Source organism: Myotis daubentonii, chromosome 14 (genome assembly GCF_963259705.1).
Source record: "Myotis daubentonii chromosome 14, mMyoDau2.1, whole genome shotgun sequence".
Lineage (NCBI taxonomy): Eukaryota > Metazoa > Chordata > Mammalia > Chiroptera > Vespertilionidae > Myotis > Myotis daubentonii.
Window position 1 is genome coordinate 32623809 of NC_081853.1, and position 285235 is coordinate 32909043.

The following is a 285235-nucleotide window of genomic DNA, read 5'->3' on the forward strand; positions in this document are numbered from 1 at the left end:
GTGCTTCCTTGCTCCTCAAAGAAGCCATGTCCGGGCTCTGGGCCATGAAGGAAGACAAGGGCCCAGCGGTCTGGAGGCAGATACTTGTCCTCCCATGGCCAGCTCTGTTCAGCAGGAATATAGTGATGGCGGCGCCTATCATGTATTGAGGGCTCACTGTTCTAAACACTTGGCCTGGGTTATATCATCTAATTCTCACAACAGCAGTGAGGTAGGGGATGTTCCTGTTGCCATCTCACAGCTGAGGAATCTAGGCTTGGTGCAGTTAGACACTGTACCTGCGGTCACACAGTCGGGGAGCGGTGGGGCCAGGGCGGAAGCCCATGCAGCCCAACGGGAAAGCCTTCATGGTGATGGCTGCCCTGGGTCAGGGCAGGGTGGGGCCAGCACACGGCGAATGGGGCATCGACCATCCTGGCACCACAGCACAGAGGCCTCGCAAACACACGCAAGCCGGCTCTGCGGTTGAAGGATGAATGGGACAATCCCTGCACCCAGGGAGCTCATGGCCTAGATTTGTCCACAAAATACCACGTGTGGGCACACACGTACAGTGCGATTGAAACTTCGTGGCCCATGCGCAGAAGTCAGTATTTTGTGGGAGAGCCACACTCAAGGGGCCAAAGAGCCGCATGTGGCTCGCGAGCTGCAGTTTGCCAACCACTGGCCTAGAAGAGCAAAGACCATGTACTAATCCCACCCCCCTGACCGGTGCCCCTGGCACAGTCATTGTTCCATAATGTTCCCTCCAGGGGCAAGAGTGAAGAAATTGTGGGGCGCGGGTACGGTGTTTTGGCCAGGTTTAAGCCTCGGACTAATGAAAGAACAGGGTCCTCTCATTGACACGTGCAAGTCCCAGCTGGAGGGCAGGGCCCTCCCAGCACAATTATAGGCAACGGCTGTGGTTGTAAGCTTGAACCTATGGTCCAAACACGTGGCCCCGCGTGCCTTGTGCTAGAGTTCAGGTGCATGTAGTTGAGTAGGGTTGGAGCTCACGAGAATGCTGTAAACAACGTGATCACGCCCTTACTTTGCCTCGTGGCATCTGCTATAAAATAAAGACACGGCTTGTGGGCACTGTCTCCTCATCAGGGAGCAGCATCCCACCGAGACCCAGCTTTCATCCTCTTGTCTGTCTTTTCTCAATCCTTTCACCGCCCCCCCCCCCGCCCACACACACACACACACTCAGGTCACTGAACCAGGCTGAGCTGGCATGGCACATAAGGCGCCCTGGGGCTGAGTATGCCATGGCCATGCCAGTTCCCCACAGAAATGACTTCTGCTGGGATGCTAACATTACTGGCTGAGCTACCTATCTGTGCCTTCCCATATGTCAGGGTTTCTTAACCCCGGCACTATTTTGTTTTAAATATCTTTTTTTGTTGATTTCTGAGATAGAAGCATTAATGATGAGAGAGAATCATTGACCGGCTGCTCCCCTGCTCGCTCCCTACTGGGGATCAAGCCCAAAACCCGGGCATGTGCCCTGACGGGGAATCAAACCATGACCTCCTGGTTCATGGGTTGATGCTCAACCACTGAACCACACCAGCCAGGCTAACTTTGGCACTATTAACATTTGGGGCCAGGTACTCCTTTGTCATGGATCCCTGTCCTGGTCATTGTAGGATGTTTAGCAGTAGCCCTGGTCTCTACCTACTAGATACAAGTAGTAACATTCCCCTCAGTAGTGAAAACCAAAAATGGCCCCAGACATTGCCAGGTATCCCTTGTTGGGGGCAAAATCACCCCAGGTGAGAATCACTGCCATCTACTTTGATGGCACAAGTACTTGCAATTGGCAAGAGTGGTTGTTAGTTTGACTGTTTTTTAAACCAGCTCTCAAGACACTCCTAGGACCACCTTTCATTAAGTAGAAGTTTCACTCTAAGATCTGCACACAAAAGCAAGTTAATACCAAGGCCCAAGTTAACGTGTTGGTAGTTGTCCATGTACCGGACTTGTATGTCATACAAATGTGCTACATTTGTGTGGGTGGGTTGTTTTTATTACAATTCTGAACAACAGGAAAGTCCTCATATTACAAACATTCACACCAAATGCTGGCAGACCCCTCAGCCCTTGGGAGGCAGGTTTGGAGATGCTGGTTTCGCATTGGGAAGCGGCTGCAGAGAGGCGGGCAGTCAATGGCAGTGTGGAGAGAGGGTCACAGCGCCTTCCTCTGCCCCTGAGACTGGGCGGTTCCATCAGACAAAGCCCAGAGGAGGCAGGGGGTGGGGGCTCACAGAGGACTGGGGGCCTCTCAAGACAGGATCCACAACTGGGGAGAAGGAAAATAAGATTTAGGGGGTGAGCAGGAGGGAGAAAGGGCCTCTCGCCCCGGGCAGTTTTAAGAAAGAGCCCCATAATCTCGGTGATGGAGGGCCAGGAGGTTAAACCAGAATAACCATAATGAAAACAGTCTGTTTGCATTATGTGATTCTTCCAGACATTCCCGGGAGCAGGTCCAAGGTGGAGAATCCCAGCGGAAGTGCTGCTGGTTGGAGCGTAGAGGGTGGTGGATGCAGGGCGGGAGGGAGGGGGGCATCTCTCCCAGCTCCCCAGGGTGGGGGGCGCCGGCCACCCGGGGGGCGGTGGGGTGGGGGGCCCGCAGGCTGCAGAAACAACAGCTGGCTTTAATGTTCCAGAAAAGAATAGCTCTTCACTGGAATCAATTTGTTCTCCCTCCTCCGAAATCCAGAGCCAATTCCAGGGTTTGCTCCTGGGAAGTCGGCTCAAATGTGGTGGGACAGCTGAGCACAGGCCAGCACTCATCACTCCATGAGGATTGGAAATAGACAGAAAACGTGGTGAGGCCTGACCAGGGGACGGATAGCTATCTGTGGCCGTGGTCTCAGCCTCTGGCAGTGCCCCCCCCCCCACCAGAGTGCAGGGACAGGGGTCACAGGGCGCCTTTCTCTCCTCTGAACTCCCAGGATATGCATCCGTCACCACAGTCCCTTTGAGGAATTTCATTCATTCTTGTGGCACAATTGACCACTTTCCACAGGTCAGATTTTGGTGCCAAGAGAGACCCAGAGCAATAACGTGGTCCAACTCCTCATTTAACAGATGGAGGCTCTGAGGCTCAGCCGGGTAACTCCCAAGGTCACTGCCCAGGTGTCCTGCCCACCAGCCGGTGCTCTCTCTTCTCAAACCAGCACCTGCTTTCTGATGGGGACTTGTCCAGGGTCTCTCAGCTTTGCCATCTGCCCTGGACACAACGAGCATGTGAGTGAGCGTGTCCATGGATGCACACAGCTGAGTGTGTGTGCCCTGGCATGAGAGAGTGAATCTGGTGCTTACCCATCTTTGTAAACTGTTGACAGTAAATCTCTGTACAGACACTCCGTGAAGTGTTAGGATCAAGGGATGGGCTGAAGAAAGGGTTGGGGAGAGGGTGTGTGGGTCAGGCAGTCTTGTCTGGGACCTTAGGGGAGTCCTTGGTGGTCTGTGATGGGGGTGGTGTGGGCTGGGTTCAGGCCGCTCAGAGAAAATGTCCCAGGAAAGGAGGTTCATGGAGGATGCTCGGAATGTCAGCTGGTGATGAGGGGCCTGGGAGGACTCTCCCACAGAAAGAATGAGGGTTGGGAGGCTGGAAAAGGGGCACATTTGGCAAAGGCCAAATAGTCCACATTGACTGCTGGCCAGGGTTTACTTAGGGACTATTTAGTCAGCTGCCAGATATATTTTTAATTTATTATTTTATTTTATTATTTTTAAAATATATACATTTTTATTGTTGATAGTATTACAGATGTCCCCCATATCCCTGCTCCATCCAGCCCTACACCCCCCAGGCCTTCACCACCCTATTGTCTGTGTTCATGGACTATATATATATATATATATATATATATATATATATATATATATATATATATATACTGGAGGCCCAGTGCACGAAATTCATGCATTGGGGGGCGGGGGGGGGGGGATGTCCCTCAGGCCAGCCTGCACCCTCTCCAATCTGAGACTCCTTGAGGGATGTCCGGTGGGATCAGGCCTAAACGGGCAATCGGACATCCCTCTCACAATCTAGGACTGCTAGCTCCCAACAGCTCGCCTGCCTGCCTGCCTGTTTGCCCCTAACTGCCCTCCCCTGCCAGCCTGGTCACCCCTAACTGTCCTCCTCTGCAAGTCTGGTTGCCCTCAACTGCCCTACCCTGCTGGCCCAGTCACCCCTAACTTCCCTCCCTTGCCAGCCTGGTTGTCCCTAACTGTCCTCCCCTGCTGGCCTGGTCACCCCAAACTACCCTCCCCTGCTGGCCATCTTGTGTCCACATGGGAGCAGCCATCTTGTGTTTTGGAGTGATGGTCAATTTGCATATTTCCTCTTTATTATATAGGATAAGTTCTTTGGTTTATTTCTTCTTGTCCCTCCACTCCCACACCAAGGTATGTCAGTCTGCTCCATGTCTCTATGCTTTGGGTCTTATTTGGTTGGTCAATTCATTTTGTTCATTAGATTCCGCAAATAAGTGAGGTCATGTGATATTTCTTTAGCTGCCAGACATTTGTGGAGCCCCAACTGTGTGCAGAGGGCTGTGGGAGGGGCCCCTGTCTGCTTCCAAATCCCAGCCTAATCCTAACTCCCGCAGGCCCACCAGGGTCCTGGAGCCAGATTCTGGTGCACCCCCTCCTGCCTCCCCCTCCCTCCCCATCCCCCCCCCCCAGGGATGCATGCACATTCCCTGTTCCCATGGAAGTTTCTCAGAGGACTCCTGAAGGACCACCAGCCCCCGTGCAACCCAAGTCTCAGTGGGACAGGGGAGTTCTGCTCAATCTGTCTGACCTGTGGCCCTGCTCCCCGCACTGCCTGTATTTCACAATCAAGGATGCACAGAAGGTCTGCAGACCTTGCTTCAAGTGTTCTCTGGGGCCCTGAGCCTTAGGGCAGAGGACCGCATGCTTAGCAACATCTCTGCTTCACATTCAAGGCTGTCACCAACTTGCCTCGGCCTCTCTCCCCAGGTCCCCACAGGCTGACATTCAGAAACACCTTCCAGTGTCCCACCTCGGACCTGTCCTTGGGCCTTGGCAGAGCAGCTAGGGTTTCCTTTGTACAGACGAGGCCGCAGAGGCTTGGCGACGGCAAGCGGGTGCTCGAGGGTGGGCTCCCTCTGAGGGTGGTGACCTCCCTGAGCCTGCTTTGCAGCGTTCCTCAGCCCCCGCCCCTTCCAGGGGGACTTCCCTCCGAAGGCGGCCACTGTGCTCTGCTCCTTTGTGAAGGGAGTGGTTTCCAAAACCAACTGTCAAATTTCCTGAAAGGCGCTCCAGGCCCCCCAACTTCAAGGACTGGGCAGGGCCCTGCCCAGGAAGCCTGAGCCAGCCCTTCCCCGGCAACAGCCTGTGTGCTGACCCTGGCCTCAGGGGTCTTCCTCTCCTCATTAGGGGGGATGCTGGGGAGGAGGAAGGAGGCTCTGGGGAGCCCCGGCCCTTATGGGGATCATCCTGGAAGTGCACACTCCTGCGTGGCCTGCCCAGCGCTGGGCTGCATCTGCCTTTGCCTCTGGCAGGGCTTCGGTGATGGAAAGAACACGTCTTAGCTCCTGGGCCCTGCAGGAGGCAAAGGCCCCCACTCCAGGGCTCAGCCTTCCCCCTTCCCAGCAGACAGAGGCCTGGGTCCCCTGAGTTGTGCCGGGAGCTGGCGGTGGGAGGGTGTGGGGACCGACCGACCAGCAGCCTCCTCTCTGCCAGGCAAGGCTCCGGGAGCTGCGTGGCCTCTGCTGACAGGAACTGACATGGGCGCCTCCCTGCCCAGGGGTGCGACGGGGCCCCCTACCACTGCCCGCCCCAGAGCCTGACCCAGCAATTGGAACCTGGCTGCCAGAAGGTTAGGACAGTGCTGCTGGGTGTGGGCCAGGCCAGACCCAGTAGGAGGCGCCCAGCTGTGTTCCTGGGAAGTGGAATGTTCTAGCAGGATTGTGGTTTCCAGAAGGTACTATAGTGAGGCCCTGCTCACACTCGGGGTGGGAGGAGGCATGCATGACCCAGAGAAAGTCATGTGGGACAGACAGGTCAGGGCAGGGGATAACGCAGGGCTCACACTGAGAGGGCTGGCAGGACGGGATGTCAAGGATGGTGCCGGGCAAGGAGACCAGAGGGTGGCTAGTCCAAATGGCATGACATCGATGATGGGGGAGGGCACTTAATGAGCACAGAGCCACATTGTCTAATAATCATTCACCTTAGTGACTACAGATACGTTTTCGTACAGACCTTGGGAAAACGGAGGATGGAACAAGGCTGTAAAAAGATGAGATGCCTCGATGGGTCCATGACTCAGAAAAGAAATACATCTTGAGAACAGACCAAGGACAGGACACACTTTCATTTGGTTGCTGTGCCCAGACGCTGCCCCCCTCCGGGAGTTTTTCTCGGGAACGCTGACCATCCTCCGGTGCCAGGCACAGGCTAAGCGGTAACACCAGACCATTAGCCCCCTTGTTATCGGGCTTTGAGCTCCTGAAGGCCAGACTGCGGACCCGACCCTCCCCTTTCCGTTACACTTGCTGCTCGCAGCTGCACGTAGCTATCTTCTCCCTCATATGTATGTAATCAGCCAAGTGGCGAGGGGGTCAGAGAGCAGAATTTCCAGGATGACTGATGCTCTCGCATACTTCTGGCATTACTGGAATAAACACTCATATACGATTTAACCCTGTCTCTGCTTAATTTGGCTCAAGTAGTGACAGGCGGCCTCGGACCCATTGTGTCCTATTTCAAAATGTCTTAGAATAGGTTTTCGGGAGAAGAGAGACCTTTGCCCAGTTGCAGGGAGGGAAAGAGGAGGGGGAGCCAAAGGTGGATTCCAAGCCTTTGTGCAGTGCACCCAGGGTCTCCACCTGACAGTAGAACTTCCTCCTGCAAGGAGATGGCAGTGGGTTCAGCGGCCATGGGTTCAAACCTGCTCCCACCTCCCTGGAGACCCACTTTCCTCATCTGTAAAGTGGGGACCACAAGGCCTGACTGATGGGGTTATGGTAGGTCAGCTGAGGAAATGCTCTCCAAAGGTGAATCAGATGTCAGTTTGCTTTTTCCTTCTCTGCAGAATCACAGGCCAGCGGTGAGGGCCAGGGAAGGGAGCCCTCCTGGCCCGTGGAAAGCGGTCATCACCGTCTGGGCAATTGCCCTCCAACGGATGGTAAGATCGCAAGCCCTGCTTTTAGGACTCCTGGCTCTGGGAAGAGAGCAGAAGCAGGTTCCTGCAAACTTGGCAGAGGTGGGGACAGTTTCCTTGTCTCTCCCAGCCCCGTTGTTCACAAGCAGGAATGCACGCAGCTCTCTCCAGGGCCTGGGCCTGGGGCAAACGCATGCAGGCTCACTTTCCAGGGCCCGGGGAGGCCTGGCCCAGAAGGAAAGCAGACTTGGGAGGAGGATGCATGTCGTAGACAGCTGGCCCTATGGCCTCTTCGTGTGGGAGAGCGAGGCCCGTCGTCACCTCCCCTGCTCCTTGGAGATCTAGCCGGTCCCTGGCTTTCAGTCCTTCGCTGCATGTCTCCAGCCCAGACTCTGGAAATTCAGGCTCCTATAGCCAACTGCCACCGTCCTTTCCCACACGGCCACTGTGGCCCGGTCACTGCTCTGGTCAACAACACAGGCGAAGGGTCAGGGCAATGCTGTGACGATTGACCCTTGTGGGAGAATTTCCAAGTCAGGTGCCGGGGTAGAGGTCCCGTGCAGCCCTGGCAGAAAATCCTCTTTCCTTCTTCTTCAGAGGAAGGGGGAGAAAATGAGCAAAACAAGGTTTTTCTCGGCAAAACAAGGCCACCCACATACTCCCCTTTAAACGCCAGGCCTGTTTGGCGTAACTGGGACCACGTGTCGCCCCGCAGTAGTATCTGGAGGCAATCTCCTCATTTGACTCGCCCTCGACTTAGGAAAGGGGAGCTCGGGTCCAGGCCAACATCCCCCCAGTCCCAGCACACACCCCCTGGCCAGTGTATCCAGGGGCCATGCGGAGAGGGGTCTCAACTCCAGCCCCACCGCCTTGCTCCCAATTGCCTCCTGGTTGAAGGAGACGAACGGTCAGCTACTCCTGGGCAGCTCAGGGGACAAACCCCAAAGGAGCCGACTGTCTGGTCAGAGCTCTGGCTCTGCGGCAGCTGCGGGCCTGCGGGGTTTCAGATCCGCAGGGAACCTGTTTGTCTTTGGACCCGTGTCCAGAGTTCAGGCTGTGGCTTTGGGTGTGAATATTTGGTCCCGAGCAAGCACTCCCAGTGAAGGGTTTTGGACTTCTGCTATTCGCGCTTCTCCGTAAACATGGTTGTTTTCTAACAGAAGCTGGACAACACGCAGATGTCAAGGTCTGTGACCTCTAATCTATTTGTGCAAAGGATCAGATTAAAATGGGCTTTTCCTGACAGTTCCAAGAGTGGATTAGCAGCCTGTGCTTGTGGGTGTTACAGGCTGAGTGACCCTGAGACCCCATCGTCTGTTCTTTGGCAGCAGGAACGGCTCCCGGGAAGGGAGGTGACCAAGGAGCGGGTCCAGGCCCCGCATGTCTGAGGAGTCCCCGGAGGGCCCCCCCTGCAGACAGCCCTCGGCAGCCCGAGCCTGGAGGTCCCAGGAGAAGGAAGCCGCAGGCCCCCCAGGTCTGCCAGCATTTGCAGCTAGTCCCACAAGGACATCCGTGTTCCCTGGAACTGGCTGCCAGGGAATTTCCTCCTCCTTCACTTCAAGTCAAGGCAAATAAGCAAGCAGGAATGCAGTCTAAATCGCTGGTCAGGGAGTTTCCTCACGGACACCACACATCAGCTCTCCACACCTCTTGCTGTTGCCGCCTGGTCCAGCTGGAATTCAGAATGATACCCCAGGAATCAAAACATCCTGACTAATCTTTTTAAAAACTCAATTATGCTGACTAGATGAATCCTACAGAGTCAGGAAAATGAAAGATATGTTCAGCGGAGGTTTCCAGTGACAGCATTTGAAACTGCACCGGACTATCTGGGGTCGGCAGGGTCTGCCCACCCACAGGGGCTCCTCTGTCCCCATCGCAGCTGTCTGCTCCACCCAAGGCAGCTGCTCGCTGGTGGGAAGGACAGGAGCTGGTGCGCCGGCCCAGCCTGGCCAGGCCTGCGCTTTCAGCGTGGACCCACCCTGGCGGAAGGGAGAGGCCCGGCAGAGGTGTGGGGAAGTCACCTGGAGAGACGGCAGATCCAGTGTGTGAGCCCCGCACCAGCTCCGAGGAGCCACAGGACGGGGTTCGCCTTGGCAGAGCCGTTCTCCTGGGCTGCATTTACACCGATGCCCTGATGGGCTTCTGACAGCGTGGGAGGCATCCCAGACCTGTACCGCGAGCTGTCAGACTTTGGGCACGTCACAAACCTCTCCAAGCTCAACATCCTCCTCCTCAAGTGGACAGTGATGAGAACCTGTTCCATAGGCTGTTGGGTATCCCACGGTCATGGGCACAGAGCATCCGTCACCAGGCTTGGGACCCAGGCGGGGCAAGCGCTCAATACATGTTCCCTATCCTCACGGTTCAGGCTGCCTCAGCATTAAACCCAAGCCCGAGTCCTGGCTGCAGGGCACTGCTGGGGTCCTGCCCTTGTCTCTCTGTCCGTCTGTTCTTCCTCTCTTCCTTTCCAATAAACAGCCATCCCCCCACTAGCTTGACTGTGTCAGTGCTTCTGGCATCTTGAAAGAGCCTCTTTAACGTGGACAAGAACTGGATCGATCTGCCAGAGCCCAGGTGGCCAGGATGCTGGGTGCCTCCAGCACTGGGTCAGACATGTGGGAAAGCAGCTGGCAGGGCCTGGCTTAGCCTTTGAAGGGTTGGGCCTCAGTGCCTGTGGGTCAGTGCGAACAATGAAAGGCAGTTGTGGGCACTGCCCAGGTGGTGGAGGGAGAGGTGGTGGAGGCCATTTCAGGACTGGCGTGGAGGGAGGGAGCTGATGTCCCAGCCCACCCAGAGGAGGAATGACAGCACCCCAGGGGCCTGGTGTCCATCAGCAGTGAGGCCATGCGTGTGCGTGTGTGTGTGGACTGGGCGTGAGTGTAGACAGGGATGGACATCTGTGCTTGTGCCAAGATGCATGTGTGTGAAGGCAGAGCTGAGCGGATGGGGTGTGCGCGCTGTCTTATACCTGGGAGAGCTGTGGGGGTGTCCCGGGTGTGGTAACCTGGGTATGGGCAATGTGCACGGGTGTGAGTGTGGTCCTGTGTGCACAGAGCCACGTGTGCCCAAGCCATGTGTGTGACTGTGCATGGCTGGTGTGTAAGGAAACAAGCCTTTCCTTCAGGGGCTGTGTGGGGCCGGCCTGCTGGTCACTGGCTGACAGGGCTGGTCACTGGCTGGCAGGGCTGGCCACCTGGCTGACAGGGCTGGCCACCTGGCTGGCAGGGCTGGCCACCTGGCTGGCAGGGCTGTAGTGACAGCCTTTATGGGGCCTGCTGTGTCCCAGGAACTGCTGACAGGAAACCAGGAATGAGGAAATCCCAAAGGTTTCTGCGTGTGTTCATTTCAAAGGGCAGTAAGTGACCTTTGCCTCTGTCACTTCGGCTTGCTGCTGCTTCTTTGTCCCTTATCTCTGGGGTTAGTTTCACTTTTGTTCCGGTTGTTTTTAGTTTCAAATTCCCTTGAGAAAGGTGAGGCAGGCGTGACGTGATGTGTTTCCGCTCAGGTGCCTTCGTGAGGGCCTTGGCCCGAGGGCCGGCCTGTGTGGAGACGGCTCAGGAGCCGGTCGGGTGTGTAGCAATGGCTGTGACGAGCTGGCCCGGCCGACCCCAGGAGCGAGGCTGTGCTTCCCAGGGCACACTGAGGCCTTTGTCCAAAGTAACCCCCAGGCCGGTGTCGGAGCCGGGACCAGACCAGCTGCCAGGCCTGGTGTTGGGGGAGCACATCTGGCTGATTGGCCAACGGCAGGGGAAGGTGGGAGCTAATGGTCTGCGCCAGACAGCGTGGCTCCCAACACCTTGTCTAGCCGGGTGGCATTTGGGACATACTTATTACTAAAACATATCTGTTGTTTGTTGGAAATTCACACTGAGCGAGCTGGGCATCAGTATTTTATCTGGCAGCCCTACCCTGGAGCCTACATCCTCCTGTGTGTGCTGTCCAGGGTCAGAGGCAAAGAAACTGTCCATAGTAGCAAAGAGCTGAGGTTTGACAATGATTTAACGTGAGGACAGACTCAGGCCTCTCCTGGAATATTGCCTCTCTCTTGGGTTCTAGAATGTGCATTCGGTCGCTGGCCAAGCTTATGGATGCCCAGATGCTCAGTGTCCTGGAGGTCACTCTGGGCATTAGCTCATGTGGCATTGCCAGCTGCATAGGGCTCCAGGCTTTATACTTCTACCATTTCTCCTGCTTCTCTTCCTCTTCCTTGCTTATTGCTATAGACTGAATGATCATGTGTTGAAACCTACCACACAAGGGGATGGTATTTGGAAGTGGTAATGAGGGTGGAGCCCTCATGAATGGGATTAGTGCCCTTTTAAGGGGCCCCAGACAGCTCTCTCCCCCTCCCACCAATGAGGACACAGCAAGAAGGCAGCTGTCCGTGAACTAGGAAGTGGGTTTTCATTAGACACCAAATCTGCTGGCACCTTGATCTTGGGTTTTCAGCCTCCAAAACTGTGAGAAATAAATTTTTGCTGTTTGTAAGCCATTCAGGCTACAGTATTTTGTTATCGCATCCCAAGTGGACTCAGACACTCATGAACACATTTTTAGATAGTTAGAGGTGAGTCTGATGAAGGCAGTTTGGCAAGAGCACCACCCACCTAGACATTGAACTTGGGCAAGGAGGATGCCGTGAACATCTTTTGTGAGTGATTTCCACATAAGAGCAGAGCTGGATGTTGGTGTGACAATATCTAGGTTAATGACGCCATCAGACATATTTATAAATTAAATATTAAATAAAGTTTCTTTATTCTTAGTCTTCAATAGCACTTTGAAACCCTACTAATAACTGTGGATTGGAGATATGCAAACAAAAACAATGTTTATTGCAAAAATTCAATATTTAGATTGATCTTGTTTTGTTTATCCTGTAAAGTGTCACATCTAGCCCTAGCCAGTATGGCTCAGGGAATAAAGCGTTGGCCTGCAGACTGAGGGGTCCTGGGTTTGATTCCAGACAAGGGCACATGCCCAGGTTGCAGGCTTGATCCCCAGTAGGGGGTGGGCAGGAGGCAGCCAATCAATGATTCTCTCTCATCATTGATGTTTCAATCTCTCTCTCCTCTCCCTTCCTCTCTGAAATCAATTTAAAAATAAAATGTCACATCTTAGGCTGATTTGCTTACTCATCTGCCTGTGAAATGCTTTGGGATGATTGCCCCAAATATGATGTCTGTGGCACGCTCTGCTCTGCTTCCCGCCCCACGCCCCACCCCCGTGTTTTGGGGATGTCAACACTTCAGTGTGCCCTGGGACGGGGGTCATAGATTGGATTTCTGCCTGCTCCCCAGCTTGGAACAGATCGACAGCCACACTTCCCTCGACATCAGCTTTGGCTGAAATCACTGGCAGGTTGGCTCACAAACCTGCTAGAACTTCATCTTCCTTCTCGTCATGGTTTCCCTAAAGATGCCAGGTCACGAGCTGGATCAGACGTTGCCAACACTAGTGAGAAATGAGGAGCCGCCCTGCCTTTTATTCACATAGGCCAAGGGCCACGCTGGGAGGGCAGCAGGCAGACCCCGGCCTCGGGGGACTGGACAATAGACTTCCTGCCAGCTCTGCTCTCAGGACTTCTGCCCCAAGAAGTCACGTTGGCATCTGAGCCCAGAGAGGGAAACCTGGGGCTGTGCCCGGGGGCCACACCCTCTCTAGCAGGAGCTGTGCCCTGCCTGGCTGGGGACAACAGTCATCTGCTGGGTTAATAGGTGGGGATCCTTCCATGGCCAGGGACCTGGGACAATATTGCCCAAAGAAAGGAAGGAAGGGCGGTTGCCATGATTTTAGGCACACAAACTTTAGCATTTTTGTCAATGGTTATACACTTTTTCAAATGTATTCAGAACTAGAGAAATGTGACACCGAACTCAACAATAACCATTTATTATGCCACCGTACGCTGTAGAGTGATTTCTTTAATCTCTGCCACACCATCACACTACTTATCCAGTTTCAGCACGATGGCTGTACCTGCGCAGTGAGCCTGTGACCTCCTTCAGGGTAGGACTTCTGCTACACTGGTGTGCATCGGCCCTGAGAGCCTGGTCGGCAAGGTGAACCGGGCGTGACAAGAAGCAGAGCTGTGAGCGCATCTTCCCAACTCTTGGCTCCACTGCGGGTTTGTTTCACACATTGCTGACAAACCCAGTGTGTGTGTTTTTATTTTATATTTTATCTGCCATTTATTGACCCTGACCCCCACCCATTGTCCCTTTTTGTTCTTTAGTCCTCCTTTGAGGCCCCGCATCTCCTGAGGGGACATCTATAGGGGGGAGAACCCTCTCACCGTAATCAGAGGACACCCACCCTTGGGTTCCTGGAGCTTTAAGCCTCTGGAGAAGGGGAGGCAGCCCTTACATCCAGGTGAAGGGCCATCGGAAGGTGGGGTGGGGCCAATGGAGGGGAGGCTGGGTTGGCTGAGTGGACAGGCAGCCCATGGCCTTCCCGGGAAGTTCATTTGTGCATTGCTGAGAGACAGCTCCATTGTTCCCCCGCCGCCAGCTGCAGGCTGGAAGACGATTTGTTGTTTTTGCCCCATCTGAGAACTTTAAAAGGGGAAGGATTACAAGAAACAGGAAAAACTCAGTTTAGATAAGAGTAGCCAGGAACACATTAGATCTTCTGGAACGCATAGATTACCCCAGAATAATTGCATTCATTTATTCAACAAATATTTATTGAGCACCATTTTTTTAATCCTTACCCAAGGATTTTTTTTTTTTTACAAGTATATTTTTATTGATTTCAGAGAGGAAAGAAGAAAGAGAGCCAGAAACATCAATGATGAGAATCATTGATCGGCTGACTTCTGTACGCCCCTTCCTGGGGATTGAGCCTGCAACCCTGGGCGTGTCCAGGGAATCCAACTGTGACACCCTGGTTCATAGGTCGATGCTCAACCACTGAGCAACCCTGGCCAGGGTTGTTTTTATTGATTTGAGAGAGAGAGAAACCTCAACGTGAGAAACATCATTCATTGCCTCCCATATGTGCCCTGACTGGAAATCGAGCCCACAACCTTTTGGTGTACAGGATGATGCTCCAACTCACTGAGCCACCTGGCCAGGGCATTAAGCATCTCTTGAGTGCCAAGCAATGATCCAGAACTGTGCCATGGGTTTGTGAAAGTGTGGCTGTTTTGAATGGTTGAATCAGATGGGAGACTCGGTAAAAAAAAAAAAAAAAAAAAAAAAATGAGTACCATTTTATTACAGTATTTACTAAAGAAAATATCAAGTATTTTTAGGCTCCGTCCAAAGAAATTCAACCCCTGCCCCAGCAGCTTCATACGCTCAGGAACACACATGCGTCAGGCCTCTGAGAATGAGCCCCTTTCTTCCTGTGCAGATATGATCAGCCCCTGAAGGCTGTGGGAAGCAGGGCAGACATTTGGCAGGGGGCTCGAGGTTAAGGCCGTTTATTTAGTCCCTCAAACGGACAGAAGGTAGAGAGGAAGGGGTCAGGGTGGCTCTGAGGCTCTGAGGCTCTGCCCCTGGGAGCCGGGCTGGCCTCACTGTTCGGCCGTCCTCACGCTCCTACATCAGCAAATGTTCACTCTGTTTCTCTCCAGGGCTGGCCTCTGCCCGGTGTGGATAGTCCTTTTGACTCTCGGCCCCGAATGTGGGTGCTGGGGAGGAGGCTCAGGGGTGCTAGAGGAAACTGAGAAAGTATTCCAAGTGCAATTGATAACGTTTTTAGGCCTTTGCAGAAGCATGGCTCTGTGTCCTTTTAAAACACACATGGGCCCTGGCCAGTTTGGCTCGATCCCCAGTAGGAGCCGTGTAGGAGGCAGGCAACCAATGATTCTCTCTCATCATTGATGTTTCTATCTCTCTCTCTCTCTCCCTTTCCCTTTCTCTCTGAAATCAATAAAAACATTTTTTTAAATTTAATTCAATAAAAAAACAAAACATGAATGGGGCATAGAGAAAAAGCAATGGTCAGAAAGGAAGGTCTGCATCTAACCCCGCTGGTGGCATCTCTGCCAGCTACCTGCGCCTCGCACACTGTAATGATCATTAATGCCTATCTTCTGCTCCCTGGCCATAGAAACAACGACCAAGAGTGAGTTGGAAAAGGAGCCAAGAGTGAGTCCAGGCACACGAATAAGCCAATGTCAAGGGACTCTCCATCGTCCCGGAGCCACCGCCTGGCAATGGCCCGTGTCTGGGTGAGCCGGCCGAGCACTGGCCTCTAAAGCCGTGTTCTCAGGTGCGGTGCCCAGACCAGCAGCGGCGGCGCCTGGGAACTTGTTGGAAACACCAATTCTCAGCCCCACCCCAGGCTCCAGGGCAGGGCCCGGGGGTCTGTTTCCGTTGACACCCACAGGCGAGAACCCCTGCTCTACAAGGACCCCTCCTGTGATCTCCCCGCACCAGGCCAGCATTGTCACACGTTCTCTACATGTGAGAACAGCATGAGGCGGTTTGGGGAGAAAGGAGGTGCACTCAGCTCCATTCCAGGCAGCTGTGGGCTGTCCAGGCGCGCGGTCCGGAGGCCCCTGGGCGTGAGTCCTGGCAGCAGCAGGTGCTGCTAAGGCTGGTGAGTGGGACGCTGAGCGGGATGAGGAGGGTCAGCACTGAGCACAGGTGGAGGGGCGAGTGCCGCCACGCCGGGCAGTGCTGGTCCTCACCCTGGTGAGCGGAGAAGCAGGCAGAGCGGGGGGCAGGAGAAGCAGGAGGGCGGTGAGTAGACTGAGAGGCAGGGGGCTCCCCCGGGAGAAGGAGCGAGCTGTGGCGGAGCACCCACCAGCAGCAGAACCCCGGTGTCCAGGGGGTAGATTACAAGGGCCCTGGGTGAGTTTGTCCAGGGCAGCTCCGCTGTGATGTGAAGTCTCCACGCCGGCGTGCAGTGGTGCGAGCCGCAAATGGTAAGTGAGCAAAACAGAGACAATCTCAGGAAGTTTGACCATAAAAGAGGACAAAAAACAGAACCGTGGCGAGAGGAAGCCAAGGGTGAAGAGTGGCTGTTATTACTGTGGAGAAACCTGGAAACATAAGCAAGTTTGCCAAAGGCAGAGGTTCGAAATAGAAAACGAGTTGAAGATGCCAGGGGAGGGAGGAAATGTGAAGGAGCAAATGACTTCCCCCCCAAAGTGAAAGGGGATGGGCCCGGGGCACAGCCCAAGGGGGTGGTCGCTCTCAGACAAGAAGAGGGGCGCGGCCCCTCCACGGAATTCTCTGGGTTCCAGGCTGAAAGGAAGTGGAAGTAGGTGGGGACAGACAGGGAGAACTGGAGGCTTTAAAGCACCGTGTGTCTGTGAAGTGCAAGGTTGGCATGAGGCCAGAGCAGCAGGTGGGCGGGCCAGAGGTGGAGCGGTCCTGGAGGAGGCGGCCCGGGGTGGGCACAGGTGACCAATGTGTCCATCCGGGAGGTAAAGGCCTCCAAAGTGGAGGAGGTCAAGGACTGAGGGTGTGGGGGCGGGAGGGTGATCATGTGGTGTGGGTGGAGGCCGACAGGAAAAGCTCAGGGTCAGAGCAGCAGCCTGGAAGAATGAGAGGTGGGACCGGAGAGGGACGGATGACAGAAATGAGGAAGGGGCTGAGGGGGGCTGGGCTGGATGTCTGAGCCTCGGAGAGGCAGGGCTCAAGGAGCAGAGGCAGGGAAGTGTCCTCAGGAACCAGGGAGACGGCCTCCAGCCAGGCACCCCGCCCCCGCCCCCGCCCCAGCCTGGTCCTGGGTGTGGAAGGAGCAGCTTGGCTCAGAAGGGCACAGGGAGTGGGCCCTCCAGTGCTGCCATTTCCAGCCGAGATGCAGGTGGAGGGAGCAGAGGGGACAGAGGCTGAGGAGGTGGGGGCTGGGAGGGGCTAGAAGGCACAGGGCAGTGGGAACAGTGGGTCTGGGGGGAAGCACAGAGTGGCCTGGGGGAGGAGGCAGAGGATCTGGATCCAGGCCTTGAGCTTGAGCCATGTCCCAGGCCAGGCCAGGGTAGGGGCCTGGCTGCTGAACTGGGTGGGCACAGGTTGGAACCACAAGGGCCTGATGGCTTGGCAGGGCTCGCTGATATTCTGCAGGCTCCGAGGCTGGGAAGGAGGCAGTGGCGGAGGGGCTCCGTCCCATGCTCTGAGTTATAGTTATGCTGGCCATGTTCTCTTCTTGTCCTCAATGCCCTCTTCCCTCTTTCTGCCTGGATAAGGCCTCCCCACCCCCAACACCAATCTTAAGGCAGATCCCATCCTCTCTACACGCGTTCCTGATCATCCTGATATATAGTCTCATATATATAGACTCAAATAACATCTGTGGGTCTTTCCTGATTACATACCAATCAATGATGTATCACATGGTTTATGTGGATGTTACTATATCATGCATATTATAAATACATAAAAATAGAAACGGAAAATTATGAGACATCCCTGGATGGGTGGCTCAGTTGGTTCGAGTGTTGTCCCTTACACCAAAAAGTGGTGGGTTTGATTCCCAGTCAGGGCACATACCTAGGTTGTGAGTTCAATCCCCAGTTGGATTGTGAACAAGAGGCAACGGATCGATGTTTCTCTCTCTCTCTCTAAAATCAACAAGCATGTCCTCAGATGAGGATTTTTTAAAAATTGTGATACAGAAAATAGCTATAAATTGAATGGAGATGAATTCTGCCTACAACCTCGGGACGGTCCTGTGCGCCTACCCCTGTGAGATGCTGAGCTGTGTTCTGAGCTGGGGGCATGCAGCATAGCTCCTCCCTGTCTCCTCTGGGAGCAAGAATCAAGTCATGTGCGCAGCAGGTGCTCAGTAAATATTTGTGAAAGGGACAAATAAATGAGTCACCCAGGAATGTTTGGAATAGAGGCAGTGTCCCAGCAGGCCAATGGCTAGGTCTTCGGAATCAGGTTTGTAGCTCAACTTCCAGCTCTGCCCTGCGATGGAGGACAGTTCTCAGGCTCCGTGAACCTCAGTCTCTCCCCCCTCTCCCCCCCCCACCCCCCCGCACTTCCTGCCCTCGAGAGGGGCAGAATGACTGGCGCTCCCTGCAGGCTGTGGTGAGGATGGAGCTCGCAGCACAAGGGCTGTGTTCTCAGTGAGGGGACCCCTGGGAGCAGCAGTGGGCCAGGCTGTCTGATGGGAGTGCTCCAAGCAGCCGAGCTCTGGGGTAAGGGTACCGCGTGAGTGTGAATTCGGCAGAGTTTAAGGCAGGCTGGACCAGGAGCAGCGTCCCTGACTCCCATCCGGACTAGGGGCTGATTTGGTTTCCATTCTGAAAGTGGTCCTTAGGGAAAACAGCTCCATGACCAAGTGGTTTCCTCCTCCTCCTCCTCCTCCTCCTCCTCCTCCTCCTCCTCCTCCTCCTCCTCCTCCTCCTCCTCCTCCTCCTTCTTTACCAAGTTTATAACATTTGTTTCATTATAAAGCAATATTTATCATAAAAATTAGAAAGATGTTGAAAAATGAGATTTTCAAAAAACCCTCATAGTCCCATCATTGTTATTAATATTTCATTTTTAAAAAATATTCTATGCATCAACATTTTGAAAAACATAATTACAAGTATTTTATGTATGTGTGTGTAATCCATAAATCTGTCCGATTTTTTATTTGACTTCATGACATAAGTGTTTTTCTCATTATTACAGATTTTTCATGAGCATGATTTCCAGGGGCCGTGTACACCCACGGAGCTGTTTCTCCACATGTTCTCAGAGCCCTTTGCGGCCCGGCCGTCTCCCTGTGGTGCTGGGCACCATGTCCCCAGGGCCTGACCCCAGCACAGGGACAAGGTCTGTGTTCCGAAGACCTGGGTGCCAGGCCACATGAACCACGCACAGGACGGGCAAGCCCCTGACCTCCCAGCCTTAGTGTCTCTTCTTCGAAACGGGGGTAATAACCACCAGACCAGCTTGGATGGCAGCTGCGAGGTGCAGGGAGGTCCCACCTCTGAGGCCGCCCTGGGAATTGCCTGGTGCCATCCCAACCTTGGTCTATTGCAGTGGTCGGCAAACTCATTAGTCAACAGAGCCAGATATCAACAGTACAACGATTGAAATTTCTTTTGAGAGCCAAATTTTTTAAACTTAAACTATATAGGTAGGTACATTGTTACTAACTTAATTAGGGTACTCCTAAGGCTTAGGAAGAGCCACACTCAAGGGGCCAAAGAGCCGCATGTGGTTCGCGAGCTGCAGTTTGCCGACCACGGGTCTATTGGATTCCTCAGAGCTCTTCCAATGCCAGCAACAGCAGGAAGTCCAGCTCAACAAACTCAAACCTTAAAGAGAACCATTGGTTCATAGGATGGCCAACTCCAGAGGCAGAGCCCCGATGGGACCCAGAGCCAGAAGGACATGGTCACAGGTCTCCTGGGGCAGGTTCTCCCCTGAATGCTCCAGACCCCGACACTGAAGGAGGTGCCCGCACTGCTGGCAGCACTGGGAGAGAGCACCCCGTCCGACTGCTGTGGCAAAGGGCCAAGTGGCCTGGCTCTGTGCCCTCCCACCCCAGTGACGTCAACCCACCTAACCTCAACACCTGAGAGCAGGGATGTGGTACCCAAAGGAAGGTCAGGCGCTCTCACCAGCAATGGGACAGAGACTCAGGGAGGGGCCAGCAGATGTCTTCTCCATGGACCATGTATACCTAACACCAGGGCCGGAGGGAGGGTCTCAGAGCTGGGGAGCCCAGCGGCCCTGGGCGGTGCACACAGGTGTGAGAGAGCTTTGGTCTCCCCAGTCACCCTCCTCAGCCTCCTCTCCTGCTGGCTGTGCGGGGAAGCCGTGAGCGCTCTCCACCTGAATCCACAGCAGTGGGGCCGCACCCCCAGGTGCTCCTCCCTGTGACCCATGAACTGGGAGGAGGCCTGACTCCCAGTAACCTCATCAGGTGACTCAGCACCCAGCGACACAGCCCAGGGTGTGTTAGGGACCCCAGGCCCAGGGCCCCACAGAGCGTTGTAGTCCCCAAAGTGTACAGCTGAGAAAGCAGAGCTGATGGGGCTGCAGAGTGAGACAGCTGGGGGCGGACACAGGGAGAGGACAGGGATGCCGAATAGGTCATTATTAGAGTAACCACTGGCTGCTGGTCTGGTCAGGGAGCTGGGAAGGTCCCAGCATCCTCCTCCCAACCTTTGTTCAATTGGGAAATAAAGTATAGGTGTCACAAGTGCATCCCCATGGGCCCCTCACACCCAAGGTGGGGAGAGGCAGGCCCTGTCTCCTGCAGGTGGCATCCTTCTAGCTGCACCTGTGTTTGTACTTGGTCCCTGCCCTGAAGGCTCACAATCCACCTGATACGGGGTCAGTCCAAACAGCACAGGGAGGGTGTGTGCACAGCTGGGCAGGCCACCCATTCCCTTCCCCCGAGGGAGAGAGAAACAGGCCTCACAACACCACTGGGAGCCGAGGAGTGGGAGCTGAGGGTGAACGGGAGAAAACAGAGCAATAAAGTGGTGAGGAGAAAAGGGGTGAGACGCAAGACTGAGGAAAGAGGAGATTCCTTCCAGAAGCCGGGGGGGGGGGGGGGGGGGGGGTGTCAGGTGGGAGCAGGAGCCCAGACCTAGATTCAGGACCAGGGAGAGGGCACAGGGCAGGAGGCAGGTGCCCCAGAGTGATTAGCAAAGGAATACAGGCCAGGGGGGAGCCTTTGAAAATGAAAGAGATGCTCAAGCACCTCTATGAGCAAGGTGAGGGAGAGGTGAGGGTGGGAGGGGCACGTCTGAGCAGGAAATGCTAAGAAGGCTTTCAGGAAGCCTGTTAGTTGTGTGTGTGTGTGGGTGTGTGTGTGTCCATGCTGCAGCCATGGACCTGGGCTCCCAGGGAAGAGGGTAGAATTCCAGGGCTGCGCACATAGAGGGTGGGGCCTGCGAGGAGGCGAATCCTAACGTTGCCCTCCTGGATCTCCAGCTCCATCCCCGACACCAGGGGAGGATGGGGCTCCAGCTAAGCGTCCTTAGGGCTGGGTTCTAACTTGGCCCCTGCCTTCTGCCACTCCATGGCACCCTTTATGCCTTCCCCACCTCTGGCCTGGGATGACAGGGGACAGCCCCACTGCCCCCAGGTTCAGCTTCCGTAGAGGGGGCTTGGATGAAGAGTTCCCCAGGGCCCACCAAGCAGAAGCCTTTGGGGAGGCGTTCTCATGGAGAAAGCGGGGCCTCCTAAGAAGAAAAGCAGGGAACAGCTGAGGAGGGAACAAGGGACCATGAGGAAGTACTGCTGAATTAGCAGAAACAACAGCAATAATGGTGACCATTATGAGGACTTGTGAGTCCAATGCACTCCTCACACAGTTCTAAGAGGCAACTGATGCACAGAGAGATTAAGTGACTTGCCCTAGGTCACACAGCTAGTGACTTAGCGCAGGGAGGGAACAAGGATAACCCCGCTTGGACCATGGAGTCCAATGCCTTGTACACAGGTGAGGAACCCAGCTCTCTCCCGGAAGGTGCCCACACAAGGCCTCTAACCTACGGTCCTGGGTGCTGAGTTCCTTCTCCAGAACTGGGGGTGGAGGACTGGAATTTTGATCAAGGCAGCCATATCCCATGGCATCCTTGGGTCATCCCCTCATTGGCTGGCTGAGTGCCAGGGCTTTGTCTGGGCTCCTGGGGACAAGGGAGACCTCAGTGCCTGGGTGGGCTCTATGGCTGGAATAGCCACACCATTCCCCCTGGGGTGCTGGGCTCCCTCTACAGGCACCAGGCCGGTGTCACTGGTGAGGAAGAAGAGACCTAAGTGGTGAAAATCCAGCGTAAGGAATCAGCCTATTTTGAATATCACAGAGGAGAACTTTTAGAGGCATTCAGATCGCACTGCTGGCCATCAGTTAGTTGTAAGGCAAAGAACCTTTTGCAAAGAGTTAACTATTAGGTCACTGTTTGTTAAATACAGAAGAGATATCTCCAACATTCAATAGGAGCGGAGGCTTAAATAACTCCTGGTGGTCCACGTCGACACTCAAAGAGCCCCTCTCAACATGGAAGAATGCTTATTGTAAAAAAGGAGGAGAAAAGTGGTATACTGTGATTTTTCTAGTAAAGACATGCTTAGGGGAAAGAATTCAAAAAAAAAAAAAAAAGAAACTTCAGCGGCATTTAAATAGTGGTATGGCGTAATGAGGACATATTTTCTCTCTCCCAGGAGAGTTAAAACAGGCGTGTGTTTTTTAATTTTTATTTTTATTGATTCAGAGAGGAAGGGAGAGGGAGAGAGAGATAGAAACATCAATGATGAGAGAGAATCATTGATGGGCTGCCGCCTGCATACCCCCTACTGGGGATGGAGCCTAAAACATGGGCCTGTGCCCTTGACCGGAATCGAACCCAGAATCAAACCCAGGACCTTTTAGTCCACAGACTGACTCTCCATCCACTGAGCCAAACCAGCTAGGGTCAGAGTTACTTTTGAAAGAGTATAATATAAAGATTAACGACGTTTGGAAACAAACACCGTGGCAAAGAGACAAAGCACGGATTTTCTGTTTACTTGGCAGCATCCAGATGACAGGATCCAGCGGGCTCCAGGCCTGCACGTGGCCAAGGACAACAACATAGGTGCTCGCTGAATGCGTGCCTCAGGGCCCAGCAGGATCTGCGCGGAGGCGGATTCTGAGCTCTCTAGGAGTGGCCGATTATGATTAGGATTAGGGAGCAGGGCTGGTGATGAGCCAGCACAAGAGGACAGGCTGTGATAGCACCTCGGGATGACCTAAACTGGGCGGGCGGGTGGAGTGCAGAGGACAGGGCCAGGCTGGGCTCCTCACCCACAGGGAGGAGGCCGCTGAGAGAGCAGCCGTGGGAGAGGTGCAAGGCCAGGCCTGTTGGGATTTCTCCTTTTCCTGCCCCCGGTCACCTCCTGCCAAAGCCGTGAGTGACCTGCTCTGGGTGAGACCTGGAGCTGGGACAGGACGCACAGCCAGGCCTTGAGTAGTCTTTCCCGGAGGAAAATGGAAATCTCATCTCTGGGTGCCGTGCCCTGTGCCAAGGTTTCAGAGACCCCAGGTGAAATGCAGAGGGGCTGGGGTCCCAGGAGGCAGCCACCCTGGTGCTGTACCACCCCTCCTCCCCTCACTGCATTTTCTCAGGGTGGGGCTCAAAGTGAGCCTCAGGTCCTGAGAGGGAGGTGTGGGGATGGTAGGGGTACAGGTGGGGCCCTGGGTCACCGTGGAAGAGAGACAGGCAGGGACTGTGTGCTGGGGACTAACCCTGAGCCTGTTTATTCATCTGCAAAATGGGGATAATGTGTGCAACAGGTCTATGCCACTGTCAGACATGTTTCTACTCTTGTTAAGGGGCCCAGACACAGGTACTAGCAGTAACAGGAGCTGCTCTTGAAGGGTAGAAGCCAAGCACCTGAGGCAGGCAGCACAGGCCGGGGCACAGCATGAGCAGGAGCCCAGAGGTCCAGCATGAGGCCTGGGATAACTGGACACAATTTGGCAGAGAGGAGAGCCCCAAGCTGCTCAGCGTCTCCCTCTCTCTTTCCCTCTGCAAACGCCCTCTACCCCGACCCCCACCACCAAAAGTTGCTGATGGCTTCTGCATGCACTTTCCCTTCAACCACCCTAAGCTGGCCTTAGCACACATCTCCCACTGGAAACACCCTTGCCAAGGTTCTCAATGCCAGCTGTTGCCAGCCCGATGGTCGTCCTTGGATCTCATCTTCCCTCAGCAACCTAGGTGGGCTCCTTCTCTTTGAAACGCCACCCTCGGCTGCTGTACTTCCCTCCACAGTGGTCGCTTCTCTCTGTCTCCTTTGCTGGCCCCATCCCCTGGATGTTGCTGTGGCTTTGCATCTACACATTCTCACTTAGAGACTCATCTGTTCTCAAGGCTTACCCACCGCCTCTGGGTGGGATGTCCAAGTTCCTATGTCTAGCCCAGTATACACCGGAGCCCTGGACCCACATGCTCACCTGCCTGCTGAGCATCTTGACCTGCATGTACCCCAGGCGGCCTGAACTCAAACCGAGCCCAGGGGAACTCCGTTCATTCCCCCAACAGCTGCTGCTCCTTCTGAGCTCCTTCTGCCCGGGGTTGGCATCACCAGTGCAGTTGCCCAAGTCAGGTCCTGAGAACCATCCCTCATGTCTCCCTCGCTAACACCTGGATGTCCTCTCCTTTCAACATCTCAGTGCCTTCCTTGCTCTCTCCTTCGCTGCTGCAGAACAGGCCTTCATCTTAGCTTCTGGGTTTCCTTCCACAGACTGCCCCTTTGCACCCTTACCCAAATGCCAGAGAGGGCTCTGCGAAATGCAAATCAGGCCAGGCCACCCCAGGTCAGAAGTCTTCAATGGCTCCCCGGGGAGCAGATTTACTTTCCTTCACCCTATTCCTCCTGATCCTTCTAGTCCTTAGGACTCAGCTTCAGAGTCACCTCCTCCAGGAAGCCTACCTGCCGCCCCCAGGATGCATTAGGCCTCTTCCTCTGTGATACCACGGCAGTTGTGCACAGCATCTCTCTTCCTACATCTTGACCTTTCCTTCTCTCCCCACCGAGACCACCACCGAGCCTTTGAAGTCCGCAATTGCCCTTGTGGTTGCTTTCTAAGGTGCTCAGGAAGCTTTGCTGAAATCAAAGCATCTGGGGAGGGTTTTGGAAGCAGACCCCGAGGTGCCTTTAGGGAAATGGGCGAGTCTATGTGCAGACGCCGACCTTCTTTCACCATAGACTTTCTTCTCTTTTCCCTAAGAGAGCCCCCGTCCTGTTCAGGAGGCAGCAACAGTGTTAACTATGCTCCTCAGCCTCCTTCGCAGAGGGCAGCCAGGGGACCACTGGCCCTGGGTCTCATGCTCCAGCCAGACTGAAACCACGAGCAGATTTACCTTCCTTCACCCTATTCCTCCCGATCCTTCTAGTCCTTAGGCTCAGCTTGAGAGTCACCTCCTCCAGGGAGGCTTCCTGCTGCCCCAGTTTGGGCCAAGAAGACGTACTGAACAGCAGATTAGCATGCCTGGGAGAAAGTGGCTTCCCTGATGTGAGCACAGCCCGCTCCTAGTTCTGTCTTTCACTTCCTCCGTGGAGTTAGGCGAGGAGGCAGGAGGTGGGGCAGCCATCTTGTGACGATGAGCCAGCCGTGAGGATGAGCCGCACATTAAGGAATCCTGAAGGGGCCCCAGTCATGACCCCTAGACTAGCTAGTGGAGGCTTCTTGTTATGAGAGACAAAGAAATCTCATTGAAGCCACGTTGGTTAGGTTCCCATTACATTGAGCTGAACTCCACCTGGTAAAATAAAGGCTAATGAAGGCAGAATAACCATCTGTGAGCACTTCTGGCCTTTCCTTTGAAGATGATGCTGGTCCTGGCCGCGGGAGAAGGGCAAGGTTAATGGAGCAGGACGAGCTGAGGGCTGGAGACGCTGCCCCTGCCTGGGATTTGATCACAGGGCCCTGGCAAGGCTTCGGGGCATGAGGAAGAGGCTCCAGCCATGGCAACCTGTGACCTTGGCCTTCTCTGTTCTCCGCTTGGTTTCACTTGTGAAATGAGGCTGCTGGAATAGATAACTTTTCAAAGGGCACAGTGCTCACGCCTGGGCTTTGGAGTCAGACAAAGCTGGGGTCAGGTTCCAGCTCCATCACTTGGTCGCTGTGTGTCTTTCAGTCACTTTTTTTTTTTTTAAGTTGACCTCCCTAGCATTGCCGCCTGCAAAATCCAGACTGTAATAGTACCTATAACACTTGGGCTAATGCTAGGGTTCTGTGGAACCACACACGGGGGTGCCCAGCAGAATGCCTGGCACAATCCACCATCGGCGCCACAGCCCAGTGCCCAGCATGCTTTGAGTGCTCCGTGGTGGCCGTCGTCCTGGTGTTCCAAGTTCCCTAAGGGGGCAGCCTGGTGACCTGGGGTTTCATGCCTGCTCTGGCTCTGGGGCTGGGGCAGGGCCCTGGAAAGGCGCTCCGGGGGCCCTGTACTCTGTGGGAGGCTGGAGGGGCCAGTCTGCCCGCGGTCCAGTGGTTTTTCCTTTAGCACTGCACGCTGTTGTGTCCAGGATCCTTGGACCACAGGACACAACAGCACGGTGGACAGGAAATAGAAGCCCCAGGACACGGGCCAGCCCAGACCAGTGTGGACGAAGCTCAGGGAAGGCCTGTGTGGCAGCCTAGCAGACTCAGAGACCTAAAATAACCACAAAGGATGGTCTGAAATTAAACTTTAACTAAATGCAGTTATAGTGGGCAGTTATGTCCTAAGCCGGTATCTTCACTAACAAGATCAACTTTGATCCTTACTGAGCCCATTTGTCTTTTTGCCTCTAAGATAACATTCCCTTGAAATGTCTGGGTAACTTGTAACTTCCCTTATTCTGGAGCCCCTGGGGCACAACCAAATGTTCTGGGCACCAGGACAGATACTACAAATTCCTTCATTATCATGTTAATTGTTCCTGCACCCACCTAAGTATGTGTCCATCATTTTACTTTTTATCCTGTCACAGAGGTTTCCCCCACTTCGCTTAATCCCACCTCCTTAAATGTGTCACCAATGAATTTCATGTATAAATACGGATGTAACCCTGCCATTCTCCGGAGCACTATCTCAAGTCCTTGGGGTTCTGCTTCCGGGCATATATCGACAGTTTGGCTCAAATAAACTCACAAAAATTCTTTACAGGTTTCAATGGTTTTGTTTACGTTAACACCAGGCCCAGAACGGCATCAGGCCTTGGGTAGGAACAAGAAATCTATGAGGTCCATGCAGCCTGTGTTGTAGCCAGAGCTTCCTGGGTGTTGAGGGTGGGCTCCTGCCTTTCCTGAGAGTAGGGCGGGCTTGCAGGATTGCTCTGCAGGGGACTCCTGGAATGGGGGAGTTGGAAAAACACCTCCAGAACTGGATTCCTTACTGCAGCTGCTTTCAATAGAACTTTCTTATTTTTCTCTGGAAAGGCCTCACCTTTCTCTTCGCTGCACTGGGAATCCTGGCAGAAAAATAACGTGGGGGGCGGGAAATAAAGCCCCAAGAAGGGGCTTTATTCCAGCCCGGAGAAGGAGGTCCATGGGGGCGTCTGTTTGCCAACCCACCCCTCCCCATCTCCCCCGCAGTACTCCAGGCCAGCCCTGGCTGAGCTGACACTTGACAGCGTCTGCAGTTTACCTTGGCGCAGGTCCACAGAGTTCGGCCCAGACTGGGGCGGCCCCCACCTCCCGACCTTGTTACCAGCCCCCCCTCTCCAGCGCAAAGAACAGTTTAAATATAAATCAGCCCTTGACACAAACAGAACCTCAGCGAGTCTCAGAGCCATCACCGGAACTGAGCGTCCAGGTTTTCTTTGGGCGGCGAGTGCAAACAAGCAGAGGCCGGCTCCGTAAATCTCCCCAGTGCGTCGGGAGGGGCGCGGGGCTCCCCTCGCCTCCAGACTCCCCCGCTCTCCTCCCACACCCCTGGCTCCCGGGGGGGGGGGCCCTCCAGAACCCCTGGGTCCTCCTGCCTCCTCCTGCCCCCATAGCCCTGCAGACCCCTTGTCCGGTCCCCTTCAGTACCCCTCCCCGCCCCCCACAGCGGGTTTCCATTGCACCCACCCCCGCCCGGCAGCCCCTAAACCCCGGAGACTCCACCCTCCTGCAGCCTCCCGCCCCCTCCAGCCCCCACCTCTCTGCCCGCGGGCCCGCCACACCTCCGGCCCCCTCCCCAGCAGGCGGTACCTTCCCCCGCGGCATTCCAGCCTCACGGGTTCAAGCCCAACTCCAGGAGCAGAGACGCATCCCGGGCCGGGAACCAGGTCAAGTGCGGCGGCCGCCGCGTCACACCTGTCCGTGGGGACGGCGGGGGCGGGGGCTCGCAGCGCCAGGGACACGCGAGTTGGAGAGGGAGGAGGGAGGGCGCGTTTCATCATCGGCGGCGCCGGCGGCGGCCACTTATAAACTTCTGGGCGCGCACTCCCCGCTCAGTCCCCGCGCCGCGCGCCTCCTCCGGCCACCGCCGCCGCACCGGCCCGACGCCCAGCCCGACGCCTCGCCTGCTCCGCCGGCCTCCCGCCCCGGGCCCTGCCGCGGCCGCCCCGACCCGGCCAGAGGGGACGCCGCCCAGCGCCGCGGCTGTCGTCCGGCACCGCGCCCGCCCCGTCGTCGCCCGCCACCATGGGGCTCCTGCCCAAGCCAGGCGCGCGACAGGGCAGCCGCGCCTCCTCGGACTCAGCCGGCCGCTGCTCCCGCTCCTTCTTCTGCAACATTAAGGTGAGTGGCGAACCAGGGACCGTCCGGACCCGAGCCGCGCCGCCGGGTGCACCTTTCGCGGAGCCCAGGAGGCTCTGGATGCGCTGGGGCTCCCTGCTCCACCCTCCGTGGCCGGTGCCGTGCTCCCGGACGCCTGCCCCTGTCCTGGCTCGGCGGGCGAGGGAACCCCTGGACAAGCCGACACGAGCTGGGTGTGTAGTGGCGGTGGTGGTGGTGGGTGTGCGTGCTCACGCGCCGTCGTCAGTGTAAGAAACTGGACATTGAAAGTACCTGCTTATCGGGACAACTCTATTCAGATAGTCCAGGCACCAGCCCAGGGAGTGTTCTGTTCTTTGATTGAAAAAGAACATCTCCTGGCTCTTTTTCGATCTCCTGGAGGGGGCTAAGCTGGTGAGACTGTGGGAGGTGGCAGAGCCCACAGCAGGGCTCCTTGGGGTCAGGGTGGGGATTGTGGTGCAGAGCAGTTGTTTTGGACAGCCAGACAGTCAGACGTGGCTAGGTGAAGCCTCCAGGGGTGCAGCTAGGGCAGGGGTGGGCAAACTTTTTGACTCGAGGGCCACAATGGGTTCTTAAACTGGACCGGAGGGCTGGAACAAAAGCATGGATGGAGTGTTTGTGTGAACTAATATAAATTCAAAGTAAACATCATTACATAAAAGGGTACGGTCTTTTTTTTTTTTAGTTTTATTCATTTCAAACTGGCCCGATGCGGCCCGCGGGCCATAGTTTGCCCACCATAGTTTCCCCACGGCTGAGCTAGGGGGAATCCAGACGAGAGTGTCCCACAGAAAGGAATCTGGAGCCCTAGCCAGTTTGGCTCAGTGGATAGAGTGTTGGTCTGCAGACTGAAGAGTCCAGGTTTGATTCTGGTCAAGAGCACATGCCCGGGTTGTGGGTTCGATGCCCAGTAGGGGTCTTGCAGGAGACAGCCAATCAGTGATTCTCTCTCATCATTGATGTTTCTATCTCTCTCTCTTCCTTCCTCTCTGAAATCAATAAAAATATATTTCGAAAGAAAGGCATCTGGAGGTCACAGTGGATCTCACCTATTTACTTACTTGCATTGTTGGCAGTGGATCTGGATTCTCCTGCTTCTGCTTTTTCCCTACACCACAATATATAAAGGCTGAACTGACGCCTTGGCTAGATATAAATAAGACACAGAAATTTTTATATAATTTAAGATAATCCTCACTTTTAGCCAGACCTGGAGGAGAAAGAACACTTGTGCGGTTTTGGTCTCACCATTTAAAAGAGTCTTGGAGAAGTTTCAACAGAGAATGGTGGAAATGTTGATGTTTATAACTTAGGAGTTGGGAGGAAATGGTGGGGGAAATAGTTGGGTGGTCTGAAAAGAGAGGGGCTCAGGAGGGAGCCAGGGTGGGGGCGACTTCTGCTATTTTTACTAGAAGGGCAGGAAGGACGACTTGTTCCAGAACAGATTCCTGACAGCAAGGGTAACCCCAAATGAGATAGATTCATTGAGACCCTCCCGAGTCCCTAAAATAAATACACAGATGGCAGCAGCGTCTTTGAAGATCTGTACAAATAAGACAATTTATCACATGCTGATGATTGAGCCACACGTGCCTGAGGCCTGAGCTCAAGCCAATTGGCCTTGTAAAGTCTCATACCAGTTGAAAGTTTTTCTTAACTCTAAAAACCAGGTTTTCTTAATTATTGCCTCTGCTGATCCATAGTAAGTCTTAGAACAGAGTTTGGTGAGACTCCCACTTGGCTTCACGTATCAGCCTGAGACCAGGTACAGGGTGGGATATCTCGAGGCAAATAGGGGGCCTGGGATTTCATTAGTTAAACTTCATTAACCCTTTTCTTCCAGGGGATGATACTGGCCATCTGGGGGCTTTGCTATGAGAGGTTGGGTGGCTGCCCTACATCCTCCTAGTGGGGTACCGACCGGACACATCTTGTGATATGTGTGGCGTGGAGAGGGGACAGGTGACACCCAACCTGAGAACCCATCCTTTTTCTAGGTTCCTTGTTGCTGGGACAGATGAACCATTTAACTTTATGACCTTCCTGCAAAACCCCACATACCATATGGCTTAGGGGAAGAGGTGAAGTCAGGGAACTCAGATCCAAGTCCCAGTCTAGGCTTTTACGGACCAGGTAACACAGGAAAGCATTTCTCACCTGTCCTGGGCCTCAGAGTCCTTCCATGAAAACACTGGGTAATAGGAACAATCCCTACCTCATGGGGCTCCCCAAGGATGACGTGGGGTGAGGCACTGGAGAAGGGCTTCGTGAACCACGCTGGGCTCTCTGGGATTGGCATCAACGTGAGTGTTAGGTTAGGTGGCTCAGGAGGCAGCGCAAGAAATAGAGAGTCCAGTGAATCAGAAAAGAAAGGAAAGGAAAAGGTTTATTTCTGCGTCCCCGGGAGACCCACGTACCCCAAAGAGAGGGCACATGGATTCACACCAACAGGGAGGGGGGCGCTTTTTTTATACTGCGGTTGGGTGAGGGGGGGGACATGAGCTGAGGTATTCTCTGCTGCAGGGGATGAGCGGGGGTATTCAGAAAGAAGTCAGTATCTGTGTGGGGGTATATGGATTCAGGGAGAAGCCTGTATCTGTGTCTGGCACGCTGATCTGTTAGAAATGCCAGGGGGAGTCTATTATCTCGTCACATGTCTGCATGTATCCGATCCTGGGCTCTCTCTGACCTAACAGTGAGGCTAGCTCTTGCTTCAACGAATAGGACTGCACATTCAAACGCCATTTAGGATCTAGTGTTCCACTAATTATAGTTAACAGTTAAGGAAAACTATAGATAATAATAGTAACGTCCAAATGAATAGCAATAGCTAACAGTGATGGAACTGTCTGAGTGGACCAGGAACTATGCAAGTATTTTACCAATATGTAATCCTCATGACAACACTCTCAAGTGGGCACAATGACTGTCCCCGGGAATGATGAGGAAAACAAGGCTTAGTGAGATGGGCCCCTTGTGCATGGAGGCATAGCCAGAGAGGGGCAGTATAGAGGAACCAGGTCTGAGACTCCCGAATCAGTGCCCCTAATGACTGTCCATCCTGGCCCTCACCATCACATGGTGCTGCGCCATCCTGCACCCACACATCCCAGCCATGACCAAGGGGTGCCGAGGTGGCTGCAGCCCGTCTGCTCCTAGTCCCTAGTAGGCTCATACCCTTTCATTCTCCATAATCTCATCTAAAGAGCCAGGCACCTCTCACTCTGGGGGTGAGTTTGTTCTACCTTCTTCTGCAGGAATTACCACAATGGCCTTTAACCTAGAGACAGTCTCTGTGTCTCTGACTTACAAGATTCTGAAGGAGCAGAGGATCCATGCACCAGTCCTTGTCAGAGGCAGCAGTTCGGCATCCAGAACTCTTAAAGCTCTAAATTAGAAACAGGTTCACTCAATGATTATGGGGGCGGGTGGCGAGATAGGAAGGAGCCTTTGTGAGCTAACTGATCCTGGCGGCCTCACAGAGATCTGTTTCTCCTTAAAATGAAATGTCTGGGGGCAAAGGGAGGTTATCTTATAAAAGGAGTGGCCGATTGGTGATTACTGCCCAATTTCAGGCGAGTACACACCCAGGGTCCCAGGGTAGTGAAGCAATGTCAATCCAGCGAGTGGGGGTGGAGGGCTGGGGAAGAGCAGTGGGAAGAAAGGGATAGACAAATCTGACCTGACTGGCCCCCGGTGACTTCTGACCTTGGGAGGAGGCCCCAAAATGAGGGAGAGGTACTAGTTCTGGCCTCTGGCCATAGCCTCCTGAGGTCCCTGAGGCCCACCCCTAGGCTTAACCTCAGTTTCCAGAGGAATGTGCTCTATCCCAACAACCTGTAATTTTTACTCAGAAAAAAAAGTCTCAATAGAACGCCTGGAGCCAAAAATTCCTTAACTAACCCCCTGGGTTAAAATGTGCCCTCTCCCCCTCAGGGATGGTGTTTCTCTGACCCAGGTTAGCATTTACTCTATTTTCCTGGAATGGATCCCAGCCTTGCCCCACCCCAGGGGGTGGGCAGGGAGAACAATGGGAGTGGGTGGGGTGGGGGTTGCAGGTCACTCAGACCTTTCCTCCTGTCACGATGCTCCAGGCGTTATTCGCTTCCATTGTCTCTCCTGGTGATGAATTTGTGACCCACAGCTGCCACAGAACAAATGGAAAAGCCATGTGGGTCTCATCACATAGGTAGCTCATGTCCACACCCTGATCATTCTCTTTTGTCTGTGACAGTAACTACTTTTCTTACCATCTTGGGAGACCCAGATGTTGGGAGGTTGGGATGGGAGCGTGGCTTCCCCTCACCTTCTTCTGCTCTGCTTGTGCAATAGGTCGTGTCCACGCAGAGGAGGGTGCGTGGCCCCCCAATCCGGGCGGCCCCCTTCACACCCCTGCTTGGTTTTATCCTGTCCCATGGTTTTAACCCTTATTTCATCCCCCTTCCCGCCTGTGGAGACTCTGGCCTGCAGAGAGCCCCAAAGCCCAAGAGATGGTACTGGGCTAGGTTGGCCCTCAGTCTGCTCTGCAAGTTCACTGGCATGCTCTTGGGCATTGCACGGTCGGTTTCTGTTGAGGAAGGATGTGAATTTACATTTGTCCCTACCTCACAGGACCGGCACCGGTGGGTGTCACTACAATACATGGAAGAAAGCTGGGTTCTTAGGATCAGACAAAGCTTGAATTATTTTTGAGTTTTTTTAAAAAACTTATTTGGAAACAATTGTAGATTCACAGGGAAAATAGTATGGAGAGGTCTTGTGTACTTTCACCCAGTTTCTCCCAATGGTTCCATCTTACATAAACTACAGTGTCATGCCGAAAGCAGGGAATAGGCATTGCTGGGGTGTCTATGTAGAGGTCCGTGCCATTTTATCAAATATATAGATTCTTGGAACCACCACCCCACCATTTCAGTACACAGAGCTGTTCGGGCACCACATAGTCACACCCGACCCCTCTCGACTGCCATCCCTAACCTGTTCTCCGCGTCTATAATCTTGTCATTTGGAGAATGTCACGTAAATGGAATCATAGTGTGTGACCTTTTGTGGTTGGCTTTGTTCATTCCGCACAGGCCCTTGAGAGCCATCCAGTTGTTCCTTTCCATTGCTGAGTAGTAGCCCACGGAGGGACGCACCATGATTTGTCTAACCAGCCACCTGCTGAAGGACATTTGGGTTGTTTCCAGTTTGGGGCAAATGCAAATCAAGCTGCTTTGAACAGTCGTGTACAGGTTTTTGTGTGGACATACATTTTCATTTCCTTGGTGTAAATGTCCAGAAGTGTGTTTGTAGTTACATGTTGATTTTTTTAAAAAGAAGCTGCCAAACTATTTCCAGAATGGCCATACCATTTTACATTTTCACCCGCAATGTATGAGAGATCCCGTTTCTCTATATTCTTGCCAACATGTGGTGTTTGCACAACGTTTTATTTCAGCTATTCTAATGGGTGTGTAGTAACCTCTCAGCATGGTCTTAATTTGCGTTTCCCTAATGGCTAGTGTGATGTTAAACACCTTTTCATGTATTTATCTGCCATGTGTATATCCTCTTCATGGAAATGTCTGCGCATATTATTTTGTTAATTTTCTAGTTGGATTTTTTTTTTTTACTATTGTTTTGAGAGTTCTTTATACTTACAAGTCCTTTGTTAGGCACGTGGTTTACAAACACTTTCTCCCAGTCGGTAGCTTTTCTCCCCCTTAGCAAGGACTTTCACAGAGAAAAAGTTTTTGATGCTGATGAAGTCAAATTTATAATTTTTTAATATTCTGGATCCTGCTTTTGGTGTGATGGATACGATTTCTTCACTGAGACCTAGTCCCTGAAAGTTTTCATCTAAAAGTTTTCTAATTTTGCATTTAAATCTATGATTCATTTTGTGTTACTTTTTGTATAAGTGTAAGGTTTAGTCAATATTAGTAGTAGTAGTAGTAGTAGTAGTAGTAGTAGTAGTAGTAGTTTTTGCCTACGGTTATCTAATTACTCCTGCACCATTTGTTGCAAAGAATAACCATTCTCTATTGAGTTGCCTTTTTTAAAAGCATGCTTTTATTGATTTCAGAGAGGAAGGGTACGGGAGAGAGAAATAGAAACATCAATGATGAGAGAGAATCATTGGTTGGCTGCCTCCTGCAAGATCCCTACTGGGCATTGAACCCACAACCTGGGCATGTGCCCAGACCAGGAATTGAACCGTGGCTTTCTGGTTCATGGGTCGATGCCCAATCACAGCCACTCCGGCCTGGCTGAGTTGCCTTTTTAACTTTGTTGAAAATCAGCTGGCCTCACTTGGTGGGTCTGTTCTGGGTTTTCTATTTTGTTTCACTAATGGATGTGCATCTCTGCCAGTACCACCCTGTCTTGATTACTGTAGCTATACAGACAGTCTTGAAATCAGGTGAAAGCTTGATTTTTATTGTGCAATGGTATATGTTCACCTATAGACGCCAAATTTTATAACCCATTCAGTCCCTTCTACTTTGCCTTTTAGGAAGTTTTAAGGGCAGATCAAAGCTCATTTTTAGTAACTGGATGGGATTCTATGCATATATGTGCTCCAGCTTTCCTTCTGGCCTTTGCTGAGTGCTTGGTTTTTAAGTCTGTGTTCCTAACTTCTTCCATGCGACTGCCCTGCCCTGAGGGAGGTTTCAGCATCTCCATTTCACATTTGAGGAAACTGAGGCTCTTCCAAGACCACATCCCCAGCAAATGGCAAAGCAGGAGTTGCCACCCAGGGTCTTATCACTCCCCAGTCTCTCCTTCCGGAACCACAGAATGCCTCTCAGTTCTGTAATCTCTAGTCGGTGAACATCTGGGCCTGAGCAGTGATCTCTGATGGCCTTTCAGGTTCTCAGATTCTCATATCATTGCTGTTCCGATGCTGATTGAGATGAGACCAGGAGCAAGGCCAGCCGGGTCTGGGCTTAGCTGGGAGACCTGCCTGCGATGAAATCTTGGCTGAAATCTTTGATCAGTTCCCAGCTCTCGCTCTTGGCTTAATGACCTTAATTCCCTGGTTGTGTTTTACTGGTCAGGATGGATTAAATTTGATCGGGGTGGGGAATGAAAGCAAAGCAGGGCCTCTCAGCCTCCACTGCAGGGTGGAGGAATGGGACGATACTATCAGTGGGCAGCTCTCTTTCCCAGCTGAGCTGTCTCTCTGGCCTCTTCACCTGGTTGAATGGAAATGGTAAGGAGGCCCAGGGCGAAACGCTGAGGCTCATAGACAGCCGGGGGGCACCCGCCCAAGACTTGTGACCTTTGGGACATTCAGGCTGGTCAGCATTGGCACCGAGCCCCGCAGGGCTGTCCCCTGCCTCGGGAAATGTGGGCAGACTGACTCTTTCTTAGTTATTTAGTGTGCACGAGTCCTGTAGGAGCCCAAGAGTCCTGATGACAAGTCTCAAGTTGTTTACCCAAACAATACCCTTGGGAGGTGTGGCCCAGAACAGACAGCCCAGGTGAAAATACAGACGTTGTGGGGAGGGCCACCGTCAGCCAGTGTTGTCAGACTGCCCCACACCATGCCCTGAATCCTAGAAGGGAGTGAGCCAGTTTCCACAGAGGGATGAAGGGAGGTGTCTGGAGATGCCTCTTGACTAACCTTGAGTATTTCTGTGATATTTTATGTTTTGTCTTAAAAATTAAGTGAATGTTATATTTTTTCCACAATATCTGTGTGCTTCTAAGTAGCATAGCGTCTTTTCCCTCAAATCTTGGAGTGTCACTGATGCTCTAAAAGGCTGTGCATGTGTGGCTCGTGGCTCCCAGATGTGGCTCCATGTGGAGCCAACCAAGCTCAGGAAACACAACGCAGGCAGACCTCAAGTCAGAACTAGTTTATCCGGTTAGTTCTCCCAGCCAGCTCGCTGGGTGCAGAGGGAACGGGTACCCAGAAAGTTTAAGTGGGACAGATGCGGGGTGTGGATGTTAGACAATTCCTGGGCTGAGCCCTGTGGGACACCCCAGAGAGGAGCACCCTAAAGAGCGCAGAGAGGCCCCTGTGCCCCCGGAGAAAGGGGATGGTGGCAGAAGGGAAGGGTAGGGAGGACAGCAGGCTTCTAGAGTCACATTTGTCCTGCCGATAGCCTGCCAAAGAGATCGCAAGACAGGACTACACTGACCACTTTCTCAATCTGTTTTCCAAGTCATTCCTGCCCGGTGCCTCAGGCCCTTTTGAAATCTTTCTGCTTTGCCTCTGAGTCACAGTGCGTTTGAGAGAAGTGCTGGGAGCTGAGCACAGTGCGTTTGAGAGAAGTGCTGGGAGCCTGGGCCACACTCATGCACAAGCCTTTATTGAGAGTCCCTCGTGTAAGGCTCTTTACCAAGTGTCACTGTGGCCTCTTGGCTCCATAAGAGGCTCCCAAGCTTCCAGGAAACCATTGCCTCTAAGTCCCCTGCTTCCCAGTGTGACCAGCTGCCTCACTTTGCCCAGGACTGAGGGGTTCCTGAACACAGGACTTTCAGTTTTAAGTTCTGGTCAGATTGGGTTGAATTGGTCACCCGCTGCCTCCTTTGCTGTGACATTTAAAAGGGAGGACTTCCACCTTCTGACTGTGGGGCAGGGGAGGTCCGATGGAGGGGCAGGGCGGTGCCCAGGCACGGGAATAAGCCTCAAGGATCCACGGCCAGAAGACACTGGAGGCTTCCTGAGAGAAGAGAACGAGCCGAGCAGAGGCCCACTTCTCCCTTGTTTGTGGGGGACCGTCCTCCGGCCCAGTCCTGCCTTTATGGCTCGCTGTGATTTTTATGGCATTTTAAACTCGTCATGATATAGAATCTATGCAAATGATGATAAAATGGGCTATAGAACGATGGCGCTTCCTCGCTTATAGAATTACTAGAGGCCTGATGCACGAAACTCGTGCAAGGGGCTCAGCCCTCGCAGCCCCAGCTTCATCCAGGAGGTCGTCCGGAAGGACGTCCAGAAGGTCATTTGGCTGTCCGGTCTAATTAGCATATTATGCTTTTATTATTATAGATTGGATTTCAGAATTGAAATGGACTAGGAAGCTCATCTACTCAAAGAGGCAGGAATCCTCTTTCCGACGACAAATGTCCTTGCCTCTGCTTGCATAGCCCCTGTGATGGGAAACTCACCACATCCCAAGGCAGGCTCAGCAGCGGGTAGCACCACAGGCTTTTAGCCAGTCTTTCCCACGCTGAGCTGAAACCTGCCCCTGCTCTTCCATGGAAACCCCCAGAGTGAGAAGGGCAGACTCCCCTCTCCTGTCACTCTCCTGGCTGTTTCTAGTAGAAAGCAGTCTCCCCTCCCCCACAGCCCCTCTAACTGAGGAGCTGCTGGGCAGGGTTGAAATGAAAAGCTACCCTCCTCTGAAAGCGAACCCAGCTCTGAAAGTGGGCCTTGCTGCGGGGCATATGTGGCCCCGGGCTCCTGTGTCCCAGAGCGCAGAGCTTTCCTTGCTGGTTCCGGTCCCTGTGAGGAGCTTGGCTGTCACTCAGGAGACCTCAGGCTTTGTGAGGTCGGTGGGCTCAGGGCTTCCTAGAACCAGCAGAGACCTTCCCATGAGGGGGACCCCACCCATCAAGCATTGAAAACCTGCTCCCACCCCATCTCCCCACTCTCCCGCCTCACCCGTCTTTCTCTGTCTTCACCCCCCAGCCCTTGCTTTTCCCTCACTTTGGGAGCTTTCCTGGCGTGTCCATGCCAAGCCTGGAAGACCCCGGACAGGTCATTGGGTCCACCCGCCAGTGAGATGACGGGGCTCTGGAGGAAGGAAAGGGGCTCCCTGGGGACCACAGGCCCTGACTGATCGCCACAGGGCCCAACAGAGACACTGACAGTGGGCATTGGCCACAGACCCGAGCTAGCCAAGCCCAGCTTTGCTGCTTCAGTCCTTCATACTGACGGGCATGCACAGGGCTGCTTCTGTATGTGCATTGTTTTATTTTCCCCAGCCAACTTGACCATGGTGGCCCCGAAAGTCTTTGTTGCTCACTTCCCGTCTCTTGCTGCACGTTCCCACACCCCTGGTCATAAGACCAGACCAATACTCCAGATGTCCTGCCCACAGCATTTAGACCAGGGGACCCACAGCATTTAGACCAGGGGTCCGGCGTCGGGGAGGGCCACGATCAAGTGTCTTGGAAACACTTCCTGAAAGAGTAAGTGCCACTCCTTCACTCAGGAACTTAGAATGAGGACACGACTTGTATATGTAGCCATTGGAGAGTCAATCAACAGATCCTGGGACATCCATCAATGGAATATTTACAAATCGTGCTTTGACGTTTTATTGAGAATAGTTTAAACTTGAGGGAAGGCTTCATTCTATAATATTAAGTAGAGGCAGCAGAATGGACAACGCATGTAGAGCTGATCCAAATGCTTAAGGAGACTTGAAGAAGGGTTACCTGAACAGAGAGAGTTCTCTGTTTTGGATGCCTATAAAAGCTTTTCTTGCTCTTCTTTGTGACTTTCTATGTTTTCCGTTCTTCTACCAGGAGCATGTTCTGTATTTCTAATCAGAAAAAACTACCAATTTAAAAGCCCCAATGTCTGTGGCTACTAGCCCGGCACCCTCCTTTGCTGGGTGCAGTGTGATACCTCATTGTAGTATATGCAATGCTATGTAAAGCGAGGGGTGACTGGTGTCCAGGTTCCCGGGGATGGACCAGCGATGTGGCCAGGATGGCAGCCAGGGGGATAGGGTTATCTGGAAGGACCATTCCTGCAGTGCCCATCACGGTTCCCACAGCATTGATATCTTTTATCACATTTGAGTCTTATGGCTCCCCAGGGATGGAGGGAAAGTCAGATAACAATGCTTTAACTCCTAAAGAGACGTAACACTGTGGAACATTTTCTTTTTTTGGACGAGCGAGAGGAGTTTGTGTCCAGGAAGGCCTCTCTGCTCTTCTGGTGCCCACTCCCAGGGGCTGGCTCAGGACTTGGGAATCCAGCCCACAGGGTTGGCCAAACATCTCAGGGAAGTGAGTGTATCTGATTGGCTTTGTGCCGTGTAAGAAGAGTGGGCCTGGTTGGGGAGGCGGTGAGGACAGAGGCTGGGACAGGATCTGCTGAGTGTTGCCTGAGGTCTGGTCCTGAGCCTGGAGTTTTGCACCTGGGAGGACGTGGGGGCATCCCCGGGTGGGCTTTCACCCAGTCATTTGGTGAACTTTGATTGCCCACCCATTGTTGGCAAGGCAGTACTTTGCTAGTGTTATAGAGAACTCTAAGGCAGGAATGGTGTCAGCATGTCTGCCTGCGATGCATTCGTTTGTTCACTCATTTATGTGGCCGGTAATTATTGACCACGTACCATCAACCATTGGAGGTACAGTAATGAACAAAACAGAGTGGGCTATGCCCTCATGAGAGTTACAAATGGTGGGCAGATATGCTAATAAATGCAAAGTTACAAAAGTGTCAAGAAAGAGGGAAAAGAACTGGATTTTATGAAGGGGAACGGGGTCAAGACAAAATTGGATTCTGCTTAATACATATGGGGCCATCACCTCTGAATCCAAGCAAGTCACCTTCATGCTTCTGATATATAACCTCTGTGAGGGGAACACAACTGTGAATCAGGATAGGTCAGCCGTGAGCAAACTACGGCCCGCGGGCCGGATCCGGCCCGTTTGAAATGAATAAAACTAAAAAATAAAAAAGACCATACCCTTTTATGTAATGATGTTTACTTTGAATTTATATTAGTTCACACAAACACTCCATCCATGCTTTTGTTCCGGCCCTCCGGTCCAGTTTAAGAACCCATTGTGGCCCTCGAGTCAAAAAGTTTGCCCACCCCAGGCTAGGTCCTTATCTTCCAAAGGCTCTTGTTAAGTTGGGATAAGATGGATCCTAAAGAACTATAGTGAATTATGGTTTCCTTCAATATGACGCGTTCACATGGGGGCCCTCCTACCACAAATACCTAGGGATGCTGCATAAAATAGAGAACCAACAAATACTTAAATGCATAGCTGAGCTTGAAAAAAAGAAAGTGAAATCTTTAGGTTGAAGAATTGAGGAATGAATGGAACACCGAAACAATGAATGTACCAGCTGACCCTGCAGCAGGGGTTTGGGGGGCGGGGGGGGGGGGGTAGGGATGTGTGTGATTGGACCAGTAAAGAAACTCCTCATGGAGATTGGTGTGAGTAATGACACAGGTACCAAAGATGACATGGGGAGCTGGCTCTCACACTCATGGGTAACTCTGGGCCCCTGGGTGAGAAGGGAACTAATAAGACTGCCACCACCCTAGGGGCAGCAAAGAGGCTTATGTCTAACAGGACCCCTGGGTGAAATAATTCCTTTGAGAAATCAAAACCCCAAGTCTGTGTGCTATGGCACTGGGAACAGAACTTGTACATGCACATGGCCAGGAATCTCTAAGCAAATCAATCAGCTTAAAACATTTCCAGTGGTCGGCAAACTGCGGCTCGCGAGCCACATGCAACTCTTTGGCCCCTTGAGTGTGGCTCTTCCACAAAATACTGACTTCTGCGCATGGGCCACAAAGTTTCAATCGCACTGTATGTGTGCGCCCGCACGTGGTATTTTGTGGAAGAGCCACACTCAAGGGGCCAAAGAGCCGCATGTGGCTCGCGAGCCGCAGTTTGCCGACCACTGTGCTAGGCTGCTGATAATTCTTTGCCATCTGGTAAATACAAAAGTGAAACCACTCTGGAGGGATACTTCCATAATCCAGACTAACTAGAATTCCCAAGAGAAAACAATGCCAGGAAGAGATGCTTATAACAAAACTGGCCGGGTAGCTCAGTTGGTTAGAGCAGCGGTTCTCAACCTGTGGGTCGCGACCCCTTTGTGGGTCAAACAACCCTTTCACAGGGGTTGCCTAAGACCATCGGAAAACACATATATAATTACATATTGTTTTTGTGATTAATCACTATGCTTTAATTATGTTCAATTTGTAACAATGAAAATACATCCTGCATATCGGATATTTACATTAGGATTCATAACAGTAGCAAAATTACAGTTATGAAGTAGCAACGAAAATAATTTTATGGTTGGGGGTCACCACAACATGAGGAACTGTATTAAAGGGTCGCGGCATTAGGAAGGTTAAGAACCACTGGGTTAGAGCATCGTCCTGATATGCCAAGGTTGTGGGTTTGATCCCCAGTCAGGGCACATATAAGAGACAACCAATGAATGTATAAATAAGTGGAACAGCAAATCAATGTTTCTCTCTCTTTGTCTCTTCTTCTTTCCCCCCCTTCCTCTCTCTCTCATCAATTTTTTTAAAAAAGCTATACAAGGAAATGATCCACCATAAGCAACAGGCAGTATCAATGAGGAAAATTAGCACTGCAAGATTTTGAGTAATGGAATGTTCCGAAAGAGACTATAAAAATACATTAAAATGTTTAAAGAGGTACCAGAAGAAATGGAAAACACCAGGAAAGAACAAACATTATGAAAAGGGAACAGGCAGGTTTGAAAAACATGTGGGAATTCTAGAAATGAAAAATATTGACATAGAAAATAAAAACTCAGTGAATGGTTAAATAGCAGATTAGATGCAACAAATGGCAAAATAATAGATAAGAGAACTTCCCAACTTGAAATCCTTAACTTAATCACCTGTACATTCAATGATTATTATTAGTAAGTGGAAGATGGGGTTGAAGAAGTCACCCCAAATGCAGCACAGAGGAATAAATGAAAACTGTGAAGGGCAAGTTAAGAGATATGGGGACAATAAGGACCAAGTCCAAAGTGAGTCTGAAATGAGTGAGAGTAGAATGAATATGTGATAGGTAATGTTGAAAAAATTATAGAGAATTTCCAGAATTCATAAAACATATACTACTTCGATATAAAGACAGCACAGTAAGTTCTGACAGGAATTTACCAAAAAAAAAAAAAGATACGCCCACACATATCACACTGAATCTGCAGAACAGTAGACAGGGAACTTTTAAGACTACTAAAGTGAAATAACAGGTTACTTATAAAAATTAATAATTAGATCAAGAGGCTTCTCAATATAAATAATAGATAATAATTCAAGAGGAAAAAATAGAGATTTTAAATCCAAGGCAGAGAATTTAGTAATCGTGAGTCCTCACTAAAATAAACTACTACAGGATGAAATTCATAATGCATGAAATCAGACACAGAAGGGAAGGATAGGGTACTAAAAGTGGTAGTGATTATCAATTGTAGATAGACAAAAAGAATAATGGCTGGTGGAGGGTCAGAAAAAAAATGGAAGGTGAATAATACACACCAATAAATGGAAAATTGGAGTTAAAATCTTAAGTCCTTGGTTTGTTTGGGTGGAGGGTAGAAGAATTCATTACCTTTTGTCTTTGCTAAGTCAGTTAGGCATGTGAAGATGTATGGGTAATCATTAAGAAAAAAGGCATTGGTGGCCTATCTTCCAAAGCAGAAGAGGGTGAAAAGTAGAGACCTAATTAAACCAACAGAAGGCTAGAAAAGAGTGACTAAAAGGCAAAAACAAACAAACAAAAGATGTCACGATAAATAGGAGCACCGTGAAATGAAGTAGATATAAATCTGTATTTATCAGAAATTACAACACATGAACATGGACTGCTGTCACCATTTCAAAGCTAGAGAATCCAGACTGGACAATGAGAGAGAGAGAGAGAGAGAGGAGAGTGGGGGGATTTAGTTACACTTTCTTTAAAAGAAAAGGTTGAAAATCAAAGGACAAAAGAAGATATTATCAGGAGAATGCCAACTAAAGAAAGATTTATCTACCTTAATAACAGAGAAGAATGTTTAAGGCAAAAAGAATGACAAATTGTGAGGTGTTTGCAATGTCTAAAACTGACCAGGGACTAATGTCTAGAATACCTAAGGATCTCCTGATAATCGATAAGAAAAAGATAAGAAACACATAAAAAACATGTGAGGGATTTGGGCAGGTGGAAAAAAATCATGGAGCGGACTCTGATTGGTTCCCTGGGTCATGGGCCTCTCCCGGAGGCAGGGCAGGGTACTCTGACTGGGACTTCTCCTGCAACCTTGTGGTTGACTAGGACCCCTTCTTTCAAACCAGAGGGAGCACTATTCTCAGGACTGAGAAGTCAGGATAATTGAAACTTCCAATGGAGAAGGAAAGAACAGACTCAAGGAGACACCAGAAAGGAGGAGGTATGGTCTTGTTGAGGGGAAGAAAGGCAGCCTGAGTGAGAGCATTGGTCATGGGGAAGAAGGGAAGTGTTGGTATGAATCAGGGTTTGTATACATTTTGTATTGCTGCTATAACAAATCGCCATCAGTTTAGTGGCTTAAAACAACATGATCTTACTATTTTACAGTTCTGCAAGACAGAAGACCTAAAATTGAGGTGTTGGTAGGTCTGTGCTCTTTCTGGAAGCTTTAGTGGAGAATCTGTGTCCTTGCCTTTCCTAACTTCTAGAGGCCACCTACATTCCTCGGTTCATGGCTCCTTCCTCCATCCTCAAAGTCAGCAGCTTAGCGTCTTGACATCTTTCTCCCTCTCACCTTTTTTTCTGAATGACACTCCTGCCTCCCTCTTGTCAGGAAGGACCATTGTGATCACATTGGGCACACCCAGATAATCCAGAATAAACTTCTTATTCTAGAACCTTAATGTAATCATATCTGCAAAGTCTTTTTGGTCACGTAAGGCAATGTAGTCACAGGTCCTGAGTATTCAGACAAGGACATTGGGGAGACCATTATTTTGTCAACGTCAGGGTTCAATCAAACCAGAGCCAATAGAAAATACACACACAGACACACACACCATATGTATATGTATAGATATTAGGAGATTTATTAAAAGGAATTTGCTTACATAATTGTGGGGGCTGGATAAGCAAAACCAGATTTCATAGGTCAGGCAGCCAGGAAAGGATGATCACAGGCATGGGCTGAAGCTGCTGTCCACAGCCTCCCTCCTCTCTCACTCTGTCCTGCTTTTAAGGCCTTCTGATTGATTGAATCTGGCCCATGCAGATTTTCTAGGACAATCTTCCTTATTTAAAGTCAATTTATTATATACTAGAGGCCTGGTGCACGAAATTCATGCATAGGTAGGGTCCCTAGGCCTGGCTGGCGATCAGGGCCAATCTGTGGGGCAACTGGCAGGGCAATTGGAGGGCTCCCACTGGCATCCGTCTTGGCCAGCCTGGTGCCGCCCACTCACCGGCCCTGCCCCCTCTCCCCCCACCGCTGGTCACCTCCCTTTGCGGGGCGACCGGCAGGACGATTGCCGCACACTCCCCCCCCCCCCCCCCCGCCTGGCACCACCTTGGCTGGCCTAGAGCCTGTGGGCTGGGGCAGCTCCTGCATTGAGCCTCTTCCCCCTGGTGGTCAGTGTGCATCATAGTGACTGGTCATTCCACCAGTAGTTTCGTCATTTGGTCGATTTGCATATTAGGCTTTTATTATATACATTTTTAAAATAACATCTGCACACCACTTCCATAGCAACCCTAAATGAGTCTTTGGCTGAATAACTGGTAACTGTAGTCTAACCAAATTAAGATACACTATCCGCTGAGCTAAACCAGCTAGGGCAAGAATCTGCAATGCCTCAGGGTCAAAGGGCAGTGACCTTCAGGATAGGTATGGGACAAAATGTGGCAGCAGCTCATGGAGAGCTCTAAGAGAGGTGTTCACCCCGAAAGGAGGGGTGCAGGGCCCAAAGGGGCTTTGCTGAAGTCACTGATGGGAGGAAGGTGTGCTTAGAGGGGATCTTCTGCTAGGATCCTGGAACGGGGCATCCCATCTAATCCTTCCCGGAGTTTGACAGTCCTGTGATCAGGGTCTGCTTCCCTCCTCCACACGGCTCAGGCTCCCAGCCTCTCACCAGTGTCTAGGTGCCCCTTGCTTAGGTTACTTTTCAGTTTTTGTTCTGTGATCTGCTACTGAGGCCACAGGCCCCTGGGCTGCAGACATGAGCTGACAGTGGTGGTGGAAAGGTGAGTGAGCTCATGTCTGCAGCTCATTCAAGTCTGCCACTCACTCATGTCTGCCGCTGTCTCATAGGGCTGCAGCTGGTAGGTGATGTTTTTGTTGAGCTAATCTTTCCCCATCTAAATCATCTTATTTATGATTTCATTCAGGAGTCTCAAACCCTGCAGGTAGAAACCCCAGCCAAAACCAACCAGGTGTGAATGATGAAAACACATTCCCTTGCACCTGCCTTCAAGAGCTCTAGGTGAAGCAGAGTATTCAAAGGAGTTGGGAGGTGGATGGAGGTGCACAGCCAGGGCTAGTTGTGGGGGCTCTCAGCAGTCAGACCCTCACTGAGTGGGGAGACCCTGTGCTCAGAATGGGCAGATGGTCAAGGGAGGGTAGAGATGGTCTCAGTTTTACCCCATTCCTTTGGGGTAAAGGTTGGGCCTTGTCTCCGAGAAAGATGTCTGGAAGGAAGGGTTAGGTTAGCATTTAGGAGAACCTACTTGAGCCTAAGGTGTGGTTCCCAAAGTGTGGTCCCCTGCCAGCAGCATCAGCATGGCAAGAGTTTGTTAGAAATGCAGGTTCTTGCCCTAGCTGGTTTGGCTCAGTGGATAGAGCGTTGGCCTGCGGTCCAAAGAGTCCAGGTTCGATACCTCAGTTGCAGGCTCCTCCCGAGCCTGGGCCCTGGGCAGGGCACGTACAGGAAACAGCCAATCAATGTGTTTCTTCCACATGATATTTCTCTCTGTCTTTCCCTCTCTCCTCCACTCTCTCTAAAAATCAATGGAAAAATATCCTTGGGGGAGAGAGAGAGAGAGAGAGAGAGAGAGAGAGGAGAAATGCAGATCCATGGGCCCTATCCCAATCCAACACTGGAGGTAGGACCAGCAGGTTGTTTCAACATGCCCTCTAGGTAATTCTGATGCACCTCTGCTGTGAGGCGAGGCATATATCCGGGTACTGATTCACATGCAGAGGTCACTGAGGAGGCTGTAATATCCTGGTCCCTGAGACATTCATTAAGGTTGGGAATCATATTAAACTGGAATGGTTCCCAGGGAACAGAAATCACTCATGTGGAGCTGTGATTGATGGGAGAACTTTGGGGAGCATCCTCGATTGGCCAGTGAAGGCCTGTGAGAGCTTCCTGCTGTGGGTGGCGGTGGGCCAAGCCAAAGGCTATGAACCTCGGGCCCTGGGACCTGCCTCTGGGCCAGGCGAAAGGAGGAGGCGGAGGGCAGTACCTTTTGGCCAGGAGGAGCTCCGAGGGCCACATGTTGGATCCAGGGATCTCCTGGGATCCTCCGGGCATGCAGCCCTGCTGTGCCAGGCTGAGTTCCATGTCAGTCACTTTTTCCCCAGGTAGTTTGGTGATGGCAAATGTGCTCAGAGGTTGAGGAGGGTGTTCTTACTATTGGTATTTGTAGCTTAAAGTTAAATGCTGTAGGTAAGCAGAGGATTTGAGAAGTTGGCTTGCCCCCCCCACCCCACCCCCCTTGCTCCCACTCGCTCTCTCATTTCTGGTATCTAGACTGGACATTTCATGGTGCAGAGAAGGCCTTGACATCCTGAATGACCTCTCCCAGCAACGATGGAAATCACTGTGGCTCGCTCCCCCCGTGTCGCTCCCTGGAGTCCTCGGCTGTAGGGAGGGCCAGAGGGTGTGGGTACCAGGGAAGGATGTCACAGTTGCTTTTATCTAAACATGGCGTTCTGATGGGAAAGAGGTTAGCATGTCCTACTTGACCTCCTGCCTTGACCTTGCAGTTTCCGTTCCTTTGTCATGCCAGCCTGGGACTTGAGGCACTATTTCCAAGACAGGCTTTGGGCCGGAAGGGTTGCTGGTTCTATTCCCATTCAGGGCACATACCTGGGTTATGGGTTTGATCCCCTGTCAGGGAGTGTGTGGGAGGCAGCTGATCCCTCCCTCCCTCCTCCCTTCCCTCCCTCCCTCCCTCCCTCCCTCCCAGGATGTCCTCAGGTGAGTATTAGAAAGAAAGAAAGGCTTTAGGCATTTTCTGTGGGCATTTCCGACTGAAGCCTTCTTCTCTCAGCCAAAAGGCTGCATCCCACTCGGATTTTTTACCTTTCCCCATCCAGCTCCTACAAATGTTCCTCCCTCCCCCTCCTCCTTGCCCATCTGAGGAGTGGAGGGGGAGGAAGGCAGAAGAGGGGAGCGGAGAGGGACCACTTTGGGAGACACATAGAAAGTCAGAGACGTGAGGCTACAGAAGGCAGAGCCCTTTCGCTGGAAAAGTCCAGAAATAAGTTGAAATGATGGAGAAAGTGGAGCTGGACTAGAGGCTGGCCAGGGATGACCACAGAGGACCAAGCAGATGCAACCTTCACTGATCAGACTGCCCATCCTGGGGTAAGGATAGGCAGGGTCTGTGGGCAGCCCTCTACCCATCTAAAGGCTAGATCGGATACTCCACATGGACCAAATCATGTACGCTGTTAGAAACCACACAGCCTCCAGATCCTTCATCTTTCAAGTCAGCATCAGACCTCCCAGAGAGCCATGTCAAAGGCCCCTTGGTCCCGGTTCTCTGCAGATTTAGCAAGTGGAGTTCTCCTGGGGTATCCCTGCGGCTCCATTTCGGGCACAGCCTCCAAGCTGGTGACTGGCAGCTGCATGGAGTCTAAGAAGGCAGGAGGCGCTGGCCTCGGGGAGCAGGCGCAGAGAGAACTGCGGTAAAGTGACAAGACACCTTCCCACAGCTGCGGCCTTGTTCAAGGAGAGCCAACATCGCATGAAGCCCAATGGGGATCTAGTTCCAGACCCCAAAGGCAGCTGCTGAGTCACTATTTTAATTTGAGGATTGGTCCTCAGACTCCATGTGGTCCTTTCTTCCTAGGCAGGGGCTGAATAGCTTTCAGAAATGGGGCTCTTCTCCTAGAGCAGCGGTTCTCAACCAGTGGGTTCGTGACCCCTTGGGCGGTCGAACGACCCTTTCACAGGGGTCGCCTAAGACCATCCTGCATATCAGATATTTACATAACAGTAGAAGGGAAACAATGACCCATTTCTACAAGGACTTTGTGATCCATTTTGATCAATTTACATCTGCTAACTTGTGGCTGCAGAGGTCACTGGTGGTGTCATTCACTGAAGTTTATTCGTTCCCACTGATTTATTCATCATCAAATATTTGCCCAGCGGATCGCCTCTTCCTCGTAGAGCAGCAGCTGCGCTTCTGTTGTCAGGTCCCTCCCCCACCCTGCTGGCCGACTAGACGGGTACACGCTGGGTGCCAAGACTGCGGAATCGAGGTGCATGTCATTGTAATCTAGGCTCAATGCCCTGAAGGAACAATAGAGAATGTGCAACAGGAGGGACTTTCTTTGCCACCAGAAAGATAGGTGAGCAGGAGCTAACCAAGGGAGGGGGTGGGAGTGGAGAACCCCAGGTGGAGAGACGGCCTCACCCCCAAAGGCTCTGGGGCCACACATCATCTCTCCGGGCCCTCGATGCTCCACTCAGCTACAAGCTCCAGCTGCTTCCCACGATGAGTGTAGGTAGCTCCGAGCTGAGGAGAGGCCGCTGTGGCGGGCAGCTCAGGGAGAGCCAAGTGGATTGGGCTGGGGCAGGAGGGCTCTAGAAGGTGGGATCCTCTGCTTGATCTTCATCTGAGGGGGTGGGGTCCACGGAGGGTGTTTCACAGGGTCCTGACAGGCTCTGGTTTCCGTTTCCGGTGGATCACACTGACATACTATACGACTGTATTTCCGTGAAGTTCGAAACAGGCAAACTGACCTGTGTGGCTAGGATTCATGAGAGTTATTATCCTGCAAGTGGGTGGTGACTGAGAAGGGCACTAGGGGGCTTCTGGGAAGCTGGGAATGTGCTATTTCTTTTCTTTTCTTTTGATTAATCTTCACCCCAGGATATTTTTTCATTGATTTTTTTCAGAGAGAGTGGAAGGGAGGGGGAGAGACAGAGAGAGAGAAGCATCGATGTGAGAGAGACACATCGATTGGTTGCTTCCCACACACGCCCTGACCAGGACCAGGGATTGAGCCCACAACCGAAGTATGTGCTCTTGACTGGAGTCAAACCCTGGACCCTTCAGTCCACAGGCCGACCCTCTATCCACTGAGCCAGACCAGCCTGGGCCTATTTCTTGATCTGAGTACTGGTCCCTCAGGTGTTCCCAGCTTGTAAAATTTTATCAAACTCTGTCTGTATGACTTGTAACTTTTTGTGTGAACGTTATACTTAACGTTTCTTAAAAGATTACTGTGGCTATTGGTTAAAGAATAGGTTGGAAGGAGGACTAGACAGGTACACGCGGGGTGCCAAGATTGTGGAATTAGGGAGAAGGTAGGAATTGGGATGGTGGCCAGATGGGACCTGGTGGTGACACAGACTGGAGGGCCGCAGTGGAGATGGAGAGCATGGTTTGGATTCGAGGATTGGTTTGGAGGTTGAAGCACCCACTAGAGCAAGAACCGGAATTGAAAGGGGGGCTCGGTGTGGGGTAATGGTAATGCTTTGGGGCAGGAATTTCAGAAACGGGTTGGAAGTCAGAGTCGAAACGTGTGGGATGCAGTTTAGTGCAAGGCCTGGAGTTGAGGAGGGCTCCAGCCCTCCCTGACGTGGCCGTCACAGGCCTCAGACAGTGGCCTTTGGGGTCGTTTTAGGAGAACCCTGACAGGCAGGCAGGCCACTGTGTAGGCAGGGGAGGCTGGCAACGGCGATGCTGGAGAGAATAGTTGCACAGGACAATGGGAACTGTCGGGTCTGGCTCAACTGGCCTCCCCTCCCAGGTCCAACTCTTCAACTTCCCTCTTAAGGAACAATGAAGCTGTGATGGAAATCTGTGTTTTGTTTTCCTTTTTTGATTGCTCAGATTCTTATACCCCCCCGCCCCCCCCAAGCCTTCCAGGGCCCTGTCTTATTAAAGGCTTCTTCTAGTTTGTAATGATACTAATAACGCTGCTGTGAATACCGCCGACTTTGACCCGAGGCTGGCTGTTTGGAATCTCGGAGCTTTATCTGGTTCAGGCATTCTTCCTGTGTGGGAACATATTCGATTTCCTGAATCACTTCTTAAAAGAGGCATTCTCCTCTGGGGCCACCAGGCCATGATTGCGATCCAAAGTCATACCCTGCGTAAGGTACAGAAGGGTAATAAGCAGGCGACTGGTTAAAGACGGCCTTCCTTCCAGGACACAGCACTCGTCCTTGCTTTGTTTCCTCCTTCTTCCTTTGGAAGGACAGGGAGAAATGACCTCCTGCTCCCCGCCAGCTCTGAGGGGCTCCCAGGTGGGCCTCAGAGGAGCCCTCCCCTTTCAGACGCCTGCACCTCTGAGGTCGATGGGAAGCTGCCGGATGTCACCCTTTCTGAGTTCCCTTCTTTGCCTCCATTGCCTTAGGGCCTCTTGAGCCCCAAACCTCACCTCCCAGGTCTTACCCATTTGGGGAACTGCCCACAAGGTCTGAGAATGGGCTATGAGGGTAGAGAAACTGAAAAATAGAAATATAAGCAGAGACGGGCCAGAGCCAGCACCACTCTGGCCATGTGCCTTTTCCTGGAGACACACCAACCACTTTGGAAGATTCCAGTCACATAAATATTTATCAGGATGCTTGGGTGTAGTGGGGCGGGGCGGGAAGGAGGGTGGAGGAGAAGGACTTGGATACACTTTGGGGTTTGACTCCTTAGTCCACCAAGTGTACACCACTTTCCCCCCCATTGAAAATGTGGGGACGGAATTACTGATTTGTTTGCTAGACTTAGCAGCAGGAAATAGATTGGGTTTATAATTTAAGAAGACAGACTGGCACATGATTGAGTTCCCTCATCTCCAACACCCTCATTATAATGGAAGCATTGAGTAAAAAACAATGGTGAAAACCAATAAAACAAAAAAAGACAGGGAGCAAGACTGTGAGTGGATAGAGAGTCAGCTAGGGAGGGGGTGTGCACAGGAGGGAAGCCCCGCTCCTCCCGGCTCCCAGCTTGTGTTCACTCGCCAAGTGAGTGACCCAATCATGATGCAAATACTGATAGAACCATTAAAAGTTAGGAGGAGGAGGGAGAGGGGTGGGAGGTGCAAGAACAAGTGACCTAAATCCTCTTCTATTATGGTTTCCATCTAAACAGATGAATCAAGAAATTGCAGAACAAGCATATTGTTTTGAGATGTGTGCGTGTAATCCACAGGAAAACTCAAACCAGAGGTGGTGGTCCCTGAACTGCAGTCCGGTTGGTTGGCCTGAGCTGAGCATAGGGCTGAGTCTCATCATTCGAACCCCTTGCATGTTACTTGGTTTTTCACGCATGTGCGTATAATATACTGTCAGGGGAAAGAATGAAGCAGTGCGAAGAAATGTAAATGGATTTATGATCATACCGGGGCTGACTGGGAAAAGGGCCTTCTGAATGCCAAGCGTTGCTCTAATTGAGTTGTCAGCGTGGCTATGCTGTTCTGGGGTTTCCCAGGAGATATGCGAGCCTTGGAGACGTTCCTGCCGGTCTGGGGTACAGTCAGCCCCAGCCTAGGGAGAGAAGGAGCAGAACGGACTCTGGGGCCGGATTTTGACTCCGAGGTGGAGAAACTCAAGCGAGAGGCACCTCCGAGACTCCTCCCTCCCTCAGACAACATCGGTGGCCCTTGGCACACACTACACGCTGAACTCTCCTTGCATTGCTGGCTTGGGGGCGGGGAAGCGGGGGGGGGGGGGGGGGGCGGGACACAAGGAGGTTGCCTTGTGCTCCTTTTTTCTCTTTCTTCTCTCTCCCGCTCTCTTTCCTTTTCTTTCCTCCCCCCCCCCCCGCCCTCTTTCTCCCTCCTTTCCTTCCTACCTCTCTTCCTCCCTTTTTAAAAAAAGATATTTTTATTGATTTCAGGGAGGAAGGGAGAGGGAGAGATAGAAACATTCATGATGAGAGATAATCATTGATTGGCTGCCTCCTACATGCCCCCGACTGGGGACCAAGCCAGCAACCCGGGCATATGCCCTAACCGGAATCCTGGTTCATAGGTCAATGCTCAACCCCTGAGCCATGCTGGCTGGGCTCTTCCTTCCTTCTTTCTGAAGAGTAGTTTCATTTCGATTGCTGGCAGACGTCACTTACGGATAGAAGCAGTTGTTTCCAACTAAGAGGTCACAGCCTGTGTCACAGTCCAGCCCCATCTCCTGCTTATGAGTGGTTTTCTCTCCACATTCTAGGGGGCATAAGGCATCAGAATGTTCTAGAGTGTTGCATGTGGACAAAATCAGAGTTGGTTGACCGCTGAACCAGTGGTTAAACAGGTATACCCCACGGGGATCACATTTCAGAACTTCTGGGAGCCGCGTGTCCTAGAGCCATAATTAGATGCCTCAGGTCATAGCTCCAATGTTTAGTTTGGAAAAGAGGCTCCTGAATGTGTGAGCAAAGGAAACCGGGTCTAGGCTGCACGTTGACCCTTCTCGTTCCTCCTGCGCTGCGAGGGTTTCCCTCCTGGTCCTTATGGTTTCCCCTTTGGGATAATACTTAGGTCTCTGAAGCTTGGCAGGGGCTTGGGGTCGCACGCTGAGCCTTCACTTGGCATCTCAATATCTTTTCAGCCTTTCTTAGCTCTTTGGCACAGGCGGAAAAAAGATTCCTCTAAATTAGAGGAAGAATCTTTACAACCACTCTGATTTCCCTGCTTCCTTCCTCTCCAACTTCCTCTTCATGCTCCCTAGGACTGGAGAAAGAGGGGAGCTGTGAGCCCGAGCATTTGAGGTCTTAGAGCTGCCCGCCCACCATGCCATGCAAGAATGCTCTTCCCCCAGCTTTAGCTTTCTCTTCGAGATCCCTTCTGCAACATGGGCCTAAAGACCTATAATTTTAACACATAGATGTTTACGTTAACACACACACAAACGTAGATATTTACATGGGTATTGACCCTTTCAAGAAACAAATTGAAATTTTGAATAAACTCTCCTTGCATTGCTGGGGAGGGGAGAGAGAAGGAGGGCTCTTTGAATAAACAAATTTATTCCAATGACATTGCAATGCTCATGATATTTTTTTGTTAAATCTGTGGAATTCCCTCTAAGCCTAAGAACATTATTTTGAATACTTTCACAGTTGCAAATCTTTTTAAAATTAATTTTTTCTTAGGTCGACTTTATTGAGATATAGTTTACATATAATCAAGTGCACAGATTTTAAATGATTGAGAAGCTTTGACAAATGTGTTCACCTGTGTAAATACCACCATGATCAAAATATAAACTATTTCTACCACCCCAGATAGTCCCTTCGTACATAAATACAAATTTTTAACTTTTTAGTTTGGGTTTAGAAATATCCAAAAGTAAGTTAGAGTTGATCCAAGTAAATAAGTGGGGCAGCCAAGCTAGCACAGGCCGTTTTGTGCTTTGTAAGTTTTGTGGCATGTAGGCTGATGGGAGGCAATGCTGACGGGGGAATTCATAAATGAGTGAGGACAGATCATTGGAGCAGACAGCTTCTCTGCTGGTTGAATATTCTGGAGCAAGGGTTCAGCCCCAATTATGGACTGTTGGGGGTCCAGCCCCAGCAGGTTCAGGGGTTCCCAAAGGTGTGGACGGAGTTGGCGAAGAAGGAATGACATGGAGGGAGCGTTCAGTTGATCAGCATAGCCAGGTTCTCCTTTTATTGTCCTGTTACATCTGTATTTATACCATTTGATCCTATAAGCATGCCTCTATAATCATGGTATGTTTTGGGTAACCTTCTACAGTTCATTGTTTCATTTCCATAGTTTCTTATCTGACCTTTGCCAAAAATCCTGTCTCTATCTAGTTCTGTTGATTTTAATCTTGTCTAGGTTAATCTCTGTGTTCCGTTATAAGGGCTATTCCAAGGTCACTATTCTACTGCTGTACTGATAAGCTACAAGGAAGTGACTGAAGGAGATTATCTTCCCCAGTAAAGGTTATGTCCTCCCAGCCCCGCTGCTTGCCTTCCCTGGGACTGCCCTGTGTTGGTGGGTCTCCAGGGGTATTGGCCTTGGTGCTTTCCCTGGTGGGCAGACCCCTGGGGATGTGGGCCCAACAAGTCCCAAATTTATTGCCAACAGTCTTAGTCCAAGTTCTTCATAAGTAGTACATGGTATTTCTGTAACACTCGGGGGTTTTACTGATTTATTCTCTTCCTTAGTCCTGTTAATCCCTAACTCCAGGGGAAAATCCCCACCTGGGGAAACAACCTTTCTCAAGGAGGTGGTTCTGGTTATAACACATAGCACTAAAACATAGCACTAAAACTAGGGGGAGCAAACATATTAAGTACAGTATGCCGTATACGCCAGGTACCTTGAAACATATGCTGTGCAGATGTTTCTTCCCTACAGCAACTGTGTCAAGCAACAAGGATGGATCGGCCAATAGCAATGGACCAAGCAATGGGAATATGGCACCCTAAAAAATCTTATTATCTTTCCTCCATGAAGTCTACATCCTGGTGAAGGGAGATGTCAAATAGTGAGAAATCAAATGTATGATATAAACAAACATATTAGTAAGCAATAGTGCTTAAAAAAAAGTAGACTGAGGAGATAGAAAACTATGGCATATTATTTTAAAGAAGATAATACAGCCCATGTAATATACCTTTATTTTATTTTCCTTTTGTGAAGAAATCACAAGACTCAGATTCTACCATAAGCTGCTTTCTGAAAGGGACATATCTTTCCCTAAAGCAGTGGTTCTCAACCTTCTGGCCCTTTAAATACAGTTCCTCATGTTGTGACCCAACCATAAAATTATTTTCGTTGCTACTTCATAACTATAATGTTGCTACTGTTATGAATCATAATGTAAATATCTGATATGCAGGATGGTCTTAGGCGACCCCTGTGAAAGGGTCGTTCAACCGCCAAAGGGGTCGCGACCCACAGGTTGAGAACTGCTGCCCTAAAGTATATTTTGCAAAATACTAGTATCTGTTATATATAATTTAAAAATGTGTACGTGTTGAGGGGGCTCCATGGTTAAAGTATGGAGAAATTTGGGTAAAACAAAAGTTAATCAGGTCTTTACGGAAGGTTTTCTCAGAACCTTTAAAATGCTAATGTGAACTACAAATATTCATGAGGGAAGATTATAATATGCAAAGTTTTCAAACATTTTTCTCCCGGGAATCCTTTGAACTTGGAGCATCTCAAGCCAGTGACACTCTGAATGCACACTCTGGGAACTTCTGTCCTCAGGTTCTCACGCCGCAGGAAACTTGAAAGCATCAGAGAGGTTCCCTTACTTGGGCCAGAGGAGCCAGTGGAAGAAGTCGCAACTTAATACATATCCCCTCAGTGTGTGGGCTGGCCAGGGTGCCAGGTGCTTTAGAGACCCTTTCTCATACAAGCCTTCCAACAGCAATGTGAACAGGTGTGATTATAGCTCCCCTTTGTGAGAGGGAAACCAGTCAGAGAGGACAAATATGTAGCCCGAAGTCAGCACATGAACCGAGGTTTGTTTGACTCCCAAACTCAAACCATCCAAACCTGTAAGACTAGATGGTCTAAATCAGCGGTTCTCAACCAAAGGGTCGAACGACCCTTTCACAGGGGTCGCCTAAGACCATCGGAAAACACATATATAATTACATATTGTTTTTGTGTTTAATCACTATGCTTTAATTATGTTCAACTTATAACAATGAAAATACATCCTGCATATCAGATATTTACATTACGATTCATAACAGTAGCAAAATTACAGTTGTGAAGTAGCAACAAAAATAATTTGATGGTTGGGGGTCACCACAACATGAGGAACTGTATTAAAGGGTCGCGGCATTAGGAAGGTTGAGAACCACTGGTCTAAATGATGGTGGAGGGTGGGATGCAACCAAGCCAGCCAACCTTCCCCTTCTCCCACCAGTCCATCTACATAGACTCTTAAACCCCATGCTCTTCAGGGGTGGTTTCTGGTTCTGCATTGTATCGGGGGTTTGTCGCTCCATCTCATGCTGGCCATGGGTCAGGTCCTCGGTAAGTTCGAGCAGCCTGGGTCGTGGTCCCAGGGCCTGGTCCACCTGTGCTCAGGAGGCAGACGGAGGGACCAGGTGTCTGTGGTGATCCTGACTGGCTCAGGGTCAGAAAGCTCTGTGGGAACTATCCATTCACTTTCTCTTTTCCTGGCATTTTCTCCTTGCTCTCCCCTTCTTTGTAGTCACATATCTCATTCTCCTCCATCTGCTGAATGCATTAGAACCTGAGGGCCCCGATACGTGCCAGCACTTCTGCCAGGGCACCCATAGGGCACCAGCCCTGACAGGCTGCAGTGGCCAAAAGCTGGCAGAGAGGTGAAGGGGTGTGGGGCGTGGAACGGTGCCAGCTGATGGAGGCGGAGTCTTCCACCTCGTATTTGGAGGGAGAAAATGGGGAATTTCTGTATTTACTGGAAAAAGCAACGGCATGTCTTTCAGGAAAAGATCTGAGACAGATTATTTTCTTCTGCTGTCCTTACCTTCCTCTCATGAGACGCCTGGGGAATTTGGTAGGGATTAGTCACTCCTGCTAATTAATTGCTAATTTGGTTAGAAGGAAACAGGTCTTTTTGAGCTTTATGCTCAGAAATTCAGGTGTTCTGAAACTGAACTGACTGTCTCCCTATCCATGGATACTCCTCTTCCTGGGGCCCCCGTCTCCACACATGGTGTTGCCCCCTTCCAGACCCTCAGGCTAAAATGCTGCCCCTTTTCTTCCACCTCGAATCATGGACAGCCTTGTCAACTCAGCCTCTGCAAGAGCCCTGATGGGCCGCCCCTATTCCCCACTGTGCTGGCCTTCGATCCAACCCTCAGTGTCTCCCCTAGGCCCTCACTCCTCTGCTGAATGCTGTCCCTAATGTCAGCCATGCGCCAAGCCGTCAAGATGCCTTTGTGCAGGAGTCAGCAGCAGGCTGCTGGGATTTTTAGAAGCAATCTTGAACTAGACACATAACTTAGCCCCAGGCTGGCAAGGGATCCCTGAAGGGTGAGGAAGAATTATCCAGACAAATAAGGGAAAGTTGATTCTGCACAGATTGTGAGCAAATACACAGACAATGAATGTGTGCTGTGGGGAACTTGAATAGTATGACCTTGAAGAAGTTTGAAGGGCAAGGTGTGTGGCAGCAGGTGTTGCAGCTACCTAGTGCTGTGTAACAAAGTGACCCCAAACTGAGTGCTTAAAACGATGACAGCATTTAGTTTGCTTACTCAATCTGCCCTCTAAGACTCGGTGGGGATAGCTCAGTCTGTTCCTCTTGACATCAAAGATGGGCTGGAATCCTCCAAAGGCTCGCTTGGTTACATGATGCTGGCTGCAGGCTGAAACTAGCTGGAGTTGTCACCTGGGACACCAACTGTGGCCTTTTCATGTGTAGGAAGCCTGGGCTCTCATAATGTGATGTCTGTGTTCTAAGGGTCCCGAAAGAGAAAGAGCCGGGTAGATTTTCTGTTGACATTCAGGACTTAGCCTCGGGGCTGCACAGCACCACTTTTGCTTTCTTTTCTTCATAAGAAGCAAGCAGCTAAGACCGACCATATTGAAGGGAAGGGAACAGAGGCTCCATCTTTTGATGAAGGAATGTCATTGTCACGTTGTAAGAGGTGTATGTGGGACAGGAGGTTGGCGTGGCCATCTTTGTCAAATACAATCAGCCACAACAGAGTATGAAGCCAGAGTCGGTCGAGGTCTGGGACGTGTCACGTCTTGGATACCAAGCCAAGGACATTCGTTTTTATCTTGTAGGAAGTGGGGAGCCAGTGAAAGGTGTTAATTTGGGTCTCACCTGCTCACGTTTGTATTTGAGTCAACTCTTTCTGGAGTGGGGTGGGAGGGTGGAAGGTTTGGTGGGCAGACAGAGACCTGTGAGAGGTTGCTGCAGTAAACCAGGGAGAGAGGGGAGGGTGTGAGGCAAGGCATAACAAGGAGACGAAGGGCAGGTCAAGCTTGAGAGACACCAAGAAGACATCACAGGACTTAGCAGAGGCACCAAATGCCAAGGGATAAGGAATGGGGCATCTAGGAGGATTCCAGGTTTCTGGCTTAGGGAACTGAATGGCAGTAATGGAGAATGAAGGGAAACGGGAGAGATTTGTGGGGAAGGACGGTGAGCCCTATTTGGGAAGTGATTAGTCTAAGGCAGTGGTTCTCAACCTTCCTAATGCAGTGACCTTTAAATACAGTTCCTCATGTTGTGGTGACCCCCAATTTTGTTACAAATTGAACATAATTAAAGCGTAGTGATTAATCACAAAAACAACATGTAATTATATATGTGTTTTCCGATGGTCTTAGGTGACCCCTGTGAAAGGGTCATTCGCCCCCCCCCCAAAGGGGTCGCGACCCACAGGTTGAAAACCGCTGGTCTAACGGGTCTGAGAGTGTCCACATGAACACATCCAACAGATGGAATTTGGGGGGGGGGGGCATTAGTCTTTAGGGGATGGTCAGAAGAAGAGGATTGGCAAGGCATCCAAGATCCAGTTGCCGCTTCCCTGGATTTGGCATGGACCAGGGACTTGGGGCTTGAGCATGCTCAGATGGCCTGTGTCCACGGAAAACAGTGACCTGGACAAACCCCGTCACTCCCCCTCACTGTCCGGGAGCCCCAGGCTGTCCTCGCAAAGGCTCTGCCCTGGCAGGTAGGAGAGGAAATGTCAGCTCTGATCCCACAGCCTGGAGCAGGGCCCCTGCAGAGGGGGCAGGATTAGCTTTGCAAGGAAACAGAAATGAAGGTGGAGCCCCTGTGTTCTCCTGAGACGCCAGGCGCTCAATTAAGAGAGGAACGTTGGCAGACTATGAAACGTACCGCACCCCACCCTTCCCTGGAAGAGCAGTGCAGTCCCCAGAAGGGGCACCTTCCAGGGGGCTCGGGGATGTATGATTCCTGCTTCCGAACCTGCTGGGGCCCCGCCCAACAGCCGAGAACCCAGGAGGGCCCGGGGCCCAGCCTGGAGCTGATTCCAGATGCCACCCTCCCCGCTGTGCATCTGTCCCCATTAATCACAGAATTCACATTTACTCACACCCATATGACAGGGTATATGGGCAGGATGGAATGCAGAGACAAGGCCTTATCACCCATCCAGGGAAACAGCCAGCACAATCACAGATAGTCCTGATAGAGGCGATAACAAGCTTGGGACATTCATTAAAACCAGGTGGTCTGTGCACCTATCCTGGTGAGTCATGGGGGTATTGGAGGTGGGCCTGTGCACAGGTATTGCTGGAGTCTGGGGAAGGGAGGACAGGTCAAGAAGAGTGGAACACCAGCCTGGGGTGTGTCAGGGCCCTGGGAGTGACCTGACTTGGCTGGAGAATGACTTCAACCCTCGCAGGACAGGAGGAAGGAGAGCAGCAGCCCACAGGGCACTGAGATGCCATCGGAAAACACATCAAGCGATGTGGCTTAGTCAGGCCTTTCCCAGAGGTGCTTCTCCACCCCTAGTTTACAGGCCGTTTATGGCAGCAGTGATAAGAACAGCAGGGATGCTGGGAATGCATGGCTGAGAGCGCACTGAGCCCCAGGAGAAACCTGATATGACGATGATGGCATTTCACCCTCAGGACTGCCTGATCAAATCAGTGTTTCTAAGTAATTGGTGAGAAAACAGAGCAGAAACAGAACGGGAGGCCCAGGTGGGCAGCCAGGGCTCACTGTCCAGGGACCTCATGCGTCACACGGTATCTCCCCAGGTGTTCGTGCTCTGCCATGGCCTCCTGCAGCTCTCCCAGCTCCTGTACAGCGCCTACTTCAAGAGCAGCCTCACCACCATCGAGAAGCGCTTTGGCCTCTCCAGTTCTTCCTCGGGTCTCATTTCCAGCTTGAATGAGGTAAGCAGCAGGTTCTGGTCCATCCGACCCCACTTGTGCACCCTGATCTGGAGGCCTGGGAGGGGGGTCCAGGAAGAACAGTTCCTGGGGAGCTGGGGTAGACACCTAGGGAAAGGAGACAGCCAGGTGCAATGGGCATGGTGGAAGCAGCTACCAATTCCAGGGCTACCTGGCACCAGGCACTGAGCTCAGAGCCTCAGTGGCTCCAGGTAAGGAGATGGGGTGCCCAGGCTCAGCTTCGCTCTTCTCTTTCCATGAGGCCCACTGTTCTGGGATCCCTGACCTGGGGCCTCCTCACAGCAGCCCTGTGAGCGGGTGCTCTGCTTGCTCCTCCCACCTGACAGATGAGGGCACTGGGGCTCAGCAAATGCAGCAGCTTGCCCCAGGTGTGCAGGGCTGTTGGCTCAAAATTCTGAGCCTCTAATTGAATTCCCTGACCACCCACGAGTTTATGTGACCTCTGCCCATCCCCAGTCGAGGAGGAGGTGAGTCCCATGCATGCAGGTGGGGAGCAATCCCAAGCCCAGCGGCTCCAGTATTATGAGCATCACAGAAGCCAGAGCTTTTACCCCCCAGAAAAGTCAGATCTCTACGACCTCCCAGCAATGTGGCTTTCACACAGTCCCTCAGTGACTACACACCAAAGTTTGAGAAGATGGGGGGGCTGAGAGGTCAAGGGTGGGAGGTCAGAGGGCCAAGAGGTCAGGGGTGGGAGGGTCAACAAGGAGCCACTGGAAGTCAGTGAGAAAGAGGCATGGGAGGCAGCAGAGCCCTTCCATCATGGCAGCAACGTTGGTGGCTCCAGGTGAGGAGATGGGATTCCCTGGCCCAGCCCTCTCTTCTCTTTCCATGAGGCCCCCTGTTCCGGATGAGCTCACTAAGACCAGAGTAGCGGTACAGGGACTGAGCTCTGAGAGTTGAGAGTTTGGGGAAGCGAAGAGGAACCAGCCAAGGAGATTGAGAAGGAGCAGCCAGGGGAAGGAGAGTAGGAGGAGTTGGTGCCATGGAAACCCAGGGAAAGAAGTGTTGCAGGAAGAAAGAATCAAATGGTGCTGAGAGATCAAGGAAGAAGAGAGCTGAGAACTGACAGTGAATTTGGCAATGAGAAGGTCACTGGTGATCTTGGCAAGAGCCAGGTACCAAGTCTCTGGGCCTATGTCCTAAGACAAGGCACCTGCTTTTCGAGCCACAAGGAGACTGTGGTGTGGACAGGGCAGGGGCAATGGGTGCTGACATTCAGGGCTCCTCGAGTCCAGGCGAACATAAGTTCTGGGCCAGAGGGTGATGTCCTTGGACGTAGTTGTAGTCTTAAGATCTGCCAGCACCCCTTTGACCATTTATGACCCTTATCCCCAAGCTGGGGCCTTCGGTTCCCTTCCCTGGCTCTGGGTGGAGCTCAGAGAGCACACCTTCCAGTGAGCACCAGGAACATGGAGTTACTGGTGCGCTCAACTGGTAGGGATGTAAGGCTGCCTTAGACCTTGTCCCCCATTGATAGAAGTGGAGGCAGACTTCGGGAGGGCCAGGGGCAGGTGAGGAGCAGAGTGCTGGGACAGAAACCCCCTCCTCCAAGAGGCAGTAGGACTAATTTAGTTAAGACTTAGTATCTGTTCAAGCCACTTCCTAACCTCATGGACCTGGACAAGTGACTTAATATTCCGAGCCCCAATTCTGTCTGTGAAATGAAAGTTGTTGCATGATGAAACGAGATAGTGCATGTTACTTGGTGGCTCTTCTGACTACCAAGCCCAAGTCCTCGGGGAGTTTAATGAGGGAACACGTGCTGTTTCCAGGAATCACCCAGAATGGGAGGCACCCTTGGCTTTTGCCCCAAAGGGCTTGGTCCTAAGATGGTTGAAATTAAGGCCACGAGCTTTTCATTGTTTCTAGAGACTTCCCTTGGTTTAGTCTTGAAGGCTGAGGCTGGGAAGAATTTCTGACAACAGGGGAAAGCTGAAACGTGTGCGCTTGTCCCACTGTGAAGCTCTCTGGGCAAGGCTGACCCTGGGACTCTGCCTGGGCCCCAGCTACCACTGGGCAGCCTCCTCCCTCTCTGCTTTTCCTGGAAAAGGCACAGTCAGGTCTCCACTGTGGGAGGGTGAGGACGGAGTCTCTGGTCTCACCCGGTCCCTCTGCTCTCTCCACAGATCAGCAACGCCATCCTCATCATCTTCGTCAGCTACTTTGGCAGCCGGGTGCACCGACCACGGCTGATTGGCATTGGGGGTCTCCTCCTAGCTTCGGGTGCCTTCATCCTCACCCTCCCACACTTCCTCTCAGAGCCCTACCAGTACACCGTGGCCAGCATCGGTAAGTGGCCTCCAACCGCTGCCCTAAGGCAAAGCTGGCGGCGGTGCTGCGGGGACAGTGGATACCACACTGAGCCACACCGTCCTCTCCCACCAAAAACTTCCTTGGATTTTATTGTTTTGTTTCTCCCCAAAGCCCATCTGAAACCAGGGCATGCAGAATTATGTGGAGCTATGAAGCAGCTGTCCCAGCTCTGGCTTGCTGAGGGTGGCGCCTGCAGTGGATGGCCCGCCTCCTTTGTAATTCCCTGTGCTTCGTGCCAGGAATGACCCATTGCACACAAGTAGAGACACTGGTGAACGGTGCTGTGATGGGTTTGGCAGGATGAGGGTCAGAGCATTGACCATGATGAGGTCTGTGGAATTTTTTCATGTTTAATTGTGTATTGAACACTGCCTGACATTGGTGCATTCACCATTCTTCAGGTTTAGAATACACTTGCACGATGATCTCATTTGATTCCTCTGGACACCTGTGAAGAGGAGAGACGAGGTCTAAGATGAAAACGTGGCACTCAAAGATGTCTAGTAACTTCCCCAAGGACACCAATCAGGGAGGGACAGACTCAGGCCGCCTGATTCTGAGACAAGTGGCCCTTCTGTGACACGGAGCCTCTGCTTCTTAGTGATAGGCCCTGTGGCAGGGAGAGACGAGTGAGGATTTTAGGTAATTCATAAACACGAAGTTAAAAACCACTGCAGTGCCCAGTAAGAGTTCCCCTATTCTTTAAAAATTATTGTGTGTTTTTTTTAAATATATTTTATTGATTTTTTACAGAGAGGAAGGGAGAGAGATAGAGAGTTAGAAACATCGATGAGAGAGAAACATCGATCAGCTGCCTCCTGCACATCTCCCACTGGGGATGTGCCCACAACCCAGGTACATGCCCTTGACCGGAATTGAACCTGGGACCTTTCAGTCCGCAGGCCGACGCTCTATCCACTGAGCCAAACCGGTTTTGGCAAAAATTACTGTGTTTTTTAATATAAAAATTTCAAACTATAGCAAAGTAAATAATTTAACAGACAGATATACTGACCATTACGATTTATTAGTTTTCCTTCAGATACCTCTTTTTTTTTTCTTTTTAACAGCTTCCTTGAGACATAATTCACATACCATTCAGATCACCCATTTAAAGTGTAAAATTCAATGGTTTGGGTATATTATATTATTTTTTAATTGTGGAAAATATATATTTTCTTGTAATATATCTTTTTTTCTGTAAGTTTGAACACATTTATAGATTTGTGTAACCACCACAACCAGGATACATGAGTAAGAAACTCTCTAAGTCTCTGTCTGAAAATGTCTTAGTTTTACCCTCGCTTTTGAATTATAGTTGAGATACAAACAGGATTGCATTTAGTTATTTCCTCTTAGCACATTGTACCATGCCTCTGTCTTCTGGCTTCTCTTGATATTAGAACTTCTTCATCAGTCTTTTTAGGTATTCTGGGTTTTTTCTCTCTATTTGTGTTTATGATTGTCTCTCTTCTTTGTTGTTCTGCATGTCCACCATAAGGTGTCTAAGTATGGGTTAATTGTCACTTATCTTTGGAAGTTCCATGTGCTATTTCTTTTGAAGATTAAGGTTTTTCTTTAATTCTCAAAAATTTTCAGCCAAAAATGTTCCCAGTGTTGATACCCAGATTTTCTCCATTCTTTCTTCTAAAATGTTGGACATTTTTATTTCTGGTCTCCATGTCTCTTAACTTCTCTTTCATAGTTTCTAGTGCTTTGTTCATCTGTGCTGCATCCCGGGTGATTTCCTCAAGTATGTCTTCACTTAGTCTTTCTCTAAACTATGTTAATCTGATGTCTAAGCCATCCTTTACATTTTAAATTTTAATGGCTCTCTATATATTTTTTCATTTCTAAAAGTTATAATAGTTCAAATCTATCTGTCCTAGTTACATGGTTTTTTGATATTTCCTTATGAATTCTAGTTTTCCTTTGTTCTCCTCAATTATTTTAAACATATTTATTTTATAGTCTTTCCAATTGTTCTTTTCGCTTAAGTTTTGAGAATGCTAATCCTCCAGTGCTTTGTGTCTGCTTGCTCTTGTTTGTGGCGGATTATTTTCTTGTATATCCTATGATATTTGACCTTGGGTTCATTTGCAGAGGGTTTTTTTCCCCCTGTAGAAATTTTGTGTGGTCTGTGTTGGGAAATAGCCATACAGAATGGTTTTGCATGTGCGTTTACTTGGCACTCCAAGAGCATCACTGCTTTGGAGCTCATTTTCTGATAATTTATTGGCTTGGGATAAATTTGCACTTCTTTTAAGGGATGTGGGAAATGGCACTGGTTTCATGATGAGCAGCAGTGAGAGGCCCAGTCCATAAATGCTCTTCCTCAGTCCACTGTATTGGGGTTGAAGATGTCTGAGGATAAAGGAGCCAGCTAGGGATGTGCTGAGGGGATACTTGATTCCCATGTGTGTAAGTACCAGACTTTTTTTTTTTTAAGTCATATGTACAGATCAGGCTCAAGAGATGAAGCCCTTAGGATGACAGAAGGGATTCTTTTATAGGTTGTGTGACTTACCTGGGGTCAGGTAGGTGGCTGGAATGGGAAAAGAGGGAGTAGGAACAAGGATGTCTAGTGATGAAATGTCTGCTGGGTTCTGGTCATGGGAATCTTCTCTCCACCTCTCTGTAAATCACCTGTGAACTAGTCATTTCTCATAAATGCACTGTGGCCGTGGATCCTTCTGGACTATTTAAGGGCTAAGTCCTGCTTCAAATAGGCACAGGAGTAAGACTGACCTGACCCTAGTGTCCTGCTGTGCTCTTTCTCCTCCTCGGTCTAGACAGGTGGCACGGGGCCAGCTCTGAAGGAGAATCAGGAATTGCTGGCCATCCGCGAGGGTGGTCAGGCCCACTGCGCTACTGTCTTTCCAGACCTGAGGTCCCTGCCGCTTCCATCAGCATGAAGACTAGGATAATGAAATCAGCAAGGGAACCGAGGACACTTTGGCCAGGCCAAGGGGAGGGCATCCTGCTAGGTGCCACACATGGTGGCCTGCTTAGCCTGGCGAGTTGGCTTCCCGCAGCCATAGCTACATCCCAGTGGCATTTGCTTCACATAGAGCAGCCACCACAGAGGGTGGTTAGAAATGGGCAGGCCTCTGAAAGCAGTCATTCTGCTCCTTGTTAGCAATTTGGTTCAACCCACCATGATCCTCCATTCCTGCCTTGAGCTCAGTGCACTGAGCCAAACTCCACTAGAGAGAAACCGAAGGGGACTTTGAGGGGAGCCACAGCTTGCCTCTCAGGCCTGCAGGGAGGAATCGCTGGCCAGGAAAATGAGCATTTTTGTTGTTCATTTTATTTGTGTAAATCCTACTTGCAACAATAGGGCACAGCAGTCCCTGCCACTTTGGGATCAGAGCAGCAGCTGGAAGTGCTCAGGGTTGAGCCACCTTGAAGACATCTTCCTGGTGCCAGGGGGCAGCATGAAGAGCACTTTGGTCCAAGAGCCACATCTGTGGGATATGGTTGGGACTGTGCCCTGGGTGCCAGAGCAACATGGGTGTGTGCTTTGCCAAAATGTCCAAACAAAAATGTTCACTTCAGGGGAAAAGCTTGAAATGTGACTCTTACTTCAAATGTAGTCCTCTGAGAACTTGAGTTTTCAATTATGCAAGGTCATCAGGAACAAATGCATTTTATTAAAAGCACCACCCTGAATGGAGTCATGAATCTGAACTGTCTTCTGGATTCAGGTGGTCCTGGTCTGAATCTTGGCATTGAAGTTCCCCAGTGATGTGGCCTTTGGCCACCTTGTTCTCAGCTCTGAGTCTCAGTTCCTTCCTGTATGAGATGAACCCCCTCTTGCTGGGCTGTGAGGACTGAGAGGGTGAATGTTCAGGATTTAGCCTGGTAGCTGGCATGTGCAGCAACCATTAAGTCATAGTTCTTGTCATGGTAGTGTATCGTGCTGGGTAAACTAAGGTCACAAATGAGGAAGCCCCCTGCTTCCTGTGGAGAGGGAGTCTGACAGCTCGTGGCTGACTGGCTGGGTGTCCTGGGGCCATCTAAAGGCAGCTTCTCCCTGGTCCTCACTGTAGGCCCTTTGCTCTGGCCTGGAGCAGGGTCCATCCCTTGACATGGATGAGGCTATGGGATTCCACAGGTGAGGCCATGGGATTTCTCTCTATGGAAGATTAGGCTGCTGTTTCCAGATCCTCAGGTGGAACTAACCTGGTATGATGGGTAAGAGCATGATCTTCCACATTCAATTCCCAGCTCAACCATTTCCTTGCCACGTCTCCTTGGCAAGCCAATGCCTCACCTTCCTGAGGCTCAGTTTCCTCATTGTAAAATGGGAACAATAACCCCTTCCTTTGCAGGGTGCTCTGAGGGGAAAAGCCAAACCAAAAAGCTTAGGTAAAGGGCCTGCCTGGCCCACGTCCGCTGTTCAGCAGACTTCTCCCCGCCTGCCCTTGTTGTGTGTGGTATTCGAAATCTGTTGCTCATAAGGAATGACCCCCAGATTATTACCACCTGTTGATTGAGGAGTTCTTCGCCATAGAGCCAAAGCACTCCAGAAACAACCACGGGAAATGAAAAGTAACTATGTGTTTTAGGGAAAATAATTAAAGAGGGGCTGGACATTGTGGGAATCACGGAGGCCTTTAACAACTAATTGCTGATTTTAAAAAGGCCACGCAGACATTTATGAATGTTTAGATTTTCTAAATGTCAGTGTGGTCCAGAAATGTGTCCTGCTGGCGCCTTTGGAGAAAGGGCGAGCTACCCAGCCAAAGCCTCTAAGGCCACTTCTGGGAGGCTGGTGAGGTTTGGGTTAGTGGGAAACAGGCCAACGGGAGACCAGTTCTCCCAGGAGATCAGGGAAGGGTCTTCAGAAACCAGTGGCTGGGAGGACTAGGTGTGACCTGTGAGAGCCCTCAGACCAGTCCAGGGGAAGTCTGCCTGCCTTCAGACAATGGCTATGCACAGGCAGGGAGCTTCCTGTCGGATAAGCAGGGGAGGGAGTCCATTGTATTTTTAGAACAGCCAAGGAAAGAAAGGGAAGAGTCACTTTCTAGTCCCTTGTTCAGCTCATTCATCCCAAGGGTGTCCCCGAGAGGAGGGTGGTAGGCGGGCACACGGAGGGGAAGCCTCTGGCTCCTATGTGTCTGTGTCCCTTCCTTAGTGGAGGACATGCAGGACCTGGAGTCAGTTCCCCAGCCTCCAGAGCAGAACCCACTGCGCTGAACCATGGGAGCTATGCAGGGTCCTTCCATGAGGAAACTGCTCCAGGACAGTGAGTTCAGGGCTGTTCAGTGGTGAACACCCAGCTGAGGTGTGAGGTGAATATGTGCAGAGACGTGTGGGTGTATGTGTAGGAAGTGGGGTAGTGAGGAGGTGTACAAGTATAGAGAGGAGGTGGGTGTATGTGAAGATGGGGAAGGTGGAGATTGGAGGGAATTTGAGAGAAGAAGTGGGTGTGTATGTGGGGGGGAGGCTGTGTGGGGGGTGGAGACAGGGATGTATGTGAGCGGGGAAAGCGTAGGTGGCAGGAGTTGGGGTGTGTGTGGAGGTGTATATGGGGGTGAAGGGGAGAGTGTGCTTGTGTGTTGGGAGGTAGGTGGGTAAAGATGGTCAGGGTGAGAGTTGTATCTGGCCAGTTGGATCTATTGAACCTGAAAAGGAAAACAACAAGAGGGGTAAAAAGAATTACAAAACACATGGGTGTTATTAAGTCAACGGAGAGAAAATAGCCTCAAACAGATGTGCAAAACAAGGCCTAACGAGATTTGATGCAGAGCATGTTTTAATGCATAGTGTCAGAAAGGAGAGAAACCAGCGTGGAGAATGATAGAAAACATTCGGCTGCTGTGCTGACCACGAGGGAAAGGCCAGGCAAGGAGCTGGGCTCTGCAGGAGAACTGGTCGTCTCCATGGCAATGGCACGCGGCCTCACTGAAGGCCTCATAGCTATGATACGAGAGCAGTTGACTGTGTTAGGCTTCTCTTAACATCCGTTTTGTGGGCACATCACAACCCCCACTTGGCAGCCTAGAAACGTGCCCCCTTGTTCTGGGTCCCCAGCTCAGGTCTGAACAGAAACATGAGTGTGGCTCTGCCTCTCCATGGGCCCCTCCAGGCTTGTTTAGTCGTTTCCCTGCTCAGTAATGAGGCTTGGGTGGCAGGCCTGCTTGGGGTCTGGTGGGGAAGGGAGACCTAGGCAGCAAGCTGCATCCTACATCCTGCTCCCATGGGGAGAGTCACTTCTCTGGGACCCCTGGTAGACTATGTGTCTTGGGGCCACCCATGGTAGTGGGAAGGGTCTCCTTGGGAGAGTCAGCACCCAGGGTGGAAAAGGAAGGCTGGACCTATCCCAGGAACTGTAGGCACCCCAGGAAAACTGTGAGAGAGTGGGGGATAGCCTTACAGAAACAGGATACATGCCCCTTCTGGAGAATGTGGTTCTGAAGAAGCCATTGATCCATCCTTCCTGAAAGAGGCCTTGGGCCCCCCAAGGTCCCCAGAGGACACAGGGAGGAACTATCCTCTCTTCTTGCCATGCTTGGTAGAGCCAAGGCTTCTAGTTGTGGCCAGACGCCTCCTGTGGCCCAAAGGCTTGAAAAGGGAACACCAGACGTATTTGGGCAGTTTGCCACCCACCAGGAGACAGAAGACCAGCAGGAGCAGGTTCTTTCACTCAGTAAAAAAAAAGGACTTTTCAGGATTCAGAGTTTGGATTGGCCACCATCAGAGAGTATGTGCAGCTCACATCTAAAAAGGGGAAAAACAGCAAAGAAACATCAGGACCATGGTGGTATTTGGAGTTGGGGCCTTTGGGTGGTGATTAGGTCATGAGGGTGGGGCCCTCCTGCATGGGATTAGTGTGCCCTTGTAAGAAGAGACCAGATCACTCTCTTTTGGTTTTATGAAGAGACAAAAAGAAGTCGGTAGTCTGCCATCCACAAAAGGCTCTCACCAGAATCTGACCATGCTAGCATCCTGATGTGGGACTTCCAGCCTCCAGAACTGTGAGAAATAGATTTCTGTTGTTTATAAACCACACCGTCTATCATACTTTGGTACAGCAGCCCAAACTGACTCCATTAGAGTCCTTCTCCTTGGTCAGAGCCCCTTCTTATAGTCTTGGGTCTAATCTTGAATTTTTAGCCTTTGGACTATCTTATTAGGCATTCCTATCAGCTTCGTGTCATTCATAAATTTACCAGCTATTACCCGCTTTCACCCAAATCCATGACAATGATGAGTGGTACACAGTTTGGGCCCATCTTTTAGGTCACACTGATCTGTCAACTCCTGCACTGGGCATGCCTTTAGCCGGTTCTCCCAGAGGACTCTGAGGCACGTGTCTGCATCTTGTCTACCAGGATATCATAACAAGCTTTGTCAAAAGACTTCCTCCAGTCAAGTAACACCATGTTACGGCTTCCTGCTGGTCTGGGAGCCCCATTAACAAAGGAAATGAGGTTGGTTTGGCATGAATGGCTTTTGATGAGCTCATGTTGGCTCAGCTAATTGCTTTTTTTTTCTTCTTCAAAGAGTTCCACATCAGCCAGTTTAATAAATCTGTGAACAATAAGTTCTGCTTCACTTCCAATTCGGGGGTGCAAATTAAGTACACATCTCCAAATATTAAAATAAAATGGCTCTGAGCCGCATCCTGCTCGCTCAGGTATGTCTTCCTCCCCGCCCCTGTCCACTAAGAAACAGTTTCAATGATAAACTGAGCCAGGTGATGCCTCCTCTGGCCTACTGGCGATCCCTCAGGGTGCGGGCACATGTGCAGGGGCAAGGGTTTGGGTGGGGAGAGCCCCTGACCAGCAGTGTAATGTCCCGCCTTGTGGCACCATGCACAGTGGACTGCCCTCTTACCCCCGGCTCACTGGCCACATGCACACCTCAATACAAATAGGCATTGGCCGTGTGGGAAGGAATGTCCAGCCTCAGCCTCAGAACTAGTTTTGGAAACTCAGTCTTGGGAGCAGAGCAGAGGAACTCTCTCCTTCCACCACCACCCCACGTTTGCTCTTTTCTGCACAGATGTGAATGAACCCTTTCAAGCCACCCATGTGCCCCACCTCTCCTTTATTCCAAGCCTCCATTGCTGGTGACCTTGATTTTACTTATCTCTAGTTTCTGGACCCAGTCCCCAGATTCTTAAAAACCTGAGAAATATTGCCCGTCTCCAGGGTTCTATCATCTCCCTTATCCATTGAAATTTCTGGCCTCTTTGGATGAAAATTGAGCTTATTGTATGATCACTATGTCCCAACTTATAATATGCTCATTATTTTTTATCCCAATGACAATATTGCAAGGTAGGTATTATTATATCTGTTTTGGAGATGAAGACACTGAGGTTCTCAACCATTGAGCAGTAGAACCAAGATTGGAACCTGGTCTCTTTGGCTTCAAAATGTGAATTCCTCCCATTGCCCCAGGATGTGTCCAAGGCTGACAATCCCAACTCTGTTGGTTTCTGCTGGTACAGAAGGGTATGTTCTCCTACTTCTCCAAAATGAAGCTCAGAATGCACATGCCCATAGAAATTATATTATAAGTAGAGGCCTAGTCTAGTTGGAAGCAAACACATATCATTACAGGCGCATTATGGATTAGTAAGGCCTGGTGAGCTCCACTAGAAACTCAGTCGCTTCTGACATACATACAACCCACTTTACAAACAACTTCGAGGCCTCAAATCGCGAGTGAGGTCGGGACAGCCTGTTCCAGGCCTGCTGGTGGGAGTTGCCAGAGTTTCTGGTAAAACTGTTGAGTAGCCAGATTTAGACGGATGAGGAAATAGGTCCTTCAGAGTGGAACATTCTAAATGAGGTTCCAGGAGTTTGCTGAAAGCCCGAGGGCTTAGCACCTTGGCGGTGCTTCCAGAAAATTCTCCGGAAGCACCCCTGCCTTTCCCTGTTGTTCTCATGGATTGCTTCTGAGCTGTGGGCTTTGCTAATCTCCGCCTCATTTGACCCTGCTCACCCACAAGCCTAGCCCCCTTCTCAGCAAGAGGTGATGGTGGTTCTCAAGAACCATGACTTGAAGGAGAAGTCACTGCTGCCCTCCTATTTCCTGGCAGAATCCTCTCTTTTATTTACCAGAATGATGAGAATGACGTCAAAGGAAAGCCCCACTTGCCATGGCCTTCCTATGTTGCTTGACCCATCCAGGGATCTCCCTCAGCCTCATCTTTGGATCTCCGTGCAGAGACCTCTCATTATACCCTGACACCTCCCAGCCAGCCTCAGCTTGGCCACACCTGGAACGCATGTCCTCATACAATGGAGTGACCAGACCATGGCCTGCCCAGATCTGGCCCATCTCCCTAGAGTCCATTCTAGGGAAGTAGACCATCCTAGGGAAGTGACCCCCTATCTTTCCAAACCCGCTGAGGCGTCCAGAAATCAGAACTGAAATTCTGCATATTTAAATTGTGGGAGGATGAGTCAGAGGGTTGACGCCATGGTGTAGCCGGGGTGGTGCTGGGGCAGCTGGGGGAGGGGAGAGGTCCAAGCCTGTTTCTACTTAGCATTTCATAGGCCTGTGAAAACTGGCACAGCCAGACCTCTGGTGTCTTGCGGGTAAAAGAATGTGCTCTGAGGAACTTGAGCCTTCCAGAAATCTGCCTCGGAGAACATGAGCAACAGACTGACATCCAGCTAATGAACAGACTCCCCTCCCTTCCTTCCCCAGGGCCCGCCACGATGGAGGCAGGTGGCCTTGGGTGGGCAGGCGGGCTGTGCAGCCCGGTGGCAGGAACAGGCTGGCATTCCCCTCAGCTTACACGGTGGGAAGGTCAGAGCTAAGCCCCCTCTGAGGAGGAAGGCGATGAGCTTCCATAAGTCAGTGGAGAGTAGCTGGGCCCCAGGTTTTTGCAGGAATTCTTGAGAAATGGGGAGAGGTTGCTCTTTCTTCCTCCACATGGGCCCAAGCTCCCGAGGAAAACTGAGTGGGGCAAAGGACGCCAAGCCCCCCAATTCTGTGACAGGCTCTTGACACACATCTTTTTCTCCCCCTCCTTCTGGCCCTTGGTCTCACCTCTCCCTGTCCTCTTATTTTCAAGAGAAAGGCCTAGTTAGCGGTCTAAATTCTAGAAAACTCCGCTCTCACCAGCGTGATCTGGCCATGACCTTCCACTGCAGGGAGTCCCAGGCCTGAGTTCTTGGGAAGGCCAGTGCCTGCCTCTGACATAAATCCAGGCATAGCTCATTTTAATGCACTTCACTTCATTGCGCTTCACAGATGTTGCATTTTTTTACAAAGTAAAGGCAAGACCCTCCACCAGCAAAACGCTTACAACGAGTGTTACTGCCATACTCCTTTTAGTGCTGGTGGTCTGGCACCAAACACACAGTATCTCTTAGGTATGGCTGTACCTGTCCCCACATCAAGCCAGGGAGCAGCGGGACCTACCCACTGCTGAGCCCTGCTCTTCCTGGCTCCAGGGCCACCTGCCTCCAGGACAGCCAGCTGCTGCTCCTCGAGGACAGGGCTCCCAGGGGAAAGGAGCCTCACCCTCTGTGGGGGATTAAAGCCCTTTCCCGTTCACATGTGTCAGAGCCTGATGTGGGATGGATTTGGCCCCATTCACAGCTGGCGTAAGGAAGAGAGTTTGCTGGGAGATCTTCTGGCAATATAGAATATAGAATAGCCAAAGAGGAACTCAGTAGACTTGGATTTAATTGGGGCAATTAATTATTTTTTAAATACCCTTTTAAAAATAATTTCTTTATTGATTAAGGTATTACATATGTGTCCTCATCCCCCCCATTATCCCCCCAACCCCCCTCACTGGTGCCCTCACCCCCCCTGTTGTCTGTGTCCATTGGTTAGGCTTATATGCACGCATACAAGTCCTTTGGTTTTAAAAACATACCTGAGGATATTAGTTGATTTGAGAGAGAGAGAGAGACATCGATGTGAGAGAGAAACATTGATCAGTTGCACCCAGACTGGGGATAGAATCTGCAAACTAGGTATGTGCTCTGACTGGGAATCAAACCCACAACCTTTTGTATACAGGATAATGCTCCAACCAACTGAGTCACCCAGCCAGGGCTAAAATACATATTTTTAATAAAGGCAGTAAGTATGGAATCTGACATTTTAAAAGTAAATAATAACAGTTAAACAATCTCTAGAGAGTTGGACCTCCTGGACACTTCATTAGATGAAATTTCATGAGGGTTTTGTGGCATTGGTGAGCCATGCAGTGTACCATGTAAAGACTTAATAAGGAAAAAAAAAAGACTGACGGGAGCATTTGAGCTCTTGCTTGCTGGCATATGTTGTCAGTTTGGCTCAAATAAACTCATAAAAATTCTCCAAAAAAAAAAAAAAAGACTTAATAAGCCAGTCAACATTTTCACAATCTTCGATGACTATTAAATGTCACACACACACATTTAGCCTGCAATGCCAACAGCAATGATCTAATAAATGTGAATTTAGCCCTAACCGGTTTGGCTCAGTGGATAGAACGTTGGCCTGTGGACTGAAAGGTCCCAGGTTCAATTCCAGTCAAGGGCATGTACCTTGGTTGCGGGCACATCCCCAGTAGGAAGTATGCAGGAGGCAGCTGATTGATGTTTCTCTCTCATCGATGTTCCTAACTCTCTATCCCTCTCCCTTCCTCTCTGTAAAAAATCAATAAAATATATATTTTTTAAAAATGTGAATTTAATAATAAGAATCTGCAAAAGCAAGAACTAGAATTCTTAAAAGCAACACTTATTCTCAGGTCCTTTGATTCTCATGTGCCTGCTCTCCTAGGACACGCCTGGCCTTTGTGTCTTACACACCTTCTCTGGCTGCGCATCACCGTCTGCACAGCTGTGGAGCCCGCACAGCCATAGAGCTGGCCAGCATCCCCGCCCCTCCTGCAATTCACAGCATCACCTGTGTTACCATGGAAATGTCTCTGACTGGGTCCTTTCCCCTCCTAATTCATGGGCCTTGGAAACTGGCTTTAGTCTTTCCAGTGTGTTTATCACGATGCCCCCCGACCCCCCGCCGCCCATGATCATCACCATCTGGGTTTTTTCTTTCAGGCCCCTTCCCAGGGCACACAGGCCCTCCAGGAGTGGCCATGCCTCAGCCTAGTTGTGTTTCAGGCTGACCACACTGAACTGCATTTTGTGATATTGAGGGTGCCTTTCATATCTCTGAGCCCTCCTTATGCTGTCCCTCTCTCCTCCTCACCACGGATCTTCTGGCTATTCCCTTTGATTCTTCTCAGCTCAAAGGCCACTTTCTCCAGGAATCTTTTCCCAAACCTTCTCCCCAGCTTCACTGGGTTTTCTGCCCCTCCCACATCTCCCCGACACCCTGTCCTCTCCCATCTCTGTGATACTAGCTGGTTTTTTTATTGTGATAAAATATGCATAACATAAAACTTACCATTTTAACTATTTTTACTTTTAAAAAATATATATTTTTATTGATTTCAGAGAAGAAGGGAAAGGAAGAGAGAAATAGAAACATCGATGATGAGAGAGAATCATTTATTGGCTGTCTCCTGCACACCCCCTACTAGGGATCGAGCCCGCAACCCCAGCATGTGCCCTGACCAGGAATCAAACCATGACCTCCTGGTTCATAGGTGGATGTTCAACCACTGAGCCACACCAGCTGGGCCATTTTAACTATTTTTAGGCGTACAATTCAGTGGCATGAAGTACATTCACACTGTTGTACAACCATTATTGCCATCCATCTCCAGAACTTTTTCATCTTTTCCGATTGAAACTGTACCCATTAAACCCTAACCCTCTACTCCTTCCCCACTCCCACACCCAGCCCTGGCAACCACCGGTCTACTTTCTGTCTCTATGAATTTGCCTATTCTGGGTTCCTCGTGTAAGTGGAATCATGCAGTGTTTGTACCTTTGTATCTGGCTTATTTCAGTTAGCGTGATGTCGTCAAGGTTCATCCACTTTGTATGTAGCATGTGTCAGAATTCCTTTGTTTTTACAAGCCTCAATAATATTTCATTGGATGCATATATCACATTTTGTTTAGACTTTCATCTGCTGACGGGCATTTGGGTTGTTGCCACTTTTTGGCTATTGTGAATAATCCTGCTATGAACACTGGTGTACAAATATCTGCTCAAGTCCCGGCTTTCAGTTCTTTTGGCCTTATGCCCAGAAGTGTAAATGCTGGATCATATGGTAATTTTTTATTTTATTTTTTTTAGGAACTGCCATACTGCTTTCCACAGTTGGCTGCACCATTTTACATTCCTACCAGCAATGTGCAAGGCCTCTAATTTCTCCACATCTTACCCAATACTTGGTTTTTTAAATAGCCATCCTGGTGGGGGTGAAGTGATATCTCATTGTGGTTTGGATTGGACCAGGCAATATTGTGGTTGCTTCTTTGTGTGTGTGTGTGGTTGCTTCTTTGATGACCTGTGCTCCTCAGTACCTTGAAGGTTTGTAAGGTCAGCACCTGGGCCTGTCTCAGTCACCCCCATGTCTTCTCCCCCAGCAGAGGGCCTGTCCACGGTCAAATATGGCCAAGAAACCGAACAACCGAGAGTGAATGAAATCCGGTCCAGGTGTCTTTTCAGACCCCAGGTCCAGGCGTTGCACGTGTGAAGCAGGCATCATCCACGCTGCTAACAGGCCTGGGTGTGCTCCCTCCGTGGCTGACCTGGGAACGGGCCAGTTCTTTGCGCCACTTTCCCCGGTAAGGCCATTTGCCTTCAGGCGATCTTTAAGCCACTCTTGCACCTAATGTAGACCTGGCCCTGCACCTCATAACTTACCTGACAGCATGCAGGAGGAGGTGCTGTCACACACCTAGACAGCGGAGACAGGCAGCTCGGTGCAGAACATTTGCAGGTGACAGCAGCCCACAGTTTTAGGAGATTTCAAACTTTTCTCACTTCCTTGTGCAACATACACTCAAAATTTGTTTGAATCATCTGAAAAGAAATGCCATTTGAAAACTTGGCAGCACCCGTCTTATGGGCCCTTTAGAGACGCATTAACTCAAAGTTGGCGCAGGGGAGTGAGCAGAGAAGTGTGTGTGCCAGTTTGTTTGAGTGATTACAGAGCAGCGTTGGGTCAGTTGGTAGTGTGGGTCAGGGGGGCGTCCCAGGCCCAGCAGCCTGCTCTGCCCTTATTCCTGAACATGCCCATTTGGTCTCAGGGAGAGCATAGGAGTCTCTGTACTTACCCATCGCTTTTTCTAAAGGCTAGCACAGCCCGCGGCGTGAAAACACTCATCCACCCCGGTGTCCTGTGTGGCTGTGCACTGAGGGCAGGGAGTGAGCAGTGAGCCTGACACTCTGCCTGCTGGGCCCTCCGGGACCCTCCCACTCTCTGCAGTGCTAGGCCCTCCACAGAATCCTCTGAGGTCTCTCAAAGTCAAGGTCACTGGCAAAGGGAAGCATGGATTCAGGACGGGAACCCCGGTCCCAGGCTCCCAGTCCAGCCCTTTCCAGCATCTGTTGGCCTTGCTTGCCCGTGGCCACCTGGGACTCCGCGAGGGGAGTGATGTGAGCCTGTAGCATCACACCCCTGTTCTGGGTGTTGGACATGGGTCAGTGTCGAGGGAAGGATTGTTAGTGTGGTGAGGGGTGAGGTGCATAGCGTGCAGGGTCTCAGCAGGGACATTTTACAGTTTTGGGGCTTCTAGACTGAAGTGACTGCCCTAAGACTCAGACCCTTGCATTGTCACTGAGCCACACCAGCCTTTCTTCAAGAGGGCAGGCACAGCCATCAGACTGCTGGCTGAGTGGCAGCAGCCAACTTTTTGTGCCTGCGCTCCTCTCTGGAACCAGAGCCTTCTAGCTCTTTAATGACGCATGGGGGGTTTCCCTATGCAGTTACTTTATGGTCTCTGCCTCAAGGGAAACTGAGGCTCAGAAGGGTTTAGAAACTTACTCACGTTCACACAGCTACTACCTAGGGTTAAAACCAATTTATTGCTTTTTAAACGAAGTTATTCAGATATGCTTGACATGTAAAAAGCTTTACATATTTAATGCATATGATTCATTGAATTTGGGAATAAGCATATACCACTAGCCCTACTCGGTTTGACTCAGTGAATAGAGTAGACAAAAGGGTGTCCTGTTCAGTTCGGGTCAAGGGCACGTACCTGTTGCAAGCTCGATCCCTGGCCGCAGTTGGGGTGTGAGCAAAGAAGTGTGTGTGCCAGTTTGGGAGGCAATCAGTCAATGTGTCTCTCTCACATTGATGTTTCTCTCTCTTTGTCTCTCCCCCTCCCTTCCGCTCTCTCTACAAATCAATGGAAAAAATATCGTGAGGTGAAGATTAACAACAACAAAAGAAAATGTATATAACCCTGAAACCATCACCACCATCAAGGTCATAGATTTACCTATCACCTCCCAAGGTTTCCTCCCACTCTTTTTTTTATTCTGTGTGTGGGGGAAGGGAAAGAACACTTAACATAAGATTTGCCCTCTTAGCCCATTTTAAACATACCATGCACTAAAGTGCTATAGTATAGTATAGTATAGTATAGTATAGCATAGTATAGTATAGCATAGCATAGCATAGCATAGCATAGCATAGCATAGCATAGTATAGTATAGTATAGTATAGCATAGTGTACCAGAACTTATTCATCTTGCATACCTGACACTTTACCCTTCGACCATCACGTCCTCATTCCCCTCCCCTCCGCCCCTCTAACCACCATTTCACTCTCTGCTTCTGCTTGTTCGAGTTTGGCTATTTTAGAGTCATACACATGAGATCATACACTATTTGTCTTTCTGTGTCTGGCTTCTTTCACTAAAACCAATTCCTCGACTCCCTATACTGTGTTTGTTTCATCTCATTGTCTCAGATTTCATCAAAAAATCCCAGTCGCCAGCCCCTTTCCAGGACACCTCTGTTGGGGAGGAAGTAGGTGTCAGGTCCCAGCCGGCGGTGGAGGTCAGAGAGCCATGCATCTGATGTGGCTGGGGAAAGGGAGATCTCCCCAGGCCCAGCTCCTCCGTCCCTGCAAAATGTCACCATTTCAGATGTGACTGCACTGTGGACGTTGAGTCAGTCACATTCAGGTTTGAACACCAGCTCTGCCTTAAACCAGCCACTTAAGTAGCCCAGTCACTGCTGTGAGCAGGAGGCAGCGTCCGTCACAGCCTTGGCAGAGTCAGCCTGGAAATAAATGGATGTTCAAAGTCCTGGCGCTAGAACTGGGGTCTCTGCAGTAGAGCCTGTAAGTTGGAGAAGGCTCAACACCCCACAGGGGAACGGACGGAGTAGGGGGACAGAGAAACACAGCTCGGGTTTAAGGCCTAAGCCAGAAAGAAGGCCAATGGCTATGGAACAAGGCATTGTTAAATTTTGGCTATATTTACTAATGAAGACATTTTTAAATTAGCAGCTTTTACTGTTGCTTTATTTTAAAAGTATCATATGTTCTTTATAGATAAATTAGGAAATACAGAGGCAAACACACACACACACACACACACACACACACAATCACCATCACCACAGTCCCATCACAAAGAAAGCCTTAGTCTTCCTGAGTTCTTTTCTGCATATTCTATTAGTCCTTATGAGTTTTCTAAATTAGAGATCATACTCTTCCAAACCACTAGTTATTTTTGGGAACCTACCAGATGTTACAGCGTCTTTCCGTGTTAATAAGACTACATCTCCACCCTGATTCGAAGGGGCTGCCTCCTATCTCACCATAAGGTTGGACCACTTTCTATTTGAATTCTGCATGGAAAGGTGGGCTAGTGGGTGCGGCATGAGAGGAAGAAGGAACAGAGGGACACTAACCAGAGTCCGGGAACTGGTCATTCTTCCGGGTGCTCTGTTCTCTGCACACAGCTGGTGTCAAGTATGGATGCCCTTGACCAGACAGAAGTTTTGTCCCCTTTGCTTTCTGGTCAGTCAGGGACCCTTGGCCAGAAGTTTTCCAGTGTGTCCTATGCAAACACCAGTAGAGAGGACAGGCAATGAATGTGCATGTGGATGAATGTGCATGTGGGTGAATGTGCTGTGGGGGAGGGGAGAGGGCCGGGAGGAGGGCTGACCTCTCCCCAGCACCGTGGTCCCCAGCAGCCCCGAGCTCAACAGCACTGAGCAGAGTCCAGTGTGAGAGGCAGGTCTAGTCCACAGCCCTGTTTTCCTCTGTGTGGGATTCTGTTGCCCACCTAGTTCAGGGCTCTCCCCTCTCGGGGAGCACCACAAATGAGAATTTAACTGAATCCCATTAGTGCTAAATGAAAAGACGCACAGAGTAAGGTCAGTAATGCCAGTGGTTGCCATTGGCCTAGACAAGGCAGAAAGAAAATGCATCTCATGGAAAAGAGCCCTCAAGAACCGTCAAGATCTTGGAGAGCTGACAGTGCTGACTGTTCATTGTGGGCCAGATTAAAACGGCCTGGCCACGTCCCCACAGCCACAGGGGGCAGGGTGCCCACAGACCACATTGGGACCCTCACAGAGGGTCTCATGGTGTGGCCTGGCTCCGATGGGTGCAGCCTCAGCTCTCCGTCTGCAACAGGAGGGGTTGAACTAAAGGGTCTTAGCGTCCCTTCCAGCTTCCCCAGGTCTCCGAATCTTGGGAGCCGCCCAGGTTTCAGAAGGATGTTAAATGCCTTTGGCAGGAGGCTCTCCAGTGTGATGCAGTGTTTCGTCCAGGAGTGGGGGCCCTGGAGGACCCAGCTGCACACATCCCAGGCCAGGGTGACGCTGCCTTTGGAAGAGAACCACATCCTAACCTGAGGCTGAGCTCAGGGCACTGAAGGCTGGCAAGCCTGGGTTTCTACCTTGGATCCCGCATTTCCAGCTGGGTGGCCCTCTCCTCCAGGGATGAAGGTATTGATCCCTCCATGCTCAGCTCCCTGCCTGGACCGTAGAGGAGAAAGAACGGATGCCCATGAGAGGAAGAGTCCTCTCCCACCCTCTCACTTTTGTTCCCAGAGTCACTCCCAAAGGCCTGGGGGAAAGGCCAGGCTCGGAGGCCAGCGGTGGAGCCGGGAGACTGGGTGATGACCGGCATGCACTCTCATTGCAGGGAACAGCAGCCTCCTCCACACCGAGCTCTGTCAGAAGCATTGGCAGGACCTGCCCCCCAGTAAGTGCCACAGCAGCACCCAGGACACCCGGAAGGAGACCAGCAGCATGTGGGGTCTCATGGTGGTCGCCCAGCTGCTGGCAGGCATTGGGACAGTGCCCATTCAGCCGTTTGGGATCTCCTACGTGGACGACTTCTCGGAGCCCAACAACTCGCCCCTGTACATCGGTGAGTCCCAGGCTTGAAGAGGGCTGCAGGGAAGGGTCGGGTCCTGATCTGACACGTAAGCTCTGAGGGGCTGATTTGAGGTTAAGACCCTCTTTGCCCCACAACACAGCAAATGAGTGCAGAGGTTTGGGGATCAGACAGACCTGGTTGGAATGGCAGTTCTGTTACCTATCAGCTATGGGAGCTGTGCAAGTGGCTGAGCCCCAGGGCCCCAGGTTCCTCACCTGCAGAATGGGGCTGACAGTATCTGTGTGCTGGGCAGCTGTGGGGTTACATGAGGTCAGGTATGTAACCATTTAGACCCCTGTCAGGCACAGGGAGGCTCCTTGACCAGCAGTAGCTACTGGTGCTGTCAAGCCCTCCAGGCCTGGGCCGGGGCACACATGTCTTTCCGCGTCACCCACTTATGGACAGGTTGGCCCCAAAGAAGCATATGCAAAGAAGATAGATGACTATACCTGACTGCTCAATTCCTTCCCTTAGCACAAGCCATGTTGAGCGTCCTCAAGGGCCCTGTACTCCAGACCAGACAGACCACACCCACTGGCTCTGTGGCCTCACAAACTCCTGCCAGGACCTCCAACATGGTCCCTGCACAGACCTTTGCCCTCCAGCACTGCCCTGGGCCAGCATCTTTAAATGCCAAGGAAACTGTTACCCTCCTGACAAGTGGATCTCTCTGGCAGCTGGCTGGAGGAGAAACATCTTTGGTTTTGCACATCTTAGGCTCTTGAGTGGTTCTAGCACTGCCTGGGGGAAATGCCATAGGTGTGGACTTGTCAGGGTCAGAGGACAGGTGGCCTGACATCTCAGGAATCCTTCGCTAGGGAAGGAGCCTGGGGCTGTCACACCTTCTCAGTTTCCCTCAGCCTGTTTACCCTGCTCTCCTTTACAGCCATCTTATTTGCCATCTCCGTATTTGGACCGGCTTTTGGGTACCTGCTGGGCTCTGTCATGCTGCAGATCTTTGTGGACTATGGCAGGGTGGACACAGGTGAGTGTGTGTGATGATGCCTATCCCATTGCCAATTTCACGAAGCAGTCTCCCTGCCCCTCCCACCCACCTCCACCCCTCACTCCACCACACCCCCAGCCAATCAGGGCAGAAAGTGAAGCTTCAATTGCAAATGCTCACCGCCACTTGCTCATTCCTGTGCTCACTCCTGCTGTCTTTCAGACAGCCCAGAGCAGATAGCGTGTGCCTCCCCTCCCAGGCCCATGTTGGACTCTAGGAAGAAGCGGGGTACACTGCTGAAAAAAGCACACATTTTCTGCCTTCAGGAAGTTTGCAACTCAGGTTAGCTGTAGGAAAACCTTGAGACCTAGGGAAGTTGCCATCACAGCTGCCTGTCTTGGTGGTGGTATTAAAATCATTCGCACCAGCCAGACAGTGTGGCTGGAAGGCAGGTGTGAGCCAGACCCTCAGGAATAATACCTCTACCTGTGCCGGGCACAGAGATAAGAGCCTGCCCACCCCACAAAGAATATGGGCAGGTGTTAAACCCGGCCATGCTGCCAGAACCCACAGACTCCTGTCTCCTGGTCCATCAGACCGTGATGTCATCTGCGTAATGTCCTCTGCCTGTACTTCAAACCAAAGGGGAAAGCCAGGCGGTGCTTCCTGCCTCAGGGTCAAGCCATCTTTCACTGGCACTGCCTGCATTGGTTCCTGGCTCTTGGTTGACCAAAAGAATATCAACTGAACAGGGCTGCCTGTCATGGTTTGGCTGAGGTCCATTCCGCTTCTTCTCCTTCCCCCCATGCCTAGCTAGTCCCCTTACAAAGAGAAACACAATGGCAGACTCTTAGATGTGGGTGGAGACTTGCCAGGAGAAAGCATCTCCTTTGGAGGCCAGGCAGCCTGCTCTGTGGATGTTGTTTCCTCGGGGTTCTGAGGATTATGAGGCCTCCTTTCTTAGCGAGCAACACAGTTGGGCAGCAATAGTCTTCGGTGGGTTAGAGCTCACGTTTGGACACCAGGAAGACATAGGTTTGAAATTGATCAATAATCTTAACCTTGGACGAGGACGTGGTTAACCTGTCTAAGATTCAATTTCCTGATTGGTTGGAAATGGGTGGAATAGCCCCTCCCTCATAGACTTACCGGGAGAACCCAGCAGGATAATGGACGTGAACATGTGGTCTAGTGTCTGGCCCACGGTAAGCCTCAAGAGAGTCACTGCCAAGGATTGGGAGTAAAATAAGGTGAGGCCAAGGTTCTGATCCCTCCAGCCTGGGATTATCTGATGCTCTGCTTCATGTGCGGTGGCCTCCGTTTTCTGGGAAGACCAGAATGGCCAGGATGGGGAATGTCATCTCGACCGAGGTTTTACCTCTTCTCTGTAGTGGGGAGAAAATCCCCCCGATCAGAGAATTTCTTCCCAGTAAGGTTAGATCATGCATTCATTCAACAAACACGTGTGTCCTTTGCTTTCTCTTCAGCGTTAATTAACTTGAGCCCTGGAGACCCCCGATGGATTGGAGCCTGGTGGCTGGGCCTGCTCATTTCCTCGGCCTTCTTGATTTTCACCTCCTTCCCCTTTTTCTTCTTTCCTCGCACAATGTCCAGAGGAGTGGAGGTAAGGTTCTGAAAGCTCATAACTCTAGGTAGAGGAGTTTAAGAAAGGGAGGTGAGGGTAGAAAATAAACAGATCTGAGAAGCTGCAACAAGTTAAGCAAGTTCTGAGTGAAATCTAAATAAGGGTCATGATGCAGGATTCTCAGAGGCCTTGAGAGGTAAGAGTGCTGGTGAATTTCCAAAAGATGATATTCCAACAGTGTTCCCTTCCCATGGTAGCATCCAGGGATGTAGTTAGGGGAACACTGAGCTCATCTAAAGTAGGATAAAAATAAAAGCTGAATATGTGACCTGGTGCAGTTGACTTTTGCATTTCACAGGGCCCATCATGCCTGAAGGACTGAGTAAGAAGGGAGTCCTAATGCTTGAGAGTGAGGGTGGATTGGGAGTAGATCCTAGTTAAGTAGTTTGATCTCCTACCCATCTTTCAGTCATGTCCGTTGGGGAAAGAAATCAGGGAAGGATGAGAATGGAAAAGAGAGATGAGAAGTCTGGGTATGGACTTTGATGGTGGGCTGATGGTTCTAAAACCTGTTTTGATCCCATGAAGTTCTGAGATGGGGCTACCAGTCAGGTGGCAACATGGTGGCTAGGTTGAGGATGGGATTTAGGAAGGAAGGAAGACTGGAAATCTGATGAGGCCAGTACGGAGACAGGGGATGACGGCTGAGGCAGGACAGGCATAGACATTCTTCGGAAAGCAAAGGGCACAGGTGTTCGCAGGCGGTGCTGAGTTCTCAGCAGTGACCTGGATTGGAGGAGAAGAGGGGCTACAATTAGACCAAGGTTTTGAGCCAGACACAGAGCTCAGCGCTCAGCAATGCGGTGTATGAGATCTTGGCCCAGTCTTAGGAAGAGGGGGCAGAAATAGGAAGATCTGGGCTTGTCTTGGGGGGAAATTTCAGAGGGCAACACATCATGGTGGTTTTGGGGTCAAGCAAACCTGACTTTGAGCCTAGTTCTGCTAGTAATAAACTCAATGAGTGGTCTTAGGCAAGTTTCCTTGTTCCTAAGTTTCTTCTCCTTTACAATTCGGGAGATAGAGGAGGTATCTCAGAGGAGGCTGTGAGGAGTGGGACAGTGGCATGCGAGGCACAGTGCCCAACATGGAGTGAGCGCTGAGTGAATGGCCGCTCCTGTGCCTGGTGATGAGTTTCCCTGGAGGACCCACACAGTGTCAGCACTCGGGGCCTTGCATGTGTGGTGGTGTAGAGCTTTAGCTGATGAGTTCGGAAGAAGTAGGCAGGCTCCCTGAGGAGGTATGCACAGAAAGTTCAGGCACAGGGCCAGCACAGAGCTTTGAGCAGAACTCAACTCTGGGCCCAGAAGGAAGAAGGGACTCCATACAGGAGACAGAAAAACAGAGCTGGAAACATACATTCTAGACTACAGTGTCTCAGAAGCCCACGGCCCCTGGAATCTGAGGACAGGGAAGAAACGTAGCCATGACAGACAGGCAAAGGGTGAGATCCAGTCAGACCCTTTTTGGCATTAGTTGTGGGAAAGTTATATATGAAATAACATGCCCAGAGCCATCTTGGGAGGCATTGGCATGGCAGCATTCTGGTCAGCAGCCAAAGCACTGGACTCACTAAATGCAGGCGGCATTTGGTTCAAGAGACATTCTCTGGACACCCTCCCATCACACCTGGGGTAGCTCACTGCTGCCCAGCCCTAAGCCACTGAGACCAGAAGGGTCAAGGGCCCAGGATTCGTGGCTGCGGGGAGCCTGGGCCATTAACACTGGTTTCCTTTGCTGCCTTCAGACATCTACTGCCATGACAGAAGAGGCGATGAAGATGACGGTCAAGCCAAGAAGCTCTCTGGTGGATTTCATTAAACGTGAGTGACCCAGCAAAGCCCTGGGTGGGCTGGCTTGGTAGAGGGGCAAGCCGGGAGGGCCCAAGCCTATGAGGTATTGTGTATGATAAGGGGCGTTGAGAATAGGTGGCCTATAATTGGCCCACCTCACAGGAGGGGTTTTGCTAGGAGACACAGATTCAAGCAGAGCCAGCGCCACCCCATGTTCTCTCTCCTCCCTTTACATGGAGGTGAATGTTCCCGCTGGCAGTCTTATTTCTATCTACTCGCCTCCTGATTTCTTCCAGACACATTCTCATTTTATTTATTTATTTATTTATTTATTTATTTTTAAGTATGTTTTTATTGATTTCAGAGAGAGAGAAACATTGATGAGAGAGAAACATCAATTGGCTGCCTCGTGCACGCCCCCTACTAGAGATCGCGCCTGCGACCCGGGCATGTGCCCTGTCCAGGAATCGAACCAGTGACCTCCTGATGCATGGAACGAAGCTCAACCAACTGAGCCACACTGGCAGGACATATTCTCATTTTATTTTACCCATGAGTATGTTGAGTGGGGGTTCTGAGAGGCTGTGTGGCCCTGGCTGGGCCACTGAACTCCTCAGTGCCCCAGACCCTGAGGAAGACAGGAGCGTGGTCTGGAGGGAGGAGGAACAACTGTGGCCCATGAAGGCCTGGCCCCTGATGGTTTTCTGTTTACAGGGTTTCCCCGCATCTTCCTGAGGCTCCTCATGAACCCTCTTTTCATGCTCGTGGTCCTGGCTCAGTGCACCTTCTCCTCCGTCATCGCCGGCCTCTCCACATTCCTCAACAAGTTCCTGGAGAAGCAGTATGGTGCCTCCACAGCCTATGCCAACTTCCTCATCGGTGAGTCCCGGCCAGACCAGACACAGACAGGAGCCAGAGGAGGACTTGCCGAAGACAAAGACGTTTAAGGACAATTTTCTTGCTTGGCAATGTAGAGTGCTCTGAACAAATTGCTGAGACCCTGTCATTCCAGGCAGGAGTGGGTGGGGGCGGGGGCTGCCTTCCTCCCTTTCAGGGACTGGAGGCCTGACAGCCTTCCAGGGGCCCTGAGACAGCAGGGGCAGCAGGGGAAAGAGAGAGCATCAATTTCAGGTAAAATGCTCCTGGTTCTGTTCCTTCTTCTCAGGGACTTGAATACATTTGCTTGGTAGGGAATATGTGACCCAGGGATTCTGGGCTCTGGCTGCACTTTAGGCTCCTCTGGGAGCTTTAAATAATACAGATGCCCAGCCCCACCCTACCCCCTCAAGACAGCAGAGTCTCTGGGTGGGGCTCAGCATTGAGTTTGTTTGCCAGTGAGGTTGAGAAGCACTGATGTGGGCCCACCAAGTATCCAAGTGAATTACTGAGCTCAGTCCACAGGTGCGTTTGACTATATAGATGGGGCAAGGGGGTCAGGGTGCGAATCCCGACCCCTGTGTGGCCCTTGGATGTGACTTTACTTCTCTAGCTTAAGCCTCTGACTAGCAGTCAGGGGGCACCACCAGAGCCTTGCTAACCTTGTGTGGTCACAGTTAGGCTGCAGTGAGCGGTCAGGCAATGAAAGGCACTAAATAAATGCACATTCCACCCACATCCTTCTGGACACAAGGCCCCACTTCTTTCTTTATTCTTTGCACAGGCAGGGTAACCCTCTGGGTCAAGGTAACTCTGTGGGTGTGCCTGGCATACAGTGAGTGCTCAGTGACTGTCAGGTATTGCTACTGTAATGGGACATCTCCAGTGCTCCTTCAGGAAAGTTGTGCCCCTTCTTTGTGCTCAGTGTCTGTGCCCACCCCCCCACCCCCACCCCCAGGGCCTTGCGCACACAGACCCGCTTCTCTCCCTCTTTCCAGGTGCTGTGAACCTCCCCGCCGCAGCCTTGGGGATGCTATTTGGAGGAATCCTCATGAAGCGTTTTGTGTTCTCTCTGCAAACCATCCCCCGGCTGGCTACCACCATCATGACCATCTCCATTATCCTATGTACCCCTCTCTTCTTCATGGGATGCTCCACCCCAGTCGTGGCGGAGGTCTACCCACCTAGGTAACAGAAATGAGGGGTGAGATGATACCCTCTGCTAAAGGCCAGAGCCTGGGTCTGGCTGCCATACCTCTTTCTTTCTGCCTTCTTAGCTCTCTTCCCTCTGTCACTTCTTGACCTAATCTCTTATGTGGATACTTAGAAAATCAGGTCCTTGAATACGATGCTGAATTATAAGAAGTCAGAGGGTCCTACGGGGCCACCAGCAGTCAGGGTTAAGATTCTGTTTTTTTTTAAGAAACACCAAAAACTAATTAGTTTGGTTTCAGGGTGACTCTGTAGGGCTGTGAGCCTCAGGAACCAAGAAATAAGCTATGTTTGGCATCAGCTCTGTGCCAGCCAGAAGTAGAGTCTCACTGAGCTGCTGAAGAAAGATGAGAGAAGGAGACTTGAAAAGATACGGAAAAGAACAATGAAAGTGATGGCAGACTTTTAAAATGAGGGCAGGTGAAGTATACCTGTCCGTTTGCATAAAGCAACATGGTCCTAAGTTTTAAGTCGGGCTTCAGGTTCAGAAATAACTTTAGAGGCTTGTGAAGGGAGCTTTTAGCTTTTTCCTGGGTGCTACCTTTCAAGCACCTCTTCTTTTAAATTTTGCCTAATGAGGTTACAACATTGGGAGACACCGTACCTTTCAGCCTCGGTGCTTTCTCTGTCTCTCTCTTTGAAATAACCTCTTCTGTCTTTGGTGGGGGAAGGAGCGCAGGGGTGTGGTGACTCAGGCCGGGAAACCTCTGGTTTGTATTGGTCTTCTGCAGGCTGGCTGTGGATTGAGAGAAGCTGAGAAGGCCCTGGGCCTTTGGGTGTCTTCCCTGGGAGTTGGCGGGTTTTGTCATCCCCTCTGACGCAGCCCTTACTAGTTGGGGAAAGTTACTGATCTAATCTTCAAATCTTCAGTGTTCTTATCCATAAAAGGAGCATAATAATTATAGAATTATTGTGATGACGTGCGTGACAAACCCCTGGGCGCAGTGCCTGGCACATAAGAGAGGCCCCGTTAATGTTAACATCGTTAGTATAATTATTTGAGCAAAGCTCTGGACTGTGGTTTGTCAACCCTATCCCAGCCCTCCCTAAAGAAGATCATGAATATCGGGTAGGAGGAATGGCGGGAATGGTGAGGTCATCCAGTGAAATCTCCTTGTTTGAGGCTCAGGAGGATGGAGGGCAAAGTCTCCATAGACCAGTGGTTCTCAACCTTCCTAATGCCGCGACCCTTTAATACAGTTCCTCATGTTGTGGCGCCCCCCAATTTCATTGTTACAAATTGAACATAATTAAAGCATAGTGGTTAATCACAAAAACAATATGTAATTATATATGTGTTTTCCAATGGTCTTAGGCAACCCCTGTGAAAGGGTCGTTCGACCCCCAAAGGGGTCACGACCCACAGGTTGAGAACTGCTGACATAGACCAAGGGACAGGAACCAGGTAGACCCCAGATTGCTTCAAGGAGCCCCACCTGTCGCTCCGCCTGAGCCCAGGTGGAGGAGAAGGGAAGGGAAACGTGGCCTGTGACTTGTGCAGCATCTGCGCTCTCTCCCATCAAAGTCCTGCTTGGTTGTTTGTCTTGAGCACTTCTGCAGCGGGGGCGTTGGGGAGGGAGGGTTTGCCAGCGGAGCCTTTCTGACTCGCAGCTGGTGGAGATGGGCTTCTAGTAGCGGAAGAAACAGTGAGGTGCCATGAGGTGCCATGAGCACTGACCAGCAGCCAATTCACCGTCGGCCCCAACAGGCATAATTCATGGCGTTGCTGGCCCCAGACGCACCGAGAGGCAGAGCGCACCAGCCGGGCGGGCACTCACACTGGACCACAGTGAAGAGATGTTTCTCTGGTCTTGCTTTGTCTGAGTCCCTGTTTCCTGTTTTCCTGGCAGCACATCAAGTTCTATACACCCACAGCCTCCTGCCTGCCGCAGGGACTGCTCGTGCCCCGACTCCATCTTCCACCCGGTCTGTGGAGACAATGGGGTAGAGTACCTCTCCCCGTGCCACGCTGGCTGCAGGCACATCAACGTCAGCACCGTAACCTCCAAGCAACAGGTAAGGGCAGGAGGAGCCCCACCGGGTCCCTGAGCTCAGTGTGTGCCCTCATACTGCACCTGGGCTCTGGGATGGGCAGGGCACCACCCACACCATCCTCATTGCCTCCAGGCCACACCCGCCCTCTCTTTACCTCCCCTTCCCTAAGGTCATGACCAGATGCCTGCAGCCCAAAGTCAATTAAAGATTGGCCGATATTCAACAAATGCACATTCCTGAGGCTCGGAGTAGAAACCAGCCGGAGCACTCCTTCAGCGGAGACCTCCCAATCTCATCCTGGCGGGTCCTAATGGGCGTCTTTGGGTCCTGCGTCCTGGCCCTGTTGGAGAGCCAACATGGACCAGGCCCAGATAAGTCAAGGACACAGGGTCCTCTGGGATGTGGCCCTGGAAGGTTAGAGTTGGAAGCAGCGATCAAGGGCATTAGGTTCACCCCCTCAGCTCCCAGGTGTGGCCACACAACTGGCCTGAAGTCATGCAGTTATTTAGGGTCAGATCTGACTTTAGAACCCAGGACCCTGTCTCAGTCCGGGGGCACATCTGCTCAAGGTCCTCTACCTCCTGGCCACCAGCCTTCCACACATGTAACCCACATTCAGTAGTTCACTTAGTGAGGTCCTATCAGCCCTCTGAGCGCTAGGGCTCCTGGCCTTCTAGGATCAGCCAGCTGCAAACTAACTTGAGTCATCTGTTCAGTTTTTCAACAAACAATGGACACCTGGCACAGCCATGCATGCTGAGGATTTAGTGTGAACCCATCCGACAAGGTTCCTGCTCTCATGCAGTTTGAATTCTATCGAATAAATGCACAAGGTCGTTTTAGAAAGTAGCTCACGCCATCAAGAGAGTTAATGGACAGAGTGTGCCTGAGGGCCTCCCGGAGGAGGTGACATTAGAACTCAACCACCAGAAAAAAACCCTACGAAGACCTGAGGGTGAAGTATTTGCACTAAAGGAACAGCAAGCACCAAGCCCCAGGGCATGGCTGAGCTGGATGTAGGAGAAATGAGAGATGCCAAGGTTGGTGCCAGGCCAGGGAGCAGGCAGGGGCCAGAACCGGACAGGCCAGGTTCTGCTTTTTCCTTAGAGCACTAGGGACCCAGAGGTGCAGTTCCCCTAAGGAGTGGAACGCACCTTCTGCCCCTAAGCCTGTGTGGAGGTCATGGGCAAGGCCAGCCCCCACTTCCCATCCTCCTCTCTGAGGATAAGGGAGGCTGCTTCCACGGCCACCTCTGTGGGCAGAGGTGCGTGAGTCTCAGGCAGAGTGGGGACAGGGAGCTTGGACAAGGTGTTCTCTCAGCTGCCTTCTAGCCGGTGGCCTCTGTGGTGTCCTTGTTTTCATTTACTTACCTCTGACTCACCTACTTCCAGAAAGAATCCTGACAAGCTTCAAATAGTATAAATCATCATCCCTTAGCATAATATCAAGAAAAAAATAGTAAGTTATAAGAAAATGGTCATAGGCTAGTCCGTCAGACACTGCAAGGCGGGGAGAAAGACCACGCGGGCAGTGGCTCGGTTGTACAATAGTGTTGACCATGTGGGCTTTCCGGCTCGAGACAGGACTTCCTTCCCAGCCTGTATAGACAGGCGGAATTCCTCTCTGGCAAAGGCCTGACAGATGAAGAGCTTAGTGGATTCTATTGTGTGTTCTTTTTTGGCTCCCCCTGTTTATACCTCCCTGCAATAAACACACACACAGCATCAACAGCAACCCACAAAGCCACGGCTGCTGGGCATGGGGTAGCCTGGCCCAGAGAAGAGCCCTCCCAGTCCCTGGTCCCAAGCCAGGTGGGCCTTGCCTGGCAGTGGAATTCTGCACATACGGATGCGGGTGCACCTGCTGGAGGAGCCCAGCCCACACTGGACAGGGGTCAGGGGTGGGGTCCATGGGGCACCTTGAAACCCTCGGCTGACCTCTCCAGCCTCTGAATCCAGCCCCACCCAGCTCCTCGGGGGACCCAGAAGGCAGAGGGGTTGAAACCTGAGGGACTGTCTGGCAAGAGCTGGTGCAGGTGTTTGATGTGTGTGCAAGCAAAGTAATGACGTTTTCTCTTTTTTCCTCTCCTTTTTCAAGATCTATTTGAACTGCAGCTGTGTGACCGGGGGATCTGCTTCAGCAAAGTCAGGATCGTGCCCCATCCCCTGCGCCCACTTCCTGCTCCCGTCCATCTTCCTCATCTCCTTCGTGTCCCTCATCGCCTGCATCTCCCACAATCCCCTCTACATGATGGTCCTGCGGTGAGTGCACCTCTCCTTCTCCCGTTTGCCTTTTCTTTGTGCCCAGGCGACCACTGATCTCTCCTCCCTTTCCTGGTCCTCAGAGGCCTTTGAACATGATGTACAATGTTCTTTGGGTGAAATGGGGAGATGATGCTAACACGACAGTGCCGGGCCCCACCTGTGCCAGGCTCTGTGCAGAGCTCCTCGCTGCATCGCCTCCTCCCCCAGCTCTGTGAGCACCTCCATTCTGCACATGCGGAGACCACTAACCCAGGAGGGCAGAGCCAGAAACAGCTGAGCCACATGCGAAAGCCAGGCTGCCTGACTCCATGCTGTGGAAATACCTGGAGATTCACTTATTTTTAAATCCTGAAAGAACTGAGAGGAGGGAGGCGAATTCAGTTGGACATATGAAATCGGGGATGGAAAATCAGGAGAGTTCCAGAAATAGATGAGGGCTATGGAAAAAGATTGAAATGATAAAAGTCTAGTGCAGGGGTGGGCAAACTTTTTGACTCGAGGGCCACAATGGGTTCTTAAACTGGACCGGAGGGCCGGAACAAAAGCATGGATGGAGTGTTTGTGTGAACTAATATAAATTCACATCATTACATAAAAGGGTACTGTCTTTTTTTTCAATAGTTTTATTCATTTCAAACGGGCCGGATCTGGCCCGCGGGCCGTAGTTTGCCCACGGCTGGTCTAGTGTGCTAGGAGCCAAAACTAAGTCCTCAGGTCAGAAGAGGGAGGTTGGCCAAGGCAGGAGGGGAGGGCAGAGGTGTCCCATTACAGTGGCAGTTAAATGTCTCTGAGGTTTTGACAGGGAGTGACCCTTTCCTCACCTCACTCTCTGCAAAGGAGAAAACTTTCCAACCAAGTTCACCTTACCCACCCCGGCCTGCCTCCCTCCTGTCCTCACCTGCCTCACAAGCAGAGAGGGAGGGAAAACCATGGGATTTACATACTGGGGTCCAGGGCCCAAGGCCCAGCTCTGCCATACACTGGTTGAATGTCCTTGGGTGTTGCCAACTTCGCTGAGTCTCAATTTCCTCATGTATGGAAGGAGGTTAATGATGTTGACCTCAAAGGATTGGTGTCAGGATTATATGGTAAATTCCTTTGTAAATACAAGGTGCTCTACATATTGGCTAATTATCACTATTAACCTAATAATAATAATAATAACAACAACAACAGCTAGCGAGGTACCAATGACCTATTTTCCCCAAAAGCCTAGGAGCTAAGGAAGAAGCAGAAGCAGCCACTTGTCAGGATCTAGGGTTTTGCCCTCTTTACACAAGTTCGCTTGCCAACTACTGAGCTCCTGTTTCTGCTACTGTTTCAAGGATGCTGGCAGAAGACAGGAGACTCCAGGTCAAAGGGAAAGGACTTTGCTACTCATAGCACAGCAAGCAGCATGGACCTCATGCTGCATCATCCATCCTTGCCCCTCAAGTCCTAGGGGGTGACATGGAGGGGCCCAGGTGTATGTGTCACATGCAGTGGGTTTATGTCACAGCTGAGGAACGCTGCTCTTGGGAAAGCCACCGCTTCTATAGACCAAGCCTGCTCTTGGTCAGCAAACTGCGGCTCTCGAGCTACATGCGGCTCTTTGGCCCCTTGAGTGTGGCTCTTCCACAAAATACCGACTTCTGCGCATGGGCCACGAAGTTTCAATCGCACTGTACGTGCGCGTCCACACATGGTATTTTGTGTGGACGCGAGCCATGGTTTGCCCACCCCTGGTCTAGGAGGTTTTACCTCATGCTTCAAGGTTGCGCCTTGCAACCATGACCCTGAGAAGTGGTCCGGGACAAGAGCAGTCAGGAGTGTGTGTAGATCCTTAAGAACGTGTAGGGATTCTCAGAGCTCATGGCATAGTGCTTCTCCTAACACCATCGTCCCCCTCTTTTCCACCACTCCCCATCAAGTGCATTCCACTGCCACTTTCACCTAAGGCCCTTGTAGGGGTTCCCTTCTTGCACCCCAAGTCAGATGGATCACGGTAGATGCTCTAACCCTGAGAAAGATCTGTGGGTGGCCATGATGAAGAGAGGGCCCCCCTCCAGGGCGTCTGATTCTTAGGTCTGGGGTGGGGCCTGAGAATATGAATTCCTAACAAGTTCCCAGGGGATGCTGATACTGCTGGTCCAGCGATCAAGCCTTGCGAACCATTGATACCAAGGACAGAAGCATGGGCTGCAGGGGATCCAGTCTGCCAGTGGCTCATCGGGCTGCATGAGGGCAGGTTCTGACGGAGGCTGGCTGCCCCTGACTGGGGGGAGGCACGGCCAGAGTCCTCCGCTCATCTCCTGTTTTCCTTTTCAGCGTGGTGAACCAGGAAGAAAAGTCGTTTGCCATTGGGGTACAGTTCTTGCTAATGCGCCTGCTGGGTAAGTGTCTGAGACACCCCCTTCCAGAGGCATGGCCCCGGGACATCTGAGGGCAATGGGGTGCAGGGCGGGGATGGGGAAGTCCTTTCTCATCTCTGTTGTGATGAGAGAAGCTGTGCATGATCAATACAACCCCAAATGTCAAAATACTTTATGGGGCAGTTTCCTTGGTACTTGTGGTTAAGAAAGAGTTCATCTGTGGCGTTCATTCCCAACACTCACCATCAGAACACAGCCTTGTATTTCTGTCCCAGCCAGAGTGGCAGCTGAGTTCAGCCCTGGTTTCCCTCCCGTTTGACAAAAGTCACTCCCACTGCCATTCACAAATGTTCCTCGGTGCATGCGGGGTCCAGTGCGAGCAGCCCAGAGCCCGCGGAGAAATGGGGCAGGGCACACGCAATAGTGCCCACAGGAGGGCGAGCGGCCTTCAGGAGCAGGGCACACACCAGCCCTCCCTCTGGTGCACGGACTGGAGCAGGGACGTGCGTGGGTCTCACCCCCACACTGCAGGCTCATCCCCAAACTGTTTACGCTGAACTGTCCCTTCTCAGCACATCCGGGCACTAGGTAAACGAGGCACTAATACGGAGAACCTTGCAGGCTAAGGAAGGAAGGAACCTTGCAGGTTCAACTGGTACAGCGGTTCTCAACCTGTGGGTCACGACCATCGGAAAACACATACAGCATATCAGATATTTACATTACGATTCATAACAGTAGCAAAATTACAGTTATGAAGTAGCAACGAAAATAATTTTATGGTTGTGGGTCACCACAACATGAGGAACTGTATTAAAGGGTCGTGGCATTAGGAAGGTCGAGAACCACTGGTAGGACCTAGCGGGTGAGCACTGCAGGGGGGAGTGTGGCAACTGCAGCGGAGGGACTTCAGTTACTATCGAGGGTACTTTCTGACCTCAAACGCTGAGCTTCACAGAGCCCTCTGCGCATTCTTACCGGGAGCCAGGTCGGCACTTGGCCCTGCAGCGCCTTCCATTATCATTATCATTATCATTCTGGGGAGTGTCGGGGTGTGACCTCCTGGCCCGCCTGAGTGGGAGCCTTTGCAGGGCCCTCACTGACTGAGATTGGGTGAGGTGCTCAGATGGTGAAGCATGAACCAGCTTCACAGAAAGCTACTCTGCTTCCCAAGGTTACAGTGATTCCTAGAGGCAGGGCAGAGCCGTACTCACACCTGTAACACACAGGGGTGGGTGTCGGGGGGCTGGCTCCCCACCCTGCCAGGCATCTCTGCCGGCAGCTCCATGTGACCTGAGCTCTCTGAACTCTCTTCCTGTTGATGCCAGCCTGGGTGCCCTCTCCAGCCCTCTACGGCCTCACCATCGACTACTCCTGCATCCGGTGGAACTTGCAGTGCTCAGGGCAGCGAGGGGCCTGCGCCTACTACAACAACAATGCTTTCCGAAACTGGTGAGGGCCGGCACGTCGTGTGTCAAGAACGCCTGGCGCCAGGCCCCAGGCCTGAGCAAAGGGCCGTCATCTGTTCTGGTGGCTGTTGTGGGGGCTGTCAGGCTTCTGAGGGAGAAGACCAGAGGGGAGCTGCCATAGTCAGGGAGCAGGGGCCACCGGTGATGGGCATCTCGGGGCTTGCAGAGAGCCAACTAAGCAACAAGACTTGGGGCTACTCTGATGTGATCCCCCAACCTGGGATCCCCAAGGCCCTTGGGAGGGACAGCAGCAGAAAGAAGTGTGTCCAAGGGAAAGGGGATGGTTGAAGTCCAAGGGCGAGGCTGTGACTGGAATGGTGATACCAGGCCAGCCTGTCACTGCTCACAAAGAGGTGGCCCCATCACAGCTCCTAGAAGAGGTCAAGGGCAGGCGGGTCCAACCTGCCTCTGTGGGTCTGAGCCCAGCTCCAGTGCCACTGAGTTCTGTACCCCTTCCAGCCACCTCACCTGCTGCCATCATCACACAGACCAGAAACAGGGAGGAGAGTGGGCTTGAGGGGGCTGGGGGCGGGGGGTGTCTGGGAATGGTGTTGAGTGAAACAGAAGGCTAGGAGGTCAATGAGAAGGTGCCCTTCTTCTGGCTTGCTGGGAGGAAAGGACCCTCAGGGCTGGCTGGGCGGCAGTGTTCCTTTGGCCCTCTAGGGGGCGGCGGTGCAAGGACAGGGCCACTGGATGAGGCTCAGCCTGCTCACAGGGAGGCTTGTACCCTTTCCGATCAAAGGAATGGGGAAAATGGTCAACACCTAGGTGGTGACAGATCCTTACCTGAGTCATGACGACACATTCCCTGGGCCGCTGGGAGAATGACGCTGCTCTTCCTGTTGGCCCTGGGGCGCAGGCTACAGAGCCTCCACAGCCCCTCACCCGTCCTGTGTCCTCCTGCCCACAGGTACCTGGGCCTGCAGGTGGGCTACAAGGTGCTGGGCACGCTGCTGCTCTTCTTCATCAGCTGGCGGGTGAAGAAGAACCAGGAGTACAACGTGCAGGAGAAGGCCTCGGGCCTCATCTGAGCGCCTCATCGGAGCCTTGGCCCTTGGCCTGGCACTTCTGGCTCCAGAGCGTGGACCTGCCCTTCCATGCCTGCCTGTATTTACTAATATTAATACGTCATTTCCTTTTTGTTTTTTTAAATAAGAAAACAGCCCCAGTCCCCATTTGCCTTCCCTGCCTCCTCCCAAAGGCTCCCACTCAGGCTTACTGTGCTCCTGGGCTGGGTGGGCACAGAGCTGCAGGGTGGGGTCTTCACTGGCTCCTTGGGAGGGACCCACATGCCCACGTGCCCCTCGGTGCTGGGTCCTCCAGGATGCCCCCGAGGCAGCCCTGACCAGTCCTGTGGGGAGGGAATGGAGGGTCCTAAGTGGAGAGATAAGGGGTATCTACCCAGAGAAAGGAGGGAGTGGACTGAGTGGGCTAGGGGATGGGGGAGCCTGCCTGTAGCCCCCTTTGCATCTGGGTTCAGCATCAGCACAGAACACAAGCAGGGCCGGCTCCCCTGCTCTCAGACCCTCCTTCCTGCCCCCAGAGGCCATTGGGGAGCTGCCACGTTGGGAAGTTCAGCCAGCTGGTCCCCTCCAGTTACCACACTCAGGCTCTAGAGCAGGGACCCAGACACCCGAGGACAGGCCATCCAGATACTGTCCACATTAATTCTAGGCCCTTCTGTACCTGGGCCCGTGCCTGTTTGTCTCTGTCTTTCTGGGGGGATATTTCAAACTACGAAAGCCACACCACCGTGAAGACCCAAGGAAGGCTGTGCAATGGTCCTGCTGCCCAGCCCCCCACCCCCACAGTGTGGGGACAAGACCCCTCATCTCAGACGTTTCCCTGGGAGCAGATGAGGCAGCTTCCTACGGGCTTCCCTGTCCGAACTTCAGATGCCACAGACTAAAGAGAGGCAGCCCAGATGTCAGCAAAGCCGGTGACACAGCTGAGGGAAGGTCCAAAGCTGCCAAGCTGGGTGGTGAGCTGCAGCCCACAAAACAGAGGCTGGCGAGGTGGACTTCTGTGGTTTCACACGCACTTGTTTTCATCAATGTTTTCTCGCCTCATCTCACTGCCTCCAGAGGTGGCGCCCTCTATGGCCTGAGTCGATACTGCAGCCGTGCGGTAGAGGTTCAGCGTTAGAGCCAACACAGGAGGCCTTCCATCCACAAATATATGTGTTGGACTTGGTGCGGGGCAGTGCTAGTACAGGGTTCTGCACCGAGCTTCACTGGGATCCCACCTGCCCTCTCTCCATCCACACGAGGGCCTCCTCCCAGAGTGTGCAGCGGGGGGGAACGGGGAAGGCACAGCAAAAATCCGGAGATTGTCAACAGGATCTTGGCCGTCCATGGTGCCCAGACTGACCCTGCGCCTGGCCATTTGCCAGACAGAGGCCTGGCTGCACCGTGTCCACCGGACAGCTGGGCACTGGTCACTGCCACGTGTGCATCTCTTGAGGCCACTCCTCATGGAAGACTCTTCCAGGAACATATCAGAAGCGACCTCTGCAAAGGCCAGAAAATTGTGTCAATGGCCAAACTGCCAGGAGACTGAACTCGGTGAAAGCCACGATCACAGCAGCCTTATTTCCAAAGCCACCAGCCTTATTTCCAAAGACCTCACTCAGGAAGGGAGGCTCCACGCAACCTCGGGGGCCAGGTTCAGCATTTAAAGTGGTCCTGCTTGGAAAATGACCCCCTGCAACTAACCCTGGTCTTTCTTGCCACAATTTAAGCTCTGAAGGCACTGCCGTCCGCTGAGTTCATGAACAGCGAATGCCAACCTTCAGATTCTGGAAGATCAGTCACCCTCCCAAGCCTTTATTCTATGGTGATGTTGCTATTAATATATTATAATTTTGCTATTGATGTAAGTTGGTCATGAATTTGTACTGTCATGTCTATCTGTCAGAGAGCAGGCAGAACCTGCACCTTCTGGCCAGAGGACCCTCAGGGGTCCATGGTCATGGGGATCAGAAATAATGCAACTCTCAACCCATCAGCCTGGTACAAAGCAGACAGCAGGTGCTTCTTGCTCCTTCAGTGACATCCTGCAGGTAACTGTCAAAGGCCCATAGTGCTGGGCTCTCAGAAGGCCTAATCCCGGCTCTTGAGTTAATTTCCAGAAGTGGGTTTGTCGTGAACAGCTAAGTCCATAATATAAAACAGAATTAATATCATAATCATCATTGATCACTTGGTCGCAGCCAATACTACCACTCCCAAATCTTTCCTCCCAACTGCCAGCGGGGAATATAATGGTGTCACCTTCATTCCACTTCTACAGCAAAGCTTAACACTTCCTTGAGTGCCAGACTCTCACAGAGGATGCTGTTGAAATGCAGATTTCTAACCTCCTCCACCCATCCTCAGAGTCTATGGGCGTCTGAGGGGGACCCAGGAGTGGCACTTTAACTGGATCCTTGTGTCAGGCTGATGTGGGTGGTTGTGAAACCCTGTGTGGCGGGTCCACAGTGCAGCCCCGCTTTGGGGATGCCCACGTGTGCTTAGGCCACTGAGAAATTGGGCAGGTCTTTGGTGAGCTCAAATGGGAGTGAGGGATGACAAGGTGAAGGGGTACCAACAAATCTGATTTCCTGAAGGGCTGCAGTCAGGAGCTAGTGGGCATGTAACACAGTCCAAGAGCTCACATTTATTGTATTGGGCTCTTACCAGTACTGAGAGTGGGATTCTCACTCTCCAAGCTTGAGAGTACAAAATGTGTCACAGTTATTTCTTTAAATCGGTTATGTTTGACTTCAAACCCTCACTCATCCTGCTGGCTGGCTGGCAAGTCCATGCCAGCCGTCCTTGGGGCTGGCTCCCAGCGCCATCTGTGGGCTGTTGGGTCCTGCCACTGTCGGTCTTTGGTTCTTTCCCAGTCTGAGGCCCCCTCCCCTGCTTCTCCCCTGAGCCTGGAGACACTGCAGAGACCAGATTCCAGCCTAGAACCACCTCCCTGTGCACATACCACCAATGCTGTCCTCCCTGGGCAGTCCTAGGCAGCCCACCCCTCCGCTCCACTCCTCTCCCAGTCCCTCAGGGATGAACAAAGAAGCCAGGAAAGGAAGAGTCTGCAGGAACCTTTTTATCCCATCCTTCCTTGAACACTCTTGGCAAAGAGAGGAAAACGCAGTGAGAATTGAATGCCATGTCTCCCTAAATTACTCTTTGTCTCAAAACCCTCTACGGTGCTCCTCACCATAGCCTCACAATGGAGACCAGACCGATCTTAAGGCCCCATTTGAAGAGGAGGACTCTGAAATCAAGGCAGTAACCATTGTGGCCAACTTCGTGCAAATAGTAACTAGTCAGACCTGAACTGAGACCGGCTGTCCAGCCCTCTCTGGTCCAGCTCCAGCACCAGCTCTGTCTCCCCTACTGAGTCATCCTGAACTTTCAAGGAGGCCCCTCTATTCCCACTGAAGTTCACGGGCCCTTGGGATGGAGGTGGGGGAATCTACTGAGGGCCACGTAAGATGGGTCATGGAGGTGGGGAGAGCCAGGTAATAGCTCATTTACCCACCTTCTTCTTCAAGTAGCCAGATCATTACGACTGTTCACTAACCAGGGTCACCTAGCCCTCCAGCACCGTGAGTTAAAGGAGAGTTGCAGAGAAAGGGGGACAAAGAGGAAAGGCTGCAGGGAGAAAAGGCCCTGAGGATCTGCACATGGACCTTCAGGGGAACACTCCCACCTGGTGATGGGTTCGCAGCTTCTTGCTCAGGAAACAAAGCCACATTGTGATATCTTTTTCCCAACCAGTCTCAGAGATGGAGAGATGCATTTAAGCTGGGACTGAATCCAGTCGGTACCAAATTGATATTAAAATATTATATTACAGATTCCCAAAGAGATTGGCAGAGTGTGTGTGAGAGAGAGAGAGAGAGAGAACTCCTGTCTTTTATAATCACAGGAACTAAATACCTGGGAGAAATGTCTGTCCTACCAAGAACACCAGAATCATTATAACTTTCCTCAGAGATTAAATATGTGAGCAGGTCCTGGGCAGGCCCTTGGCAAATCCTAAGTGAGAGCAAGTTTTTCTCTCAGGACACACCCTGCCCATTCATCCACTCTGTACCGGCCCATCCCCACTCCGGCGCAGGGCTCACCCTGTCTTGCTGAAGTCCTTGCCCTCCAGGCACCTGCTGCTCCTTGACAATAGCTGAAATGTGCATAGATCTTTACAGTTCACAATGCCATCCGTTTAGCAAACCCCTTTAAGGGTAACTCAGTCCGATAGGCTTGGCCTCCTATGGAAACAAACCTCACTCATCTGTCACGTGACACAACAGGAGTCCCTATCTTGCTCAACTGAAGTCCACTGCGGGTCCAGGTGACTCTCCAGGGCAGTGGCCTCCACATGGCGGCTCAGTAATCCAGACCGCTTGGATCCTGAGGTCCCTCCATTTCATATCGATGCAGATAGATATGTAATTGAATTCAGAGAGGAAGGGAGAGGGAGAGAGAGAGAGAAACATTCCAGGCAAAGGTAAGGCAGCAGGAAAACCTGCCCAAGTTCTGAGAATTCACTGCCCGCGAAGGTGAGGCCTGGAGAGGCAGTTAGATCCAGGCTCAGAGGCTCCTACAGGGTCTTGAGGGCTGGCTTACACGAGGCCAGCAAAAGGAGGGCCAGCCTGGTCCTGCTCCTGGGTCAATGCATGGCTACCTCTTCCCACTCAGGACTTGGAGAACAGCTCAGAGCCCAACCAGTGAGTCCCAGGAGGCACTCCTGGCTCAGGGTGCCCTCCTGGAGCCTTCACTGGCAGGAACCCTGAGTGTGCCGTGCTGTACCCTGAAGGAGCTGTCCTCTGTCCTCCCTGCACACTCACGGGGAGCCTCCACCTCCACCTCACATGCTTGCAGGAACCTCCCTCTTGGCCCAGGCTGTCCCATGCTCCAAGGCCAGGGTAGAGTGAAAGCTGCTCTATCCCTTCCCTTCCCTCCCACCTCCTCTCTCCCCACATCTGGCACTGGAACCCCAGGCTTGCAGCTGGAAGTCAGGAGACTCAAGTGTCAGGAAGAGTGGAGCAACTAACTTAAAGGGGCATCTATTCAGGCCCCCAGGTGTGTTGCTCACCCCCTTCTCTTGGCTCTGTGGCCCATCGACGTGCTGTATACCAGGCATCCCTTTTTATGGACACCAAATCCATAAACGTGGCCTTGGGGGGGGGGCGGGGCGGGGGGGGGGAAGAGGAGGCAACATGTGTTTAAAACTTGGTCCTTCGTACCCCCTCACAACCTGGGAAATGAGGATGAGGCAGAAGCTCTGCCTTGGTCCACAACGGGGAAGGACCCAGGCAGGTTTCACACTGTCCCTGTCTGACTATTGGACCCAAGCCCCTTCCCCCAGACGCACGGAGTTTCCGGAAGGGCTCCTGAACCCCCTCAATAGCTCAGGCGTGTTGAGCGCTCAGACACTGTCCTAAGTGCTTCCATACGTTTGTGCCTTTGATTGTCACCAAAGCCTATGAGATGCAGTGATCACACCATTTCACAGGCCAGGAACCTTTGGCTCCTTTGCTCTCATTTCCAAGGAGAAGGAGGCAGAGTGGCAGTCGGCCACCAGGGGGCGCCGCCTCATTGGCAGGAACCCCGCAATGAGACGGAGGAGGAGTTGCCACGCCTGCGGGCGAAGGGACGCGGGGGAAGCCGGCTCTGCGTCAGATCCTACAGTGTTGTCCCCCCCCCCCCCCCCGACCCCCCACCCCACCTCCCACCCAGGCTACCCGGCCCCAAACCTCCGACAACCCAGCTTCCCCGCCCGGCGCGCTAGGTCCTGCGGAGCTTCCCCGCGCCGACTCCACGCCCACGTCCCCCTCTTCTAGCCACCCCAGCGTGTTCGGAGTCTGAGCTCGCCCGCTCCTGCTCACCGGACATGATCTTGAAGGATTTTCCACTCTCCCTCCCCCGCGACAAAGCACCAGCTAGTCTGTCTGTATTTACAGGACAAACATGTAATTAACACATTAGAGCGCCAGCCAGCACACACCGCTTCCCCCAGGCCTTTCGACCGGTTGTGGGCAGGGTAGTCACCCAGATCACTGTGTGTGGTCATCATTCCGTCCTTACAGGGGGCTCAGGTAGCCTCTGATCCTTCTTCCTCCAGTTCCCAGAGCATCTCCTGGAGCCTGGCCCTGGGTTAGGAGCGGTCTTCAGCGAGGGACCGATGTCTGTATCCCCGGCACTGCCCACCGTGGGGAGTGTCCAAGTGCCCATCCTGTCACAGACTCAGGCACTGGGCAAGTGCTGGGCACCAGGCTTGTGGGGTGAACAAGACAAATAGAATCCCTTCCCCCTTGGAATTTACAATTTGAGAAGGAAGACAGACAGCCAACAAGGCACACCAGTTGTGTGGTTACCCATCCCGGGTGCAATCGCGCCAGGAAGAAGTGCAGACAGACCGATGGATACCTGCATGGCAATGCAGGGGTAAGTGGGGGCATGTGATGGCATCACCAAGGTGATAAAGGCTGGTTCCCTAAGAGATTGGGGATCAGGGGCAGCAGGGGCAAGTTTGTTAATCAGGGGCCTTAGAGCAAAGGTGTTCTGGGCAGAGGGGACTGCTGGAGTGACGACTCAGAGATGAGAAAGCTTGATGTATGTTTGCATGAAAAACGAGAGGTAGGTAGTGCACACAGTTGCAAGTGGATGGAGGTGAAGTGTGCTGGGAGGGAGGGTGTACCATGCACACCTCCTTTAGTAACTGGGGTAGTGCCTGTGCATGATGGGAGCCACTGCCAGACTTTTAACAAAGGCAAGGTGCAGCCAGATTTCTGGGTTTAAAAGGCCAATGGGCCATGTATACTTGAGAGAGGGAGTCTGGCTGGCAAAGGTAGGGAAGGAGGCTTCCTTCTTGCCATCATGGCCACTGAGCAGGGAGAACTGGCACTGGAGATCAGAGCTGGGATGCTCTAGTGCAGCGGTTCTCAACCTGTGAGTCGCGACCCCTTTGGCGGTTGAACGACCCTTTCACAGGGGTCGCCTAAGACCATCCTGCATATCAGATATTTACATGACGATTCATAACAGTAGCAACATTACAGTTATGAAGTAGCAACGAAGATAATTTCATGGTTGGGTCACCACATGAGGAACTGTGTTTAAAGGGCCAGAAGGTTGAGAACCACTGCTAGCGGGTCCAGAGCCAAGGGCAAGACCAGCAAGCAGTGGGAACGTCCCCGAACGTCCTGGTGGCCAGGCTGCGTGCTGCCCGGAGTATGTACTGGTGTACTGAAGCTGGTCCCTGCACCAGAATGTGCTGTTCACAAGGCAGACCGTCTGTCCCTGGGCCCAGAGCAAGGGTTCTAAGTGGCCCACATGACATTTATAGTCTTAAATTCAGTACAAACATTGGGAGAGTTTGCATCGTGGATTTTCTCCTGAAAACCCTGGGCCAGCACTCCAGGCTGATAACAAGGGACTGGAGCTGATAGAGACCTCCCCTTCAGATGGTCCCTATACTCCTAGCGCTGCTAAGGTCCCCAGGTCACTGCTTAGCCTCTGTAGGTATTTGAATTTTCATACATACACACACTCTTTAAGAGTCAAGCTAAACCACGAGAAACCCAGGTGAATGTTGGAAAGGACCAGTGTGGGACTGGGGGACCTGGAAAAGAAGAAAAGGGCTGTGTTTGTTTTTTAATCCTCACCTGAGGGTATTTTTTTTTTATTATTCATTTTGAGAGAGAGAGCAGGGGGAAAGAGAGAGAGAGACATTGGTGTGAGAGAGAAACATCAACTGGTTGCCTCCCCTACCAACTGGGGATTGAACCCACATCCTAGGTATGTGCCCTGATCTAGAATCGAACCCACTCCAACCAACTGAGCCACCCAGCCAGGGCTTGCATACATTTTTTTTTTTTTCAAGGAAGAAAGCTTATGATTAAATGTCTTATTCTCCAAAGACTCTACTTAGTTTATACACTCTCAGATTAATTATAACATGGTCAGAGGAGACATAGGCAATGACTACTTGTCCAGGGGTTGTGAGCAAACTTAATTTCCTATCATAAATGGAGTTTGCAACTCTAAATGAACACTTCTTTTTTTATAACAAGCATCTTGATAACTACACTTTTCCTCTAACAAACATACAAAATAAAACAAGCATTGCTATTTCTAAGGATTACATTCCAAAGAGAATTAACAGTAAGCCTAGAGTTAAACTGTGAAAGTTTAGAGAGCATGCCTGCCAATAAAGTCCTCAAGGTAATGATGACAAGATTACAGCAAGCAGAGAATTAATTTTTTAAAAAATTTCCCTCTTATATGAAGGAAAACCAGTATGAGTTTTATAAAAGGAATGCATATTTACTATAAATTATTCAAGCACTCCTAGAGGTTAAAAAATTCAAATGCCACTGCTCATAAATAATTAGCAGTTAAAGGGGTATCATTCTAGAATCTTTTCATACTTGTGTTCCAGAAAAGCAAAACACGTGCATTGAAATATTTTGATAAATATGTGATTGTTTTATATATACTATTTGTAATGTTATTGCATTTCATTTTATTTGTATATAAAACTTGAAAAAGAAATCCAAAGGAATCTGAAAGAATAGTAAAATTTCAAATAAATGTTTATTAGCCTCAAGAGATTTTATTTTTAAAGATCCTTCTATAATTACAAAAATACTTTGGAGGAAACAAAACACATTGAGTTTATAGTAATCATTGAGTTTATAGTAATCATGTAAGTGTTATCATTTAACTCCCTGATGTGAAAGATCAGGACATTACATCCAGAACCTTCCTTTCCCCTCCCCCACATCTTCACATATTGTGATATTAATATTTAAAGGCACACCGTGTTTACATTTTAGTTTGTCAAATGTTTGTATTAATATTATTTCACTGTTAAATGTTTCCAAATCTTACCACAGCCTGTCTCTGGCTGCCTAAAAAAAAAAGAAAAAAACACAACCCAATGATAGAGAAACTGCAGAAACGAGATGGAGGAGTTAATATGAAACTATGACTAACCCCTGAGGAAGCTAACGCTGGGGTGAACCCATGACAAGTTAGGAGGAACCTGAGGTGGGGGAGGCAGGTACAGAGGTGGGAAGATAGGGAAAGGGAAAGATTTTAAGTTCTGTTCATGCTTCTCTCCCACAATATCCCAGGGAAGGTGACTGGTGGCCTCAGCCACTGGCAGAAAGAAATCAATGGCAAAAGCTTGTCTGCTCAGGAATGCCAGAGCCATCTCAGCGCCATGCTGGGTTGAGATTCTGGTAAAAAACAAATGCAGGCTGCCCAGCTGCCCAGGCACTTATTCTTCCAGGCCATTTCCTCCAGTCCCTCATGGGTGGCAGATGAGCACTTCAGAGACATTCATGATGATCTGCTCATGAATGGTGGCTGACCATTCTAAAGATCTTATCTCCTTTAAGTGCTTCTTTCCACCCTGCTCCCCCTCCCCCAAAGATTTAAAGAGGAATCCCAGACTAGAGAATTTTCTCTGTGAAATGAAAGCAAAAGGGATGTTGAATAGCAATTCTGGAGGACCTGAGGCTCTCCATCCTGGGACTCATCCCCACCCCTTCCTTCACAATCACCAGGAGGGACAAAAACAGACTTTCACTGTAGCCCTGACACATTAGCAGACTGGGCGACTGATAAACCACAAGGGAAACGAGCTTACTAGCTAAATTCAGTAGAGACCTGAGGAGTAAAACCACCATGAAATATATGCAATCGACTGAACACAATGCACAGATCAGGAGTGTAAAAATAAGTATAAACGATATAACAAATATATTCACAGATATAAGAGAGAATATTGAATAAAATGAAGAAGGAACAAGAAGCAATAAAAATAAAAAAAGAACCCAGTGCCTCTTTCGATGGGAGAATAAGTAACTCGTTCAGAACACCAAGAAAAACTAGATACAGTTTTTAAAAATATACTTGAAGGTATTGGAGAGAGAACACAGTAGTCAAGGAGTGGACCTGGATCTTGGAGAAAATGGGAATCAAAAAAAGTGCGCTGCACATTTGGACGACTTCTGCCCCGGGGGCATTTATTAATTCAGACAAGTCAGCTGAGAGCTAAGCAGTGTTTTAGTCTGTTTCAAAGGCGTGAGGTAAAAAGTTATAGAGTCTAGAGCTCATGTTGGGATGAGGACCCAAATATCTGTAGTATCGTAAGTCTGAGAATTTCTGAGAGCCTGGCATAAACAAATGCAAGGCCTTCTTAGAGAATGAGAACAGGTCCTCTAAGTCCTGGGTTTCAAATATGCAAATAAAACTGCTGTGAGAAGTCACTGCAAATCCACCAGAATATCTAAAATTAAAAGACTTGCAATATTAAATGCGGGCAAGGATGTGAAACATTCGAACTCTCACATTCCACTGGTGCTTGTTATATTTACAAAAACAAACACGTACAAGAATTTTCATAACAGCAATATCTGTAATAACCACACATTGGAAACAACTGAAATGTCCCTCTACAATAAATGGATAAATAGACTGATATAGTCACACAATGGAACACTATATAGCAGTGAAAATGAACAGCCCTTTTAAAAAAACTTAGACCACCTGGGGTAGGACAGTAAAAAGGCAGTTTTGTAAAGCCTCCATTAATCTGAATGCCTGGGAGAGCTTCTACTCTCGGCATCAGCTCCTTGCTCTCTGTGCCTTAATGGGTCAGGTAAACACAGAGGAGAATGGGTGGTTGCAGCCCTGACCTCTGGCAGCTCACTCCCCATACACCTAGTTGTTAGGGCAAGGAGTGGTGTTGTCAACCGGCGGCCCCGGGGTCAAGGAATCCAGGGCACTGTCCTCGAGGTGACCATGCAGATATCTAGGGCGTCATTGCTCTTTCTCTGCCATAGGGCAGCTGATTTAGGATAAAATGCGCCCCGTACTGGTGGTGCCTGTTCTCTGGCGGGTCAGGTCCGCTGGGACACCTATGGCCCACCGAAGCGCCCAGAGGAGGGATCTGGGCCAAGAGAAGGGATGGGGGGGGGGGGGGGCGAGACCATACGGGGTGACAGCAGAGCCCTCCGCACACACACAGCCCACCACACCCTGGCTCGCCCTCCACCTCCTTTCCTTTGCGCCCTCTCGGGTGGCTGCGCTGTGCATCGGCGTCGCGCAAGGGGGAGGAAGGGACTGGCACTTGGTTTAAAGACCAGAAGCAAATGTCCCCTGACAATTTCATGTCATTCTTCTGGATTCAAAGGAGAGGTAGAGTGGTGAAGACAGACGCAGAGGGGCAACGAGAGACGGCCCGATTCGGGGTCTGCCGGAAGCAGGGCGAGGCGGTTCTCTCCCGCCCGGGTGCGGATTCCGGGTGGGCGGACCGACGCCCCCAGCCCCGCAGAGCCGCGAGCCCCGCATGACATCAGAGGCCGGGGAGCGTGCAGAGCGCAGGCGCCGGCGGAGGAGGGGGCGGGAGGAGACGGAGCCGCGCGGCTGGGAGAGCGCTCCTCCGCCCCGCGCCGTCCCTGCGCCCCGCTCCTCCGCCCCGCGCCGTCCCTGCGCCCCGCTCCGCTCGCGCCTCGCCGTCCGCGCCGCGCCTCGGGCAGCCAGAGCGCGCCTCTCACACCGCAGCGAGCGCCGCCCGCCCAGCCCAGCCCAGCCCAGCCTTCCTCCTCCTCCTGCTCCTCCTCCTCCTCCTTCGCCGCCGCCGGACACGCAGCCGCAGGCCGGGGCCGGGACGCAGCTGGGGAGGCAGGGACGCGCGCAGCCAGCCCTTCCCCCTCCGGCTCCCGCACCGCCGGCCGCCTCCCCGCGCCCTCCTCCTCTCCCCTCCCGGCTCCTTCGCTTCTCCTCCTCCTTCTCTCCCGGCCCCGGCTGCCAGCACCATGTCCGCAGGGGGAGATTTTGGGAACCCACTGAGAAAATTCAAGTTGGTGTTCCTGGGGGAGCAGAGCGGTAAGTACCCCGCTTAGTCTCTCGGCGTGGCGCCGAGTCGTCCCCCGCCGCCAAATCGCCCACCCCAGTGGGACCCCGGCCCCGGCTGGGAGAGGCCCCTCCACGCCCGGGTGGAGGGAGGGATGGGCTTTGAAGGTCGGGGCGGCTCGGGCGGGGCAGGGGAGGGACCAAGGATAGAAAACGCTGGGGCCAGAGATGGGGGTGACAGTGGGATCTGGGGTGGGGGCTAGGGGTGCGGGTGCAGGTGCAGGTGCAGGTGCAGGGCAGCGGGGCGGGAGGGCGGAGGCTCGCTCGGCGGCGCAGACCGAGGCGTGCAGGCGCCGGGCTCGCTGGCTCGCTGGCTGGCTCGCATTGCGGCAGCGGCTGCAGGCGACCGGGCAGGTGGCGGGGCGCTGGCGGGGGTCGGGAAGAGGACAGACGCCCCTCTTCGGGGAAGGAGGTGGGTTTGGCGTCTGCCGACCCCCGCGCAATGCACCGGAGGGGTTCCCCGCGGACGCTGCCCGCAACCATGCGTCCAGGCCCAGAGGCAAAGGGCGGGGGACGGGGGTAAAAACGGACACCTGCTTCCTCTCGAAGGAGCGAACCTGGGCCATGGGGCGCCTCCTTCTCCTGGCTCATGTCCCCTGGCTACTCCCCTGGACACAGAAGGTTCTAGACCCGCTGCCCTTCACCGGCATGTGTTAGCCTCTTTAGGGCTCCGGGGTCTGGGCGATGGCAGCAAGGATTCCCCAACGCGAAGCCGATTTGGGGGATGGTGCAGGGGTGCCTCTCGCCCAGAGGCGGCGGTGAAGCCCGGCGCTGGACAGAGAAAGGATCAGGCGACACGCCCTGCCCAGCTTCCCCGCACCCCTCCCGAGAGCGCCGGCAGCGGTTCTTCCCACCCCCACCTCCTAGCTCACCGCCCTTCTTGGGGGAGGGGAGGTCACCGTGGCAGCCGGCCAGGGGCGGGGAGACGGGGAGAGACGCGGCTTCCCCGCTGCTAGCGGCCTCCCTTGGGAAAGCATCTTTGAAACGCAGGTGGGTCCCAAGGTGGGAAGATGGGATTGAAGAGCATGGGCCCGTGTGACACCTGTAGGAAGGAGTGGTTCTCAGAACATCCCTCCGGAGGCCTCTCACCCTGGAGCTGCAGGCCCTGCCCAGCTCTTCTCAGGGAGAAGGCGGCCCCTGGGGGCAGGACTCCCCGCTCTGGCTCTACGGACCAGACCAGTTCACCGGGTTTGTGTCTTTCTGTGCCAAAGGCCAAGATGCAGGCAACCTTGGGAGGACCTGGTGGGCTCAGGGAACACTGTTACTGTGGTGTGTGTACATGTGGGCTGTGGGGGTCACATGGCAGTCTCCTGTCTGCGGCCCCTTACCTGGGATGGATGGTAAGGGGGAAGGGTATCAGAAGGTGGTCAGGCCCTAGCGTGGGGTGGGCATTTCAGAACAAGGACAACTCAGCCAGCCAGCCCTGTGGCCTGGACTCTGAGTTTCTGATCTTAATAGATTCCGGTTTCAGAGCTCACTTTTCCCCAGGCCTGGAGGGATTTCAGGGAGAGAACTGCAGGGAATTCCGAGCTTCAGCTCCTAGAGCAGATTTTGAGGCGTCGCTGAGCCTCCGTTTCTCTTTCTGTGGAATGGTTACTCGAGGGCAAGCCTCTTACCCCTGAATGTTTCCCTAGTGCCCCTCAAAGGGCCAGGACCTCGGAGGGTCTCCATGAACATTTGTTTACTCCACGTCTGAGCATGTTTTAGTAAAAGGCCAGGGCTTTGCTGAGGAGAATGTCTCCGGTGAGTTTGAGTGGAAACTCAGGGCCCCCTCAGCATCCCTGATGGGCTGAGGCCCCTGCTGAGTCCTGCAGATCCCCTTTTGCTGCTGAAATCACAGAAATTAGAGCTCTGGCCTCTGAGATGGAGCCCCCACCTCCTGGAGTGTTAGGTGGGATGTCTGGACCCCAGGGATGGGGAGGGCTTACCCAGAATCCCACTGTGGGTCATTAACGCTTCTCCTGCTCTCAGTCACTCACATGTCCTTGGGGAAATGAGATGACCTTGAACTGAGGAAGCCCAGAACTGGGGAGTCTTCCTAAGAGTGGGTGAGGGTTGCCACTACCTGGTCAGGCTTGGGGCTGGGTTGGGCGGGAATACAGGGCTAGTTGACTGGGGGCAGGGTTTGTGGGTCCTTGGAACACGGTCATTATGGATGTTAGTCTCTGCTATCAGTGGGATTGGCTATTGGCCACTCTGGCCCCTCCCAGCAGGGAGTCCTAGGCTCTGAAAAGCTTCCTCCAACATGGGTGTGTCATCAGTGGGTTACCTTGGGTTTTACAGAGCTTTGGGGTCCCTGAGCTGGGCAGGGGAATGTGCATCTCTGAGTGTGGTGGGACTGGGGAGTTGCCCCTGCTGCCATCTCACCTGAACACAGTTTTGCCTGTGTTGGTCCTTTGTGCCAGCATCCTGTGCAGCCTCTGCAGTGGAGGGAGACCCTGAGCTCTGGCGCTCACTCCCCCCCCCCCCCCCACCATCCCCAGCTCTCCCTCCCTTCCTGTGTGACCTGGGAGGTTCCCTCACCTTCTCCACACCCGAGACTTCGAGACTTCCTGGCTGGGCTTCCCTGAATGAGCTGAGTCCCCTGAGAAGGGGCCAAGGGAGGGATCTGGAGAGATGTGGTCTTCTCTGATTTTCTGTGCCCGGCAAGTGTGTGAGGACAGCTGGATTCCAAAGAGGGGTGTCCAGCCTGGAGCCTGGTGACGAGGAGAAGCATCAGGCATCCAGAAATGCCAGGAACCTGGTTTGAGTGGGAAGCCCTTGAAGACCCACTCACGAGAGAACACCTCCAGCCGGTGAGAGAGCCCCTGCTCCTGGCAGCAGAATGACCTCTGTCCACTGGACCGTGGAATGCAGGCTGGCAGGGTCAGCCTGGCAGTGGGTAGCATTGTGGGGAGGGTGCTGTGGACCCAGGATAAGGGGCGTCCTTGCCCTGGGAAGGCTGTGCAATTCTGCTGGGACTTCGATGGCTCTCTGGGCTGCTGGCCATGCCCCTGCTGATGGTAGTGGTGGGGGACAGCCGGGAGACGCACACCAGTCCCGACGGGGGTGTGTGGTGGCAGCCGAGAAGACAGGCACGGGCAGGTGTCTCAGGAGGGAGAGTGGGTCTGGGGACACATCTCCCTCCTCAGTTCTGATGGCATTCTAAGGGGGCTGAGGTTCATTTCGGTGTGTGTAGTAGGAGGAGGGATGGGAATGTATCGGATGGGCTGTGGCCTCTTCCGAGCTTCCTTCCCTGAGACTCCTCCAGCAGCAGGAAGATTGATGGACACAACAAGTTCCAGCCACTTTCCCAGGCGGAGGCCGGCAGGCCAGCTCCTCCCTCTGACCAGCCGCCTCCCTGCCCTGCCCCTGCCAGTGGTGCTGCTACAGGTGCCATCCACGTTGAGCACAACCTGAGTGGTGTCCCTAGAGTTGTGCCGCCCTGTGACCCTGTGTGCAGCTGCCAGGTGGTCCTTACAGCACTTGTTCACTGCCCCCTCTCTCCCTTCCCTACCTCCCTCTCTCGCCCTCCCTCCTCCCATCATCCATTCATTTATTTAATCAGATCGTTGAGTGTCTCCCCGCCTCATGGACCTTATGGTCCACTGGGGAGTGCAGACAGTTGTGGGATAATTACCGTAAAGGCCTGTGAGAGCCACGACAGCTGCTCTGGAAGCACATAGAGGAGATGCTTCTACAGGCAGCCGGCTGGTGCTCCTTTAGGCCAAGTGCAGGGAGTAGGTCCTCTCCCGGGAGCCTTGTCTGTCCTTCTCCCTGCTGGGGAGAAAGTGTGTGGGGTGGGGGAGCAGGAGGACAAGGGCGACTCTCAGGTGTCTGGCTTGTTAGTACCGGAAGGGCCTTTTCCTCCACTTCGGTCCCAGTCCTCCAGGGTAAGAAGCCTTCATTGCCCCCTCTGCCCCCCCCCCCCCACCCCGCGACTGTCTGGAGTGCTCAACCTCCCCAGCTTAGCCTGAACCCTGCCCTCCTGCCACCCACACCACCCGCAACTACCCTTTGCTGGCCTGGTGGTTGTGCCTGAAATCCATACCAGAAGTTTTTTCTCTCCACTCACTCCCAGACTGGCTGGCTCCCCTGGGCACTCACCATGTTTGTTTTTTCCTGAGCAATTTAAAAAAAACAATCACATGCTGCTCTGTGACTTCTGTTATCTCAGTTACTCGGGATTTTAAAAAATGTTTCTTAGCTTTTCCCTAAGTACAAAAACCCTAACTGAATGTGAAGCCCCTTAAGGGCAAAGCTCAGAAGGTTAAGAGGACGAGGGTTTAGTTGTCAGTCCCTTCCCCATCTTCAGGAGGTTAATGATCTCAGTTTGGAGATGATGAGGTTATCCTGCTGTGTGAGATTTGCTGCTGGCCCATCAACGGATTAATAGTGAAGGGAGTCACCTGGCTGGTGTGGCAGAGTGGTTGGGCATGGACCCATGAACCAGGAGGTCATGATTCCAGGTCAGGGCACATGTCTGGTGTTTTGGACTCGATCCCCATTAGGGGGCGTGCTGGAGGCAGCCAGACAAATGATTGTCTCTCTTCACTGATGTTTCTCTCCCTTTCCCTTCCTCTCTTGGAAATCAATTAAAAAAAAACCCCACACAAAACATTTTTTTTTTTTTTAAAAGGGAAGGGAGTCAAGGCTGCTTTGAAACAGGCTTCTTCATCCTGACACAAGCCAGAAGACTTACCAGTGACGCTTAGAATCTTTCCCAGACAATTAGACCGTTTAGCCTTGGTCGTGCCCAACTCACATGGTTCATCTCATTCTCAGGACGCCCCCATCCCCACGACCATCTCTGAAGACCTATGAGGAGGCAGTAAGGCCACCAGAGGTGGGAAGGCAGGGATGCACCCAAGCCTGATGCCAGCAGAGCTCACTGAGGTCTGGGGTCGATCAGCAAACTGTCCTGCACCTTATGCTTCTCAGCCTTGCCTTCTCTCCTCCCAGCCTCTCTCTCGTCCTCCGTGTCTGGAGTGAGAGAGGGAAGCTTGGATGTTGAGTACAGACCCAGAACCTCTGCTTCCTTTGCTGAGAGAGGTGTGTGTGACGTGAGAGAGTCAGACACCAAGACGAGAATTCACCTGTACTTGGTGGAAGAGAAAAGTTGCGCCTCAGTGCTAATGAGAGACAACAGAACTCACCAGAAGAGAAATAGAAATGGGTAGAATATGTTCTGATTGTGCAGATGTAATAGTAATTACCATCTTTTGCATGAATCATTTGCAGCCCCCAAATTACAATGAATCCCATTAAAATATAACAAAATAACCTCATTGTCCTTTTGTGACTTAGTACATTCCTAAAATCAGCCCATGAACATTTATCCTTATAGGTGTCTCCCTGGCATTGCAAACTCACCTGGGGCAGGCCTTTGGAGGGCTATCACCTGTGTCCCGTCCCCACCCCATCTCTTCCACTGTTGCTGAATGAATGAACCATTGCATGTGCAGGACTGTTGGTCTTACTGTAAATAATGTAGAAAAATTGTTGGACAGAACCATTGAGGAAGATGAGAAGAGGTTCGGTAGAATAGAAAATCCATAAATCATCAGGGTGGACTACTGTCAAACTGCTGGGCATTTTCTCCACTGTCCTTCAGTCTGTCACCCTATTCTAATTCTCACCAGAGAAGAGAAGGTGGGAGAGGTTGCCGGGAGGAAGTACCGGCCATGCCCTGATATGGGCAGATTTGGTTAGAGCTAAAAGACAGGCTGCAGGAAAAAGGCGGGCCCTGGGCAGGGCTAGATTTATAACTCCTAAGAGAGGTTCTTTACTGTTTCTTGGGGCTTCAAATTTCCAATTTCCTTTATTATTTTTATAATTTTTCCCTTAAACTAAGTGAGATCTTTAAAAAAAATAGATGTTCAATGCTATGAATACTTTATCAATATAGTAAAATTATTTCTTTTTAGTAGAAAAGCATATTTATTCTGGTTTCTTGGTAACAAGACCAGTGGTGACTCAACCACGTGTTCTGGGACAGGTAACACCTGTTCCCAGGTGGTGACATACCCAAAGAAATGGCTGGGTCCAGGAGGAAGCAGATTATACCTCACCCATGAGTAGAAAAGCACCTTTAAGCAAAGGCTTCTTCCCGGAAATGCATTGAAAGACTGGCAGCCTGGACAGGTGCCTGGACAGAGGGTGGGGAACTGGGGGCAGTAGGGTCTGGGACAGGGAGGGAGAGGGAGACCTCAGCTGTGTGCCTTCTGTGCTGGAGAGGGAGACCTCAGCTGTGTGCCTTCTGTGCTGGAGACCACAGGTTTCTTCCAGCACTTGTGGATGATGGGCATGTTACTTAGTGGGGTTTCCCATGAGGACGGAGCTTCCAGTATTGAGGTAACCAGCTCACCCAGCTTCCCCTGTGGCTGGAGAAGAGGTGAGGGTGAGTCACAGAGGCTGGGTCGGCCATGAGCTGGCACTTTGTTCTGAAGGAAATGGGGAACTGGAGGATCCTCAGCTGGGGAGTGGCTCAGTCCCCTCTACGTGCGGGAAGGATGGTCATTTTAGGGCCTTGGAAGGAGGATGGATGGGAGGGGTTCTGAGTGAGTCTGTCTGTCCTTCCTGACAAAATGGAGCCGACCCTCCTGGGTTCCCGTATCCCTCCTCCCGTTAACCTCAGATGGCACTTAGGAACACTGCCCGCGGCCCTGCACGGGGCACCCTGCAATAGACGTGGATTCACCCATTTTGCAGGTCAGGGGGCGGAGGATCAGTGAGAGCTGGTCATGCCCAGGGACTCACTGCTAGCGTGGCAGGATTAGGATTCAAACCCAGTCGCTATGAGAAACACAGTGATCTATTGGGCCTGGTGCCTCTAAAGAAGGCCCAGGCCAGGGATGGGGAGGATGGGACAGAGGGCCACGGCAGCCTTATGGACTTGAGGTCACTTATAAATGCCTCTTAAGGAGTTCATCAAGCTCTTAGCCGAGGAGGAGCCAGCAGATCACAGCATGGGGGTGGGCGGGAAGTCCTTTGATTCCCCTAGGCTGGTGAGGGGCACTGGAGCCCAGAGCGGGGAGGAAATGGGGGGCTGGGGCGGATCTAGGAAGGAGGCTGAGTCTCCATGTAGAAGTCGGATGGAGCTGGAGTTGTAGATTGCATAGCAGGCACTCCATCCTTACACCGAATGAACTGCTTATCTGGAGGTAGCTAAACCCTCCCAAATCAGCCCTCGGCCCACTGCATAGAGGAAAGACACTACCCAGGTTTCAGCTGAGAACTAAGTACTAAAAAGGGAAGAACTAACCAAAGTAAGTGGCTGGCTTCATCCTCCCCCCAGGCCTGGAGCAGCCAGGGCCCTGGAGACCCTGATTCTGGCCCCGGTCAGCCGCCAGCCAGTTGTGTGGTTGGACAAGCCCTATCCCATCTCTGGCTTTCTTAGTGTGTCCCCAGAGGTTGCTGGACTGAGTGACCACTCCAGCCAATGGATCTCTAACTCTTGCTCATAGTTCAGTGCCATCTTAGAACATGATGCCAAGCCAGTAGCACTCCCACCGTGGAGAGATGGCACTGCTGGTCAGAGGGGTTAGAGGGGCTGCAGGGATGAGGGTGTGGGATCAGGGTGTCCGTCAGCTATTTTACCCCTGCATCTTCTGCCAGCAGGCCCTAGTGCAGGGTCCTTTCCAGCCTGCACCCTCTTCTCCTGGGAGGCAGTCTTGGCCCACCTCCCTGGGCCCAGCTCTCCCTCGTGTGCCCCCAGGGTACTCTGGCTCATCCATCTGAGGTTGTATTTGGTTCGGTTGCCAGGCAACGCGGATGGAGCTGTCCTGCCCTTCCTGCTGGCAGACATTTATTCTGTACAGAGGGGACCTCTGATGAGGACAGAGCATGTGACAGCTCCCAGGTACTTCATCTCTAGGACACTTCCTTCTGCAGCCAGGCAGCTGGGTGTAAGCAGGGAAGGCAGGGAAAGGGCCAGCACCTAGAGAGGTTTGCAGTGTGTCCACCAGATGAGCCAACTTACTGACCCCGCCCCAGCTCCTACTCCAATCCCATCTCTCACTCCATCCTCCTCAGGCCTGGCTTCCTCCATAGCCCCCCCGCCCCCCATGTCTGGATGGTGTTGAGATGGAACAGGACCACTCTGCTCATTTTCCTCACCAGACACTGGGGTGATTATTGCCTTGTTGGGGTTTCACGAAGACTAAATATTTCACTGCATGGCATGTGGTAAATGCTCAGGTGATAGGTAATTTTGTTAATGAAATAGTGACAGCAGCCCCCCTTTGTAGATGGATGAGGGGAAGAGAGGTAGGGCTGCGAGGTTTTGAGAATCATTGATCTGTCAGTTTTGTGTCGTGAGCTGCAAGGCGCACATCCGTGTGATCTGACAGGAAGAGCTGCATGTCCCCTTTTATAAATGAAGACCATGAGGCTCTGAGAGGTGAAGGCTTTCAGATGGCGTGCAGGACCCAGAGTGCTTACTGCTGAGCCAGGAAGGGCACCTGGGTCTCTGACTCCCTGGTGGGTGTTTTCCCTGCTGCCCATCCCAGCAGGAAGTGGGACAGACTCACCCTGCCCTGCTCGGTGGGACCCCCACAGCTGCTCACGGAAGAGCACCTCGTGTTCACAGCTCTGGTACTTCCCCGGGAGCACAGCCCAGGTGGACTGCAGGGGCGAAGGCTTTGAGGCATGTGATTAGAACAGCAGTTGGCGAGGTAAGCAGGTCATGAGTCCCAGCCAGACAATGTTCAGTACCCAGCAAGGCTGTGGGCGGGGTCTGCTGGGGCTGTCCGGGAAGGCTTCTTGGAGGAGGTTGTGCACAGTGAGCAGGACTTCTTGGGCAGACAAAGGTGGGCATGGTAAGTAGAGGGCCAGGCTGTGTCGAGGCCGAAGGTTGTGAAGGGCTTGGGGATTCTGGGGAATGGAGTGTGTGGTGCAAGGTGGCTGGGCTGTGGCCTAGGTGGGCATAGCATGGTGGGAGCAGGAGCTGTGAACTTGGACAGGTAGGCGAAGTCAGGCCCCAGAGAGCCTCGCTTCCACATGCAGGAGTCAGGGTCTTCCCTCCAGGCAGTGAGGAACCACTGGGATTTGGATTAAGGAGGGCATGATCGTAGATTAGAAGAAGAAGGTGGGGTGGGGTCCGATTGGGGACAGGAGATCCAGGCGGCCTGAACCAGACAAGGCTGGGACATTCTGAGGATAAAATGAGAGGAGGGCTCGTGAGAGGGTGAGCCAGGGTTTCTCCTCTGGCTTGAAGTTCAGCCCCACTGGGGATGTGTGTTTCCCTGATGCTTTTCTGGAGAGTGAGGACGCAGGAACAATGAAGGCTTGTTGAGGAGGAGCTTGGTTTTTCCCTGCAAGGTCACACCATCCTCAGATGTACCAAAACTGGCCACCTTGAGCTCCTCTGTCCTTCCTGCCTCCACACGCCCTGGGTTCCCTGACTGCTTCCGTCCTGCCAAGGGGGTGCTCCAGGATGCTGGCAGCTCTCCCAGACTCCCCGCTTCTGCCACCTGCCCAGGGCAGAATGGACTACCCTGTGAGGAGCTGGCTATTAGACATCTGTGCTCCCCACCCTCTGGTCATTGGGTCTGTGAGCTCCCTCTGCCCCATGGTCATTGGGTGCGGGAGCTTCCCCAGATCCCTCTGGTGACTGAGTGTGAGAACTCCCTCCACCCTCTTGCCATCCAGCAGGCGCAGGCAGGCGTGTGAGCTCCCCCTCCCTTGCTAGGTTCCTCTTTCAGGGTCACTTGACTCTCGCTTTCTTTGCTTTCTCCCAGGGGTTCCCTTGCTCTTCTCTACCAGCTTCCAGCTTCCCAGCAAGCTGAGGGGTCCCTCAGGACTCGAGGGAGGCAGTGATGTGTAGGGGAGAGCGCCCCTCTCTGCCTTGGAGACAGAAACCCAACCTTAAACTGGCTGCACAAAAAGCGAAAGGGCCAAGACCCATGGAGCCCGAGTGGGGCTGGGGCTGCCAGCCTGAACCCAGCCCTAGCCCAGAGCAGGCAGCCTGTTCAGGCCAGTGGGTGCAGTTCCCTGCCTGCAGGCCAGCTCATGGTCTGTTCTCGAGGCCTGAAACCCGAGCCTCCAAAGTCCTGGTGACCCCTGCTCCTTGCTCCTCCTGCCTTCTGTCCAGGCAGGGCCCGTGGAGGTTACTGAGCGCCACCTGCACTCCTTTGCCAGGGGGCCTGGTGGGTGGAGAATATCCTATTATGCATCATCAGTGACCACAGCACGTTTCCGTCACCACCCATGGCCCTTCGCGCAGTGCCAGCGTAATTGTCTCTGAGGTCAGGGCAGGTAAGGAGAGCTGTCGCCTCGGCTGGGTGCTCAGCAAGGGTGTCCCCCTGCCAGGATTGCTGGCCTGGAGAAGGGCTGGCCTGGAAGCTAGCCACAAGCAGCTCAGTTCAGCTTTGACCTGTGGGAAGACCCGCTGGTCCCCCATTGCTCCTACTCCTGAGGCAGAGGCAGAACCAAAACAAAAACAAAAACAAAACAAAAACCCAAAAAAACCCATTCCTGGTTCGGGACTGGAGAGTTGTGCCTGTGGCCCCTGCAGCAGAGACAGGTCTCTCTGGGGGTGGCTAATTCTGAGAAGGGCTGACCTGTTGCTGAGCGGGGAGTAAACGCTGCACAGACTGGGAGGGTAAAGGGAAGCATTTAGAGCAATTGTTTCTTGTTGATTTCCTCTCCCGATGAAGGGAGAGGGCTAGGAGAGAAAAATGGGTGTGGGGTGAAGGGAGCTGTGAAATCACGGAGATGGAGGAGGAAGGTGCTGCCACCAGACACAGACAGGCTTCGCCAGGAGCTACAGCCTGTCTGTGACCATGACCTGGGGCTTTGAGAAAGCCAGGGTGGTTTGCTGCTCTAGTGGCGCTGTCCATCCCTGGGTTCTGACCAAATGGAATAGAATGCGGACGTTTCCCACGGAGGCATTACTGCATATTGGACCAATTCTGTTTTGTGTGGAGGACGAGGTGAGCAGCGGGGCTGCTGCTATAATGATGGCAGATAACCTGCAGCCAGGCAGAGCAGGAGGAGTGGAGAGAAGAGTCCTCACCTTGCCCTGGGGATCAGGGAGGACCCCATCAGCTTCACTCCCCCAGTGCTGCCAACATGGGGCATCAGTGAGCAGACTGAGCTGTCTCCCTCCCCAGCAGTTCCCAGCTCCAGCAGTTCCCAGGCTGGGCTGCTGTGAGTAGGGTGTAGTGTTGGGGGCAGGAGATTTTTGTTTGGTTCTGCTCTCTGTGTGAGAACCTCTGGGAAGGATTTCTTTTCAGGGAGGGGGAAAAAAAAAAAAGACTGTTATCAAATTAGCCACTTATTTTTAGGATAATAACAGGTCCTACCTGTACCACCAAGATCCAGACATTCTCCCCTGATTCTAATTCATTAAGTCTCCCCCTCCATTCCTCCATATCCAGCCAAAACACTGCAGGCTTCTGTCCAGGCCAGAATATGAAATGCAGGCCTGAAAAGGTGCCCGGCCAGCCTATCCACCCTTCTCCTCCCCCACCTACATCAGAAGAGGGCAGAACCCCAGATGTTGGTCCAAAAGAACTTGGCTCCTCTCCTACCTCCACCATGCAGCAAAAGGGCCAAATAAGGCCAGGTTCTGGAGTGGACAGCAGTGTTGGCTCACCCGTCCACCTCCGCTTGGGGGAGGCCTGGGTGTGATGTGGGAGAACTGGCTGGGCAGTGTGCAGAAGTACTCAGTGAAGCAGGCACCACAGGGGTCAGCCCCTGCCCACCCACAGCCTCCATCCAGGCCAGCTGGTAGCTTCAGTCTTAAGACAGAGAGACCTGTGAGGTGATTAGCTTCTTCACCAATATAGGAAAGGGGGTGGTGGCTGAGTGAGGAGTAGAGGCAGCATCTCTTAGGAACCTGTGAATGTGTGATGGTGTGGTAGACATGACCTAAGGTGACCCCCAGTGACTCACATCCTTGCATGGTCCCCTCCCCTTGAATGCACATAGATCCTGAGACATGCTTTTAGCCAATATGGTATCGTAAAGGTGATGGGATGTACCTGCCAAGTGTGAGAGGGTCTGTGAGGGGGCCACGTGGCAAGGAACTGTGGATGGCCCCTACGAAAAAAGAACAGCCCCCGAGAAAATGGGGACCTCAGTCCTCCAGCCACAAGGAATTAAATTCTGTCAGCAACCTCAGGAGTTTGGAAGTGGATCCTGAGCTCCGGAAAGAAACATAGCCCAGCTGATACCATGATTGCACCCTTGTGAGACCCTGAGCAGAGGACCCAGATAAGCTGTGCCCATACTCCTGCCCCACAGAAACTGTGACATAGTCATGTATGTTGTTTTAAGCTACTAAGGTTGTGGTGTTTGTTACACAGCACAGATAACCAATACAGATGGGGTGAAGATGTTTGAGGGAGGGAATGCCTTAGAGATGCCCTCATTTCGCAGACGAGGAGTTGGAGCATCCAGGAGGGGCTGTGACCTGCTCCCAGTTACAAAGCTGGCTGGGGCCACCCACAGCAGGCACGAGGGAAGGCCCTGGGAGCTGGGTTCTGGTTCCCACTCTGCTACTGCTCTCCCTTCATGTGGCCTTGAGCAATCTCTCCTGCTTCTGCACCTTTGATTTTTCTTGTCACATTTTCTGGGTACCTTCTTGCCATGACTTGGCATTCTGAGGCTACTCTGATCTGAGATCTTTCTGGAAGCCAGCCTTCTGCTCCTTGGTACTGTTTATTCTTTGCTCTTCCTAGGCCCCTCCCGTGTTGTGTTCCCACTGGGACTTCAGGAGACAGGGTCTTCTTGTCCTGGGCACACTTGGACTCAGAGAAACCTCTGAGTTGGAGCTCTTCTTGGCTGTGCACCGGGAGAGGTACTGTCTGGCCATGACCCGGGGGCTGTGTGATCTGGGGCAAGTGGCCCCTCTTCTCCACCTTCACAACTTCTCAGTTCAGAGAGCAGCTTGGACAAGATCAGCTCCAGAGCTCTGATGGCTTATGCCATCTGTGGTGCTGCTTTTGAGATGGGCTCCTTAGGGCCTGGAGCTTGTGGGATGGAAACAGGTGAGCCTGGCTATCTCCCTGTCTTGGTTACCCAGGCATCCAAACCCAGGGGCAGACTTGGGTATTAACCCAGTTCCCCTAACTCCATTCCCATGGCCTGGCCCTCTGGCCACCCCAAAGCCTGACCAGCAGTCATTTCTGATCCAACAGGGGTGGAGACACAGTTGCCTGCTGGGTGGTCCTTGGAATCTAGAGTGCCTTTTCTATCCCAGAACACAACGCTAATCATTACCTGGAAGCCTGTCCCTACTCTTTGGGTCAGTCCTGAGCAGGTGACTTTGAGTCTGTCCTGAGGGCAGGAGGAGGCTTCTGTCTATGGAGAATGGGGAAGTCTACAAGTCCATTCTTCTCACCAGCCGACTGTGGAGGCGCAGGGCCTGGGATGGCACCCAGTTTCTCCTTGTCAAAGCAGCAAGGTGAACAGCACTGTGCAGGCTGTGTGAGGACAGGAGTGAAGCTGGGCCAGCAAAAGTGCCAGGAACAGCTCCCTAGGCTCATGGAGACCTCAGAGTCAGCACCCAAGGCTGTCCAGCCCAGGGGTTCCTCTGAGAGGGGGTGGCATCTGGGATGATGCTCTGCCTACAGCAGCCTACAATCTGGAGGCCACCTTCCACCTTCCTGAGTGAACTTGGCCACAGCTGTGCCCCCAGGGATGGGAGCTGTGGGTCCATTGTCGCAAAGCCCCTCTGACTGGACCTCCCCTAACAATCTAGGAAACACAAGCCATGCCTCTCAACACTTTTCCTCCCCATTCTCACTGCCCCTGTAAGTAATTGCCACCAGCAATTTCCTTGGCAAGAAAAGGATAAACATGAGCATGCTAGTATATATTACTTTACCAAACACCATGCTGTGGATGGGCCAAGAGTCCCTATCAGTTAAGTAAATTGCCAAATTGCATTCGTACTGACCTTGTCAGAAGATCAGCTGGTGATGGGAATTAAGCATACTTACATTTCTCTCAAACATACATATACTCACTATGAATTAATTCTTCACAGCATCCAGGCAGCCACTGAGACACAGATGTGATTGGCATGTGTAGGGTCTGGCTGGAACTGGGCTGAGCTCCAAACCAATTGAAATGGACTACATTCTGCCCACCAGTCTGGCTATCCAGGAAAGCCAGGCCAGAGGGTAATGGTGTATGCTCTGGGCAGAAACTCCTTTTCTGAGATGATGTTGGAGTGTGGCTAGTCCTCAAAGCTCGCAGGTGCTGGTGCTGGTGCTGGTGTGGAACCTGGAAGATAGACCTTGCCCCTTCTTGAAGCTGACAAGTGTTTGAGATGACTCCATGAGACAGAGAGGGTTCAGACAGTGGGTGGATTGACTGGGTGGGAGGAGCTCTGCAGCCCACATAAGCTGTGTAGTCAGATCTCAGGTGGTTTTCAAGAATCCCTGAGGCTTCTTGTAAGATGTTGTATTTGTAAGGTTCTCAGTTTCACAGCTAAGACACCAGGGGAACTAGAGGGTTTCCATATACCAAGGCTTCTGGTGCCTGTTTCATTAAGCTTGTGTGTGTGTGTGTGTGTGTGTGTGTGTGTGTGTGTGTGTGTGTTTGCACGTATCAGTGAACATGCACACATGGTGGGTATACATGGGTTCTGCCCGCTGAGCTGATCTATCTGGACTTGCTCCATCTCCTGGTCTGTGGTTAGAAGTGCTCACAGCAGTTCCCCAGTACCCAGCTAGATCCTGCCTCACTGTGAAGATTAATTTGATGCCAAGTATAGTTATAGTCTAGTTCCTTAGGAAAATGTCATGTTGACCAGAATGTCTAACTAATCAGCACAATATTTCCTGAATGTGCCAGTAATCTGAGAGAAATGGATGTGTACATGTGTGTGCATAATTTTTAAAATCAGCATTATTTTGACATAACTTTAGGCTTATAGAAAATTACAAGAACAGCACCAAGACTTCCCATATGCCTTTCACCAAGAATGTTAACTTTTTACTGTTCTCAGAGGATTCATAACACTGCTGTGAGGTAGTCATTTCTGCTCCCATCCTATACAATAAAACCCTAATATGCAAATCAACCAAACAGCGAAATGAATGGCCTAATGACTGGTCGCTATGATGCGCACTGATCACCAGGGGGCAGATGCTCAACACAGGAGCTGCCCCCACCCCTCAGGCCACCACCTGCAGAGGAGGGTGGCAGGGCTGGCAAGCAGGCAGTGCAAGGCCAGCCAAGGTGGCTGCCAGCGGGCCCCCACCCCCCTCCCCATCACTCTGCCGGTCGCCCTGCAGATCAGCCCTGATAACCAGCCAAGCCTAGGAACCCTACCCTAGGCACTGGGCACCAGGCCAGCCAAGGCACCGGGCCTCTCGTTGTTAATATAAGGAAGCTGCGCCTCAGAGGATGGTAACTAACCCAAGATCACACAGGAAATAAGTGGGAGAGCCAGGATTAAAATCCAGGCCTGTCAGACTTTAAATTGGTGTCCTGACTATGTTGGCTGTAGTGTGAGTGTGCAGGTCTCCTGTCCTTCTGCCAAAAAACTCCTTTCTTGTGTTGCAGGTCTGTTAGAATGAATTATCTCAGCATTTGATTTTCTTTATTTTACCTTCATTTTTGAAAGATTTTTGCTGGGCATAGAATTACGTGTTGACAGTATTTTTCTTCTACTCCTTCAAAGATGTCATTTCCTTTTCTTCTAGTCTGTATAGTTTCTGTCAAGGTAACAAGATTTTTGTTCTCTGTTTTCTTGGGTCTGTGGTCCAACATAGTGTAGTAATTTTTGTTTAAACAGTCAGTTATAAGGAGATTTTAACAATATGAAAGAAATCTTACATATTTATCCATGTAGTGACCATGTCCTGTGTTCCTCATTCCTTTGTGTAAATCCACATTTCCATCTGGTGTCATTTCAGTTTCCTGAAGGACATCTTGTAACATTTCTTGTTGTGAGTGTCTGCTGGTGATAAATTCTGTCAGCATTGTATGTTTGAAAAGTATTTCTTCTTTGTTTTTGAAAGATGTTATGTATCTGAAAGTTATTGAATTCTAGGTTAATGGGTTTTTCTTTCAGTAGTTTGTAAATGGCTCCTTTGTCATCTTGCTTGCATTGTTTCTGAGGAGAAATTGCTGTCTTCTTTGTTTCCCTGTACTGAAGGTGTCTTTTTTTCCCCTGGCTACTTTTGTGACTTTCTCCATATTGTTGATTCTGTGCAGTTTGTATATGATGTGCCTTGTTTGGTTTCTTTATGTTTCCTTTTTTTTGAGATTCATTAAACTTTTTGGATCTGTGGGTATATAGTTTTCCTAAAATTTAGAATATTTCCAGTAATTATTTCTTCAAATATATTTTGCTGTCACCATCCCCATCCTCCAATCCTTGAGGACTTCAATTACATGTACATCAGGCTATTTGACCTCATCCCACAACTCCCTCTTGTTCCAATTATTTATTTTTATCCTTTTTCTGCATGTTTCATGTTCACTGGTACTTTCTTCTGTAGTGTCTAATCTATGGTTCATCTCATCAGTGTATTTTTACCCTGCCCATTGTAGTTTTTACCTCTAGACGTTTGTTGTGTCCTTTTTTATATTCTCCACATCTCTGTTTTAAATTAACATGGTCTGAAATTGCATTGGCTTCTAAGATTTCATGCAGGAAAAAGCTTTCACAGAAAACAATAAAAAGTCAGAAAAACAACATCTTTCCCTCATGTTTCTCAGTAGCCTCTCAGCCTCTGCACCTCAGAGAACAAATGCCTAGTGCTTTTTGAACATAATGACATGCAGTTAGAATAAGTTGCGTGTTGTTTTTTTTTTTAATGTCTTTGCTAATTCTGACATCTGTGTCAGTTTGGGGTTGGTTTCAACTGATTGTGTTCTCCCCCTCTTTAGGGGTATATTTTATTGTTTCTTAACATACCTGATAACTTTTTTATAATATACTTTTACTGATTTCAGAGAGGAAGGGAGAAGAAGAGAGAGAGAGAAACATCCATGGTGAGAGAAAATCATGGATTGGCTGCCTCCTGCATGCTCCCTACTGGGGATTGAGCCCACAATCTAGGCATGTGCTGTAAACATTCTTAAGATTTGTTTGAGACCAGGGTGGTGTTCAGTGTGGGGCTAATTATTACCCACTATGGAGGCACAGCCCTTTTGACTCCTCTCCCCAGCGTCCCCAGATTTCCACTCTGGAAACAGGCGGGAACAGGTGGGAACAGGCACTCTCCCAGGCCCCGTGTGGATTCCAGGCACTGTTTCCTTTAATCCATTTGAGTGGTTCTTTCCCTAGTCTTGAGTAGGTTTCCTTACACACATGTACTAAGCAGTCCTCAGCTGGAAAGTCGGAGGAGCCCCTTTGCAGACCTCTGGAGTTCTCTCTCTGTGCATCTCCCTCCTCTCTGGGACTCTGTCTTGTGAACTCCAGACTCTCAGCTCTATCTCCTCAATTCAGGATGTCCATCAGGCTCCACCTGCCTCCCCCCTCCCTATGCTGTAGTCTGAAAGTTTCCCAAAGCAATAATTTGGGGGTTAGTTGTGGGGCTCACCTCATTTGTTTCATGCCTCTCAGAGGTAATTATCTTCAGTGCCTGAAGTCCAGTGTCTTGAAAATCATTATTTCATATATTGTGTCTGTCTTTTGGTTCTGTCATATGAGAGGATAAATCTGGTCCCTATTACTTCATCTTGATCAGAAGCTGAAATCTTGGAACCTTGGTTTTTCGTTTAATTATTTATTTGTAAGGCACATCGGTCTGGGCCCATGACTGCGAACATTGGCTCGGACAGGGGATGTTAGCATCCTTGATTTTCATCAGTGATGGTCAGCCAGTTGATTATATAACATGTACATTTGCCCTGTAAGTGGCCGCATGGTTTCTGCACTCTAGACTCTTCTCAAGAACTTTCTGCTATTCAACTCTTTTTTTTTTTAATATCTTATTGATTTTTTACAGAGAGGAAGGGAGAGAGATAGAGAGTTAGAAACTTCGATGAGAGAGAAACATCGATCAGCTGCCTCCTGCACATCTACTGGGATGTGCCCGCAACCCAGGTACATGCCCTTGGCCAGAATCGAACCCGGGACCTTTCAGTCCGCAAGCCGACCCTCTATCCACTGAGCCAAACTGGTTTTGGCATCAACTCATAAAAAGCTCAGCAACCAGTTTGGTTTTACCTCACGAGTACTGTGACTATTGCAGTTGGTCATGTATTTTTTTAAAATATGTTTTTATTGTTTTTTATAGAAAGAGGAAGGGAGAGGGATAGAGAGATAGAAAACATTGATGACAGGTCAGCGATCGGCTGCCTCCTGCACACCCCCCAAATGGTGATCAAGCCTGCAACACGGTCATGTGCCCTGACCAGGAATCGAACCAGTGAACCCTTGGATCCTGGGTCGATGCTCAACCGCTGAGCCATAGCAGCTGGGCTGGTCATGTATTTTTACTTTGACATCATCCCATGACTGCCAGGGAGATCGGGCAGCTTCTTAGTCTGACTGCAGTGACTTGAGTAAGATGTTACAAGATGTATTTCTGTAAAGTTTTTGCTCCTGCCTTCTCTTTTTAGTTTACGGCTCCTTGGCCTTATAGCTATCTCAAAATTCTGAATTGTATATAAGAGAAATCTATTCTCTATCCAGCTGATCTGTGTAGACAATTAATAGATAGAGTAATGATTGTGGAGAAGAGGAAGCCTCAGGTCAGGTGTAGACTCGCTTAATTAGAAGCTCCTCGTGTGGGTTGGGATTTCTCACATGTTTCCTCGTTTAGCCCACGGTGAGCCAGTCGGCCCCTCAGGACTCAGGTAGGAGCTGGCAGAGCCCTGGTCTGGGGCCGCCTTTCTGTGCACTGGGCTGGGCAGAGGTGGTTTGCAGTGTTCTGAAAGCTCATGGGGTCCTGGGAGAGGTAGGGGCTGAGGTCAAGACCAGACTGCAGGCTGGGCCTGGGGGCTTAGGAAAGTGGGGGGAAGCTAGAGAGGAAAGGAAGAAAAGCAAAGACGAGAGCTCGCCATCAGGCAGAGGAGATGTAGCCAAACCTCCCCTGTGGCAACCAGCGGTGCTGGTGTGGCCTCTGAGCCTGGGGTTTCTCCGAGCCCAGCCCTGCTGGCCACCTGCTTCCTTGGAACTCGCCTCTTTCTGCCAAACGTGAAACCTCTGGGGAAGGCAGCAGGAGGTGGGTCAGGAAGGGAGACTGAGACTGAACCTCCGTGGCCCCAGCCCCCGGTACCATGTGCATCCCTGGCAGGCCATCGCTGTTCCCGAAACAACAGGGCTGAGTTAAGGTGTTCTGGAGGAATGATGGCGGGGAGGACCGGCCTTCCTGGGAGTACCCGTGGGTTTGCACGAGGAAAACTCCCCACCTGGAGTCCTAGCTTTCCTGGTCACACGGCACTTTATTTTCCCTTTTCCTTTTCTGTCCTCACCCTTTGTACATGATTGAAGCATGGGCTGTTATGCTGATGGGAGTCTTAGGACCCACTCACCTGTTCCTTCTTACTCTAATGGGAAGCTGAGACCCTGAGTGGGGGCTGGACAGGTCCACGGCCCATAGCCAGCCAGGGACACATATAGGGCCAGTCCTTCCTCCTGCACCCCAGGCTTTCTCTTTTCCAGCAGGTGGGGGAGGGCATTGTGAGACTAGTGGTTGATACCCCCTAGCCCGGACTCAGGGCAGGCTTTCCTGGGGTCACTGGGCTTGGTCAGGGGACATGGGGCAGCGTGAGGGGCAGCAAGGGGTCAGTCTCCCAACTGGTGCAGGAGAAAGGGTCTGGGTCAGCCCAGCCCACCTCTGTCCTGCCAACCCCCTTCCCATCCTCCCTCCTCCCTCCTCCCCCGCCCCTCCTCCCTCCTCAGTGAGGCCCAGGTGGCTGAGCGTCCTCTGGCAAAGGGAATTAACACACTTAATTAAAGTGTCCAATGAAGAGCTTTGCATATTTCTTAATTACCGTCTGAGTCTTTGGGGGAACCGTTTGAAATGGGATTTTTCACGTGTTTCCTTATTTAGCCTACGGTGAGCCAGTCGGCCCCTCAGGACCTGGGTAGGAGCTGGCAGAGCCCTGGTCTGGAGCCACCTTTCTGCGCGCTGGTGGCAGGGTGGGTGTGGAGGGGGGACCCCGGCCCTCAGACCTCCAGGCTTGCTCACCTTGCTGCAAGGTTGGGGTTGGATTTTCTGTTTTCTGAAAACAGAACAAAAGAAAACAAGGCTCAGGTAGTAGATGTGGCTGGTGTCTTATTACCACAGGGCCGGGGGGGGGGGGGGGGGGGGGCTGTGCGCCCGCAGGAAGGCCAGTAAGGGGGGGCTTTGGGGCAAAGGTTTGCAGGGCATGGTGCATCCTCCCCGGAGGCCCCTGTGGAGCAGGGAAGCTGGGCCAGGGTGGTCCTGGCCTCCTTGTCAGCTGCAGGGCAAGGACGGAGCCCCTCGGAGCAGGCCCCTCCCAGCACTCACACCGTTTCCTGGCTGTATTCTGCAAACTGCGCTGATGGGATGGATAACCGAGTCGGCCAGCCCAGGCTAGGAGTGGGTTGCTGGCCTGAGAGCAGGTTTGCCTTTTCCAGGGCCACCTCCTGACAACTACAGACGCTCTCTGACCTAGAGCTGGCTGAAGGGGGGCTATGGGCCAAGATTCAGAGACTCTTTCCCAGGCATCTAAGAGGGGGGCAGCCCACCATGGTGGCCTGGAAATGGCAGTGGGTTCCACCAGGTCTTTTCTGCCTCCCATTCTGGGCCAGTTCTGTGACCCTGAGGAGGACCAGGCGGGACCCCCCCCACCCCACCCCACCCCCATCTGTCCAGCAGTGTCCCGGAGCTGGCGTGGGTGGTCAATGGGAACGGGTGGCTGAGAGCAGATTGTGGGCCCAGGTTCTGGCTGGGCTGGGCAAGGGGGCCACCTCGTGGGTGGTGCTCACTCTGCCAGGCCTTGGCAGACCCTCTACGAAGTCTCCAGCTAACTTCTTGTGCTCTGCCTCACATTCGCCTACATTTCTAGCCGGCAGGGCAATCTCTCCACCCACACCCACACCCACACCCACACCCACGCCCACACCTGCTATGGAGATGGCAGGGCCGAGAGGGGTCCTTCAAAGAGGGAGACAGTGTCAGCGTGGGAATCTGGAGGCTCATGGGCCGCTCAGCCGTCACCTATGGCCTGGGCACAAGCCAAGGCCCGGAGCCCTTGGTGAGTTTGGTTTCATGTGGCAGCCATGCGTGAGGCGTGGACTTTGGCGTCAGATCTGGGTTTGTGCGCCAGCTCCACTGCTGACCAGCTCTGTGACCTGGGGGATGGTAACTCACTCACTGGATTGTGACGAGGATCAAACGAGGGGCCCTAAGGAAAGCACCAGCTTTCTTGTCTGGCTCTAAGAGAAAGCCCCGTAGGAGTTCGCGTTCCTATTCCTTCTTTCTTGAGGTTCCTGGTAAATACTCAGTAAGGAATCGTCTGACCCTCGTTTGGTTGAAAGGAAAATGCATCTCTCTGCTTAATCAGGTGGGACTAGACTACAGGAATATTGCGAAGCCAAGAGCCGAGATTTAAAAAAAAGAAAGCTCAAATGATTTGGCTGCTTGTTTTTAATAAAATCCTGGCAGTAGAGTGGAATCTTTGCCTTCAGAAAAAGCTCGGCTTGGCCGTACTGGTGTCTCAGACTGTTGTTAGCTGGATTCCGGACAGTGTGACCTTGAGAACACAGCCCAGTGTGACCTTGAGAACAGAGCCCTGTGGGGAGGACCACTCTCTCAGAGGCTGCAGTGGCTGGGGTGGGTGGCGGAGGGGGGGGGGTTGGAGGCAGGAGGGACCTCAGGGGAGTGTCTCCTGCCCCTCCCAAGCGCCTATCCCTATCTGCACCCGTTGAATGTCACTGCCTCTCTTGGATCCCCCCTTGGCTACAGGCCCGTGGTAGTGGCCAGTCAGGTGATGGCTCCAGCCTCCTCCCGCTCTCTGTGGTGAGCCTGGGGAAGTGGCCAGGTAGATGGGCTGTGCAAGCTCACCATATTGGGGTTCCAGTACCTCCTGCTCAGGTATGGGGAGAGGAAGGGGCAGCAGCCCTTCAGAGGGGAGAGGAGCTTGACACAGGACAGCCCTTTTACCAGCTCAGCCTCTTCATGTGATGCCAGGGTGGAGCCTGGGCAGCGGTGTGCCAGGGGCCCTTTTCATCAGCTCCCTCTCGGGGCCCTAGGAAGCCTCCCAGACACGGTGAGGAGGATGCCTTTCCTGCATTCGTGTCAGACAGCGTGGCCCAGGCTTTCCTCTGCGAGCTGCAGTCCCTGAGCATCCCTGAGTTCTGCCCTGGAGCCCTGGCTCAGGGGCAGGGTGGTGGCCCTGCAGGCAGACTTGTTCGATGGGGGCTGGATCAGGACACACCAGCCCCGTGCCTGCAGTGGAGAGTGCAGATACCTGCCGCAGGGAGGACGAGCCCTCGGACAGGTCCAAGCAGGTAGCCCAGCTGACAGGTTCATAAAGGGTCTGAGCCCCGCTATCTGGGCAGCCTGGGAAAGAGGATTGGCTGGTCATGGGGAAGCTCTGAGGCAGGGAAGAGGAGGACTTCTGCCCCGAGAAATGAGGAAAACAGGCCTAGAGGGACAGAAAGAGATTCCCTTTTGCAGCTAATCAGTGCCGATCCGGTCATCCAGCCCAGGACTCGGGGTGCTGGGCCCCCGGTGTTCAAACCTTCCCACTCTTGCTTTGTAAGCCCTCCTGGGCCCCACAGGGCACCTCAGTTTCCAGTGTCTGACCTCCCGGTTTGGGTCAAGCACGTTCCGAGTGGGGAGAGGCCCTCACCTGCAGCTGGTCCCAAGGAAGAGGTGTGTGGGCTTGGCAGGGGCTGTTCCCAGGCCTCCGGGTCAGCCACAGCGGTGACAATAATGACCTGGCAGGACCCTGAACCCCAGTTTGACTCAAAGATGCTAAGAAGGGTCAGAAATCAGAGCTTCATTCCCGGTCAGGCCCCTCATCCTGGCCTCACTCAGCTCTGGCCCTGGGCACGAGGCTGTCAACTCATTGCCCCTTGTAGAAAGTGGGGGTGACACGAATACCCGCTTCAGAGTGGAGGACTGCACAGGTCGGTGCTGAGGGCTCAGCACAGCGTTGCTGCGGGCGTGGAATCCTGCAGCTTCAGGCAGCAGGTGTCCCGTCTGCTCTGTTTACTCCTGTCATGTAAATCCTCCTGGCACGGCCCCTGGCGTGCGCCTGGAACAGGCTCTATAAACACACGTGTAGCCTGTGATGGTTATCGTGGGAATGTTCAGAAAATATTGGCTGTGGCCAGGCCCCCACACCTGTTCCTCCTGACAGTCCCAATAAACAACTTGTTTTCTTGGGATTTTCTCCTTCTACCCTGTGAGCCAGTACAAATCCACTGCCAGTGGCTGGTGTCCTGAGAAGGAGCGACTTGGCATTGGAAACCCGGTGGGGATCTCTGAGTTTTCAGCTATTCCACGAACCTCCTGTTCCACTTTGTGTTTCCACTGTCTTTCCTGCCTGTCTGCTCAGCTGCCCCGGGGAACAACCTGAGAGAAAGGAATCTCCCCACCTTCTCACCCTGCTCCCTGATGCTTGTCCCTTGTCCCCTGGGAGTAAGATGCAGGAGTGTCACAGCCCAGGGAAGTTACCAGTGGGCCCTGCCATGCCTCTCTTCCCGAGGAGGAGGCTGTAACTTTTGGAAAAGGAGGAAGCTGTGATCCCTCCCATTTGTCTGCCTCTTGCTGGCTCAGTGTTGCTCCACGATTTACGCTGGGGTCCCCTTAGCAATCTCCAGCCAAGCCGTTCTGGGTGGGGAACCCCCACTTCCCACCTTCATATGAAATTTACGGGGAGATTTAAAGCAATTGGAAAGTACTTTACAGATTAAATGCCCATCAATAGCTTTTCAAAGGACAGTTTTCAGTTGCAATTAGAAGAAACCTTGGGTGCATTACTGCTCACCCCAGAGAGGTTCTTCCAGAAATGTGGCTCTTCTGACACCAGCTTGGGTACTGCAGTCCTTCCGGGCACTGCCCACCCAGAGTTGGTGTCAGACTCCCCAGTTTAAGGGCATATTCCCCAATAAGACTGCCAGCCCCAAGGACAACACACTCTGACCAACTGGCGACAAAGCCAAGGACTCCCATGACCCTCCTAAGGCTCCATAATTCACCAGAACCGTTATAAGGTACCAGTTTTATTATAAAGAAGAATGATCAGGAACAGACAGATGAAGAGACATGACGGGCAAGGTGAATTCAGTAGTGGTGGTGGCGGTATCAGCTGTTACCTGCTACCTACCTCCTTTCAGTGTTAAGCATTTCCTGTGTGCCTGCCACTTTTATTATCTTAATAGAGGCCTGGTACATGAAAATTCATGCACTGGAGCGGGGGTCCCTCAGCACGGCCTGCCCCCTTCTCACAGTCCGGGAGCCCTCAGGGGCAGGAGGTGACCTAGCAATCAGGGGAAGGTGATGCCTCCATCACACTTCTGCTGCTGCCACTGCTGGCAGCGCAAGCCTTGGCCGGCCCTGGTTACCTGAGCCTCGGGCCAGCCCTGGGCAGCTGGGCAGCCACCACCTGAGGATTGCCCTGCTTGCCTGAGACTCAGTCAGTGGGGTGTGCAGGAGGACCCTAGGCCCCCGGCAGGGCTGAGAGGACTCCAGCGGCAGGCGCGCAGAGCAGCCGGCCTCGCCCCTGCTGTGGGCGCTTCCATCTTGTGAGGGCATGATGGTCAATTTGCATATCACCTCTTTATTATATAGGATTTCATTTCTACTACTGCCCTTTGAAGTCTCTGATGTTATGTCCAAATGAAGCATTGAGGTCCAGAAGGGCAGGGACCACCTCAGAATGATGGAGCTAAACAGTATGCCAGCTAGGACTTGGATCCAGTTGACCCATTCTGGGTCAAAGGTGGAGCCACCTAAATTTGTCCCAAACACAGTCCAACAGATGTTCCTTCTGGCTAGAAGACTGTTGTCTTTCCTTTACAGCTGTAGGCTGACAGGAGGTGGCTGCCCTTGTCTGTTAGATGTTGTACCACTGAGGCCTCAGAGAAGGACCTTGCCCAGAGGAGCCCCATGGGTCACCGTGCTCCATTCAGGCAGTGACCAGCCACCCGCCAGGTGGAGCCCGGGGACATCCTGTCCGAGAATCAGGGAGAGGCAGATTGGAAAACTCTTGGGTGCTGGTCTCCTGCTTTCCCACCAGGGTTGTGTGTTCCTGGCAGCCTGAGCAGAGTGGACTGTGAGCCAAGCTCAGCTGTGCCAGTCCCTTCTGAGCCTCCCGGGGCCATGGCAGACTTGATGGGACAGTGCGGAGAAGCATTCCATTCTGGGCCTGACCTAACAGATGTTCCTTCCTCCCCGTCCTCCCCTCCCAGATGATAAAAATGCTACAGTAGGTATTTCTGTCGCTGCCAGGCCCCAGGAGACTGGCACAGGGTTGGGTCAGAAGCCAAACCCTGCAGTTAGGGAGATAAGCAGCACTTCTGGGATTCCTAAGAGACTTCCTGGTTCTCTGAGCCTTAGCAGTGGTTCTCAGGGCATTTGCAAATGAGGGCGGGCGAAGAGGGGGAATCCAGGGTTGTCATTGTGATCCTGCTGGAACTTACCCAGCGAGACCCAGGGATGCTAACCGTCCTGCAAGGAGCTGGACAGTCAGGCACGCTCTTCCAAAAAATAGTCCTGCCTCTGAGAGACACTGGGCAACGTCTCATTTACGCCCCCTGCTGCCTGGTTCCTTAGAAAGCCACTTCCTCAGCAGCCTGCAGGCTGAATGAATGAGAACCAAACAGCATGCCCCCACCGCAGCCTGTGGCCAATGACAAAGCAATGTTTCCGGGAGAACGTAGGCCAGTGTGAGGGGAGCATCAGTCTTGCACGCACTTGCTCCAATTCTTCATATATGGCTCTGGCGTCAGTTACAGTCTTGTGGCCAAGGAAGATGTTGGAGTTGGGTGGTGAGAATTCACAGGGCAGGGACAGGCCTCCTTCTCGGTGCCTGGCAAGAACTCCCCTGCAGCCCAGGCGGTGTAGACTCAGCTGCCTTGCTCTGGGTCCCTCTCCCAAGGTCTGCCTTTCACTTCTGTGTCCGCATCTCATCTTTCCTTTGGGCTTCTTTGTTATCCGTTGTCTTCATGTGAAATGTGTTTAGAGGAACCTAGCTCGGATGCCGTGGCTGACCCCCTCTCTTCTTGTTTTACAGTCGGAAAGACGTCTCTGATCACGCGGTTCATGTACGACAGCTTCGACAACACGTACCAGGTGAGGTCCTGGGAGTCCCTGTTCCCCATCACCCATGGCGTCTGCAGCCAGGACAGTTGCCTGGAGACTATGCTGGTTTCTCTCCGGGGCAGGCTGGTCCTGAGATGAGAATAGGATGTTCCCAGGGCCCAGGGCGTTGGTTTTGCCTTGAAGGAGCCTCCCGTCTGTGCCCTGGCCCCAGCCCAGTAATGACCCTGAGCCCTTCTGAAGGTCCAAACCTCGGCAATGGAAATGTTTTCCAGGAGAGAAAGGACATGTTTCAGTCTGTGTCACCTTGCTGCCCATGGGCAGGTCTAACCATTACAGGGTTTGGTTACTTGGGTGGGTTGTCACATGGAGGATGGACAAGATGCAAAATAATGGAGGTGAAAGAGCAGTAGGAGAACTTATTTCTTGAGCATGGTTATATTTTAGTGTCTCTCTCTCTCTCTTTCTCTTTCTCTCTTGTTGAGGCACTCTATTCCCTAGAGAGGTTGATGTGATGGGCTTGTGTACTGTTCTACGTGGGCAGGAGGCTGGATGGAGTGACCCCTGGCTCCTCACTCTCACGGTGGTCTGGGGTCAACCAGTGGCCCAGAGGTGGCTCCAGGTGGCCCAAAAGCTGAGCTCTTGGGGGTCAGTAACATTTCACTTTCCTGGCACCACAGGTGACTGAGAGGTTTGTGCAAATGAAGTGAATTTTCCTTACAATTATAGCTCTTTGCAAAAGACACCAATTTTAATCATTTCAGTTATTTTTAAGAAAAAAAAATTTTCTTCCTCAAAACAGAGACAAATGAAATGCATTTTTCTAAGCCAGTGGGTTCTGTGAGGTACCAGTTCCAAGGGGTGTTAGTAGGTTTTATTTGAGAAGAAGGCAGGCAGGGGGGTGTAGTACTTGTGTATATTTAGGGAACGCTGGTGAGCAAAAGGAAATCACCTTACTACTGCAGGACTTCTCAGGGCCCTGGCTGCATCAGTGTGTGCTTTTGTGCTGAAAGTGGGGGGTAGTGTGCAGGATCTCCCAGATGTTCTGGCCATGGGATCTTTTTGCCACTGAGTCCTCACGGGGGAAATATTTACAGAGCACACTGGGGACGGCTGGGTAAGGGCCCCTCTGCCTTCCTGGGCTGACCGAGGATGCGGAGCACAGCTCACTGCCGATTGCAGTTCCGGGTCTTCTCTTCAGCCTGGGTCTTCCTCTGGACTAGGCATCGTCTTTGCCCCAGATACAGCCCTCTCTCTGCCTCTCTCTCGAATTTCCTGCTTTTCCTCTGCAGTCGTCTGAAATGCCGGGGACTAGTAGACTTGATGGAAGGGTCAGAACACAGGCTCTGGGGGAGGGGCCCTGGGTGATAGGCACAGCCCTGGGCACCGGCTTTGGGAGGGTGATCTCATCCTCACTGCCTTCGTGTACTTTCCAGGCCGGGGCTTTGCACAGATACAGCCTTAGCGGAGGCCCAGCCGCCCCACACGGGAGTTCTACCACACTGACCTGCATTTGGGATTCCATCCCAACAGATTGCAGTTCTGGAGTCTGACCTAGTCTTCAGAGTGTGTGTGTGTGTGTGTGTGTGTGTGTGTGTGTGTGTGTGTGAGAGAGAGAGAGAGAGAGAGAGAGAGAGAGAGAGAGAGAATATTCTATTTGAAGTTTTTGAATTACCAGGATACTTATAATGCCTCTTGGTGTCCCATTGACTACAGTGAGATGCTTGACTGCTTGGGGTTCTTGGCAGTGCGGATGGTGACGGTGACCTTTGCGGTGTCCTCATTGGCATGGATCAGCTCCTCCCCATGTTGTTTGAGTCCCTCAAAATCTCAGCCCACCTCCCTCCAGTATCCGCTTGCTCACTGCTTGTCCGGAGGCCCGCTCGCTTGCTGCTCCTCACACAGTGACACTGCCCCAGCCCCACTCCTTGGCTCATGGTATCACCTCTGCCGGCACGCCCTGCCTTCTCTGCTGTGAAATGTTCTTCTGACTCATCAAAGCTCAGGGCCTGTTTGTCTGTGTTCCGCCTCCTCCATGGCACCCTCTCCCTTATCACGTCCTGGGCCCTCTTAGCCTCCTGATTCCACAGGAGCTCCCCTGTGCTCTGGCTCCTGGATGGGCTCTGGCGTGGCTGGGGCCACGACCCCTCGGATCCACCACTGTTCGTGGGCCCAGCACCGGGCCTGGCCATAGCTGATGTCAAACGCCTGATGGTGTCAACCTGGCTCCGAGAGACACTCTCTGCCTTGGTTTTAGCCCCACCAGACTGAGAGGCCGGAGGCCCCATGTCCCTGTGGTGAGAGGGGAGAAAGCCCAGGGGGAGCAAGTGCCCTCCACCCCGGCTTTGCTGACTTGTTTTCCCAGCAGGTACAGTTTCTTTCCCGACACCCTTTAAAATGGTAATTAGGCTAGGAGGCCAGGGCTCCAATTCCGTGCATACACAGGCTCATCTTAATGAATTCTCTGGAGATGGAAAGGGGGAAGTGTTATTTTGTTTGCTTTTCTTAACTCAGTGGCAGAGACATTTGGGAAGTAGACAAGCTCCCCAAGGGCTCTGGGGGATGTTCCTTGTTGTCCCCAGCACGGTGACTACTCCCAGCTACCCCCACGGACATCCTGCCCATCAGCCAGGACCGCCCAGCAGAGCCTGCCGCCAGCCCACCTCCATTAGCTGAGGTGCCCAGACAATTCCCAGAACCAGTCACCTCGCCCTCCCTCCCATCCTTCCTGTGTGCCTCTGGCTCTGCCTCCTGCCCCCTCCCTCCACTCATTCTGACAACAGATGTTTGTCAAGTGCTTACTGGCTTGGAGAGAAAGGAGGAGAAAATAGAATCTGACCCCACCCTCAGCCTTGCGTGGAGGGCAGGGGGGGCGGGAGGGTCAGCCTCATCTGGGTAGCAGTCAGTCCTCCCTCTGCCTGGGGCTGGACATGCTGAGGCCCCGAGGGGCTGGCATGAGGACCCATGCGGACCTGGCTGGGCAGAGCCGGGTTCCCCTGTTAGACCTCTCAGGGGCGCTGTCCACCTGGCAGGCCCTGGGGAGATGCCACCTTGACAGCCTGTGGGCCTCTGGAGAGCCGATCTGCTGCTGCCTTCTCCCCTCGACACACATGCATCCCCAGCCTCTGCCACCCCACCCGTCACCCCATCTGATCCACTCACTAGAAGCAGCAAAAAAATAAAATTGACAAGCATCCTGGTGAGAGTCATAGCTCCACAAATCTCTTGTATAAGCCCCCAACTAAGAAATTATTTTCAAAATTTGCGATGGGAGAAACCTTCTTGTACCTGTGCTGTGATGAGACTTGACCCTCTGTGTGGCCAGGCCCCCTCCCCTCTCATAGGCCAACAAAACACACCTGCAGGCCTGGTCCTTGGGCCACCTGCTTGAAACCTGCGCTAGAGCCATGTGGCGGCCTCAGGCCTCTGCAGGTGGCCACTGGGAGTGGGAGGGAGGATTCCGAGGCAGCGAACTCTAGGGTTTCTCATGGGTCCCTCGTGGGTCCTCTCGCTTGGCTGCACTTACTGGGGGTATGGCCAGGAGAGTCACAGGCCGGCTCAGTCATTAGTATTTTTTAAATCTCGGAGGTGATTGCGATGAACTTATAGCCAAGGCTGGAGCCACTGGCCCATCCCTGGACTGCCCGCCCCTAGCCGATTGGACTGCCCCAGGAGAGGGGCCCGGCCTGCTGGAACCTGCCTCGCTGCTCCCCTGTGTGGAGGAGCATTTCTGGAGGAACTCGGAGCTTTACCTGCATGGGGGCGCTCCTGGGGACCCCGGGAGCCAAGGGAAGGGGACAGAAGCTGAGTCCACGGAGCCCTCACAGGCGGAGCGGTTGCCTGAGGCGCTCTCACCCCTGGCAATCTGCCTGAGCTGCCCGAGGCTTTCCTCTGCAGCTCCTGGGTCTGTATTAGCTTCCTGGGGCTGCCACCACAAATTACCACAGACAGGGTGGCTTAAAACAACAGTTCTGGAGGCTAGAAGTCTGTAGTCAAGTTGTGGCAGAGCCACGCTCCCTGCAGAGGCTCTGGGAGAGGATCCTTGCCACGTGCAGCTTCCGGGGCTGCGGGCGTTCCTTGGTGTGGGGCTGCGTAGCCCTAATGCCCGCCTCCATCTCCATGTGGCCTTCACTTCGTGTCTCTGTGCATCCTCTTCTCTACTCATGAGGACCCCAGTCACTGGATTTAGGGGCCCACCCTGAACCCAGGATGATTTTCATCATAAGACCCTTAACTACTTACATCCACAAAGATCCTTTTTCCAGAACGGTCACATTCTGAGGTTCCAGGTGGACAGAATTTGGGGGATACTCTTCAGCCCAATGCTGGGCTCTAGCACCTCTCGGTCTGATCCCACTTAGGATCAGACTCTCTGGCCTAGGCCTTGGAATGGTCTGCCCTCACCTCACCTCCCAGCCTGGACCCCTCTAGGCCCCCAGGCCCCTCCAGCCCCCCAGGCCCCTCCAGCCCTTCACCTGCTGCATCCGACCCGGGGAAGCCATTTCCCCAGGACCCTGTCTGGGCAGCATGTCTCTCTGCTCTCACAATGTTTTGCAAAACAATCAGATGTTTCTTTGTGTAACGCTGTGAGCTGATTTAATAAAGCAGTTAGGTTCACTACGGCCGGGTCATTGACTCTGTGGCCCATCCCTCTGCTCTGCAGCCCCCAGACCAGTGTCTGTCTCCACCCTAAGGATTCAACCCTGCAGGGCGGGGCTGCCTTTCGGAGGAGCTGGGCTCCAGCTGGGTGCAGCAGCACATCTTAGGGGCTCTGGGCGGGGCATTTGACAGGAATCACAGTGTGTGGATAGGGGTGCTTTGTCCTGTGTGGGGTTTGATGCTCTAAACTCTTTCTGGGGCACCGAGTTCTACTGCTCCTTGTCCAGCCAGACTCAGGCAGCTAGCCTGGGGGTTGCCAGGGGTGGGCAGCCAAGCCCCACACCAAAGATGCCCCCACATCGCCTTTGCTGGTGGGCCTGAAGAGGGCATCGGTGAGGAAAGGGAACCTGGGTATGGGTCAACCCAAATATCCTCCTTGAACACACACTCATGCACACTGGCCTCCCTGGCTGGGGCCAGGGAAAGGAAAGGATGGGGCCTTTGGAAATAAGATTCTGAGCATCTTTCTGTCAATGGGCCACTGTAAGATGAATGAGCCCTCACAGAGCTCACAGCAGTGGAGAGACAACCAGGAGAGAGGGGTTTCCCTGATGGGTGGGGAGGTGCCTGGTGCATCAGCTTAAAGAGGAGGTGTAGTTAGACAAGGGGCAACGGGTCCAGGGGTGAAATACCCCTGAGTGCTGGTCAGCTTGGCGAGATGACCCTGCCCTTAGACCCACTAGGGCACTGCCAGTCATCCAAGTGCTCCCTATAGACATTAACCTGGTCCGGACTTGCCCTTGCTCTGACACCTTTTCTTGTCCTTCCTCCTCTCTGCTGCCTTTCTCTCCCTCTCTTTTGATGAGCATGTATAAATTAGGATTATGGTCACCTCGTACAGAAAGCTGACAAAGTGGCTTAAACAAAGAAAGGCTTTGGTTTCCCAGATGCAGGAAGTCGTGGTGAGACCTGAGGTGGCACAGCTGTGCAGTGATGCCGTCAGACCCCAGGCCCTTCCCTTGCTCTCATGCTGTTCCGCCTTCTTGCTGTGTGGGTTCTCGTCTTCACGCAGGCTTGCTGTTGTTGCTCCAGGCGGCACAGCTGCATCCAAGACAGTAAAAGAAAGCAAGAGCTGCCTAGTGTGGCTCAGTGGTTGAGCCTGACCCATAGCTAGGAGGTCCTCCAGGGACCAGGAGGTTGCTGGTTTGATTCCCAGTCAGGGCACATGCCCAGAGTTGCAGGCTCAATCCCCTGTCCCCAGCAGAGGGTGTGCAGGAGGCAGCTAAATGATGTTGATGCTTCTCACTGATGTTCCTATCTCTCCTTCTCCCTTCCTCTCTCTCTCTCTCAAATCAATAAAAACCTATTTTTAAAAAAAAGAAAGAAAGAAAAGAAAGCAAGAGCTACCCTAGAATGCCCTCTCCCTCCGAGCAGACTGTGGCTTATGTCTTATTGGCCAGAATTGGGTCACATCATCGCCTTAACCTCTGGGGAGGCTGGGAAAGCAGAATTTCGCTTTTACAGTCTCTAGGCAAGCAAGGGAGTAAGAGGTTGCCAGCGGGTAATGGGTGGCATCTCCCCAGGGCCTGCCAGTAGCTACTGGTGAGTCCCCAGTAGCTACATTTCCCAAGTTGAATGGACCCATGATGCAATTCTCTGCCCCATATTGTAGTAATCCTTCCTAATTCACTTTGTAGGCTACCTCTTAGGTAGCTCTTAGACAACCTCAAAGTCCACCACCTGGAGCATCTTTTGCCCTAATGATTAAAGACGGCTTATGCCAGTGGTCAGCAAACTGCGGCCCCTTGAGTGTGGCTCTTCCACAAAATACCACGTGCGGGTGCGCACGTACAGTGCGATTGAAACTTCATGGCCACATTCAAGGGGCCAAAGAGCCGCATGTGGCTCGCGGGCCGCAGTTTGCCGACCACTGGTATGCACTTGGATCTTTATGTGACCCTTCAGGAGACGGCTCAGGGATCCGTGAGCAGATTGACTGGTTTTGATGAAATGTAACCCCTTATTTAAAGTTGGAAGGTGCATCTTGTTTGGTTGATGTTTCAGACCACAGTCAGGAAATAAAAGAGCAATAATCCACAAATATTTCGTTGGGTGTTGACTAGCACAAGCCACTCTCCACTTAGAGGAAAGTGGCCACCAGGACTGTGTAGACTTTGAAGTTGAGGTGCCTGCGCTGTGGCCTGGTACCCAGCATCCCCTTCCCCAGAGCACATAGCTGCTGGCAAGGACAGACCCAGCCCAGTATGTTTTCCAGGGATTGCTGTCTCCTTCCCCACAGCACCTGCTTGCCAGTCTGAATGCCTAAGTTTTGCCAACCTCATTTGCATGCTAATTTGCATGACTTTACCCTGATACTCTCATCTAATGGTTGGTGGTGTGGAGCACAAACAGCAGCTCCATTGTCCAGGGCTTGTCAGGCCCAGCTGCTTTCTGCCACTTAGGGATGCTTCCCCAGCCACGGGCCAAGGCCTGGCCAAGGCTACAAAAAGACACACATACACTCCTTTTCATGACTTCTCTTCCTGAGAAGAGAGTCTTGAGTCAATTTATGCAAATGACCATGCAGATTTCCGCTGCCGACTTTATTACTGTGTCTTGTCAGAATGTGGATGCAAAATATATTTCATAATAAATGCACATAGCAAAGAAGATTTCAACAAGTGCTGCAGGAAACATCTCTTCCCTCGGGGATCCGCTAGGCAGTGGAAGGTTTTGTGCAGATGGAGGCCTATGATGTACGGTCTGCGCTGTGTGTCTGAGCCCCCATTGACACTGCTTAATACCACCTTTAGAAGATAAATGTGGATGTGGCTATGAAATCTGGGCTTGTTACGTTCCTCGTGTTTTGTATAAAATGAAGCGCCTGCCATTTTTCATAAGCAGTACCGTTTGCCAGCAAGATGATATTAAAGGAATAAATAAGCATTGCCAGGTTTGGGGCGACCCAATCACAGCAGAGTGCAGCCCAGCCTCCCCAGAGGGCATTCCAGGAGGCTCCTGCAGCACCGCTCAGGAGGGGAGGGGATCCTGATGGCCGTGGACTGGCGGGCGAGTCCCCAAAGTCAAGCCTGCTGTTCATTTCTCCTGATATCCTCTTTACATCCCTGTGGCCTAGTTACCAGCAAGAATAATGTACTCCAGCCCTGGCTGGTTTGGCTCAGTGCATAGAGCATTGGCCTGTGGACTTAAGGGTCCCAGGTTCAATTCCGGTCAAGGGCATATGCCCAGGTTTCGGGCTCGATCCCCAGTGGGGGGCATGCAGGAGGCAGCCCATCAGTGATTCTCTCTCATCATTGATGTTTCTATCTCTCTCTCCCTCTCCCTTCCTCTCTGAAATCAATAGAAATATATTTAAAAAGTAATAATAATAATAATTTACTCCATACCTTATAAGTGGAAATGAAGTACAAAGAACGAATGCTTTGACCAAGACTCTAAGGCAGTGGTTCTCAACCTTCCTAATGCCGCGACCCTTTAATACAGTTCCTCATGTTGTGGTGACCCCCAATTTCATTGTTACAAATTGAACATAATTAAAGCATAATGATTAATCACAAAAACAATATGTAATTATATATGTGTTTTTCCGATGGTCTTAGGCGACCCCTGTGAAAGGGTCGTTCGACCCCCAAAGGGATCGCGACCCACAGTTGAGAACCGCTGCTCTAAGGCGGGCTAGAAGAGGGATGTGGTCTCCTTTAGAACCCACCCCTTTGAGGGTCAGCCTTTCCTGAAGTTCTGGAAACACTAGGATGTTAGGAGGAATTATAAGCACAAAGATTCGCAGGGCAAAGAAGCTTGGGAAACGTTGGGTTACATGAAATTGTTCATGTTTCTTCAGAGCAGGACGTTTCAGAGCCTTTACTATGCCAGTGTGCTGTATGGCTCTCCACTAGGGGCTAGAACAAGCATGTCAAACTCAAAGGCTATCACTGGCCAAATAAATGAGGCATGCGGCCCGCGGGCCACAAGTTTGGCATGCTTGGGCTAGAACAGCCGTGGGCAAACTACGGCCCGTTTGAAATGAATAAAACTATTGAAAAAAAAGACCGTACCCTTTTATGTAATGATGTTTACTTTGAATTTATATTAGTTCACACAAACACTCCATCCATGCTTTTGTTCCGGCCCTCCGGTCCAGTTTAAGAACCCATTGTGGCCCTCGAGTCAAAAAGTTTGCCCACCCCTGGGCTAGAATATGCAGCCTTTCCCAGAAACACCTGGTCACAGTTCAACCAATGTTCTTCCAAAGGAACAAACAGAAATCCATAGTCTTAATCACAATGTGTAGGATATAAGTAAAAATTACTAGACATAGGGAGTAAAATTCATATTCAAGAAAAAAGGAGAGGCTAGCTTTGAACAGGAGCAAAGAAGTACTTAGAGCCTGGAAGGATGTAGGGATAAAGCCAGGAACATGTAGACAACTGTGCAAATACTGTACTTTTTAAATCCTGGCTCTGCCACTTCCAGCCAGGTACATGTAGACAACTGTGCAAATACTGTACTTTTTAAATCCTGGCTCTGCCACTTCCAGCTGTTGACGCTGGGAAAGCACTCTTGTACTCAGTTTTCTTACCAGTGACATATGAATACTAATGAACATGACCCCTAACATAGGTTATCAGGATTAAATAATGCATGTACAGCACTTAGCACAGTAGCTGGCAAATGATCAGTACTCCGATGTTTAGTCATTGTTACAGCGGTTATTGTTACATTAGAGTGTAAAACCAAGGAAGGAATTGAAGTGGTTTATTCCTGCTATTGTAAAGTAGGATTTTAGGCCATCTTCTGAGAGTAATTTTTGCTGAGGATGTGGCAGGGGCAAAATAGAGGGGAGAATTCTATGGGTGGAAGCAGGAGGTGATCAAGGACAAGTCGCATGTTCTTTAAATAAAACGCATAGATTTATCATTTCTGGTGCTCGTGTTCCTTCTTTAAACATTTAAATTTCCGCCGAAGCCGGTTTGGCTCAGTGGAAAGATTTAAATTTCCATCTTTAAAATTTCCCTTCATGCCCTAGCCGCTGTGGCTCAGTGGATAGAGCGTCGGCCTGCGGACTGAAAGGTCCCAGGTTCGAATACGGTCAAGGGCATGTACCTTAGTTGCAGGCACATTCCCAGTAGGGGGTGTGCAGGAGGCAGCTGATCGATATTTCTCTCTCATCTGTGTTTCTAACTATCCCTCTTCCTTCCTCTCTGTAAAAAATCAATAAAATATATTTTTAAAAAAATGTTCCCTTCATCCTAAAGCATGTCCTGTAATGAGGGCCCACTGGTTACAAACTATCACAGCTTTCCCTTATCTGAAAATGTTTTTGTTTTGCCTTCATCGTTAAAGTTTTCACTGGATATAGAATTCTAGGTTGGCATGATGCTTGTTGTATCTTTTGGAACTTTAAAGGTTTGTTCCATTGTCTTCTGTCCTACGTTGTTCTGACGAGAAATCAGCTATCATTCTTGTCATTGTTTCCTTGTATATAATGTGTTTTCTATTTCTGGCTACTGGTAAGGCTTTTTCTTCATCTTTGGTTTCTAGCAACTTGACTATGATATGCGTGGGTGTTGTTTTCTTTGTATTTATCCTGTTTTAGGTTCACTGAGCTTCTTGGTACTGTGGGTTGGTGTTTCTAATCAAATTGGGAAATTTTTTGACTGTTATTTTTTAAAACATTTTTTGGCTGATTTTGTTTCTATTCTTTTTATAAGAGCCTAATTGCATGTAATGTCAGGTCACTTGATATTGTCCTAGAAGCTCTTGATCCTGTCTTCACTTTTATTACATCTTTTTTCTCTCTGTGCTTCAGTTTGAACAATTTCTTTGGGCCTCTCTTCAGTTCACTGACCTTTCCTACTTAAATTCGATGTATTTTTATTTTAGGTATTGTATTTTTTAGTGTTAAGATTTCATTTTTTTCCTTTTAGCATTTTCTTATGTTTCTTGAAATTCGCCCATCATATTCACCTTTTCCTTTATATTTCAACATTTATATCCGTTATTTAAAAGTCCTGTCTGCTAATCCAATATCTGGGTTATCTGGGGTCTGTTTCTGTTGAGTTGTTGTTTTGATTGTGGCTTGAATTCCCTGCTTCCTTACAATGTCTGATCCTTTTTTTATTGTGTAGGGGAGATTGTTGTAGGGATTCGTGGATTCTCTTACCTTCCTTTGAACGGTGTTGAGTTTTATTTTAATAGGCAATTCAGTTATGGGCAGCTAATATTTTTGGAAGGGTTACTTACCATATTTAAACTTTAAGGTAGATTTTTTTGTTTTTTCCCTCAGTCATCTTAAGTCCTGGGATGACGTTCATTCTAGCTGGCCCTTTCTGGCCTTGTTTCTGGGGAAACCTTCTCATCCAGTTTTCTCATCCCTGCCCTTTTCTATCACTCAACACACAAACAAACAAACAAAACAAACCCTGTCCTCATCTTGATTTAGCTCAGACTCACTTCCTCTGCGAGGGACGAGAAGGTTCACTGTTGAGAAAGTGGGAACCAGGAACAACAGAGCAGGACCCACCTGGCATTTGGCATGGGTGTCCCCCATTTTTCTGCAGTCACTACCTGGATCACTGAGCTTTTGCCCCTTTGCCCAAGACTTTTCAGTTTTGACCTGTCTGTGCTTTTCTCTAACAGGCAACCATTGGAATTGACTTCTTGTCAAAAACCATGTACTTGGAGGATCGTACGGTGAGTGCCCGACTTTAGAACGGGGAGGACAGGGAGTGCTCCTTTGGACCTATCACCTGGACGTTTAGCTGGGCACCCCTGAGAGCCCATGCCTGCCCCAGAGCTGGCAGTGCCAGCATCACAGAAGCAGGACCTCGCCCACTCCCCACTCCCCAACCCCACCATGAGGGCCTGGCTGCCCCTGCTGACCCCCCCCTGCCCTCCCTGCCACAGGTGCGACTGCAGCTCTGGGACACAGCGGGCCAGGAGAGGTTCCGCAGCCTGATCCCCAGCTACATCCGGGACTCCACGGTGGCCGTCGTGGTGTACGACATCACTAGTGAGTGTGGGTCCTGGCTCCCAGGGGCTCCGGGGCCCGAGTGGAGCCCCAGCCAGTTTGCAGCCTGTGTGTGTGTATATACACATGCCCACTCTTATTGTCTGAATGCAGGAAGGCAGGTGCCTGCCACTGGGGGGTTAGTTGCCTTTGAACACAGCGTGTTTTCCACTTCCCCGCCCTCCTGCGCCAATCATGGTTGTGCAGGTTGGCCCTGCTCCCGGCCCCTCTGCACCCTTGTTGACCTTGGCTGCAAGAAAGACCCCTGCAGAGCAACTTCTGTGCCTGTGTGTCAAGGTGGGAGAAGACACTGGTCCCTGGGCAAGTTTGCCCCAGCAGCTGTGGCTCTGTCCGCTGGCATCCCAGCCCCTCACCAGGCTCGCACTAGTCCACGTAGCAAATCATGACCCTGTCACCTTCCAGGCAAGGTAAATTCTCTCCGCCAGAGGGTGACTCAGCAATGCCAGGGGCTCTCCAGGGCCTTGGGGCAGCAGCTCCACAAACCCACCTGGGCCTCCTGTGGAAGGCCCAGACCCACTGGCCTGTGTGGCCTCTGCTCCAGCCCCTCCCGGGGTCTGGTATGCCTGCTGCCCCTCCCCACTTTTCCCCCCTCCCGGTGGGGGCTGTATCTCACTCCCAGTTCTATCCCCGCTTTCCACCTCCAGACCTCAACTCCTTCCAGCAGACCTCTAAGTGGATCGATGACGTCAGGACGGAGAGGGGCAGCGACGTTATCATCATGCTGGTGGGCAACAAGACGGACCTGGCTGACAAGAGGTAGGATCAGGGGCTGGCAGGCTGGGCCCACCCTCCACGCCTCCGCAACTCCTCCTGGACAAGGAGTTCTGGGGTGCCTGGGTAGCGAGCACCCTCTCTGCCTGTACTCTTCCCATGCATCTTGGAAAGGTACCGGCGGGTTGCTGGAGGCTTTGAAAACCCCTGGTAGACCCCTGCCCTCGTCATCTCTGAGGCCCCACCTCGCACTGCCGGCAAGGGAAGTTCCAGGGTGCTCCTCTGTGCATGGTCTTCATGGAGCCCCGTGCACTTGGCCCAGCCCAGCAGCGCATGGTCTGGGGAACTGGCCACAACCAGCAATACAGCTGCAGGCTCCTGCCGACTTCTGCTTGTGCTGTGTCTCTGCCCCATGACATGCCCGCACTGGTGTGGGTGTGGGTCTGAAGGTCCTGGTCCCACATGTTAACCTCAGAAGTTCAGGTCTGGCGCTGTGTCTGGATGTGACACTCTGAAGAGGCTGCTCCAGGGCGCAGGGTTGACTTACATACATTTGTCCACTTAGGGGACCCAACTTGGTTAAAGGTCATGCATTGTGGGCTTCCTGAAATATACTCTAACCGTTTAAGGAATAATCTGAATTAGAGACTGTTTTGTTAAAACCCTCCTCCTGACGTGAAGAAAATGGGGCTCGAAGCCTAGCTCCTCTGCTAAGTAGGCGACTTGGAGCAGGCCCTTTAACCTCAGTGCTCTCATTCGGGAAACAGGACTGATGACACCAGCCAGAGAGGCGGTATGTGGCCTACAGCACTTTACACATGTAGTCTCTGGCCGTGGCCGCTATTGGGAAAGGCAGCTATGGGACAGCCCCACCCGCCTGCCACAGGGCCTGCTTCCCAAGGGGAAGATCCTACAGAAGGGGGAGAGAAGGGGCTTGCTGTGCCCTGTGTCCCCTGGTCGGCTCCTCCGCCCTGCTGGGTGGGCCCCTCCTCTCAGGCTGTTCCCTCCACCTCTCCCAGGGGCTGCTCTCTACCCAACTGATGTTCCCCTTCCCTCATCTGCAGGCAGATAACCATCGAGGAGGGGGAGCAGCGCGCCAAAGAGCTGAGCGTCATGTTCATCGAGACCAGTGCGAAGACCGGCTACAACGTGAAGCAGGTAGGATGCACCTGTGCTGATCCCTGGCCAGGCTTGGCCATAGGGCCCACGTGTGGCTTCCGGCACGGTCAGCCTTGGGGTCAGCCCTGTCTCTCCCCAATGGGCTAGTGACTAGGTTGGGGTAGCCAACCAGAGTGCCCATAAGCCCACCTCCTGGGGAACAAGCTTACCCAGAGGTGGTAACGCATGCGAGAAGGAAGGAGCACTGGCCCTCAGGGCGTGTCCGGAGAATGTCATCATGAGGCGCCAGCCCCAAGGCCCTGGACATGTGTGAGGTCAGGCACCAGCTTCCGGGGGGCTGAAGAAGCACCGTTTCCCTAGTGGCTGGGGATGGCGGTGCAGGGGTTCATGCCTTGTGCTTGGCAGAGCTCAGGGGTTGCAGGGTGAGGCAGGCTGGGAGAAAGGAGCCCACCTGGGGTGTGCTGGAGCTCTCAGGAGGGGACAGGCCTGGTGAAGCAGAATCATCAGAGGAGCCATAGAGGGTCCATATTCCCAAGGAGCCCATGGTGCAATGCAGCAGGTCAGCGGACTTGGGTTGGGAAAAGCACGGTTTTGTCGGCACCAACTTCTACGTGCTCTGTAGTGTTGTCACCTTCAGCGATGAGTGTAGGCAGCAAGCCTGTCCCAGCAGCAGCCCTGTGGCTTTATCACTCAGGGATCACGGCTGTGTTCTTGTCGCCTTGCAGTGTGTTACGGTATCTTGAACTTGACACCCGTCACTGCTTCAGTATCACGGTGGTTATTAGACACCCTGCCAGCTCTTGCTGTTTTACACGTTCATGCTTTGTCACTAGTTTGTGTCTTTAAAGATCTTAGAAGTGTATGTCAATACTAAGTGGCTTCCTTTATGCTCCCGTGTCGTTGATGTCACACAATGAGAAGGCGTGTGTAGGTGTCACTAGACTGCCAGAGGGGTCTGTGGTTCACAGAAGGCTAGGAGCCGCTGCCTCTGAGAGACTTGGAGAGGTGACGAGGAGGGAGGATATCCGGGCCAGGGGAACAGCATGAGCAAAGGCGGGGCAGGAGGGGTGCCTGTGGCCTGGGGAGGGGACACCAAGTGGGGAGCATGGCTTGGCTGGGGTGTCACTTCTGCCCGCCGTCCCCATTGGTGCTCGGGGAACACTAGACAAGCTGCCCATGCAGCCTTGGCCCGGGTGCGGTGAAGATTCACGCCACGTGGACAGTGCCAGTGGCCGTGGGGAAGGTGGCAGAGGAGCACAGTGGGAGCCCCAAGCTCCAGGACTCAGTCCCCCAAAGGACTACAATGTCTCCATTCATTCGCACCCCCTTCCCAGCCTCCTTCATTGTAAGGCCAGGCTGCCCTGGTGTCTCCTGGAGGAGGGAGCTACCCTTCCCTGTCCCTGGCGGCAAACAGGAGACACTGGCTGCTGCTCTTTGCACAGAATGGAAAGTCCTGGGGGGCGGGGCGCGGAGGGCAGGCAGCGGTCAGGGTCAGGGAGATGCTGATGCCTCCCTTCCTAGAATGGTCTGGAGCCCCATAATGGTCTGAGCAGGAGTTCAGTGTGGTCAGTTCAGACCCTGTGTGGTTCAGAGGGGTCTCCAGGACCCTAACCCTGATCATATCTGCTCTCAGAGACCCACGTGTGACCCCCAAGAGCTGCCTTCTAACTGTCAGCTTGGCCATTGGTAGAAGCTGTGACCATTTTGACGCTCAGAGCAGGGCTGCCTGGGTCAGGGCCACAAAGGAAAGCTCGGAGGAGCGACCCAGGCCCTCTGCACCCTCGCCCGATCCTGCCTGTCCCACTCGGAGCCCTTTCTGCAGTACCCACAGGGCCCACACCCTGCCAGGCAGGCCAGTGGCTTCACCACTCAGGCCCTCACTGCCTTTGGCCCTGGGTGCTCCGCAGGGCCCTCACCCAGCCTGGTGCTCCGATAAGGCTGGGCTCTGGGTGAACCCCGGACTAAGACTCACCCTGTCCTCAGAGAAGCTGTAAGCCCAGAGCCCACCGAGTTCCTGCAGTTGGTATCCGTGGGGAGAAGGGGAGCATTCAGAATCTTCTGGTGCCTTGTACTTCCGCTCTGTACTTACTGTCACCTCCTACCTGACATTCCTGTGCACCCCGCCCCAGCACACATACACCCCACACATTTCTCCCCATGCACTTACACACTTACACGCACAGAAACCCCACATGTGCACATACACACCGCACACACTCCCCCACACACTTACACAAATGCACACACACACAGACACCACACACCACACCACACATACTCCACACAGTATACACATCACACGGCCATACCCAAACAAACCCACAATACCACGTTCACGCTCCTGTGTTCTTCTCTCAGAAAAGTCTCTCTGCTGTGACTGGGTGGCCCTGGCTCCCAGTGTCCAGCTGCCTCGACGCCCGTGAACGTGCAGGACTCCCTGAGAGGCTCATTTGTCTCAAGGGCAGGAGGGAAGTTGGTTCCCCACACCTGGTCCCTACGTGGGTAGCGGGACAGAAGCCCTCGTAAGGGCTGTCTCCCAGGGTCTAGGTCAGGGGTGGGCAACCTTTTTGTGAGTGCGTGCCAAAACCAGCAAAATCTCTGACTCAAAATTCTTCTGCGTGTCAACCCTAATTTTTTGAGAACATGTTACGCCTACTTGATATCTCTTAAGGTGTATGTATGTGAAGAACCTTGAAGAAATAATAAAATTCATTCAAGCGACAAAACACAGTATATGATGATGAAAAATACATTTATTTTTTAATGTATACATGTACACTGATAGTCCGACAGAAAACTTTATGACTTCGTTTGATATTATCAGTGGGACTTTTGCTGCTGCATCACTGATGACAGGTTTTACATCAAGTTTATATTTCGTGACCTTCAGAGATATGCACGAGCTACTACTTTCATCCGTCAGGCTATTCCTATTACGAGACTTAACAAAATTCATCACTGAGAACAAAGATTCACAAGCGTATGTGGACGAAACCAAAACACTGGTCAGATCTAGGAAGCAGGGAGAGTTAAGGCAGAGGCATAGAAATTGCTCTTCCCCTCTCTCGTCAATCCATGACTATGGTCTTTAAGATAACTTGTTATGTAAAATTATTTATTTATCTAAGATGCACCTACACTGAATTTATCTGAAAAATAAAAAAGTTGATATTAAGAAAAAAATTGTAAATGGAAGATTATAAGATAGGGTTTTGCTTGCCAGCAAAAGTTACTGGCGTGCCATGTTTGTCACGCGTGCCAGGGGTTGCCCACCCCTGGTCTAAGTCATTATCTGCACTGAGATAGGTCCCTTTCAGACACCATGACCCAAGCTCAGCTCTTCGTGACCCCTGGCCAGCCTGCTGGGTAAGAGGCCTGCCGAGGCCCAACGCTGTGAGAGGCACCGGGGGTTGGGGAGAGAGAAGTCGATGCAGCCCCTGCCCTCCAGGACACAGTCAGTGGGTCAGACAGGACAGTGATGCCCAAGGGCAGGGTGAGTAGAGGCAAGAGGGTGGAGACACAGTGGCAGCAGGAGGGAAAGAGGGGTGTGGGGGGCTCATGCTGCATCTCCCCCTGTCTCCAGCTCTTTCGACGTGTGGCATCGGCTCTGCCTGGAATGGAGAATGTTCAGGAGAAAAGTAAAGAAGGGAGTATCCTTTTTCCTTGACGAGCGATTGAGAGGTGTGCTGGAGAAGCCATTTACCCATCTGGTTATCCTCTTGGTACTTCAGAGCAGTGGATGAGCACTGGCCTTGCCTCCAGCCCAGCTTCCCGCTGATGGATATGGTGTGGGGCTCTGAGCAGGGACGAGGCTGAGCTCCAAGGTCTTTAAGACCCATCCAGCTCGAACCACTTAAGCTGTCACCTCCCAAACAGGGTGGGATACCAGAGGGATGTGCATGGAGTGGTGGGAGGGGCGGGGAGTGAGACATAGTGATGCTGCCCTTATTTACAGTGGACATCGATCTGCTTTTCACGGTGTAAGTAGAGTCGCCACTGCAGGGAGGGCTTCTCTCTTCACGCTCACATATGATTTCAACACGGTTCAGCCTACTCTGCGTACACGAGGCCGCCCCCCAACAGATGCCTCCTCCCGCGTCCTGCCTGCTTCCTCGGCCCAGCCCTGCACAGCCCCTGCGCTCCCCACTGCTCCCAGGACAGGGTCACAGGCCACTCACATGGTCCACCCCACACCACAGGCAACACCAGAAGCTGACATTGAGGTTCAGAGAGATCGTCTGATTTGCCCAGTTAGGAAGAAAGTAGTTATTTATTATCTACTAGAGGCCAAGTGCACGAAATTCGTGCACAAGTAGGGTCCCTAGTGGCTGCTGGCTGGGGCCTCCCTTCGTTCCGCGCTGCTCCCTGGTGGTCAGCGCACGTCATAGTGAGCGATCGAACTCCCGGTCGGTCAAACTCCCGAGGGGACACTGCATATTAGGCTTTTATATATAGATAGATGTACTTGTTTATTTATACTCTGTTACGTTATGAAAAATGTGTATATAGATATATTGGTATGGATATAGATATATTGATATAGATACACACACACACACACACAAGATAAAAATGTATATGTGTGTACACACACACACACACACACGAGAAAATCAGGGCACAGGTAAAATAAAGGTAGGAAAACAAGGACAAGAAAGATGACGTCATACTCAAAATATATGCCATGGCTGAATGGCCAACAAATGGCAAGGAGGGAAACTGATCTTTAGGAGAAGCGTGGCTTTTTCTAGTACAGTCATCCCTCTGTATCTACAGGGGATTGGTCCTAGGATCCCCCCAACCCCCCCACCTCCTGGATATCAAGCTCCACGATGCTCAAGTCCCTGCAATAACATGGCGTAGCACCTGCATATAACCTATGCACATCCTCCCATGTACTTTACATCATCTCCAAACTACTTATAATATCTAATGCAATGTACATGCTATGTGAATAGTTGTTAACTGTATTATTTAGGAACCAATGACAAAAAATAATGTACACGTTCAGTTCAGATGCAAGCGTTGTAGTCTTAACCGCACACGTCAGCAACATTTTTTTCCGGATATTTTTTATTCACAATTAGTTGAATCCACCCACAGATGCAGAGCCTGTGGGCACCCAGGGCCGACTGTGCTGAAAGCCAGAAGAATCTCTCCCATAGTCCTTAAACAGGGGCCACAAAAACATCCCTAGGATGCCAGCAACAGCTCCCATAGCAGGCCTTATACCTCCCACCCCTTCCCCCGACCCCAGTGCAGTCCCACAGCCGGCCTCGGCCCGGGGCCTGGCCAGGCGGAGTCATTCTGTGCGGTGTGGAGGGCCTGGTGCTCCGCTGCGATCGGCCTGGCTTGATAGTTTCCAACCTGCTGAGGGCAGAGGGAACGGCCCGTCTCTGCAGTTTGAACCCACTGCCCCGGTAGTTCTGATGGGTGCCTCTCCAGCCTACAGTCCCGGGCACCGATGAAAGGCTGGAGAGGGGGCCGTGCTGAGGCCCTTCCGCAGGGACGTGGCATCCTCCGAGTCTGAGTGACACACGCTGACCGGAGAGCTTGAGGGGTCCATGCTGCTGCAGCAGACTAGGGCGAGGCCCAAGGCGCCCTGTGCTTCCAGATGTGGGACCCAGGCTCTCTTCCTCCAGTGCACTTTGGGGTGGGCTAGGAAGGGTGGGAGCTGGGGCCCTGCCTCCTCCCTCCCCAGGCCAAGCAGAGTCAGGTGTTTGCGGAGGGAAAGAGGGCTGGGCAGGGCGGCCTCGGGGTGCACAGGGAGGGCGTGAGGCCGGCGGCAGCTTCTCCGAGTCCTCTTCCTTAGCCCAGCCCCCTGCAGTGATCGACATCAAGTTGGACAAACCCCAGGAGCCCCCAGCCAGCGAAGGTGGCTGCTCCTGCTAATGCAGCCTGACCTGAAGGCTTCCTCCGACACTACGCTTGTTGTGTTGCTTCCTATTGGCTAGCTTCCTAAGGGGGGTGGGAAACAAGCTTATCCAGATGGGAGGATTTTTCTTTTCTCTCTGTCTCTAGGAGTAGGGTGGGGTGGGGAGGGAGGCTGGGCATCAGGGATCACGTCACTCTTAACAGCTGTTACTCAAACAACTATTTTTTGGTTTGGTTGTAATATATTGTACTTTATTAAGATTGCCAAAAACGGTTAAAATTTAAAAAAAAAAAATTTAAATCATGTGTATACAACTTTTTGCCAGATAAAAATGTAGTCATTTTTATTTGAAAGATGTGCTTTTTTGTTTTTGTATATTTGTAAACTTACAGAGAACCTTTTCCACACACCTCCTCCTTCCTGTCCTCTTTCAACTCTTCATTGACTCTGCCCTCCTCCCACCCCCCAGCCCAATAAACTAAAACATTAACTGAGCAACCTAATTAGGCTCCAATCCTGGGCCATCCTGCCCTGACCAACCAGGTCCCACCGAACAGGTCCTACCTGGTTAAATCAAACACTGAACAAAGCAGCCTCTGAGGAGGCAGCTCTGACCCTGTCCTTCTTCCGTGGCCAGAATGGGACACCAGGCTTGGCCCGAGCTGACATTAAGGTCTCCTGGACAGCAGGGAGCCCTGCCCCAGGCCCCACTGCAGTTACGTCTGCCCCTCCCTTCCCCTCCCTGAGAAGCCTTGAAGGCGGGGCAGGGCAGGGCACTTGCCACAGGCACCCTTGTGTTCTCTGTGGCCCTCTCAGTGATTGGCAGCAAGAGGTCCCTGGAAGGAAGGATGGGGTGCTGTTGGCAACTGTGGGTCATGTTGATGTGTGGTTGGTTTGTAGACTTGGGGCACCGTGCGTACTTCTGAACATGTTTTAACCACCCGGCCCAGCGTTCAGCACACATATCTGGGCTGAATCTAAGGGCAGAGCAAAGAGACTCATTGTGTGGCCTCAGGGAGTGTTGTCTGCAGAACCACCACCTTGAAGACCCATGTCCTCAGGTCTCGGTTGCTAATACTGTTCAGTGCTGTTTTGGAAAAGCTGACTTCTTGATGTGCTGTGCCCCATTGGCGCGGTGCAGTTGGATGCGCAATCTTTTGCTTGTGTCGTTGCCTGAGAGTAGGGCTGCGGTGGGGTCTCTCTGCCCAGACCTTTGCCATTTTTGACTCATTTCTGCGAAGGGCTAAGTCTGAGCACCTGTAAAATCTCTGAAGAGAACTCTCTCTTCTCACTAAGTGATGTAACCCACTTGGCCTGTATTTCCAAATAGACCCAGACTCACCAGCCCCGAGCCTGAGAAAAAGCCAGGCAGTGAACAGCAACTCTGGCCAAAAAAACAGTAAACCCCGCCCTCCAAGCTGGCGCTGACTTCCTCCAGGCTGCTGTTGGGCATGTCCTAGGTGAGCTAAAGGGCCATCTGGGGTGTGAATTCCCCCACAAAGCAGTGCTCAAACAAGTGATTGCAATGAATCTTGGAACTTCTCAGAAACGCATCCAAAATGGCAGCCAGTAAGGGCAGCGAAACCTGGCAGGACCCACTGCTGTTTGTTCAGTGGGCCTGCCACACATGGTCAGCTAAGGAGATGGAGCGTCAGAGCTGGTCTTTAAAGAGAAATTTATCTTCAGGTGGAGAAAAGAGGGAGCAGAATTCCCGCTGAGCTCCTCTTCCTAAAGGCAAAGACCAACGTACGAACGTAATTCCAGTGTTGTGTGTTTAGTTTTTATATGTGTGTACATAATTATATATAGAGATAGACTTGTGTATACACCTTCCACACACATTCCCACAGAGGTACATGTGCTCAACGTATACTCTTGTTCTTCCTGCTCTCAAGTTGGAACTTGCGTTGTGATAACAGTTTTGAAAATTCAAAAGTACTGCGACGTGTTGAAATAAGAAGTACTTAATATTGTCAAAAAACTTGTGATTGTCTTGCCATCAATAAAATAATTACATAGATGTGTTAAACTACAGGCAAAAATAGCCCGCGGGGATATGTGCACCATTTCTCCTTCTATGTACTTATATGCACGGGTGTGCATGCCTCGTGGGCCAGCACCCCCCACCATGGCACACCCCCAAGTGGTGCTCGTTGGAAGAGTGCTTACTTACCTCGTGAGAATTTACAGGAGCCCATGTTACAGCATCCAGCCTGGGTGGCAGCGAGGGCCATTGCTTGTGGCCTCTGGGACAGCCCCCATTTGCAGGGATCTGCCCTGGGTCTCAGTGGAATGAATGTACGGTGGATTTTTATTTTCTTGGTACTAAAGAGTAGCTTTTCTTAAAACATTCCTGTAAAGAAAAAAAGTAGAAACTCAGTTCCTTTCTCATGTGCACACGTATCCAAGGCACCATGAACTCTGTTCCATCACAGCCTACAGGAGCAGGAAGAGACACAATAAAGACTGATTGCTTTTTTTTTTTTTAATATATTTTATTGATTTTTTTACAGAGAAGAAGGGAGAGGGATAGAGAGCCAGAAACATCGATGAGAGAGATCGATCAGCTGCCTCCTGCACGCCCCCCAGTGGGGATGTGCCCGCAACCAAGGTACATGCCCTTGATCGGAATCGAACCCGGGACCCCTGAGTCCGCAGGCCGATGCTCTAGCCACTGAGCCAAACCGGTTCGGCAAGACTGTTTGCTTTGATGTGGCCTCTGTGAGCCCCGCCTTTCGTAGCAGGTACAATACCCCCTCTTTGGAGTCCAGGCTCTCCCCAGCCCTTTGGGCCTCTGAAGGTGAGGGCAGTTGTTCCATCTTGTCCTCCCATCTTGGTGGTGCCATTCCGTTCCAGGACCCTCCTTTCTCCCCGCATTTCCTGGTGCCTATGAGGGCAGCCAGAGCTCTTGCACAGAAGTGCACTGTTCTTTGGCCCTCATGTTCAGCAGGCAGGTGCCATCACTGTCCTCTTGCTGATAGGTAGGATCTCAACTCAGAGAGTTCAGGCTCAATAATGAAATGACCAGGTTAAGTCTTGGCATTGCCTCGGCATCCCCAGCGACTGACATCTTTGCTGAATCCTGATGGGCTAGTACACGGCAAAGTGGAGGACCCCTTTTGGGAAATGATCTCAGTTTACCAGTAGTTCAGTCCCTCTCCTCCAAGACTAGCCCTGACTTGGGAGATGAGTGGAGTCATCTTCTTTAGGCCCTCTTTTTTTTTTTTTTTCCCTTTGGGGATGTCAAAGAAAAGCTGTCGGTAAAGCTCCTGTTTCGCAGGCACTGAAAAATTGAGCCTAAGACGGAAAAAGCAGATGCATATTGAAATGTGCACGCGACAGAATGAAAGTGATGGGAGCATCTTGAGTGCTAGAGGTGCAGTTGTGTCGTCCAGGGTGAGCTCGCTTGCTGACTGATATAAGCAAGTTTCTTTTGCCAGAGGCCCCCCTGCTCTGACGGTCACCACTCTCTTCCCATCACTGCTCCCTTCCTGTCAGCATCCTCCAAAATTCTGTACTGTTTCCCGGTCCGGTCCGAGGAGCGATGGCCAGGTCAGTTCAAGTGTCTCAGGCAACAGAAACCAGGCTTGCAATGGTGGTAGCTAAGGATGCAGACACATCTTGATGGCGGCCAGTGCTGGAGCCCCTGCCCTCAGGGACCAGATGTGACAACTATGACACCGCTGGCTTCGGTGTCCTGCAGGCAGAGTAGCCTCATTCCTTCACACAGCGAAGGCCGGTGAGGACATCAGAATGTGAGAACAGGCAGCCGAGGACTGTGAGGCGTGTCTGAGCCGCATGAGGGGCAGCTAAGTAGAAGTCTGTCTGTCTGCATCAACCAAGCCGGGTTGTATGCTCACTCGTTTCCAAACTACCTCTTCCCCAAGAATGTGCGGCATTGTCACCCGGCTACAGCGGTGTGAGGCAGAGGTCTCAAACCCTTCCTGTTTCACAGGCAGGAAAACCAAGATAGAGAAGGGTGACTTCCTTAGTCACCCAGCAGGTCGGAAGCAGTCAGAACCAAGATGTTTCCATCTCCATCCGCCACCCACCTGTGTGAACAAACGCGACTGTGTACCTGCACATAAAGGGCTGCTGTGCATGGGTGTTCATCAGACTCTCTACTCTGGTTGGGACGTGAGATTCTCTCCAGTATCTGAGTGAGCCAGGAAAGAATCCACGTACATTTCAGGCTCCTCCACTGCAAAGATGGGCCAGTCCCCAGCTCCACTCTGATGGCTGTGGGCATCCACAGACTAGGGCACCCTTTGAATTTTTGTTTGAACTGTTTAGGTGTTCCAAAACCTTGGGCTCTCAATGTGTGAACTCCCTGGACGCCAGCCCTGTGTGGGTGATGCTGGCGGCAGTGGGGTTTGGGTGCTTCCTTCCAGTGGGAAGTGTCTATACATCAAAAGCCAGTTCCTATCACGGTGTGCATCAACTCCCCCTCACTCTCCTCACCCACCCCAGGAAGGGACTAGCCATGAGGAACATGGAGGGTGGCATTTCCATCTCTTGCTGGCTCAGCAGGCATAAACGGCCACACTGACTTTACATAAAACTGTGTAAAATGTGGAAGATTCAGCATGTTGATCAAACAATAAACTGTCCTAACTCTCAACACAAAGCTTCTTGCCTAATATTTCTAAGTGGTGCAATCATATATGGGGCAGGGGAGGGGTTCTGGGGAGGGTGTGGTATGTGAAAAAGTATTTCTTCAAGTGCATGCTCCACAAAGACTCTCCTATATGTCTGTCCACTACCCAAAGCCCTCTGCTTCTTCCTTCCTTCTCCTCACCTGGGCTCTCCACCAGCTCAGAGGGGGCAAAGGTAGGACACACTCACTTCCATAACCTCCATTCTGCCTAAAGGTTGATGGACAGGGAAACTCCAGGCAGAACTGAGACTCAGTGTCTGTGTCTTCTGTCTTCCCTGCTCCCCACTGGCCAGGGCTAGGGGTGATCAAGGGTGGGTGCAGGGACTGGATCTCTCTTCCTTCTGATGATTTCCAGGAAGTGATGTAGAGGCAAGAATTTAAGGTGAACCATTATCAACCTTTCAGGGGACACCAAGGTGCCACATACCACCTCCGACTTCACCCCACACCTATTACAGAACATTTCTGAGGGCCTTCAGGTCTCAGTCATCTCCAGACTAAAAGACGCCCTGAGGCCAGGAGAGTGGTGGGATCCATCCAAAATCAACATGAAGGCCGTGGTCAGGCATGGAATTGCCCTGACTTGCAAAGGCCAGGAATCCTGAGGCAAGTTCACCAGGTCTCACTCTTCCAAGTTCAACCTCACCCATTATCTTTCCCCTTTCAAGGTTCTGAAGTTTCTGGAACAGTCTCCCACCTGCCACCTTGAAGAAACCATCTCTGATGAGGAGGAACAGGAAAGAGATGTCCCTGCCCAATTAGCCTTCCTTGTACTGGCTGCCAGATGTAAAATGTGAGGCAGAGGTTTGGGGGGATGTGCACAGGCTGGTACGGACTTGATGAAAGGCAGAGTAATGCTGTTCCAAGAATTTGAGGTGAACCGTAAATTCCCCAAGATTACAGTATTCCCGGCAACATGATTTAAGACAGCAAAGGGGGTGCATAATCTGAGAATGGCGTGACACGCAGGACTATCCAAGAACTTCGATAATCCTAATGCTAATCTCTAATTTTTTTAAAAAAGCCTAGCTCAGTTGAAACAAAATGATCTTAAGTCAACACAAGTACCTCACGCTAACAGGACCACAGGGAGACGCTGGCACCCCCGGAGGCACGGAGACGCAACCCACAGGAAGAAGTGGCCGCCCTACCCAGGCTGTACGACTGGCCCCGCGGTGCTCAGGGACCAGCAGAGCCAGTGGAGGTCACGCTGATGAGATGAGGGAAGAGAGGGGAGCCACACAGAAAGGGCGCGTTGTTTTTCACCTTAGAATGGGACTGTAGACCTCGAGAAGCAGGAATTGTGCTGCAGTCACTATTCCTAGAGCCCGGCACAGGCTTGGTGTTTTCTGAATGAACGAATGCCATACAAGGCTCTTGTGAGCAATCAACAATTATAGTTGGAAAGAGAGTAGGATTACGATTACTTTCCTGCACAAAAGCCAGGGTAGTCATCGACTTTCACTATGTGAAGGGTTGAAAGAAGAGCTAAGCATCTTACTATCCTCCAGGGGAGAATGGGCATAAACCAATCGAAGCATTGACAATTCCATACTAAACTCGAGTCTTTTTTTAAAAAGCAGCAACACAACATTCTGGCTGAAGTGATCGTAGTTAAGACAACGGACCATGGCCAAGTGCCTCACGCTCAGCAGGACCACTGGACTCCCAGGAGGCACTGGGACAGAGGCTGTGGGAGAAGGTAAGAGGAAAACCCTAGGGACTCCCCAACAGCATCTGTTGTTGATCAGGAGCCAGGACCCCAGGAAACTGGCAGGCACATGGTATGGAAGGGACCTGGAACCTAATTCCAAGGCCCCGGAACCCTTGCAAAAGGGGCCTGAAAGCAGGGCTAGAATAGAGAACAGCGGGACCGGGGCCTAGACCCCTCGGTCTGTGTACATGTGGGCTCCGTGCCCCTGGAGGATTCCATTCCGGAAGCAGGCAGTGATTACCAATGGAGTGCCCAGGGCTTATTCATCGCAGCTGCCCCTGCTCAGTGTGGCCTCACTGTGGCCTGCACCTCTCCCGTAGCAGGGAAGTCATTCCCATGAGGTGGCTGCTGCCCTGGAGGCAGGTGTCAGTACCCCCCAACACACAGCAGCTCAGGCACTGCTGTTCCCAAGGTGTTTCAAGCCACAAGTGTCTCCACTATGGTGTAGAGTCGTGCCTAGTCTGTCAGTCCCCCTGACCTGACATTCCTCTTGCCACTCTGGCCACACCTGCCTCCCATCTCATGATGGAATAGGTCTGCTTTGGCTGAATGGCTTCGCGGCCAGGAGGATACCACCAAGGTAAAGAACACATTTGTCCTCCCACCAAAACCCCTTCCCAACTCCCATGGACCAGTCTCCATGACCTCATCCTGGCCCAACCCACGAGTATGAAAAGACTGTAGTGGAGGAGGAAGCAGAAGAGGGCCCAGGAAGGGTCTGTACCCCGCTTCTTACTTCACCCTGTCAGAAAAACTAAGCAGGGCTTGTGGCCCAAAGCACTTCAAAACAAACACGCTAAAGGCACACTCCCGGTCAGATCACTCAGAGGATGCTCCCAGGGGCATGTGAAGTATGTCGATTCCTGAGGCCACACCTGATCTGCTATCACACTGAATGTTTCGGAGCAGGGTCCTCAGGTCGGCTGTTCAACATGCATCACAGAGAATTCTCAGGCACACACATCAGAGAATCACTGAGACAGAAGTTGCCTTCTTCGGACAACCTTCTTTAGGCCGTGAGTAAAATTCACCATTGCTCCCCTTCTGCAATCAGTTTTGGTGTTATGCTTCCTCCAATAAAGTAAAACCCTTTATTAACCAGAGAGAAAACAAATCTGAGAGAACCCAGGCCTCTTCACAGCAGCACCAAGCCACTGATTTGTACCCACATGAGCATCTACTACGATGATGCAAACACGTCACATTTATCACATTCCTCTCTGATTTCTGGTCCACTGTTCTTACCTACTTCCTTAAGTTACTACTTGGGGAGTAAGGAAAGGGCACGGCTAGCAGTACAAAGGACAGGAAGGACACCAGGAGCAATGAGGCTTTCAGAAAGAACTCTGCCAGGGTCAAGGTCCAACGCCGTCTTGTCTCAGCTTGCATTTATTTCATACACGAGCAGCAGGTGTGACACAGAGTCTGGGGCAGGGGAGCTGGAGTACCCTCATTCAGAGCTAGAGTGTGTACACGGGGACCACACTCACTGGGACGCTGTCAGCTCCATTTGCTTTCATTCTTTGACTCTCCCTGATCCCTCCAGGCCAGGTTAGGTGCTCCTGCTGCGTGCTCCCAGAGCACCCTAGACCTCTCCTGTTACGGCTCTTACCACACTGTTCTGGGGTTAGCTCCTCACATATTCACGCCACCCTTGTTTCCTTTTAGGCGATAGTGGGGCTGGGCCCTAGGTGTGTGAAGCAAGGATAGGAGAGTTTGTCCAGTATATACTGCAATCTTTAGGCCCTGGAAACTTAGTTAGGCCTAAATCTAATACACACTCCCATCTGTATTCACTATACCATGCTACTTAATCGCTTTGAGCTAAACAGGCTGTTTTATTTACCAAGAAATGTATTAATAATTTATAAAATCCATACATTTAAGAAGACAGCAAATAATCACTTTGAAAAGGCCATTTTTCTTAACGTAAGTGAAATGCACATTAAAAATCCAGAAAACGTTTTTCATTTTGCATTTGTTCCACGGCATTCTAGCTAAGAGTACACAACAGGAGCTGATCAAACAGCACATGAAGATAGATCAGGAGCCTTCAGCCACCCAGAAAGCAGAAGGGCTTCTAAATCTCCATATACTCCCCGTTAGGGGAAACCACTAGACCCTTGGCATTTGGCAAAATAGCACTTACAGTTCTATCACTTGGGAATGATTAATTCCAAGGGTTCGTCACGTTTTGGAAACTTAAATGCTATGAGGGTGGAGTGTGGACAAGTCACTGAGCTGATGAAGAACAGACCCACTGTCAACACAGCCTTGCTGTTTTATATCTGTCTCCACATGTCGGGAGACCATATTGTAATTGTACATACAAATCTGAGAGTTCAAAAGGACTAAATGATATACTGTCCATGAACCTCAAGGGTAATTGGAAATTAACTGGTTCCATACACAGAGGTTTGTTTCCAGAAAAAAGGGACCAAAGCACAAGATTCTTAACTTTTCAGATGGTAACCATGGTCTCATGATCTTCTCTACGTGGAGTTTGCTTGTCATGGTCACAAAGACGAACATCAAGCATACACTAACGGGATATCACGTACACTTTAACAAAGGGAAGGCACACGAGTCAATAAAAGTGACAAGTTTGAAAGCAATAAGGGGAACTGGACTTTTAAAGAAAACTCCAGGCTGGAATTCTACAATAACTTGTTTCCAGAACAAGGAAATGTTTCTAACTACACCCTTTTCCAAAACTGTCCGTCACCACATGCACATTCACAGCTGGGTGTCTGAGTTCGCCCCTCAGGCGATCTTAGCCAGCCACTTCTCCAAGTCCTGGATGTCAGCAGAGCTGGCGTCCCCTCTTCCACCCTTGGCACTACACTCCACGAACTCCACTTTGAGGGGCAACTGCGAGAATTCAAATTCTTTGCCTTTCTTTCCCAGCTGAGCAGGGGCTGCGCTGGAACTGTCCAGTGTGCTGGGGGCCGCAGAGCGGGTGACTCGTAAAGTGTTGCTGTGAGGCAAAACGAAAAAAAGTCAGGAAGCAAAGAGTTTAATTTTTAATATCACAAGTAAAGGCCTTTAGGAAATCAAGATACTTCCTAAATATTTCAGCACTCATTTAGATACTTAGTCATAAAACTGCCAATGATGCTATCATGACTGTTGAATAACCCTGTGCATTTATAAATCACTCTCCTGGATAAAAAGGTGAGATGGGGTCCAACCTTACATGCTAGATGACAGCAGTAAAGGGCCCAGGTCACACCAGCCTCCTTTCAGCCCAGTGCCCCATCCACCAGGCTCTCCTGCATGATGCCATTTTTAAATACAAGGTGTCCCCCCTCCCAAAAATGTATACACAAGCTTTGAATTAATTATAAATGCAATGTTTATTAAAATACATTTCATTTTCAAAATTGAGCTATCAGCTGCTAAAGTGTGTATACAACTTTTTGGGATACCCTGTATGTATTTTTTAAATATATGCTCTAAGTGTTATAAAAAAAATGTAAGTTTCTGAAATTTAAGTGTGGGTAGATATGGTAATTATATTTATCTTTAGTCTTTTGGATATAGAGCTTAGACATCCACAAAATCCAGATTCTCATATCCTATTTGGGCACAATTACTATTCTTCAACCTATTTAACCATTAAAACCCTCACAATTTAAATCGCCTTACTGCCACCTGCTGGCCCTAATAAACAGTGCATAAACAATGCTCATGGGTCTACTCCCACCCTTTCTGCTATCTAAATGCTTTATTTTCTACTTTCTTACAAAATAAAGCATTTCTTGCTGATGTAACATTGCATGAACATTCTTGAAGAATCCACAGGAAAAACTAAACACTACCTTGTTTAGAAAGACACACATACCTATGGAAAAAGTATTTAAAAAACAAATACAAAATCAAAATATTACCTACCTCTTGAGGAAAAAAGGGAAAAGCATTTGGGAAGAGCACATAGGGCCTATAGCTTTTGGGAAGGAGGACCTAAGCAAGGTGGTGGGTTAATGGATATTCATTTTAATATTCTTTAAACTCATATATGTGTTATATATTTTCCTTTGTATATAAGATATTTTATAATAAAAAACTTAAAAGGAAAAACCCCAAAACATTATATGTATTCAGCTCTTGCCATAATGCCATGTAAACATAATAAACCTTGTTATTCAGAAGACTAAAATGATTCAAAGATGACAGAGCCTAATTCTCACTAACACAGGATTAAACTAAAATTAGACTCCTACTTTAACTGATGCTAGCCATTACAATTTTTTAACATTTTACTTCGTTACAATACAGCATTTCCTTCTGGGTTGTTTTCTATGGCTCTTTCAAGTGAAAAGCAAATGGACTAAGGAAAGTCTTTCCGTGTTTTAAATATGGAAAGACTTGGGACTATACTGTTAGAAAAAGAATATACAAATAACATATTATTTTTTTCCTAAAGATAATTTCCAACAATTACAACAGAATATTTAGATACACCAATCATCTACTTGTTTCAACCTCAGTAACCTAATGATAAACAATATGTAGTCTCAGGAGAGTGAGCAGGAAGAGTATGGGAAGAGATGATGAACATGCAATTTTAGAAGGAAGAGAAGTTTGAAAGCAGCAAGACAAAAGTCAATTGTCACAAACAAGGAAAAACCCCATAAGACTAAAACCTTGCAGGTCAGTAGAGAGTGGGATGATATATTCAAAATGCTGAAAGAAAATAACTGTCAACCAAGAATATTATACCCAGCATAGCTGCCATTCAGATATTAACCAAGAGAACTTATTCATACTTACAGTTCTTTCTCAAGCTGTTGCTGAATTAACTTTGCTGATTTTGCCATTGTAATGTCTGTAAAGAAACGAGGACACTATTATAGCTTAAACCAAAAGGGTCTTTTCCCAAGACTTCTTGTATATATGGGAAATTCCTATTTCAACCTCACACATACTCTTTTCTTTATATCCTCACCCAAGGATATTTTTCCATTGATTTTTAGAGAGAGTGGAGGGGAGGGAAAGAGGAGGAGGAGGAGGAGGAAGAGAGAGAGAGAGAGAGAGAGAGAGAGAGAGAGAGAGATTGATTAGTAGCTGCCCACACAGGCTGGGGATTGAACCTGCAACATAGGTACATGCCCTTGACCAGAAATTGAACCCGCAACCCTTTGATACACAAGCCAACACTCCAACCACTGAACCAGGGCCACATGTACCTTTTTTTAAAAACAAACAGCTTTTTATCACTAGTAGCTTCCTTATCAAAGTAAGCTTTACATTTGGATGTATAAGTTTTCCTATAATACAAATATATTAAGCTGGTGACTCTAAAATTGACTAGCTCTTTCATGAAAGTTTTCCATACCTTACCGATCTTTTAATTCAACATATATATATAATTCCCGCCAATGTAACAAAAATAAAACCTTACCCATTTTATGATTTTTAACAAGAGTCTTCACTCCAACAGAAACATCCTGTCATATAAAAGTAAACTAAGCATATTGCCAACTGATATTAAAATGGTATGTTACAGCATCAAGTGCACATTGGTAAGAAACAAGCACTGGTTGCCCTAACTGGTTTGGCTCAGTGGATAGAGCATTGGCCTGTGGACTGAAGGGTCCCAGGTTCGATTCCGGTCAAGGGCATGTACCTTGGTTGCAGGCACATCCCCAGTTGGGGGTGTGCGGGAGGCAGCTGATCGATGTTTCTCTCTCATCGATGTTTCTAACTCTCTATCCCTCTCCCTTCCTCTCTGTAAAAAAATCAATAAAATATATTAAAAAAAAAAAAAAGAGAGAGAGAGAGAAGCACTGGTTTGGCACACAGCTGAAGCCAAATAAATATTACACCCCTTGTTATACTGAATAGGAGAAATAAAGAGAAGGTCAGGTAATGATCCTAAGACTGATTCCTGATTTGGCATTGTTAGATTACCTGATCACTTGTTAGAAATGCATTGGGGCTCTTCATAGAATCAGATTTTCAGATTTGAAAGAGGCCTAAAGATCAACTAGTCTATCTTATTTTAGAAGTAATGAAACTGAAGCCTAGTTTTATTGGGTGTGACTAAAAAGGTTTTAATCGTTACCAGGTTAAAGAAAACCTTCTGCAAACTCCCCTTGATGAAATACAGTAGATGATAAACTTGTTTGAAAGGAGAGATTCTACTTGTCCCTCCACAGTTGAGTATCTGACATGACATATTGTCAATCTGATGAAATTAACTAGGTAAAGTAAAATGACTTACAATTTTAAAAAAGCAAAACACCGTATCAAAGAAACAATGATTATAGTCACTCCTTTGTCATGCCTTAAAGTAACATGATAATATTAATAAAAATGCAAGAGTATAAATAAATTTTAAGAATTAATATCCTTCAATTTATAGCTCATTAGCAATTATCTCTCCTCATGAATAACTTAGGTAACTATATTAATTCTTAGTAGCAATCCCAGGAAAACCTCAATTATTATCGCCAGAAAATGTGATGGCACCTTGCTTATTGCAGGCAATTAAGAATGATGGTGCGTTCTTCAGACTCATGCTGTCAACGAGGACTTGATACAGAAACTCAGCCACATCCTTCACCTCTCGCTGGAAGGCTGCACTATCCACAACAAACACAACAGCCCTGGAGGGGGAAAAATGAAAAACTGGCATGTCAGCATTCAACAGCATTTAATATTAAAAAATTATATCCTTAATTTTTCTTTAAGAGAAATTCCATCCCAACAATAGAATTTTATACTCTGAAATTTATGGCATGAATGCGTATACTAGAAAAGAAGACAAACCTAACATCAATAAACTAAGCTACTACCTTAGGAAGCTTGAAAAATTAAGACAAATCACATCTAAAATAAGCAGGAGAAAATAAATAATGAAAGTTACAGCAGAAATCAATGAAATTGATAACCGGAAATCAATAGAGAATACCAACAAACCCAAAAGCTGGTTCTCTGAAAAAATAATCAACAATAAAATTGCAGTGAAAATACTCTGTATAACACTATAATGGTGAATACATGTCATTATACATTTGTTCAAATCTGAAGTCTATATAACATCAAAAGTGATTCTTAATGTAATATATAGACTCTGAGTGATTATGATATGTCAACATAGGTTCATCATTTGGAACAACTGAATCAATCTGGTGGAGGATGTTGACAACAGGGGAGGCTATCCATGTGTGGGGACAGGGATATATGGGAAATCTCTATGCCTTCTGTTTACATTTTGCTGTGAACCTAAAACTGCTCTAAAAAAATTGGTTTTTAAAATCACACCAACAGTCTCATCTGTACTAGATTGCTCATCCGCACCATCTTGTGGCCAAGGAAGCAATAAAATGTAAGTCAAACATCTTCAAAAAATAAGTAAAAAAACAACTACCTCATTCCATCAAACTTAAGATTCCATCAATTAAAAGACATTATTATTTCAGGTACAACTAAGAAAGAAAAAATACTGCAAATTATAACTATGATGCCATCAACTGTAAGTAGCATTTGAATTTGATATTTAAAATGTGTCTTAAAAATCAGTGAAATCTAGTATATTAATTTTCCTCTTGAGTTTTTATCAGAGTTAGAAACTAAGTAAGAATAAGCATCTTAAACTGTAGCACAAGAATTTTAGGAAATAAGAGTTAGTAACATTAGAACAATACTAAAATATGAAAATACAGATCTGTACTTTTGAGGTATTAATTTTAGGTAATTTAAAAATATATAATGTTGGATTTTAATAACTTCTAGGATTCCACTTACCTTTAAGATTCTTCTTTCAGATTTTAATAGTTCTATGCATTATTAAATTTGTCCCCAGAGTAACTGAATACTTTATTAACGTGATGATAAGGGTTAACACTTTATGAGCACTCTTGAGAAACAGGTCAAATGTTACCTCACATAATCCTCAAAATCCTAGTGAAGGTAGGCTTGCAACCCAGAACTGGCTGACCCCAGGGTCCATGCTCTTTCCACTCCAGGATACCAGATGCTTCCCAAATACTATCAGAGCAAACATGTTTTGACATACAGATTTCAGGCAAGCCCATTCCACTTCCTACTCACCGGGCTGAAGCCTTAAACCGCTCTAAGAACTGAAGTCTCAAGCTCTCGTGGCCAGGGAGGTCAATCAAGGTCAGGTTAGTGCCCTATGGATGGCAGCAATAACATTAAATTAATGTTTTGGTCCTGATTCACATTCACAACATAAACCTTTCATATCAGATTTCAGGTACCAGAATAGTGCCCAATTAATTAATAAAAAAAATGTTCACTCTAATTAATCAATGAATCAAATGTTCACCAAGCATCTTCTATTTATAAATCATCAGTCAAGGAACACTGAGCAAAAACAGATATGGTCCCTGCTCTAACAGGCCTTATGATCAGAAAGATCAACACAATGTAAAATTACATATACGTAAATGTGAAATTACAACTCTGATACATGGTCTGAGGGTACATGAGAAAACCTGGCCCTGTCTGGGGGAGTCAGGGAAGTGTGGTCCATCTGAGGCTGGGGAAATACACTAGAATAAATAATAGCAAAACTAAATAATATAACTCTCTATATGTTACCATATAGCATGTTACCATTACAGGGACCCCCAATTTTTATAACAAAACATTCTTTTACATTTCCACCATAATTTAATTTTAAATATGTCTACCAGACACACCATTTGTTCTCTGTCAATATTTTGTGTCAATTCTTGATGCAGATGACAATCATTGAAACAGGGAGGACTGTGCCCTACTGAGCAGACTCATTAAGCACCATTTAAGTGCTATTCATTCCAGGCCTTCATCCTTGAGCTCAGGTTCAATGTAGATGTGACAATGCTCAAAGGCAAGACTCTCAGATACAGCTCTGGCACACGTATCGTCAGACCCATGAATCATTTCTCAGATACCTTATCCATAGCCATCCTTAACCATTGTTTAGCAGGAGGGAGTCAGTATCACTCAGATTTGACATAAATATAGCTGGACTTATTATGACCTGTCACTTAGTCTGTGCAGTCTTTTATGGACAAAAATATGATGTGTATTTTTTTTTTTAAATACAGGTAAGAGTCTAAGGATCTCAGGTTGGGACCCACTACCACATTTCATAATCAGCACAGCAGCAAGCACTATTAAATAATCCAGAGATGCATTACTATCCTGATGGAGAGACTAGAACTAACACATAAGGGGGTAAGAGAAACAGTAAAAAAAGAAGGGAGGAATTTCTACATATTTAATAGAAATATGTAAGTTTCAGGTGTAATGTTAAGCTTTCTGAAAACCACCTTAAAGAAGTAAAAAGAAATAGGTAATATTAATAATATATATTATTTAATCCAACATACAAGGTGGGGAAAATACAATCTACACTAATAAAAGACAAAGATGCTAATTGACCATACCTTTGCTACACCCATCAGCCAATCAGAAGAATATGCAAATTAACCCAATGAAGATGGCCATTAAATTTGTATACTGCAGGTGGGGCAGGGCAACACCATCCACTGCCCACCCCACTGCAGGATCGGGCCTGCCATCTGCCACCCGGGGAGCGGGCCTAAGCCAGCAGGTGGTTATCTCCCAAGGGGTCCCAGACTGTGAGAGGGCACAGGTCGGGCTGAGGGACAACCATCCCCCCCCCCCCCCGCCAGCGCACAAATTTTTGTGCACCAGGCCTTTAGTTAATAAATAATAATACAAGAATAAACTCTTTCACGTACTCACAACTGTAAAACTACTTTTGCCCCACCCTCTATTTCAAATATTATCCTTTTAACATATAATGTTAAAAAATCAAAACATTAATGTATTTTACATTCTTTTACTCATTCCAAGTCTTCAATGTCTGGTGTGTATTTTACATTTATAGCACCGTTCCCTTTGGACTAGTCACATTTCAGGTGCTCAATAGTCACAAGTGGCCAGTGATGACTCTAATGGAAAGTATAGGTCCTAAGGCATACCCTGGAATGCCCTTTATTTATTTATTTATTTATTTATTTATTTAAATATATTTTTTATAGATTTTTTACAGAGAGGAAGGGAGAGGGATAGAGAGTTAGAAACATCAATCAGCTGCCTCCTGCACACTCCCTACTGGGGATGTGCCTGCAACCAAGGTACATGCCCTTGACCGGAATCGAACCCGGGACTCTTCAGTCCCCAGGCCGACGCTCTATCCAGTGAGCCAAACCAGCCAGGGCTGGAATACCCCACTTTAAAAAACCTGGTACAAGTGCCCCAAGAATTAAAGATCTCCCAAACCTGAAATTTCAAAATTTGAATATTAGGAGTTTAAAAAGTACTTGGCCAAAAAGAATGTCATTGTTGAAAAGAGCAAAAATATCTCTAAGACATTTAAAAGGACGTCTCTTGATTTTGCTTACAATGTTTAATTCTGGAAGCACCAGAAAAGCAGAAGGAACACAAGAAGAGAAGGTCTCTAAGATCACCTTTTTTTTAAATTCTCCCCTGAGGATATTTTTTTCATTGATTTTTTTTCTTTTAACAGAGAGTAGAAGGGAAGGGTGGAGAAAGGGAGGGAGGGAGGGAGAGCAGGAGACAGAGAGAGAAAGAGAAACAGAGATGTGAGAGACACATTGATTGGTTGCCTCCTGCATGCACCCTGACCCAGAGTATGTGCCATTGACTGGGAATCAAACCATCAACCCATGGATCTAAGGGTCAACACTCTAACCACTGAGCATGCTGGCCAGGGCTAAGATCACCATTTTAATTCATCCATCTATACAGTGGGGCCTTGACTTACGAGTTTAATTCGTTCCATGACGGAGCTCGTAACTCAAATTACTCGTATGTCAAATCAATTTTCACCATTAGAATGAATTGAATGCTGGGCTAATGTTGTGGCGTTCACTGTGACGTTCGCTGTGCCAACTAGCGGTGGGGTATCTGAAGCTGGCTCATAACCCGAATTTTAGCTCGCAACTCAAAGCAAAAAATTGGCCGAGAGACTGCTCGTATCTCGAAAAACTCGTTAGTCGGGACACTCGTAAGTCAAGGCCCCACTATATATCTATCTCTCCAATCAGCCACCCAAACTTCCTTCTACTCACTCACCAAATACTTACTAAGCATTATAACTGACTTGATAGTCACTATTGACATCATAGAGCTACATAGGTATGTGAAAAGTCTTTCTCATGACTCCTTACTGGTATTTTTTGAAATATACTCATGTATACTCTTTAAGATATCCACTGCAACACTGTATGTAAAGCAAAAGATTATAACAAACTAAATGTCTGTTAACAGGGCTCTTATTAAATAAGAACTAAATTGTATGGTACAGCCAAAAAATTAAAGGACATACAGATATGTTTGTATATGCATAGACCACCTGAAAGGGTACACAGGAAATGGGAAGTTATTACCTCTAAGGAGAAGACTCAGTAGTAGGGACAGGAAAGGCAAAATTACTTTTCACCAAAGATCCTTATTAACATTTTGAATTTTTGCACCATATACAAGTATTACATAGTCAAAACATAAATGAAAAGAGAAAGGCTTGATGCTCACCTTTAAGACACAGAAACAAAAACTAATGAAATGTGATGTAACATCAGGGGACATGAGGTACAGCACAGGAGAGGGGCATGATTAAATCTGTTGCCTGGATGGTCAAGACCAGAATTTGTCACATGGATTATATTTACCCATAACAATAAGCTACACCCTTAGACTAATTTATGTTAGTAATGTCCCTTCCTGGCACATCATAGTGAAGTAAAATGGTTGACTCCCAACATTCTAGGAACTGCTTACCCTGGAATTGTTGACTCTGTATGCAGCAGAGCTGTCAGTGATGGAAGTCTGAGTGTCTCTGTAAAGGCCCGTTAACAACTGTAAAAAAAATAATAACATGGGTGAGATCAGCGTAAACATGTAAATAGCAAACTTTAAGAGAGTAATTTTGTTCTAACGCTCCTACATGGTCAAATAAATGAGTGTTGCTTGCAAAAGGTGAAAAGAACCATGCTGGTTTTTTTTCCCCTATACTTGTAGAAAAAAAAAATCTAATGTATTGCAAACTTTATTCCCTTCTACCCAACTGAGAGGGGTGGGGAAATCCATGCTTTTTTCAAATAAGAGTTTCAAATGGTTAGTGGCCAAATTTACCACCTGTCCGTACACATTTTTAATTACTAAAATACTTAAAGAGTATATTTCTTTATTGGAAGGAAAATCTTTTATACCCTCAAAAGGAAGAATAATGAGAACATCTCTGCTACTCTCCGTAGCAAAAAACAAGCAAAAATACTAAACAGATTACAAAGATTATCTGTGAAAAGAAACCTAACGAGCCCAACGACAAAGAATCTCCCTTTTAAAATTTTTCTTTGACAAGCTATCAGGAGAGTATACTGTACAATGGATTATACACCATATACAGATCAATGTCTTCTATCTTTCCAGGAGTTCTGGCATCCTTAGCCATAGCATGAAAGTGGTTACATAAAACCTTTAAATGGGATAAGGACTAAATATCAGTATTTGGTAAGCACAAGAAAATAGAAATGGTAAAAAAAAAAAAAAAAAAAAATCCAGTTCATGAGTTTTCTGGAGTCTTCTTGTCCTTCCAAGTGCGTCAAGAATCAACTCCCCAATTTATCAGCATCAGTTTCTTCTCCAAAATAAATCATGACCTGACAGAAATAACGGGAATCCCTAAATTCTCCTATCAGGTTTGCGAGAGATGTAAACCAAAGCATTTACTCTGACAAAGAGCAATGTCTTCCCGGAGTCACACAGGCCAACGAGAAGAACGGCTCTCTGACTGCTCCTTCTGCTGCGGATGAACTTCCACAGCACTGTGGGGAGAGAGGAGAAGAACCAAGGTTAGGCCTTATCGGCAACAGTGTGTGTGTACGGTTGGGGTGAGGAAATTAACAGAAGTCTGCAACAGAACGCCGCAATTACTAGTATAGGAAACTTACTTTTACTGTTATTGTTGTTACAGACCCCACTGGGTACCGGCCACTATCCAACATCAACTTTTGTGTGCACCCCCTGCACCCCGACAGTGGACTCTCTAAGTGCAATGTAGTCTAATAAATTCTGTATCCCCAGCGCCTTGCAGGCAAAAACACGCGACGCTCAAACTTGAAGTGGAGGCCCTGTGAGCCTTGGCAGTAAACGCAATATAAGGGGTAACACCCCCTCAGGCTGAACAGGGGCTGAAGAAGAGTAATGCGTTCCCCGGGGACTAGGACATCCCTTCCGGGGTCGCGAGGGTTCCCCTTTAACTCAGCGTTGCTCCCCCTGCTTCGGGGAGGAGGACAGTGTGTCCTCAGGGGTGAGTCTCCCTCTATAGACGTCCCCCAGGTGCCTTCTCCGCCCGGCATCCTCCCAGTCCAAGCCCGGACTCCCCGCCCTGCACCCTCCATAAGCACCGCCGCCCCTTTACCCAGCGTCAGCAGCACCGCGAGAAGCGCCACCACGACTGACAGCAGCGTCGGGTCCCTCTGCTGCAGCTCCTGCCGCAAGGAGTCCAGGTAGGGCTGGAAGGCGCCCCCGACACCACCACCACCACCATCATTCCCCATTCGCCGGGAGTCCGCGGAAGCCATGCTGAGAAGCGTGCGTGGTCCGCGGCGCCGCAAATGCAACGTGTCCCTGCGCTCTGCGCAGACGTATGAAGCGGAGCATCACGGGAGAGGTAGTTCCTGAGTTATATTTACTCCGCGAGGGCCATGGTCCCGAATGTCCTGATGGGAGTTGTAGTTCTTTTTTGTCGTACACTGCGTACCTGTCGTACAGTGCGTACCTGCCGCACGCGCGAGCGGGCCGCCAGAGGAATTTCTCGAGTGAGGCCTTGATTCTTGGAGATAAATGTCACATGTCGCCGCCCTCTTCATGCTTTTGACAGGATGCTGGAGGAATAAAACGAGTGGCTCGAGAAATCCCCACTGAGGATTTCCAGTCCCTCCTTTCCTCAGGTGAGCCTTGTGAGGAACTCAAACGTTACAGAAACATTTCTTTGTATTTGTTGATGGGTTTTTTTAATCGTGGAGAGTATTATAGATGTCCCCCATTTTCCCTCCGTCACCCAGCCCCCAGGCGTCACGGCACTGTTGTCTGTGTCCATGGGCTACTCACACAAGTGTTTTGGGTAATCTCTTCCCGCCCCTCCCAACCCGTCCCCTCTGAGATTGGCCAGTGTGTTCCAATGTGTTCTAATGTACTTTGTTCATTAATACCACATGTGAGTGAGATCATGTGATACCTGTCTTTCTCAGACTGGCTTATTTCGCTTAGCACAATACTCTCCACGTCCCTGCAAGAGAGCCTTCTTTTTTGCTGCTGCAAAGTTTTCCATGGTGTAAATGGCCCACAGCTTTTTTAAATCCACGCATCTGCTGATGGGCACCTGGGCAGTTTCCACATCTTAGCCACAGAAGCATTTCATCTGAATATAGTGGGGCATAGGATTGACAGAGGCTGGACCGTGTCATAGGGGGATACAGAGAAGTATCTGGTGAACATGATTTCAGACATTTCTCTGTACATATACACGGATCATAAGGCAATCTAGAGAGAGGGATAAATAAAAATACACAAATTATTTTAAGGAGCTATAGCATGCACTACTATATTTGCAGTCCCTAGAACGGTGTCTGGCTCATGGTAGGTGCTCCCGTACGTTGTTGACAAAGTTAGGTTTGTTGACTCATTGCAACAATACAGACTACACCCCATGGGGTATCTCACCAAACAAAGGAAAAGAAAGTTACAGGATTTGGGGTAAGTGTGAGTTTTGGTGAATATTAAATAAGGCAGAATGCTGAGAGGCTCAAGGCAAAGTAGGGCTGTGTGTGTGTGAAAAGGTGAACTCAGGTCTTCACTGCAAAGTGCACCTAGAATCCTGTTTCCATGGACATTAGAAATTTAAGAGAGATGTGGACTGTTGTGTCCAGAAACTCCCTCTCTGCAGCTCCGTGCCTGCGTGTAAATTGAGCCTGTGGAAGGAGTTAGGAAATAAAGGGGCAAACTGAAGGGTTGTTTAGAGGGCAAATCAGCAGAACTTGCTGGCAGTGGACATGGAGTGAGAGAAAACAGGGAGTTGGAATTTGACTCCTCACTTTATGGCCCCTGTGAGGGTAAAAGACCATGACTTTAGCTGGTGTGAAATACATGTAGACAGCAGTTAGGTTAGGGAAGCGGGAGAGGGAAGGGGCAGGATGATGATCTCCATTTTTTGACTTGGGGATTTCTGGTTCCTGTGAGAGCTCTACAAGTATAGCTCCACAGTGAGGAGGAGGGGGTGTGAGTGTGGGGACACTGGAGGCAGGGGTCAGAAATACAGATATGGATGTAGGTGCCCAAGAGTCACTCACATTGTTTAGGGAGGGCCTGCAAAGTGAGAAGAGTGCTGGGTCAAGAGAAGAACCCCAGGATTATTTCCCTACAATTATTTCCCTCAGGGCTGGCAGGATGAGCCCAAAGTAAGGCCACAAATGGACAGAGGGACTACCAGGACAGAGAAGCTGGAGACTTGCAAGGAAGAGTGAGTGGTCAGCTGTATCGAGTGCAGCACATAGACTCAGGAATGAAAGAACTAAAACTGGTTTTCACAATTGGCAGGTGGGTGGCGATCTTAGCCAGGGTAGCTACAGAGACGTGAGTGGAGCGGACGGCTGGAAAGAGCGAGCCTCCATCTTTCAGGAGTTTGAGAAGGGGAGGAGACAGGGCAATGACTGCTGTGGGAATCAAGGGATGATTTTTAGCAAGAAGATGTCCCAGTGATTCACTTTTCCAACCAGTTAGAATCAGGATCTGATGAAATTCATTTAAAAAAAATTTAAATATATAAATATTTTATATTCTTTTTCTGTAGTCTATCTCAGTAATTCACTCTGCATCCTCCTTCCTGCCCCTTCCCTAGCATCACACACACACACACACACACACACACACACACACACACACAGCCACACAGCCACATACACTTGATTGCATTATAATGACCATGCAGACCCCTTTTAGAAAGAATTCCATTTGGGACTGTACCCAGGAGGCGTGGCTATGGCACCACAACCGAAGCTGTGGGAAGGATCAGAGCTTGAGCTCTGAAGGAAGGGCTCAATTGCACATGTGTTTAGATGGATAGTCTAGAAGAAATCCTTCCAGGACAAACATTTAGGAAAGAATGAAGTTTTTAAAAGGTAAAACCAATAATATTTTTTTATTTATTTCCTGCACAGATGGCAACATTGAACTATGAAGGCAGCCAAAAAACCCCTCAGGCCAGCGAGACCAGGGGACGCTGATGGGTCACATGAGCTCCCAGCTCCATCCGCTCATGGCCCCGTTTTTGGAGTTAAAGGTTTATGGAAAGTGCAGGCTTCCAGGAGTTCTGTAGGGGAAGAGAAGAAAGGTAGGAAAGTCAGTATATACCTATATTTATATTCTGTCGAGTGAGTAAACAGTGAAATCTGATACAAAAGCATCCCAGTGGCCCTTCTCCACTTGCCTGCATAGCCCTTGTGCCTACCCCAGGTCAGGCCCCATGCCAAGGGTGGCAACACGATTTCCCTGCCCTGCATCATCCCCCACCTGGTGTCTTATAGGCAGAGCTCCTACACTGAGTCCATGTGATTGGGAGGAGCCTGCGAGTACTGTCTTCTCTGTCCTCTCTAGGCTGGAAAGGAACCACCATAGCAAGATGCACCAGGCACCTGCATGGGCCCGTTTCCGTACTAGGGGCTGGGGATGGAGCAGAGAACAGCAAAGCCAGATTGTCTCCCCTCTTGGAGGATATAGGTTAGGTAATTATAACTGGGTGCTCACAACAGTGGCCCTGGGCAAGCATGTTCCTTACATCAGAATCCTGTGGGGCAGCTGTTAAAATTCAGAAAACCTGACTGTGGCACAGACTTGCTGATTCAGTATCCACAGGGCCTGGGAATCAGAATCCACATGGCCATGTGGATTTGAAAGCATATCTTAAGGACCGTGGCTCACTTACATGCACACAAAAGTTGCTGTATATTCACCCTGTAACATACTATTCTCCCACATCTTCCAAATGATTTCAAGTGATTAAATGAGGTCCAACATAGATATAGTGCAAACGTACTTTTTTGTATTTTAAGTCTGAGAAAACTGGTGTTCTAGGTGAGTATTATATATGACAACTTTATAGTTACCAGGATTATCATTGTTCAAGCTCTCAAGAGCAGCGCTGCGTTAAAGAACTTTCTGCATTGATGGAAATGCATCTTTGCTCACCTATGTGGAGCCACATGTAGCTGTTGAGCACTTGAATTATGGCTAGTGTGACTGAGGAACTAAATTTTTCATTTTGTTTAATTTCAAGTAATTTAAATTTAAATGACATTATATAGCTAGGGGCTGTTGTATTAGACAGTGCAACTCTGTATAAAAAAAAGGGGGGGGGGATTTTAGTGCAGAGCAATGGACATGGGCACATAAACCCCTACCTTCTCTTAGTAATAACATGGAATTCTGCATGTCCAGACAATTAACTACTTCAGTGCCCTGAGACAATGGCCTCATTGCCAACTGCCCTTACAAGTAGCCTTCATATGTTCTGGGATTATGTTGTTCCCTCATTGTTTCATCTTGTCCATTGGCCATCTCCTGGGGACTGTAGCCCACTTCTCCTTTTGTACCCACCACCCAGAGCCCTGCCCACATTTGCTTTGCAGCTTCCCCCATGCTGTTCCTCCTACTCACTTGAAGTTGAGCACTGTCTCAGGTTACCCACAGCCGTGACATACTCCGCTCCTAAGTAGGATTCATACGTTGTTCTGCCCTGAAGTTCGGCCAAACATTTTGTATCATCCCTAAACAGCAGGTCCTTGGTTTTAGATTGGAACAGACAGAAGTCGCCCAAGCAACCGTTTTCATCTTTTCCAAACTGGGCCTGTCAAATGAATAGGAAGTGCTGAGGACTGTGGAAGTGAGCAACTAGGAACACATGGATGGGATGGAGGAAACGAAAAGTTAGGAGCCAGCTTTGGAAAGCAAGGGAAGCTACAGAGGATGCCTCAGGATCCCTCCACCTCCCTCACCTGGCATTCACCCACTTTCGGCCCCAGCTCCATGCTTTCATGACGTCCCAAAGTCCTCTGTAGGGTTCCTCGTGGTCCACATCCTCTGTGGAGTCCCTCCCACCCAGCCACCTGCTCCCGATTTCTCTGATCTCTCCACCCCACTTCCTTGGCCATGGCCTCATGGGCTGCTTGCAGGAAAAGAGAGGACAGGCAGAAACATGTCCCTCCAAGTGTTACTGTCAAAGAAGATGTTAAACATGAGCCACCCAATAAGTGGTGGTACAGGTGGTTGTTACAAGTTCATGTTTGACTAAATTTTATTTTAATCTTCACCCAAGGGTATGTTTTTATTGATTTTTAGAAAGAGAAGAAGGGAGAGAGAGAAACATTGATGTGAGAGAGAAACATCAACCAGTTGCCTCCTGTAAGTGCCCCAACCGGAGATTGAACCTGCAACCTAGGTATGTGCCCTGACCGGGAATCAAACCTGCAACTTTCCAGTGTATGGGATGACACTCCAACCAATTGAGCTACCCAGCCAGGGCTTGACTACATTTTTTATCCTATCGTGGGCAAGAGGCTTAATTATTCCACGCTTCCTAAGATTATAAGTGAAATGATGATTACAAAAAGTTTAGCATTCCACCTAACACCTAGGAAATCTTCATTAAGTCTGAACTACTATAATTTACCTTAAGAGGACTCACAAAGATATGCTATCTTAATTTTTAAAAAATAAAACTAATGGTGAATCAATAGGCAGGTGGTGATTATGGGTAGAGGAGCCTTTAGAATTAGAATACTCAGGCAGCCCCTCTCCTCACCAAGGCCGGCCAGAGGAGAAGCTCCATGAGGGTTGGGAGCTTGGACTTTTCTGGATGTTTGAGTGGTTCTCAGTCTGTCTAAGCAAGGGAAACACAGATCCACATTTCATGACCTGTGTCAAGGAGATCTGGGAAACAGAATCAGTCCTTTTCATTAAAAAAAAAAAATGCAAATGTGCAGAAAACAAGGGTACCAAAGGCAAAGCAGGAAGACAGACCTGAGGACATGCACATCAGATGGGGGCTAATCTCCAGTGACCACAAGACCCAGGCCTTGGAGATCCAGTTCCACAATCCATACCCTCCCAATTCTAGTTTCCAGAAAGAGAATGCAGGAATAGAGGCTCCATTTAGCTGTGAGCTCCTTCCAGATAATCCACACCACCCAGAATGAACGGGTGGAGGCCCTGGCTGGTTCCTACCTGCTGTTCAAGTAGCACCTTGTGAACACAAGCTGCCTTATCTTGCCTTGAGACCACACCATGATTTGGGGATCGGGCTAGGTGGCAGTTCTCAGCCTCGGTCACAGCCTTCCTGGTGCCATCAGGGCACAGCAGCTTGAAATTTTCCTTCTGTAGGTCCTTAGCCCAGTCAGCAGGGTTCTTTCCTGGAGATAGAGAAGGTGGGTCAGCCACAGCTGACAGCTTTGGCCAAGTCACCCTCTCCGGGCACTGTGACCGATCCACTCGTGTGTGGAGGGCCTGGACCCAGTGGCCAGCAGGAGTGCACACAGTGATGTGGAGAGGAAGAGACTTACCAGGAATTCCTAGCGACCACCCCTTCCAACCTGCCCCACCCAGCCAGAGAAGAGGACTGTATTCTGTGGATGCTGTTCCAAAAGTTCTTCATTTCTACTAAATTCAAAGCGTTTGGGCCTCTCGCTCCAGTGTAGGAAGTACGTGACCTTCTACTGGCTGACAGTCTCTATGCTCTATCTTCTTGCACCAACAAGAAAAGGAACTTCCCCAGGAGCCCTTTTGGAAACTGCAGCAGTGTGTTAAGTCTGACTCATACTGGCTCTGTTTGAAAATGTGTACATTCCTCTGTGCACACAGGTCCATACCCTGTTCTCAGCCCTTTGCTTCACCTCTATATTTTCTCTGGAAAAGAAAATGTTACCCATTCTCAAGGTTCTGGCTCCAGAGCAGTTCTCAAATGTTTTCCCAGTTTTTACTTCTCTCCTAATCGTTTCCTTAATTTAATTTTTTCATTTAATTTTTGTCATTTAATGGAACAACTAATACATGGATTCGCTATTATAAAATTTTATATTACTTACATATAAAGTCAAAATACCTGTTTTCTACACTCCCAAAATGTACCCTTTTAGTATTAATAGAAAACTCAAATTGCCTAACCATACACATCTTCACTCACCTTTAAACATCTCTCCTTTCCTTTCTTACCAGTTCCAGTTCTACCCATTTAGCGGTAGAACATACCTCTAAATGCTGTGTGAACTCGGAACCAGCACAGTGAGGGTATAGTAATTAGGGGAAGCTAGCTGGAAGAGGCAAGGTTTTACGTATCTTGTGTAGGATTGGGAGGAGGAAAAAGGAATGCTTCTCTGGGGAGGTGGAGGGCACTGGTAAGACTCAGGGAGGTACAAACCTGGTGTTTCTAATGGGTGAAAGGAGAATGGCCCCACTGGGACAGTCTCGGTGGTTGGGCTGAGCAGTTGAGGCATGCCCAGGCACTAAAGGCCTTGAGTGTGGCACTTGGCAGGAGGAAAAGTACGTCTATGAGGATTTATGAATGGAAATCAATGTTATTGTATGAGCCAGAGCCTAAAATAGGACAATTAAGAATAATGAGATGGGAGGTTAGGAGGGTAGCAGTGGGCATCTAGAAGTGCATGATAAAACTTTTTTTTATTTCCAATAAAACTAATCCTTGGTTTTTGTTTTTGTTTTACAACAGTAACTTGTAAAATGTTACACAGTTTAAGGAAGAAAATTCTGAAACACTTATAATCCCACAGCAGCCACTTTTCAGATTGGTGCATTTCTTCTAGTCTTTTTTTCGACACACATAATTTGCGGACAAATCTAAATAATTAGATCATAGAGCCCACATGCTTTTGTATCCTGATTCTTCTATACCACAACATACCACGGAATTAATAAAGACATATTTTAAAGAAATAAAATCATTCTGATAGAGGCTAATCTAGGCTTGACGAGCAGGGCATAGGGTCAAGTCTTCAGGAGGGACAAAGGCTGTAGGAAGAGGACTGGATTTTGAGAGAATATGAGGAGTTCGGCTTTACACAGGCCGAGGTTGCAGCGCCGGTGTGCTTTGTACATAACAGTGACCATGTGGCAATGTAGGTTAGGTTCCGCTCTAGGTTCCCCTCAAGAGGCAAAGCTCTTGGAGCCATTGCAGAAGTAGAGAATTGGAGCCAAGAAAGGGGCCCACTCAGAAGAGTACAAAAGGAAACCAAGGGGTGACAAAGAACCAGTCTTAGGGTAATACTCGGTAGCAGGAAAAAGGACAGCCTTTAAAGAAAAAACGCAAAAATAATAGGAGGGAGGAGAGGAAAATTAGCCAAGTCGATGTTCCTTCAAGTAAGTACCTAGCACTTCTGTATGCCACATACTATAGTCAGTGTTGGGATAGAAAAGGAGGGGAAAAGGAGCTCAGAGATTTCCTGTGGCCAGTTTATTATTATAAAGTGGGATGAGTTCAACAATACTAGCAATGTGGACCGGGGATTCTGTTGTGGATGTGTGTGTCCCATCAGGGAAGGCTTCTTGGGGGAGTTGGAGTTAGTTTATTCTAGATGGATTGCTGGAAAGATTTGAGGTTGGGTGAAGGGGCATGAGGAAAGGAAGGGAAGAAATAGCTGCTTGGACTATATTGGGCTCTATAAGTAGTAATACCAAGTGGGCAGGTGGCGTACTCATTCTTACCAACTTTAAAAACTTTTTCTTTTTACTTTTTTTTAATCCTGAGGATATGTTTTTTTATTGATTTTGAGAGAGAGAGAGAGAGAGAGAGAGAGAGAGAGAGAGAGAGAGACAGAGACAGACATCAATTCATCAATTACCGGCCTCCTGTATGCACACTGACTGGGATCAAACCTGTAACCTAAGTATGTGCCCTGACTGAGAATCAAACCCACAACCTTTTGGTGTATGAGCCAATGCTCCAACCAACTGAGCCACCTGGCCAGGGCTTGTTTTTTAATGTCATAGCTATCCAATATTCACCCTCTTGTTTTAGGATCCAATAATGGTTCCTGATTCAATCAATCTTGATTGGATCAATCATAAAAAAATATTGTTTGCCAAGTGATCGTTTTTTAACTTTGTAATTATTTCTACATTTATTAGTTAGTATTCTACAATAAGGAATATCTGTTCCTTTACCTTCATTTGTTTAATCAGGATGGACTCATGTATTCTTATTTTTATTTAATGGGTTATTATAGTTACATTATTATTATTTCTTTTAATACTCAGAATGCCCCAGATTTGGCCAGTGGGGGTCCAAATGGCTCCTGTGTGCTTTCACATGTTCCATCACTCTGATCACTTCCATGTGATGTTCCAAGATGACCTTATATTTCTCCTGCTCAGCCCTAGAATAGGCTATTGTTCTAAGGGGCCCTGGTTACTTTTAATGGAGGTGGTTCTAGAATCCACGATCTTGGTGCTCATCCCTACTGGTATGCCACTGTCTCTAGGGATTTTTCCCCCCAGTGGACATAGAATACATTGGAATATATATTGGACCTGAAAATATAGGAAATAATTATAAGGGACCCTTTTGCAATGATTCAGAAAAATTGAATATGGACTGTGGATGTGATGAATATTAAATTCATGTTAATGTAAATATCCTGCTCTTGGTAATTGTAAAGTAGGTATATAAGAGAATGTCCTTGTTCTTAAGAAATGTGCCCTGAAGTATTTAGGGGACAGGCAGCACAATGCCTGCACCCATGGTAAGGTTCCTGGGGGAGAATTCAGGGCCACTGGAACCTCACAGTTCTTGCCACGCTTCTTACCCAGGTGAAAACCTCTCTCCACTGAACAAAAAGGTTGAGAATCAGAGCTCTGGAGCCTGATAGAGTCCATAACACTTTCACCAAGGCATCCTGAACACAAGGGAACACAGCAACCCCGGTGTGGAGGGACAGGGAGCATGTGCACATACCGCCAGTGTTCTGATCGATAGTCTCTTCTTTCACAAAGGCCACGTCTCCTCTCTCAACCAGACACCTACAGAGAGAAAAGAGGAAGATAGGGAGAAAAGAGGAAGTCAGCAAGGTAGATCTTTCCTTCAGGAGGGCCACCGTACAGATCTAGAGCTGGCTATCTGACATCAGCAATTGGGACTCCCCTTCTGTCACTAATCAACTATTATCACTAATCTTACATCACAAAGTAATAAAGAAAAAGAAATCTCCGATTTGCTTTGTAGTTATACAGTCTCGGTTCCACACACTGAATCTTAAATTCTGCACAGTTTCTCCAACAGAGAGAGCTATATCATTTTCTAAGCATCAAAACAGATTTTGGAGAGTAGTTTTTCAGTGAGGTAGTTCCTTTGTAAAATTGAAAATGTGTAGACTGTGAATTGTACTTACTCTAATGCACAAGGTCGTTCTAATTGATACATTGGGATAAAATTTAGTGTTTTTCTTCACTGAGAAGTTCAGTTACAATGCTACCATCATTGTGCAGTTGATGGATTAACGAACTACTAAGTAACACAGGCCTGAATCAGAAAGGACAGTTAAAAAGTAATAAGATCGTAAGGTCCACAGGTGTCTGTATAAAAAAATGATAAACATTCCATGAAATAGAATTATAGTTGGGAATGTAGAAATCATGTACTTTACTTTTGTATATTTCCAGATTGTAGGTTCCCCAGGGGTGCATGAAGAGCATGAGCCAGGCCCCTGACTCCTATATTCAACTATGATAGGGTTCCCTCACATTGGCCTTTGTAACATTTGGAGCCAGATAACTCTTTGTTGTAGGGTGCTGTCCTATGCATGCAGGATGTTTAGCAGCCTCTACCAATTAGATGCCAGTAGCACCCTCTCCCCACACCAACCCACTCCAGTCCTATTTGATAATCAAAAATATCTCCAGACACGGCCATATGTCCCCAGGGGGCAAATTGCCCTCTGTTGAGACCAACCTTACTGCCAATCTTTGCTGTCTATGACAGCCAGGTCTGGAGACAGTCCTGGAGGGCCCTTCACACAGGGTTCTACACATGGTTGCTGAATATGGCACCTGAAACACGCAGGACTAATAGGCTAGTAACTTAAGAAACTCACCTTAGTTCCTAAAAAGGAATCTTGTCAGAGCTGGGAGTATTATTATATTCATTCCAGCATTGTAAGTCTTACCTGAGAGCCCCCGTGTAGCCGTAGTATCTCTCGTTGTTGTTGGGTTCACACTCCTTTCCTGGAACAGTTTCTGATCCAGCGCACAGAGCACAGAGACTGGAACTTCGCTTATACCCAGGGGCACAGCCTTGACTGAAAAATTTATCTGCAGAAGGGCAAGAAGAAGTCAGCTTTTCCTAACTGAGTCAGTACGAATGGCCTTCATCTAACTCATTGACAGGTGTGTATGGCCCAAGACAGGTAGAACATACTCATTTATTCTGGGACCTTCCATCAACTCAGGACCTGCCAGGCTATAGGCTTTAAAGGGAAACTTAAGACTGGGAATAGAAGTTAGTGACCGTTACAATTTGGGTGGAGAGAATTCTTCGGACACCCTGAGAGTGTTATCACTTATCTAAAGGAAAAAGATGGAAATGACATAAAGGGGATAAAATTGAAGGTCTCATTCCCTGAACTTGTGCCACCTATTTGCAGATGTTTCCTTCTCCTGCCATTTATTACAAGAGGCTTTTACAGAACTTACTAGTAGAACTCAAAGCTCAAAAAAGAGCTGGGGAAATTTAGTCATAGCTCAGCTGCTCTCCCCTGGCTGTAACACTTCCAGGAGACTCAGGAGAGCAGAGGTGGTGCCCTTGCTGGTTGGGAACCAGAGCTTCTGAATATCACCCCAGCCACTCTTTGCTTCCTGTCAAGTTGGTACCAAAACAACTGCATGCATAAATGTGATCCAGTCCACACATACGATTCACCTGGTTCCTAACTATTTTTAGAGGACTCTCCATTTTACATCAGTTGCACATATTTGGAGGTGGCAGGGAGGACATACTCAGGAAGTTAATGTAAATGAGAACTATTAGAAAATATTTAGAAACTATTAGAAAACTGAGCTCATACTGGAGGATATTCAGTGGACAGAGAATATACTGATTTCCATCCCTTGGAAGGGTCCTGGGAATCGGGCAGTCACTTGTGAGACCTAAGGATCCCACATACTCACATTTATTTTATAACTCGAAGTTTGTACCTTTTGATCCGCTTCACCCATGTTGTCCAAACCCACCCCTGGCCTCTAGCAACCATCAGTGTGTTCTCTGTATCTATGAGCTTGGTTTGGTTTCCTTTTTTTTTTTTTTTTAGATTCCACATATTAGTAAAATTATATGATATTTATCTTTCTCTGTCTGACTTATTTCACTTACTATAATGCCCTCAGGGTCCACCCATCTTGTTGCAGATGGCAAGATTTCCTTATTTTTTATGGCTGAATAATATTCCTGTGTGCGTGTGTGTGTGTGTGTGTGTGTGTGTGTGACATTTTTGTTATCCATTCATCTATTGATGGACATTTAGATTGTTTCCGTGTCTTGGCTATCTTTTTCTATATATATAAAAGGCTAATATGCTAAGTGTCTCTCCTCCCATCTGACTGGTCACTATGACGCGCACTGACCACAAGGGGGCAGGCACTCAACGCAGGAGCTGCTGTGACATGCACTGGCCATTTAAAAATAAACGGCACCATGGACCTGGCGCTGACAAACCAGCAGTCAGCTTCCTCCAAGTGGGACACAGGCCCCGCCACCCCCCCCCCCGGAGCGACACCCCACCAAATCACAGCCAATGCTGCTAAGACCCCATGGTGCAGAATGCGGCCCACAGCCCAGCCCAGCCCGGAAACGGTGTCTGTGGGCACCAATAATGACATCATGTAGCAACGCCCGGCTTCCTCTCCCTAGCGACTAGCCTCCTTACAGTTTCTTCAGCCCAGGAACATGACTTGCTTTATAGCCAGGTGGAAACATTTACACTTTAACCAAATGTCTGTGAAGCGTTTTCCAGTGCCTCATCTCATTTGATCCTCACAGAAGTCCTGGAGTAGGTAGATAGGAGACTCAGTAGAATCCTATTTTATTTTCATTAACCGGAAAATGGAGATTTAGAAAGCTTAGAAACTTGACCCGACTAAAAAGAAGTAAGAAATGGTGGATCTTGAAAATGACTTCAGGTTTTCTCACTGCACAGAATATAGTCAAACACTGCTGCAGTTAAATATTTTACCCTTTGTTCTCCCTGTGTGATCTATAATAATAATCCGCTTCATGTGGATATGTACTGCTGTGTTGCTGACAATTACCTGAAAGAGAAGTTGGGGTGTTCACTGGGCTAGAAAAAGTTTAGCTAAATTAGAAAGCAGGTCTAATTAAACAAGTTTATTCTATATCTATAAAAGGCCAAGTTGACTTGTGCATGTACGATACATATAAAGCTCTCACTGGCGCCAATCACACACATGTATTTCAATCTGTCATTGTCGATCATGAATTTGGTTGAAACTTCTATTATAGAGAAAGGGCGAATAGTGATATTAAAATATTTCCTCTAATTAATTTCCTTTTTAGTGTGCATGAATTCATGCACTGGGCCACTAGTTGTAAATAATGCTGCAGTAAACATGGTAGTGCATATATCTTTTTGAATTAGTGTTTTTTCCTTTTAATAAATACCCAGAAGTAGAATTGCTGGATCATATGGTAATTCTATTTTTAATTTTTTAAAACAAAGTTCTGGTTTTATTTGGGCAGAAACATGCCCAAATAAAAGATGACATTTTCCAGTGTCTTTTACAGCTAAGTGGATTATGTGCCTGAATTCTGAGCAATGAGAAGTTATTTGAAGTGATTGGGTTAGATTTCCTGGATGGCTTCTTTAATATGTTAACAGCAGGATGTCCTATGCATGCAGGATGTCCTATGCATGCATGCAGGGGCAATTTGATTTCTAAGGGGGCAATTTGAGAATGAGTTATTAACAGTGAATTTTTTGTATTTCTTATGGTTCTAGGGGCCTCATATACAGTAATATTTACTTAATATTCACTTTAAGTTGCCCTTGCTCCTTGCAGTTTCCTGGATTATGGATGTGACGGTAATTATGAATGACCTTGAAGACAGAGGCCTCATGCTCAGAATGGTGAAGCAAAAGAGAGAGGGAACCTGGGTTTCTAAGGATCATATCAGCATGGACTGCTCACCTCTCCTCTTTTTCATAAGAGAGAAAGGTAAGCCATTATGTGCAACCAAAAAGAACCATTCTGATTCATCCCCCCAGACCTACCATCCCTTTTAGGTATTTCCTTAAGGTTCACTTTAAGCAAATTTTAACTACTATAGAACCAGAGTCCCAGCAGCATTTTGTACCATGCCACTCTCTTCCCAGTACACCTCTTTCTGGCTTGTCCTGACTACCGTGACCTCCCAGGATTCACTCACCAAATTCACAGTGATTGATCTTGCTGTAGAGCAGGCCCATGGGGATATTCCAGCCAGCAGTTCTATCTACTGCAGTGTGACAGGACTTCTTGCCTTGTAGAGTGTTCCATGTGAGGTCCTCTGGTGATGATGACTTAACCACAGCCACAGCCAAATATCCTATAAGAGATACATTTTAAAAAAAAGGATGTATTAACACCTTTAGGCCCTTCAGAGTGTCTGTCAACAGTCAAAGCCTGCCATCTCCCTATGGAAGCAAAATTATTCTGAATTATTCCTACTGTCTCTGAAGGAGCCCTTCCAATAACAGTGGGGTGAACACAAGTCATTCTTTCAGGTGGAGATTAATCTGAACTAAAAAATCAAAATAGTAAGAATATATTATCATAGAGCAATGGCTGGTGTATGACTCTTTCCCAAATGCACAAAGCTACTGAAGTTATAAATCAGCAACTCACCCTCCACTGTGGAATATCAGAGGAATGAATACTGAAGAGTACATAGTGTACTAACAGTTATCAGGAAATATTGTATATGGCCAATAAACTGCAGGGAATATTCTGGCCAGATATTTTGTGATAAAGAGAATACAGATTTACACTAAAATATGTGAAGTGGAAACTGTCACAATCAGGTCAGCTACCATTTTTAGCAGCAAATAGTTGCTGATTCTTAATACTGGGGATGGTACATCAACCTGTGATTTCAACTGTCTAATTTAACTCAGTAACTTGTTTACAACAGAAAACAGAGCAATCGTATTATCCATGGAATAAGAATAGGCCTTTCTATATTCTCCTACTGAGCTTGGCTCCTAGAGTAATGGGGAAAGGCTGGGAGGTTGTAATCAGGGAAAGTCACAAGGACAGAGTTGCACACTAGTAGGTGGAAAATGACCTGGAGAGGCCTGTGCATAGAGCTTCTGGGGCCCAGTGCTTCCCGAGGTGTAAGACTTCCTGACTTGCTCCCACCCCATCTTTCCAGATCCACCTTAGCCAGAACCCTGGGCAAGAGCCAGGTTGGCCTGGGTTCCTCAGCTCAGCCCTGGCTGGAAGACTGGGGAATTTTATCCTCTTAGACGTCTGTCCGTGTGAGCCTTTCTCCCCCGCCCGGCAAGAAACAAATATACAAGGCTCCTTGGCTGGTACTCTCATCTGAAACTGCAGGCCTAATGTAATGCAAGGGAGTCAGGAGTGGTGAGGAGGGTGTAGATGTGCTTGTAGGATATAGGAGCCTAGACAACTTATAAACTCTCTCAGCCTCTTAAACATCCTTAGAGGATGAGGAGACCTACCTTATAGGATTCAATGAGAAATCCTTTGTGTAAGTCAGTGGTTCTCTACCTTCCTAATGCTGCAACCCTTTAATACAATTCCTCATGTTGTGCTGACCCCCAATTTCATTGTTACAGATTGAACATAATTAAAGCATAGTGATTAATCACAAAAAACAATATGTAATTATATATGTGTTTTCAGATGGTCTTAGGCAACCCCTGTGAAAGGGTCGTTCGACCCCCAAAGGGCTCATGACCCACAGGTTGAGAACCGCTGGTGTAAGTAACGGCAAGTGTAAAAAGGGAACCATCATTACCATTTACTATCTTTCCATGATTCTTTTGCATCCTAAAAATTGATCTCCTCTGTTGCCTTATCTACTTGTGATTTGAATTTAAATTTACCTTCCTTTTCCCCAAAAGCAATGGAATTTATCTTAAACTCAGGTTACCAATCCCAACTCACCTTTTTCTGCTGTTTCCTTACAATTACTGGTAGTTTCTGGAGAAGAGAAAAATGAAGAATAATTAAATACTCATTTATAGATTGGAAATCATGCCTTCCCCATGTTGCAGATCAGAATAAAAAGAGCCATAAAAACTACTTATCACCAATTCCCAAAAAGCCCAAGCTCTTTTGATTGTGCAAATTCACTTTTACTCACTGGCCAATGGAATTTAGCCCAAAATTATGAATTTCAAGTTTCCTGCTCTTTGTCCTGTAGCCACAGTGGTCCCTGCCAATTATACTTGAATCTCTGCACCAGAGCAATAGGAGAAGTGTGAGTTTTGCAAGCAAGAAGACCTGCCAGGAATCTCAGCTGAGAATCCCAACTGTTCTCTGCAGTAGGTTCTCTTTTAGCTGGAACTTTGCAATGCAAAGCCTCCATTTCCCCTGGTGGAAGGTATGATAGAAGAACTATCCTTCAGTTAACTGTGGGGATTAGAGATGAGGGAGCCCAGAGCCTGGGAAGTGGGACATACTCATTAAGCAAGATCTTTTATGGCCATTGTAGTAAAAGTCAGGCTATGATTTTCCCATCTCCTTTTTTCGTGGCCTAGAAGAAATACAACACTGAGGGGCGCCCCTTCCACTTACTGTAGTTCTCTGCCAGGACAGGCACCAGTCCACACTTGCCCGCAATATAGATGAAGCCTCCATCCAAGCTCATGGCATCAGCTTCTCCTTTCTGCAAAGACACAGCACATCAGAGCAGATGTAAGGAGGCCATTTCCTGTCCTGTCTGCCCTTCCAGGTGTTTCCTTAAAGCAGCCTTCCCAGTCTGGTATCAAGTACCAAGGAGACAGCTGTTGCTAGTTCTGGACCCCCAAAGGGTCAGCCAGGTACACCTAGCACAGAAAATAAAAAATACTCTCATTTTCACCCAAACCACCTTGAACTGATGATCAGTTCTGGGTGCCTTGCTTAGTTTCTACAGGAGCAAAGACCCACATTCAGTCCGCTGGTCCTCTAATAGGACACACTGTCTCAGAGACATTCCCACAACATCTTTCTGACACCAAGGATTCTCCTTTGCAAGACAGATGAGTGGAGCCCAGCTCTAAGGAGCCCATCAGTCTGCAAGTTCAAAAATGCTGAAGCTTCTGTGGGGCTAGGCTCCCTCAGTGAGGGAAAGGTTCTAACTCATTTTGCCTAGTGAATTAGCTGCCCACATACCTGATTATTCCTGGGTTTTCATATCACTCCCAGGAATACTTAGGACAGGTAGCAGCAGTGGTAAGGGCACTGCCCTGTGGAAGCAGGAATGACATACCATGATCTTGGCAATACAGTCTTCAGTGGTCTCTGCTGATTCACATTCTATTTGCCCTTTACTGTTTATACTCCACTCATCACACTTGAGCCTCTCCTGGTGGCCTATTGCACACCACTTCACAGTATTGCATCTAGCCGTTGAGGCATCTGGGCCTAGGACATAAGAAAGAGAATGGGGTTTCCGACGTGGCACCAGGAGCTGCCTGCTAGTTTGAATGCTACTAACTGTCTTCATGAAAATGCTGGGATTTGCCCAAACAGATCCCATTCAAGGAATTATCTTAGAAAGCAAAGGCAATAACAATCTCTTGATTGACTTATCATTTAGACTTAGTTTAAATTTATTTCTTCTGAGAAGCCAATCATCTTCCGAAATGCCGGGCCTTCTATCACTTCAGGCTAGTTTTTTCCCCTCTTTTTGAAATGACACTTAACCACTTGAGCTGTTCTTATTTATTTGTTCATTGTTTATTGTCTGTTCCCTGTAGAACAGTGGTTCCCAGCGTAGGGTACACACCCCACAGGGGGGGGCAATTTAATTTTTAAGGGAGCAATGCGAGAATGAGTTGTTAACAGTGAATTTTTTGCATTTCTTACGGTTCTAGGAGCCTCATATACAGTGAATTAATATATATTGTGACATATTTATGCATTTCAGTTCTCTATTATATGTTTTGAAACTTTATTTGCTATTTTTTCATATTACTTCATATTATTATTTTTTTAACAATTTTTTAGTGATTTCTTTTTCAGTACTTCAACTGTCCTTTCATTTTTCTCTTTCATGATACCATGTTCTTTGGAAGCTTGTTTAGACAAGTTAATGGCCTTTTAGTCTTTCTCCATATGAATAGGAGTTCACTTTTTGAATAATAAGAATTATATGTCACTGGGGGGGCATCAGGATTTTAGAGATGCTTAGGTGGGGCATGACCGAAAAAAGGTTGGGAACCACTGCTGTAGAAGAACATAAGCTCTGCCAGGCAAGAGCCATGCCTGTCTTTTCTCCACTGCACCCTCATTGTTCAGGACAGTGCCTGGCTTGTGGTCAGCGCAATAAATGTCTGCTGAATAAATGGACACGCACTTAAGCATCAGACTCAGCTCAAGAGCCACTTCCTCAGGGAAGCCTTATCTCAACTCCAGGACCTGTTTTTGTTTTCATGGCCTCATAGGACCATGGTATTTTGTTCTGTGTTGGTTTTTTCCCTTCTTCTGAGTAAATCTCTCCATTTTAATTGATCATTCTATAGAATGATTATCCATTGAACATTTGTCTTCTCTACTGGTGAGAAAACTTCATGATAGGAAAATCTAATATGTCTGTCTCACCATTATATACCAGCACCTAGCACAATCTATGGCCAGATAACCAATAATTCTCTGCTGAATGAATGAATGATCAAACAAACCTCCAGTGACCCAAGAAAATTTAGAAACAGGATGGACCTGTCTAGAATTTCAGGCTCACTAGGCCACATGTTGACCATTATACTGGCTTTATAGGTAGGAAATTAATTTCATTCTTTTTGACTTACTTTGTGCCAGGCTAATTGGCTTCACAAAGTGGTTGGGGCAGCCCTGATTTATACCCCGTCATTTTATGCATGAATTTCCTTTAATTCCCTTTGGTGATGCCCAGGCTTATCTCATGATGATTAATGCCATTTAACATCTATCCAACAGGTAGGGCAGCTAAAGGAACATCAGGGCAGATGTTCAGTACCTGAACAGACTCTATCACTGGTCCCTGCCCTCATCTGGTTTCCAAGCTCCTAAGGTCACATGGTCCTTCCCAAGTACTTACGTGTCTTTTCCTTCAGATTCTTAATTGCAGAGGCATACTCATATCCCAGGTACATCCAGGAGTCCATCTTAGGGGGAATCTTTAAAAACCCTTGGGTAGAGTCCTTAAACAACAGGTCCTTCCCCTGGGAGGAGCTGAAGAGCTGGAAGTCTCCAGATGTACCTCTGCCATAATGTTCCTATTTATGGTAAAACAGCAGTGAATGGCTACAATGACAAAGTAAGTTGTGAAACGGGACTAAGAAAACCAAAATCCCAGAAAATTAAATTAAACCATGAAATTTTCAAATGCCAGGGCAGTCAGGCCTGCTCTTTCCTACCCAACACCTTTTCCACTTACAGCCTTCTGAGGGATATACCACATCTTATCTCCCTGACTGTGTTTCTGTGCTTGTCTCCCTAGCTGGATTGATGGCTCACTGAGTGCAAGAACAGTATCTCTGTCAGAGGCTGACACTGTGTGATTGTCACTTAAACTCTTGATGGATGGATGGGAGGGCTGGATGATAGACAGTTGGCTCATTTCTGGCATTCTGCTGCCGTAGGGATGTAAAGCTAGTGGTGCAAGCAGCTCTCTTGCAATCAGGTTGAGGGACATCAAGAGAGAGACCATTTCATTCTGGGGAGTTCGTGGAAGGCCTCATGAGGGCAGGGATGTTTGCCCTTGTCCTAAAAGCCTGATTTAGTTGGAAAGAAATGTAATAGAGCAGTTAGGAGCATCTTCATGTCACTGGTCCAAAATGTAGGAGTCTGGTAGATGATACTGCAGGACTAGGTTCCATACTACTCTGAGAAGAGTCCCTGCTGAGCACTTTTAGAGAAGTGGATGGTGTGTAGCATAATCCCCACTGTGTCCTAAAAACAGAAGGGTCTGCAGTATTAAGGAAATGAAGGGAAATGCCCCACATCCAAGCAAGGACCACTAAGGAGAGAACAATGGATTTGGTACCTGGGCCTGGTTGAGAAGCTCCCAGATCAAGTCCTCGTTGCCACCTGCACTTCGGGCCACAACGGCATGGGAAGGGACAGCGGCCAGGTGGCACTCCTCATATTTATCTACTGGCTTCCGGGTGTTGTCCCTGCAGAGGAGCTCATACTGGTCCCTGTCAGCCTGGTGTGGAAGGTCCTCTGAGGGAGGAAAGCCCAGATGAACCTACTGCACGAAAAGCCATGAGCTTTTGGTCCCCCTTCCCTCCCTTGCAATCCCACTGCATCATAAAATGTGTGAGTTGAGAAGCCTGGAGCTGACACTGAGGGCCAAAGAACACAGGGAAACTGACTTGCTCACGATCCCACAGCCAGTTACAGGAGAGGAATTTTCTGGTACCCAGTGCAGGGTTAACTGCCCCATGTCTCAAATTGGGTCTCATCTAAGTAGGCCAACTACCGGCCAAGGTTGGCCAGACCTGTCCCCAATCCTTTGCTATGGCAACATTTAACAGAAGGAAAGGGCCCTGTATCCAGGATATTGAATGATGGAAGAAGGCCCAGGAGTCCAGGTGGGGACCCCACAGGCACATATTTCTGAACATGTAGAAACCCAAGCAGTGATAAAGGATGAACACACTATGCTCAAGTCTGACTACTGAGCATGAAAAGGGAGGCAGGAAATAGAGAAGGCCCACTGCTTGGAGGGGATCTGCAAATTTTTCTATCACTTACCCAAAACCGTCAAGTGTTTGACAAAGGCCACTTCCCCAGCACCATCCATTAAACACCTGTGAGAAGAAACACATTAGGAGGGTTTCTGCAGGATAGACCCTTCTCCTGGCTTGAGGGTCTGATCACCTGTCCAGCCTGGGACAAGGGGAGAGCCTGGTGGAGACCTCTGTGCAGACCAACAGCAGAGGAAGCACCATGGGGTTATGTTATCTAGGGTACCACCGATGTGTGAGAGGGGAGCTCACAGGAACTAGAGGTCCCTCACCAGGTGCCCCAACGCAGCAAAAAGGCATTGAAGATATTTTAGTACAGAGAATGTTTTTCAAATTTCTGAAATGGCAGATAAAGGCATAGCATCTCCTGAGGGAGAAAAGTACCCTTAGTTTGCTATAAAACCAAGGGAAAAGAAGAAGCAAGAAATGAGCCATGTGAGCTGTCTGTCTGCACAGAGGCCATGAGGGGAGGCAGGAGAGAGGCCAGTACATTGAGCAAGTGACACTGTTGCAGTAGAAAACAGAGCCAGTCACTGGAGAATGTCCTGGACACTAGGCATGTTCCTGTCCCCTCAGGCTCTGCCCAGTACAGTGAGAGGACACACTTGCCAGATTCAAGGGCTCTGGGAACACAGAAGAGTACCAAGGAAAGCGGCTTCCTTATCAATGAAACATGAAGGGAGCATGTGCTGGCCTAGTCTAGGGAGTCCCAGCTCTGGGGTTAGGCCACCTGAACACTCTTGCTGCAGGCTGGGCTATGCTATGGGCCAGAGAGGGTTTCCCAGCCTGAGGACATTGAACACTTCGGCTGCCATGGAGCAGCAGCAAGTCTCACTCACTTGAAGGCACCCGAGTAGCCAGAGTACGGTTCATGGTGGGAGGAGGCACACTTGTCTTTCCCTTTCCCAGCGCACAGCTGACACAGTTTGGGGAAGGCTGTCGCATCCGCACCGGGGACACAGCTGGCCGCGAAGAAATTGGACGCTGCTGCTCAACACAGAGATGTGAAACACAGGGCATGAGCCAGCCTGGCCAAAGACAATTACAGGTCCCAGCCCAGGCTCATGCATGAACAGAGAGTGACCAGAACAAAACCAGCCTACCAGGCCCAGCTTGCCCATATGTGTGTTCATTTGTCAAGATCAAGGTTTCCAAAAAGGGACATGTTAACAACTATTCTCCCACCGCCCTCCCCAAGGACCAGGCCTATGCCTGCCACCAACCAAGGCCTGTCTTAGGTCACTGGCAAGCCTCCTCCCTGCCTCGTCACACTGGAACGAAGTCTTCAGAGAGAAGTCTTCCCTGGAAGTCATGCCCAGGAGATGACAGACCCACCTGGACAGGTGCATACCAGGCTCATGGCCAGCAGATGGCCACCAGAGAATGCTCCAGCAGGAAGGGAAACACAGAAAGGAAGGCAACCCAGGGAAGTGGGCAGTAGGGCCCACTGACCTTAGTCCTGCCTGAACCCTCTGTCTGGCCTGATGCCCTTTCCCACCCACTTCTCCAGGCAGCCTCTGCTGAAGTATCAGGAGCTCAGAGAAGAGAAGACTCAGCCGAACCCTCCCAAGGGCTGCCAGTGTTGCAGACCCAACCAGTTTAAAGCTGGTTAACCTCCCCCCACCACCTTAAAAATCATCACACATGACCACCTGATCATGTCTGAGTGACCTCAGGGTGGCCTGGATGGCACCTAAAGAAGGGACATCTGCCCGAGGGCACACACCCTCCCGCTTGCTTACCTTTCTGAAGAGATTCCTGTGGCTCAGGCAATTGTGAATAGAGTGTGCCCATGGGGATGTTCCACCCAGCGGACCTGCCAAGGCCTGTGTGGCAGGACTTCTTGCCTCGAAGCTCATTCAGCTGGAAGCCGCTGCCCTTCTTCACCACGGCCACCGCATAATAGCTGGTTTGTGGATCTACAAAGAGACATGTGAATGGAAGACCCACAACCTGGGCCTCAGGGAAACATTGCTCATCACTGCTGGGCTCCTAACTAGGGAAGGGGAACCCACAAGCCACACTTATGTTGGGTTGGGTCCTAAAGAGGGAGAGATCAGAATAACTTCCCTAGGTTTGCAGGGAAGAAAAGGACCAGAGAGGGGACATTCGTATAACCCTCCCGGCAAACACTGGCCAGAAGGCCACAGGCACATGATTTTTCCTACCCTGGCCCTGCAGGTTGTCTGCCTACATCTATCAACTCAAGCCTACCTGGAAACCAGAGGTCACATTCCTGACTCTGAGTATTTCCTGGCACCTAGGGACAGTCAGGTTACTCTCAGAGTGTGTGCTCCAGTGTGGTCTCTCCTCTGAGTGAGGCACCTGTGGTTCTTGGAGGACTCTCTATATAGCTCTAAACTCTAATGATTCAGGTCAGGCTATACACTGCCTGCTCTATTTCTCCAGGGAGCACATTTCCTGGCCCAGGAGGTCAGTGCCAGCGGCACCAGTCCTCAGCCAGCCCAAAGCCACAGAGGCCTTGAGTTCTGCCTGTGGGGGCTTATAGGGCACCACATTGCCCACTCATTCCTCCATTACCTGCCTAAATAAGACAAGAGTCTACCGGGAGAGAACAAGGGTCTATCAGGAGAGAACAACAGCCACAAACCCTTTCCCGGGTCCCCAGGGAGAACTCACTCTCTTTTGACCCGTAGTACTCTGCCACTACAGGTTTCAGGTTGAAGGGGGCTAGGCCCGCGTCAAACACCAAACCTGCATCCAGTGTCACAGCATCTGCTTTGCTTTCCTGAAAAGGAACAAACCAGACACCAATGAAGTCCTCAATTCCAGGAAAGACCACCTCAACCCAGGTGAGTGAGGGTGACTTTTGGGGCCAGAAAAGCCCTCACCTTGGTCAGACCACACACTAAACCGTTTCAGTTGACTCCACCACCCCAGTGGGGGAGTTTGGCCACCATATTCCTATTCCTCCAACATAGAGGAAGGAATGGGTTGGTTTTCTTTTTCCTGGTGAGGAGTCTGGTTCTTGGCTCAGAAACCTGTGTGTGATCTTTTAGGATCAACCTGAGCTACAGAGGCTTTACCCGCAGGCCTCCTGGTGGAAAGCTGCCCTCCCCACACCAGGCTGGGTGCACAGCCAGGCACTGCAGGCTCTGAGGAGGTGGCAGTCAATCACTCAGGCCCCTCTGCTCGGCCATGCTCTTACACGTGTACATTGAGAACCCAGGTGCTGTTGTTCGGTGACCTCTTTATGGTGGGCCCTCTGCTGAGTCCTTTTTAGGCGTCACTGTACAGCCCTCCTTATGGGGGAGTGGGGCTTTGATGATACTCTTCTCCACTCTGATTCAGTAGCAGTACTCTTCCTTCCTGTCCTGGGTCCAGATAACTGCAGGAGTCTTGCATTCATAGAGTCAGTGTGTCTTTGGATTTAACTTCTTGCTTTACTCTGAACTAAGTGTTAAGTGATGATTACGTCCATTGTGGCTCATTGTTCATTTAATGGAGTATTCAGACAAGTTACAGCTCACCGCTATACAACTCCTGCCTACTTGTAAGCTGGGAGGTTAGCTACATTGCTGGCTGGCAGCCTTCAGTAGCACCATCCTGGAGGTGGGAGCCATTCTGCAGCTGCATTTTACACATTAAAAAATAGAGACACTTTAAATCACTTCTTGAGGTCATATAGCTAGTGAGTCATGGAGCATTAGAATCCAGGCAGTATGGGTTTATTTCCTTCATTACACTGTTTCTTGCTGGTTGTTGGATGCCTTCACACTGTATCTATAATTAATTTAAGAATGTAAAGTACTTAAATGCACCACTAGTGGAAGTGAAAAATTAATAGTTCACTTTAAATGTTTTTGGTACCTTCCACTGTATCTATAATTTATTTTCTCTTAAAGTAAGAAGCACTATTTTTTTTATATATACTCTTAACTTCTATTCCATTTTTCTTCAACTATCTTTAATCAAAATAATTTTTCTAGAAGCCCTTGCCAGTACTCTATGAATAGTTTTTATTGATAGAATTACAATTCTAGACAAGTATCAGCTAGACAAATATACAGTTTGGCTTACATTATTGTCTTATTTCATTTAGAACTACTATTGTCTTATTCCCTACATAAAACATGACACAGATCATGGAGGTATAGCTCCCCATGGGAAGCAGGCCTAAGCCGGCAGTCAGACATCCCCTGAGGGCTCCCGGACTGTGAGAGGGTACAGGCCGGTCTGAGGGAACCCCCTCCCCAAGTGCATTAATTTCGTGCACTGGGTCTCTAGTACATAGATAAGTCTTAAAACTAAAAAGGCAAAAAAAAATCTTAGGATTCTATTTGCTTAGGAAGAGGAAGCGCAGATCATTGCAAGTAAGGCCAGGGGGTTCCATAACCCCAAGTGGCACCATTCCCATAGAATCCAATGCTGCTGCAAACATAAGCTATTGGCAATAATGAAGTTTTGAGAACTTGTGGTGGATTTGTGAATAGTATTACTTTATATTATTAACATATTTAAAAAGAGGGCCTTGCATAGACCAAAACTGATCATATTCATAATTCAAGGGTTATAATTAAGCCATGATAGAAACTGAGGTCCAATTTAAAAGCAAATAACAACAACAAAAACCCCCAAAAAATCAAACACACAGGCCCTAACCCAGCAGTTCTCAACCTGTGGGTTGCGACCCCTTTGGCGGTCGAATGACCCTTTCACAGGGATCACCTAAGACCATCCTGCATATCAGATATTTACATTACGATTCATAACAGTAGCAACATTACAGTTATGAAGTAGCAACGAAAATAATTTTATGGTTGGGTCACAACATGAGGAACTGTATTTAAAGGGCCAGAAGGTTGAAAACCACTGCCCTAACCGGTTTGGCTCAGTGGATAGAGCGTCGGCCTGAAAACTGAAGGGTCCCAGGTTTGATTCTGGTCAAGGGCACATGCCCAAGTTGTGGGCTCAATCCCCAGTAGGGGGCGTGCAGGAGGCAGCCAATCAATGATTTTCTCTCATCATTGATGTTTCTTCTATCTCTCTCTCTTCCTCTCTGAAATCAATAAAAATACCTTTTAAAAAAACATAAGTTTTTGTATCAAATCACTAATTTCCTGAGTTAATCAAGCTCCATTTAGCTGAGTCTGCCTCTCCCACCTCATTGCTCCTTCCAGTATCTGCTTGCTCTGCTCTGCCACCCTGGCTCCTCTACAGCAACTCAAACAAGCTCAGCTCTCCCTTGCCTCGGGGCCTTTGCACATGCTACTGTTCACTGCTTGGAGTGTTATATCTCGGCTCTTGGCTTACCCATGCCCATCCCTGGGGTCTCAGCTTCATTGTTCCTGATACCAGGCTCTGTCAGAGCATTCTACTTTTCCCCTTCATTTCATAGCACACATTTTGAAACTACACATCTACTTGTTTGCATGCTTTTCTTCTCTCCTAAGAAAAGCTCCTCAAAAGTAAGGACCATATGTGTTTAAATCCATCACTGTAGCCCCATTGCCCAGCCAGCAACTGACACACGTTCAAATGAGCAGGAACAATGTTGAAGGAGAAGAGGATTTTGGAAAACCTAGAAAACAAAGGGGTCAGCTATCATCTGCAATTCTGTCACCATATTTCTCTTCCCTGTGACCATCATTCGTCTACTTTCATGATGTGTTAAGAACTTCCAAACCATGTTATTTTGATAGCAAACATTCTTATTTTTCCCCTGAGTTCAGAGAACGTAGTGCCTCAAAATAGCCCCCTTTCAGAGCATGATGAATTTTGCTTTAAGACTCCTTAAAGGTAGCCTCTCCTATGTCCATTTCTAAAGTACATCAGCCTCCTATGTGTGAGTACAGAATTGTTCCAGAATGCCAGGAGCAAGAGAAAGTGTGGGTTGTTTTCCACTCTCCTTTAGGCAGCAGTGACTTACCGCAATGGCCTGGATGCACTCATGGTAGGAGCTTTTCCTCACACAGGCAAGAGTAGCAGCAGCCTGAGGGAGGTTTTTCAGTTTTTCACTGAAAGCTGTGCACTTTGTGTCCTCATGATTTGAGATGGTGCACCATGTCACAGTTTTGTCGGGGACAGCGAGGCACAGCCCTATGGAAAAAAGGACAGAGGGCCCTGTTCCAGTGAGAGAGACAGCAGCACCCTCTGAAGGGACTTGCAGGCTACATCCCCTCTGTCCTGTCCTCCTCCCACTCCTGTCCATGAACAGTAAAGGGTACAGGTCCCACTGCATTCTGAGGCTGGGACAAGAGAAGCGAACCCCAATGACCTCCCAGGTTCCCACTTGCCACCCATTGCTGGCAGGAGAGAGGGCTTGACCTTCAGTTCTCAATAGGAAACCACAATCTGCTCCTCTGTGTTCTCCATGCCTTCTTCCCTCACCATCATGGGACTGCAGGGGGACATAAACCTCATTAGTGTGACATGGCATTTTCAACCACTTCAGGGCATTGGTTCAATACCGCAAGTCAGGAGGCCAACAAGGTAGGAATTACCACTTTTAAAAGAGGCAGGAACTGTGCTCAGAGAGTGATGTTTTACCCAGCCTATCATTAGTGGCCGAGATGTCTAGAAACCAGGCCTCCAGTCTTTGGTCTCTTCCCAGGGAACTAAAGAAGATAACATTCTGGGTTATTTGCATCTGGTTGGCCAGTAGATAGAGGTAAATGACTGATGAGATAATGAATTTGTCTGTGACACCATCTTCCTTCCTCTGTTCCGGGAATAACTAGAAACTCCACATTTTCAGTGGTTTTCTCTGTTTCCAATGACCCTCAATTTTCACCAGTCTTTTTGGTGGCAATTAGGAGAAGCTAGAGTCAGCCATGTCTGTAGCTACTAAAATCCATGTGGTTACAGATGTGTTGTCCCCCTCATGTGAGCTTTGTCACTGTTCCCAAAACCCTCTGTTATCTCTACTCTCCATGGATCAACTAACTTAAGGAAGCCAATGATATCCACAAAGCACAAAGCAGCAGAGAGGGAAGGCAGCAGTTCTCCAGAATGCATAAGGAGGAACTTTCTGCCCCAACAGCCTTTATCCCAACTCTGCCCTGGGAAACCACAGGAGCCTCCCCAAACCGCCCCTCCTGGGGTTCCCCTGGGCAGGAATTTGTCTTAGTCATGCATTTACCTTGCACATCCTATGAGGTCTTAGGGTGGGGGTGGGAAAGGAGTGAGGCAAAGGCAAATAATGTGAGACCGACACTCTAGGGTAAACTTTTTCAGGAGAGACAAATGACTAAACATGGAAGTCTCCAAAGGTGTGACAAATGTGCCATAAGTAGCAGGTAAAAGTAAGAGGATAAGGGGAGCCAATAATCTCAGGAGGTGATGAGAGTGGGAGAGGCAGCCCCCATTGCAGGGATGTAGCAAACTCCACCAGTGCCTGGATCCATGGCCTCAATTATCCTCACCTACCCTCCCAGGCCAGGCTGTACTACCTTCCTCACTGGTGAGGACCTAAGAAATCTGGCTTTAAATCCCATGCTCCAAACTCCTGGACTGCTATGCGTCAGGAGGATATTGTCAGCGCCAGTGACTCCCATGAAACATCATATTGCCAAAGAGGAGGAGATCAGATCCAGCGAGGCCTTGAATGCCTCGCTAAACTGTTTGGACTTGATTGAGAGGCCCCAGGGAAGGGATTTGATCAGCTGTGATGGGAATGCTCTAATTTATTGTATTTCTCTATTACAAGATTTACTGGACAGGGAGGAGGAGGAGGAGGAGGAGAAAGCAAGAAGAGCATGAAAAAGTGCCAGGGGTGCAAGCAGGAGGTGCATGCAGGCACAGAGCTATCCCTGAGGCAGTGCTAAAGCAGGTGCAGAGGTGCTATGGAGAAGAGCTGAGGAAAGGCACTATCTGTCCAGCCCCAAGGGAACATGGATCCCACGGGGCAGTGTGGCTGGGTCCAGGGTATAAGGGACCTTCCCTGCACCCACACTCACCCAGAACTGCGCAGGCCAGCAGGGCAGGGATGGTGAGCCTCATCCTCCGGGTCTGGGTCTGCGTGGTGGAGCAGCAGGCACAGACCAACGGTCTTCTGCGCTGCCTCTCTGTGCTCTGCTCCTCTTTATCCCTGACCAGGGGGACTAAGCACAATCTTTGACCTCCTGTGTTTGCACAGCCCGTTTGCCCAATCATCCTTCAATCCTCGCCCCCGCTCTCCTCATTTCCTGAGATCTGGGTCAGACCCATGGAAGGAGTCCAGCACAAAAATGCTGATTGGAAGGAAATTAAAGAAAAACCAATCCTTTGTTCATGTGCGCTGCCTCTGTGCAGGGGTGGAACTGCAGCTGGTTGGGGCTGGGGAGGAGGGGATGACGGGTAGGGCGGGGAGTGGGTGGCTCTGTTCCTGAATCCCTAGACGGCAGAGCTGGTCCTGCCCCAGCCCTAGGTGCTCATTGCACAGATGGAAGAGGGAAGGGAACTGCCCAGATCCAGACTAGAACCAGAGAATGACAGGCAAAGACCTACTTGGGGAGGGTGTCGAAGAAGAATAAAGCTGGCCTCAGGTAAAAAAAACAACAGGCTCAACACCCTTCACTTGTTCCCAGGGGTCTGTCCCCTGCTCCTGGGCCCTTCAAAGGGCCTGCCCCACTGAGGGGCTGCTCTCTCCCCATGTGCCCTGCTGAGCCAAGACTCCTGGACCGGAAATCTTCCCTCCCTTCATGCAGCCTGCTGGACATCTTGGTCTAGGGACAGAGTCACAGGAGAGACAAATTCTCTCTCATAAGAAGCTGCCCAGGAATGTGGTCAAAATTCTGTGAGACTCAGAACAAAGTGACACATGAGCTCAAAGAAAGAGACCCAGGGGAGGATGTGGCCTGATCTCAATGACCTGGGTCACCCTAGCTCTCCAGCTAAATAGTCTTCAAAGGTTTTGATTGCACAACCTTATTAGAAAAAGTAAAGTGACTTTTTAAACAAATATATTTAAACTTTTTAAACAAATATAAACTAACTTTTCTTCTGAATAGAAATGTGTAAATTTCTATTATTTTCATAATTGAAAGGCATTGAGGGATGGGAGTCTGGCTTCACTTGGGGACCTTGAGGTACAGAGATGAAGATGGAGGGGAAAGTGAGGGGCAGCGCTGGCTGGGAGAGGACACTGCAGAGCAGGCATGCCCATGGTCAACTGATGCCTTCCTTAGGCCCTCCAGTGAGCTTGCAGAGTCTGCCTGGAAGCAGGACGGGGAGTTGCTAAATGTTGAGCTAATCCACAAACAGGAAAGCTTGGTGGAGGTCATGGAAGGTCACTGGACCATGATCCTCCTCCCTGGGCCCCTACTGCACTCACATAGTGAGCCTTTCCTGAGGCAGCTCCGCCAGGGACAGGCACAGCCTAGCCTAAGCCCCTCAAAGGGAGCACCATCTGGCCAGCCCTATGCCCCTCCTCAGTGGAGCCCTCTGAGTCCAAGCCCATACCTGTGCAGGGGAGGAAGGTCAGATGAGACATGGACAGCAGGAGCCCAACATCATCTAGTTGTTGCTCAGCAGGAGGACAGGAACAGACCCCTGTGTCTGCCATTCCTTGGAGGGAGGGGCGAGGCTGGCTGTGGGGTGTACATGTGTCTAGGACCCTGGTTGTATGGCTGTGCCCACATCTGTAAAGAGTATGGGTGTGTGTGGAGGTAAAGGTTAACATGACAGTGATTCATGGGGCCCGTGACACTTATGCCTGTACTCTCCCTTATGATGTTTAGTTCTACACCACAGACACTTGAGTCAGAAAACTCACTGTCCCTCATTTCCCACTTAATGGTGGCTAACACTCACTGAGAGCTTTACTGGATGCTAACCCTCTGTGACTGGTGCATTTGAATCCCCATTTCACAGATGAGATTAGGAAACTGAGGCCCTGAGGGGTTAATAATGTGTCCAAAGGCGGCTGGTGAGTCAGATGCAAAATCACGCAGTCTGGTTCTAGAATGTACATATCCATTCACCAGGGACGCACAGAGCTCATATGAGAGGGATAGACAGGGCACTCCCAACCCTGCTGTTTCTCCACAGAGATGCAGCCCCAGGTTTCAGTCTGCAGAGGGCCTGGTCCATCAAGTACCCTGACTGCTGAACTTCAGGCATGCCCTGGCTTATGCTCAGATGGAAAGTCTTGTGTTTGCAGTCTTTCCATGTGCCAAGCACTGTTCCTAACCCTAACCATTGTTTAAATGTGGACACTGCAGTGAAACAACAGGTCTTCGTTCACAGAGCTCTGGAACTTGAACTCAAATCTCCTAAGTGCCCCAGCCTTCTGCAGACCACAACTGCCTTCTTGATGTTGATTTTTTTTTTTTTTTAATCCAGAAGAGGAGGAGAGAAAGGGAAGAAGGAAGGGAAGAAAGGAGGAAAGAGAGAATATGAATATGAGAGATTTTTCAGTTACAGAACAATCTAAGTCATGACCCAAATCTTCTATTATAAACTGAATAAAAGTCTTAAATTTCAACAAGATTGGTCCCCCTGTAGAAAGAGCTGAACTTGTGTGTACGTGCAGGGGTGTTGGGTAGCTGACCTGAAGAGGATGGGCAGAAGGCATTAGTTCTCGGAACCAATATTTGTTGTTTCCAAATGTTGCCTCATTTACAAAGAAACAGAGCAAACAAAGAGCCTCTGTCTGCTTAAACCAGTTCCTCCTCCACCTCCTACTCACTGCACTCTGCCCAACAACAGGGCCTTTTCCTCTAAAACACCTGAGTCTGGATCATAGAATCCGATGCTCATAGACCTGTTATCCCATAGACCTGTGGCTCAGGGAAAGTGTGGTGAGAACCAAGAGTGGAAACCAAGAGCAATTTTCCTTTTAGAAAATGTCAGATAATTTGAAATGCCATATACCATATCCCTCTCCCTCTCCTTCTCCCTCTCCCTCTCAGAAATCTCCCAACAATGATTCTCAAGGAGTCCATTCTTTTCCCAAGGGATCCATAAAAGTATCTTTTTTTTTGTGAAGAATAGTCCAGGGCCAGATAGCTTCACCGATGAATTCTACCAAACATTTAAGAAGAATTAGACAATCTGACAAATACTCATCCAGGGAACAGAAAAAGAAGCATTACTCCCTCACTAACTTTTTGAGGCCAGTAAGTATAGTTTGAAAGCAAAAACCATCAAGGATATCATAACAAAGATTTTTAAATTACCTTTTATGAGCATAGATGTAAAAATTCTAAGCAAAATATTAGCAAATTGAATCCAGCAATATCTAAAAATGATAATTATTACTATGTTGGATTTATTCCAGGAATACAAGTTATTTGAAAATCAATCATGTAATTGATCACATTAACATAATAAAGGAGAAAAATTATATGGCCATATCATCTGTATAGGAACAGCGTTTGATAAAATTCAACATCCATTTGTTTTAAAACCTCTTAGCATACTTATCCTAAGAAACTTGCTTAATCTGATAGATCTGTGTGTGTGTGTGTATACATTTGTATTCATATATACACATACATATATCATATATACACATGCATATATATGTGTGTGTGTATATATATATATATCTACATATATAGGTAGATATATATATACATATATATGTAAAAGTACTGAAAAGGAAAAAAACTATTATTTTCACAGGTGATATATGATTATACATGTATAAAATTCTAAAAGAATTATTAAAAGAAAGGTTAGGCAATATTAGGCTAGATACAAGATAAATATATAAAAGTCAAGTGTATTTCTATATACAAAATGAAAAAGACTATGAAAGTGCTATATAAAGTAGTATAATAATAACAAATGCCTAAGAATTAGTTTATCAAAAGATGTCTAAAATTTGTATACACCAAACTATAAAATACAACTGAGGAAAAATAAGGAAGCTTTAAGTTAATGAAGGGTTATACCCAAAACATAGAGTGGAGACCCAATATCATATAAATGTCAATTCTACCCAAATTAATATATAGAGTCAATGAACTTCTAGTCTAATTCCCAATAAGTGTTTTATATTTTTTGGTGGGAATTGACAATATAATTCTAAAATTTATATGGAAATGAAAAAGTCCTAAAGTAGATATTTGGTTCCTTGTGTAAATTGTATCATAGCAAGGTAAGAAGAGAATGTATTTGATTTTTCTTACCTTGTCCGCCCAACTCTGATCACCAAGATCAATAATACAACTCAGGTATTAATTACCAATAATTTTACCTAAGTGATTTCTATAACTTGAAACTGGACTAGTAGTATGGAATGAAAATTATATGTAGTCCACTAAATACTTAAGGATTTGTAGACATCTATCCACTACAATAAGTATATAATCGAGTTTCTTTTTTAAAAATGTATTTATTGAAAGAGGATGGGAGACAGAGAAAGAGAGACACAATTATTTGTTGTTCCATTTAATTATGCATTCATTGGTTGCTTCTTATTTGTGCCCTGACTGAAGATAGAATCTGCAACCTTGGTGTATTGGGACAATGATCTAACCCACTGAGCTACCCGGCCAGGGCTTGAGTCTAGTTTCCTAATGGTGAGTGATCTTGACTAGTAGACCTGCGCACAAATCCATGCGCCAGTAAGTCACTGCCGTCCTCCTGTAGCTCTCTGCCTGCTGCCCCGCCCTCCGGTAGCTCCCCCTCATAGCTTGCTGCCCTGCCCCATCTTGTAGCTCTCCGCAGCCCGCTTGAACCTCGCGGGCCCACCCTCCTGCTGATCCATGATCTGGTCGTGATGCCCTTGGTCCTTACACCTCAGGGCATAATGGCTAATTAGCATATTCTTTTATATAGGATTGGCCATTCTTATAATTTTTTTGGAAAAAGAATTCCAATTCTTCCACATTAAGAAGTAAATTAAACTTTTGACTAGTTATGGTGTAAGGTCTTTTTCAGATTTGTCTCATCTTCCTCCTCCTTCTTTTACATATATATGAAAAAATGCAAACATACAAAAGAAAATAATATAATAAACATCCGTTCACAACATACTCAGCTTCAACAAATGTCAATCATTTGCCAATCGTATTTCATTCATCCTTCCACTTCCACTTTTTTTTTTTTTCTGGAGTAACAAACGTTATATTATTTCACCCCCAAAAGCATGCATCTCTAATAGCCAAGAAATTTTTTTTATATAACCATAATGTGTTTATCACATCTGTAAACAATTATTCTATATTACCATCCAATACCCAGTTAATATGCCAATTTCCCTAGTTGTCTAAAAATATTTGTAATCTACCTTGTTGAAATTAGAACTTGAAACAAGATCCAGGAGTTGCATTGATTAGCTCTCTTAAATTTCTTTTACTCTAAAACAGTCTATCTTTTATGCTATTTATTTGCTGAAGAAACTACATCATTTGTCCTTTGGAATTTCTGGATTTGGTTGATATGTGTCCCCATGGTCTTATTTTATATTTAACAGCATTTTGTAGAAAGCTCCTCACTTTGGGTTTGTCGAATGTTTCAGGGTGTGCATTTTTGAAGCAATATAACAAAAGTGCATCAGGATATTGCATTAGAAGGAGCACAATAGTAGTTTGTCTCATTATCGCTTCCGTTAAAACTGTTTGCTTGGTTAGGGTGGTGTCTGACAGGTTTCTACACTGTAAATTTATCTTTTTAATTAATGAGTAATGTGTGGTGAAATACTTTGTTTAATATTTTGCTCATCACACTTTCACCCCCATTGATGATTCTTGCCTGAATCAATTATTACTATATTAGTCGCCAAATAGTGATTCCCTAATTATATCATTTATCAATTGGTATGCTAAAGTAAACAAGTGCTTCTCTTTCTCCATAAATTTATTTCCTTTGTTTTTATTAGTATGGACTCAGGAATTCCTTTTTATTCAGTGGATTATAATTCTTGACTATCGTTTTTATTTTTTTATTTTTCAATTACAGTTGACGTACAATACTATATTAGATTCAGATGTACAAAATAGTGATTAGACATTTACCTAATTTACAAAGTGATGACCCCGATAAATCTAGTACCCATCTGACACCATGCATAGTTACTGCAATATTTGGCTATATGCTTACTTTACATCCCCATGACTATTCTAATAATTGATACTTTGTACTTCTTAATCCCTTTGACCTTTTTCATCCATTCCCCCTAACCCCTATCCCATCTGGCAACCACCAATTTGTTCTCTGTATCTATGAATTTGTTTCTTTTTTGCTTGTTCATTTATTTTGTTTTTTAGATTTCACACATACGTTAAGTCATGTGGTATTTGTCCTCTTGTCTGACTTATATCACTTAGCATAATACACATAACATAAAATTTACCATTTTAATCATTTTTAAGTGTATAAGTCAGTAGTAGTAAGTACATTCAAATTGTTGTGTGGCCATCACTACCATTAATCTCCAGATCTCTTTTCATCTTCCCAAACTGAAACTCTATACCCAGTAAACAATAACTTCTCGTTTCCCCCTACTTCCAGCCCCTAACAACTACCACTCTACTTTCTGGCTCTATGATTTCGATTATTCCAAGTACCTCATTTAAGTGGGATCATACAGTATTTGACTTTTTGTGGTTGGCTTACTTCACTTACAGTAATGTCCTCAAGTTTCATTCGTGTTGTAGTATATGTCAGTAATTCCTTCATTTTTAAGGCTGAATAATATGCCATCGTATGTTTTATTATGTTTTTGCTTATCTGTTCACCTGTCGATGCACACTTGGATTACTTTAACATTTTAAGTATGGTGAATCATCTATAAATATGGGTGCATAAATATATCTTCAAGATCTGGTTTTCTGTTCTTTGGGGTATTTCTGGGTCATACAGTAATTCTATGTTTAACTTTTTTAGGAACTTCCATATTGTTTTTCACAATGGATGTCCCATTTTATATTCCCACCTACAGTGCAGAGTTCCAATTTATCCACATCCTCAACTCTTACTACTTTCTGATTTTTTTAAGAGTAGATATCCTAATAAATATGAAAAGGTATCTCATAGAGTTGATTTGCATTTTCCTAATGATTAGTGATCTTGGGCATCTTTTTATATGCTTATTGGTCATTCTTATAATTTTTTGGAAGAACAAAAAAGGGAAGAAAAGTGAGAAAGGTGGGGAAAGGGAAGAGGAATATGAAAGGGAAGCCTTTTATCTGTCTCCACAGATGGTACTGTCAAGGGCATATAGCAAAGTCATGTGTAGAACGAGGAATAACTGAACAGACATGGTCAGCATCTTTCAATGTTAGGAAGCTCTGGGCCCCCTTTAACCTCAATTCAGACATCCTCTATAATAAAAGCATAATATGCTAATGATATGCTAAGGCTGCTCAACCGCTCGCTATGACGTGCACTGACCACCAGAGGGCAGACGCTCTGACCAGTAGGTTAGCTGGCTGCTGGGGTCTGGCTGATCAGGACTGAGCTAGATGGGCAGGACACGCCCTGGAGCCCTCCCACAGTTCCTCCAAGGCTGGCCAACCTCTTATGTCCCTCCCCAGCACTGATCATGCATTGGTGGTATCCCTTGACCTGGCCTGTGCCCTCTCGCAATTCGGGACCCCTCAGGGGATATTAGAGAGCCGGTTTTGGCCCGATCCCACTCAACACAGAAGCTGCCCCCTGGTGGCCATTGTGCTCCCACGGGGGAGCGCCACTCAGCCAGAAGCGGGCTCACGGCTAGCGAGCACAGTGGTGGTGGCGAGAGCTTCTCCCACCTCTGCGGCAGCACTAAGGATGTTTGACTGATGGCTTAGGCCCGGCAGGGAGTGTGCCAAGCCTAAATCGTCAGTCGGACATTCCCCAAGAGCTCCCGGACTGCAAGAGGGTGCAGGCCGGGCTGAGGGTCCTTCCCCTCCCAGAGTGCACAGTTTTCATGCACTGGGCCTCTAGTTCTTCTATAATTTACTGGGAGAGACTAGAAGCCATATGTCCTTGTTTCAAAAGCCAGTACAATCCATTCTGCAAGCAAAACAACCTAAGAAAACCCTTTCCTCATTAGTATAATGTTCAATCTAATCCAACCATACCTGACCTATAGGCAAACAGCTTCAGAGGCCACTGACCATGAAGCTGAGTAGACTCTGGAAGCCCTCATGTGTAAAGGAACAAAGTCCTGATCGAAGGTAGGCATGCAGGAAGAGCTGGTCTTCTCTGGCACATTGTTTGCTGAACACTTGGACAGGCTTGGCAAAGATGGGAAGGGGGTTAGAGTTCAGGGCCAGGGATACAGTTTAGAGGTCCATGGCAGGGTTGATTTCAAGCAAAATGCAATAGGCCATATCTGTCCTAGGAGCTGCTTCCGTTCTCACTCCAGACACCCCTCTGGCAATTGACTCCCCGACCACAAAGTGGAATGCTAGGGATGGAAAAGGAAGGCTGGGGAATTCTGAGAGCCTGGTATAATGTGGCCAGGACACCAGGGTGTCAAGAAATCTGGATTATAAACTAAAGAAAGGTTTCAGATAGAATTATCTGCTCCCAGAAGTAGAGTTTATTCCCAGATTTGTAATTGGAAACCATTTACCCAGTGCAGAGTAGGAACATAGTGGTAGTAGAAGTGTCATTAAGTAAACATGAGACATGATTATAGCTGCAAAGGTTAGGACAAGGGGAAAATGTGGCCCTGGTTCTCTGTGCCTGGGGCCACCACTAAACTAGTGTAGTTAGGTCATTTGCTCCTACATATTCATTTCTTTATGGTAGGACTTTCAGTAGTTTAGTGAACTAGGCAAGTTACATAACTCTCAGTTTCCCATCTAGTAAATGGAAATGATACCTACTTCTTAGGGTTATTATGATAACTAAATTAGCAATTAAAGTAAATCTCCTATTTCTATACCCAGCACATTATCCTTCTTATTTTTAGTGTGTCATTACCAATACCTTCCCCATTTAAGTCCTGCATACACAGTACTGTGAGCCCAGCCCATGAGGTCACACCACATCAGAAAGCCCTGCAGGCACTCTGTCCACCAGGTCCTAGACCAGTGGTTCTCAACCTTCTGGCCCTTTAAATACAGTTCCTCATGTTGTGACCCAACCATAAAATTATTTTCGTTGCTACTTCATAACTGTAATGTTGCTATTGTTATGAATTGTAATGTAAATATCTGATATGCAGGATGGTTTTAGGCGACCCCTGTGAAAGGGTCGTTTGACCGCCAAAGGGGTCGCGACCCACAGGTTGAGAATCGCTGTCCTAGACAATGCATCATAGAGAATAGAGCAGACAGAGCCTAGCAGTATTGTTTCTCTGTGTACCAGTTACCTGTGCACTCCTTTTATTACCTGTCCTTTTATTACCTGTCCATTCTTAAGGACAAGTACTGGATATTATGTGCAATCTGTGGGATAAAGTAGGTATGAAGTTGGAGTCAGAGACTCCTAGGTTTGAATTCTAGAGCACTTAGAAGCTACATGATGCTGAACAAGTTAATTCTCTATTTGAGCCTCTGTTTTCTCGTTAGTAAAAGGAATATGAATACATACCATCTAGTGTCATTTGGAAGATGTGTTAAAGTGCTGGCTCTTCTTGGCATGTAGCAGTCACCAATAGATATAAATGACTATCGTTATTACAGAACACCTGGTATGGACCAAGTACTGATGGCACATTCAATGATAATAAGTAACTCCACCTAATTTCTTCATGGCTCCCCCCATTGCTAATGGGCTCTTCAGCAAAACACACCTTGAAAGACCACCTCCTACAATGAGCTCATTTCACAGAGAGGAAAACTGAAGGCCAGAGAGGATATAACTGGGAAAGTGCCCAGTCAGGCAAGCAAAGCTAGAACATAGGAGTTTGGACTCAGTGTCTTCAGTTGTCCTTAACCATCCTGTGACACAGTTTCTGGAAAGTGTCATTCTTATTTTCTTCCAAAATTATTTAGGGATTTCACTTCCCGTTACTTTCACCAAAAGAAGTCAAGTCCCAAGATCATCAGGTGGGCCCATGAGTAGCAACTGGTTAAGCTGAGCAGAGTCTAGTGGTCTGAAGCCAAAACAAACAGATCACCGATCACTCTATTGCCCCCAGAGCAAACACCATTGTTTAATGTCCCTGCTCACTACTGGAAGAGAAGAGCAAATTCCACCTGGTTTCTCCTGGTTTACTGTTCCAAAATAAACCTCTGACCTGTACAGATTTGTAGACAATTGGTGTCCACTATTAGTTTCTATAATTGAATTATCTTATGTTTTACTTATTCTAAATGTTTCCACTGACAGGTCTTTTACATAAATATATGTCACTTGTCTATATGTGTAATTTAACAACAGTTAGTCCCATGGGCTAGCATCTGCTAAAAACAGGTTAACTAGCCTCTGTCCCCACCCTTTCAGCCCAGGGGCACGTGGTGTAAGGCTGCAGAGAATCACTGGACTGGAGATATGAATACATAAAAATTATACACCAAGTAGTGTGTGTGTGTGTGTGTGTGTGTGTGTGTGTGTGTGTGTGTGTGGCTGATACCACAGTGAGAGCCCCAGGCTTTTATCAATCCTCAAAGGGGATCCATTATTGAATGCTAACCATTAATCATTTGCTCTGGTCTTCTTTCCAAGTTCTTAGAATTGAAAGGAAGTGGAGGTAGGGCACTGGACAGCTCTTCCCCAGCACCAGAGAAAGGTCCCCGTTGGATCAGAGTCTTCAGCCCTCAGGTCTATGTCACTCAAGACTTACGTTTGGCTCTCCTGGCTCTCCAAGGCTTTGGACAACAGAGCCTGAGGGCTTTTGAGCAGGTGAAACTCCAGGAGATAGTGTTCCTAGAACCCCCAGCATAAAGGATGAGCATGCTTGTGACTTTCTGGGGGAAGCCTGCAAGGAGATGACCTATGACTAGATATGAAAATACCTTTCCCAAGAAGTACTAAAGGATCTGGAGCAGTCTGAAGCAGGAAACACTATTTAGAAGTGAAATCAAAATTGTCAAGGAGCCGAAACCGGTTTGGCTCAGTGGATAGAGCGTCGGCCTGCGAACTGAGGGGTCCCAGGTTCGATTCCGGTCAAGGGCATGTACCTGGGTTGCGAGCACATCCCCAGCGGGAGATGTGCAGGAGGCGGCTGATCGATGTTTCTCTCCCATCGATGTTTCTAACTCTGTATCTCTCTCCCTTCCTCTCTGTAAAAAATCAATAAAATATATTTTTTTAAAAAATTGTCAAGGAAAGGGACAACAAAGATGAAATAAAAAGGTCTAGACCAGAGGTGGGCAAACTTTTTGACTCGAGGGCCACAATGGGTTCTTAAACTGGACCGGAGGGCTGGAACAAAAGCATGGATGGAGTGTTTGTGTGAACTAATATAAATTCAAAGTAAACATCATTACATAAAAAGGTACGGTCTTTTTTTTTTCTTCAGTTTTATTCATTTCAAATGGGCCGGATCCGGCCTGCGGGCCGTAGTTTGCCCACGGCTGGTCTAGACCAAAGTGGACAAGAGAATAAAATCAAAAAACCCTAAAAAGCAAGCTACTATGTTTTTAAGTAAAAATACCCTTATTCTAAAAGTTCAGGAAAGCAAATTTCACTTAAAATTGAGCAACAGAAAGTCCCATGGCCAAATACTATACAAAGTTATTACAAGAAAAAATTAAATGAAAGAAATTACTCTACAGTATATGAAAGCATGCTGGAAAAATATGCCCACAAAACACCTAAGATATGTAACCCACGCAAAGGTATGAAGAGAGCCAGAAACATTAAACATGTGGGTAAATAGTAAAGATTTCTTTTTTTTCATTTTTAAATTTCCTTAGAAGATTACTTGATGTAAAAATAATAAATATGTATTACGGAGTTTCTAACATGTAGAAGTGAAATATATGATAAAAAGAGCACAAAAGGTAAAAGAGGGAAATCAGTGGAATAGTGTAGTCAGCTTGTGTTGGCTTTAAATGCTGAGTGCGTGTATTTCTTCCCAACTCTGAATTCCTTGACATAACTTTGGTAGCTTGAAATCACCCATGACGAGAGTACGTACTCCATAACACTAGCAAATGATACAAATCAGGGCCTTTTTTTTAACCTTAAAGATATGGTTGTTACCACACATCACTGGAGGAGTGGAACTATACTATTATGGGATCGTAGAGTATACACAAAGTGATATAACATTATTTGATAGTAGTATTAAGCTAAATATGGATACTGCAAATCTTGGAAAAGACATTAAAAAAAATAAAAGAATAGCTAATAAGGCAATAGAGGAGAGAAAATGGAATACCAAAAAATAATTAATTTAATACAGGCATACCTCGTTTCATTGTGCCTCACTGTATTGCACTTCGTAGATGTTGCATGTTTTTACAAATTGAAGACAAGACCCTCCACCAGCAAAAAGATTATGACTCGCTTATTGCAGTACTCACTTTACTGTAGTAATCTTGAACCAAACCCACAATATCTCCAATGTATGCCTGTAAAAGGCAAAAAAAGCAGACACAAAGAACAGTTGAGACAGATAAAAACCAAATAGTAATAATTACATTATGTATAAATGAACTAAACACATCATTTAAAAGGGTAGAAATTGTCACACTCGGTGAAAAAAGAAATACCCAACTATATGCTCTTTATAAGAAACCCGCCTTAAGATAAAGACACAGATGGATTAAAAGAAAATAATAAAAATACACCAAACACACACTAATTTAAAAAAAAGAAGGTGGAGTGGTCATGTTAATAATATCCAATGAAGTAGACTAAGGACAAGAAGTATTATCAGAGATAATTAGGGACATTTTCTAATGATAAAGGAGTCAATTCATCAAGAAAGCCTATCATCCTAAATGTGTATACACCTAACAGAGTCTCAAAATATATAAAGCAAAATCTGATAGAACTGGAAGGAGAAATGAGCAAAACTATACTTAGAGTTAGAGATTTCAATCCTCTTCTCTCAGTAATTACATGTAAAAAAAGTAGATAGAAAATAAGTCAAGACAAAGTATTTGAACAATAACATTAACCAACTTGACCTAATTGTTGTTTATAGAGCCACAGTATATACTACAAAGCTGTACATTATAGAACTACACCCAACAATTATAGAACACACGTTTTCTTTCAAGTATACATGGAACATCCACCAAGATAGACTATCTGCTGGCCGTAAAAAATAGATAAATTTAAGCGGATTGAAGTTATACAGGATATATTCTCTGACCACAAAGGAATTACATTAGAAATTAATAAAAAAGCATATCTGGAAAATAGCCAAATATTTGGAAATTAAAAATAATATTTAAATCATAGATCAAAGAAGGTTTTTTTGGAAAGTATTTTTTTAAATTTTTACCTGAATGATAATGAAAGGCAAACAGACCAAGATTTATGGGATGCAACTAAAGTAGTACTTAGAAGGAAATTTATAATTTTGAATGTCTATATTAGAAAATAAGAATATTCTGCCCTGGTTGGTTAGCTCAGTTGGTTATAGTGTTGTTCCAAACCCTAAAGTTGTGGGTTTGATCCCGGGTCAGGGCACACACAAGAATCAACCAATGAATGCATAAATAAGTGGAACAGCAAATTGATGTTTTTCTCTCTCCTCTCTCTCTCTCTCTCTTACCCTCCCTCCCTCTCTCTCCTCTCTATCTCTAAAAATCAATCAATTAAAAAAAATTTTTTAAGAAAACAAGAATGTTCTAGGTAATTGATCTAAGCTTGCACCTTCAGAATCCAAGGGGGAAAAAATGTAAATGAAATGGAAAGTAAGTAGAAGAATGTAAATAACTCTAAGGACAGAATATTAGATAGAAAATAGGCAAACAATAGTGAACATTTATAAAACCAAAAATTTGTTTTTTGCAAAGTTCAATTGGACAGATTAAGAAAAAAGAACAGAGCCCTGGCCACTTTTGCTAAGTGGTTAAAGCATTGGCCTGCACACCAATGGGTCTTGGGTTTGATTCAACAGTCAAGGACACACACCTCAGCTGCAGGCTCGATACTTGGCCCTGGTCAGGGCACATGAGGGAAGCAACCAATCAATGTCTGTCTGTCTCTCCCCACCCCCCCATTTCTATCCCCCCCCCCCATTCTCTCTGAAAAAAAATCAATGGAAAAAAATATCCTTGGAAGAGGATTGAAGAAAAAAAAGAACAGGTAAAATACAAATTACCAGTATGGAGAATGGGAGAAGAGATATCACTATACATCCTATAAATATTTTTTTTAATATATTTTATTGATTTTTTACAGAGAGGAAGGGAGAGAGATAGAGAGTTAGAAACATCCATCAGCTGCCTCCTGCACACCCTCCACGGGGGATGTGCCCGCAACCCAGGTACATGCCCTTGACCGGAATCGAACCTGGGACCTTTCAGTCCGCAGGCCAATGCTCTATCCACTGAGCCAAACCGGTTTTGGCAAATATTAAAAGAATAAGGAAATACTTTGAACAGTTTTATGGCAAAAGTAGACAATTTAGATGAAATGGACAAATTCCTTGAAAATCAAAAATTTTGCAGCTCTAGATTTTCTTTGGTTCTTTGTTAAACCTTGCACTTTTTTCTGTGTTATGTTCATGTTTTCATTTAAATCCTTTGTGTGTTTAAACAGTTGTTAAACTTTTTCAAGTTCATTGTCTGAATACATTAATCTCTGTGGTTTCTAGTTGTGCTTCTATTGGTTGATTTTTCTCCCAATTCTGGGTCACATTTTGTGCTGCTTTGCATATCTGGTAATTTTTGTGTTTGATACTGGGCATTATATATATATAACACGTTGTTGAATATTTAGATTTTCTTGTCTCCCTCTAATGATTATTGAGGTTTATTTTAGAAGGCAGTTAAGTTACTTGCAGATTGGCTTTATCCTACCAAGACTAGTTTCACTCTCAGAAAGGGCAGTTATAGTGCAGCCCTTAATCTACAGCAATTTTAGACCCATACCCAAGGCATGACCGTCAGTGAAATCCTTAGGTTTTCAATGAGGTCTCTTCATTCTGGTTGTGAAGCCCTGAGAATTGTTCAGGATATAGGTCTCTCAGAGTTATTCTTTGCCTGGCCTGATGAACTTCAATTTCATTTACACACGTGGAAATTAGTATTTCACCAAAGACTCAAGGAGACTGTTATCAGATCTCTTTTGTTATAAATTCCAATCACTGTGGCTTCCTCAAGCTCTTATCTCTGCTTCCTCAACTCAATGTAATGGGCTCTCTTGGGTTCCCTCTCTCTGTGCTGTGAGCTAGAAATTTCTTCTAGGCAAAAAGTAGAGTCAGCATTCTACTCACCTCTTTTCCTTCCCTTCTTTCAGGAATCATATTCCTACGCTGTTATTGTCCAACAGTTTGAAGACAGTTGTTTAGTATATTTTGTCCAGTTTCTTAGTTGTTAATGGAAAGAGGGCAAGTCCTATGCTATTTACTCTTTTATAGGCAAAAGTCTACACCCATAAAATTGACATTTAACAATATATAACTTAGGTTCCCATTCAACACATTCATTGAGACTACCATAAGCTGGAATTATGATAATAACTAGAGGCCTGGTGCACAAAATTCATGCACGGGTAGAGTCCGTAAGCCTGGCTAGCAATCAGGGCTGATTGGGGGCCTTCCTTCTGGCTGCCAGCTGGGGCCTTCCTTCGTTCTACAACACCCACTGGTGGTCAGCACACGTCATAGTGAGCTATCAAACTCCTGGTCTCCCAGTCAAACTCCCAAGAGGACAATTTGCATATTAGGCTTTTATATAATAGATAGGTATGGCAAAATCTCAGATAAGAAACTAACTATAAAGAAAAGAGTATAAATCACATTATCAGGAAGTTGACCATAAAAGGGTAGTAGGATTGGATTCTTGCAATCCCTTTAATATATTTTAATATATTTCAATTAATCTCAATCAGCAATTTGATTCCACTTGACATTGTAAAATTTAAATGATAAAAATGTTTTTAAAATAAACGCATTCCTTATCCTTTGTTTTTATTATGTAAGTACTTGATACTATACACATTGATGCATAATCACCACTCAGACTCCCTTCAGACAGATTTATTGCATAAATTATATTTAAATGACTTGACTGTTGGGTAGAATAATCAAAAAGTAGGAAGGGAATGAGCTTTTAGGGTACAATTTAAAATCAGAAGCACAATTCTAGTACAAAGAAATAGCTTTCTCCCCCCCCAAAAATGTGAGAACATTTAAGGAAGTTTTCTGAGAAGATAATTTTTATTCATTTTAATTTTTTGCATCAGGTATAGCACATAATTATAAAGATATTAACACAGATCCACATACAGACAATTGAGAATGTGGCCCCATGATATCTGCAGGCTTTGAGCATCTCTGCAGTTGTCCACTTTCATCACTTTTTAACTTCCATGGAAGGTGCAGGCGTTGAGAAGTTCTGTGGAGCATAACATGAGAGAAAGACCTTCAGGTCCTGCCTGTACTTACTCAACACAATTCTGTTCTTATTTTTTAAAAGCAAATAGTAGGCGGTAAAGATTTTTTTAAAACGAGCACTCTCTCCCCTCAGTAATGTCAGTACTATCCTTAACCACCTACATTGTCCTTCCTTTCCTGCTCTCATTATCTACAACACATGAAATAATTCAACAAAAATTCAGGTGCACTCCCAATAATTGGGTTATCCAAGCTCTAACTTTATTTCTCCAGCTTACTTCTTTTTGAGGCATCCATGCCATTCTAGATAGAAGGGACCTATTAGCATGTTAACTATATTTTGTTTCTATTATTATTTTTTACATTTTACTTAAAATTTTTGAAAACTGATCCTTTGAGTGGTATATACATGTCATTCCCAACCTTCTCCCTACATTTGAAGTGCTCACATACATACATTTTTATTTTTTAGCAAAAAAAAGAAAAGAAATATAAATGTAAACAAGTTCAATTTCCAAATGATTTCAAGTTCTATTGCATGCTCTGTCTCCTTCAAATGCTTTGGCCTTTTTTCAGCTAGTGTCTTATACTGTTGTCTAATTGAGTCACCTCATTGGTGAGTCTGAATCCTCCTGCAGCGCCAGGAACAAGCCCTCTGAATCTTTGTGCTCCTATTAGTACCTACCCAGGGCTCGGCAGTGATGGTCCTTAATACAAACATGTTTATCTGGCCCCTGACATTATTGCTCCTCAGTGTTTTATTCTACTCACCAGAGGGTAAGCATTGCCTCACATTAGCAATGGCTGTAAGATACTCTGGTCCTAAGTACTTTTGATAAGTTGTTTTGTCCTGAAGGTTAGCCAAACATTCTGTGTCATCACTGAAGAGCAGGTCCTTGGTTGAGGATCTGAACAACTGGAACATCATATACTCAAACCCATTTCTTCCAAAGAGCTCCTGGGTCAGACAGACAGACAGACAGTGAGTGATGGCAGTGCCAGAGAAAACAGGGTTGTGTATTCTGCCTCATAAGACCTGAGTCTCCTGGACTGCTCTGCTCTAGCCCCTAGGAAACCTGGAACACAGCAACACTTTTGGAGGCACCATAGGAAAATGGCAAAAAGCATGGCCTCTAGATTCAAATCCTGACCCTCACTTTTCCTTGTCATGTGATCTTAGGAAAATTCTTTACTGAGCTTATTGAACATCAGTTAACTCCTTTGTAAATGATGAGATGATGTATGTTAAGCAAGTGCTAAGCAGAAAGGGCTCCAAGTTTGCCACTATATCACTATTCCGCCAGTCATTGGTGCTTTCAACTTCCTGGGTCATACTTGTATGTCTTGCTGCTTCCTGGAGCCCTTGCTACCTTGCCTCTTCTATTCTCTGGACCTGCCCCAGGTACCCATTTCCATCTCTTTCTTCCCCTCCCCTCTCTTCCTTTGTTCACTTCCCTTGTAACCAAGGACCCAATCCTTCAAAAGTCTGTGACCAAGAGCCTCCGATTTTGCCAGCTCTCCCTGAGTTTTCCTTTAGCTGGAATGTGTGGGCAGCATATGCCAACACATGGATTACTCGACAAGGTTCTGGGTGTTCCCTAAACTCACTTGATTTATGCATGCCCGCTACTCAGTAGCATCAGCCCTTTCGGGCTACCTATAAACGTCATAAATTATCTGAATGTTGGCTTTATAACGTTCACGAAGCTTAAAACAGTGTTCAGCTTGCCAGGTTCAGGAAACACATTGAGATCTACCTAGATCAGATAGGGTAACCTCCATTCTGCTTTTCCCACATACGGCTCAGTGTAGTGTGAAGGGCACTGAGCTAACTCCCTTATGTCTGTGACAGAACAAGCCCAACAGGTACCATGACTCTGCTCAGAAAGAAGAATGAGTCTTGGTGAGACACTTCAGATGGCCACATGTCTGAGGCTTTTCCAATCCACTGTGATATCCTAGATGGCCCAGAGCAAGAAGTGAACACAGCCAGACGCCTTCCGCTTTCATCAGAGGAAGGGCTGCAAGAATCAAGTTCTACTGCCCAGGGAGGAAGAGAGTGAGACTGGGCTGGGGTGTGTCTGTGCAGGTCTGCGAGCTGAGCATGCAGTTGCCATACCTGTTGGTTGAAGAGCATTCTGCGAACAGAATCTGCCTTATCTTTCCTTGAGACCACAGCATGATTTGGGACTATGCCTAGGTGGCAGTTCTGAGCCTCAGTCACAGGCTTTCTGGTGCCATCGAGGCACAGCAGCTCAAAGTCTTTCTGCTTTAGATCCTTAGCCCAGTCTTCAGGGTTTTTTCCTGTCAAGAGAGAAACCAGGACAACTGATAGCTTTCATCGAGGTGCCCTCACTTGAGAGATGTGACCAATCACCCGTGTCTTGGAGAATCACAGAGACACAGAGAAACAAAAAAGCTTTTAAAATAAAACACAAGAGAAATATTCATAAACTCATAAGTTCATTACCTTTCTGATTAGTGCTTTTCAGCCCCATTAAAGACAAAGATTTCTTAAACAGGCATGAAGAAGCACTAACCAGAGAGGAAAAGATTGATACATTGAACTACATTAAGATAAAGAATGTCTGTTCATAAAAAAGACATCAAGAAAGTAAAAAGGCGAGATTTTTCATAGATGGACAATATATGTTGAATGCATATAACTGTTAAAAACATGTATCCAGAATATGTCAGGATGCCTATGCATCAACAGAGCCAGACGTACTCAGATGGACTGCATCCTCCGCATGTTTGTCAGTTGGGTTCAAGGCCATGTGATAACCAACCCTGTCAAGTCTGACTGGACATGAGAATTTTCTCATTTCCTACATAAAAAAATGTTAGAGCCAAAGTCACTAGAGTCTTAATGACTTAAATAAACTTCCTTGACAACCCACCTGGGGAGTATTTCCCATGAGAAACTCAGATTTTTCCAAGGGCGGAAAGGACGGAGCAGGCACATACCGTCTGTGTTCTGCAGGACTGTGGGGTGCTCCACGAAGGCCACGTCTCCCTTCTCAACCAGACACCTGCACACCAAGGGCCAGGTCAGTGAGGAGGGTCAACAGGAGGTGGGGGGGGGGGGACACCAAAAGGGAGTCACTGAGAGGCTCACACCCCTCCATCCAGTCCGCTTGGCACATTTAACACTGACCACTTCCACACACACAGCTGTAATGCCTGGCTGTCCCTGGGAATTAGAGGAGAAATATAATAATTTTTTAAATCTGCTTATTTAGTTTCTAATGCTCCTTATTTTGAACACTGATCAGTTTTTCCAGAGGAGAAACTCATATTCTCCTATTAACAGGGATATTCAAGAATGACTCTCTGGTTGAATCAAAGTTCACATCAGAGAGTAAAATCAGCATGGAGGATGTGATTTTGAAGGAGTATTATCACACCCATATGTCTACTCGGCCTTAATAAAAGTTAATGTGCATCACTAGATATTTGTTCACACGTAATCCCCTGAAAAATGTTTGTCTGTGGTTAAGGTGCATTCTTTATGAGAAATATTTACTTTAACATCAGTTTTATGACATTTTCAGATGTAAATTGCTATTAACTATTAATTATGAGGAGCACCTCTCCAGTTTTCTCTCTCCTAGCATCAGGTCTCTCTATACTTGGCTATGGTTATTACTCCCCTTCAGTTTTCCTAAGCTCACTTGCCCTGTTTCTTTCCTTTAGTGCCCCTTCATACAACCCAGCCCGGAATGAGCATGATCATCTGCCGCAGGTGTGTCTGCACCTCAGCAGTGAGGTAGACCAGAGACCTCCCCAGTGATGAACTTCACTTGGGCATTCCTGTTCTCCTTGCTCTCTCTTGGTTCTCAAAGCTTGAGCTGGGACCAGTAGCATGGGTGCCAGCTGGAAACTTAGAAATGCACATTCTCGGGCCCCACGCTGGACCTGCTGGATCAGAAACTTATGGGGACGGGGCCCAGTGATCTGTGTTTTAACAACCACTTGAGGAGATTCTGATTTGTGCTTGAGTGTGACAACTAGTGCTTTCGACAGCCACCTCCCCACTCTATAGAGCAATGGCTTCAAAAATGTTTCCCACTTCCCAGAAACCTCTGTCTCTCCCCAACACTCCTACTCCAGCATGTGCTCCTACTTCCCAGAGAAGCACCGAAATCATTGCTGGGCTTTCTTTCAGCAGAGGTTGGCAAAGTGAGGTAGAATCAGCCAGAGACTGAGATGCAGTAACAGGAGAGGAAGGAGGGGATCCAAGAGAGTGTGGTGTCCTGAAGCCAAGGAAGAAACTGTATCCAAGAGGAGGAAGTGATCGGTGGTGCCAGTGATGCTGGCAGATCAATAATGCAAGGACTGAGAACAGGTCTTTGGATTTATTTAGCAGCACAGAGGTCACTGGTGATTTACAAGTGCAGTTTCAGCTGCTGGTGGATGTGGTGCACCAAGGGGTAGATGTGGTGGGAGCAGCCTGCCCATGTGCCAACAATGAGGAGGACTGTTTTCTTTAGATCATTTAAAAACAATAATAAAACTAATTCTGTTGGTTGGGGTTGGGGGAATGTAAACAGATTTGTAAACTGGGTTCTGGGAAGATTGAAAGGAAAGAAATTGGAGTGAGCAAGGATGTTGAACTTCTTCAAGGAATTTTGTTGTAAAGAGAAGAGAGATGGGAAGGAAAGGAAAATCAAGAGAGGTTTTGCTTATTTATTTATGTTGAAGATGAAAAAATGGCAACATGTTTGTAGGCTGATGGAAATGATCTAGTAGAGAAGAAAATGTGATGATGCAGGAGAAAGAAGGGAGACGTGCTGGGGCAATGCCCTGGAGGAGGCTGGAGGAGGGGCAGTCAATGCTGGTTCAGGACTGGGCCTTGGTAGGAGACAGCCCGGCCATCCCGAATAAGAGGATGGAGGGCAGCGTCTCTGGGCACCGATGCCAGCACATGGGTAGATGTGGCACTGGGAACAGGGTGGAATTTCTCTTTTGATTGCTTCAATTTCCTCAAGTGAAATAGGAAACAAAGATCTGATAGATGGAGGAAGGAGTGTTGGAGGATTGACGAGAGGAAAAAGTATGGAATCATCTTTTAGGAGAATGGGGTGGTGAATGGACTTAGAAACATATGATTCATTTAAGTGGTGTTCTCATTACTTTAAAGCAGGGGTGGGGAACCTTTTTTCTGCCAAGGGCTATTTGGATATTTATAACATCACTTGCAGGCCATACAAAATTATCAACTTAAACATTAGCCTACTATATTTGGTTAAACATTTAATTAACTCACCTCTAATACCTTGGCAGAGCCAGACCAAATGATTTCTCAGGCCAGACGTTCCCCACCCCTGCTTTAAAGGGGGACCAGTTAGCAGGCACTGAGTAGTGGAATGTTGGACCTACCCAAGATTGTGGTTCAGCCAGGAGAGGAGGATATATGCAGGGGAATAATTATCATGGTTGCCTGTGGAATGGACATTGGGTACAGAGAGGGAAAAGGACATGAGGAAGGATGAGAACAGGATAGGATTGTAGAATCAATGGAACACAGGTCAGTAGGAATGAAGGGCTGTTGAAGTCGGGAAACTATAGGGAGTGAAAAGGCCAGTAGGAGGTGGTGGGGAGAATGAGGTGCTTGCTCTTTGTGTGTTCATCTTCCTTTTGGAAAGAGGGGAGGTCACGGTTCGAGACAGAAAACTCGATTCTAGGTCCTCTAATATATCATAATAGTACCAAACAGCCTTAGCATATCATTAGCATATTATGCTTTGATTGGTTGAATGGATGACTGGACACTTAGTATATTAGGCTTCTACACTAATAAAAGAGAAACATGGTAATTGGCGTACGACCGCTACCCTTTTCATTGGCTAATCAGTGAGATATGCAAATTAACTGTCAGCCAAGATGGCGCAGGCAGCCAGGCAGCTTGAAACTAACATGAGGCTTGGTTGCCTCAGTGACGGAGGAAACCAACGTTCCCCGCCTGCCACTGCAGGCCTCTGAGCCTGCAGTTTAAGAAACTCTGTAACAAATACCACCAGGCTTCAGCCAGCAGGATGGCAACATTGTAAGCAAAGGCCAGAAACCTAAGAGCTGGAGCCAAGCCTCAAAGCTAAAGCTGGCCCAGAATAAAAAAGAAAAGAAAAAAAAGGAGCGGTTGGGAGCTTCAGTCACCCCCAGCCTGAAAACAGCCCTCAGCCCCTCACCCAGGCTGGCCAGGCACCCCAGTGGGGACCCCCACCCTGAAGGGTGTGTGACCAGCTGCAAACAGCCATCATCCCCTCACCCAGGCTGGCCAGGCACCCCATTGGGGACCCCCACCCTGAAGGGTGTGTGACCAGCTGCAAACAGCCATCATCCCCTCACCCAGGCTGGCCAGGCACCCCAGTGGGGACCCCCACCCTGAAGGGTGTGTTACCAGCTGCAAACAGCCATCATCCCCTCATCCAGGCTGGCCAGGCATCCCAGTGGGGACCCCCACCCTGATCCAGGACACCCTTCAGGGCAAACCAGCCGGCCCCACCCATGCACCAGGCCTCTATTCTATATAGTAAAAGGGTAATATGCCTCCCAGCACCGGGATCAGCGGAGCCGTGAGGCCTCCCGGCACCGGGATCAGCACGACAGGGGGCAGCGCCCAAACCCCCTGATCGCCCTGTGGCTCTGTTTGTGACAGGGGGCGGGGCCACAACCTCCCTATCCACCCTGCTCTGTTCGTGGCAGGGGAAGGCGCCCCAACCCCCTGATCAGCCCTGCTCTGTGCCTGATAGGGGAGAGCTCCCCAACCCCCCCACCCCCCACGGACCCTGCTCTGTGTGTGACGGGGTAGAGCCATAACCTCCCCATCGGCCCTGCCCTGAGTGTGAGAGTGGCAGTGCCCCAACCCCCTGATCAGCCCTGCTCTGTGCGTGACAGGGTACAGAGCCCCAATCCCCCTGATGGGCCCTGCTCTGTGAGTGACAGGGGGCAGCGCCCCAACCCCCTGATTGGCCCTGCTCTGTGCGTGACAGGGTACAGAGCCCCAACCCCCTGATTGGCCCTGCTCTGTGCGTGACAGGGTACAGAGCCCCAACCCCCTGATCGGCCCTGCTCTGTGCGTGACAGGGGGTGGCGCCGCAACCTCCCCATCGACCCTGCCTTGAGTGTGACAGGGGACGGTGCCCCAACCCCCCAATCGGCCCTACCCTGAGCGTGACTGAGGGTGGCATCACAACCTCCCAATCTCCCTGCTCTGTGCATGACAGGGGGCGGCGCCCCAACTCCCCAATGGGCCCTGCTCTGAGCCTGACCAGGGGCTGCACCTAGGGATTGGGCCTGCCCTCTGCCACCCGGGAGCAGGCCTAAGCCAGCAGGTCGTTATCTCCCGAGGGGTCCCAGACTGCGAGAGGGCACAGGCCGGGCTGAGGGACCCCCCCTCCCCCCCGAGTGCACAAATTTTTGTGCACCGGGCCTCTAGTTTATTATATAAGATTGCTGTAGTGGGATCTGTGAAAATACGTAATTTATGTATGGCTAATGAAAGAGATAAAACTTTGGAGAAGGCAGAACGAGGTTGTCTGGCAGTGTGATGAATAAAAGGGTCCTTTCTAGAAGCTCACACATTCTCCACAACAGCCATACAACCCTTTCACACAGCATAGCCTATTGCCTCAAAGAGTCCCACACTGCCCATCGTACTTAGAATTATTCTACCTTCTCAGCCAGGCCAGTGGGCCACCAAAACAGCCAGTGCCTCAGCTCTAGCCTCCTCACACGCCTGATCCCCCCCCCCCTCTTGTGCTCTACTCAGACCTTCTTACAGTATGATTTGTCCCGCCCCAGGCCTTTGTCCTTGCTATTCCTTCTTCCTGATTCCTCTTCCCCCAGATTTTTTTGGGGCTGGATTCCCTCTCAATACTTAATCCTCAGATCACATGGTCTCCCTGCTTGCTAAGGCCTTCCCTGACCACCGTTTCCAAAATTGTCCCCTACCCATGTCACTGCCACATCACCCACCTTGGTTCCTCTTTACCACAGTCAGCAAGTGATTGTCCTTTATTTCTGTGTTTATTGTCCTACTCTCAGGGGACCCAGGGCGTGGGGACTATGTGTGTCTTGTTGCTGCAATAACCCTCTACCTCGACTAGTGCCTGCCCCATACTAGGTGCCCAATATATATTTATTGCAGGGATAAAGGAGCCCAGGGATATCTATTTTTAAAATGGACTCATCAGCCAGGTGTAAGAAGCACGTGTAGGGTGCCCCTCCTTTGATTTTAAACTGGGGCTCTGAAGGAGTCCATGATGTAAGCACAATCACACAGAAGAAAGGGGCAAAAGTGGAACCAGGGTTTTCCCCGGACCATCATCTTGCCTCTCCCCAGGTGCCTTCAGCCTGCTGGGTCTGTAGGAGAGGGGCTCCAGAAAGGGGCTGAACTTGAGTCCTTGGGGCCAGTGGGAATTTGCAATTCTAGTTCCAAATTCTGGCTCCTCCTAAATGCAGCACCCAGATGCTGGGAAAAAGGTGAAAGGACAAGAGGTTCATGGGGTTGGTGCCAGAGAGAAAGGTGGTGCACAGACACTACTCGCCTGAATGCCCCACTGGAGCCGTAGTATTTCTCGTGGCTGTTGGGAGCACACTTGTGGGCTGCATTGCTGCCGCCGCCGCACAGAGCACAGAAACTGGACTCTGGATCAGACCCAGGGGCACAGCTTTGACTGAAGAATTCATCTGTGCAGGAGGAAACAGGAGGTCAGCTCTTCCCGCCTGTGTTAGCAAGAAAGCCTCAGGTTTTTGTCCCGAGAATTGCCTGATGATGTAAAGACACATTCAGGTTTCTGGTACTGTATTATTCAAAATAGGAACCTTATGAAAAATTGTTTTAAGTTGCAGCTGGAGCAAAGTGAAGGGGGACTAGCTGAAGTTGGGGCAAGGGTCTGTGAGTCCACAGAAGTCCACCCTGTCCTGGCACAGGAAGAGCGGGAATAGATTTAATCCTAAGAGTGGACAAAATTGGAAAACATGTCCCACTGTTTTCCAGCCTCTGCTGCCCTGCCTTCTTTACAGGGTCTGCCATCATGACTCCAAGCCCAGGAAGGGGCCTGAGAGGCCCATCCACCAAGCCCTGTGCTGGGCCCTAGGGCACCACAGTGAGGACCTACCTCCTGAACCCAAGTCTATGGGACAGCAGTCATAACCCAAGCAATCACACAGTGAATTTGTTTCTCCCCTTGCTCTGGGGGAAAAATACGATCCCACAGGCCGCAGATAAAGGAACCCCGTGCAGACCTGGGAATCAGAAAGAAGCCTCAAGTTGAGAGATGAAGAATGAATAGGAATTACCCAAGTAAAAGGCAAAGGAAGCAGCATCTGCAGAGGCCTAGGGCAGAGTTTGGGGGTGAGGGGCAAACTGCCTAGAGAGCTTAATGGAGGCCACTGGGGCTGGACCACCCACCGCAAGAGTGAGTAGGGAGGGGCAGAGATCCAGGCCACATGTGACCTTCTACACTTTGGTGTAGATTTTGTTCTTTATTGTTAGAGCAATAGGGAGCTTCTGAAGGGCTTTAGACAGTCCTGGCCAGGACATAATCAGATCTGCTCTTTTCAAAGAACCGTCTGGCAACAGGGTGGATGAAATCGAGGGCAGATGTGGGTGCATGCAGCAGGCTACTGCAGTGGTCAAGGGGAGATGAGGGCAGCTTGGACTAGAGTAGCACAGCTGGGAGGGAGGGAGGTGTAGAGGAGAGAAACTGACATCACTAGTGATGGATGGGTGTATGGAGGATGGCAGCTCCCAGGTTCCCAGCTGGGACAAGTGGATGGACTGTGGGGTCCTCCACCAAGCTAGGCAGCTCAGGGGCAGGACAAGGCTCAGCAGAGATGATGTATTCCATTTGGGGCAGGTTGAGCTTAATGTGCTTTTGAGATATCTAAGCAGATAATGTCAAAGAGACAGTTCATATATACTGGTCTGGAGGTCAAGGAGAGATCTGTGCTAGGGACAAAAACTTGATAGTATCAACATATAGACATAATATTAATAGCAGCAAACATTTATCTAGTGCTTGCTATGTGCCTAACTCCCTACATACAATATTTGTTTAGAAGGCAGTCAAGGCTGTAGGCATGGGTTTGGGGGGGGGGGGGGTTGCTTTCAGCAACTCAAACATTTATTAACCAGGTTGGGAAAGGGGGACTTTGAAGGGGTAGGAGAAACACCAAGCTAGTGTGTGTCCACAGAAGCTGGGAGATAAGTGTTTTAGGGTGATCTGAAGAAAGAGAGGTCACGTAGAAGAGGACTGGAGCATGCCCTTCCAGTTAAGCAACAGGTAGGTCATGCAGCCTTGACCAGAGTTCTTGGTGTGGAATGATGCAGAAAGCCAGAGGGCAGGGCGTGGGTGGGAGGGGAGTGGCTCAGGCCAGGCTTTTAATAAGCCTGGGAGTAAAGGGGCAGAGAAAGAAGACAGGAGCTGGAGGAGAATTTTGGGAGAGGGGGGATTTGTAAAAATGGAAGACACTGGGTGTGTTTACCTGTTGAAAGAAACTGTTGGATATACCAGAGGGAGAAGTACTGACTGAGGGTATGAGGCTCTGCAGAGGGGAACAAGGGAGGGGCCCACACCTGATTACTGGTAGAGGGATTGGCTGGGCTGTGGAGGGAGGCTGAGCAGATACAGCTATCAGGAGGCCACAGCTTTGGCATTGGAATGTCGAGGGGGGGGGGGGGGGGACGGGGACCCTTTCTGGCGGTTTCAATTGCCTATTGCAGGTGCAGATGAGATCATCTGCTGAGAAAAGGTGGTAGATGGGTGTGGGGTCGGGGTGTGTGAACAGTTAGAACATTGGGATAATTATTGGGAAGTGCAGGGATGTGGCACAGAGAAGCAGTGGGAGTGCTCCTGAGTGCTGAGGCCAGCACCTGGGGCATTTCCAGTGGAAGGAATTGTTCCACCCCGGGACATTTCCAGCCATGCTCAGCTGCTCAGGTGCAGAGGGAGAAGAGAGCAGGTGGTGGGGTTCACACAGGGCTGGGATGTGTCAGGTGGCTGGGGAAGGCAGGGGAGCAGGAGCCTTTTAGGTATAGCAAGAATGTTGCTAAAATGACTAATACTGGAACCTAAGAAGCATGAGGATGAAAGTGAAAGTTAAAGCACTTAAGGACCTTCTGGTGTAAAATTTTCAATTTTAAAAAGCAGCCAGTTTGGGAAAATAATGCACACACACCCACTCTTGCTTTGCAACCCCGGGCCTGTTCCCCGAGCCAGCTGCGCGACATAAAGACCTTTCCCCAAGGTCTGCCCTTTGGGCCAAGCCTCTTCCTTGGAGGCAAGGCGGTGAGGAGAAAGGGGAGGACTTGCTTAGGGACATGTGAACTTCACCCACAGTCTGTCCAGCCCCTTATGCCACCCCTTGCTAGTCATTGAACTGAATTTGTCCCCTACACAGACACAGGCCCAAGGAAGGGGCTGCCACACCACCTCCCAGAACACACTTACCAAATTTGCAGGACCCCGTTTGGTTGTATATCAAGCCCATGGGGATGTTCCAGCCCGCAGAAGTGCCAACTGCGGTGTGGCAGGACTTCTTGCCTCGCAGAGAGTTCCAGGTGAGGTCGGCATCTGATTTCTTAACCACTGCCACAGCGTAGTGGCCTTGCAACAGAGATACCGAGATCAATTTCAACAGCTCCAGGGCCCTCCTAGAGCTGCTGCAGCTAGCCCCTGCCTGCCACTCTCTCCAGGGAGGGGGAATCGGTTGAATCCCTTACCTCACTCTAGCAGAAGCCCCTGCAAATAACTGTCATTATTAGTACTGGGCCAAACAGAATGACACTCCCGCTCCCGATGTGTCTACATACAAACATTCACAAGTATTTACACACACACTTCATACTTCTTCAACTGAATCCTGCTGTACATTCTTTTCTGCGAGTTACTTGAACCTTTTTAAAGATCTACGGTGGACCTTTTTGATTCAGTAGAAATCAATATAGCTCTCTCATGCTATTTATTGGTTGACTCTAAGTTACGTTCCACTGTGTTCCCCCTACTGGTGGGCATTTACATTGTGACCCATTTTCCCCTAAATCTTTGTACATATGAGTGTGTTTCTGTTTAAATATTTCTATTGAATAGAAGTCCAAAAGAAAGATCTTTAATGACTTCTTTTATAAAGTTAAGTCTCTGATTTTCTAGGTTCACAATAACATTTTCTAATAATGATAATTTAATTTCTCATCCCCCAATATTAAATATATATATCTTAATATATATATTTTTTAACTTACTGCATTCACTTCCAAAATAATGCCAAATATATTTGGTGGGAGTGGGCCTTCTTGTCTTGTTCCTGATTCTAATGGGAGCACCATTGATATTTCATCGATTCCTATCCCAAAATTATGTAACTGAATTGTGCTTATTGAGTACGGCCTAAACTGCAAAGCTGAATTTATAATAAGATTAGAATTATAAATCTGCAGAATTAGAAGAGAATGTGTGATGGAAGGAGACTTGACTTGGGGTGGTGAACACACAATACAATATACAGATGACGTATTATAGAACTGTACACAGAACAGTGGCCCCATCTTTGGAGTCCAACTCAGTAGATGTGGGGTGGGGTCCAAGAATTTTCATTTCTAATAAGTTCTCAGGTGAGGCTGATGCATCTGGTCCAGGTACTACACTAGATGCTTTAGCTAATGCCCAAGATCAGTGCTTCACAGACAGATACAGATCCTCTCTGCCTGTGTGGAGACACAGATGGGAGAACTTGTCACCTGCTCTCCTATTCTAAAAACGAGATTGGCTCCCCTGCTATTCAAATCCAGCTGGCTAAAAGCTAAGAGTGATTTCATTTTCCTCCTCATCTTCATTAACAACAAGCCCCAGTGCAGACCTTCGTGCAGAGGTGACAAGGAGCAGTGTGGTTGGTCAGGAGGGGCCCCGGGTTCCAGTCAGGCCACCTCTTCTCAAGCCCAGGTGCAGCCACTTCCTGGCTGTGTGGCCCTGAGCCTCACTTTCCCATCTACATAATATGGGACAATGATGCCCACATACGAGAGGATTGCTGAGGAAAGCAAACAGGAATAGTGCAAGCAGGAGACCTGTCAACTGTAGAGTACCCTATGAATCGTCATTATTATTACAGCTTCAGGATAGATTTGCTCTCTAACAAGTAACTGTGGTGTCATCTTCTCCTTTATTTTTGTTACAACTCTAGTAACTTTTGTTTATTTTTAAGGTTTTCCTCACCCTTTTCCTAAGAACAGGCCTTTACCTTTGAGCCCCAGTGTTACTGATTCTAACTCACCTTCCATGAGTATATTTTCACACCTAGACCCAAGCTGCTCTTTGCTATCTTGGGACACTAGAAAGAAAAAGAAAAACAATTGAGGTATATGGCATTAAATTCCCACAAGCTGATCCCAAAGACATGAGGTGTTCAATCATAAGAGTTAAGAGTAAAATAAAGAGGAACACCAACTAAGCAGGTTTTCATTGGTCATTAACAAGCTAAAATTCTGCAGTCCCATTTTACCCCCTCTTCCCCTGATCTTTGCCATTTGAACTTCAGGTTTCATCCCAGAATCTCCCCAATACTTAGGCAGATGCAGAGAAAGAAAACGAGATGCCCTTTCAAAGGGACCACTGAAGATCTTGACAAAAATTGTTTTGCATTTCCTATGGGATTCAAGTCATCCTGACATCTTTCATCGTTATATTCTTGCTATATTTGAGAACAAAGAACCAATCCATAGAGTCAGAAAGACCTGGATCCAGTCTTTATTCTACCTTGGACACAGCATTTAACTTTTCTAAGCCTTAGTTTTTACATCTATAAAATGGACATACCACTATTTGTGTTATGGAGTCGTTTTGTTTTGAAGGATAATGCGTCGTTTCTTGCTCACTGCCTAGCAGATGAGGTGTTTAACAAATGATACTGGTGAAATCCTCTTCTCCGGCCTTATTTTTTCATTTGGATAGATCCCCACTAAAGAACGTGACCTTGCAGCCCCACCCTCCAGTCTTCCAGTGCCGCTGGCATGAGTAAATTTTGGATTAGTAAATTTGGCACAAGGATCTAGGCACATGTGGCTCAGCCCCTTCTTTCATTATTGAGGATAATGGGGAGAGGGTGGTTTAGAGCTACTCACCTCTGACAGAATGTTTTCCTCGGCCCTCAGCCATGGGCTGAGCCAGCTGACCTGTTCTCCTGAATTAGTGGGCAACTCTTAACTCAAGGGCATTTTGGCAAGCACTGCAGCCAACTCTACACCATGCCCTCCCATATCGCTATTCTCAGTAATGAAGGTGCTATTTTTACCTCTTTTTGCCTAAATCTTACATCTATGTCTTAATTGGTCCTGACATTTGGAAAACGGGATGTTATCTACTAGCTTCCTACACTCCAGCAATAGTTATTATCTCACAATGAACCGAATTATTTCCTCATCTCTAAGTCCATGGCCCAGAGGGAATAAAACAGCCAGAGACACTTCCCTCCACTTACTGTAGTTCTCTGCCAGGACAGGCACCAGACCGCACTTGCCCGCCGTGTAGATAAATCCTCCATCTAAGCTCATGGCATCAGCGTCTCCTTTCTGAGGTTAGGAAATAAATCAGTGGCACAACAGTGAGCTTGTTATCCTGTCTCACTGACCCTCAGAGGTCTCCAACTCACTGGCTTCATGTCACATGTCCTTGTGATTAACCAAATCATGGATCACCCAAAGCTTCTGCCACGTAAACACAGTTTTAGAAAACTGGACATGCAGTTGGCCCGTTAACCCAGGAGAAAGAGCCCAACCCAGGTCAGACTCCCCGGCCTCTCCTGAGATCCATGCCCTCATAGTGCTTTCACTATACCACTATCATTCAACAAGCCACATGCCAGACTCAGTGACTGCATTTATCTGCTTCTATGGAACATGTTTTCTTTTGCATGGCAGAGTTCAGTTCTGGTCCCATAACTCTGTTGGCAGTGTACTTAGAGTCCTGGCACAGCAAAGATTTCAGTACATAATTAATTTCTCTACTTAAATAATTCATTACAGGCAGACCTCAGAGATACTGTGTTTTAGTTCCAGATCACTACAATAAATCAAATATTGCAATAAAGCAAGTCACACGAATTTTTTGTTTTCCCTCTGCATATAAAAGTTATGTTTACATTATACTATAGTCTATTAAGTGTGAGGCACATCATTTCTAAAAAACAATGCACATACCTTAATTTAAAACGACTTTATTGCTAAAATAAATGCTATCATCTAAGCCAGTGATGGCGAACCTATGACACGTTTTTTTGGTTGATTTTTCTTTGTTAAATGGCATTTAAATATATAAAATAAATATCAAAAATATAAATCTTTGTTTTACTATGGTTGCAAATATCAAAAAATTTCTATATGTGACACGGCACCAGAGTTAAGTTAGGGTTTTTCAAAATGCTGACACGCCGAGCTCAAAAGGTTCGCCATCACTGATCTAAGCCTTCAGCAAACCTTAATCTTGCCTTCAAAAAAATAATCTAGTATCTACAAAGTGCAATAAAGCAAAGCACAATAAAATGAGGTATTCCTGTAATAATTAATGTATAGTTTTAATTGATAAATTTTTCCAACAGAGCATAAAATGCACACTTACAGTCACAGATAAGGTCATTAGAAAGAAACACACAGACACAGACATACTCTTTGCTTTTGACCTGCTAACTGCCTTTCTAGAAATCTGTAAAAAAAAAATCTACTACTTAAGACAGTAGTAACTCTAGAAGGAAAAACTTGCCCAGCCCCTATATGTGTCAGGACCTTTTCTAAACACTTTGCAGTGGTTACTTCATATATTCCTCATAAAATCCAATTAGGTAGGTTGTATAATTTTCCCTCATTAATACATTAGTAAACTGAAGCAGAGAGGGGTTAAATAATTTGTCCAATAGATGGTCACCAGGACTTAAACTTAGGTAGTTGAATGCCTTAACTTTTGCTCATAACCACTATATCACACAGTCTCTGGGATCTGACTACTCCAAGGGATACACCCCTAAATACTGTTCTACACACATTATTTCACCTATAAAATGGGCAAAGCACCTACCTTATAGGCTCATCGTGAGGATTAAATGAGTTAGTGCTAGTTAAGAGGTCATAAATATTAGCTGTCATTGGTATTAAAGGCATACTCAGAAATACTGATGATTAAAGAACAAAAAATCTTCATTCCCATATCTATAATAGCAAAAGGTCTGGAGATAATTCAAATATAGACATTTAGAAATTAGTTAAATAAATTGAGGCAGAAATACTTGGTAGAATATTATGCAGCAATTAAAACATTTTAAATGAATACTTCATTACCTTAGAAAGTGCACCCACTATGCTCAAGAATTTAAGTAATTATAACAGTAGTTAATATTTATTTATATGCCAGGTAATGTTATGAGCAATCAAATTAATTTAATCCTTATCATTGACAAAGTTAGGAGGCTGTAGAAATTGCAAGATCTTAATCTTATGGGTTGGTCCCAGGTAAATTTACCAAAATTAGGATCTTCTTTCCTAAGAAAGACTGTATGTCTCCAAAGTTTGTCAATTTTTCAGTCCTTTATCATTTTTATTTTCTAATCACAAAAGTATTATCTGTTCATAGAGAAACAGAAATGAGCTTCATAACTCAAAAATTGTGTGGTAATTATTTCTGAGTTATGAAGTTGTGAATGATATTATTTATTTTCCATTTCTCTTCCAACGTGTAATATTTTTATCACCAGAAAAAAATTAAACGTTCAACTAAAGGACTGAAAAGGTTGATTTGCTTTCACAATCCACAAGGGCCCTGACCACGCCCTGGGATGTCATCCCACTTCCCACAGGTCCTAGGCAGGACACCATTCAGAGCTCCCTGGTCTCCAGAGCCGAGCACCAAATGAGTTTGAGCCTTGGGAATGCTCTTTGTTTCTGCCCAGCCCTGAGCAGGGGTCCATGGGGTGGAGTGGGATAGGGCTTTGGAGAGTGGGAAAGATGCAACACAACAGTTGCATCTCAACCTCGCGGCTGATGGGAAGGTGTCTGGGAAGTCTCCGCAGAAAGGCAACATGTGTGGGTGTCTGAACTCAGCTGTGGAGGCAGGGCCTTCCTTACCACTATGGCAGCAATGCAGTCCTCAGTGGTCTTCTTCGTGGTGCACTCTAAGATGCCACCACTCTTGACAGTCCACTCGCTACACTTGGCACTCTCATGGTGGCCCACTGCGCACCACTTCACCGTCTGTGCGCCTTTCCCACCTAGGACAAGTAGAGAGAGCCAGGGATCCAAAGGAAGCTCCAGGATGGGTTTGGGAGTTTAGTGCCACCAGCTATGGAGTGACTGTCCAATGAGGTCCCCATCGACATCAGCAGAGTCACATGCCCATATCACCACTCACTCCTGCCTATCACCCCCCGGAGAAATGGGAACTCAGTTCCCAGAAAGAGCAGTGAAGGCAGAGCAGCCCTAACGTCCCTCCTGACCTCACCTTCTCAGGCATCACCCCCCAGGGAAGGCCTCTGAGCCCTCTCTTACAGGACTGGGTTCTCCCATCCAGGGAGCGCTCCCCAGGGGGTAGTCATGTGTTCTGCTCTCGGTGGGCCTGCTTGCTCTCCTGTTGCCCAGTCTTTGCTCACCACAGCATGCCCACGTCTAACACAGTGGCTTTGTAGATGCTCAATAACTATTGGTTGACTAAATGGAGGCGGGGGGCGGGGGGGGGGGGGAGAAGGAAGGAAGAAATGGACCATAGGAATTTGGAGGAAAGCAGGAGCTGGATTAAAACCCTCTAAAATTCTAGTTCTCCTGAAGGTGGCAGAGGCCATGTCCCCACTTCAGGTTAGGATGGGCTATTTCCCCTGTCAAATACTAGTAGACCTGTTGTTGGGTGGGGCAACTCTGGTTAATACAAAGAAGCCAGACCATCATTAATTCAAGTGTTCTGTAATCTAAAGGTAAGTTAGGTCTTCTCCCCAGCTCAACAGAAACTCCCCTCATTAAAACCCAGTGCAGTTGGCACTCCCCTGAGCTCTGCAGGCCAGTGAAGGCTGGGTCAGGTGAGGCCTGCGAGTACCAGGAAAGCCTCTATGACCCCCCACCCTGCCCGCTGCCCTGCCAGGACTGTACACACCTCCCCTTAGAGACCGAATGGCAGCTATATGTTCATATCCCAGGTACAGCATGGCATCCATCTTAGGTGGGACTTTTAAAAACCCATGGGCGGCGTCTGTAAACAGCAGGTCCTTCTTGTAAGAAGAGCCAAAGAGCTGGAAGTCTGCTGACGTGTCTTTTCCAAAATATTCCTGTTAGAAGGACAAACGAGACAGTGAAGGAGGGCAGCTGGCATAGAGAAGCAAAGGGAAAACAAACCCCAACCATTTAAGAACAGAAAGGGAAAAAAGAATGAGTGCCTGAGAGAGAAGACAGGGCGCCCAAGGCCCTCAGAAGTCCCTGGGGCTCATGGGGTTCTCAGGTCTCCCCCCATGGAATGCTTTACTCAAATCCCAGCTTGTTTGCCTTGTGCAGACTCGGGGAAACTGCAGGGGCTGCCCCTCAGATCTGTACAAAGGGGTTTGGGGTCGTCACGTGCCAGGCAACTGCCCCTCTCCAATGCCGTGTTCCCGTGGGCAGTCAGTGAAGGCTGCCGCAGTCCTGGCCGCCTGATTCTCCAAGTGGCTTCGGTGCTCTTCATCCTGAGTAGCTGGGGATCCAGCACTCTGCCATCAAGGCTGGATGGAGGTCAGGAGTTCTGGGCCCAGCCCCCACCACTGAGGATCTCAAGCAGTCCTTTCCCGCTTCAGGCAAAAACAAAGGGCCTTTTACCTATGACTCCCACTGACTGGCCCAAAGCTGTTCCTGGCTGTACCTGACAGCAGCACCTACTCACACACTCTTTCCAGTGTCTGGCTGCTTTTTGTTTTGCAGTGGCTCTGCATAAACTGTCACCCGCTGCTTTCTCTGGCAAACCTCCGTACTTCCTTGGGGTGCACACAGCTTATTCCCTGGGGTCCCAGAACCTTCCCAGATGCATCCTGCAAATCAGTCCTTCTGTCCTCCGGAAAGTACATAATCCATGTCCCCAAGGTTGTGCCATCCCACCTCCTGATAATTTGTATGTGTCCACATTTCTCTGGGAGCAACTCAAGGGCAGGTCTTTGTCTAGTTCATCTCTGAACCCTCAGTGCTGAGCAGAGAGTGCCAACAGGGATGGGTGATGAATGATGGCTGGCTGGGAGGGAATGCCACCAACGCAGGACAGAGAGGAATGCTCGTGGAGGGTTACTGCGCCTGAGGGAAGTCAGGAGGGCAGGGTCACATGCCAATAGGATAACAGGGGGGACACCTCATGGAGGGGGGACATCTGCATCCACTAGAACAAAAAGAATACACTGGGGCAACGAGGAACTTCTGCGGATTCTTTGGCGCACCAGGTCGGTGATGCCAGGCGAGGGTTTTATGGCCTCTGCTGCCTATAACATATACAGACTGCGTGGCTTGTCAGTGAAGAGGATGGTGTGTGGTGTGGTTCCTGCCGTGATCCACAGGACTGCCAGAGTGGCAATAAGAGAGTAAAGGAAGGTGCCCTGAATCCAAGCAGCGACTCCTAAGCAGGAAGGAGGACAGGGGATTTGGTACCTGGGCCTGGTTGAGAAGCTCCCAGATCAAGTCCTCCTTGCCGCCCACACTTCGGGCCACGACAGCATGGGAAGGGATGCTGGCCAGGTGGCACTCCTCATACTGGTCTATTGGCTTCCGGGTGTTGTCCCTGCAGAGGAGCTCGTACTGGTCCCCGTCAGCCTGGCGTGCAAGGTTCTCTGGGGGAAGAAAGCCCAAAGGAGCCAACAGACTGCAGGAAGAGACATCAGCTGTGGTCCCCCTTTCTCACTGAAACACAAACACCTGACCTTGTTGAAATAACCTTCTAGGCCCAAGATGGAGCCGCTCCTGCCCAGGATGCCACGTCAACAAACCAAAACTTAGATAACTTTCATATCCCTGTAATGTTCTGCGTGATCAGAAGCGCAGTATCCAGCCAGTCCTCACTGCCAACCCAACTCTGGGCTCTCTACTTCTTTCTTTGTTCCTTCTCAGCCCAAACAAGGTTGAGAGTGTGGCCCCAGCCAATGAGATGTTTCCTGTGTGTCTCTTCCTTGTTCTTTATTCTTTGTCCTGTAAAAACTTCCTGCTTTCCTCCCCATTTTGCAGTTCTCCACATGGAGACTGCCCACTTCTTGAAGTGTTAATAACGTTTGTTTATATCACCAAAATTGTCTTCTTCAATCATTCTTTTAACAACCCTAAGTAAGAGGACTGAAAGAGAATCTTTTCCAAATACATTTTCTACAGATGAGGAACCTGAGGCCTCGGGAGAAGAGATGATTGGGGAGACAAGGCTGGGAGGCATGCTTGGCCTGGAGCCCTCCCACTGCCCCTGTCCCTATGGCTCTGCTAATATGAAAGGTGACAGCAGATGTTTACCGAGCACTCACAGCACACCAAACACCGTGCTGAAGTCGCCCCATGCTCTTCGTCACTTAATCCTCATAGCAGCTGAAGGAGGCCGGTGATGTGATTATCCCACTCTATTTTTTTAAAATATATGTTTATTTATTTCAGAGAGTAAGGAAGAGGGAGAGAGAGAAACATCAATGATGAGAGAATCATTGATCGGCTGCCTCCTGCACACCCCCTCCCCCTGGAGACTGCAACCTGGGCATGTGCCCTTAACTAGGCTTGAACCTGGGACCCTTCAGTCCTCAGGCCGACTCTCTATCCACTGAGCCAAACTGGCTAGGACAACTATCCCGTTCTAGAGAAAAGGAAATAGCCTCAGAGAGTTGAGGTAACTCATCAAACTTGCTAATCTGAAGCTGGCATGTGGCCATGCTAGGATAATCCTGGTCTCCCCCTAAAGACAGAGCCCACCAGAGAAAGGTGGTGGGGCAGGTGAGGGAGGGACAGGGGCCGAGGAAGCCAGGCAGGGCATTCTATAGCTACAGAGAAGGACCAGAAAGCCTTGTAAGGAAAACAAGCTCTTTGGTTCTCCTCGTCTAGCTATTAGGTGTTCTGGATTGAACTGTGCACCCCCTGCCGAGATTCACATGTTCAAGTCCTGATCCCCAGGACCTCAGAATGTGACCTTATTTAGAAATAGAGTCATTGCAGATGTAATTAAGAGGCAGTCATACTGGAGTGGGTAGGCCCTACTCCGATTATGACCGGTGCCCTTATCAAAAGAGGAAATTTGGACACCGACAGACATGGAGAGACAGAGATTGGGATAACGTAGTACAGGCCGAGGAACACCAAAGACTGTCAGCAAACTACTGGAAACTAGAAGAAAGGCATGGGACAGATTTTCCCTCACAGCCTCAGAGGAGCCAACCCTGCCAACATGCTGAGCTTGGACTTTTGCCTCTAGAACTATGAGACAATAAATTTCTGTTGCTTAAGGTACTTTGTTATGGCAGCCCTATCAAACTCATACAGAAGGCCTTTGTGGTTGATAAAACTCCTATCAAAAGAGAAGGAAGTTGGGCTGGTATGGCTCAGGGGTTGAGCATTGACCCATGAACCAGGAGGTCATGGTTCCATTCCCAGTCAGGGCCATGCCCAGGTTGTAGGCTTGATCCCCAGGAGCGGGTGTGCAGGAGGCAGTCGATCCATGATTCTCTCTCATCATTCATGTTTCTATCTCTTTCTCCCTCTCCCTTACTCTCTCTGAAATCAATGAAAACATTTTTTTTAAAAGAGAGAGAGAAGGAATACAATTAGAGTTCTTGTGAATGTTACCATTTTAATTAGGTATGTCATAAAGAAAATACATTTTAAATATATTAAAATTTTTAAATGATTTAGTAATGTTAGAATTAAATTAAAAGACTCAATATGATCTAATAGTTTCAGAAAGAAATAACTTTTCCACCTCAGTCACTCACCACCCACACTCATTTTCATCCCTAAAGCCCAGTGGACAATCTCTCATAAACTTCTACTTTTAATAAGGGGTCTTGTATAATAGCAGACAAGTGGCTTTCAGCAAAGATAATCGGATGGTCTAGGACAGTGATGGCGAACCTTTTGAGCTCGGCGGGCCAGCATTTTGAAAAACCCTAACTTAACTCTGGTGCCGTGTCACATATAGAAATTTTTTGATATTTGCAACCATAGTAAAACAAAGATTTATATTTTTGATATTTATTTTATATATTTAAATGCCATTTAACAAAGAAAAATCAACCAAAAAAATGAGTTCGTGTGTCACCTCTGACACACGTGTCATAGGTTCGCCATCACTGGTCTAGGATAACCTTTTGTTTTCAGAAAGTGAGGATGTTTTAAACACTTTAGGGTGAGTGTTAGAAGGTGCTGCCCTCTGACATAATTGTGGTAACTTGAGCAACCAGAGGATATAACAGTGACAATTATTTGGAACAACTTGATCCTGGGAGATGAAACCCCTAGATGACCCCAGTGATTAAAATTACTGATAATAAGACCTACATCACTTACCAAAATGCTAACAAACCAGGTCAATGTGTTGTAATGAGGAGACAGTGAATTGTGAATGGCTGAACAAGAGAACAAAACAAGGGAAACTCCTATTTCATGTAAGAGAAAAACTAGGTTATGAGGAGCGAAGGCCCATGTAGAAAGCAAGCCCTTAAAGTTTTCCTTGAGGTAGCAGACAGTAATCTTAAAATGAATGTAGCACCGTGAATATATACTTGGTTTTAAACTTCGTGAGTGATAAAGTGTGTTCTATAGCTGAAAGAAATTCAATCGGTTATAAAAGCCAAAGTCTGTACCTTCATCTTGTCTGAAAAACTTTTTTGTTATTTGTTTGTTTCTGATAAATTACCCCAAACCCTGAAAAGATATTTGTTTGTTTGTTTAAATATAGAAACAAAGAAGAAATTATTGTCCGTAGTAATAATGCTTTTGCAATAGACTTATTATATGTGTGCTAATAAGTTTTGAAATCATTATGATAGTGTGGGTTTTGATGCAGATATTTGAGCATTTGGGAGCCATTTGTACTGAGGCATTCAGAAGAACGTGATTAAATTTGAAATTGGTATTTCAGTGACTGGGATAATTTGATTATTGAAACTCATTTTGTTTTACTAGTTAAGCAATGTTTAAATATTCAGAAAATCTGTTTAGTAGAGTTATAGACTGAAAAAATTGAGCACTTAAAGAATGTACAAATAACAAAAATGTGTTTTATACAGAAACCCTCCTATTTCATTAAGATCTTGTCATCACCCATCTCTAGATGTAGGAAAACTTTGAGGCAAAATCAGTTCCCCTGGCCAGGGTGCGACGCACATGATTCCTCCTCCGCCCAGCACTTACCTGACACAGTCATATGTCTCACGAAGCCCACATCCCCCGCTCCATCCTGCAGACACCTGAGGAACAGGACAGCCTCAGTCAGGGCACTCTCCAGGACAGGGCTTTGCCCTCCCCGTGCAGACCCTCTGAGGTTCTGCCCCAGCCACAGGCTCACAGAGCTGTGCCATTTCCCAGACTTCCATCTGTCCTCACAGAGGCGATGGCCCTGTGTGAGGGGCATCTGAACCCCACAGCCAAGCCGAGGGCTGAGGCAGGTAGAGCCCTGTAGCCACATCCCAGGCAACTCTGGGAGGGATGGTGTGAAAGTAGGACCCTCACCTTCCTCTTCAAAAGCAGCCAAAAGCAATACATTTTTTTAAAATAAAGGTTTAAAGCTTTTTACATGTAGGATCAAAACTCTGGATAGCCTTGGAACCCCAGCCTGGTTTTGAGTAGTAGCCATTTCCCTTACTGAACATGGAGTAGGGAGAGGTGCCTTCACAGGACTGAGAGGGAGGTGGGGAGAGGCAGGCACATGTGTCCCAGACACAGGGAGATGCTCAGGCAGAAAGGAGCAAACTGGGAGATCCTGGTCTTTAATCAGATGGGAGCCCAAGCCTGCGTCTGTGAATCCCAGAGTCCCAGAGTCAGGTCTATCCCCTCCACCCTCCAGGAGGGTCCAGGAGGGTAACATAGACCCCAGACTCTGGGGTACGAGAGGGGCTCCCACACAAAAGACTATTCCTCAGGATGGTTAGGAGGCACTCAGAACCTGGGTTTCACATTGACCCTCTAAGGCAGTGGTTCTCAACCTTCTGGCCTTTTAAATACAGTTCCTCATGTTGTGACCCAACCATAAATTATTTTAATTGCTACTTCATAACTGTAATATTGCTACTGTTATGAATTGTAATGTAAATATCTGATATGCAGGATGGTCTTAGGCGAAAGGGTCGTTTGACCGCCAAAGGGGTCGCGACCCACAGGTTGAGAACTGCTGCTCTAGGGGGTCTGGGGCAGCCCTGCCTAATCCCTGTGCTTTCGTTTCACCATCTTCAGAGAAAGCGGGGGAGGAACAGGGAGTCTCACTCACTTGAAGGCACCCGAGTAGCCAAAGTACGGTTCATGGTGGGAGGAGGCACACTTGTCTTCCCCTTCCCCAGCACACAGCTGACACAGTTTGGGGAAGGCTGTCGCATCCGCACCGGGGACACAGCTGGCCGCGAAGAAATTGGACGCTGCTGCTCAACACAGAGATGTGGAATATGAGCCAACCTAGCCAAAGACAATTACAGGTCCCAACCCAGGCTCCTGAGTGACCAGAGAGTGACCAGAACAAACCCAGCATACCAGGCCCAGCTTGCCTGTATGTGTGTTCACTGGTCAAGATCAAGGTTTCCAAAAAGGGACATGTTAACAACTATTCGCCCACCACCCTCCCGAAGGCCCAGGCCTATGCCTGCCTCCAACCAAGGCCTGTCTTAGGTCACTGTCAGCCCCCTCGCTGCCTTGTCACACTGGAACAGCTCCGAGAGAAGTCTTCCCTGGAAGTCATGCCCAGGAGATGACAGACCCACCTGGACAGGTGCATGCCAGGCTCATGGCCAGCAGATGGCCACCAGAGAATGCTCCAGTAGGAGGGGAAACACAGAAAGGAAGTGGGCAGTAGGCCCCACTGCCCTTGGTCCTGCCTGAACCCTCTGTCTGGCCTGATGCCCTTCCCTGCCCACTCCTCCAGGCAGCCTCTGCTGAGGTCTCAGGAGCTCAGAGAAGAGAAGACTCAGCCGAACCCTCCTAAGGGCTGCCAGTGTTGCAGACCCAACCAGTTTAAAGCTGGTTAACCTCCCCCCCACCCCAAAAATCATCACACATGACCACCTGATCATGTCTGAGTGACCTCAGGGTGGCCTGGATGGCACCTAAAGAAGGGACGTCTGCCCGAGGGCACACACCCTCCTGCCTGCTTACCTTTCTGAAGAGATTCCTGTGGCTCAGGCAATTGGGAATAGAGTGTGCCCATGGGGATGTTCCACCCAGCGGACCTGCCAAGGCCTGTGTGGCAGGACTTCTTGCCTCGAAGCTCATTCAGCTGGAAGCCGCTGCCCTTCTTCACCACGGCCACCGCATAATAGCTGGTTTGTGGATCTACAAAGAGACATGTGAATGGAAGACCCACAACCTGGGCCTCAGGGAAACATTGCTCATCACTGCTGGGCTCCTGACTAGGGAAGGGGAACCCACAAGCCACACTTATGTTGGGTTGGGTCCCAAAGAGGGAGAGATCAGAATAACTTCCCTAGGTTTGCAGGGAAGAAAAGGACCAGAGAGGGGACATTCGTATAACCCTAACGGCAAACACTGGCCAGAAGGCCACAGGCACATGATTTTTCCTACCCTGGCCCTGCAGGTTGTCTGCCTACGTCTATCAACCCAAGCCTACCTGGAAACCAGAGGTCACATTCCTGACTCCCTCTAAGTATTTCCTGGAACCTAGGGATACAGGCCCAGAGATAGTCAGGTTACTCTCAGAGTGTGTGCTGCAGTGTGGTCTTTCCTCTGAGTGAAGCACCTGTGGTTCATGGAGGACTCTCTATATAGCTCTAAACTGGAATGATTGAGGTCAGGCTATACCAGTGACGGCGAACCTATGACACGCGTGTCAGAGGTGACACATGAACTCATTTTTTTGATTTTTCTTTGTTAACTGGCATTTAAATACATAAAATAAATATTAAAAATATAAGTCTTTGTTTTACTATGGTTGCAAATACCAAAAAAATTCTATATGTGACACGGCACCGGAGTTAAGTTAGGGTTTTTCAAAATGCTGACACGCCGAGCTCAAAAGGTTCACCATCACTGGGCTATACACTGCCTGCTCTATTTCTCCAGGGAGCACATTTCCTGGCCCAGGAGGTCATGTCAGCAGCACCAGTCCTCAGCCAGCCCAAAGCCACAGAGGCCTTGAGTTCTGCCTGTGGGGGCTTATAGGGCACCACATTGCCCACTCATTCCTCCATTACCTGCCTAAATAAGACAAGAGTCTACCGGGAGAGAACAAGGGTCTATCAGGAGAGAACAACAGCCACAAACCCTCTCCCGGGTCCCCAGGGAGAACTCACTCTCTTTTGACCCGTAGTACTCTGCCACTACAGGTTTCAGGTTGAAGGGGGCTAGGCCCGCGTCAAACACCAAACCTGCATCCAGTGTCACAGCATCTGCTTTGCTTTCCTGAAAAGGAACAAACCAGACACCAATGAAGTCCTCAATTCCAGGAAAGACCACCTAAACCCAGGTGAGTGAGGGTGACTTTTGGGGCCAGAAAAGTCATCACCTTGGTCAGACCACACACTAAACCGTTTCAGTTGACTCCACCACCCCAGTGGGGGAGTTTGGCCACCATATTCCTATTCCTCCAACATAGAGGAAGGAATGGCTTGGTTTTCTTTTTCCTGGTGAGGAGCCTGGTTCTTGGCTCAGAAACCTGTGTGTGATCTTTTAGGATCAACCTGAGCTACAGAGGCTTTACCCGCAGGCCTCCTGGTGGAAAGCTGCCCTCCCCACACCAGGCTGGGTGCACAGCCAGGCACTGCAGGCTCTGAAGGAGGTGGCAGTCAATCACTCAGGCACCCCCCCGCCCAGCCATGCTTTTACATGTGTACATTGAGAACCCAGGTGCTGTTGTTTGGTGACCTCTTTTTTTTTTTTTTAAATTAAATCTTTATTGTTCAGATTATTACAGTTGTTCTTCTTTTTTCCCCCCATAGCTCCCCTCCACCCGGTTCTCACCCCACCCTCTGCCCTTACCGCCCCCCCCCCACTGTCCTCATCCATAGGTGTACAATTTTTATCCAGTCTCTTCCCGCACCCCCCACACTCCTTTCCCCGCCCCCCCCGAGAATAGTCAGTCCACTCCCTTTCTATGCCCCTGATTCTATTATATTCACCAGTTTATTCTGTTCATCAGATTATTTATTCACTTGATTTTTAGATTCACTTGTTCATAGATGTGTATTTGTTGTTCATAATTTGTATCTTTACCTTTTTCTTCTTCTTCCTCTTCTTAAAGGATACCTTTCAGCATTTCATATAATACTGGTTTGGTGGTGATGAACTCCTTTAGCTTTTTCTTATCTGTGAAGCTCTTTATCTGACCTTCAATTCTGAATGATAGCTTTGCTGGATAAAGTAATCTTGGTTGTAGGTTCTTGCTATTCTTGCTATGAATATTTCTTGCCACTCCCTTCTGGCCTGCATAGTTTCTGTTGAGAAATCAGCTGACAGTCTTATTGGTACTCCCTTGTAGGTAACTGACTGTTTTTCTCTTGCTGCTTTTAAGATTCTCTCTTTGTCTTTTGCCCTTGGCATTTTAATTATGATGTGTCTTGGTGTGGTCCTCTTTGGATTCCTTTTGTTTGGGGTTCTCTGCACTTCCTGGACTTGTAAGTCTATTTCTTTCACCAGGTAGGGGAAGTTTTCTGTCATTATTTCTTCAAATAGGTTTTCAATATCTTGCTCTCTCTCTTCTTCTGGCACCCCCATAATTCAGATGTTGGTACGCTTGAAGTTTTCCCAGAGGCTCCTTACACTATCTTCATATTTTTGGATTCTTTTTTCTTTTTGTTTTTCTGGTCGGGTGTTTTTTGCTTCTTCGTATTGCAAATCTTTGACTTGATTCTTGCGATCTTCTAGTCTGCTGTTGGAACTCTGTATAGTATTCTTTATTTCAGTCAGTGTATGCTTAATTTCTAGTTGGTCCTTTTTCATAACCTCGAGGGTCTCACTAGATTTCTTGAGGGTTTCACTAAGTTTATTGGCAGTTTCTAGAGAATTCTTGAAAAACCTTAAAAGTGTGGTTTTGAACTCTATATCCAGTAGTTTGCTTTCCTCCATTTCCATCATTTGTGACCTGTTTCTTTGTCTCTGCATTTTGGCTGCTTCCCTGTGTTGATAGAGTGGCTTTCTGTGCTAGGTGTCCTGTAGGGCCCAGTGGCTCAGCCTCCCCAGTTACCTGAGGTGGACACTCTTGGTGCACCCCTTTGTGGGCTTTGTGCACAGTCTTGTTGTAATTAAGCCTTGATTGTTGTAGGTATCATGGGGAGGAATTGACCTCCAGGCCAATTGGCTGTGAGAATCAGCTGTGTCTGCAGTGGGAGAACTTCTGTGCTGGAGACACCCTTCTGGGGCAAGACTTGCTTCAGTGGGGCTTTGGTGCTCACTGAGTCTGCCCCCTGAGTGTGTCCCTTATGGATCTGAGGAGTTGTAATCTGGATGGTCCCACTCTAACCACTGGGTACAGCGGCTCTTGGATCTAAGGAGGTGCTAATTTAGCCTCTGCCTGAGGCTACCCAGCAGGAGCCCAGCTGTGAAGCAATGCAAGCTGCTGTGGGGCCTTGGGCCTTCTTTTGGAAGTTCTGGGTTTCTCTGACCCAGCTGTAGTTTGTTAGGTAATTTTCAGATTGCAAGGGGCTGGGCCTTTCATATGCAAAACCCCCTGTACACAGCTTGGGTGGGGCGGGGTCTCTGGGGATCAATAGGGCGGAGCAAGCAGCTATGGCTGCTCCTCAGTCCTTCCCTAAGAGGCCCCGCTTCTCAGTGTCCTGGTAATTGCTGCAAGTACCTCTGAGAGAAAGCCGCCCTCGAGTTCCAACCGATGCCAGACAGTCCAGTTTCTCCTGTATGAGTCTGGGTCCCCAGAGACTCGCCCAGAACTGGAGTTCAGTGCAGTTAGGAGCTTGAGACTCCCTCCCGATTGAAAAAGACAATCGTGTCCTCAGCTGCCAGCCCTTTCCACATGCACCTCCATACCTCTGCACTTTACTTCCACACCACACCTCCTCTGAGTCTCAGTGTGCTTTTCTCTTTCCTTCTAGTTGAAGAATTTCCACTCAGCCAGCCTTCCTGTGGTTCTGGATGGTGTCTGTTTTGTCTTTTAGTTTTATTTTTGAAGTGGTTATGCGAGGCAGCAATTTCTGGTGTTTACCTATGCCACCATCTTGGTTTTTCCTTGGTGACCTCTTTATCGTGGGCCCTCTGCTGAGGCCAGGGGGTTCCATAACCCCAAGTGTCGCCATTCCCATAGAATCCAATGCTGCCGCAAAGCAATCCTAAAAGTCAGCTATTGGCGATAATGAAGTTTTGAGAACTTGTGTTGGATTCATGGATAGTATGATTTTATATTATTAACATATTTACAAATAAAGAGGGGCATGCAGGGACCAAAGCTGAACATATATTATAATCCAAGGGTTCTAATTAAGCCATGATAGTAACTGAGGTCCAATTTAAAAACAAACAAAGAACACACCAGTAGTTTGTACCAAATCACTGATTTCCTGAGTTAATCAAGCTCCATTTGGCTGTGTCTTTCCTCTTCCACCTCATTGCTCCTTATACTATCTGCTTCTTCTGTTCTGTTACCCTGATTCCTCCACAGCAACTCAAACAAGCTCAGCTCTCCCCTGCCTCCGAGCCTTTGCACACACTGTGTCCCTGCCTGGAGTATTATACCCCGGCTCTTCCCTGGGGTCTCAGCTTCATTGTTCCCTCTCAGGGAGATTGTTCCTGACACTCAGTGCTCAGTCAGAGCATTCTACCTTTCCCCCTTCTGTACATTTTTCATTGTATATCACACAATTTGAAATTACATGTCTATTCGTTTGCATGTTTTTCTTCTCTCCTGATTAGACTGTAAGCTCCTCAAGAGTAAGGACCATGTATGTGTCTTTAAATCCACCACTGCAGCCCCACTGCCCAGCACAGCATCTGACACAGGTTCAAATGAGCAGGAACAATGCTGAAGGAGTGAAGAGGATTTTGGAAAACTTAGAAAACAAAGGGGTCAGCTATCATTTGCAATTCTGTCACCATATTTCTCTTCCCTGTGACCATCATTCATCTACTTCACGTGATGTGTTAAGAACTTCCAAACCATGTTATTTTGATACCAAACATTCTTGTTTTTTCCCTGCGTTCAGAGAACTCAGTGCCTCAAAATAGCCCCCTTTCAAACCACGATGAATTTTGCTTTAAGACTCCTTAAAGGTAGCCACTCCTATGTTCATTTCGGAAGTACATCAGCCTCCTATGTGTGAGTACAGAATTGTTCCAGAATGCCAGGAGCAAGAGAAAGTGTGGATTTTCTTCCACTCTCCTTTAGGCAGCAATGACATACCGCAATGGCCTCGATGCACTCAAGGTAGGAGCTTTTCTTCACACACAAAACGACGGGACCAGCCTCAGGGAGGACTTTCTTCATACTCAGGCTGAAAGTCAAGCACTTCGCGAATTCTTGATCCGAGATGGTGCACCATTGCACATTTTTGTCGGGGAAGGCCAGGCACAGCCCTACAGGAGAAAAGATAGAGAGCCCTGTCCCAGTGGGAGAGACAGCAGCACTCTCTGAAGGGACTTGCAGGCTATATCCCCTCTGCCCTGTCCTGCCCTCCTCCCACTCCTGTCCATGAACAGTGAAGGGTACAGGTCCCACCGCATTCTGAGGCTGGGACAAGGGAAGGAGAGGCAGCTCTTGTCTCTGGTTTGTAAACACATCGCTGATTGGAAAAATGAACTTTTGGTCAGCCCCTGACATTGCCAAGAGAGAAGGTGGAGGAAGAACAAAGAACAGAAGCCCTGTTCAGGAAGAATTGGGGCAGACCTGGGGACTGAACCATGGATTTCCCGTGGCCATCGGTAGCTGGGCCACAGCTGTACTCTACCTTTCCAGCCTTTCCCCAGCGCCAGAGGAGCTCACGGTGAGGCCCTGTGTGGCAGACTGGGCCAGGGAGGGCCCACCACAGCACTCCTTGCCTTTCCTTCCCTTCTCCCTCCTCTGCCCTGCCCAGACTGCCCCTCCCCTATGTAAAATACCCTACTCCAGAAGTGACTGAAGACAGCCTGAGACCTGGCCGAACCAGGGCTGGACAGAAACAACAGTTGTTGAGCCAGCAAGGGCTCTGCACATGCCTGAGTTTATTGACTTTGCACCACCACCTTCCTTCCAGTTACCCAGCCAAGAGCCCTGCCCACCCCATAACACAGGAGGGCGCCCCTACATTTATGTGCAGGATTTTTTACCAGTGCTAACTCACCTTTGTCTAGAGCTCTGCCATTAGATACATTATCTCATTTCACTTTCACAGCAACTGTGTACTTACTGTGAAAAAGCAATTCTTACTGAACTAATGAGGACAACAGCTCAGAGAGGTCAAAGGACAGCCTAGAGCAGGGGTGGTCAAACTTTTTGACTAAAGGGCCACAATGGGTTCTTAAACTGAACTGGAGGGCCGGAACAAAAGCATGGATGGAGTGTTTGTGTGAACTAATATAAATTCAAAGTAAACATCATTACATAAAAGGGTATGGTCTTTTTTTTTTTTTTTTTTTTTTTTAGTTTTATTCATTTCAAACAGGCCGGATCCGGCCCGCGGGCCGTAGTTTGCCCGTGGCTGGCCTAGAGTCACACAGCACTGAGTGGCAGGAGGATCCCACTGTAGGGTGGTTGTTTTCCCCCTACATTCCTCTCCCTCCCTGGTGTGTGGTAGGGATGGGAGGTGTATATTTCAGAGCAGGAAAAGATCCTCTGCTTAGACGCTGGACAAGTCAAGGCATATCTGACATGTGCCCTTCCGTCTTAATAATAACCGGTGAGCCCTGCAGAAACGCCTCCTCCTCTGTTCCTGTTTCCTTCGCTGTAAACAGGATCAACAGCCGCTAGGCCAGAGGGTCACGAACTGTTTCTGTAATGGGCTGAGTAAATATTTTAGGCTTTGCGGGCCACAGTGTCTGTGGCAACCGCTTAACTCTGCCCTTGAAGCCTGAAAGCAGCCATGGACAGCACTTACCTGAACGAGTGTGACTGTGTTCTAATATTTTATGTATGGACACCGAAATTGGAATTTCATGTAACTAACGTGTCAAAACTATCGTTCTTTTGATTTTCTTTCAGCCATTCAAAGATACAGAAAATATCTTTAGCTCATCCCGGCGGCAGGCAGGATTGGACAGCCGGTCCTAGTTTGTGAGCGCCCAGCTCTAGGCTAAGTTGGTCAGGTGCCTGGGTGCACCTTGGGCGGAAGGCCCTTTGGGTGCTAGGCGGCCTTGGGGCTCCTCAGACCCAGGGGGTTCAGAGTCCCGCTATAGCTGACCCTCGGCCGGCTCCGGGTCACAGTCCTGGAGGGCCGGCCCCAACCCCGCCCCCGGTGCGCCACTCACCCAGCCACTCACCCAGCGCCCCCGCGCACAGCAGGGTGCAGATGGTGAGCCTCATCCTCACTGCGGAGCGAGCGATACGGAGCAGGCTCCAAGCCGCATCGGCCAGCTCCACCGGTCCTCCGGGTGGGGAGGGGGAGGGATCCGCCTCCTCCGAAGGGATCGCCCTTCCGGGCGGGTCACCTTTGCCACACCCCCACCTCTCCCCAAAGCAGCCGGGGCCCTCCGTGGGGCTGGAGGACAGCAAATTGTCACCCACTCGCCCCCTGCCCCGAGGCTGCGCCCTCTGCCCAGCGCCCCGAGCAGCAAAGCTGGGGCCCCGGGCGCGGAATACGCGCCCCAGAGGTACGACCGAAGCAACCTGGAGCCCGCTGGACGAGACAAGAGAGACCCGCCCGGTCCGCTACGTTCCCTGACCTCCGGAGCTCCATCAGCTAAGCAGCTCTTTAAAGTCTGAGCACGGACTCCTCAGGACTGGGGGCCAGTTCTCGGTGAAAACGGGGGACCCTTCCCCCAGGAAAGTATGTGCGCACAACGTTTTGAACAGTTTTCAGAATCTTCCTCTGAAAGCGTCTCTGCTGCCCCCTCGGGCCCCTCTTGGAACTCACGCCCCACAAATGACAAGGTCCCTCCAACCTTCTGCTGAAGGCCAAGATCAGATGAAGCTCTGAACCCGGGCAGGGCTGCTTCTACTCGCCCCTGCAACCTGCAGCCCAATCGTCCCCAGTCTGTGAGCTCTGCCTGGAGGAAGTCTTCGGATTTAAATAACGTTTAAGAAGGTTTTATTGAAGCACAACAAACATACGTAAAACTTCACAGATGCTGGCGTACAACTTGAGGAATAGCCACCCTGTGAACACATCCACATACCAGCACCGGTGTCATGAAACAGGACGGGAGCAGAGCAGGGATGGCTCCCCGGTGCCCTCTTATAGGTCACTTTCCCCCAAAGAGATCCATTATCATAGCTTCCAACAACATACACTAATTCTGTGGATTTTTGAATTTTAACGAGGTAGAATCGTACAATACATACGTACAATTTTGTGTCTGGCTTCTTACACTCAAGCTTATATTTGCGAACAGTTGTCCTGCATGCATTCTCGGTGTTGCATATTATTCCATACTGTGTATGTGGCACACTTATCTTTCCTGCTGATGGTGGTAGTGTCTAGTTTGGGCTCTCATGAAGTGAGCGCTGCTATGAGCATTCTAGCACATGTCTTTTAGTGCATATAGGGGTGCATTTCTGCAGGGTCTTTCCTCAGGAGAGTAATCGCTTGGTCATAATGTAGACATATATTCAACTTAAATAGAGATCGTCTAACAGTTTTCCAAAGTAGTTGAACCAATTTGCAATCCCAACTTAAGATATGGGAATTTGATTGCTCCACCTTTTTGCTGTTTGGTAGGAATTTTGGAGGTCTTGTGTTATAATTTTGAATTTCTCTGGTGACTAATGAGGTTGAGTATCAATTTGTATGCTTATTGGCCATTTAGCCCTCTCGTGTAAAGGGTTGGTTCAAGTCTTTTGCCCTGAATACATTTTAAATAGAGTTTCTATTCAGTTAGTTTTGGAACTGGTAATGGCATAATTCAAACTTTATTCAAGACTTTATCTAATAAAGCATCCTCAGAATTGGGCCTTCAGAATGTAAGAATATGTTATAGTTAAATTTAAACAGTCTATCTTATTACTTTAACCCACACAAAAAAATCCTTATTCTACATCCTCTTCTTGTGTGCAAAGGGTGAATCTTTGCTAGTAAATGTTGTTTCAGCCCCTACCAAGACATGAAAAGTTAATCCCTCCAGCAGAAACTAACCCTGCCTTCCACTGAGGGTAGAGATAGTCCCGAAGGAGTCAGAAGAGATTGTAAATCACAGAAGTCACAAGGTCAAGGGCAGACTTGGACAATCTAATGGGAAGATTATCACCATTCCTCTCCCCTCCAGCCAACTGAGTTAAGTGTCCAATTCCAGAATGTGCATTGCCCCCCTCTGGGTGCCAGGTGACAAGGGTAGGATGGAAGGAGGAGGGGACCTCTCACAGCTGGTTAGTTTCTAAGGTGACCCTTTGGGCTTCAGGGTGAGACCAGCTGGAGCCCACTGAGAAAGGCACAGCAGCCTGTTACACAGGGTCCACGGTATGCATAGAGGCTGGCAGGGTCCCTGCTGACCATAGCCCCTCTGCTCTTGAGCTGGACATAGCTAGCATATTTCTGGTCAGGGATTCAAGCAATCTCTAAACCAGCAATCCATGTTGAACATTATCACAAAAGAAAGGATGAATGAGTCCTCCCGTTGGTGAGACACTCATCAAGAGATCCCTGGCATGTGATTTGCCCCAGAGGCTGCTAAGGGGTAAACCCTTACTCTGGGCCAGCTGAGCTGGTAACACACAAGTCCTGGTAACCACCTGCTGCACACCCCCCCCCCATAGAAGGGGCACCTCCCCTAGGGGCAGAGATGCCAAGCTGGGTCTCTCAGCTACCTCTCCTTCTTTCACCCAAGGATTCCTTTGACCTTTAGCATTTTTGAAAAAGAGAATAGCAGTCCCTTCCTCTTTTTAATTTAGAGGAAAAGAAATTTATATAGTTTTAATACAAACATTTTATTGAATTATACAGATAAGTATACAGCCTATGGTTTGACACAATAGGAACACATCCATGTAACCAGTACTCAGATAAAGAAAGAGAATATTACCAGGAGCCCGGAAGCCCCTTCATCCCTCTTATAATCACTGATGATCAAAAGTAATAATTATTCTGATATCTAACACCACAGATGAAGGGGTAGATCTACTTACTGGTATATTATGTGTTTTTCTATTAGTTTTTGGATGCATAGTTCTCTTGGCATGCCTTTTAATTTTTGCTTGAACAAGTAATTGGACATTGTGTATAAAGTTTTTTTAGAGGTGTCGGATGATCTGCTATCATTTCCAAAGTGCATTCATCCTTTTATTTTGCTAAAAAGATAGAGTGGGGACTGATCACTTTGATCCAATCGGGGTTGTGCTGCATCCAGGCTAAGTTGCAGTTTGGGTAAGCTCCCGTGCCTTCCTACTGAAAGCCTGGTGTGGTACACAGAATAATGGCCCCCCAAAGATGTCCATGTCCTCACCCCACAAACTGTGAATATGTTATGTCACATGGCAAGAAGGGGTTAAGGTTGCAGATGGAAACACAGTTACTAACCAGGTGACTTTTATCCTGGATTATCTGGGTGGGCCAATGTAAATCACAGGGGTCTTTCAAATGTAGAGGGAAGCAAAAGAGTTAGTGTGTGAGTGATGCAATGTAAGAAAGACTGCCGTTTCGAAGATGAAAGGGAGGGAGGCCATGAGCCAAAAGATGGGAGCAAAAGCAAGAAAATGGGTCCTCCTGTCAAGCCTTCAGACAGGCGCACAGCTCGGATGACACCTTCAACTGTTCCCAGTGAGACCCCTTTCAGACTTCTGACCCACAGAGCTGAGATAGTAAATTGTGTTGTTTTAAGGCAGTAAGTTTGTGGTAATTGTTACAGCAGCCATAGGAACTAATGCACCTAGTGTAGTCACTGGGATCCCTCTAGGGCAGTGGTTCTCAACCTTTCTAATGCCGTGACCCTTTAATACAATTCCTCATGTTGTGACCCAACCATAAAATTATTTTCGTTGCTACTTCATAACTGTAATGTTGCTACTGTTAAGAATCGTAATGTAAATACCTGATATGCAGGATGTATTCTCATTGTTACAAATTGAACATAATTAAAGCATAGTGATTAATCACAAAAACAGTATGTAATTATATATGTGTTTTCCGATGGTCTTAGGCGACCCCTGTGAAAGGGTCGTTCGACCCCCAAAGGGGTTGGTACCCACAGGTTGAGAACCGCTGCTCTAGGGCATAGAATTTTCCTTTTTGTCTCTCATTCCAGGGAGCTTGGGGTTGTGCCAAATACCTTAAGGGAACACTGGTCATTCGTCAGGCTTAGTTCACTGCACCTCCCTTCTGATTGCAGTCATGCCTCTGCTTCCGCTTTCCCAGCCCTGCGACTGCCATAAGCTCTGCTAGCAGAGGGCCTCTTCCAGACCCCTCTTCCCTTGCGCCCAGAAGTGGCAAATGCCCCCAGGAAAATGTGGTTAATGCTCTCACGCACGTGTTTCCTAGTGCTTTAGCCACATCTAGTTGTCCTCGACAAGGGCACAATTCCTGCCCATGCTACGTCATCACGACAGAAGCACGACTGAGGACTGTGTTAGCTACTAATTCTTAATCTTTATCATTTAAGACTAGTATATTATTTCTGAGTGAATGAATTTTATAGGTTATTGTGCTCATTTACAAATGCTCTAGCTCTCACTTCATTTATTCATCCCTTTGAAGGAAATAGGTGGTATGAGGGCAGAGACCACGTTTTTCTTGTTCAGTATGCTAATCCTAAATTGGAAAATGGGGTCTGCTGTAATATAGGGCTCCAAAAACACACACAAATAAATGAATAAATAAATATAATGATTGTCTCAAAAGTGGGTTGAGCAATCTTCTCTGCAGATCTGCTGATAAAAACCAAACTTCAGAGGTGAACATGCCTCCTAAGGTTAATCATCTATCTAAAGCTAACACAGCTCAAATCCAAGGTGCCCTCTGACCTCAGGATGGAGCAAACTCCGAAAGCTTCCTGTGTACAGGGACAAAGTCATGGTGCAAAGGCAGGACATCCAGAGTGCTAGAGCCCTCTCTGTTGCTTTGACACAGCCTCTCACAGTAGCCGAGCAGAAGGTTAGATGTGCTACAGCTCTCACCTCTGCCCATATGGACATGTGCCAAGTTGCCAGGGAGCCCTGGAAGAGCTGTTTCCCTGCAACAGTCGCCACTCCACAGTTTTCTCTCCAACTAATTTTCAAGCCTGATTGCTGTCCTTGGCCCCACACCTCTCTCTCTCTCTTTCTTTCTCTCTCTCTCTCTTTCATTCCATGCTGCTTACCCGGCTTGGGTGCAAGGACCATACTTTTAACTAGATCCTCTACATGGATGGGTTGCAATGGCCATTTAAAACCTCTCTCGGGGATATCTCATTTTTAGGGCCTAGATGCAGTCAGCTTGTCCAACCTTGCAAAACCTCACATTTGTAGATTGCTAAATTCTCTTTTGTTTTGGCTTGCAAACAAACCAATTCTACCCGGAGCTTGTTGTCTTTCTTATAATACCTAATTATAAGCAGCCAGTACCAACATGTGCTGTTAACATTCTATTTTACCCCCTTCCCTCCACCTCAGCAGACTCAGTAGGTCTGTTTTACTTTCCACGTTACTGAAGACAACAGTTTAAACTAAATGTTTTGCCACAGCAAAGACTATTTAAGATTACTAGTCTCCTTTTAAATTATAAATTCTTTACTTATACAAATTCATTCATTTATAGCACTGAAAAACAAATATAAAACCCTCAAAAATCTATTTTTAATTTATTTTTTAATTTTAAGAAATCTTATCTATGTAGCAAAATATAACAAGAAATACTCATACTCCCACCACCTCTATTTATAAAAATAACTGTTTTGCCATATTTGTTTCCTGTGTTTTTCCATTCTACAAATAGATAAATATAAAGCCCCCTTTAATCTTACTACAAGCAGGGTCTGGAGTATCTGGTTCTAGGTGAAGAAGTGCCAAAGAAATAGGGAGGTAACCCTGAATGCCAGGGAGGTGAGGGGAAAGTTAATCCCTGAACTCCTTCTTCTGAGAGTTACATGGGGGTGCATCACAGCTATTCCCCATTTTCAGGAAATCTTCATTAACCGCAACTCCCATAACCATTTTCACCCTTTCCTAAGGGACTGCTGTTCAAGCAGACTTTAATGTGCATCACAATCACCTGGAGGACTTGTGCCAACACAGAATGCTGGCACCCGCCCTCAGAGTTCCTAACTCTGCAGGCCTGAGGTCAGGCCCATGAATTTTGATTTCCAACACATTCCTAGGTGAGGCTGAGGCATCTGCTCCAGGTACTACACTAGATGGAGAATCACTACTCTAGCTAATGCCTCTCTGCCCTGTGGAGACACAGATGGGAGAACTTGTCACTTGCAAGGTTGACTCCCCTCCTATTCAAATCCAGCTGGCTAAAAGCTAAGAGTGCTTTCGTTGTCCTCCTCATCTTCATTAGCAGCAAGGCCCCAGTGCAGACCTTCCTGCAGAGATGGGCAGGCAGCATGTGACAAGGAGCAGTGTGGTTGGTCAGGAGGGGCCCCGGGTTCCAGTCAGCCCACCTCTTCTCAAGCCCGGCTACACCCGTGTCCTGGCTGTGTGGCCCTGGTCAAGTAACACAGTCGCTGAGCCTCACTTTCCCCATCTACATAATATGGGACAATGATGCCCACATACTAGAGCAACAGTTCTCAACCTGTGGGTCTCAACCCCTTTGGGGATCGAACATACATACAGTGGGGCCTTGACTTACCAGTTTAATTCGTTCCGAGACTGAGCTTGTTAAGGAGCTCGTTAAGGAGCTCGTTAACTCAAATTACTCTATCAACTCAATGCAAAAAATTGGCCGAGAGACAGCTGGTATCTCAAAAAACTCATTAGTCGGGACACTCTTAAGTCAAGGCCCCACTGTAATTACATATTGTTTTTGTGATTAATCACTATGCTTTAATTATGTTCAATTTGTAACAATGAAAATACATCCTGCATATCAGATATTTACATTACGATTCATAACAGTAGCAACATTACAGTTATGAAGTAGCAACGAAAATAATTTTATGGTTGGGGGTCACCACAATATGAGGAACTGTATTAAAGGGTCGCGGCATTAGGAAGGTTGAGAACCACTGTACTAGAGGATTGCTGAGAAAAGTAAACAGAAATGGTGCAAGCAGGAGTCCTTTATGGACACTACTAGTAAAGTACCCTATGAATAGTCATTATTGTTACAGCTTCATGACAGATTTGTTCCCTAACAATTAACTGTAGCATCCTTTTATGTTTTTTTTTAAACTCTAACAACTTTATTTTTAAGGCTTTCCTCGCCCTGTCCACAACAACAACACCAGGTCTTTACATTGAGCCCTAATGTTACTGTTTCTGACTCACTTGGCTTGGGTATATTCCCATACTTAGGCCCAAGCTGCTCATTGCTATCTTTAGTTGCTAAAAAGAAAAACAATCAAGGAACATGATATTAAACCAGCCGTGGGCAAACTACGGCCCGCGGGCCGGATCTGGCCCGTTTGAAATGAATAAAACTGAAAAAAAAAAAAGACCGTACCTTTTTATGTAATGGTGTTTACTTTGAATTTATATTAGTTCACACAAACACTCCATCCATGCTTTTGTTCCGGCCCTCCGGTCCAGTTTAAGAACCCATTGTGGCCCTCGAGTCAAAAAGTTTGCCCACCCCTGTAAACTCTCACATTATTCAATCCAAAATCATGAGCTTTTCAATCTCAAGCTTAAAATAAGAAACACTATCTAAGCAGTCTGCCATTCGAACAGACTTGTTCATTATGAACACGCCAAGATTTTGCCGTCCCGTTTTACCTCCTCTCCCCCAATCTTCGCCATTTGAACTTAAGTTTCCATCCCAGATCGCCCCTAGACTCAGGGAGTTACAGAGAAAGGTGATATGCTCCTCGAAGGGAGAAAGAGGGGAGAGGGCCGTTGGCAATTTTGGCAAAGACCTCTTTGCACTTGATGTGCAATCTAGTCATCCAGACATCTTTCTTCCCTCCAGCCCTCTTGGCTGTGGTAAGCAGTGATTATATTCTTGTTAAGTTGTAGGGAAAAGAGCCCTGTCCGTGGAGTCTGTGGGTGTAAGAACGTACAAACCTGTAGAGAATTTTCGTAAAAATTTATTGCCGAACAGGACACACCTGGAAGCAAGATTTCACTAGACTGAGATACATGCTTTGGAGACTAGAGACTAACAGTTTGCAGTTGCTTTTAGGCATTTGCGATTGGATGTGAGGAAGATTGCCTGAAGGTGGGAGAAAGCAAGGCCCAGGCCAAATTACAGGATAGTTAAGATTCACACTTTATAAGGCGGGCTCTGAAAGGGTGGGCACACTGGGAGGAGGAGGAGACTGAAGGGGGCCCTTTCAAAGGTGTGTTAACCTTGATGCGCAGAAACGATGGACAGGGCTTCCTTAAGGTAAAGATAAGTCTTTTACTAAAGTTCTATGCCTGGGGCTTGATTACCCATCATACCTGCCCAGGTAGGAATTTATGATTAGATCACTCTGTGAGGTTACTTTCCATAGAACCCCTATTTTCATCCACAAGTCAAGACTGAAAGACAAGTACCATATGACTTCACTCCTATGTGGAATTTAATGAACAAACTGAACTAACAAGCAAAATAGAGACAGTCTCATGGATAGCAGTCAGGGCTGGTGGTGGGAGTGAGAGAGGGTAGTGGAGGGATTCAACAAACAAAAGAAATGGACACGGACAACAGTGGTGACTGGGGGTGGTGGTGGATGGGGGTGGAAGTATAGGGGGATAAATGGTGATGGAAAATAAAAGAAATGCAAAAAGGTAACAAGACTTGGCTTACATCTGAACTCTACCACTTAACTGTGACCTCGGACACATCATTTAACTTATCTAAGCCTCAGCTTTTACATCTGTGAAATGAAAATACCACTGTTTGCCTCGTAGAGTTGTTTCGGGTGGTAATATATGGTTTCTCCCGCACTGCCTGGCCCACGGCAGGTATTAAATATTTACCCAGCCCGGGCTGGTTTGCCTCAGTGGATAGAGCTGGGCCTACGGACTGAAGGGTCCAGGGTTCGATTCCGGTCAAGGGCACAGGCCCAGGTTGCAGGTTGGATCCCCAATGGGGGGGGGGGGGCGTGCAGGAGGTAGCCAATCAATCATTCTCTCTCATCGTTGATGTTTCTCTCTCTCCCTCTCTGAAATCAATAAAAATATATTTTAAAAATACATATTTACCGAGGAAACGCTCTTTCCCCTGGCTTTACATTTCCTTGTTTTAGGACCGCCCCTAAGGTACTTCGGCCCAGCGGCCCCATCCGGAGCTGCGGCCCCACCCCCTGAGCCGAGGGTGCTGGGCCGACTCCCGCCGGGGCCAGGGCCAACCTCCAAAACCCGAAGGCCCAGGGCACCCGGCCCAAGTCCCCCTGAACCCCAAAGCCGGCTGGTACACCCATCTCTCCCGCTGCCTCTCACCCCTGTGGACGACCCCACCCCCTCCCGCAGCTGCGGGTGATGTCACTTCCGCCGGAAAAGGTGAGCGCGTCCGCGCGGTTGGCGCGAAAGTCGGTTCCGGGCCTCGGCAATTTCCGGGTCCCGCGTCTGCCTGGGGAGGGGGCGCCGCGGGTGCGGCGGGTGTGGCCGGGCTGGCGCCCGACCCCAGCCGCTCTCCCGCTGGCTGCGCGCGCCCCCACACGCTGCCCCCAAACCCCCGCGCTCCCCGGAGGTGAGTGAGGCGCGGAGAGGGGACCCCGCTCCTTCCCCGCCGCAGCTGGGGGTCCCGCCGCCGCCTCTGGCCTTGGCGGCGCCTGTAACCGACGGGGAGGGGTGGCTGCGGCTGGGCCGGGAGCCGGGCCCTCCCCGAGGGGCCGGGGAGCTACGCCCGGCCTAGGGGGGGCAGCGCCGTGCTCCCCGGCTGCACGTTTACATGAAAGCCCCGGTGCGGGTGGGCGAGGGCCGAGGGTTACCTGCGGGACAGATTCACCCCGAGTGCAATGGATCGCTCATTGGTTTAGGCCCTAAACTTCAGGGGACTTAGAGCCCCGATTGTGAAGGCCCTTAAGGTATTCAGCTCCGGGACCTTGAGTTGGTCCTCTGACTTGCAGGTGTGTTTCTTACAGACAGTGGATGAATCACGGGGGAGGCGGCCAAAATGCCCATCGTTAGGCATTCTTGTCTGCGCAGAAAAAATAGGTCCCTAAAGCAGATAGAGTGATGCATGATGTGGTTTTGTTCTTGTTAATGGTTCCCTTATTTTGACAGTTCAAAAATGTCCAAAAATGACAAAGAACCGTTTTTTGTGAAGTTTTTAAAGTCTCCAGACAATTCCGAATGCTTTCTTAAAGCTCTTGAGGTAAGAACAGTTGAAAACATCTTGTTTGATGCTTTATTTTCTTGGTTTTAGAGTTTTTGATTTATTGGGCTTATATATCTCATAGTTATTTTATTTTCATAAATACATAGTTTTACTGTAGTCTCCATTAACATACATATCCCGTTGCTAGATATTTTTCATTAATGTGAGTGTATCATTATATTTGTTGGGGGGGCTTTAAATCTGAGATTTCTGTTAAAAGTGACAGACCTGCCCTAACCGGTTTGGCTCAGTGGATAGAGCGTCGGCCTGCGGACTGAAGGGTCCCAGGTTCGATTCTGGTCAAGGGCATGTACCTGGGCTGCCAGCACGTCCCCCCCAGTGGGGAGTGTGCAGGAGGCGGCTGATCGATGTTTCTCACTCATCGATGTTTCTAACTATCGCTCTCCCTTCCTCTCTGTAAAAAAATCAATAAAATATATTTTTTTAAAAGTGACAGACCTGCTGTTCTTGGAAATTAAGTTGCTTTCTTTTGTCTACTAATCAGAATAGACCTTTGTGTGTTGAAAAATTTTGAGTCAGCCCTGTACTGGTTACAGTTATTATTTGGTTGGTAGGTTGTTAAAAGTGTTGCATTATGTACAGCATAATATGGGAGGACCTGGGGGCAGGGTGGAGCCTTGCTGCTCACAGACCCCAGCAGCAGCAGCATAGCTTGAGAGTTTGTTTATAAAAGCAGAACTTGGGCCCCAACTCGGACTTACCCATTAGAATCTACCTTTTAACAAGATCCTCAGTGTGATTTCTGTGTACATTACAGTTTAAGAAGCTCTGTTGTAGCAGGGTTTTCCTTAAAGTTTACTCCTTCAGCAAATAAATATTGTGTGCCTGATCAGCACTGCTCTAGCACATGGGATACATCTGTGATCAGAGCAGAAGATTCCTACTTTCTTAGAGTTTACATTCTATTCTAGCAGGAGGAAGTAGACATTAATCAGACATGATAAATGAGTAAACTATATCGTATGTTACAGTGTGCTAAGTGGTAAGGGAAAAGAGCAAGACAGGTTACGGGGTCTGGAAGGTTGTAATTTTAAATGAAGTGTGATTGGGGTATCCTTTATGGAAAAGATGACATTTGAGTTTGCTTGAAGGAGGTGAGATAGTTAGCCGCGTGGCTATCTGGTGAAGGAGGTTTTGGGCAGAGGGAAAACAGACCCCTGGGAAAGTGCGTGGAGTGACTATACAACATTAGTGTGGCTGTAGTATGATGAGCAAGAGATGGAGGGAAGAATATTAAGGGATGCTTCAGAGAGGAGGATTAAGAGGACATGTAGGGCCTTGTGGGCCATTTTAAGGACTTTGGCTTTTTCTTTCAGTGAGATGGAAAGTTGTTGGAAGGTTTTAATCAGAACAGTGGCATGATCTGACTTACTCATCTTAAAGGATCATTCTAAGTATTTATTTAACATGAGGACTTCAAATTTTGTTCAGAAAATATTTGAGTGCTTACCTAGGTGCCAGGATATGGTGGCAAACAAGATCGTGAAACTTTCCTTTAAGGGAGAGAGACAACTATATATGTCTACACAATATCAGTGTTATGTCTTCATAACATAGACTGGAGGGAAAGGGTATTTTAGAAGTCGTGATCAGGAAAGGCATCTCAGAGGACGTGACATTTGAAGTGAGGCATCAAGTCTGGTGAAGACCTGGGAGAATATTCCAGGCAGTGGGAGCAAGAGCAAAGCCTCTAAATGAGGTCATGCTTAGCTTGTTCCAGTGGTAGCAAGAAAGCTGGAGTGGCTAGAGAAAAAGTAAGGCCGGCGAGAGGTAGAAGGTAAGGACAGGGAGACAGGCAAGGGCTAGACGCCTTGGTCTTGTAGGCCATCCTAAGAAGTGTGGGTTTTATTCTGGGTGTGCTTGAAAGACATTGAAGTTTTTGATCAGAGTAACATAATGTGATTTATATTGTTAAAAAGATTCCTTGCTGTTTGTTGTATGGAGAAGAGATTTAGGGCAAGGAAGGGAGAAGAAAACACTTTAGAGACTTCTGCAGAGGTCTAGGTGAGAGGTGATGGAAGAGTCCAACAGGGAAAAGGCTAGACTGGAGATGGATTTTGAATATAGAGTTCATAGGACTTAAATAACAAGGGGCAATTTCAGGTGCAATCTTATTTCATTTTTCTTTCAGTCAATAAAAGAGTTCCAGTCCGAAGAATATCTTCAGATTATTACAGAAGAAGAGGCATTGAAGATAAAGGAGAATGATAGATCACTTTATATCTGTGACCCTTTTAGTGGTGTTGTCTTCGATCACCTCAAAAAGGTTTGCGGACTTATAATTGTGTTCCTTCAGTAGTGTGTTTTTTGGTTTATTTTTGCTTCAGTGGACAAATTATTTATTGATCAAGAAGTATTATGCAAATTATGAATACAAAGAAATTCTTTGGTTTGGGGAGTCTGGAATATTTTTAAAGGCTAATTATGTTATAAGCTTTTGTTAATATATATTTTTTTATAGTATTTCAGGGGATTTAACTTTACTTAGGATAAGGGGACCCTATAGTAATGAAGCATTTTATTTTTTAAACTAACACCCCTTTCAAAAAATAGTGTATTGATTTTTGGAGGGAGAGGGAGAGGAAGAGAGAGAAACATGGATGTGAGAGAGAGTAACATCGATTGGCTGCCTCCTCCACACCCCCTGCTCGGGCATGTGCCCTGCCCGGGAATTTAACCAGCAACCTTTCGTTGCACGCCCAACCAACTGAGGCACACCAGCCAGGCGATAATGAAGCATTTTAGTGATTGAGTTCTACTGTCCTTAAACTTGGTGTGATTGCAAAACATTTCAGGGAGAAATAAAGAGTAGGAAAAGACCTCAACATAATGCTTGGTTACTCACTGTCTTTCAGACTACTTGCTCTTGCAGGTAGAATTTTAATACCTGTACTTTTTAAAGACTGAAAAGTTATGTTAAAAGGAAGCATTTTGGTGATGAGTATTGCTAATATACCAGTGAGCCATCTTCATTTCTTTCTGTTGATTCTAGAGTCTACTGACTCATTATTTTTTTGGTGTCTGGACAAGAGAGAAGCATTGAAATAAAAGTAAACGGGCTGTAATTCCATCCAGATTATAAAGAAGTGATTCTTGTTTGAAGGAGAAGAAAACATAGAAGAGTAGGCAGATGCAGTATCTGTACAATTTATGGAAGGTCTGTGCCCACTTTTGCCAGAAGCATTGTTGGTCTTACCCTCCTTTTGGAATAACACTGCTTGTCAGAATCAGTAGCATCAAAAACTCAATTTTCTTCTGACCAAGAAGATAATCATTTACTCTGTAGGTATTTCAGTCATGTTATGGTGACTTTCACAACTGTAGGCTTTTTTAGCCTGGCTTGAATGTGCTAGTGTCAATTATCAATGAAAATGAAAGGTCATTTTTGTTTTTAGTACAGTATCTTAAGAGAAGTGTTTGTGGGTTTTCCTTAAGAAGACTTTGAGTTGCAGACAGAGTATTTAAAACAAATGTAGAGCCGAAACCGGTTTGGCTCAGTGGATAGAGCGTCGGCCTGCAGACTGAGGGGTCCCAGGTTCGATTCCGGTCAAGGGCATGTACCTGGGTTGCGGGCACATCCCCAGTGGGGGATGTGCAGGAGGCAGCTGATCGATGTTTCTCTCTCATCGATGTTTCTGGCTCTATCTCTCTTCTTTCCTCTCTGTAAAGAATCAATAAAAAATATATTAAAAAAATAAAATAAAATAAAAAAATAAAACAAATGTAGAAACTGCCCAGAACTATATGGTTTTGTGGTGGTGTTTTTTGGTGATATAAGAGGTATTTTAGATGAGGTTTTTTAGGCTTAGTATTTTTAAACTGCTTCATTGACTGGATGCTTCATTTAAAAAATATATCAGGATAATTCCTAATTATAGCATAAGACCGTTAGTCATACACCCTTCCCGTTGTTAAGATTGTGTTTGTTTCCGAGATTAAAATTTCAGTGGTAATTTTGAGTGAGTATGGCTCTTGGAGCTTATTTCTTTTGATAGCCTGCATTGTTTGATATGCTTTTATGTGTGTGTAGTTAATGAGTACTGTATCTGAGAAATTATATAATGGCCTCTGTTTTTCTTAAAGCAATTTGGGGAAATTTTTGTGGTGGTCATCAACTTCTATAAAGAATTGGTAAATAATATAAAATGTAATTTTATAAGACTGAAGTTCTTTCCCTACTTACTGAACTTTTCCTTTTTTTATAGCTTGGCTGCAGAATTGTTGGTCCTCAAGTAGTCATATTTTGTATGCAACACCAGCGGTGTGTCCCAAGAGCTGAGCATCCAGTTTATAATATGGTTATGTGTGATGTAACTATATCTTGTACAAGCCTGGAAAAAGACAAAAGGGTAGGTGTTGAGGAATATGTCTGTATTTCCATACCTAATTTTTCATTGTGAAGAATCTACTTGAAAGACTTTACACTGGGTGTTTATATTTTTATTTTTATTATTATTTTTAGAGGGGGGGGGAGAGAGAGAGAAACCGATAGGTATCAATCGGTTGCCTCCCATGTGCACCCTGACCAGGGACCGAACCCAAAACGTGGTCATGTTCCTTGACCGGGAATTAAACCTGCAACTCTTCGGTGCACAGGACAATGCTCAACCTACTGAGCCGCACTGACCAGGACTATCTTTTTATTTTTTTATGTGTTGAATATAGTGGGATCTGTTTTATTTATTTTTAAGAAGATACATTTTATTTACTTTAAATCTATTTTTATTGATTTCAGAGAAGGGAGAGGGAAAGAAAGATAGAAACATCAGTGATGAGAGAGAATCATTGATTGGCTGCCTCCTGCACGCTCCCCACTGGGGATCGAACCCACAACCTAGGCACGTGCCCTTGACTGGAATCAAACCCGGGACCCTTCAGTCCACAGGCCGATGCTCTATCCACTAAGCCAAACCAGCTAGGGCGAAAAGATACATTTTAAATATGTTTTTATTTATTACAGAGAGGAAGGGAAGAGAGATAGAGAAACATCAGTGTTGAGAGAGAATCATCAACTGGCTGCCTCCTGCACGCCCTCCACTGGGAATCGAGCCTACAACCTGGGCATATGCCCTTGACCGGAATCGAACCTGTGACCTTTCAGTCCATAGGCCCATGCTCTATCCACTGGACCAAACTGGCCAGGGCTAAGCAAAAAAAAAAATTTTAAAGGAAACTCACTTTTTTCCCTATATAGTCAATGAGTTTGCTTTTGAATTACATTTTTCCACTGTAGATGGGAAATCCTAAAAAAGAGGGGGATTCTGAGAGAGGTATGTAATAGATATGTTATATATATATTTACACATTTTAAAATATGTATGGTAAATTAAAATATATTGTTTATTATAGAAGCAATATAGTGCCTTAGCCAGTGTGGCTCAGTTGGTTAAGCGTCATCCCATGCACCAGAAAGGGAACCGATTGGATTCCCAGTTAGGGCACGTGTCCAGGTTGTGGGTTCCGTCCACAGTCGAGGTGTGTACGGGAGGCAACTGACCAATGTTTCTCACATCGAGGTTTTTCTTTCTCTATCCCGCTCCCTTCCTTTCTCTCTCTCTAAAAATCAATAAAAACATATTTTAAAAACCCCAACAACATAGTTTAATAACTTCATGGAGTTCAAAGAGATAAACATAGGAAAATAATGTATAAAGGTAATTATTTTAAAATCTATGCCCTGGCCTGGGAGCTCACTTGGTTGGAGTGTCATCGCAATACACCAAGGTTGTGGGTTTGATATCCAGTTGACACACACGAGAAGCAACCAGTGAATGCATAAATAAGTGGAATGACAATGATGTTTCTTGCTCTTGCTTTCTTTTTCCCTTCCTCCCTCTTTATCTAAAATCAATAAATAGAAATTTAAAAAATTTTATTTATAATTTATATTTACCTTCCAAATATATTAAGTGGTTAATTATTTAATTTTATATTGGTGAGAAACACTTGTGCATTCAAGCTAACAATGTATATATGGGATATTGTATAAAAAATAAATTTGCTTTAGTATTAATATATTTTCTCTTGGGACTACAGGAAGAAGTTCATAAATATGTACAAATGATGGGTGGACGTGTATACAGAGACCTTAATGTATCAGTAACTCACCTTATTGCCGGAGAAGTTGGTAGCAAAAAATACTTAGTTGCTGCAAATCTAAAGAAACCAATTTTGCTTCCTTCTTGGGTTAACACACTTTGGGAGAAGTCACAAGAGAAGTAAGAAAGACATTTTGATATTTTCTAGATTTGAAAATGATACTTTCAGTCATTCTAGCTTGTGAGTTTTCATAGGGGAGGTTTTATTCTATCTTTGGATTTATCATTCAGTGACAAAAATTGGGTCATTATTCTTTTCTCCAATGAAAACAAAAGAGCAGATTCTAAAAACTGTTACCCGGTTAGAGGTCGATAGGTAGAATGGGCAATGGCAGTGATGGCGAACCTTTTGAGCTCGGCGTGTCAGCATTTTGAAAAACCCTAACTTAACTCTGGTACCGTGTCACATATAGAAAATTTTTGATATTTGCAACCATAGTAAAACAAAGATTTATATTTTTGATATTTTATATATTTAAATGCCATTTAACAAAGAAAAATCAACCAAAAAAGTGAGTTCGCGTGTCACCTCTGACATGCGTGTCATAGGTTCGCTATCACTGGGCTATGGGGTTAGAACTAGCTACAAGGTAGGAAATGCTTTGATAATAAAATTGTTTTGAGCAGTACCTGTAAAATAGTTGGGAAAATCAGTATGGCAGCTGCAGCTTTTCTATTGCTTTCTTTAATACTGTGCCCATATGTTAATATGGAGAGCAAATTAGTCATTTGGGCAGTTGTATTCCCTCCCAAAGTGGGTATGTGTAAGGTTGAAAATAAAATGTAAGTCATTAACTGGGATGTGATCATTCAGTAAATATTAATTGAGCCCATTTTATGTATCTGCCCTGAGCTAGGCTGTAGGCATAATGTAGTGAGCAAAACAGGATAGCATCTCTGCCTTCATGGCACTGAGAGCTTATTTCAAGGGACAGAATTGAGTTTCCTTTAAAATTAGAGTAACTCTAAGTCCAGGTTCCACTGTTTGAATTAAATAGGGATTTTCCCAGTCTTTCACACCATCCCGCACATCCTAATCATGTCTCCACGTTGGCACCCTTATTCCCAGCCTGTTTCATCAGCACATCTGCCTAGCATGGCAACAGAAGACAATGATATTTTTGTTATTTTCTGCCCCAAATCATTGCTTATTATTTGTATAAGAAAAGGATATAGATTCTTTTTTCTAGTAGGCAACTGAAGTAGAGATTCAGACTTAAAATTTTGGAAAATAACCACCATTTTAACCAGCACGGACTTAAGAGTTAATGAAAAGTTTTCCCTTAAAACAATTTTGAGAGACTGTCTGAAACATTACTTTATATTAGAGATATAGTGCCAAACTTAGATTAGCAATTAGTATAATTCTGAGTGCCTGTGAGTTCCCCTTAAGATTTATTTTCTTCTTCTTTTTTTAAATAAATTTTATTGATTTTTTACAGAGAGGAAGGGAGAGGGATAGAGAGTTAGAAACATTGATCAGCTGCCTCCTGCACACCCCCTACTGGGGATGTGCCCACAACCAAGGTACATGCCCTTGACCGGAATCGAACCTGGGACCTTTCAGTCTGCAGGTCGAGGCTCTATCCACTGAGCCAAACCGGTTAGGGCTCCCCTTAAGATTTAATAAAAATCTTTAAAAATGAGGAAAGCATTAGTGATATTGTTCTTTTCTGGTAAAATTTAAACTATCGGGTATATTTAATATGTTCATTTTTCTCTGTTTTATCATTTGTTTTCCCCAGTACAATAGCTAGATATACTGATATAAACATGGAAGACTTCAAGTGTCCTATTTTTCTTGGTTGCATAATCTGTGTGACTGGCTTGTGTGGCTTAGAAAGGAAGTCAGTTCAGCAACTCACAGTTAAGCATGGAGGCCAATACATGGGACAATTGAAAATGAATGAATGTACACATCTCATTGTGCAAGAACCAAAAGGTAAAACTATTTCCTGAATGGACAAATGCAAGATTTTCTCTGCTTTTTAACAATTTAAGATTTTCTTTACAGAATAGCTTTTGCTTCTGACATACCATAAATGTAGTATGGTATTTTTTCCCCTAAAAAACTTACAAAAATAGTTTGGGTCACAATTTGTAGAAAAATTACATGACTGTCCTAGTGTTTATCCAGGTAATCCTATCTAATAAAAGAGAAACATGGTAATTGGCATACGACCGCTACCCTTCCCATTGGCTAATCAGGGCGACATGCAAATTAACTGCCAGCCAAGATGGCGGCCGGCAGCCAGGCAGCTTGAAACTAACATGAGGCTTGCTTGCTTCAGTGACGGAGGACTCCAACGGTCCCCGCCTGCCGCTGCAGGCCTCTGAGATGGCAGTTTGAAACATAATTACGAAAATAGAAGCTAAACAAAACCCCAGAAACCAGCTTTCAGCTAGCTGGGATCTCAGACCTGGAGTTGATACAGAGTTTCAATCATAGAACCTAAGCAAACCAGATACCTGCTTTCAGGAGCGGAGGCCTAAGAACTGGAGTCTTAGAGCTAAAGCTGGCTCAGAATAAAAAAAAAAAAGAAAAAAAGGAGCAGTTGGGAGCTTCAGTCCCAGCCTGAAAACAGCCCTCAGCCCCTCACCCAAACTGGCCAGGCATCCCAGTGGGGACCCCCACCCTGAAGGGGGTGTGACCAGCTGCAAACAGCCATCATCCCCTCATCTAGGCTGGCCAGGCACCCTAGTGGGGACCCCCACCCTGATCCAGGACACCCTTCAGGGCAAACCAGCCAGCCCCCACCCATACACCAGGCCTCTATTCTATATAGTAAAAGGGTAATATGCCTTCCAGCACTGGGATCAGCGGAGCCGCGAGGTCTCCCGGCACTGGGATCAGCATGACAGGGGGCAGCGCCCAAACCCCCTGATCGCCCTGTGGCTCTCTGTGTGACAGGGGGCGGGGCCACAACCTCCCTATCGGCCCTGCTCTGTTCCAGACAGGGGAAGGCGCCCCAACCCCCAGATCGGCCCTGCTCTGTGCCTAATAGGGGGGAGCTCCCCAACCTCCTGATCGCCCTGCAGTTCTGTGTGTGACAGGGTGCGGCGCCCCAACCCCCCCACCCCACGGACCCTGCTCTGTGTGTGACGGGGTAGAGCCATAACCTCCCCATCGGCCCTGCCCCGAGTGTGAGAGTGGCGGCGCCCCAACCCCCTGATGGGCCCTGCTCTGCTCTGAGCCCGACCAGGGGCTGCAGCTAGGGATTGGGCCTGCCCTCTGCCACCCGGGAGCAGGCCTAAGCCATCAGGTCGTTATCTCCCGAAGGGTCCCAGACTGCGAGAGGGCACAGGCCGGGCTGAGGGACCCCCCCTTCCCCCCCGAGTGCACAAATTTTTGTGCACTGGGCCTCTAGTTCAATAAATATAAAATAAAAATTTTCAGTGGTGCTTTATCTAAATTTATTATCCAATTTTTTTATTTTATTTAAGTCTCCTACACAATTACCAAATACTTAGAAAAGAGACAAGAAATTTGGATGGATAACAAGAGAGCTAATAGATGTAGTTAAATTACATATCTTTCTAATCTCATATCTATACAGTGTTTTATTCAGACCTAGATAGGACATAAAATTAGAAAAATATTGTTAAAATTGGTCATTGTAATTAAGTCAGAATTTTGTGTATGCCCAATTATAAGTAAAATTGGTAACTGCTATTGCTGTTTTGTTTCTGAGGATAGTTCATTTCCTGGCTCTCAAGAATGTAAAAAAACGGCTTTCATGTTATTTTTATTACATGTTGACCTCAATTTCCCTATGATACTGTTTCAAAATGCATTGTGTTAAAATATTTTTAAGGCAGTAAAAGGTTTTATGGCTATATATATACATACATATATATATATCTGTATATATATATATATATATATATATATATATATATATATTTGTTTTATAAGACTTTTTTGACTTTTTTATAGAGAGAGGGAGGGAGAGGGAGAGGGAGAGAAACATCCATGTGAGAGCAAAACGCCATCGGTTACCTCCTGCGTATGCTTTGACCGGGAATTGAATCAGCAGCCTTTCAATGCATGGGACAAGGCCCAACCAATTGAGCCACACTGGCCAGGGGTATATGCTCTTTTTAATGTAATTTATTTATCTGCATATCTCTCCTGGACTTCAAGTAGAATCTGATGACATCAGAGTAGTCTACTCAGAGCCGGTATTTGGCAATTTTCACAGTTGTTTTATGTACTCTTATTACAATGGTGTAATTCTGAGAGTTATCCCTCTGTTATAGACAAAGAAACTGGTTTAAAGAAATTAAGTGAAGGAGGATATACTCAAACCAAGTCTAATATTATTTCAGTTACCCCACAGTTGCCTCTGTCTCTATATAAGTTTATAAGAGATGTAACTCCTCACATAGCATCTGTATTTATTTAAAAGAGTAATTACTAGTGACTTTAACTTTGTGTCAGGTGGATTTTTTAATAACCTATCATAAATTTGAATATTTCTGCCAAGACAGAGTTTAATGATTTGCATTGCTCTCTTTCCTAATGAACATGATAGGTCAAAAATATGAATGTGCCAAGCGATGGAATGTGCACTGTGTGACCACACAGTGGTTTTTTGATAGTGTTGAGAAAGGTTTTTGTCAGGATGAATCCATGTACAAGACAGAGCCTAGACCAGAAACAAACATTATGCCTGATACTTCAACTCCTGCTGGCCAGATCAACACAATTAATAGTAAGTCTCACTGGGATTAAAGTAAACTATCAGTTTTCTGTGTAAGAATTGATAATAGGATCAGTGAGAGATAGTAGGGAATTCCATCTTTTCTCGCTCTACCTCTAGGCATAATTGTATTAGAACCAAATTGAATGAAAAATTAGTTAAGAACTTCTGATATTTTTTTTTTGTAATGAATGCATACTTTCTTTCATACCCTGATGTAATGAAGAAGATGCTTAAAGAAATTAAGAATACTAACAGATAGACTTAAAATTTTAATTTTTAAAAACTTGACTGGTGTGCAAATATTATTAGTACATTTCCTTTTTTTATTAGTTTGCTGCTGTTATAGATCATCTATATTCGTATAAAATTTAAAACCGTTTCTAGTTTGTAGGTTTCATGTTGGGCAATTGAGAAATGTTTATAAACTATTTTTTTAACATTAGCTTCCTGGGCCTTAAGGCCAGCAACTTTAGATTTTTTATTAAAAGTTAGTCACTGTTAAGTAAACATATTAAATATATTTTCATTTCAATAAAATATGAGCCTTAGTTTTATTTTTCCTTTTCGTATTTTGCCACCAAGATTTCAGTAAAAACACTTGAATCTTAACTTTGGAAGCTGTTCATAGCTCTGTGTGTATCAGAAAACTTAATCTATAGAAAAACATGTAATCAGTTATTTTATCTTCATAAATATTACATCTTTGTTTAATATGTAGGTCGTACTCTTTCAGATGTCAGCAATATTTCCAACATCAATGCAAGTTGCATAAATGAATCGATATTTAATTCCATTCTTAATAGCAAAGTGGAGCCTATACTTGAAAACCTAGAAAATCTGGATGTCAGTGCCTTTCAAGCACCTGAAGATTTATTAGATGGTTGTCGGGTATGTCTTTATTATGTAATAATTGCAGTAAGTGACAGTGTACATCAGTACTTCCTAGTCTGACTTTGAAGACCCTTCAGAGTTGGGCTTCCTCCTTTTCTGCATAAACCCTCCACACTAGCTAAGCAGGTGCACTTATTAGGCCATATCCATCCTTTATCTGTCAGGGTCCCTCTGCCTGGGATGTACCTTCATCTGTCATCCTTCAAAGTCTATTCAGAAGATAATTTTATTCTGGCTTTTATTTAAAGCACCAAAGTAATTATCAGATATCTACTGTAAAGTACAAGAATGCTTTGGGATTATGAAGACGTGATAAAAATCAAAATTTCAGAATACACTCTTCATTATATCTTTTTTTTCTCGTTTTTTCCTATCAATATATCTTAAAACACACATCTTATTTACACACAGTAGATTTTGATATATATATTTATAATGTGTTATTTGTGAGAGAAATAGTGTCTTACATGCATTAATCAAAGTAAATTCTTTCTTTGCAGATATATCTTTGCGGTTTTAGTGGCAGAAAACTAGATAAACTGAGAAGGCTTATTAACAGTGGAGGTGGAGTTCGTTTTAACCAGCTCAATGAAGATGTAACTCATGTTATTGTGGGAGATTATGATGATGAATTGAAGCAGTTTTGGGATAAATCAGCCCACAGGTTTTGTCATTTTTTAATTCACAGCAATTTCTATTCTGTAATAATGCTTCTTAAAATTGCATGTTCATGTAATTTTGGAAATTGCATGGCAGGTGGGATTATGGTCTTTATAGTTTAAACTAACATATAATTCTGCATTATTTTTTAGGCCTCATGTAGTGGGAGCAAAATGGTTGCTACAGTGTTTTAGTAAAGGTTATATGCTTCCTGAAGAGCCATACATCCATGCTAATTACAAACCAGTGGAAATCCCAGTTTCAGATCAACCTGAAAGTAAAACAGCTCTTTTAAAAAAGAACAACAGCTTCTCCAAGAAAAACTTCGCTTCTGCTGAAAAGCATGAGCAAGCTGATGAAGATCTGCTCTCTCAATATGTAAATAATAACGCAACAGTAGGTAAGAAATAATTGATTAGTGTTTATAGTTATTGGGAACTATTTTAGTAGTAGCATAAAAAATATTTTTATTTTGAGAGTACATTTATTAAACCTGGGGACAGTGAAACAAGGAAAGGCTTAGAATAGAAGCAGTAGCCTGGCCAGTGTAGCTCGGTTGAGTATTGACCCATAAACCAGGAGGTCACGGTTAGATTCCTGATCAGGGCACACGCCCAGGTTGTAGGCTTGATCCCCAGTAGGGAGCATGCAGAAGGCAGCTGATCAATGATTTTTCTCATTATTAATGTTTCTATCTCTTTCCCTCTCCCTTCCTCTCTAGAATCAATAGAAATATATTTAAAAAATAATAAAATGAATACACTTAAAAAAAAAAAAGGAAGAAGAAACTCCAAATAGATCAGAAATTCTAATGTGGACCAAAAAAAAAAAAAAAAAAAAAAGCAGTAAGATAGAGCCTAGGCAGGGCTGGTTTGGCTAACTGGAAAGTCAGAGAAAAGAGGCCTTGGAGACAGGGTCAGGGGGTTAGTCTGGGACAAGCTGCTGCTGCCCATTGCTCCCCTGGTTACAAATCTGAGGACGCTTAGAGTTTAGGACAGCCATGGGCAAACTACGGCCCGCGTTTGAAATGATTAAAACTAAAAAAAAAAAAAAAGACTGTACCTTTTTATGTAATGATGTTTACTTTGAATTTATATTAGTTCACACAAACACTCCATCCATGCTTTTGTTCCGGCCCTCCCATCCAGTTTAAGAACCCATTGTGGCCCTCGAGTCAAAAAGTTTGCCCATCCCTGGTTTAGGAGATATATGCCTGAGAGGGAGAGAGCCTGTTAGTTACTTTTTCTAAGCAGGCAAAGTTAAGAAACCTCAGACCCTCTTTCTCACTTGTACTCAAGGGCTCCCCTTTCATCTGTTTTGTATTTGGCATCACTTGGTTTGAGTTTATAACATGAAGTTTTTGTTTTTTAATTATAGTTTACATTCAGTATTTTGTATTTCAGGTGTACAGCATAGTGTTTAGACGATCATACTTTACATAATGATACCCCCAATCTTTTTTTTTTTTTAATTGATTTCAGAGAGGGAGAGAAAAAGAGAAACATCAGTGATGAGAGAGAATCATTGATCGGCTGCCTCCTGCGGGCCCCACACTGGGGATTGAGCCAACAACCCCGGTATGTGCCCTGACTGGGAATTGAACTGTGAACTCCAGGTTCATAGGTTGACGTTCAAACACTGAGCCACGCCAGCTAGGCACCCCCAATCTTTCACTACCATCTTCACCATACATCGCTATTTTGATATTATTGTCTATATTCCCTATGTTGTACTTGACATCCCTGTGACTATTTTATAACAACCTTGTAACAAATATCTCTTACTGGGTTATTGTGGGTTTTAGTGCATACAGTACTATACTGTGGACTACTGCCACCTCAGGTATTCTCAGTGTGGTAGGGAAATTGCCACTGAAGAGTAGTAAGCATCATATGTCCTTTAAAAAAAATGAAAGATTTAATACATCCAAAAAGATATAAAGAATAATATAATTAATAACTGTATACTGCTATCTAGCTTTAAAAAAATAAAGAATATTCTATGCCTGTCAATTCCTCCCCATCTTTTTATAGTTTACAATCTGTGTAAACAACACATATACACTGTTCATTTTGTGTATATTAACTTAAATGATAGATGGTGTGTCCTCTCTTTCTACCTCCTTCTCTAAATGTGAGAGATATTCATCTGATCCAACTAAGTAATTAAGAAAAGACCACACTGCTATATGAGCATATTATAATGTTTCCATTTCCCCACTTATGGACATTTTTATAATCTTTCCTTTGCCAATACAAACAATACTACTGAGATTGTTCTTATGCATGTTTCTGCACATGAGCAAGAATTTTTCTAGGGTGGGCGTGGTTGGTTCATGGGATACGTATTTATATAATGCAAATTGCTTTGTCTTTGTTTACCACTTTACAATAGAATGATAGTAAGGGTTTCTGTTGCACATACTTTCAACGTTTAGTATTTCTTGTAAGTTTGACATTTCTGCCAGTTTGATGGATGTAAAGAAAGATCTCATAGTCATTTTGAGTGCTATTTGGACATAATATCTTTATTTTTATTTTTTTGGCCATAATATTTTAAGGTAGTTGAATTTTTCAATCTGTTCTTTTGTGGTTGTGCTTTTCTATTTTATGTAAGTTTTCCTACCCTGAGTCATAAAGTTACTCCTTTTTAACATTGCTTTTATTTCTATTTTCATTTAATCACATTACAGTTTTCTTATTTTTTTTTAAAAATATATTTTATTGATTTTTTACAGAGAGGAAGGGAGAGAGATAGAGAGTTAGAAACATCGATGAGAGAGAAACATCGATCAGCTGCCTCCTGCACACCCCCTACCGGGGATGTGCCTGCAACCCAGGTACATGCCCTTGACCGGAATCGAACCGGGAACCTTTCAGTCCGCAGGCCGACGCTCTATCCACTGAGCCAAACCGGTTTCGGCACATTACAGTTTTCTTAAACGGAACACTAGGCTATATATACTAGAGGCCCGGTGCACGAAAATCATGCCCCTCTCACAGTCTGGGAGCCCTCAGTGGATGTCCTACTGATGGCCACAGTCTGGCAGCAGAGGCTCGTAGCAGGCGTCCCGTGTGTGTGTGTCTGTCTGTCTGTCTGTCTGTCTCTGTCTGTCTGTCTGCTAGGGCCTGCCCCAGCCGCGCCAAGTAGGCTCGAAGCAGTTGCCGTGTGTGTGTGTGTGTGTGTGTGTGTGTGTGTGTGTGTGTCCCCACTGGGGGTCTGCCCCCAGCCACATTGGAGGCTCAGAGCAGGCACTGTGTGTGTGTGTGTGTGTGTGTGTGTGTGTGTGTGTGTCTGCTGGGGGCCTGCCCCTAGCCACACCATGGAGGCTTGGAGCAGGAGCCCCTCTCTGTTGATCTCTCAGGCTCCTGGCCTCCACTGCATGTTGTACTCTCCCTTGAGCTATGGCCAGGATGGGGGTGCTGCTTACAAGCCGGGCTTTCCTGCTCCCGGATTGCCATGGTGACCGGGGAGCAGGCCCAGCTGGGGGCTGCCCGCAGGCCAGGCTTGTTTTCCTGCTCCCGGATCACCATGGGGACTGGGGAGCAGGGAAAGTTTGGGGCTGCCCACAGGCCGGGCTTGCTTTCCTGCTCCCGGATCAGGCGTAGCTGGGGGCTGCCTACAGGCTGTACTTTCCTATTTACCAATGGCCGGATCACCACAGCGACCCAGGGCCCAGGGGCACTTTCCTGCTCTCCAATAGTCATAGGGTCCCAGCTGGGGCGGGGCTTAGCAGTGCGGGGCTTAGGCGGCATGGGGGTCCCGGCTGAGGGCTCAGGTGGCACACAGGAGTCCTGGTTGGGGGCAGGGCTTATGCCCCGCTGCCCAGGGCTGCACATGGGGCCCGGATGGCAGCTAGCGCTGTCCCGCCCTACCTGTAGTATAGGATAAGAGGCCTGGTGCACAGGTGTGGGCCAGCTGGTTTGCCCTGAAAGTGTCCCAGATCAGGGTGGGGCTCCCGCTTGGGTGCCTGGCCAGCCTGGATGACGGGCTGATGGCTGTTTGCAGCTGCTCACACCCCCTTCAGGGTGGGGGTCCCCACTGGGGTGCCTGGCCAGTCTGGGTGAGGGCCTGAGAGTCGTTTTCAGGCTGGAGGGCAACTTAAGCTCCCAGCCTCTCCTTTTTTTCTTTTTTCTTTTTAATTCTGGGATTTATTTACCTTCTATAGCTGTCACTGGAGCTGAGAGCCGGCTCCAGCTCTGAGGGCTTAAAGCAGGTTTCTGGGTCTGTTTGGCTTCTATAATTGAAACTCTGTTGCCATCACAGCAGCTCTAAGCTCTGAGGCCGAAGCTGGCTGAAAGCAGGTTTCTAGGTTTGTTTGGCTTCTATAATTGAGACTCTTGTTGCCATCACTGCAGCTCTAAGCTCTGAGGCCGAAGCTGGCTGAAAGCAGGTCTCTGGAGCCTGTTTAGCTTCTATAATTGCAACATAGTTGCTTAGAGTGCAGCTCAGAGCCGGGCTGTGGCAGGCGGCGAACCTTGGCTTCCTCCATCACTGGAGCAAGCAAGCCTCCTGTTTGCTTCAGCTGTGTGGCTGCTGGCGGCCATCTTGGTTGGCAGTTAATTTGCATATCCTGCTGATTAGCCAATGGGAAGGGTGTCAGAGTTATGGTCAATTTGCATGTTTCTCTTTTATTAGATAGGTTATTTATTTATTTACTTTTATTGATTTCAGAGAGGAAGGGAAAGAGAGAAAAAAACATCAATGATGAGAGAATCATTGATCAGCTGTCTCCTGCACATCCCCTACTGGGGATCGAGCCTGCAACCCAAGCATGTGCCCTTGACTAGAATCGAACCCAGGACCCTCCAGTCCACAGGCTGACACTCTATCCACTGATCCAAGCCAGCTAGGGCAGAACACTAGGCATTTTAATTGCGGGACTTATGACTACTGTCCTCCCAAGAGGAGCTGCCATGTTACTCTGTCAAGGGGCGGACTTACAGGTGGTTTATGTTAGTAGTGCCCCCTGCTGTTGTGTGGCAAACATCCTGGCTCTAGAAAGTTCAGGTACTTTTGGATTTCAGACCTCTCCCCACCACTGGTGTTGGTTCATTCCGCCTCTGGAGACCCTGAGCTGCATTGAGGCAGAACAGCCTTAGAGTTCCACTGTTAAGTTATTCCTTATATCTGTCTTAGAAGTCTTAAGCTTTTGCTTTTTCACATGTCTTCATTCCATATGGAGTTGATTTTTGTATTTGATGTGAACTTTTCTAATTGTATGTTATCCGTGTGGATAATCACTTGTTTTTATTTATTTATTTATTTTAATATATTTTTACTGATTTTTTACAGAAAGGAAGGGAGATAGTCAGAAACATCAATGAGAGAGAAACATCGATCAGCTGCCTCCTGCACATCTACTGGGGATGAGCCCGCAACCCAGGTACATGCCCTTGACCGGAATCGAACCTGGGACCTTTCAGTCTGCAGGCCGATGCTCTATCCACTGAGCCAAACCGGTTTCGGCTAATCACTTGTTTTTAATACTTTTTATTGAATAGTCCATTGTTTCTCCACTAGTTAGCACTACTGCCTCTGTCATTTTAAGGTTCTGTTAAGTGGGGATCTGTTTAGGCTTTCCATTCTGTTCCATTGAGATACCACACTTGATAAACTGTCTTATTATAATCATCTTGTAATATGTTTGGCTATCTGAGATTAAAAGACTCCAATTTTCTTTACAAAAGTGTTTCAAGTCTTCTTGTACCTTTGCTTCCATACCAATTTTTAAAATTAGTTTGTCAAGAAGAAAAGATTCATTTATGTTTTAGCATGTGTCAGAATTTCAAATTTAGTTTTTTATGTGTTTTGAGTTTTTTTAAACTTAGTCAATTTTGTCTGATATTAATCCCTGCCTCATGTGTATTAGCATTAGTATGACTGACTTTTTCTTTTAACTGTAAATTTGGTTGATTTATGTTTATTGTTATTTGTGATATATTTTTATTCTACCATCTTATTTTTTATTTTGTCCCATTTTTCTATGTTTCCCACTCTAAACTTCATATCTTTCCCTCTACTGATTTGGAAATTAAATATTTTTATTTAACTTATTTTTTTAAGTGATTTGAACAGCCTTAATTGGTTGCAATGGGAAGTGGAAAAGGCAAGGATATGACAGCTCTGGCTCCTGAGGCAGCTTCACAGACTCTGTAGCCACCCTTGAAAAGCTTTTTTAGAGAAGGAAGGGAGAGAGAGAAACATTGATGTGAGAGCTGGTCCTGGAAAATAGGAGCATGGTTGTCTGTTTGTTAACTGGTCAAGAATGGTTTCTGGCTGGGCTGGTGTAGTTCAGTGGTTGAGCATTGACCTATGAACTGGAAGGTCACAGTTCGATTCCATGTCAGAGCACAAACCCGGGCTTCGGGCTCAATCCCAAGTAGTGGGTTATGTGGGAGGCAGCCGATCAGTGATTCTCTTTCATCATTGATGTTTTCTCTCTCTGAAATCAATAAAAACATATATTTTTAAAAAGCATAACTATTAAACTACTTTGCAGAATGTTTTATACTCTGATGTCACCTTCCTCATATATCTCCATAAATTATAAACATATACTATTATTCTTTTTATTCATTATAGTATGTAACTGAGGATCAGAGTTTCCTGACCTGATCAGTAAATGCTCTATTGAAAACTATACTTCTTCAGAGTGCCAATAAGAGCAATTTAACTTTCATTACGTAGGAATAAGCTATGTACGTTTACATATAACATATTTAAATATGTATGTCAGTGACTAGTTTAAAAGTAAAAATTTTAATGTCTATTTGAGATTAGAATAGAAATAAGAAGACAACATTATAACAATGTTATGGACTCTGGAGCCACACAGAGATTGGTTTATATCATTTTTGCCACTTAATAACTGACATTAGGCAAGTTACGTAACCTCTTTAAGCCTGAGATTTCGCCTGGAGAAAGGGTATAGATATTCTAATAGTGTCAACCCCATAGTATCATGAGCATTAATCACATGCATGTAAAACACTTGGGCACAATGCCTGTAAAGATGAATACAGGAAGAATCCTTGAATAGCTTCTAGGCTTACTTGAATCCCACATAGGAGGGGCTGGCAAACCGTTTTTATAAAAGGTCAGATGGTAAGTATTTTGGGCTTTGCCAGCCACATTCTCTGTATCATGTATTCTGTTTTTACAATAAATTTTAAAAAATATAAAAGCCATTCTTAACCCACAGACTGTGAGAGGCCCATTTTGGCCCCTAGGCTGTAGTTTGCTGATCCTACTGTAAAATGTTAACCTTCCAACATGGCACCACTAGAGTTTTTAAGAACACACTAAGTTTTTACCTCCTAAACTTTTAGCCTTGATCTGACAATGTTTGTTGTACACTAGGGACTGTGTATTTTAGTTACTGACATTTATATTTTATATAGCTATGTCTTTTTTCTTTTACTACCCATCTGTCAGCCAACTTGATCTTAAAAAGAAGTTAAGATCATTTGCTTGGGTCCTTGATCAGTTCTCTTAAGAAAACTGTATAGAAGCTAAGTAGCTCCAATCTTCTATCTACAATAATAAAAGCATAATATGCTAATTAGACCGGACGACCTTCTGGACGAAGCCACGTTGGTGGGGGGGTGGGTAGGGTTTGGGGGGAAGGGGCAGCGGCGGGGGGCTGAGCCCCTTGCACAAATTTTATGCATTGGGCTTCTAGTTTCAATATAAAACATTTTAGGAATTCGTAAAAGAAGTAACCATAGTTCTCTTATTATTATATTTATACAGTTATTTTCATGTAAATGGCTTGACTACTTGAGGCCTGTTACTTCTGTTTTTTCTTTAATGATATACTCCCTAATGTGAATTATCTAAACCAGTTTTGGAACTAAGACACACCTTGGGGTGATTAGAGCTTCATAATTTTCAACTAATTAGAGTTTCTAGTATGCTAGGAGTACTTAGAATGGTTAGCATGATTGCTGATACCCTTCCTAATGAAACATGGTAATACTGATAACATTCTTGATAACCCAGAAGATGGAGTGGTTTCATATCCTTTATGCATTGTGTATTTATTAAAGCCTTAGTTTTTAAGTGTAGTCACAATTCTCAGACTCTGTGTTACCTTAATATCCTTGCTAGAAAGTAAACTTTATAAGATAAACTGTTAGAAAACATTCCTTTTTCTCTTCCAGTTGAAGCTGCAAAGTCTGAAGTTGGGGCCTTTAATGACACTACTCATGTTGAGCCCTTGAATGATTCTACTCATATTTCTATGCAAGAAGAAAACCAATCTTCTGTCAGTCATGACCCCCCTGATTACTCTACAATTACTGAAGAAGGTTTATTTAGCCAAAAGAGTTTCCTTGTTTTGGGTTTTAATAGTGAAAATGAGTCTAACATTGCAACTGCCATAAGAGAAAATGCTGGAACAACCGTATCCCTTCAGAGCAGAATTGTTGCCGATTATGCAGTAGTTCCTCTGCTGGGGTCTGAAATAGAAGCAACTGTGGGAGAAGTTGTTACAAATACGTGGCTGGTAAGAAAATACATATGAATGCCAAGAGTGCTAATGTTTATTAGCAGTTCAATTTAGGTAAATTGGTGTTTGGGTATGGGCAGTGAGTGACTGGGTTTTCTTTTAGCAAAGGAAGTGCTAAAACAGGAAAACATTCAAGCTTCTTGGCCCTAACCCTGGTGGGGACTGTCGTTGCCCGGGGCCAGAGCAGCAGCATTTCTTGTTAGGGAGTTACTCCAGGTCATCGCATACAATTTCAGTTTTCCCGGTTTTCTTACCACCAAAGCATGACATGCACTTTTGTATTCCATCTTGTTGGCTTATCACTGGTAATTTCACCATTGATTTTTTTTTTTTAACTTTTCAAGTATTTAGAGGAAAAAATTATAAACTAATACATTGAAAGACATTAAATTTGAAACAATATTCAATAACTTCAGTAAGCCTGATTTAATATTAATATTTTAGAATGTAATATTTAATAGAATAAACTGAGATATTCCTTTACATATTTAAAATGTAATGAGAATAAGCATACACAAGTTTATATTAAAGTTTCTTTTCATTTAACCAAAATTATTGCTACTATAACTGAACCAGTGTTAGCGACTGGTTGCTTATTTCAGGTTGATGTTGTTTCTCTTGTTTTTAAAGGTAACTTGTATAGAGTATCAGACATTAATTGATCCCAAGTCAAGTCCTCTCTTCAAGCCAGTCCCAGTAAAGGCAGGAATGACTCCTTTAGAGGATTGTGTTATTTCCTTCAGCCAGTGTGTGGGAGCAGAAAAAGACTCATTGACATTCTTAGCAAAGTTCCTTGGAGCAAGGTATGTAATATTTTTAGTGTACCTGCTGTCTTGACGTACTTTTGTTTGTTTTGACTTATTAGAAAGCCTCCAAGTTAGAATTTGGCTGGGTGTCTTTATAATATTTACCCTAGTATGGGTAGTGTGAAGTGTTTCTATGTGATGGCTCAACAGGAGAAGGGAGAGTGTATCAGGTGGGTGCCTGGCAAATAGTAAGACTACAGACATTAATGCTTACCTGCCGGGAAAGGGAATATTTAAAGCTGATATGTGCACCTTTATTGCTTATCTAAGCATTATTTCAGCCAGAAATGCAAATGTTAAGTGGGAATAATGAATATTTTGGGAGAAAGAAAATGAATTTAAAAGTTGCTTCCAAAATCCAAATTAACCCTAAGTGAACATTAGATGGTAGTTGTTTTAAAAGAAATAGAAAACTATTACATTAGTAATTATAAATGAACTAAACTTTTACATAAAAGAATAGTTATTTAGCCCATCCGGTGTGGCTCAGTGGTTGAGCACCGACCTATGAACCAGGAGGTCATGGTTTGATTCCTGGTCAGGGCACATGCCCAGATTGTGGGCTTGATCCCCAGTGTGGGGTGTGCAGAAGGCAGCCAATCAATGATTCTCTCATCATTGATGATTCTCTCATCATTGATGTTTCTATCTCTCCCTCTCCCTTCCTCTCTGAAATCAATAAATACATTTTTTAAAAACAGCTGATTTGGCTGCTCAAAATAAATAAGTAAATAAATAAAGTTATTTTAGATTATGAAGCAAACTTAAAAAATTTTAAGCAAGAAGTGCACCTAAAATTAAGTGATTAAGAACAAAAAAAGATTGTCAAAGATATGTCAAGTAAATGCAAACAGAAAGGAGGGCCCTGGCCCTGTGGCTCGGTTGGAACATCATCCTGTACACCAAATGGTTGCGGGTTCCATTCCAGGTAAGGACACATGTGTAGTTTGCATGTTCAGTCTCCAGTCAGGGCATGAACAGGAGGCAACATCAATGTTTATTTCTCACATTGATGTTTCTCTCTCCATCACTCCCTCTCTCCACACCACCCTCCTTCTCTTCCTCTCCCTCTCTTCCCTCTCTTCTTCCTCTCTCCCTCTTCCTCTCTCGCTTCCTCTCTCTAAAATCAATAAAAACATCCTTGGGAGAGGATTAAAAAAAAAGAGGGAAATGAGGAGAAAGCAAGATGGCGGCATAGGTTAACACCGGAGTTTGCTGCCTCCAACAACCACTTCAAAAATACAACTAAAAGACGGAACGGACATCATCCAGATCACAGGAAGGCTGGCTGAGTGGAAGTTCTACAACTAGGAGGAAAGAGAATAAATAGCATACCGAGACTCAGAGGAGGCGCAGTGCTGAAGTCAAATACTAAGGTGCGGGGTGCATGCAGAGCGGGCTGGCGGTGGAGGGCACGGTTGTCTTTTTCAATCGGGAGGGAGTCCCAGACTCTGAGCTCCAGATCCGGGCGAGTCTCTAGGGACCCAGACTCAAACGGGAGAAGTGGGACTGTCTTGCTTCGGTCGGAACTCGAAGGCAGCTTTCTCTCCGAGGTTTGCAGCGGTTGCTGGGACTCTGAGAGGCAGAGCACCTAGGGACGGGACTGAGAGTAGCCATAAGTGCTCGCTCCGCCCGCCCTGTTGATCCCCTGGGACCCGCCCCGCCCAAGCCCTGTAAAGAGACATTTGCCGGATAGCCTCAGGCAAAGGCTAGATTAGACCTCCCTAGAGGACAGAAGTTCTCTCACTGCAGACACAGCTGATTCTCACAGCCACTTGGCCTGCGGAGACAAAGAAACAGGACAGAAATGACAGAAATGGAAGCTATAGAGCTCAAAACCACACTTTTAAGGTCTTTCAATAATTTTCTAGAAACTGCTGATAAATGTAGTGAGATCCTCAAGAAATCTAATGAGAACCTCGATGTTGTGATAAAGAACCAACTAGAAATTAAGCATACACTGACTGAAATAAAGAATATTATACAGACTCCCAACAGCAGACCAGAGGAACGCAAGAATCAAGCCAAAGATTTGAAATGCGAAGAAGCAAAAAACACCCAACCGGAAAAGCAAAATGAAAAAACAATCCGAAAATACGAAGACAGTGTAAGGAGCCTCTGGGACAGCTTCAAGCGTACCAACATCAGAATTATAGGGGTGCCAGAAGATGAGAGAGAGCAAGATATTGAAAACCTATTTGAAGAAATAATGACAGAAAACTTCCCCCACCTGGTGAAAGAAATAGACTTACAGGTCCAGGAAGCGCAGAGAACCCCAAACAAAAGGAATCCAAAGAGGACCACACCAAGACACATCATAATTAAAATGCTAAGAGCAAAAGACAAAGAGAGAATCTTAAAAGCAGCAAGAGAAAGAAACACAGTTACCTACAAGGGAATACCCATACAACTGTCAGTGGATTTCTCAACAGAAACTTTGCAGGCCAGAAGGGAGTGGCAAGAAATATTCAAAGTGATGAATGCCAAGAACCTACAACCAAGATTACTTTATCCAGCAAAGCTATCATTCAGAATCGAAGGTCAGATAAAGAGCTTCACAGATAAAGAAAAGCTAAAGGAGTTCATCACCACCAAACCAGTATTATATGAAATGCTGAAAGGTATCCTTTAAGAAGAGGAAGAAGAAGAGAAAGGTAAAGATACAAATTATGAACAACAAATATGCATCTATCAACAAGTGAATCTAAGAATCAAGTGAATAAATAATCTGATGAACAGAATGAACTGGTGATTATAATAGAATCAGGGACATAGAAAGGGAAT

The 285235-nt window shown here is 48.2% G+C and overlaps 6 protein-coding genes across 19 annotated transcripts in view; 3 read left to right on the top strand and 3 right to left on the bottom strand.

Annotated features, from left to right (window-relative positions):
- The first annotated feature begins 27789 nt into the window (after window positions 1-27789).
- SLCO2A1 (solute carrier organic anion transporter family member 2A1) lies at window positions 27790-97934 on the top strand. The gene is made up of 14 exons (XM_059663905.1): window positions 27790-28240; window positions 59799-59936; window positions 62084-62246; window positions 80272-80499; window positions 81395-81493; window positions 82942-83078; window positions 84844-84919; window positions 85604-85768; window positions 86764-86953; window positions 88828-88993; window positions 91070-91233; window positions 93544-93608; window positions 94916-95039; window positions 95967-97934. The coding sequence occupies exons 1-14, from the start codon at window positions 28145-28147 to the stop codon at window positions 96085-96087; spliced, it is 1932 nt and encodes a 643-aa protein (XP_059519888.1). The 5' UTR covers window positions 27790-28144; the 3' UTR covers window positions 96088-97934.
- On the bottom strand, window positions 87668-201906 carry LOC132215545 (serotransferrin-like). 2 transcript variants are annotated; one of them, XM_059663902.1, is made up of 18 exons: window positions 201776-201906; window positions 199747-199916; window positions 196497-196605; window positions 195599-195775; window positions 194696-194843; window positions 193864-193919; window positions 193151-193329; window positions 192203-192380; window positions 190394-190548; window positions 189718-189808; window positions 189085-189120; window positions 187343-187501; window positions 184071-184215; window positions 182864-182928; window positions 179125-179309; window positions 177559-177748; window positions 176138-176215; window positions 87668-87677 (listed from the first exon to the last, which is right to left on the bottom strand). In XM_059663902.1, exons 1-17 carry the CDS (start codon window positions 201816-201818, stop codon window positions 176160-176162), a joined length of 2142 nt encoding a protein of 713 aa, XP_059519885.1. In that variant the 5' UTR covers window positions 201819-201906; the 3' UTR covers window positions 87668-87677; window positions 176138-176159. The 2 variants fall into 2 exon arrangements, with proteins under 2 accessions (XP_059519885.1, XP_059519884.1); XM_059663901.1 differs by having other exon boundaries at window positions 199747-199940; window positions 201776-201896.
- Window positions 107534-176186, top strand: RAB6B (RAB6B, member RAS oncogene family). 2 transcript variants are annotated; one of them, XM_059663907.1, is made up of 8 exons: window positions 107534-107949; window positions 134086-134144; window positions 145371-145424; window positions 145638-145743; window positions 146406-146517; window positions 147537-147630; window positions 151175-151241; window positions 153419-155948. In XM_059663907.1, exons 1-8 carry the CDS (start codon window positions 107880-107882, stop codon window positions 153481-153483), a joined length of 627 nt encoding a protein of 208 aa, XP_059519890.1. In that variant the 5' UTR covers window positions 107534-107879; the 3' UTR covers window positions 153484-155948. The 2 variants fall into 2 exon arrangements, with proteins under 2 accessions (XP_059519890.1, XP_059519891.1); XM_059663908.1 differs by lacking the exons at window positions 151175-151241; window positions 153419-155948 and adding an exon at window positions 176064-176186.
- On the bottom strand, window positions 161652-173470 carry SRPRB (SRP receptor subunit beta). The gene is made up of 7 exons (XM_059663906.1): window positions 173267-173470; window positions 172576-172670; window positions 171625-171702; window positions 167896-167978; window positions 166312-166448; window positions 164611-164665; window positions 161652-162814 (listed from the first exon to the last, which is right to left on the bottom strand). The coding sequence occupies exons 1-7, from the start codon at window positions 173427-173429 to the stop codon at window positions 162601-162603; spliced, it is 825 nt and encodes a 274-aa protein (XP_059519889.1). The 5' UTR covers window positions 173430-173470; the 3' UTR covers window positions 161652-162600.
- Window positions 201907-217948: 16042 nt separating the features above from the next.
- LOC132215547 (inhibitor of carbonic anhydrase-like) lies at window positions 217949-250858 on the bottom strand. Of its 2 annotated transcripts, none has more exons than XM_059663904.1 (17): window positions 250706-250858; window positions 248655-248827; window positions 244603-244711; window positions 243449-243625; window positions 242574-242721; window positions 241502-241557; window positions 237779-237957; window positions 236274-236445; window positions 235259-235401; window positions 232627-232717; window positions 231424-231480; window positions 229605-229760; window positions 226698-226839; window positions 221116-221180; window positions 220268-220452; window positions 218920-219106; window positions 217949-218149 (listed from the first exon to the last, which is right to left on the bottom strand). In XM_059663904.1, the coding sequence occupies exons 1-17, from the start codon at window positions 250746-250748 to the stop codon at window positions 218115-218117; spliced, it is 2118 nt and encodes a 705-aa protein (XP_059519887.1). In that variant the 5' UTR covers window positions 250749-250858; the 3' UTR covers window positions 217949-218114. The 2 variants fall into 2 exon arrangements, with proteins under 2 accessions (XP_059519887.1, XP_059519886.1); XM_059663903.1 differs by having other exon boundaries at window positions 236265-236445.
- A 9079-nt stretch (window positions 250859-259937) lies between these two features.
- TOPBP1 (DNA topoisomerase II binding protein 1) overlaps window positions 259938-285235 on the top strand; it is a 49179-nt gene continuing 23881 nt past the window's right edge. For 5 of the 11 annotated variants that reach the window (XR_009448543.1, XM_059663912.1, XM_059663915.1 and 2 more), the window contains exons 1-12: window positions 259938-260127; window positions 260664-260754; window positions 262910-263044; window positions 264984-265127; window positions 266815-266996; window positions 268622-268818; window positions 271412-271591; window positions 272301-272470; window positions 272974-273137; window positions 273286-273533; window positions 281299-281642; window positions 282276-282448. Coding sequence is in view for 9 of the 11 variants with exons in the window: in XM_059663912.1 (XP_059519895.1) it covers window positions 260671-260754; window positions 262910-263044; window positions 264984-265127; window positions 266815-266996; window positions 268622-268818; window positions 271412-271591; window positions 272301-272470; window positions 272974-273137; window positions 273286-273533; window positions 281299-281642; window positions 282276-282448 (2021 nt within the window). In the remaining 2 variants the exon portion in view is untranslated. Of the gene's footprint in view, window positions 260128-260663; window positions 260755-262909; window positions 263045-263770; window positions 263936-264983; window positions 265128-266814; window positions 266997-268621; window positions 268819-271411; window positions 271592-272300; window positions 272471-272973; window positions 273138-273285; window positions 273534-281298; window positions 281643-282275; window positions 282449-285235 lie in introns of all 11 variants that reach the window. The other 6 variants (XR_009448542.1, XM_059663909.1, XM_059663910.1 and 3 more) reach the window with 5 other exon arrangements.

What these genes read in the sequence shown, in the direction of transcription:
- LOC132215547 (XM_059663903.1), bottom strand. Translation starts at nt 250,748, where the DNA reads ATGAGGCTCACCATCTGCACCCTGCTGTGCGCGGGGGCGCTGG. An exon ending in GTACTACGGGTCAAAAGAGA is followed by an intron (nt 243,626 to 244,602) that starts GTGAGTTCTCCC and finishes GTCTCTTTGTAG; the next exon opens with ATCCACAAACCAGCTATTAT. An exon ending in AGCTTCTCAACCAGGCCCAG is followed by an intron (nt 236,446 to 237,778) that starts GTACCAAATCCC and finishes TCCTTCTAACAG; the next exon opens with GAATATTTTGGAAAAGACAC.
- LOC132215545 (XM_059663901.1), bottom strand. Translation starts at nt 201,818, where the DNA reads ATGAGGCTCACCATCCCTGCCCTGCTGGCCTGCGCAGTTCTGG. An exon ending in GGCTACTCGGGTGCCTTCAA is followed by an intron (nt 193,920 to 194,695) that starts GTGAGTGAGACT and finishes TTCTTCTCACAG; the next exon opens with GTGTTTAATGGATGGTGCTG. An exon ending in GGCTACACGGGGGCTCTCAG is followed by an intron (nt 182,929 to 184,070) that starts GTAAGACTTACA and finishes TTCTCTCTGTAG; the next exon opens with GTGTCTGGTTGAGAGAGGAG.
- SLCO2A1 (XM_059663905.1), top strand. Translation starts at nt 28,145, where the DNA reads ATGGGGCTCCTGCCCAAGCCAGGCGCGCGACAGGGCAGCCGCGCCTCC. An exon ending in TCATTTCCAGCTTGAATGAG is followed by an intron (nt 59,937 to 62,083) that starts GTAAGCAGCAGG and finishes CTCTCTCCACAG; the next exon opens with ATCAGCAACGCCATCCTCAT. An exon ending in GCGGAGGTCTACCCACCTAG is followed by an intron (nt 86,954 to 88,827) that starts GTAACAGAAATG and finishes TTTTCCTGGCAG; the next exon opens with CACATCAAGTTCTATACACC.
- RAB6B (XM_059663907.1), top strand. Translation starts at nt 107,880, where the DNA reads ATGTCCGCAGGGGGAGATTTTGGGAACCCACTGAGAAAATTCAAGTTG. An exon ending in CCGGCTACAACGTGAAGCAG is followed by an intron (nt 147,631 to 151,174) that starts GTAGGATGCACC and finishes CCCTGTCTCCAG; the next exon opens with CTCTTTCGACGTGTGGCATC. An exon ending in GGAGAAAAGTAAAGAAGGGA is followed by an intron (nt 151,242 to 153,418) that starts GTATCCTTTTTC and finishes AGCCCCCTGCAG; the next exon opens with TGATCGACATCAAGTTGGAC.
- SRPRB (XM_059663906.1), bottom strand. Translation starts at nt 173,429, where the DNA reads ATGGCTTCCGCGGACTCCCGGCGAATGGGGAATGATGGTGGTGGTGGT. An exon ending in CGGTTTAAGGCTTCAGCCCG is followed by an intron (nt 166,449 to 167,895) that starts GTGAGTAGGAAG and finishes TTCCCCCTCCAG; the next exon opens with GGCTGTTGTGTTTGTTGTGG. An exon ending in AATTGCCTGCAATAAGCAAG is followed by an intron (nt 164,666 to 166,311) that starts GTGCCATCACAT and finishes GTTTCTTTACAG; the next exon opens with ACATTACAATGGCAAAATCA.